The following is a 223920-nucleotide window of genomic DNA, read 5'->3' on the forward strand; positions in this document are numbered from 1 at the left end:
ACTAGAAACAAATTTTACCATTTTAGAGTTCGCTATTAATTCGTTGAACTTGGGCTAATTTAGTAGACTTGCGCCTTTAAGAATTTAACTCGTTTTATCCAGACCACATAACAATTTCTCAGGTTTTATGGTTGTCCCTAACTTTAGAAAATGATTGTTTTTTTTTTTTCTTTACACAACGTTTAATTTCAGATTATATTCAAGTCGCGATGTACATTTATTAAACTTATTTAATACAATTTAAAACTATGCGAATAGATCGACATAAAAACTCATTGTTAGAAAAGCATGTCTCTGAAAGAGAAATGAAGGAAAAACAGTATCACAGTTTACGGTCGTTTGATGGAAATTTCTTGGTTTTATAGAAACATGGCCTGGTCATGTAACAAGGCCATTTACACCACTGAGCAATACTTTATGACAATTTATCCAAGAATAACATTACAAATATGCAAAGCTTAAAAGCTTGTATTAAACATATAACATTGGCACATTACTAAATATTCTCTGTCCCATGATTTAGGATTTGAATACGATAGGCCTATAACGGTGTATTCATAATTTTCTTAGGCCTAGCACTTGAAAGATGATGGAAAACTGTGTTCATAGCTTTATTAGCGCTAGCACTTGGTTGACGCCATTGAAAATTAATGATTACCAGACAAGACGAGAAGTAAAAATAAACATCTCGTCGTCTCAAGTTTCAGCAAGAACCAATGCGAGTGTCAACACTGGTTGCACCCCGCCACACACATACACACTTTGACGTATTATTTGGACAATTGTCTGAGGACTTATATTTTTAACTTGCAATCACCTGACCGTTGGAGACGAAGAAATTTGTTGAAGGACAGCTGGGTCGCGAGGAACGTTCATGTTGTCTAAAGGATCATTTTCTTTAACTTGTGTTGCCACCTGCTGAAGCTGACGTCTGGTTACCTCTAGGTGTTGACGGATATAATCTGTGTTTGGACTTTGTGCGAGGGCCTTTTGAAAGCAGGCCTCGGCCTCCACCAGTTGTTGACGTTGATAGTAAACCACACAGAGATTGTGTAAACCTTGAATATTGCCAGAATCATACTGGAGAATTTTAATGTAGCACTGGAAATACAAAAAGACAGGAGAGAAGGTGATTGGTAGAATGAGTAAAAAGAAAGCACGTTATACGTTATACTAAGCTTAAATCAAGACGTATCAGCAGAAAGTGAAGTTATCAAGATTAAATTCCCTTCAAAAATGGCGCTTGTTTGGCTAAAGGCGAGACTAAGTTTTTTTTACTGCACATACTAAAGTTTAAAATATTTTATGAGAAAAAAAACACTTTTCTTGCACGTTTAACTGCTAGATGTTAACTGTCTTAATGGTTTATTTAAATCCTTTTTTTTATTACAATCAAAAACAAAAATAGCAAAAGGAACAGACAGAATGTTAATTACGTCGTAAGGGTGTAACTAAAAATGTGGATTGATTAATAAAGTTTAAAGTACCTTCTCTGCAGATTCGAGGTCTCGAAAGTGGTTGATGTAGATGTCACCCATAAGAATCAGTCCCTTCACGTGATCTGGTTGATTCTGTCGGATGTGAAGAGAACAATACACATTTACAGAGAATCAGTGAGAGAGTTTAGATGGTAGAGCGTAGTATCTTTTAAAATGTGATGATATAACGAGCAAACATCATATTAAAAACCAACTGTTACATTGTTAACAAGTTCATTGCAAATTTTCACTTTTTTTCCCTTGCTACAGCTTGCAAGTATTCGGAACAGTGTTTGGGCTCGTGTTTTGCATGATTTTATTGGAATTTTTATAATAATTCCTCGCATCGTATTGCAACACGCCCTCTTACCACATGTCTTCAAATATACTTCTATCATGTACATATTCAAGAAGTTTGTATTTGTTTGTTTTGAATTTCGCGCAAAGCTAAACGAGGGCTATCTGCGCTAGCCGTTCCTAATTTAGGGGTGCATGACTAGAGGTAAGACAGTTATTCATCATAACCCACCGCCAACTCTTGGGTTACTCTTTTACCAATGGATAGTGGGATTAACCGTACCATTATAATGCATCCACGGCTGATTGGGCGAGCATGTTTGGTGCGACGGGTATTAGAACCTGCGACCCTCAGATTACGAGTCGAGTGTCGCAACCATCTGGCTATGACGTGCCTAAGAGGTTTCTATAAATAATTACTAATTTGTGTAATGACACTGTACATCGTGACCAGTAACCACGACTTGCATACCTCAAAATAATTGATCTATTAAGGATTATTTCTTCAAATAACATATAAGAAATACCAATATTATTTCATAAAAATATAAACCGAAATCTCATTTCAAGCCAAAATATTCAATATATCTAGTTTTATTATAGGTATTATAGTCCACTGTTATTAAGTCTCCTAAGATGATCAGAACTCAGAAAGATATTATTGGGTTTATGGCCAAAAGTACCGTTAATAGCGAGAGTACCCAATTGATGAAATAATTTATCGTAATCTTCGTAAGTGAGAACATAAAACAAATATATTAAGTTTTATATATTCTTCAATGAAATGATTTGTAGTTTTGATTTAAATAGACTGTTTGCTCTGATCGAAAGTTAGTCTAAACAAATGTAATAATAATAACGAAAACAAGATTATTCCTAGAAGTAAATCTTAACCCAATTACTTTTTTGTATCACTTAACAACATTCATAAATTGCGTAATAATGCACAATTCTGGTTACTTATTTCTAATAATTTCTCTAATTATTACCATCTTTAATTTGAGGTAATGAAGTTCGTATTTTATTACTAGTAACCAATGAAGAAAGTCACTACTAATTTGTGATTATTTTGAAGGTATTTCAGATACATATTTCATACAATATAATCTGTAGTTACGGGATAAGCTCATTGATAAAAGACGAAATTAATTTATATACATTAAGTGTCGATTAGAACTTGCGTTAAGTAACATTAATTGCATAGGCCTAAGTGTCTTACCTTTAATAGCCTTTTAAGATATACGAAGGCCTCCAATGGTCTGCTTTCTTCTGACAGAAGCAGCGCCAAGTTGAACAAAGCACTTCCCAGGTTTGGACGAACCTAGCAGAAAACAAAACGTTCTGGTCACGTCTGTAATACGTCCCTTTTTCGTTACATGTCTCTACAGAGGCGGTGGAACTGGTTCCAATTTTGAATTATTATTGTTTGAATTTCGCGCAAAACTAAACGAAGACTATCGACGCTACCCGCCCCTAATTAAGCAATAAAAGACAAGAGAGAAGGCAGCTAATCATCATCACTGACCGCCATCTCTTCGGCTACTCTTTTACCTACAAATACAGAGATTGACCAATACATCCTAATGCTTCCATGGCTGAAAGATATAAGCATGTTTGGTGGGATAGTGATTCGAAACCTAAACTCACACATTGTGAGTCGGGCGCCCTAACCACCTAGTCACGACGAATCTTAAATATTTCTTTAAAGTTAAGCACAAAGCAACAATGGATTATCTGCCCACAACGGGTATCGAAACCAGGTTTATAGCGTTCTAAGTCCACAGACATATCACTGTGGCACTGGAGGGGGAAGAGCAGACCTTTAATGAGGAGTAGAAAATTGAATATAGTTATCACGGAGAGTTATCTCAATTTGGAATTCAACGGCCACAGTTAACGTAGCAAAGGAGTCGTCTCCAATCGCACTACACAACAAAGTTTTTGCTTCTTGAACACTGTTGGGTGTCCCTTATAGATCCAAATTTGCCCATCACGTACCGTTTCATCGAAATCTTCAGTTTCACCAGGACACTGCTACAATGGAAAAACGATATTAGAGCAACTGGAATCCATCAATGCTTGCTGACTACTGTTGTCCATGCAACGTGATGCACCGGACATTGAATGAAACGAAAATCAGGAGCAAGACACTTTTAATTATGTTGAACTTAATAGCGTATTAGAAACATAAACGCAATTAAATACGTTATTGCCGGTAAACAGTTAACTGTCTATTTCGCAGAGTTCCGACGACACTGCACAACAATTTTTTTGAAAAGTTATTGCTGATTGTGACAGGTACCTGATGGGTATGCACAAATATAGTTTTGGTTTTGCTTCATCACGTAGGCGGCAGAACATACTTACATTGAGGAAAACAGGATTTACACAAAAATCTTTTTTTGATTCAAAACAGAAATATTTTATTGCCGACGTTACTTCATCAATGGTGCACCAGATTACCAGAACAAATTGGAAAGTTCTAAAAAGGAACCAAATCACTGTACAAAATTATTAAACTATTCTGTAGGTCAAACTAAAATTAAACATTAAACACATTACACCTTTTTACCTTTCTTTTTTTTTTTGGTATAAAAACCTATCTTTCAAAGCAAAATTTAATTTTCGAAAAAAAAAAAGTTTGTTTTTAATTTCGCACAAAGCTACTCGAGGGCTATCTGTGCTAGCCGTCCCTAATTTAGCAGTGTAAGACTAGAGGGAAGGCAGCTAGTCATCACCACCCACCGCCAACTATTGGACTACTCTTTTACCAACGAATAGTGGGATTGACCCTCATATTATAACGTCCCCACGGCTGAAAAAGAGATCATATTTGGTGTGATGGGGATTCGAACCCACGAACCTCGGATTACGAGTCGAGTGCCTTATCCACCTGGCCATGCAAAGCTGTTTATGAAATGATCAAATAGGAAAATCATATATAAAGTAAGAAAGAATTTTATTACATCGACTGAAAACGGAAAAAAAAGCACCATCTTAAATTCACACACAGACGTGCGTGCGTGCGTGCGTATGTATGTATGTATGTATGTATTTCACAGCAAATATATTTGAAGATATTAAAAACTGTACAACGAAAGATTTGTGTTATGCTTACCACGAAAATATCAAAACTCGCCATTTACTGTTATAAGCCTTGGTGACGCAGTAAAAGGGCTAACACCTTTGTTACATACAAGCTGCAGTGACACTAGTCTTCCAGTTACTTTAGATAAATCAAAATAACTTTCTTCTCACAATCAAATAACGTATATAACATGCACGCACAGGGAAACTGATAATAAAAGATACGATATAAAAGTTTCTAACTACATGTAGTAAAACACCTGCTATTATTATTAGTAATATCAAATTGCTGACGATACGATGGGTTTCGCTAAAACCCGAAATACCCTGAAAATTGTATTTCCTGCTCAAGAGGGTCAAACACTTTAAACAAGGATCCAAAATACAAAGGGTAAATTAATATGTAATCACTCTAGGCTAAGAGACTTGTATACTTCCATTTGTTATTAACTACTGGCCAGAATAACTTAACTTTAAGAGCATTAACATTCGACTGTGACACAGATAACCATGCAATCGTAAAGCTTTTTTCAGTCATCATCTGGAGTGTGACACAGATAAACCCTCATATGCAGAGTTTTTGTTTAGGTATTATCCGGCGCGTGACAATGACAACGATAACCCATCACCTGTGAGGCCTTATTCAGTTTATTTTACGGTGTGTGGCACAGATAACCCTCACTTGTAGAGCTTTGTGTAGTCATTATCCGACAAATGACACAGATAATTTTCACTTGTAAAACTTTATACAGTCACTATCAAGCGTGTGATACAGATAACTCTCACTTGTAAAACTTTATACAGTTTTCTTACAGTCATTACTCAGTCAAAGTTTTAACTAGCTGTTAATAATGACAATTTTACCTGTAGAGCTTTGGTTAACCATTGTTCTGCTCCACGCGCATCCTTGTTCTCTATAGCTAGCATTCCTAAATTGAAGTAAATCAGTTCGTTTTGTTTTCCACCATCCACAATTCTTTGCAACCTGCGTGTGAAAAATAAAATAGTGTTTACTTAGCTATCAGTAACTTTGTGTTAACTTTAGTGTTCACATAGTTAATGAACAACAGGACAAAATTATAATTTTTCACGTCAATGACGCTTTCACAAAAAACAAACAGACAAAAAGATACACCAGCATGATGAATCGAACAATGATTTAATATTTTAAATTCGAAGAAACATTATAGAGAAAAAAATACATATCAAACTATTACCACCTGCTCAAATGGAACCGGGGATTACTATATGAGGTAAAGGCATAATCCACTAACAAGCATGTTACTGCTAGTAAGGCACAGTTTTAACACGTATAACATCGAGTACACGAGATTATAAATTATGGAATTTTCCTTTAAACTCTCCGGGCGTGGTCTATTTGACTGAGAATGTTTCTTGTTTAGCTTCTAGATTTAGCCATGAAATTAGTATACTGGGCCATGTGTCGAAAAGTCCAAGGTTCGAGTCGTGGTATGCTGCAAACGCCTCACACTTTCAGTTGCGAGAGTATTGCAACTGTGTCAGATACTTGGCTGAGAGTAGCGACATTTGTAAAATGGTGATTGATACTCACTCGTTTCCCTCGAAATTCACCATATATATTTCCGTATTTTAGAGCCTTTGACCTGGCCGTTTAGCCCGAGCGGTCCCCCAACTTTTTCATTCCACGCAACAATAAAACCCCTGCGAGAAGTTTAAAAGCCATTAAGCGTATATCAGCTTTTCCCATTCGTGACTTAACGGTGCCCTCGCACTAACACAACCAAGTTTTCCTTGCGCCTTTCTATTATATATTAAAATAGTTTTCACGAGCGATAATAGCAAAAGCAACATTTTCTATATCTGGTTTTAATATTTTTAAAATAAAAAAACAATTCTCGTAAGTAGTGAGTAAATGCGAGAAAAAAAAAAACAAACTTTAAGAGAAATGCGACAGTTTCGTTAGATTATCGTCGTCTCAAACCCTTCTGTTTCTCTAACGTTACTTTAGGGAAAACACTGACCCATAATGTTGTTTCCTGTAAGTTAACTTGTTCGAGAAGTATTGAGTGAAAGGTACGTGGTTCGCTTATTTCACAATGAACTAGGAAGAAAACAACATGCTTAATCCATTTCTAAAGAAATTTTACGAAACCGAACCTTTCCTAAGGATTTATTTTTTCCCACTTTTCGTTTTCACCTGAAATCACTGGTTTAACCCACGTGCCGCATGAAATGTTGTTGTCGTCGAACACATCAATACCACATTTTTCAGAGTGTTATTTCAAAATATTATTACAAATTTTGAATGCACAACATGACATCCATGTACAAAAAAAATTTTAAAAATCCCAACCTGTTTTGATAAACTACGAGGCCGATCCTTCTGTAAATTTTAAAATATTTAAAAAAGCACGAGTTTTTGAACGTGCCACATGATACGCAAACGTTGGCTCACGAAGGTGAATATTTTATTCTCGATACCACATTCTTCGGACGCATAATAGAGGTTTCAGAATGCCCGGTTGTTTACATTAACATATATATTACCCGCTACAACACTATGCACAGTATATTATTATACAACGCGTTGTATGTGTGTGTATATATATATATATATATATATATATACATAGCACTGACTTCTGTAGGAATGCAATTATTGCGCAAGAGGTAACGTGTATTTTTCATTTTAAGCTGGCGGATGAATTATTCCGAAACAGGTCCAAAACCAAATTACGTATTTTCACGCTCGTGTCTTCCCTTTTTTTTTTTTTTTTTCACAAACTTAGCAACGCAAGAAACACAGGAAGCACAAATTTACGAAATAAATATGGAAAAAATAGTTATAGGAAAGCTTTCAAGCTGTTGGAACGAACTTAATTTTCTGTAACGTCACATTCAAACTTCTCAGCAAATTGGCAAATCGAACGCATTAATCGATACGATTGTTACTTGACTTTTTTCCTGGCTCGGAATTTTGGAAGAATCGTGTATCGTTTCATGACACCTGTGTTATAAGTTGGTTTACGTTTCATTATCCATTTGTTTTAAACACTTACTAGCGTATCTCTGCATTGTTTAGTTAACTATCTTTGTTTCTGTTACAGTGTTTTGTGTTTTACATTCTGTCCACCGCAGAAAAGAGAAACCCACCTCTTATTATAGTGTTATACCACTTAAAATTTTACTTACTCAATCTCGTGTTTGATTGTACTGGAGTAAGGGAAAAAATAACTGTAATTACAAGTTTTTCCATTGGGTTTCTATCGGGCGACTTGCTTAATTAACATACGATACGTACGTTTGCAGTAAAACCAGTTCTAGCCTATCATATTACGGTTTTACCTGTTTCGAGAATAAGCTATTAAGTCGGTTTTCTTTCGATCTACAGATACGAAGTTAACAAAATGCATATAAAAAAGTTATACATGTGTTTTAAGATCAAGTGAAAAAGGACTTATTTTTGCAATATTCTTGTCTATCCATCAGAAGGAATAATAATTATTTTGAGTTATTTTACTATTCATACGTACATTAATGTCACTGATAAGACGTACTTATGTGATTTTCAGTTTAGTAACTTCGTGTTGGAGCTACTAACTTTTCCAGTCTTTAGCTCCATGTTAAAAGCGAAGCTTGAAGCGACGATTCCATTTCCAGTTCGTTCCTGTGTTCAACCTTGACATTCCTGGACCTTTATTGTATTTTGATATGTATTTTTTTTATTATACGTTTCTGCGGACCAGCGATACGAAATCAATGAACTAGTAGACCGTGTCGGTCAAAACCATTGGTTCATCAACTAAATTCCAATTTCTAAAACGTCATCGATGAAGCTAGGTACTGAAGTAAATAATGATGTATTCTACAGTTGACAATATAGCAACTTTTAGCAACTTCGTAATAAAATCAATAATAATAGACATTTGTTCGTGATAGAAGGTATTACTTATACATTCTGTTCTATTAGCACTGTCTGTTTAACTTCAAGCTAGTCAGTGTTTTAGGTCAATATGGTGGGTAAATCGGGAAGCTCAGATGCAGAGACCTCTTGTCCCTTCCATTGCAGGGATATGTGCACAGATTTATGTAGATTGGGTCAGAGAGATCAGGCGCGGCATAGCCAGGTGGTTAGGACCCTCGACTCGTAATCTGAGGGTTGCGGTTTCGAATTCTCGTCCCATTAAACCTGCTCGTCCCTTCAGTCGTGAGGGCGACATAATGTGACGGTCAATCTCACAATTCATTGGTAAGAGAGTAGTACAACAGTGGGCGGTAGGGGTGATGACTGGCCGCCTTCTTTCGAGACTATCAATTCAAAATTAGGGGCTGCTATGGCAAGTAATGTTTATGTAGGAAACAAACAGGCATTGGCTTGTTCCCAAAAGTATGATATGCGTTCTGATGTAAGATTTATATTATGGATGGTCGATGAGTGTTCATATATTCTTTGATTGGCTTTTTGTGTTTTTAACAAAGATAATTTGTAAATGGTCTTGGTTTAGGGCTTAATTATTAATTTTATCGACTGTAGAAGTAACTGGCTTTGTTAAGTACAATAGTAATAGCACTCGCTTGTTTTTATTGCTACAGTTATTATTGGAAAGCGAGTTGTGAGTTATTATATGCTGTTTTGCACGAGTGTGTTCATTTTGATGATTAAAAAGTAGCCCGTTTGGTGTTTCATATACATTTTAAAGATAAGTCTTTAATTTAAAATTTCAGCTCTCTATTTACTACTGATCCTGTTTGACCAATTTCGGGATTACTTGGAATTACTTTCTGTGTAAGCTGTATGCAGAAATTATTGCCATTGTCTGTTTTATTTATTATTAACGCCATTTTTCATGATATTTCTAACAAATGTGTTTGATTGTATTTTGAGAGGTTTTCCGATTATTATATACATAATCTCTGCATTGTTTGATAACACTCCTGACACCTGTATTTGTTTCTCAGTTACTATGTTTCCTGCGCTGTATCTATATTTCACTATACACACGCATGTGTTCGCTGGTTTAATAATACATTCAGCGATGAAATAAATTACAGTAATCGTCAATGCATCGAGCCTTATTGGGGTAGTAAGGGTAGACTGGAGATTTTTAAGGTTTGTTGCACATTGTATCCAGTTAGAATTGTAGAGTGCAACACGAGTTTGTTTGAATCTACCCTTCACATCACTTCAGTTGATGATTACTAGGTCCATCTTACCTAACATTAAATAAAGTAAAACGAGATATGCTATTGTTGGATAATGTTGTATTGTAACATTCAAAGAACTCGATTAGACTTCTCACACTGGTGTTATTATTGCATTAGAAACTAATGGCAAACTCAGTGGCAAGCTCGAGAACTTCTAACGCTGAAACGAGCAGCTCAATTCCTGCGGTGGGCACAGCAAAATTAGCCCATTTTGCAGTTTTATGCTTATTAACAAAAAAACAACAATAGTTTTGAGTAGTTGGCAAAAAACCCCCCCATCAAGAATACAAAGTCAAGTCCAGTTAATGGTAACAACACTAAAATTCAGAGTTCGATTTCCAGCGGTGGCTTTGCTCTATAAAATAAACAAAATCCAACCATCTTATGGTTAATAAACTATTTGTTTAAACCAAACAAGTTTAACAAATTCACATGCTGACCTAACCTTTATCAACTGAGAAATATGGCATTATAAATAACTATAAAGTCACTTATTTGCTAATTTTCTATTATCTACTGCACTTCTCGTATCTATTTTTTTCGTTGGCGCACAAATACGATATTGTCTAAACTGAAACGATTACCAAGCTGAGAGTATAAAACAAACTGAATTAAAAAATAGCTAGCTCATTAATCATCTAATCTGTCCCAACTCGCGTTTTCCACTACTCAGCATGGAACACAAGTGTCAAGATTAAAAACAAAGCTTACGGCATTATCAAAACAACAATGAAAGGTTTTGCTACAATATTTTGTATACAATACAACCTCTGACAAAAATTCATTATTGGAGAGTAATATATAATGGTTTCCGTTTCAGAAAAGTCCTGCTTTGGCACAACAGTAAAAACGTCTTACAGTTTAAAACTCTCAAAATCTGGTTTTGATACCCGTGGTGAGCACAGAACTCGTATCCCATTGTATGACTTGGCGCCTAATTAAAAACAAACAAATCATTCGTGATGTTAATGAAAACTTCAAGTACAGAGAAAGCTATTTCATAAAGTAAGTGTTACTATCCTATTTGGATAAGTTTTGTTCAGCCTATTGTCTCTGATGTTTCTACGACTAGTGATATTGTGCATGTGTTTTTCTTATAGCAAAGTCACATCGGGCTATCTGCTGAGTTAACAGAGGCAAATCAAACCCCTGATTTATCGCTGTCCCACAGGAATACTAGGGATATTGAGTCTACGAGAAGGATATAATAATATTTCAGCGATGCCAGTCGTTTCAGTATTTTCATCATCTCAGTGTGATAGTTAGGTTTGGATCATGAAACTTCTCCAGCTAATCCTTGTTCTTTGCAAGTTCTCTGGACTTGTTTTGTAACGTCTGTGTTGATGGTGTGTTTCATTTTATCTTTGGGTTAGCCTAATTTTGCTTTTCTGACTAGAACTTAAGGTCGGAATCTGTATCTAGAACTTAATCAGTCTGATCTGAATTTGTAACTGTTAGGTCACGATTATCTTGGGGTGTAGTACCCCCACAGGATACTTGCTGGTTCATAATTACAGTTACCGAGATTTGTTTTAGAGCAAAGCCACAATAAGTTATTTGCTATGTTCACGCGTAGGATTGAACCTAGGACTTTAGCATTGTAAATCCTTAAAGTTACCACTATCCCATCAGGGGGCAAGTCACTCAGAGAAACATCGCTAAAATGCACAGAAAAGCACAGTGGCCCGTTTAGTACTCATTTGTTTGTTCTTTCTTTTTATAACCTTGATATCAGGTTTTACTGAAACAGCCTTTGGAACCATGGCGAAACAAATAAAAACAAATTAAGGTTTAGTTTGTTTTGAATTTTGCGCAGAGAAACATGAGTTAGTCGTTCCTAATCAAGCCAACTCTTGAATTACTCTCCTACTAACGAATAGTACATTGAACGTCACTTTATAATACCCCCGCGGCTGAAAGTGAGAGCGTATTTGATGGAATATAGGGTTCAAACCCATGACCTTCAGATTTCGCGTCAAGTGCCCTAACCATCTGGTCAAGGAAATTGGTTATTTGATAAATCAAGATACAAATGAGTCAAAACAAGTGAAAAGAATAGAACAATCAAATTTCAGCAACAGTTTCATTAAACCCGTGATTTCTACATTAAAATGAGAGAAAAAAGTTTTTTTTTTGTTTTTTCTTACCTCTCACTTGCTAGCTGTTTGTGATGGAGGGCCATATCTGACTCTTGAATCAAAATGGCGGAACTTACTAACGATTTCTATTAATGGGAAATAAACGACAGCATGAAGAAAAAACAGCAACTAAGAGTTGAATACTATTTGTAGCTTTCATATCTTCAAAGTTACTTAATGTATATGCACTCGTATCATAGCGATCGTTAGGTTTTTCTAACTGCTTTAAACACTCATCTTTCCTTTATCATTGGTTATTTTTGTAGCACCTAAGGCAATCCATTATTTACAGAATAGTAACTCGTTAGTTTTGAACAATATATCCAAACACCTCAAACATCTATATATCAATTCCTGAAAGATTTATAATTTAGTAAATCTAACTGAAATAAATAAAAATTGGTCTACTTTACAGTGTAATTTTAAGGTAAGTTCACTGATTTTGACTTGTAGTGTGCGTGCGCGCTCCACCTAATATTTTAATACGGCGAAACCGGTAAAACAAAATTAATATTATGATTAAATGCACCGCAAAAAATAAAATAACAGTTGGCTGTTTCTTGACTTTTTATCGTCTCTAGCAAATGTTTAGCTTTCTTACATTGTGTGGCAGAAACGATAAAGTTACACGAGCATGAGGATGGATTTGGCGAACAACTTAAGGCCTAAGTGTTTTAGAGCCTTCCGTCCAATCAAAACCTTCACACAATACTCACTTCGTGATCTGGATCGACGTCCAATGCTCTGTTAAACATTGCCAAAGCTTTTTGACTCTTTCGCTGATCCATCAACAAAACACCGAGCTGAGAAAAAACAAAGTAAGTGGCATATGAGAAACTGGTATTGAATTTTTCAACCTGAATAGCACCTTATCTTGTTTGTTTTGTTGGTTTATTTTTTGAATTTCGCGCAAAGCTACAAGAGGGCTATCTGCGCTAGCCGTCCCTAATTTAGCAGTGTAAGACTAGAAAGAAGGCAACTAGTTATCACCACCTGCCGCCAACTGTTGGGATACTCTTTTACCAACGAATAGTAGGATTGACCGTCACACTAAAACGCCCTCACGGGTGAAAGGGCGAGCATATTTGGTACGACGGGGATTCGAACCCGCGACCCTCAGATTGCGAGTCGAGTACCTTAACCACCTGGCCATGCCAGGCCTTACCTTATCTTTCGCTTAACTTTGCTAAAGTCAGGTCTAAGGCCACCTCACTCTTCCCCAGGATTTAGCCGTCCCTAATTTTATATTACTGACTAGAGAAGATACGGCTGGGCAGCACCACCCACTGCCACAAGGGCTTTTCTTATTTTTCGGCTTGGAAACGAATGAATACCAGGATTTACTGTCACTGTTATAACGCACTAAAAGTGTGAGAAAATATACAACCCAGTATGCTAACCAATCTGCCACGCCCACCCGGTCACCAGATGACCAAAATTTTCAAACAACAATTTAGAGAACTGAAAACTGTAATATGGACTTTAACCTGTGGAATTTGGCTTTTTGGTATCACTTACATAATAAAGTGAGTTTACTTAGCCCTCTACCCAGTTGCACAACGGTATTTCTGCGGACTTACAACGCTAGAAAGCGAGTTTCGGTAGCCTTGGTGAGCAGCGCATTGTGTAGCTTTGTGCTTTGCCTATAAATAAACAAACAATGTTTTTCCTTTAGTAGAATTTGCAAGAACGAGCAAAAAAAATCAAATGAATATAAGATAACAAACTAGAAATATTCATGAAATTTATCTGAACGATAAAAAAATAAAAATAATCGTTCTGTTTGAATGACATGAATCCCCTTGAACTTTTAATCTCTCGAAGTTATTAGCAAATGGAAGTAAACAATAATTTTGTTGTTCGGAACTCTGGTGTTTAAAATTCAATGCACATAATTCTGAAATATTTTGAACCAACATAAATGGGATTTTAAAATAGTAGGTTATAAAAGCGCAAATCTGTAAAACTGTTCGCTGTGGACATTATGTTTTAGACTTAGTCTTTGTTTTACGATAAGAATAAACAAATGAATTAAAAATTTACTAGGCATAAATAAGAGATTTTTCCTTTAAAATGTTTTAGAAATCTTAAACTTTTTAGTTTCGCACTTGTGCAGTTTTTCATCTTGACATTCTACAAAAAGTTTGCTTGTCATAAATATTATGAAGAAAGTTTCACGTTTTTTCACTTCTCTGTTCTTAATCAATTAATCATACACCCCACGACACCTAATGGTTGACATTCACACTAATAAAATAAAAATAAAAATGAGGTAAAAATGAAGTTGAAAGTGAACTTGCAAGACTATTTGGTCGTTGTTGTTGTAACATCGTACAATAGGGATAACTACCCAAAAAGAAAATTCATTTTAAATATATATTTATAAATTATCGTGACAGTCGGTAGATCCAAATTATCTAGATTGCAATAGAAAAGAAACAATTAATCTAAATGTATATGAATTCAAAGCAGGTGAATGACTGGATACGCGTGAATCGAGACAAAGCTAAGATTTACAGATACTATGAAATAAACTTTTTTAACTAACCAATAAATTGATCAGATGTAAATAACTGGATATATAAAATATAAAGAGGGTTGAAATGACACATTTTAACTAAAATTACAGTAGGTTATATATTTCACAAGATAGCGAGTTGTTTGATTTATTTCAGGTGGCCACCTCAGGGAATCGAACCCTGCGTTTTAACGTTGTAAGTTCTTAGACTTAACGCTATCGCGCTAAGGAATTAAGGTAGTGAGATAGAATGTGAATCTGAGGTTTTATGGTTCCCAGCCCTTTCCCGCAAGGATACGCTTTAAAGATAATACTGAAATCCCACTATACGGTCAGAGAAGATAGCCTAAGAGTTGGCGGCAGGTGTTGTGGATTAACTTTCTTCCCTTTGATCTAAAATAAGGTACGGCTTTTTACGGATGTTCCTCTTCATAGTTGTCCGAGAAAATTCTAAACAGGTAAATCTTACTTAGCAAATGTTTTTGATAATCATGACAACGTACTGTGTTGTTATTTCAGGTCACAGAGGACTTGTTTACACACATTTATATAACGGTTCTTAAATATATTAATTAAGACACCATTAGCGTCCGTTTCTCTTTGGCCCAGCATGGGCAGGTGGTTAAAGCGCTCGACTCGTAATCTGAGGGTCACAGGTTCAAATCCTCGTCATACCGAACATGCTTGCCCTTTCAGCCGTGGGAGCGTTATAATGTGATGGCCAATCCCACTATTCTTTGGTAAAAGAGTAGCCCAAGATTTGGCGACGGGTAGTGATGACTAGCTGTCTTTCCCTCTAGTCTTACACTGCTAAATTAGGGACGGCTAGGGCAGATAGCCCTCGTGTAGCTTTGTGTGAAATTCAAAACAGACAAACAAGCCACCTATCGGTATCACACTTAAGTACACGATATCTTAATTTCGACCTGAAATAAAACTGAATTAGTTTTCATATGACCTAACACTACTCAGTTTTGATGGTGGTCTCAATACTCGTTTAGTTGTTTAATGTACATAAGCCTTTCCCGGTTAGATTAAGCAGGACTCACATTATAATAAAGGTCAGGATTGTGGGTGTCGAACTGAAGAGCCTGTTCGTACACAGCTTCTGCTTCCTTCGTTCTGGAATAAAAAAACAACAACAGTTAATACGCATTTCACTTCCTCAATGACATCTTAAAACACCAGAAAAATTTATAAACCTGATGCAGGTTGGAAGTTAAAAAAAGGCATATACGACAAAAAAACACGACGCGTACATGTGTCACAGCGTAAGAACCATAAAAGCGTTGAAATTAGGTTGAACTATTTGTTGAAAAGAGAACGACAAACTGTGACATCAAATAGCCTTTGACATTCACAACACTGCGCATCGTGCATACTTTGACATTCACAACACTGCGGCATCGTGCATACTTTGACATTCACAACACTGCGGCATCGCATACTTTGACATTCACACTCGTGCATACTTTGACATTCACAATACTGCGGCATCGTGCATACTTTGACATTCACAATACTGCGGCACCGTGCATACTTTGACATTCACAATACTGCGGCATCGTGCATACTTTGACATTCACAACACTGCGGCATCGTGCATACTTTGACATTCACAACACTGCGGCATCGTGCATACTTTGACATTCACAATACTGCGGCATCGTCCCTACTTTGACATTCACAATACTGCGGCATCGTGCATACTTTGACATTCACAATACTGCGGCATCGTGCATACTTTGACATTCACAATACTGCGGCACCGTGCATACTTTGACATTCACAACACTGCGGCACCGTGCATACTTTGACATTCACAACACTGCGGCACCGTGCATACTTTGACATTCACAATACTGCGGCACCGTGCATACTTTGACATTCACAATACTGCGGCATCGTGCATACTTTGACATTCACAATACTGTGGCATCGTGCATACTTTGACATTCACAATACTGCGGCATCGTGCATACTTTGACATTCACAATACTGCGCCATCGTGCATGCTTTGACATTCACAATACTGCGGCATCGTGCATACTTTGACATTCACAATACTGCGGCATCGTGCATACTTTGACATTCACAACACTGCGGCATCGTGCATACTTTGACATTCACAATACTGTGGCATCATGTGTACTTTGACATTCACAATACTGTGACATCGTGCATACTTTGACATTCACAATACTGTGGCATCGTGCATACTTTGATATCAAATAGACTTTTACGTTCATAAAACTGTCACATCATGCACTCCCACTGCTTGACTGGTTGGTGTACCTAAAAATGGAAAATAAGAGATCGGTCCACCCACACATTTAGGGTTTCTGGATAGTTTTCAAAATCTGACTACCAAAGTTATGGTGACAACATAACGTAAACATCGTTCATTTGCAAATTTCACATCTCCGGTTTCGCTTTACGCTCCCTGTAGGTGCGCTTTCTGCTGGTTACATGAATAACATTATTGTTTCATGCTTGTACTTATTTCTCGGTTTCTTCTTTTAATAAACTATCACGTGATTACTGTACGTACGTTTCCTAATTAAAAGCTATGCACGTGTGTGGGTAGAGATTATTACATTATTTTACACCTCGGTCTTCTGTTTGACCACTCAATGGAGCATCTTTGAAAATGATGTCATACTATTTTAACACTGCAGAAATAGTCCTATATTATTACCTCATTAGGCTTAGTTCTATAGACTATTCACTAAAAGCGGAGAGCAGTACCGTTTACATTAGCTATTTATAATGATGTAATCCTGTTTATAGGCTCTTCGTTATGCTGAGAGAAATAAACACTTTTTTCTCGAAGCAATATTTCACTTAAATGCGCTTGTTCCAAAGCTTCCTGCTGTATTCATTAAAGTTACATCATACGAATTTTTGACGTTTTCTGTATGCGGGATTTATATAATTTCTAACGTTAACGATTTCGTTTATCACTCTCAGTCGAGTTCCAGTGTCGGGCTTTCTATCGCAAGCCGATCCGCAGGGAATTGGTAACGCACATCACTTCTTCAAGTTGACAAGCGAGTAAGACGAGATTTATCATTGAGTTGTAAGCTGGCATCTCGCTCCTTCCAACACAACCAGTCAGTCCGTAAGACGTAGAATGTTTATTAATCCAAATGGTTTTACTAATTTGAATAAGGAAGCATCTACGAATTCGTAAAATACAAGTTACAGTTCGGTTTCCCAAGAGACTGTACCTATTACACGATTTACACTTCACTGTAACAAGCCTGTCATATTTTAGGCCTAGATACAGGAGTTTGGTCCATATTACTTAGCAGCAGTAATTAATTTATTCTAATATTGAAATTCGCTTTCTTGTTGTTATGCAAGCTTCATAATAATGCTGTTCTTACAAATTATATTCGCTCACAAGATTGTTAGGAAGATTAGAAAAGTTATGGCAATCGAAAACTAGTGTGATATTTGTGCTATAACAACATTATATTAATTGATTATATAGCACCTTATAACGGTATCTTTATTACGTCGTGTTCTTAGCTCATATAAACCATTTTAAAACTTACTTGTGTTATCAACTGGATTTTGTGTTTACAGTGTTAGGAGTTAGAGGGAATTATATACCTTTTGAAAAATGGTTTATTTAGAACAAAAAAAGGCCTTGAAAGGATGCATCAGGGGTGTTCGCGGTTGAATAATCAGTTTTAAAAGCAGTTTAAGTGTAAGTGTAATAAATGACTGAATTAATATGACATAATGGAGCAGTAGATAAAACATATTTTAGGAAACGAAATTTGTTAAATATTAACCATTCAATACAAAATAAGGATGATGGTAGTGGCTTCTCTAATATCTACTTTATTGTAATAATATGTTCTACTGACTAAAAACTCGGTTGGTTAGATAGACTGGGTCTCACCTCTGCAGTCACTTCTAAAATCAACGATATATTTTATGATCCCAAGTTGTAGCAACTTGTACCCCAGGATCTTTTTTTTTTTTTTTAAATGTAGCCTATTTTGTTTAATATGTTTTGTTTTGGCTTTTAAAAATCATAGTTTTAATACATATAAATATATATATCCCTAATGGTATCTTATCCTACTGTAAACGTTATACGCTGACACACTTCATTAAAAGGACTCATTCTTTATTTCTATCACATCAAATGTAAGCAAAAAAGCGAATACGACTACATACGTATCTCTAATCATTATATGAACTAGGTATATCTAATTACTAAGACAAACATACGGATATATACGACCGAACACACATTTTCATCACTGCCGCCAGAGGTAAAGGTATGAAATTATACAACAACAACAACAACACCGAACGTGTAAATACGTTTGGAAATTTATAAAGATTACCTATTGATCTTCATCAAAAAATCTCCTCTATTCAGATACGCCCCCGTATAGTCAGACCTCAGCTTTATAACTTCTTGGTAGAGCTGAAAAATAAAAATTCTATCCAGTAAAAAAAAACAACAACAAAAACTTGTAGGGTAACATTTGTATAACTTGGTGTATTCTGAAACGTGAAAAAAAAAACTGGTAGACTAACATTCGTGCAGCTTGATGTATTCTGAAACGTAAAAAAAAAAAAACAAAAACTGGTAGACTAACATTTGTGCAGCTTGATGTATTCTGAAACGTAAAAAAAAAAAAAAAACTGGTAGACTAACATTCGTGCAGCTTGATGTATTCTGAAACGTAAAAAAACAACAAAAAAACTGGTAGACTAATATTCGTGCAGCTTGATGTATTCTGAAACGTAAAAAAAAACAAAAAACTGGTAGACTAACATTCGTGCAGCTTGATGTATTCTGAAACGTAAAAAAAAAACAAAAAACTGGTAGACTAACATTCGTGCAGCTTGATGTATTCTGAAACGTAAAAAAAAACAAAAAAACTGGTAGACTAACATTTGTACAGCTTGATGTATTCTGAAACGCAAAAAAAAAACAAAAAACTGGTAGACTAACATTCGTGCAGCTTGATGTATTCTGAAACGTAAAAAAAACAAAAAACTGGTAGACTAACATTCGTGCAGCTTGATGTATTCTGAAACGTAAAAAAAACAAAAAACTGGTAGACTAACATTTGTGCAGCTTGATGTATTCTGAAACGTAAAAAAAAAACAAAAACTGGTAGACTAACATTTGTGCAGCTTGATGTATTCTGAAACGTAAAAAACAAACAAAAAACTGGTAGACTAACATTTGTACAGCTTGATGTATTCAGAAACGTGAAAAAAATCTTTTAGAGTAACAATTGTACGACTTAGTGTATTCAAAAAACGTGAGAAAAACTTGTAGGGTATCAATTGTACGACTTAGTGTATTCAAAAAACGTGAAGAAAAAAAAAACTTGTAGAGTGACAATTGTATAACTTGGTGTATTGAGAAACTAACATTGATATCTCACTAATATACAACGAGTGAAGCTTTATTTCAGTATACGAAGTTCGTTGCAGCCCAACGTTTGGCTCTCACCAGCCACTTTACTTTCATTTCACAGTTCATGTCAAATGATTTATTTTCATGAATCCATTTTGTTTGTTTTTGGACAAATAAAAAGTTCACCGCCCTATGCCACTTCGCCTTATGTAAATCATCCTTTGTTTTAACGTTTAGGCTTATAGTAACCTGTGGGTCGTGGGTTTGAATTACCGTCAAGGGTTTAGCTGTGGGTGCGTTATAATGTCACGATCAGTCCCACTATCCACTTGTAAAAGAATAACCTAACATTTGGCGTTGACAACTAGCTGTATTCCCTATAGTATTACACTGTTAACTTAGAGTACGGATAGCTGAAATAGTCCTCGTGTAGTTTCAAGGGAAATTAAAAACAGATCAGGTCCTATGATTAAAAATCTAGACATCATTTTATTTTTTCCTGAGCAAAATAGTAGTAATAGTTATATCGTTATTGCAAAACTTTACTTTGAAAAAATCGTAGCTAGTAATATCATGAAGTGACGACAGGAGTTTTTTCTACTTATCAGCGAAAGGGTTACGTTCACTTAAGTAGAGAGAAAATAAAACATGTCCAAGTGACCTAACTTGAAAATCAATTCAAAATTCTCTCAGTAGCATCAGTCGATTAGAAAATCGTAATGTAATGAAGAAACCGAATTTGTCTGTTTGTTTTGAATTTCGCGCAAAACTACATAAGGGCTATCTGCGTTAGGCGTCCGTAATTTAACAGTGTAAGACTAGAGGAAAGGCAGCTAGTCATCGCCACCTACCGCCAACTGTTGGACTACTCTTTTGCCAACGAATAGTGGGATTGACCGTCATATTATAACGCCTCCACGGCTGAAAGGGCGAGCATGTTTGGTGTGACGGGGATTCGAACACGCGGAAATTACTATTACCAAGGGTTATATAAAGATGAATTTAAGTGACATACGTACGTATACACATAAAATTAAATTTTCAAGTCGAACAGGAAGGAACCTGTTTATTAATATATAGTAGTTGAAAATGTGTTTTTATTGCTACGCAGAAACGTACATAATTTGTTAGTAGAGTATAACAGTCTTGTATAACACTTATCACGTTTAAAATCTTACGACGGACACAGATGTTTCTGTTTACCAAATGTTCATAATTTATTTTATGATATTACATCCCTATTGAACGAGGGATCATCTTAGCCATCTCTGTTTGTCTACATGTTTAGTGGTAAATTAATCCATCTTCTTGTTTGTCTTTCTATTAGATCGCTATTAAAGATGGATTGTACTAGCCATCTGCCTGTTTGTCCACATGTTTCGTGGTAAATTAATCCATATTCTTTTTGTCTTTCTCTTAGTTCGCTATTAAAGAAGGGTTGTCTTAGCCATCTATGACTGTCTACGTTTCGTGGTAAAGTCTCTTACCGCATCAGCCTCCTCAAGTCTGGTGTGATTACGAGAAATGAGAGATGCTAGATTGAGGAAAAGTTGCAGATGAGTCTGCGTAACTCGGGCTTCCGATGTCTTCCCCCAGCTTGCTCGAGAAAGGAGAGACTTGGCCTGTGAAAGGAAAATGTCAGTATTGTATCTTTCAAATATACATCAAAAAAAAAAAAAAAAAAAGAAGAGCGGCAGCGCCGTTGTTCTCCTAAAATGCCGCTAATCTTTACGACAAAGTTGAACTTTGGGGGAAAAAACACACGAAAGCCTTTCTAATTTAAAAATATTTTATTACGATTTTAAAAAGATGATGGATTGAAATTAGTATTAAAATGTATGCTAAAATCGCGCACCGTAAACTTACTAAGAAAAACATTAACCTAGTAGATAAAAAATGCAATTCATTGTCAGGTTTCTGCATATTATCTTATAATATCCTTTTAACTTGTAAAGTAAGAATTTACATTGGGTTCAGTTTGTACAAGTTATCAAACAGTACGGGATTTAATTTTAAGCTATTTTTTTAAATTAAAATATGTACATATACAATGAAAACAGCCAAAGGGCTGTATAGGTTTAAAGATAACATTGAAACAAAACAAAACAAAAAATAATCCGAATTAGTCATGCAAAAAAAAATATTAAAGTAACCGACCAAAAGATATACCCAATGACGAAACCATAGAATTTCGTTGTCTGAAGAACAAATAAATGGGTAGCTTAATGACTTGTGTCGAAGAACAAACCTCATATCTTGAGTTGGAGTGAATGTAAAGCAAAGATAAGAGTAAACGCTTTCATGGTGCAAATAAAAACGTAATTGGAATATAATTTCACCATTAATAAATCTTCAGATGGCTAAGTTATTTAGTTTTTATTCTGGTGTGATATTTACCAAAGTTAATCTTGCTCGAATATCTCAAGAAGGATTTATACAACCTTTAAAAAATTTCCAAAGTCACTTAGAACGAAGAGTCAATGAAAATAGAAGTTTTGAGCCTTTCTTTACAGTAACGAGTTATTTTAAATCGTTGGTAGAATATTACGGTGTTTAACACGAATGAGAAAAAACGCACCTTGAGATAGACCATCTCGGCGTCTTGATATTGTTTCAATTGGGTAAACACTCGTCCTGAGTTCAGGTAGCCTCTCACGTCATCAGGTTGAATTCTTAGTTAAAAAAAAAAAGAACTATCAGAAATGGAACTTTTGCAAAAGTGTCTTCAGGCACAGTAAAATATCGATAGCACAGACCTGTGATGGTTTTATTGTCTTAAAATTTTGTTACATTAGTCTGGAGTAATTCCTTTATACTGATTCGAAAAATGATATCCATTTTTATCCATCACAAGTGAAACATTTTTATTGGAACTGGGTTATAAGTTATGCTTAAAATGCTGACAACTATCGGCTATAGATTTCTCTAGACCAATCGCGACGTGACAGAGTTGTCGATCATTCTAAAACCCATTGAAAACAAACCGCTAGTATATAACTGGTTAACAAGCCGTATTACGTGTCATTTACGGATAATATTTGTTTATGTCTGCACTTTGATATATTTTTCTTTTCAATATTATTTATTCGTCGCTATGGCAATAATGGCCCAAACATATTCTATTTGTGGAAAATTTGATCTAAGTAGTACTTTTCTTTCATCTTGAATTGTACAAAAATCCTTACATGAAATAAAAAAACAAATGATTATTATTTTTGAAACGTAGCTGAATTAAGGAAAAAAAATCAGTATTAAAACCAAAGCAACTTTTATAAAGTTTAAATTCTCTCTAATTATGATTGAGAAATATTATACCAGTTAATATTTCTCAAAAAACACAAATTATACAACACAGAAATATTGACAGTTTATTAACGTAAAATATATATAAATGTTAAGTACATTCATTAAAAATAATTCGTCTCAAATATATAAATTCTTACTCATTTTTAAAAGTCAGTGTTATCAAATTCATAATCTTACCTAATAGCTTGTTGAAAGTATCGTAAGGCCTCCTCGTACTGAGTTTGTTCTTCTAAGGCTTTACCCAAGTTGTTATAGAGTTTGGCATTTTGCTGGTTAACTCTTAGGCCGGATGAAAATAGAGTCTCTTCAGATTCCCTGGTTGTAATTAAATGTTTATATCACGAATTCGAAATCTGAAAGCTTTAATAGCTTGTGCATTTGCTCTTTACATGGAACAACACAAAAGTTCATACGAGTCTTAAAAAAAAACGGCATGTCGTCATTGAAAGACTACACTGATTTTTAACCCTATTATCACTAATGAAGGTCATATGATCCATCAGCTTCTCAATAATTTTTATAAACTACACATGAACCGAACTGCTCGTTGGTTCAGGCATTTCTTGCATGGTAATAGAACCGTCTAATCATTAATTAAAAAACAGCACATGTAGACACCATCAATACTATAGTTAATCCCATTAAATATTTTTGAAATCCGCTTCCGATTTTACGAAAAAACATGAATTATTCCACTAAATCTTTTGGTCGGTTCTTTACACTGTAGTAACAGGAAAAAAATATACAAAATGTATAGTTCTTAATTTTATATACTCGTTAATACCCAAGACATTTAGGGATGTTTTTTTTATCTAAAAATAATAAATAAATTACAATATGTATAAACAAGCTAAGCCTAAACTAGAAAGGTTTGTTTTTTGAAATTCACGCAAAGCTACACGAGGGCTATCTGCGCTAGCCGTTCATAATTTAGCAGTGTAAGACTAGATGAAAGGCAGCTATTCATCACCACTCACCGTCAACTCTTGAACTACTCTTCTACCACCGAATAGTGGGATTGACCGCACATTATAACGCCCTCAAAGGGCGAGCATGTTTGGTGTGATGGGGATTTGAACCCATGACCCTCAGATTACGAGTCAAGTGCATTAATCACCTGGTCAAGCCAGACCATAAAGAAGGGGGGGACCACCGAGCAAAACTATTACCTTTGTGTGTATATTTGTTATTTGGGTATATCGGGCGTCCCTTTGATCGGTATCCCTGATTGTGAATCTAAGGATTCATTGTTCGCATTTTTTTTCCGCAGAAAATTTCCTATATACTTTGAAATCGTGAGAGTGTTATAAGAGCAACTTTAAAATCCCACCCTTTGGTCATAAGAGTCCAACAGCTGGTGACGAATGTTGTTGACTAGCTGTCTTCCCTCGAAGCTATCAGTTCAAAATTAAGAAAAGCGTTGGCGCAGATAACCTTTATGTAGCTTTGAGTAACTTTTCGAAACAAACAAAGAATCAAATCTCATATCAAACCCGTAAGAGTTCGAACTTACACGTTTTAATACGATGCACGAATTGGAAACGGAAAAATATCGAAAACGTAGAAACTTAGAGAAAGATTGAGTGATAAACCTGTTAAATCTGCCCCTCCAATCCTCGAACACCATACTTGAATTTTCATTTTCGATATTTTGTTTCAGTATGTATCCAGTAACGACAAAGTTGTTTTTTTGTATTTTAGTTTCCTTTGTTTATTTGACTAGAGTTCAAAGTTCACGTGAAAAATAAGTTTTAATTTCCATAATTAATACATACACACATACACACACACATTTAAGGAGAACATTAATACTGAAGAGTTAAGTCAAATGAAATGTCTAAAATTCGCTGTTCGATCCTCGTGGGAGACACACGTGTGGGTTTACGCTTAAAACAAATAAACGAGACAAAAAGTCATTAGATAAACACTTACCAACACCAGCTTTTTATCTAGATTCTCTTTATGTTTAATCTCGAAATTACGACACAGTAATGAACCCCAGCCCACCCCAAAAATATATCGAATCTGGATAAACCTAGCTGTTGACGTATCCAGACTTTCAATCCGAGGGTTTTTGTTTCGCACCTCGTTTCTATAAAAACGCGCTCTGCACTATGGGACCGTAAATGTTGTACAGAAGTGATGGTCATATGACATTGTTTAATAAGATTTAGTACCCCAAGAGTTGACGGTGGGTGCTTTTCATTAGATTTCTTCACTCTGAACTATCAGCTGAAAATTAAGAACGATTATTTAAAGATTGTTCATTTTGTAGCTCGAGCACAAATTATAAATTCTGAAACAACAACCCCCCCCAAAAAAAAAAAACAACCATCAAACAAACATCAGCTCAAAAACGGTTTGATTTTCAAACTAAATTATTATGACGCATATTGTTCAAACTGCACAAATATGGCGTCTCTTCAGTCATCAAAGAATGTATATATGAAATAATAATTATATAGATTTAACAGTTCGATAATTTTACTCGGTAATCATCTCACTGGAAAAAAAAGTGAGATGGCTTTCAGTGAATTTGCCATTAATTTCCTTTTAACTTTAAAAAAAACACAAATAAATAAAATGGGAAGACGTGAATTTATTTATACTTTTATATTGTTGTTACAGTCAATAAAAAGTACTTAATTTACGAACAAGATGTTTGCAGTCGCAACTCTATGTCCGCGGAAAATTACAGATTTTATTCCGCGGAGGAATACAGAGATTTTATAAAAAAAGAATGTGAAAAGTCAAATAACCAGTTTGAATATTAACATTCACTTTACACTCGTGCAATTTGCCACATTCGCCAATTCTACGAAGATGCAATCTAATTTGGTAATAACCAACGACAAAAACTATTTATCCAAGGTACCCAGTGCGTATGGGTAACGGAAATAAAACACAGATATGTTTTTAGGGCTGTTTTTAAACGTTATGCGTAACTTACCAGTCTCTGTTTCTTACAGCTGTCTTCATTCCATGGACTGCCACCAGGAGAACGAGACCCACCACAGCCAATCCTCTTACACGCCTGCAGCACGTGGGAAGAAAATCAATTTCACGACTTTTACCAGGTAATCATCAAATACGCGATGTGCTATAATGAATGTTTTTATTTTCTTTTCTACATTCGACTGTTTTAATGTACTTCCAACAATTACAATGCCATACCAAAAAATCGATTTTTTTGTGTATATTTTCCATTTACGTACGTCTTCTACGTACATATATGAAGAAACATTACATGACAGGGTTCAATGATTGAATTTTTTTCTTTCATCATTTTTCTAGACTTGCTTCCCTCTGCACTGTTAATCTAAATATCATATGCCATGATATGTTTTACAATTATTTTACTGTGTGTGTCTCGTATTTGCAGAAAAAAAATGATAAAAAGTAACGTAACCGATTTTTATCTTATTAGTTTCTCTTTAGGGACCTTTTAATAATTTTGTTGCATAATTTACGATACAAATATGACTGTATCCATATACGTGAATATTCTTTATAAGAATAACAAGGTAACGTCAAGTTTAAGTCAAAGTGTACATGGTGATATGAAAGATGTGGTCACGTATTTTGAAACAAGTCACAAAAATTCTAGCGCTTTGAATAAACAGACCTGTCGAAAGGTAGTGTTCCTAATTTCTTCGATTCTGTGTATCTTCTATGTTATAAGATAGATATAAAAATTGGAGCGTTAGAAACTTTCAAATAGGAATCATAAAAAAATTACACAAACAAAATTATTGTAGACGTTATGTAATCAAACTATTATCTCCTATTTGTGGTTTCACGCTGTTACCTAGAATTACATTTAATGGAGTCAAAATAATGATTTGTAGTTGAAGTAAATAATGTCTACAACATTCCCAGTTTTAATTTCTTTATGATCGCTATTTGCAGGTTTGTAACGTCCCAATTTTTTTTCATGTTTGCTGGCATTTTTAAATGCTCATCGATGGATAAAGGATTACTTAATATGGTAACTAACGTTATACGAGGTCTGTTCAAAAAATACGCGGACTGTTTGAATTGCGCGGCTCCAGTTAGTTCCAGGAGAATCCGCTTGGTGTCGCTGGGTTTGCACAGATAAGCTTATTACGACGCCATTTCCCGATTGCAGATATCTTCATTTGTGTATTAGCTACGCGGTATTAAGTGAAGTGCGATTTTTTCGTTTGGCGGATTTCAGAACGAATGACCTGAAGGAGCAACGACTTGCTGTGAAATTTTGTGTTAAACTTGGAAAATCTGCGACTGAAACTTTTGCTATGCTTAACACGGCTTACGGTGATGTTGCTATGAAGCGTACGGCATGTTTCAAGTGGCATGAACGTTTTAAGGATGGTCAACAGTCCATTGAAGATGATGAGCGTCCTGGACGTCCTTCCACGTCAACTGACAACCTACACATCGACAAAATCAACACCCTGGTGCGGGCAGTCGATGTCTGACTGTCAGGGAGCTTGCTGAAGAGTGTGGGATATCAGTTGGATCTTGTTACGAGATTTTAACCGAAAAATTGAAGATGCACCGCGTTGCTGCGAAATTGGGCCCTCAGAACTCGTGAGTTTTTGGCCAAACACTCGATCACTGTTCTTCCCCCCCCCCTACTCACCTGACCTTGCTCCTTGCGATTGTTTCTTGTTCCCCAAACTCAAAAGACCCTTAAAAGGAAGAAGATTTGAGACGATTCCCGAGATTAAGGCAAATGCGACGAAGGAGCTGGAGGACATTACAAAAGAAGCGTACCAGGACCGTTTCAACAAGTGGAAACACCGTTGGGATACGTGTGTACTTTGAAGGGGTCCCAGACCTGTAACTTCTAAATAAAGTACATTTTGTTTTATGACGTCAGTCCGCGTATATTTTGAACATCCCTCGTACATTATAATGATAATAAATGCAGCTGATATGGTTAATGATGATTTAATGGAACTACTGACTATTTGATCACATTAGTTGTAGATGGAGAATGTTAAACTGTAGTTGGAGATAGTCGTGGAGATGTGATTAAGAATATAGTGAGAATTTATAGTTTCTATGTCATTAAATTATTTATGTAATGCCTCTAACCGCGTATAAAATTTTACTAGTAGAAAAGAGGTCTTTTAAAATAAAACATGTCTAAATCATCGTTTTAAATCAATCTTCGCGTCTTTTAAAATCATTACTCTACGAATGTTGTGTATAAGTTTACTTTTTAAACTTTAAATAATATATGAGCTCCCTAAAGACACCTATTGTATAGTGTACAAAACACTGAGTAAGTATTTATATCTTAGTCATTGTTATTGGTTTGCAATTTCTGTTTCACTCCGTACTTAAACCTTTTAAAGAAACACTCGATATCTGTAAGAAAGATAAATTTAAGGAGTAGTGATAACATCGTTTTCACTAGAATTACAATGTTTGTTGTAGGCTGGCATGAAAACAACAATTACAAACTGATCGCTTTGAGAGGATTTTCTTTTCATTTTAAGTTTAACATGTGTGTTTTTTATAGTGTAATTTATATGCGTATAGTTCTTAGCAGTCAACATTGAAAATTTTAAAGTGTTATTTGAATTAAATCTTCACTGTTCAAGACACTTTTTCGCCCGAACGTTACATTGTACAATTCCTTGCGATCTCTATTATTAACCACTACCGTGGTCTGTGGTAAGTGATTTATCTCAAAGTGTTATTGTATCATAAAATAACGTCTACAGCGTTCTTAATTACTTACCCTCCTTGAACCACGTCTGTTTTCAGGTGTGAATATTTAAAAAGAAAATGTTAACGGATTAATTAATCTCCATAAAATTTATCTGACAACAAACTGTTTATATAGCACCAGAACCACAAACCAACATTTAGAACTAGAACTGGAATCTAGTTTTGTGTTCGTTTTGACTTCAGATAACAAAATGATGTTTTACGTTAACCTAATTCCATGTTCTGGGGCTTTCAATAACCCACGTGTCATTTTATGGATGTTTCGGGTATAAATTTATACTCTAGTGACCTTAGTTAAAAAAATGGTACATTTAATCTCGAACTAGAGCTATTTTCTTACCTGTCTCGCCATAAGTGAGACCAGCCTATAGCAATAAGCATACAGAAGCCAGTACTTGGAATATACATTATACGTTCTGCAACAACAAATCCAACATGGTAGAAAATATTCGAAGCTGGTAGGAATGGGACAATAGTCAAAGACAGAGTCTGGAAAAAGAGGTTGGATCCTCGCAGTTAACAACTTAGAATTTTTCTAACCGATTTAATGACGCTGCTAAACGTCCTTAAAGTACAAACAAAAACTATTTAAAAACACATATGAATGAAATCTTTTAAATTTGTATCAGAAATGTATAGATACTTTGTTAGGAGTGTTCAGTTCCTTCGCTTGTGGAATCCAGTAAGCTGAGAAAAACAACACATAACATAGCGTTAAGGTTCAGAAAAGCCATTCAGAGATCTGAGCTCCACTGAGAAGTAATGGTTACACACTGTCAACCTACTGATGACTCATTCCAAGGAAAACTAATTTTTAACGAAAAAGAAACGCTACATACAATCTACTTGTAGAAGATTTATTCCAGTTAATAGTCTATTCTTAAGGAACACAAGATACATTATCTATCATCGTTTAATGTTTTGGAGTCAAAAGCTTATTTTGAAATAAAAATAAAACTGTGATGTTAATGAAACCTGTATAACTTAATATTTTAAACCCACAAAACGAGTTATAATTTTAAACTATTACAAAATTCTGTGACGTGCAACGATCTATAAAGGTAAAGAAACATAATACTAACGTTATTTATAAAACACAACAAATGATAAACATAATACTAACGTTATTTATCAAATACAATGCAACAACGACAAACATAACACTAACGTTATTTATAACATACAACGCAACAAATGACAAACATAACACTAACGTTATTTAACACACAACGCCACAAACGACAAACATAATACTAACGTTCTTTATAAAATACAACACAACAAATGACAAACATAACACTAACGTTATTTATAACATACAACGCTACAAACGACAAACATAATACTAACGTTCTTTATAAAATACAACGCAACGCAACAAATGACAAACATGATACAAATGTTCTTTATAAAATACAACGCAACAAATGACAAACATAATACTAACGTTATGTACAAAATACAATGCAACAAATGACAAACATAATACCAACGTTATTTATAACATACAACGCCACAAACGACAAACATAATACTAACGTTCTTTATAAAATACAACACAACAAATAACAAACATAATACTAACGTTATGTACAAAATACAATGCAACAAATAACAAACATAATACTAACGTTTTTTTATAAAATACAAGGCAACGCAACAAATGACAAACATAATACTAACGTTCTTTATAAAATACAACACAACAAATGACAAACATAATACTAATGTTATGTATAAAATACAACACAACAAATGACAAACATAATACTAACGTTATGTACAAAATACAATGCAACAAATGACAAGCATAACACTAACGTTCTTTATAAAATACAACGCAACAAATGACAAACATAACACTAACGTTCTTTATAAAATACAACACAACAAATGAGTAACTTTATACTAACGTTATTTATAAAATACAATGCAACAACTGCGATGATTTCTATATAGGAGAAAGAAGCCGAAAAATGGAAACCAAATGAAATTAACACAAAAATAAACACCAACTTGTATTTTTAAACACAGCATAACCATAGAAAAAAAAACACAACAACAACGAAATTTAAAGAAGTTTTTGTAACACGTGAACTTAAAACCACGTTGAACCAGCGCCGAGGAACACTTGTACACCTATAGTCATTATTTCGTAAACGTTATCACACATATCACATTGTTAATTACTAGATATATTAAATACACACAACATGACCAATAACATTTACTTTTCCAAAAGTAGTTCCTGATTTGGCGATGACCTAACGAAGTCGAAATGTTATTTGTTTTGTTCTCCGTATACACGTCTTTAATACCCATATAAGCCGTCTCCACTGTGTATATATATTTACTCCAAGTGTCACTTTTCATCATGAAAATATAAAAATTACTTGACGTTTTGACTTGATTAGAGTCAAAATATATTATTAACAATAGTGTTGGTGCGTTTTGGCATCTTGTACCCTAGCCTCTTCCTGAATGAGTATGATGTGTTTATTTAATACGACGTAAACTTACCATAGTTAGGGCTACTCTTTGGTTTTCCTCTGTAAGCCAAGAGTTGCGCACTAAAAGAATCACGACTCCACAAAGGCATAACGTAGACATATTCCTCAAATCTAGAAATGACGTCACTAAGGAGATGGTATCCATGGTCCAATCACAGCAAAGATCACAAGGAAAAAGGAGAAGCCAAACATTTACAGTCCACAAGTAACTAAAAGTTAAGTGTCGCGTCGGGAAAGGAGCAACAGAAGCCGGGTTGTCAAACCTACAAACAATATTTCAAATGTTATTTTATACATGTTAATAAACTATACTGTATTCATCATTGAAAATCAAGTCTTAGCTACTCTATTCACAAATATCGCATACTTAGACCTAGGGCACGTCAAATGACAGTAACGCCATTGGTTTATGGTTTGTTTTAAATTTCGCGCAAGGTTACTCGAGGGTTATCTGCTCTAGCCGTCCCTAATTTAGCAGTGCAAGACTAGAGGGAAGGCAGATAGTCATAACCACCCACCACCAACTCTTGGGATACTCTTTTTCAACGAATAGTGGGATTGACCATCACTTAATAACGCCCCCACGGCTGAAAGGGCGAGCATGTTTGGTGTGACAGGAATTCGAAACTGCGACCCTTAGATGACGAGTCGAGTGCCTCAATAACCTGGCCATTCCGGGCCGTAACGCCATTGTATTAAATAAATACATACATATTACACGTATGATAAATAGAAAAATAAATCACATACTTATGTTAACATCGTCAGATGGAGTTTGTTTTTTTTGTTACTATTACAAGTCGCGAATATATTTTTCTGGACTAACAGCAGCAGCTGATGAATAAACATATTTTTCTACTTCGATATTATAAAGAGTTATGCATTTTTTATAGAATGAAGTTAACAAAATGTTTGTGTAATGAAGTCCATATTTGACGGTTTGTTTTTGAATTTCGCGCAAAGCTACACGAGGGCTATCTGCGCTAGCCGTCCCTAATTTAGCCGTGTAAGGCTAGAGGGATGGCAGCTAGTCATCACCACCCACCGCCAACTCTTGGGCTTCTCTTTTACCAACGAATATTTTGGATTGACCGTCACATTATAACGCCCTCACGGCTGAAAGAGCAGGCACATTTGACGGTAGGTAACACAACGTTCGTAAGTTATTACTTCAGAGGTATTTATGCCACAAGTCATCATTTCATACTATTGACCAGACTTAAGACTGGTTATTATTTGTGTGTGTTACATCAATTTAAGACCTTTACACTGTGACAATTTTTGTTTAACTAAGCATTTAAATGGAAGCAGCTCATATAGAGATAAGTAATAATAGTGTACTATAACACTCAACACCCACGCTAATGTAACAAATAACGTATGAATTATTTTTATCTCAAACTGGAAATAAAAGATAGAAAACAATGCATTTTAACTCAATGAAAAATTGACAGTGATTTCCCGTTTGTTTGTTGTTAAGCCCAAAGGTACACAATGGGTTATCTGTGCTTGCCCATCACGAGTATCCAAACACATTTTTTTAGAAGTATAAGCCTTGAGATTTATTTCTGAGCCACTGAGGTAGGGTAATAAATGAAATTGTCTACAAAGTTAGGGCTATTGCATTTAATTAAAATTTAATTGATTTGAAATACAAAGTTTATTAACATTTTAATTACCTATTTTTATTGCTTATGTGTATTAGAAACTAAATGCCGAAGGACAAGCAGCACAGTTGAAAATATCTGAGATTTGTTGTGGAGCAGCTCGTAATATAATAAGTAAACTGGTTGGTAAGTTTCTAAATAAAAAAGTGGTTAGGAAACACGTCAATAGAACGTAAGCGATACATGACGTTAAGTAGCCGGTACCACTTTAGATAAACTGATTATAACGTTTTTGATATATATAGATTTCCATCTAACGTCTGAGCGAAAAAAATAACAAAAAATTCTGCTTTAACTCAATGATCGGCGATATCTCAGGTACATACAGCAAAGTAAAGCAACTTTACATCTGAATTTAAATTCAGCTTAGCTCCTAAATCATCACATCAAAATATTCAGTTACTTAAAGCATCCCTAGATCTAAACTTACATTAATCTTAACTCCTAATTCACCACATCAAAATATTTATTTACTTAACGCAACCCTAGATCTGAACTTACATTAATTTTAACTCCTAATTTACTACATCAAAATATTTATTTACTTAACGCAACCCTAGATCTGAACTTACATTAATCTTAACTCCTAATTCACCACATCAAAATATTTATTTACTTAACGCAACCCTAGATCTGAACTTACATTAATCTTAACTCCTAATTCACCACATCAAAATATTTATTTACTTAACGCAACCCTAGATCTAAACTTACATTAATCTTAACTCCTAATTCACCACATCAAAATATTTATTTACTTAACGCAACCCTAGATCTGAACTTACATTAATCTTAACTCCTAATTCACCACATCAAAATATTTATTTACTTAACGCAACCCTAGATCTAAACTTACATTAATCTTAACTCCTAATTCACCACATCAAAATATTTATTTACTTAACGCAACCCTAGGTTTGAATATACATTCAGCTTAGCTTCTAATTCATCACATCAAAATATCTATTTACTTAAAGCAATTTTAAAGACAGAATTTACATGCAATTTAGCTCACAAGTCAAATCACATTTTTAAAGTATAACTCAATGATAATTTTGGGTGACAAAGGCCAGTTTCAACAAATAAAATGATCTGATTCGAGTAATGCCAAGTTGCTGTATTTTGCTCAAAGATTACAACATGTGTAAAATAATCATAAAACAATAGTTACACCCAATGACTCTCGTTCTCAGACGAGTTTAAAAAATGAAATATAGAAAGGAATGTGATTAGATGAAACCAATTTCCTTTCCGGTTTACTGTAAACTTTCTTGAATATATATTTATGCACAGGTAAAAGGAAATAGGCAGAAGCATCAAATAAAATCAATGCAGGTTGAATTGATAGCTTCATGTTGCTAGCACTAGGGTTAGTATGTACAGTAAAATATGCCTGATAAAGTTGGGATCCGCTGGGCGTGGACACTTAGTGCTCGCGTGACGAGCGCTCAGCCTAGCGTTTACTATTGCATTTAGCTTGCTTAATGTCTGGAGCTGCTTCTCTCAGCGACAAATACTAGCAAAATAAAGGTATTTTTAAAGCCATTTCTGATATACCTTAAAAATATTCATTTTAAAAATATGCACACTGACCTTTCCCATTGCTATACGTATACCAGGAAGAAAAATAATGCTTCTATCAATACTATTTTTGTTGCAGGACGAAGACTGGGCTACTAACGATTTTGAAAATTCAAGGAAGGTTTCACTTGAAACTAGAATAAAAGTAAGCAAAACTAGTGGATGAAGTTTTCTACACCTGCCCTGGAGGTGCATAATGTGAAGGATATAGCGAGGCATTCGCCATTTTTAATAGTGGAAATTATGTAAACAGAAAATATACACTAGGCTTATATTTTCATATTTTGGTTGTAAACTACTGTTTTTATCAATATTGGTTGGGAAGCGTGTCAGGTTTGTTCTAAACTGTTGGGAAGCGTGTCAGGCTTGTTCTAAACTGTTGGGAAGCGTGTCAGGTTTGTTCGAAATTGTTGGGAAGCGTGTCAGGTTTGTTCGAAACTGTTGGGAAGCGTGTCAGGTTTGTTCGATACTGTTGGGAAGCGTGTCAGGCTTGTTCGAAACTGTTGGGAAGCGTGTCAGGCTTGTTCGATACTGTCGGGAAGCGTGCTAGGTTTGTTCGATACTGTAGGGAAGCGTGCCAGGTTTGTTCGATACTGTTGGGAAGCGTGCCAGGTTTGTTCGATACTGTTGGGAAGCGTGCCAGGTTTGTTCGATACTGTTGGGAACGTGCCAGGTTTGTTCGATACTGTTGGGAAGCGTGTCAGGTTTGTTCGATACTGTTGGGAAGCGTGTCAGGTTTGTTCTAAACTGTTGTGAAGCGTGCCAGGTTTGTTCGATACTCTTGGGAAGCGTGCCAGGTTTGTTCGATACTGTTGGGAACGTGCCAGGTTTGTTCGATACTGTTGGGAAGCGTGTCAGGTTTGTTCTAAACTGTTGTGAAGCGTGCCAGGTTTGTTCGATACTGTTGGGAAGCGTGTCAGGTTTGTTCGATACTGTTGGGAAGCGTGCCAGGTTTGTTCGATACTGTTGGGAAGCGTGCCAGGTTTGTTCGATACTGTTGGGAAGCGTGTCAGGTTTGTTCTAAACTGTTGGGAAGCGTGCCAGGTTTGTTCGATACTGTTGGGAAGCGTGTCAGGTTTGTTCTAAACTGTTGGGAAGCGTGTCAGGCTTGTTCGATACTGTTGGGAAGCGTGCCAGGTTTGTTCGAAACTGTTGGGAAGCGTGCCAGGTTTGTTCGAAACTGTTGGGAAGCGTGTCAGGTTTGTTCTAAACTTTTGGGAAGCGTGTCAGGCTTGTTCGAAACTTTTGGGAAGCGTGTCAGGCTTGTTCGAAACTTTTGAGAAGCGTGTCAGGCTTGTTCGAAACTTTTGGGAAGCGTGTCAGGCTTGTTTGAAACTGTTGGGAAGCGAGCTAGGTTTGTTCGTACTTGTCGGGAAGCGTGCTAGGTTTGTTCGATACTGTAGGGAAGCGTGCCAGGTTTGTTCGTTACTGTCGGGAAGCGTGCCAGGTTTGTTCGTTACTGTCGGGAAGCGTGCCAGGTTTGTTCGATACTGTTGGGAAGCGTGTCAGGTTTGTTCTAAACTGTTGGGAAGCGTGTCAGGCTTGTTCGATACTGTTGGGAAGCGTGTCAGGCTTGTTCGATACTGTTGGGAAGCGTGCCAGGTTTGTTCGAAACTGTTGGAAAGCGTGTCAGGTTTGTTCTAAACTTTTGGAAAGCGTGTCAGGCTTGTTCGAAACATTTGGGAAGCGTGTCAGGCTTGTTCGAAACATTTGGGAAGCGTGTCAGGCTTGTTCGAAACTGTTGGGAAGCGTGTCAGGTTTGTTCTAAACTGTTGGGAAGCGTGTCAGGTTTGTTCTAAACTGTTGGGAAGCGTGCCAGGTTTGTTCGATACTGTTGGGAAGCGTGTCAGGTTTGTTCTAAACTGTTGGGAAGCGTGTCAGGTTTGTTCTAAACTGTTGGGAAGCGTGCCAGGTTTGTTCGATACTGTTGGGAAGCGTGTCAGGTTTGTTCGATACTGTTGGGAAGCGTGTCAGGTTTGTTCTAAACTGTTGGGAAGCGTGCCAGGTTTGTTCGATACTGTTGGGAAGCGTGTCAGGTTTGTTCTAAACTGTTGGGAAGCATGTCAGGTTTGTTCTAAACTGTTGGGAAGCGTGTCAGGTTTGTTCGATACTGTTGGGAAGCGTGTCAGGTTTGTTCTAAACTGTTGGGAAGCGTGTCAGGTTTGTTCTAAACTGTTGGGAAGCGTGCCAGGTTTGTTCGATACTGTTGGGAAGCGTGCCAGGTTTGTTCGATACTGTTGGGAAGCGTGTCAGGTTTGTTCGATACTGTTGGGAAGCGTGTCAGGTTTGTTCTAAACTGTTGGGAAGCGTGCCAGATTTGTTCGATACTGTTGGGAAGCGTGTCAGGTTTGTTCGATACTGTTGGGAAGCATGTCAGGTTTGTTCTAAACTGTTGGGAAGCGTGTCAGGTTTGTTCTAAACTGTTGGGAAGCGTGTCAGGTTTGTTCTAAACTGTTGGGAAGCGTGCCAGGTTTGTTCGATACTGTTGGGAAGCGTGTCAGGTTTGTTCGATACTGTTGGGAAGCGTGTCAAGTTTGTTCGATACTGTTGGGAAGCATGTCAGGTTTGTTCGATACTGTTGGGAAGCGTGCCAAGTTTGTTCGATACTGTTGGGAAGCGTGCCAAGTTTTTCGATACTGTTGGGAAGCGTGCCAAGTTTGTTCGATACTGTTGGAAAGCGTGCCAGGTTTGTTCGATACTGTTGGGAAGCGTGCCAGGTTTGTTCTAAACTGTTGGGAAGCATGTCAGGTTTGTTCGATACTGTCGGGAAGCGTGCTAGGTTTGTTCGATACTGTCGGGAAGCATGTCAGGTTTATTCGATACTGTTCGAAAGTATGTCACCAAAAAGTTGAAAGTGGTTTATATAGTTACCCGCGTGCTGATGATGCTAAATGTATGTAAATGTTTTGATTTTTCTTACGACGTTCTTACTACTTTCAGGAAGAAAGAAGCAATAAAACAAGTAAAGTACTTTACATTATATATATATAGAACCAGGCGTACAAAGAACATGCATATCATCATAAAACTATTATGTCAATACGCTCTCCTAACCTGTTGAACTGCGGCAAGCACGGTCCCATTAGCTTGAAGCGCAACGTTATTACCAGAAGAGTGACAAGGACGAGAAATCCCAGTCTCGTCAGGGACTTTCGTACCCATGGCGACATCGTCTCCTGGCCGAAAATAACCCATTTCCAGACCTGCAATTAAACAAACGTGTTAGATATGTAACACAGAGATATATTTAAAATCTAATGTAATCTAATAAAGTCTATATAAAGTGAACCATTAGGGTCTATAAACATGAAACAACATACGAAAACATAAAGAAATGTAACGATACAGACCGTAAGGTTTTCCAAGCAACATTAAACTTTCGAATTTTATGAGGCATTTAAAAGCGACTGGACAAATTTTAAAACAACAGAAAACAAAATACCGAAAACCGAAAAGTTAAAATACGCTCAACATCTGGAAGGGAAGAAACTCCACGAATGGTTGTGCTGCTTTGTCTCTGTAGTTGTCACTCACCTCAGGGTAAGAGACCTTTCTTTCTTCTTGTTCGCACGTGTTGCGAAACTGTGTGGTTGGACAGAAATGATTGGTCTGTGACGAGCACATAACAGATTCTTGATGAACAAGTGAATTCTATCACCTTGTTCATACGGTACGTCTTTATATATAAATTGATTCTCAGCTTTTTATCATTAAGTTGGTATATTCATACAAATGAATTGGTTTGCTTTGTTCCGATTTTCGCGCAAAGCTATACTTGGGTTATCTGCGCTAACCGTCCCTAACTTAGCAGTGTAAGATTAGAGGGAAGGCAGCTAGCTAGTCGTCACCACCCACTCACAACTCTTAAGCTACTCTGTTTACCAACAAATAGTGGAGATGACCGTCACATTATAACACCCACACGGCTGAAATGCAAATATTTTTCGTTAGACGGGGATTCTAGCCTGAGACCCCCAGACTGGGAATCAAACCTCTTAACCACTACACGAATAAAAACGAAAATTAGTTGAACCAGATATGACAGATAATTTTATATATGCAAATGAAAAAACAACCCACCATAAACAAATTTACTATTAGAAAGAAACGAAGTTTCTTACCCTTCACACCCCTGAAAGGACGACTTTCAGAAATAACGTCTTTGCTCGCGCTAACGAGCAAGATGTGGCCAGTTGGTCAGAGCGCTCAATTTGTGTTCTGCAGGTTCAGAATCCTCGTCCTACCAAACATGCTCGTCCTTTCAACCGTAGGGGAGTTATAAGTCACGGTCAATCCCACTATTCGTTGGTAAAATAGTAACCCAAGAGTTGGCGGTGGGTGGTGATGACTAGCTGCCTTCCCTCTAGTCTTACACTGCTAAATTAGGGACGGTTAGTGCAGATACCCTCGTGTAGATTTGCGCAAAATTAAAGAAAAAACCCAAAGCGAACAAGATACCAATTTGCATGAAAAACATAATTTAAGCTTAACTTCCGTAAATAAAAATCGAGTATATTTTATTTTTGTTATTGAAGCGATATTGGGTATTTCAAACCGAAGATTTTTTCAATACGCTGCTTCTAATTCTGATTCAGCAAAAAAAAAGGATTATATTTTTTCATATTCAAAACAGCGACGGCTGGTAACAAACGATGTCACCACCATAAACCATCCGACCACGTCATGTCTACAAAAACCTAATCGATTTCATTTTCACATAAAAGTATTAAGTTTTGTTTGTTTGATTTGAATTTCGCAGAAAGCTACTCGAGGGCTATCTGTGCTAGCCGTCCGTAATTTAGCAGTCATCACCACCCACAGCCAACTCTTGGGCTACTCTTTTACCAACGAAAAGTGGGATTGACCGTAACATAACAACGCCCCACATGGATGCGAACCCGCGACCCTCAGATTACGAGTCGCACGCCTTAACACGCTTGACCATGCCGGGCCAAAATACTAACTACATAAATGCATGTAGTAAAGCATTGTATACTGTGCTAATCTAAAGTGCTTTTGGTAAACACATTTTCTCTTAAAGAGACGGACTCGAATATATTTATCAAAAGAATGTGAACCTAAATTGACATTAAAAAGAGGGAATTTTCAATAGCCGCAGCGTTTGAAATTCTTTTAGGCAAGATTAGAATAAATTAATTCACCCCGTTGTTAATTATATTTTTGTGCGTCAGCAAAAGCGAAGAGTGCTCACACCCGATTCGATTTTATTTGTCATCAGAATCTATTCCAGCCTACCCTCAAATTAAAATTCGTTTAGGCAGGATCATATGATCAAATACACCAATCGAAAGGGTTTGACTTTCTGAGTCTAAATTTATAATTAGATCTCAAATCGGTCGAGAAATAACAGAGTTACGAGTTAAAAGTTTGCACTTCAGAAAAAAACAACAACAACAAAAAACTCAATCTGTTCTATGAGCCATTATGCCGCGGCTGAAAATCTAAATGTACAGTTTAATGTTATATATTTTTTTTACACCAGAAATACTTGATTTAAGGTATGATATACTGATTAATAATACAGAAATATGAAAGTTGTTCTTTAAAATATTTCAAATAATCTAAAACAACTGTAACTCTATGGGACTATTTAACTGAGTTTACCTTCGTAGAGAGTAACTCGTAGATAATACAGACCGCCAAAACGGTCAAACATTGTTCCTTACAAAGCGTTCCACACACTGCAAGAGCCGCCGTTTCTGCACAACAGCGCCATCCTAATAATAAAAATAATCCGAATTGACATAATGAAATAAAGATTATTAAACTATATCTTAATCTATTATTAACGCAAAGTAAGGAATTCAATTTTACTCGATATTACGCGAAAACCAAATAATGTGCAAATTATATATAATACAATCCATTTCTTTTAGCGTAACTAAACACCTACTATTAATGGTAATAGTTTATGCATTTAATTAATTTTATTGAGCTTATAGCTGTGATTACAATTTGTTCAGCACAAGTGCCCTCAAATCCAAAGTGGTCAGCGCTTGAATGTGAGTTAGTTGATTTATCTGAGTTTAACTGTCTGATAGCGTACTTTTTCTCACTACGGAACTAGATATACCAAATATTGGGCGTCCACTTGTCTTAATGTTTGTTCGGGTTCCAACATTTTTATCTCAAAAGCTTCTCCAGAATTAATTATTCGAAAAAAATAATCGAATTCTCGGTTGGTTAGAACGTGCGAAACGCATCGAAACAGCAGTTTATTTTCACAACAAGAAACGATCGCGTAATGACACGTCATTTCCAAAATTTTAATGATATGAAAAGTTCGATTCCGTAATTAATGTTTGTTTGTTTATTTTTTTTGTGAATGAGTACATTGTACTCGAATAAATACGCCCGAGTCCAATTTCTCGAATTCCAAATAACATGACACACAAAACCTTTGAATCATTAATAGATACGCCATTTATATAGAAAAAACTGACAAATATACAGTTTAAATAACAAAGGGGCATCGGGGCTACTTGCATAATTACAGCGATCAGTTGGCTACCCTTTTTTTTATGAAGCAGTGGATTACATGTTAATAACGCTTTATTTAGAATCCTGCATATGTGATAAAAAATGTTATTGAATTTTCCAGGTTGAACAAGATTACTGTTAAATTATGCATGCAAGTGAACGTTACTACACATGTACGGTTGATATAACGTCCCACAGCAACTGTGCAGTACGTTAACTTGAATATCTTTGGCCTGCATTACGCATACTAAATAGCAAGTACCATACATCACGACTACACAATACGTAGTCGTGTAAGAAAAGCCACTGTGCTGTATTATCGTTTAGTACAGAGTGAAAATTTATATAAAATAAAAACAACTACGTAAACAGAAATACAATAATTTGTCAACCACAGTGTTACGTCTCTTTTACCTAGTGAGGACGAAGTTTATTGTATTCTACCAAGGTTCGTCAGGCTGGATGAGATACGATAGACGAAGTTGTGGTCAAAGCATTGTTTATACTGTCAATTGCGTGAAAAATGATCGAGAAACGGTTGTTAACAAACGAGAATTAAAATGTTATCACACGAGAAGTGTCTTTGAAGTTTGTTTGCGTATTCTACTGAATAAAATAAGTCACGCACGAACGCACAGAAACGTCTAATACTTTTGCAAACCTTTGGTATACTTATGAACACGGCGTCAGAATTCTTGGAAGAATTTATTTTAGCATCAATTTGTTTTAAATTTACGTTTTTAAGAAACGTCACTAGATGGCATGCTTCATGTTTTTGCCGCCATAACTGGTTTTGTTAAATACAAAACTTCACAACTAACTGTCTGCGCTTTGTCCACTACGGGTATCACAACTGCGAACAACTCCCCTCCCCGGAATGTGGTACCACTACTATTTCGAGCTCACCGCGGACTATCTGCGCTAACCGTTCCTAATTTAGCACTGAAAGTATAAAATAAAAGCAGCTAGTCACCACCACCTACTGACAATTTTGGGGCTGCTTTCTTACCAACGAATAGTGGGATTGACATGTTTGGTGGGAAAGGGATTCGAACCACGTGAACTGCCGATTACGAGTCGAGCGCTCCAACCGCCTGGTCACGCGAAACCTTTTTCTAAGGAGTCCCACCTTAAACAGTTATGCCATAGGTTTCGCGTTTCGGTACGTCTTTATTTAACACTACACCACTGATTATAAACCTAGATACTTATTACTGAGACGCGGGAGACTCTAGGACACACAATCCAGTAAAAAAAACAAAATACTAAGAGAAGTTCCGGGAAGACAACTTTGTTAGGTTAGCTACCACGCCAGAAAGTTGTTAGTTTCTATAACCCTTCAATCATATACTTATATTTTTCATTATAGGTGGAGTCCACACAGTGTTTCATGTTGGTAAAACATGTAGGAAATCCAAATAGTGGTTAATGGAATTTACGACAACGTTGACCGTGTGGTATTTCGTACTTGTAAAGTTTTGCTTGAAAGTGGGCTTAGCACAGAAATTTGTGTTATTATTAAAATACATTTTTGTTTTTGTGTTACAAAATTGAGCTGTCTCTGGCTAGTGTGTGCAGCGCATAATTCGATATCTTGTACTAAATATGTAACTTGACTCAATTTTTTTAATACAACGCTCAAGCAACGCAACGAATTTGAATATTTGGCAACTATTCATTACGATAATTCCCGCTTAGTGTTTATAACGTTTCTGTGACTCAGAGACATCTCGATTTTTCCAGTTCTTGCAACATAAAATTTAATTGCTCAAATACGTTACTAAAAGTAAACAAAACATGGGATAACGTCTCAGTGGACTGTTGTTATTATTATAGCAAGGTCACGTTAGATTATCTGCTGTGTTCCACCGTGGGCTTTTGGTTTGTTTTGAATTTCGCACAAAGTTACTCGAGGGCTATCTGCGCTAGCCGTCCCTAATTTATCAGTGTAAGACTAGAGAAATAGCAGCTAGTCATCACCACCACGCGACAACTCTTGAGCTCCTCTTTTACCAACGAATATTGGGATCGACTGTACATTATAACGCCCGATGGTTGAAAGGGCGAGCATTTTAGCGTGACGAGGATTCGAACCCGCGACCCTCGGATTAAGAGTCGAGTGCCTTAACCACCTGACCATGCCGGGCCTTCCACCGTGGGAAATTGAACCCTGGATCTTAGCGTTGGAAGTCCTTAAACTTACTGTTGACCCACCAAGAGACATTGAAGCGTAAATAGTTCATTTTTCTAGTTGTTCCTTATGCGTAATAAATATTATCTTGAGTCGTAAGCTACGTGTAATTAATTACGTTATTTGTTTCATGCTTCGTTCCAAATAATAATAATTCAATTGTATAAACATGGGAGACATGCCTAATTTTTTCTCCGACTTTTTTTTTCACCAACAGAAACAGCATCCTTTAATCAATGAAATATTAGACACACGTGTCAGTTGGTATAAAATATGTTTGTGTCTATCAAGTCATTTATAAATCTCTGAAGTCTATGAATATCCCTACCTCACTACATTCTTGTTTTGGTCTTAACGTACAACGATGGGAAGTTTCACACCCAATTAGTCTAAAGGGATATTGTGAGAGCTAAAAAAATTGAAATCAATAACGATAAGTAAAGGTTTCCAAGCTATTGATCATGGACACTGGATTTGGAGTTTCAGAAATACGTATACTTAGAAAGTTATTACGAACAAGTGGTACTCTGCGTTTATTCACCTGTTAAAGAAAACATAAACAAAATAAACTAGACTTTCTACGGAGAAACACTGCGTTTTAATGACTCCAAAAACGTCTAATTTGTTTGAAGTTCGGTGTAAAAAAAATTTTCTTCTCAGAAAAATCGAATATAATATGACTTTATAAGTTCGTGTTTTATATAGAAATGTTAAGATAAAAACTGACGGATAAAAATAATTCAAAAACAAAGTTCATGTTTTATTTTAAAGTAGAGTTACATTGGGCTGTTTGCTGTGTTCTATGCGGGGAACAAAACCTCGGATTTTTGCGTTGTAAATCCGTAGATTTATCGCTTACGGCTGATAGACTTTAAAAACAAAACCGATTTAATATATCATAAGGAAAGCAGGATTGACATCTCAGTTTATCATCTGGGTTTTCCTACAGGAATCCTAGCTTGCATTTGTTAAACACATGGCTTTAAAACGCCGCTTTCGAATCAACAGTGTTGGTTCCTTTTAAGTTATTTTATTCATAAAGCAGTTAAACTTATCATTACTTCAGATGAACAATTAATAACAACGCTTCCCCCCCCCGATGGTTCAGAGATAAATTTGAAGGCTTGATACATTAACATTCGGGGTTTAATCCCTGCTTATGGGCACTGCATAGATAGTCCATTCTGTAGCCCTGTGCTTAACAAGCAAATAAACAATTAAGAAAGATTATTTGGGTAAAATATCCTAGCGACAAGAACTGGAACCAATGATCAATGTGCACTGAAGAACTTGTTAATCTTACCGCTTACTTCTCGAAGTTAAAGTAACATATTTCCCATGTATTGTTCAATTCAACCAAAAGATTTCTCGACAAACGTGAAATAGGTCGTTAATATGACAAACTCATAAACTAAATCAAAAGTCTAGAAAGCAACGCTAGTTTCTTAATCGTTGATCTAAATACATGCATGTTATAAAATGGCTCAAAATGTTTTTTTTTTATCCATATCAAGCCATCTCTCTCTCTCGCGCGCACGTTTTTCTTTTGACAAAAGTTTAAACATTTAAATATTTCACACAAACGCATTTTCTTTCAAATGACACGAGAGAGTCGAAGTTATAATTGTGGAAATCTCTTATTAAATCCGAAACAAAAAGGTGCTCGTAAACGTCCATTTTAAAAATACGACCGCGAAACCCAAAATGGATGATTTTGAAAGGTATCACGACACCTTTTAGTTTTATCGAGAACTAAATGACTATATTAAAATATCTTAATTGAAGAAATAACGATTGATTTATCAAACGTCTTACCCACGTGATCGTAACGCTGTTTAAGCCGCACGTAATGAAACAAGGCACTCAAGAAGAAGACAGCTGAGAGGAGTTCAGCTCTTCCAACCACACCGGCAACCTGTGGACAATAATAATCAAAACTGAAACCAAATCAGGTAACAGACATGCGTGCAACTCATTACAGCAAACAATGGTACTTTCATTTACAGATAAAGTTTTAATTCACGTCTTTCAACAAGAACAAAAAAGGGTTACAAGCTACTCGTGACTTACATTTGGCTTCACCTACTGTTTACCTAAGTTAACAGAATTAGCTTAGGTACAAAAACTGTTCTACGGGAAGAAACCAAACTTATTAACTACATATACACATTTTTTTTTGGGGGGGGGATCCATTAACTTCTAGAAAATTGGAGAAAATGCAGACAGATATAGTTTGATAATGACTTTGTACCGAGCGCTTGCTCTAACAAATATATTTCCTGAGTGGTTAGATTTTAGTTGAAAAATACTAACTGATGCAATTCTTCCAAAATGTAAGACTAAGAAGGTTTTTAGGTGGAATCCTCATGTCATTCGTTTCAATGCTATATACTTACAATAGGTAACTCTGGATTTATATCTTCGTCCAGAACTAAACTGTTTTTTACTTCATTCGTCCTTAATCGCATCTAGATAAAAGGTTGGCCCCTCCAAAGTCATCCTTTGGTAGCTGATCCTGACAAAAACTTTAAAGGGCGAGCACTTTCGGTGACGGGGAATTCAAACCCGCAACCCACAGATTGCGAGTCAAGCGCCCTAACTAGTAGCCCTTTCCAGGCCTTCAAGAATTAGACTATCTAATCAGTCAATGATTACTGATGAATCAAGAACTCTTTCTCAGGAAGTCTTTGCTTTCCACAATGTGGAATATGATACCTCTCTTTTTCCGACAAGTGACATTTGTCGTTAGTGTCCTTATCGGCACAAATATATTAACTTAATGAAAATAATGTATAAAATACGACAGAGTTCTTCTGTGGGAAAAACACGACAGGAGGAAGGTGGCTATTGGAGGTGTCATGATCTTCACTGTTACTTTCAGATATCACACTGAAAAACACGCCTGTTTATGCGAGTTTTGATGGGATTATTAAATACATCATACACGCCACCTGTGCTTCGGAAATGCAGTACTAAAAAAAAAAAAAATCGCAAACGCAATATACATCTTACGAGAATAACTTAGAGGTAGCTCATTTGAAATCTTGCACGAAACTTCTAAGTCCACCTACAATACGTTGAACAGAGTTATTCTAGTCCAATGTCTGATAAACAGCTAATGCGAGCATCGTATGTCGTAAATTTCATTTATCACAGTATTGGTCCGTCACATCGACGGAGGAACTTACGTGACTAATAAATAACAACATGAGAAGAAAAAAAAACAGCGGTGTAACGGATATACATTTGTTGGTTTGTTTATTTTGAATTTCGCGCAAAGCTACACGAGGACTTTCTGCACTAGCCGTTCCTAATTTAGAAGTGTAAGGGCAGCTAGTCAACAGCATCCACCCCTTTCTTTTGAGCTACTCTTTTACTAACGAATAGTGGGATTGACCGTCACATTATAACGCCCTCACGGCTGAAAGGGCGAGCATGTTTGGTGTGACGGGGATTCGAACCCTCGACCCTCAAGTCAACACTTAATGTTATTTTTATGCTCGCAGAAAATCTTAACATAACTAATCGTGTGCCGGAAGTCAAATGGCCAGAAATAAAGTGTCGTAGAATGTGTGTGCACGTTTTTTAATAGCAAAACCAAGTCGGGCTATCTGATGCGGGATTGACCGTAACATTATAACGTCCCCACGGCTGAAAGGGCGAGCTTGTTGGTTTGACTGGGATTCGAATCCGCAACCCTCAGATTACGAGGCGAGTGCCTTAACCTTCTGCCCATGCCGGGTGGTTAAGTGAAGGAGAGGATTTTGTTGTTATGGTTTCAGTTGCGATAGAAAGTGAGAATTACAAATATTCAAAATGGAAATATAAAGCTCCATAAAGCAGTGATTACACATCAAACCCATTCAGTAATTATATACCTTCTAAATTGCTAGTTTAAATTTTGAATATCACATTTTAATATTTGATAAAACAAACGCATCGAGCTGAAAGTAAACAAAAATAGTTCATTTAAAAAACACTTTTTATTTTTCAAACTTGTCCCTAATAGGATCAGCTAAACCTGTAAAGAACTGTTAATCGTTTTCTCATATTCAGCTCTACAGACAATTCTAATGACATTATATTAATGGGTTGAGCAGTGTAAGATACATTTCCAACCTAAAGAATTTCTTCGCAAAAACGTACCAGATGGTAACAAAGAAAAAATATCCCTCAAATAATAACAAAGCGAAAAAAAAAAATACACAGTTGATAAAAATGTTACGATTTAACTTCGAACTCAACGCGGTGATATTTTACAATAAACTCTTACTGACGACATTCTATAAATAATAATAAAAATAACAAGTCTGCAATAGTTACGTACTTCAGACATTCTGGGGCTGAAGTTTTTTTTTCTTCTTTTTTATTTTTTAAACAGTGTAAGAAAACACACTACGTATCTTCAGTGTCTACCTAATCAGGTTTCAGTTTCGGTTGGCGCCACTTGAAACCGAAGCCTAATGACTAGAAAGGCGTTTCTCACATTTCACTGACGCACAACAGTATAGGGTTTTCAAAAGAAAAAAAGTTCAGCGTTTAATGTTTTAAAAGAAATTCTCTTTCATTCTCTTTGAATATAGCAAACAGAGCATGCGCGTTTTCTTTCTAATAATCTATCGAATAACATGGAAACAAGATCCTAATTGGAAAGGGTTATCTCACGCTAATGAATGCTGTGCAGTCATTAATTAGAGACGCGTGCCAAACAACCGAATATGATGCTTAAACTGTAGCTCTATAATGTTGGTGTAATTGAGTACGACCACGTGCGCTTTTAAACAAAGTCACCGCACAACAACGATAACAAGTTTGAGCCAATAGATTGTGGTTGATGTGGAGCTGTGTTAAGCCTTTTTTGTTCATAAAAATAGTCAAAGAATTTCATAAATACTTCAGGTAGCAGTTTGAAAGAACTAAACTGGATGGTATATTCCGAGTTTATATACTTACACAAAAGAGTGCATAGTATTTTGATACCAATTAGTGTACAAACCGCTTAATTTTGAATTACTACTGGAAGGTTTATTTTTATTTTTTTCTTAAAGGAGAAAAAGAAATTCAGGTGGATAACTTTCTCTATAACATCACCAAACAAATACGTCTGCAATCTAATTTAACTAACAAAGATAATTTTGTGAAGAAATGAGATTAATACGTTTTTACATATTCTCACTACAACGTCTCCAAAAGAAAATAATTGAAAAACAAGCGAACCGTTAACTAACTGTATACTTACTGCTTCTGTGTGAATCGGATGGACGGAAAACAAAATGGCAGCAACAAAACTGACAACACGAGGCAAGAAGAGGAGGCACAATCTGTAATGATATTTCATTAGAGTGACATCTATATTCAAAAAGGTATAAAAATTAAAATAGGAGCACAAAAACTAGCTACTATTAAATAGATTTTTTACTTTTTTGTTTCTAATAGATGTTTCAGTTTCAAAATATTTTTACACAGTAGTTTCTATAACGTTTCTTTTTCATAGACCAAAGGTTGTCAAGGTTAAAATAAAACCTTGATTGTTACCATTTCCGGCTGTAATCTAAAGCTTCGCGTCGTTTTAGGTTTGTATCTGCAATGAGTAATATGTAGATATTTTGCCAATGCTTTAGCTTTTCAGAAATATACCATTTGAGTGCAACCTAACATTACCTTTACCTACTTGAATGTATTCATAGCTCTTTCACGTATTAACGTATTTTAGCTTTCATTTAGAAGCAAAGCGTAAGAGGTTTTTCAATAAAAAATATACTGTCTGTATGATATAAAAGTACGATTGTGCCATAAATATACGTGTTCATCACGTGCGTGTTTTCAAGACTTTCTTGTTTTGCTATGACATACAAAACTATAACTAACCATAACGTTCTTTTGGTAAAATAACAACATCCAAACGCTTATTTTGTTTCACCAGCTGAAATATTGTGATTAGGGAATAAAAATGTGTTTATAATTATTAATTAAATTTTTATTTTTGTAAAATGTAAATTTAAAGAGACGGAAAAGTTTCCAAAATATCTGCCGGAGTGAGATTTGTTAATTTCATCAAGGTGACGCAACATTGCACACACCCTCTGCTGTTGTTTTGTAAATAAAAACAACTTATGTCGATTGAGTAACTTTAATGCAGCAGCGACACCGAGTCATACCCCAACATAAATATTACTAAGAAGTCTGGTATATACACTGCTGGCCAAAATCTTAAGGCCAATAAACATAAAGAAAAAATATGCATTTTGCGTTGTTAGACTCAACCACTTATTTGAACAGAGCTTCGAAAGATGAAAATAAGAAAAGGGAAAATAAAAATAAAAAACGTTTTCAGCATTTAATAGGGAATATGTGAACACTATGAAATTAGTCTAAATACTAGCTGGTTAAAAGTTTAAGACCATACCAAAAAGAAGTCCTAATCAGGGTAGGAAATGCCCAACAAGAGGTCTCATTAGTGAGTTGCACGGCCGTCATTGCGAATAACTTAAAACATTCGCGTTAATATGGTCGATATAAGCGTTTGCAGAAGGCTGGTTGAAATGTTATTCCAAGTGGTGAAGATGGCTTCACGAAGATCATGCACTGTTTGGAAATAACTTCCCTTGCCATCCACCCCCAAACATTTTCAATGGGGTTCAGTTCGGGCGAACACGCTGGATGGTCCAAAGGAATCACGTTATTCGCCATGAAAAGTCCTTTATTCTGCGGGCATTGTGGATTGCAGCGTTGTCCTGTTGGAAGATCCAGTAATTTCCACACAAGCGAGGGGCTTCAGTCAATAAGGATGCTCTCTCCAACATGCTAATGTTGCCAGTTGCTGTTTGACGCCCCTGTATAACCTGAAGCTCCATTGTTCCATGGAAGGAAAAAGCACCACAGATCATGATGGAACCTCCTCCACTGTGTCGTGTAGAAAATGTCTTCGGTGGGATATCCTTATCGTACCAGTAACGTTGGAAGCCATCTGGACCAACCAGGTTAAATTTTTTCTCATCAGAAAACAAAACCTTCGTCTACTTTTCTACGTCCTATGTTTGGTGCTTCTCAGCAAAGTTTAACCAAGCTGTTTCGTGGTGTGGAAGGAGGCGTGGCCTTTGAAGACGTTTACGGTTTTTAAAGACTTTCTCTTATGGGTGCCGTCTTATTATTCTTGAGCTGCATTATGCGTCCGTAAGGGCCTTAATCTGGTTCGACGATCGGCTGGTATCTTGCCGGACAACCCGTCGAATCTTCCTGCTCAACGCCAGCGAAATTTTCTTGGGCCGACCACTTGAAGTTCTCGTTCCGTATCCTTCAGGGTCTTTTAAGAAATTTGCAACAGCAGTTTTACTACGTCCAATCTCACTAGCGATGATGGCACGTTGAGAAAGACCTTGCTTTTACAGCTCGACAATTCTGCCACGTTCAAACTCTGTCAACTTTTTAGCCTTTGTCGTGTTTTTACCCAATGTAACACGGGACATGTCGGTGTGAGATGTTGACAACGCTAATGCTTGAACACAAATGACTAAATTTCGTTACGTGTTTATCCGATTAACGCTACGTTTCAGTATGGTCTTAAACTTTTGACCAGCTAGTATTTAGGCTAATTTCATAGTGTTCACATTTTTCCTATTAAATGCTTAAAAAGTTTTTTATTTTTATTTCCTATTTTCTTACTTTCATCTTTCGAAGCTCAACTCAAATAAATGGTTGAGTCTAACAACGCAAAATGCATATTTTTTCTTTATGTTCATTGGCCTTAAAATTTTGGCCAGCAATGTATATGTATTTTCAACCCTCCTAGTTAAACAAGTGTTTATCCACATAAAGTTTTTAACTTATCTTTATTTCCATCAGATAAAACCAAAAGTCAACTTTCTCCTTTATTTCTGAAAGGTGCAGGTAACACGTGGAAAGCAACAGTAGGTTTTCTTCTTAGAGAAACGTGTTTAGTACAACATAACGAGTGAGAAGATAATATATATCACTACTGAAGGGAATAACAGATCCCATCTTAACCGATGCTATGTGAAAACACTATACTTTAAGACACAAACACCGATACCTGTAATACAAGACGCAGACTAAGGCATGAAGCAGAACATTGATCACGTGATAACCTAAAGGCTGAAGACCATGGACGGCATAGTTAAGTCGGAAGGTGAAGACCGTGAGTGGACGGTATGACTTGTGACTTTGTTCCTGTTATAACACAAATTCACCAGGTTTAAACTCTAAGAAACATAAACGCTTACAAAGACCCTTGTTAAACAAACGAACAGAAAAAAGTCGAAAATCCTAGTTTATTTACGTAACATTTACGTAAAATGTTTCGTTTTTGTTGCCTCATACAAATGTTACATTAACTTTTGTGGGTGTTTATATAGACAGTATGTACAAAAGTGCACAAATGTATACATATAAAACGGTGAATGTACATTTTCAAAAGTTATATAGGTCAACAAAATATCTCAGCCTTCGATACGAAAGGATAGTGTATCTGTACAGTATACATACACACTTATAGCAAATACGTTTGAATATACTTCGGATCGTAAGTTGTTATTTTTTGTAATTAAGCACAAAGCTATACAATGGGCTATCTGTACTCTGCCCTTCACGAGTATCGAAACCTGGATTTTAGCGTTGTAAGTTCGCAGAGATCCCGCTGTGCTACTGGGGAGCTCGGAGCGTAAGAGTTACGCTTTGTTCCCCAGTGGCACAGTAAGATGTTGGCGAACTTACAATGCTAGAATCCAGGTTTCGATACTCGTGATGGGCAGAGTACAGATCGCCCATTGTATAGCTTTGTGCTTAATTACAAACAGACAAAAGAACCCTTCTGTTTTACAGAAGCTATAAATTATTTTTTAAAAATTAATTTGACTTCTCTATTGTAATTAAAGACTGTTCACTTATTTGGACACACACACGTACACAAATTGCACATTGCACACAGATACGTATACTTATTTTTCATTCTGCAGAACAAAGCACTAACCTTTTGCAGTGGAGTTCCCCAGAAATCATTGACAAAAAAGGTTAAGCAATGGGCTGGAAGGTCGCACATCACGATTCCTCTGAATCGCTGCTACGTCGTCAAACACAAGGTCGCACCCCAGGGAGGTGCTGTACACAGTCAAGGCCGTAGCTGCAATGGCTAGAGGATAAAACTTATCTAGCTGTTTACTCATGGTAAACATGGTAACTGTGGGAAATAAAGATTGACAAGAATAAACAATTTCCTGAAGGAAGAACTTAGGACCAAGTTTCTACATTTATTTTCTGAACAGTACACGTTTAGCCAAAAAACAAACAAACAAACACGTCCAAATACATAACATAAAGTTAAATGTATGAATGACGTTACATTTTGTGTAGATGTCGCTACAAATCCAACTATAAAATACAGGTACGTTCACTCGTAAGATTGCGGCCCGGCCTGTCCTTGTGGTTGAGGCACACGACTCCTAATCTGAGGGTCGAGAGTTTGAATCATAGTCACACCAAACATGCTCGCCCTTTCAACCGTGGGGGCGTTATAATGTGACGGTTAATCCTACTATTCGTTGGTAAAAGAGTATCCCAAGAGTTGGCGGTAGGTGGTGATGACTAGCTGCCTTCTCTCTAGTGTTACACTGCTAAATTAGGGACGGCTAGCGCAAATGACCCTCGTGTAGCTTTGCGCGAAATTTAAAACAAACCAAACAATCGTTAAATAGTAAAACTTAATATTTTGTTTCTAGATACTTTGTTTTATTTATTCCCTATTCTCTTCTATGTGTATAATGTGACCTAAAACATTCTACTTCAAATAATAATTATGATGGTTAACAAAAAGATTTCAAAACTAATTTTAAATCTCAGACGAAGGAGCGCCAAAAAGGACAGCAAATGTGTTGTATTTTTTTATTAATTTAAAAATCATCGAATATAATAAAGCTAAACACAGATTTTTCTATTTACTTGGAACCATTAATCGGATGGAAGAGAGCCAATCAGCAGCATCCTACCATTCACAATTTGCGCCGCTAAGAAATCGAATGTTGCTCTTATGACGCTCATACATCTCTTAAAACGCGGGAAATAGTATGTGGTATCGCAAAGATTCAAAGAGGCGCATCCACTCCGAAATGCACGATTCAACTGCAAGGCAAACCCTTGTCTCTAAAGGACCACTTGTTTATAAATGCAGAATAATTAATTTTGCCTTCAACTTCAGGATAAAATTAAAATCGTTTCCACGATAATGCAAAACGACACACGTTTTTTGAAAATTACCAATTTCACTTGTATCTTCCACCCAAGGCTAAAAACCAGTAGATGGAGTTTACCGTTGAAGTATATCACTTTAGCAACACACGTAACAATGTTGCTTTTTAGATTCCTTAGATTTTATTTGTTCTAATATTAAATAGATTAGGTTTACTTTGTTTCGAATTTCACACAAAGCTACAAGAGGACTAAATGCGCTAGCCGTCCCTAATTTAATAGTGAAATACTAGCTTCTTTGTTATGAATTTCGCGCAAAGCTACACGAGGGCTATCTGCGCTAACAGTCCTTAATTTAGTAGTGAAAGACTAGAAGGAAGGTAGCTATTCATCACCACCAACCGCCAACTCTTGGGCTATCTTTTATTAACGAATAGTGGGATTGACCGGGTATATAACGTCCCCATGGCTGAAAGGACGAGCATATTTGGTGAGATCGAGATTCGAACTCACGACCTTCAGATTGCAAGTCAAGATCCTTAACCACCTGGCCATGCCCTAAAGTTAAAGATTACTCATATTACGCTTCAAACAAACACAATAATTTCGTATTTAAACATCACTTCGTTCATTAAAACCGAATCAACAAATCAAATTTAAAAATTACGTTCGGCGAAAATCATTTTGTTTTAACCATATTTGTTCTTTATGAGATGTTTTTGTTGTATTTTTTACAACATAGAATAATTATTGCTTGTTAGCATAAATGCTGCTTAGTGAGAATGTTGCGTAATCGTTTTTGTTCTTTCTTTGTTTTTGTGTTTTTTGGACTTCCAACGATTTTGTCTTTACCATCTTCAATTCCGCTACAACACCAACACCTACTGATCTACAAAAAATAAGTATGATTTAGGCTACGGATCCAACAATGCTATTACCTATTACTTTGGGCCTAGTATGTCATGGACCACAGGATGGGAGCGTTAATACACTTCCTATACTACATATCATTATATTTACTAATAAAATCTGTATAGAAATTAACAGAATTTTATCAGTTTAAATTATTGGGTGGTAAGCCTAAATCTCTGTAGATGCCGCTCAATAACTTGAAGATTTATCCGTGAGATGTGTTTTCGAAAAGTTAATTCGCTTTTCATTTCGCAGTTTCCAATCCCCGTCACCGAATATGCTCATTCTTTTAGCCGTGGGAGCGTTATAGTGTTACAATCAATCCCATTAGTAATTGGCAAAATAGTAGCTACTCTAGCTGCCTTCCCTCTATTGTATCATTGCTAAAGTTAGGACGGTTAGAGGAGATGGCTTTCGTATAGCTTTGTGTAAAATTTAAAAACAAACAAATGATTTGAGATGGCACCAGGGTTCAGCTCAGTGTTTTTATTTTGTATGTGAGGGTGGGTCCGTGGGAATCTGCTTGTATGACCGATACAATCAAATTTATTGTATTATTCTGCAAAACAAGAGAAGAAAGGAAAACGCTTTTTTTTTTCGAGTCTAATTTTGACTGCCTTAGTTATTTTGAAAAGATGGAAATACGCGTCTGAAAGAAATATGTGACGTTTAAAAAAAAGTGAAAAAAAAGTCTGCCTCATTTCACGGTAGGTCAAAGGTAGGTCTGAGGTGTTACACCGCTAAAAAATCAATCAATCAGGATTCTATATACGTGGTGGGCCGAGCAGAAGTAGCCAATTGTGTAACTTTGCGTCTAACAAACGAACGTAAATCGAAAGTGAAGTCGATGCTTCGCAAATGGAATGTTGGGCAACTTTTCTCAAACTAATAATTAGTCTTAGCTCTGACGTACAGGAATTATATACAGCAAACATTTCTCCAGGGAAGTCGCATTCGTGTCATGTCGTAAGTTGGAATCTCACGTATATTTTATGTTTATAAAAGGATTATTCTGTCTTCATTTATAGTGGACAAGCTCCCACTGGTGGGATTCGGGACATTTATACTAATAAGTCTAAAAATGTTGGAAGGTATTCCAGCATGAGGTTTTATCCATGACAACATTAACTGGACGTTAGAAATGTTGTACCTTTAGTGAAAAGTGAAACTGGTGTATTGGTTGTTGTTTTTTTCCCTTATAAAACTTGTTGTACACACGATAAGAAAAACAAAACCGAAAGCTACATACATGAATAATACACACGTATTTCTCACGTTTTGTTACATGAAAGTAAAATACTAATGGGATTGAAAACAGGGTTTGCATGCACCACGTTTTGTTCATCTTATCGTGTTTTAAAAACACACATTTATAACTTCTCGGGAATAAGTTTAGAAATCAAATAAATTGTTCCTTTACAGTTATATCGTTTCTTACATTTTGCAGTCGTTTTTTTTTTTTTTAAATTTTGATACGTAACCACCCACTGCCAACTCTGGGAATACTCCTTTACCAACGAATAGTAGGATTGACCGTCACGTTATAACGCCCTTACGCCTGAATAATTTTATATATTCATCTTATAAGCAAAGTAGGGACAGATTTAAGTAAGTATTTAACTCAAGTAACATAGGGACAGCTGAATGATACAACGAATGTATTAGTGTTGCTTTTAATTTTTCCAGTCTTCTGTATAATTAAAAAAATAACCAAATTTGTGTCTATCTTATTTACTATTTATCAAATTCTTAACTGAAAAGTGATTTGTTTTGTTTTGAATTTCGCGCAAAGCCAAACGAGAGCTATCTGCGCTAGCCGTCCCTAATTTAGCAGTGTAAGACTAGAGGGAAGGCAGCTTGTCATCACCGTCTACCGCCAACTCTTGGGCTAATCTTTAACCAATGAATAGTGGGATTAACTGTCACTTATAATGCCCCCACAGCTTAAAGGGCGAGCATGTTTGGTGTGACGGGGATTCGAACCTGCGACCCTCAAATTATGAGTCTAGTGCTCCAGCAACCAGACCATGCCGAGCCAAACACCTAATGAACAGCACTTACCGTCAATTCTTGCTTCACCTAATAGGGAGATTTACTGTCACTCTCATCATGTACCCTCAACCCTTACCTTAATTTGTTTGTTGTTAAGCACGAAACAACGCAACGGGCTATCTGTGCTGTGCCCGCCACGAGTATCAAAGCTTTCTAGCATTGTAAGTTTTAAGATTTACCGCTGAGCCACTAGGGGCGTTCAACTTAATGACAACAACTGTGACAATATATGGAGTAGGCTATTTATTTTAAAAGCACAGAAATACAACAGACGTTTTCTACAATACTCTTGGAATAACTAAAAGTTCAGTGTATTTTAACTGTGCACATGTATTATTTTAAGCCTTTGGATGTTGTAAAAATTACTAAAAGATAAATAAATGCGCATTAGCTACCTATCAGATTGAACATCTGATATCTCAAGGACGTTTGCTGTACTTCAGTCTGATGGCGTGTTATTTGTACATTTTGAAATAATTGTGTTTAGGCTTAAACAGTTTTGTTTATTTTTTATTTTCAATCAATAATCGAATGTTATTTATAGTTATAGAACTGTATTTCGATTTCCAATCACTCAAAATTCCATTCACAAGATTGTTTAATAACACAGAGTTTGTAATTCGTCTTTTAGTAACAAGCCATGCGGCAGACAGACATAAACATATTTCATTCCTACTTACGGGATTCAACATGATATTGTTTGGAACATAATTACCCCTAGTGACAGAGAAGAGAAACAACACTGTCTATGAGGAAGTTAGGTAATAAATAGAAAACCAAACTAGGTTGTTTGCTTATTTTACCCATAAATGATGTATTGATTTTTCCAAAACCAAGTTTGTTTGTTCATTCGTTTTAGCAAAACTAACATTCAACACAGTTGAGAATATAGTATAATGCTTTTAATTTTTGAGAAACAAAATGAAACAAGCTATAACCATTATTTCAACCTGAAAGAGGCTTACTTTTAAAGCGTGTTCTTATATTGCCTATACTAGTGCAGTTTCTCTATATCAAAAGACGCCAGATGTCATCTGCAACTTGTACATCAACTCGGTAACCTTGATAAAACCTGACACTGGTTGGTTCTGTAGTACGTAACTGTTCAATATTTCGACTTTGCTGTCACATGAAATATGATGGGCTGCTCGGTGGCTCTCAAATCATCAGGTGTAAAATTCTGTTGTAGTTCAAGAGAAAAATTATTTTTATTCTCTAAAGTGAAAAATTATCTTGAATAATTCGTGTGTGGGTGAGTACGCTTTTAGCACTAACTAAGCTCTGTTTGTTTTGTGTTTATTTTTTGAACTTTGCGCAAAGCTACATGAGGGCTATCTGCGCTAGCCCTCTCTAATTTAGCAGGATAAAACAAGAGGGAAGGCAACTAGTCATCACCGCCCACCGCCGACTCTTGGGCAACTCTTTTACCAAAGAATATTGGATTAACCGTTACTTAATAACGCCCCGATGGCAGAAAGAGCGGGCATGTTTGGTGCGACAGGAATTCGAACCTGTGACCCGCAGATTGCGAGTCGAGCACCCTAACCCTCTGGTCATACTAAGCTTGCTAAGCTCTAACTTGCCAAAAGTTTGGCCTAGAAAGACAATGTTTATAAATAGTGTATTTAAATGTCCTTAACCCGAACGATACCGTATACGGCACGTGTGCTCTACGAAAATGTCAGAGGACTCAAGTTTCTGTCATAACCGTCCTAACTTAGAACTACTGGCGAGTGAAGAGGAAATCAGTCAGCAACACTGACCGTCTATAAGTTTGATCTTTGCTGAATAACATTCTTTTTGATAATGTTCCCACAGCTGAAAGTGTTAAGTTGTTTAATGGCTTATCGGGGACTCGAATCTTGGACTTTTAGGTCTGAACTATTTTGCCCACTAACCATTAGACCATACCCGACCATACTCAAAAATGACCTCATAGTTACAAAACAATAAGACAAGTCTGAAAAAAACTGCCGGCAACTGCCAATGGGCTATCTGTGCTCTGCCCACCACGGGTATCGAAACCCGGATTTTAGCGTGCAAGTCCGCAGACATACCGCTGAGCCACTGGGGGGCCGCCACTGTTTTGAATATTTATGTTCGATCCGTTGAGAGTCTTTCTGTTGAATGAAATTTGTCAGTTTTCATATATTGGTTTCTTTTCTAATTGGTCCTAACAGTTATTCTTTAATGATGGGTTTCTATCAGACATCACACAATTTTGACCAGTAAGTCGTGTTTCTTTTCTTAGAACTACGTTAATGTTTCAATGCGTTTTTCATTTGTAAAAATCACGTTCAATGAAGAACAGTTAAGTACATCCGATCACGCGAAAAGAAAGAAAAAGAGGTTTACAGTAATCAAAAACAAGTTATAGATATTCGATACAAAAGTAGTTTTGTGTGTCTGAATAGACTAAGGCAGCTAGTCAACACTACCCACTCTCGGGCTACTCTTTTACCAACAGATCGCGGGATTGACCATAACATAACATGGTCTCCATGGCTGAAAAGGCGAGCATGTTTGGTGTGACGGGGATTCAAATCCATCAAAATAGTTAAGTAAGATAAACGAATAACAACTGCGTTCAAACTACTGTATATATAAATATATATACTTATATATAATACTGGATACATGTATATTATTGCATATATTACTATATATATTAGTGTATATATTTCTCAAAAATCGTGACCCAGCATGACCAGGTGGTTCAGGCACTCGACTCGTAATCTGAGGGTCGCGAGTTCGAATCCCCGTCACATCAAACATGCTCGCCCTTTCAGCCGTGGGGACGTTATAATGTTATGGTCTATCCAACTATTCGTTAGTAAAAAAGAGTAGCCCACGAGTTGGTGGTGACTAGCTGTCTTTCTCTAGTATTACATTGCTAGATTAGAAATGGCTAGTGCGTCGCAAAGAAAAACAACATAAAAAACAAACTTTATTACAGAGCAAACTTTTACTTACTCTTTGATTTACATGCGAAGTTGCGATTTTGTTTTTAGTTTTACTTTTGAATTAACTTATCGTATGTTACCAGCAACATTACAGTATTAGCAAGATGAACCGGTGTTATCGAAAAAATGCCTGACGCGAAATAATTACCCTTTTAGGCGGTTATTTTTATGCTATATGAAGGAATAACTTTGCTTCTTAGATATACTATGGCGATTTTCTTTTCAGGATGGTATTTGCTAACTTTTTGTACTGGAACAACATTAACAGATACGAGCTTCTTATTTCTTATAAATCTTTCAAGTCTTTTCGGTCAACATCAGCGTCTCCCCGTTATACCCACAGACGTGATAAACGTGTGTTTTAAATATTTAAAAGTTCAACTTAACAACGTATGACGAACACCAGGCAAAAAAAAACACAAACAAACCACTATACGATGCGTCGCAACCTTCGCATAACACCTCGTTGTTCAAAGCTTTCGTAATAAAATGCGAATGTTTAATGAACTAGATACAATGCCTATTTCATATAGGACACAACATAAGTAGATAGCCGTGTTCTCAAGCGTCCTGCACAACGTAAAATTAACATTAAATCTAACATGCAGTGTATCGCTACAGTAACAGAAAGTGCAGTTCTATGATAAGAATCTTATCTCACCAGTAGTGTTTGAAGAATTAATTAGAAATCAACTAAAAGCGCGTAGCAAAGTTCGTTATAATTTCCAGACTTTAGCACGTGTTTTAATGCTATTTGTGGCGTTATTTCTATTTAAATTTTTTTATACATAATTGTCCGCAAGGTATTGGCAATGTCGTTATTAATTATCCTTTATTTGTTTTTGTATTTCGCGCAAAGCTACACGAGGGTTATCTGCGATAGCTGTCCCTAATTTCATAGTGTAAGACTAGAGGGAAGGCCAACTCTTGGGCTACTCTTTTTACCAACGAATAGTGGGATTGACCGTAACATAATAATGTCCACACGGCTGAAAGGGCGAGCATGTTTGGTGCGACGGGGATTCGAACCCGCGACCCTCAGATTACAAATGGAACGCCTTAACGTACCTGGCCGTTATTAATTAACACATATTTCATTCATGAAGCTTAAAACGCCATATTTAAGTGTTTCCTTTTCTGGTTTAATAATCAGACATCAAAGGACATTTTTAAGGAACTTACACACACTCAGTATGTTGACTTTATTTCTAGTTTATATTTATAAATTAAAGGGCGTTTTTGTTTTAAAACATTACCTCACATTTTAATATGTTTTCTTTGTCCGGGAGTAACTGTAGGGTTCGGCATGGCCAGGTGGTTTGGGTGCCCGACTCGTAATCTCAGGGTCGCAGGTTTGAATCCCCGTCATACCACACATGCTTAACCTTTCAGCCGTTGGGGCGTTAAAATGTGCGAGTCAATCTCACTATTTGTTGGTAAAAAGAGTAGCCCAAGAGTTGGCGGTCGGTGGTGATGACTAGCTGCCCTCCCTCTAGTTTTACACTGCTAAATTAGGGACGGTTGTAGCTTTGCGCAAAATTCAAAAAGTAAATAAACAGCAATTGTTGTTCAAAAACATATTTAGCGTAAATGTGTCACATTTAATCACGTTTCTCTTTCAGTCAGAAACTGTTGATTAAAAATGCATTCTAAGAATTGGTTGTTTGGTGTTTTGTGATGCAAAGCAATTAGGCTATCTGCGCCAAACAACCGGTAAAAGATAAAAAATAAAGGTTAATTATTAAAATCATAAAAAGGTAAAACAAGAGAAAGTCCAGTTTTGACTTAAAATGTTAAATAGCATTAAAAAGGTCAATGGCCTCAAAAAATTGAAAACATTTCTAAGGTGTCAGGGACAAACCTGTGAACAGAACATGTCTAAAATGGTGCCGTTGTTCAGAGTCGTAACGACAGTAAAATGAGTGTCACACAGGGTGTCACACGTTGGTGTATCAGTCTCGGATAAAAGAAAATGATGACTCAAAATAATGTTACTAATGTGTTGTCTAGTTAGGACAACTTCTAATTCTTACGAAAACAAGATGGCCAAAGTCCAACAGAAGGTTTTATCTGAAAAGACTTGTTATCACGTTTCTCACTCCAGGTTGACTTCCAACTGTCACGGATCCGAGTCTTGAATACAGGACAAAAGTCCATATATGGAACAAGCCCAACAGTGACAGTGCCAGAGCAGACAAATTTAGTTGCGGTGTCCAAAACACCAGTATCAGAAACAATGTCCACAACATCCGTTTAGAACACCCAACACTACAGGAATTCAAGGGAAAAGTGGTGTGTTAGGGTTGGACCCCTGGACCATCAGGATCCTCTCTTTCCCTTCATGGATTGCCACGCGCAGCAAACACGTGAGTGGATGTTTAGATCCCATAGAAGGTAAATTGAAAAAAAAAAACCTTCTCTAGGAGGTCCCATCACCACGTATAAGAATCCACATCGTGGAACGTTCTAAGAAACTGACGCATATTGAACGTATTTGCTTTTTCCAGTCTGAAATTGTAGACAAAAATAAATTTTCCGGAGCTGTCACACAATTAAGTATACTCTCCTGTTTCTCCTACTAACTCTAATTTACAGAAGATGTTTTAAGGAAATCACTGTCGTATAAAAATGTTTACTTTCTTGAGTGATTAACTGTAAATCAGTTTTATGTGTTTTTGTAAACGGTTAAGGTCAACGCCAAAGAATAGACGTTTCAGGTGTCGACATCGATTGGTCAGCGTAAGAGTTTAAAGCGACCTCTTCATTTTATTTGTGAACGTGTTCGGTCTTCCCTACGAAATGCTAGTAGAGAAGCAGTTATGAAAGAAACAACAACAAACAAACTTCATGAGATTAGAGAGGCTATAAATAGTAGCAACAGAAGGGAAACAGAGTGGATAAATTATATAACATTATTACCGTCACTTGAAAACATGCACGTCGAATAAGCGAGAAATATATACATTTCTTATATGCTTCACATACGGAAATAGTGATGGATGGAATTTCAGTGTTACATAGTTTTTCCTTCACTGGACACATGATTCTTCTTATAAAATATTTCACCTGAGAAATGCATCTTCAGACTTTTTAGACATGCTCGTAGCACGCGCGGTTCGTGCTAAACAAATTACGTTCTCTCTCTCTCTTTCCAAATCGTCTTCACTTGTGCACATTTAAATTTCAACTCGGAATTGAATGAAACTGCATGGATAATAACAAAAAAATATATATATTGTTTATGTGCAACTCCAACGTGATTTATAGAAACATACTTATAACTAGGAAGCCTACTCAAATTTTATTTATCGAAACCCTGGGCAATACCCGAGAAGTTTCAATAATAATAGTGATACAGTTTAAACGATATCCGACGAAAATAAAGATTAAACTCGACACGAAAACTACGTGATGTCTTGAAATTGCCTTTTACCGGAATTTAATGTCGCGTTCATCTACATAAGCTCTTCAGATACGTAATTTAAGAATCGATCCACGCTCGACATGCTTTACGTAAAACGAAACAACAACAACAAAATGTTATAATAAAAATCAAAAACAAGTCGTGAACGTCATTTCGTTAGAATGAATATCAGACAGAATATCAGATTTACTGGAAAAAATACAATTTTATTTTCGAAATGCAGATTTATTCTTATTTCTGACACCCCCCATCCCATCAAGTCTCACGGCGGTAATATACATGTGAGCAAATTGTTTGTTTGTTTCTTTGTTTTTGAATTTCGCGCAAAGCTACACCAGGGTTATCTTCGCTAGCCGTCCTTGACTTTACAGTGTAAGACTAGAGGGAAGGCAGATAGTCATCATCACCCACCGCCAACTCTTGGGCTACTCTTTTACCAACGAATAGTGGGATTGACCGTGGCATTATAAGTCCCTGACGGCTGAAAGGGCGAGCATGTTTCGTGCGACGGGGATTAGAACCCGCGAACCTCGAATTACGAATCGAGTACCTTAACCACCTGGCCATGCCGAGCCTTTAATTTCTCTTACGCTGTTATATTTCACTTTAAATACCATATTCTGTTCATATTTTTCTGACTTTAATGCCACTATAGAATAGTGATGAGCTGTTATATTAAAAATACACACACAAATGATAAGAAAGAAAAAAAACATAACAGAAATACATTTGTAATTTTAAAAAGTTTAAGAAGGGAACAGAAAGAGAAATCGGTGCTATAAAAACGTAATAAACTACTGGATAGCTTTATTAGCAGACGTAGATAAATGAGACGGAGAAAACATAGATAACGACCAGATATTTCGGTTGTGATGAAACATGAGATTAACCACACTGCTAAATTAGGGACAGCTGGAGAAGATAGTTCTCGTGTAGCTTTGCGTGAAACAAAAAAATAACAATAAACGAAATCTCCGTTGGCTAGATGGTTACGCCGCTCGACTCATAATTCGATGGTCGCAGGTTCGAATCGCCGTCGCACAATACATGTTTGCCCTTTCAGTCGTGATGTCTTCTTTTCATGCGTTGGAAAATCTTAAAATTAAGTTAAATAACTTTGTGTTGACTTGGATTTAACACTAGATAAAGTGAAAAACTGAACATTAGTTACTTAGAGATCAGGGACATAAAGGTTCAAAAACTGTAATTCCGAATACTTGGATACCATGTACAGAAAGGATTAAAAACTGGAACATTGAACACTTAAAATTAAGTACAGGGAGAATTAAAAACTGTAATTCCGAATACTTGGATAGTATGTATAGAGAGGATTAAAAACTGGAACATTGAACACTTAACAATTAAGTACAGGGAGAATTAAAAACTGTAATTCCGAATACTTGGTAGTATGTATAGAGAGGATTAAAAACTGGAATATTGAACACTTAAAAATTAAGTACAGGGAGAATTAAAAACTGTAATTCCGAATACTTGGGTAGTATGTATAGAGAGGATTAAAAACTGGAATATTGAACACTTAAAAATTAAGTACAGGGAGAATTAAAAACTGTAATTCCGAATACTTGGATAGTATGGAGAATTAAAAACTGTAATTCCGAATACTTGGATAGTATGTTTAGAGAGGATTAAAAACTGGAACATTGAACACTTAATAATTAAGTACAGGGAGAATTAAAAACTGTAATTCCGAATACTTGGATAGAATGTATGGAGAGGATTAAAAACTCGAACACTGTACACTTAAAAATTAAGTACAGGGAGAATTAAAAACTGTAATTCCGAATACTTGGATAGCATGTACAGAAAGGATTAAAAACTGGAACATTGAACACTTAAAATTATGTACAGGGTAAATTAAAAACTGTAATTCCGAATACTTGGATAGAATGTATGGAGAGGATTAAAAAGTCGAACACTGAACACTTAAAAATTAAGTACAGGGAAAATTAAAAACTGGAATCTCGAATACTTGGTAGTATGTATAGAGAGGATTAAAAACTGGAATATTGAACACTTAAAAATTAAGTACAAAGAAAATTAAAAACTGGAATCCCGAATACTTGGTAGTATGTATGGAGAGGATTAAAAACTCGAACACTGTACACTTAAAAATTAAGTACAGGGAGAATTTAAAAGTGTAATTTCGAATACTTGGATAGTATGTTTAGAGAGGATTAAAAACTGGAACATTGAACACTTAATAATTAAGTACAGGGAGAATTAAAAACTGTAATTCCGAATACTTAGATAGAATGTATGGAGAGGATTAAAAACTGGAACATTGAACACTTAAAAATTAAGTACAGAAAGAATTAAAAACTGTAATTCCGAATACTTGGATAGAATGTATGGAGAGGATTAAAAACTGGAACATTGAACACTTAAAAATTAAGTACAGGGAGAATTAAAAACTGTAATTCCGAATACTTGGATAGTATGTATAGAGAGGATTAAAAACTGGAACATTGAACACTTAACAATTAAGTACAGGGAGAATTAAAAACTGTAATTCCGAATACTTGGATAGAATGTATGGAGAGGATTAAAAACTCGAACACTGTACACTTAAAAATTAAGTACAGGGAGAATTAAAAAGTGTAATTCCGAATACTTGGATAGTATGTATAGAGAGGATTAAAAACTGGAACATTGAACACTTAAAAATTAAGTACAGGGAGAATTAAAAACTGTAATTCCGAATACTTGGATAATATGTATTTAGAGGATTAAAAACTGGAACATTGAACACATAAAAATTAAGTACAGGGAAAATTAAAAACTGGAATCCCGAATACTTGGATAGTATGTATAGAGAGGATTAAAAACTGGAACATTGAACACTTAAAAATTAATAGGAATAATAGGAAGTATTATATAAACTTCATTTTCGATAAATTGTAGACTAGAGATGATTAAAACTGGAACTCTCGACGATTGGTGAGAATTAAAACTGGAACATTAAATATTTGGAGAGGGTAATAACTCATATTAGGTGAGGAATTCGCGCTTCGAGAAAAGCTAAATTAAAATAACTTTTTTATTCGGTTGCTAAACTGATAACATGAGTTTCTACATGAATATAAACACAACAACGGCAAACAAATCGAACGTAGTACATTGGTTTTGTTTTGTCCAGATCCCAGTAACTCCCTTCAATGGAGAGAGGCAAGAAGTCCCAACATGTTTCTTAATTTTGAAATAAAATTCAAAACTTTTTATTTTTTGTGAGGTTAATACAAATAACTATAATTATTCTGCTGTGTTATATGCACTCGAAAAATCGAGGTTACAGCCATCCTCAAAAATCAAAATTTCACATAGTTGCACAGAAAGTGGACTTGCGTGTTATGCGTTACGTCATGGACTCATGACAGAGCCCTATATAATATTTCTCCCAACTTGAGTGAGGCTCATCCAGTGAAGCTATGGACACTGGGTATCTTTACAGCAATATAGGTATTCGCGAGGAGTGAACTTCACAACCAAAACATACACACGATTTGAATCAAATTTTGTTTACAATGACAGTTAAAAAAAAATGAATGTTTCAGAGTTCTTGTATCACATTTTAAGTATATGTATCACATTTTAAATATATGATCAGTGTGACTGTTCATATGTTAAACGTTATGAAAGTTTCAACGTGTACAATAAAATTAGCTATATCACATTAAAGTTTTTACGAAAGTACTGACATCGAGGTACGTTTCAACCTTTGCCATTTTTTCTCACTGTTTATTCAGAAAAATAAATAAATAAAGAGATAAGATATTCACCATGGTAACACTTTACAAAATATTTTCACACTGGGTACTCAGTGAAGTAAGTAGGTGTGACTTAACCTAAATTCGATTAATCATACGCCATTAAAGATTCATTACTTACATAAACGTGCGTAATGTTAATACGAACCAGAGCTCTGGGCTGACAAGAAAAATCCTACGACCTATGGTAAAAAATTGTCTAAGTTTGTAGCTACACCACGAGTTTCTCACACAAACAGAAATGATAGGAGAGAGAGAGGCAGTGTTATTAAAGCGAAGTAGAGCTTTAGCTATGAGAGAATACTGAAAGAACGTGCATGCCTCGCAATGGATCATTGAAGCAGGAATACTTAGGTCATTTGTCTTGCTTCTTTAGTGTGTGTTACCTAAGGGGCCGGTGGAAAAAATAACATTGAACAGAACGTTTTTAGACACAGATGAAAGATGAGGCGGGCAATTAATAACAAGGATCTTCAGTTAATCATATAGGTCTTTAATTCATCTTCTACCTGTTACACTAATCATATCATCATAGGGTCTTCAAGGTTGAAATATTGGGTAATGTAAAAGAGATGGGAAGAAACCAAGTATGCAATTAATCATACTTAGATTAATCATATAAATAGGCAATTTATTATATATATATCTACTATGTTAAAATTGCAATATATATAGATATTAAAAGTAGCTGGGTAAGAAATTGATGAAATTATTGTTAACTAATCATATAAGTAAACAATAAGGTAAGAAATTGATGAAATTATTGTTAACTAATCATAACAATAAATAGTATAAATTTGTAAGATTGGGCAATATAATAAAGGGAGAGGAAGAACTCTTATGAGGAATCTGTATTACTTTAGAATAAAGTTTTGCTATAAGAAGTCCAGAGGATTTACAGTTATTGGTATAATTTGGTTTGTTTTGCATTTCACACAAAGCTACACGAGGGCTATCTGCACTAGCCGTCCCTAATTTAGCAGTGTAAGACTAGAGGAAAGGCAGCTAGTCAACACAACCCACCGCCAACTCTTGAGCTACTATTTTACAAATAAATAGTAGAATTGACCGTCACACTATAACGCCTCCACGGCTGAAATGACGAGCATGTGTGGTGCGACAGGGATTCGAACCCGCGACCCTCAGATCACGAGTCGAACGCTCCTTGACCACCTGGCCATGCCAGGGCATAGCAGATTTTATGCTTGAAGTTTCGTGAATTATCATGAAAACTTACTAACAAAGTCTGTTCAGCAATGTTTTCACAAACATTCATTCCTGAAAACCTGTTGCTACTACATAAGAAATATACATCCTTTATCTGTGCTCTCCCCTCTGTGGCACAGCTCTATGTCTGCGGACTTACAACACTAAAAATAGGGTTTCGATATCCCTGGTGTGCATAGCACAGATAACCAACTGTGTAGCTTAATTACAAACAAGAAACGAAAAACATGTTACCTGTCTTCTTTAACGTTCTAATTTATAAGCTGAACCAAAGAAGTGCATTTCTCTATATTCTAATGTACGTGGTACGAAGTACAAGACTGCTCTCTAGTGGCACAGCCGTATATCTGAGAACTTATAACCCTAGAAACTTGGTTTGGATAGGCAAAGCACAGATAGCACATTCTGTAGCTTTGTGCTGATATTTGAACAAAGAAACAAACGCAACTTCTTAAAAATCCGCAGACATGCCGCTGTGCCAAAGGAAGCAGTTGCATTTGAAAGGTTTAAGTTAACATGTACAATTAATTATCTTCTTCATCGAAGTAGAATATCTAATGTATCGAGTCCTTTTTACTTTATACACGCCTCCCTCCAGTGGCACTACGTTATGTTTTCGGACTTACAACGTTGCATACCAGATTTCGAAACCTGCGGTAAACAGAGCACAGTTAGCTCATTGTGTAGCTGTGTGATTAACTTCAAACAAATCATTTATCTGTGAAAAGCAAAGAAACTACACTTTTCAGTCCCTAATTCCCTTAGATGTTGCACTGAATGTCTTTCGAGAGTGAAATTTCGGCGTTTCCTAATCCACACCTTCAAATAAAGGTTAAAAAAAACCAATAACAACAAAAACTTTTTAGATGCCTAGAATGACTTGTTGCTCAAGAGGGCCTAACTTTATTATAGTGTGTCGTACATGGTTAGCTTCGTGTGAAATATTTGTTTGTTTTTTGGCTTAGCGGAATAGAGCGAAATCTATTCTGAGTATAAAGTCCTGAGGACTTGCATGTACAGAACCATAAGATCGTCATTAATTTTCGTTTTGAATGTCTTCCAAAGACATTTTTCTCTATTTTTTGTCCTTACTCTTGTGGACTCAAAAGGACGCTATGTTTGTGTTTCGACGTTTGACGAAGAACAGTAAACAATGTGTGGTCCATATGTGACATTTTATTATTCTAATCTTTCTTATGTTCCTTCCCTTTAGAGCTTTTCGTTTCGTTAGCTCTTAAATGAGTTAGTCCATATGGCAAACTTTATTGTGTATTCTGCCCTAGATGCTAGCGCCACCCATAGAGATATATTTAAATTTGACGTGTAAGGGGGGGGTAGAAGGATGACGAAATTATATTATATATACACACACTTATATAATCAAAAGTGTGTGTTGACAAGTCTTAGTTCTGAATCTTCCTCAGCAAATAACACGATTTTTGTTTAAGCCTAGATTTACATTTAAGGCTATATATATATACATACGTTTTAAAGTTTGTTATGGTTGTGTTTTCGGCCCGTCATGGACAGGTGGTTTAGGTGCTCAACTCGTACGTTGAAGGTAGTGGGTTCGAATCCCCGTCACACCAAACATGCTCGTCCTTTCAGCTGTGGGGACGTTATAATGTACGATCATTCCCACTATTCATTGATAAAAAAGTATCCCGAGAATTGACAGTGGGTGGTGATGACTAGTTGCCTTCCCTCTAGTCTTACACTTCTAAATTATTAACGACGGCTAGCGCAGATAACCCTGTTATAGCTTTTCGCAAAATTCAAAAACAAACAAACAAACTTGTTGTGTTTCTTGTCGTGCAAAAAAACTGGCAAACAAAAGAAAGATAATATATAAGAAAAGTTTGTCTAGTTTATAAGTAAACTAATCATAAAATATATCTTTATAAAGCTTTTTTCTTTTTCCGCGTCCATTGAGATTGATTTGTTTCAATTTCGCACAAACCTACACGAGGGCTATCTGCGCCAGCCGGCCCTAATTTAGCAGTGAAAGACTAGAGGACAGGCAGCTACTCATCACCACCCACCGCCAACTCTTGGGCTACTCTTTTACCAGCGAATAATAAGACTGGCTATAACATTATAGCACCCCCACGGTTGACGAGGGCGAGCACGTTTTGTAGGATCGGGATTCCAACATGTGGTTCGCAGGTTGCGAGTCGAGCTCACTAACCACATAGCCATACTAGGTCCCGTTTATCGAGAAAGTTCGCGCAAAACTACATTAATTTCGAACTTGTAGAGTAAAGAGAAGGCGAGTAGTGAAGAACGCCCACCGCCAACTCTAGCCTGATAGAATATGGGAATGTAACGCATCAATGGCCTCACTGTTAGCAGCAATATTTTACGAAAACGGAACGCGAGCCATAGACCCTCGAAATCGTAATATAACACACTAACGGTCCATCTTCATAAAATAGTTCTATTTATATTGTTGTTGTTTTATTACTAGTTCATATTGTATAACCTCCAACAGCTGATTAGTGTTTAAATGGAAGAAGTAAAAATGTTCGCAACCAGCCGAGGCTGTTTTGGTGTTAGAGAATGACTCTATTTTTGATCGGTTTGAAGTGTTTTGGTGTTAGAGAATAACTATATTTTTGATCGGTTTGAAGTGTTTTGGTGTTAGAGAATAACTATATTTTTGATTGATTTAAAGTTGACCGAATGCGTTTTGAGAATTAAACTTTTCTTCACAAAGATGTTAGGCTTACAGAGAGATGATACGTCCATTAGATTAAAAGAAAAGGACAAAAGATGAATGTCACGATTAAAGAAACTCGATAACTGATACACTTTAATAAATAATTTACGGAACGATGATTGGTCTTTAGTGATTAGTATGATGAACTGCGGATCTGGGGTTCGCATTTCATTACCTCTCTTGGATGCATTGTAAGAGTGACAGTCATGTCCCACAATTTGACTGAAAAATCGCACGAGTTGAGAGGAGCCGGTGTTCAATATCTATCTCCTCTCTGCTTTAATCACTACTCTGCCCCCACGGTGGGACAGCGGTAAGTCTTCAAATTTACAACTCTAAAATCTGGGGTTCGATTTCCCTCGGTGGACACAGCAGATAGCCCGATATGGCTTTGCTATAACAGAAGAAACATAAAGTCTCTAATCACTTAAAAATTAGAGACGGATAGTACAGGTATACCTCGAGCATCTTTGCGCAAAATTGAACAAACAATCAAATCCAACTTAACAACGTTCAACCTTAACCCACAGTACTGGAGGGAAGAAGTGGTCAGATGATCCTTAACTTTTCGGTTCTTAAGAATCTAAATCCTGATTTGGAATAAGCTGGAGGTAAGCCTATTTACCAAACGATACAAGTAGCGTTTTGTATATTTAAATTACTATTTTTGCCCCCCAGTGGCTCAGCGGTATGTCTGTGGACTTACAACGCTAAAAACCGGGCTTCGATACCCGTGGTGGGCAGAGCACAGATATCCCATTGTGTAGCTTTGTGCTTAATTCAAAACAACAACAACATTACAATTATTATTAAAGTGTAGTGTTTGATTAATCTGAAACTTAGCATGTAGTGATCTCATAATAGTATACCTCGTTAAGTAGTATTTCAGTTATAACGCCATTTTGTAAGAATCAGTTTTTATTTTCATAATTTAACTATCCAAACATAACTCCCGGTGGCACAATCTGTAAACTTATGCTGCCAGAGTCCGAAGACACGCCGCTGTGCCACTAGGGAACGCTTATGAGGAACTAGGAAAAAGTTATATGCTTTTCTGCCTACTCTCAATATTAAAAACGTTGTGTATATATATACATATTGTTGTGTGGCTTGAGGTTGTTTAGAGAGACATTCTAGAAAAATTGGTTGCTAGTTTCTCGAAGAATAACTCTTTGAATACGCTGAGATAGAAATCCCACTACGTAGAATTTCAACCGGAAAGCTATTTTCAAGCTCGGCATGGTGTTCCAATCGTTATGTGAAGCAAACTGCAGTATTCTACAAAACTAACACCAATATTCTTCTCTGGTCTTGATCTCACAAGTCGGTGTTGTTGTTTTTTTTTAATATCTTCTACTTTATTTTATTTACGCTTCAAAACTTTATAAAAGCTCAGTGTTGTATTATTATATGTCTTATTTTCAATGCTTTAAAATCAGACTTCATTTCAGCCATTTTTGTTTTCAGGGTAACAGGCCAAAAACAGTTTTGAAGTTTCTTTCCTTACAGTAGGCCCAGCATGGCCACGTGGTTAAGGCACTCGACTCGTAATCCGAGGGTCGTGGATTCGAATCCCCGTCACACCAAACATGCTCGCCCTTTCCGCCGTGAGGGCGTTATAATGTGACGATCAATCCGACTATTCGTTGGTAAAAGAGTAGCCCAAGAGTTGGCGATGGGTGGTGATGACTATCCGCCTTCCCTCTATCCTTACACTGCTAAATTAGGGACAGCTAGCGCAGATAACCCTCGTGTAGCTTTGCGCGAAATAAAAAAATAACAAACAGTCACACGAATTTATTGTTTGAGGTCCGCAAAAAGGCGATGCAAAGTCTTGGATATTTTACCCAAGTATCTCCATGAATCCTTTTTCCTTTTCTCTCTGGAATATTAAAGAAATAAAAATCATGCATTAGCAACTACACTTGTTGCAAAGGCACTGGACCTAGTGGTTAGCGTGCTTGACTGTGAATCCGAGGGTTCGTTGTTCACGTATCGCTGCCGCAGAATCGTGCCCTGCACTTTTATGCTACTATTTGATTACAGAAGCTCAAGAATTGGCGGTGTGTGTGTGTGTGTGTGTGGTTGACTTGCTGCTTGTCCTCTAGTCTATCAGTTCAAAATTAGGTACAGCTCGTGCAGACAGACCTCGTGTTGCTTTGTTACATTATTCGAATCAAAATCAGTAACTTTGCTTCCCGGAACCTTTTTTATCGAGTAAATCAAAATAAATGTGAGCTTTATTTCAATTAGCGATGCTTGGAATCAGAATGCAGCCAATCAGATAACGTCTAGGATGAAATGCAACACGCATGTAAACAAATAATGATGCACCTTCTTCGCCTTACCCATTTAATATCACCACTGCATCCTTTCTCTTCAGATACTGCTGATGGTAGATATTTCATATTCAAAACCAAACTAAAAAAAAAAAAGCAAAACAGTTCTCTAGGATAATCTCGTTCTCAGTCTCGTCTGTCTCAATTTATCTTTGTGACTTAAACTCCCCAATGGCGCAGCGGTGTGTTTACGAACTTTCGTTGCTAGAAACCGGGTTTTGATACTCGTGGTGGGCACAGCAAAGATAGCCCATTGTGTAGCTTTGTGTTCTTTGTGCTTAATTACAAACTAACAAAGAATGCTTCATATTTCATCCCCCAGTGGCATGTCTGCGGACTCGCACTGCTATAAATCGGGTTTCATGGTGGGCAGAGCACAGATGGCCCATTGTGTAGCATTGTGCTTAATACCAAATAATCAGTCAGTAATCAATGTGACTCAAGACCGACTAAGAAAGAGAAACGATGCGAGAGCTGTAATGACGATCATGGGAGCAAACATGAAACAACAGTAACGCCCCCTTCTTACTGGCGACTCTCACTGTTGCACATTCGGATCAGGCAGCATAATGTTTTTTTTCCATCGGTCCTCGTCGACCCCGGAGAACAGCCTATGAAGATTAAGTTTGTAGCTGCTGCGGCCGTGAATGACGTATTATATCAGTGTGTTGCGTAACTCTACGTAATTACAGGAATTCTTCTGATTTGTTGATATTTTTAAAAGATTTTACCTTACATCACTGTTTTCTCAATTCCCACATTGGCACCACAATGAATGTTAACGTTGTATTTCGTCAACAAATCCTTCACTTAGCAATAAGTTAACGTCTCGAAATAATTACCTAGTGGTTGACATTTCGGTCTGCGGATCGGAGGTTCAAAATTCTAAACGTCATGCCGCAGAACACGCCCCGCAATATGAGGCGTAGGTGCGCTATATAAATGACAGTCATTTCTATTATTCGGATCAATGGCCACACCAAGACGGCGGGTGGTATTGGCTGTATTTTATAGTAAGTAGTTCAAAATGAAATATTGCCGTACCTAACTCATAGGGGGATTCTGATCTGACCATTTAGCCGGTAAGGAACGGCTCAGGTCGAAATTTCCTCTTCTTGAACTAGATTTAGTGTTAACGTCGGATGCTTTCCTGTTACGTCCAAACACGAATTACTTGTGGTATGGAGTTCGAACGACCAAGGGTTAAGTGTAGGATTTAAATAACCAGCTGTACTAGAAGATTATTATTCAAGTAATAGACATATTACCTACTTTCCTTCATAACGGTCTCAAATGTGTTACCTCCCACTAGAATTCCTGTGCTTGTACTCTTCTTGGCACATAAGGTAGTTAAAAAAAACAAAGAAAGAACTCTGTGCAGCTAATGCACAATAAAATAAAAAAATGTTTGAAAATCGTTTTATGGTTCGTGTTTCTTTCTTTTGGTTATTCGCACAGAGTTAAATAAGAGCTGTCTGCGCCATCTGGCCCTAATTTTGAGCTGATAGGCTAGAAGGAACTCGACATCGCTCACCGTCTATTCTTGCGCTTCTCCAATCGAATAAATACTCAGATATGACTGTCACTTCTATAATGCATTCACGGCACCTAAAGCAGATATGGGATCTACGCTATGCCCGACGACGCTTTAAGAAAGAGGTAAATATGAGGAAAACGTCTATCATGTTTTAGATCCAGAGGTTAATATTTTTCCCTAAAGCACGTATGGGCTCTACGCTATGCCCGACGACGCTTTAAGGAAGAGGTAAATATGAGGAAAACGTCTTTCATGTTTTAGATCCAGAGGTTAATATTTTTCCCTCACAGCGACTTTAACTTTTTTATTTCATTAAGATATAAAGTAGTGTTAAAGAAACCAAAATTCATGTTATTGTTTTGAATTAAGCACACCACGGGCATCGAAACCCGGTTTATAGCGTTGCAAGTACGCAGACATACCATTGTGACACTGGAGGGGGAGGGACAAAACACATATAGAAAGTTGACGCGAACTTGTCAATTAAACTACAACTGTTTAATCTCTAGAATCTGTTATAGCCAATAATACAACTGCTTCGTAACACAATATCTCGAAAAGAACATGTCTGTTTACACTTTGAGCTTATGTAAAATTTTAGGATTTCAGTAATAAAAAAATAATGAGCAGACACAGAGAATTGCAAGGTGAGGAAATAGTATGCACAAAGATATTAAACAGTTTAATGGCTAACACGACCTGATGATTTGGACAGTCTATATACTGTTGTTCTTCCCTTTCTTGTCTTTTCATTGTCTTGTCGCTCGGTTTGTCGTTATTCTTGTCTTCTCCCATTGTTGTTCTATAAAATGGAAGTGTTTCATTACTACATCCGAATTAATTCCGTACATGTAGATGCGAAGAATGTTACATCTCCTGGAGTCTCCGGAATGTTAATATTTCGTCTTGGTCTCGAAATGTGAAGCGAATAGGAGGAGACTTATTCAGAGTTTATATTACTTTAGTCCAGATTAATTCGAGAAACAATTTACAAATGTACGATGTTTACAAAGTTAGGAATAAGCACGTGGATGTAAAACTCAGAAAAAACTACTGACGTGGAAGCAAATATAGCTTTAAGATGAAACTCATTGACGAGAGTCAAGATCTGACAATTGACTCTCAAGCGATGAGAGAATGAGATAATTACGGTGTGCTCACGACAACTGATGAACAGCATTATTTTCTCACGTTTTCAAAGGAACGAGCACAGTACTGTATTTGCTCACTACAATTAGTTTTCAAACGGTGTTAGGTTCAACTAATGCTTTTCAGGGTCACTTCGATAACACGTTCTGAAGGAGGGTGTTTTCTTACACTTGAGTGAAATGATCACAATGTATTTGCCTACCATAATTAGTCTTTAGCGGGTATTGAATTCAATTAGTGCTCTTCAGGGACACTAAGATAATATCATGACTAATGATCCATGATTGTAAGGATAATAAAAAACAAAGAGAAGCTAAGACTGTATGAATTTTGTACAAACACCTCACAATGTTCTAGCCAAGGAATGAGGTACACTTGAACCCTGAAAATATTTTTTAAAAAAATTAACGCTAAAATCAGGGGTTCGATTCCTCTCGGTGGACTCAGCAGATAGCCCAATGTAACTTTGCTATAGAAAACGCACACAAACTTATTCTGTTATTCTTAAAGAAGAAAAAAAAACTTGTAAATAATGTATCAAACGAACTGATCTTACGACACCCACATATCTAGAAGTTCCTATAATGCATCTGTAAGACAAAATCTATGACGTCCATAAGCTTAAAGGATATAAATCTCTGGTGTAAACAACACACCAAACGTCAAAACACCTAGGGTACTCCGTAATCCGAGGATCGCAGGTTCGAATCCCCGTCACACCAAACATGCTCGCCCTTTCAGCCGTGGGGGCGCTATAATGTGTCGCTCAATCCCACTATTCATTGGTAAAAGAGTAGCCCAAGAGTTGGCACTTGGTGGTAATGACTAGCTGCCTTTTCTCTAGTCTAACACTAAGAAATTAGAGACGGCTAGTGCAAATGCCCTCGAGTAGCTTCGCGCGAAATTCAAAACAAACCAACCCTAGAATCCGGGTTTCGATGCCCGTGGTGAACAGAATACAGGTAGCTCTTGGTGTTGCTTTTTGCTTAACTTCAAACAAACAATCCTCCTAAGGTATATTCGACAGAACAAAAGAAAAAAAATCATTTGCTACAAAGAATTTTTTTTTAATTTAGTGAAATGTATTGGTTACTTTCAGTTTAACGTTTCGCTTGATAATGAAACAAGAGATAAGCGTTTGAATTCTGATAATTTAATTTACACCTATAGATAACACCTTCCAAAAACAGATAAAGCAAATGACCGTAACTGAGAAGTGTGAAATGTCGAATGTAATATTAAAGTTATCAATATAAAAACAAAGAAGAATGAGAAACAGGATTTTAATAAACTCTTGACCTTTTCTACCATTTTTATTAGCCATTCTGTGCGTTCAATAATTGATCGATTTGAGCTTTGGATCGACAAAGACAACAAGCACCATTAGAGAAAAACAAAACAAAAACGGTTTATTTCTTTTAAGCTGTCGACCATCACGTGTGCCGTGAAAGAAGAATCGTGAGAATAAAAAGGATCTCGTTCAACATTATTTCGAAACCACTGCAGTAAAGGGACCACACATCAGCGCGAAGGTAATTTGTCAAAGTGTATCTAACGTCCGTTAACGTCCTTCCCTTGATGAATATGGATCATATACAAGCAGTCATCTTGTGTTTCATTTTCATTTCAAATGTAAAAACTTGTGAGTGCTTTGATGTCTTTCGCATCGCCCCGTTCATGAATATTATAAACAGGAGCGTAACAAAAACATACGAGTACAGCAGTGACGTAAAGAAACGGCCATGGGTATAGTTTGTTTTATACTGAGCTAAAATACATTTGTACGTTAGCTGTCTAGCAAAGGTCTCAATAAAATATCGTAGATGATACGATAAAATATCCACAACCTTGGATTAATATTGTATAATGTCATTTATGAATCATCGTAAACTAAGATCAATGCCTTATTTTAAACAGTATTCGTACAAAAGTGTCTTAAACAAACTATTCAGGTTCTAAAATAACTTCTACTCTCATGTCAGGACTTAACTTTCCTTAACGAGACCTTAAGCCTAATCAGATAATCTTTCTTTATAACTCTAAATCTAACTTGCTTAGTCTGTTTACTCCTTACTGCTTTTCTAATTCAATAATTTTCTTTAATTATTAACTGGGACATTCAGCGTGTAACCTGATATTTCGATAGAAACGCAATATTTATGTGGTTAATTTCCATCTAATTCACTAATATCACGAGACCTCATTCACACGTCAGTCCTGCTAATCAAAACATTGAACACAGTGTCTTTGGAATATTAAAACCAATTTAAACGGCAGAATGTCTGACAACACCTGAAATTATTTAAATTGTGTAATGTTTACAGTACTTTAATGTAGTATTTTCAATAATTGCTAATACCATAACTAGTTTAAAGAAAACACGTTTCTTACACCATTCGTTAAACATAATTAATTAGCATATTGCAAAAATACAACCATTAAAGTGGCTAATCTAGTTCGGCCCGGCATATCCAAGTGCTTAAGATACTCGACTCCCAATCCGAGGGTCGCAGGTTCGAATCCCCGTCACATCAAACATGGCTCGCCCTTTAAGCCGTGGGGCGTTATAATGTGACGATCAATCCCACTGTTCGTTGGTAAAAGAGTAGCCCAATATTTGGCGGTGGGTGGTGATGATTACCTGCCTTCCCTCTAGTCTTACACTGCTATATTAGAGGCAGATAGCCCTCTTGTAGTTTTGCGTGAAATTTAAAAACCTGACCTAATGTGAGACTTTCATTGCGCACTTCTAGTAAAACGTAAGCCCTCTTTGAAATCAGCGACCGACTAAGATCTAGAGATTTGAATGAAACACGTTACTACATTACAGTTGTTGTTAAGAGACAAATCAATACCTAATTGATCAATTGCACATTCAGGATTCCAAATATAATAACACTACCATTATTGGCTTCTTGTTAGACGCGTTAAACTAACTTGCGAATGAACGAAAAACTTTAGACGTGCTAGCAGCACGTGCAGAAAACAATAATACGGTGTATTTTGTACTTGAAGCAAAGTTACTAATGTATATAACTTACCTTGAAAGAAGTATTACAGTTTCTCTAGTTGCTTGGGTGGAGGGGGACATAACGCTAAAATTCGGGGTTCGATCCCCATTGCGGACATGCACTGCAGCTAGCCTATTATGTACCTTTGTACTAAAATAAATATAAGTTTAACATTGTTTTACTTGTTTTTACACTTAACATTGTTGTATGTTAATTAGAGTACAAGTATTCTCGGTATTTATTACAAAGTTTTAATTTAAGTTCTTATTTTTGGTATCATAAACATCAGATTTTAATTTGAGTATTAATACTGCTTTACTACTGGTGCCATGAACCCACGTTCTGAGTGTTTTAATGGATTTTGATTGGTCGCGGTTGTTTGTTTGTTTTTGTTTTGTTTTTTTGAATTTCACGAAGCTACACGAGGACTATCTGCGCTAGCCGTCATTAATTTAGCACTGTAAGACAAGAGGAAAGGCAGCTATTCATCACCACCCACCGCCAACTCTTGGGCTACTGTTTTACCAACGAAGAGTGGGATTGACCGTCACATTATAACTCCCCCACGGCAGAAAGAGCGAGCATGTTTGGTGCGACCGGGATTCGAACCCACAATTCTCAGATTACGAGTCGATCGTCCTTATCCCCTGGCCATGTCGAGCGCTTTGCAGAAAAAATAATATTTATACGTAAAAAAGGTTTAAGAAATGGGAGGTATTGATGTGAATTTTGTAAATATTATTGTGAATAATCTCGTATTTAGCCATCCTTAATCTGGAAGTAACAAGATAGAGGGAAGACAACCAGTAAACGCCACCAACCGTCAATTATTAAGTTACTCTTTGCAACAAATAGTGGGACTGGCTGTCATATAATCACGCTTCCTTGGTGGTGCACAAGTTTGGTGATGGGATTCAATCTCATGACCCACAGTTTACGAGTCGTATATCTTAAATTGATTATTTTACCAACTGGAATCGAGAAGATAGGCAAAGAGAGAGTGATACCAGTTGTGGATAATTTGTATCTTTCTCAGTTAAATATTCTTCTGAATTTAAGTCCACACCTCCATTCTTGTCGTTCAACCTTAACCTTCACGTCTAATAAAGCTAAAATTCGGGATTCAATTCGCAGGACAAACACTGTGTATCCATGAGTTGTCCACACATGGGACAGCGGTAAGTTTATGAACGTACGACGCTAAAGTCTATGGTTCGATTTAATACGATGGATAAAGTGCGGATAGGTCACGGATCAGCTTTGGACTAACAAAATACAACAAAAAATGCATCTGTACTCCAAAGCCAAGCAAACAGTTGAAATCCTCTAATTTTTAGTATTTGTGAAATTACAAAATAACTTAAAATAATCGATAAAAATATAAATAAAGAAACATTCATGTTAATAATTAAATATTACAGTGCATGAAAATTGCATGCTGGGAATTAAAATCGAAACGTACGAATATCGAATATATAAATATATATATTTACAATCAATTTCCCTTTACGATAATTGCTAGTTCCATATCAGAATCTTAATTGGTTTCCATTTTAAGCTTTCTAATGATAATAATAAAACAACAGCAACATTGTGTTTAATTTGAAACAACTCAAAGGAAAGTCAGAGTGGTAAACTGAACATTTAACAGCCACAAATGTCGAAGCACTGAAACTGTTACTGAAATGGTCGACTGTGTTTCGTCGTAAAGCAAGTACAATAGAAAGACAAACAGAAAAAAAAAACACGTTAAATTGTATACTTTCAGATAGATAAAGCATTAGATTGAAGGTAAAATTAAATTCTTAGTTGAAAAAGCAAAAACGCATCTTCAACCTTGTTAATCAAATTTTCGATATAATATAATTAGTTTGTAATGGAAGTGTTCGCAAACTGTATTGTGAAACAAAAAACACGTAAGTCAGCGTGTCAAACAAACAAAATAAGACCAAGAATCTACGTTTCGTTTGAACAGAGCACGTTACTTTTCCATAATAGTTTAAAATAACTGAATAGGTGGTTTAAGATGGTTGAATATCCACTGGTCCACTTGTATTTTACCGTTATAATCTAGTTAGCTGAGAATAGTGTGCGAGTGTCTTTTCTTATAGCAAAGCCACATCGAGTGCTGAGTTCACCGAGGGGAATCAAACGCCTGATTTTAGCCTTTTAAATCCGTAGACTTACCGCTGTAGTTAGGTTACTTAAAACGGTAGAATATACACTAGTTCCGTTGTAGTTCTTATTATAACTTTGGTGTTTTAATATAATTGAATAGGTGATTTAAGATAGCTGGATATCCATGGTTCACTTGAAAATCCTGATATAACTTAATTGGTTTGGGATAATTGAATGAGCATTGGTTCAGTGTTCACTTTGCGACTCACTGAAATGTTCTCTAGTTCTAGATTTCAGTTTGTTTACTAATTCTTGCTGTAACTAGGAGTTATGTTAGATGAGAACTGGTGACCAGTTCTTGTCTAACTTTTAAGCTGATACATCCTACCGAAAGACCAGTGTTTAATCGAATTTCCAGCTGCTACTAATTTACTTAATTTACTGGTATGTCTATTTCTGACTTTGAATCCGACATTAAAATTAAGTTAAAACTGGTTACTAGTCCTTTTTCCACTTTCAGTCTGATCTAAGGACTGCTGACAGAAGTCAACGGTTGACTTAAGTTGATTGGTTTGGTTTGTTCTGAATTTCGCGCAAAGCTACACGGGCTACTCTTTTACCAGTGAATAGTCGAGTGCCTTAACCACCTGGTCATGCTCTTAAGTTGATAGTCGATAGATAAGAAACCAACGTACATGACGTTAGCTAGCGTTTGAACTGAAATGCAAAACTTAATTGCGTGACGTCACTGATTAAGAAACCAAATCACCTCACAGACGAGACGTATGAGAGAGAGTTCCTTTCGAGGAATATTAAAACAAAATAAAAAAAAAAACATTAGCACTTACCTAGACAATTCATTTTTTGCTGTTGCTCAAGAACCCATTTTAATTTGTCTGTCAACTTTAAAACATTTTCATTACGTTTAGGGTTTTTTTTTCGTTCCAATATTGATTGGTTAAATAAATGATTTACGCCATCCCACACCGTGAGAAAAATATTCGACTTAAATAGAACGTGGAATCAATAATCTTCTGTGATACGTACAGTATATTTCGTGTCCAGTGTACCTGGAGAAGACAAGTGAAGTGTGTATAAACTGAAACCCATCAACAACCCCAATTTCCTGTGGACTCTCATGTAATGAGTTACCATATGAGTCACAACTGTAATATGCATTAACTCCGCACGGACTTCCATGTTAAGCACTAAGAGATTAAGGATTATAACAAAGGGAAAGAGGTAACCATAAGGGACCATGCGATCAACGGCTTTTCTACTAATAAAACACAAACTATTACATTTATACTCGTAACAAGCGGTGATTCAGAGGCAACTGTATGCCAGCTAGAACACTTCTATAACAACAGCCCCCAACCCCTCCGTTTCTCTCCCTCCATTTCATTGGCTGCACTTCATAAACAAGATGTTCCGACACGGCTGTTTTTTCTTCTCTTTATCTTCTAATAACTAACATCACGCTTGCAATGAGTTGGCTGGCCTTACCTCACGTCGCATGAGCTCGGAACACATCTCCTGAGCGTGTCGTTTACGTTATGCCCAATCTCATCATAGTAATATGCACGAGCGACCGACTGGTCGAACCAATTTTCTGAAATCCTGTCGATACTGCCCTTAATCTCACTCATTCTGACAGATCCGCTAGGGGTTTAACTCCCAGTGGAGGTATATCTACCTCGACAGAGCCGTACTCTTATAATGACGTTGTCACAAAACTTCTTAGAGGGTGATTTTGCATGTGTTCAGCCCTCCTCCCCTCTCGTCCCTTCTGGTAAGTCATCGGTATTTCTATGAGCTTATAAGTTAAAAATCAGGTTTCGATATTCACGTTGGGAAAATCGCTGATGGTCCATTCTGTGTCAGTGCAATAGTGTGTTTCTGAAAAACTGTATGGTCAGTACTCGATACATCCATGGGGGTGAGTGTGAAAACGTGCTAATCTAACCGATTTTAAATCCGTTTTGTAAAATAAGAGCGCTTTGCTTATTACAGAAACAGTAGATCACTATATCAACTATAATTTAATAATAAAAAAACATATTTTATATCAGCTGAAATTCGCTCTTTGCTCCTCCAGCTGCCCGAGTTAGTCATCTTTCAAGAAACTACAAACCATAACATTAAATGGTAGAATAGAACAAAATTTAAGACAAACAATAATCATTGTTTCGTCTTTCCCTTACAGAAATTATCTGTTGAACAGTTTGTTTGTTTAGCGATACGCACAAGGACATATACTGGGCTATCTTTACTGTGCTAACCGCATATATCAAAACATTATTTTTAGCGTATAAAAAGCTCCTTACCATTGAACCACCAGGGTTTTTTTGGGTGAACATTTATTGTTGTGTGTGATAATCATTGGCCCAGCATGGCCACGTGGTTAAGGCATGCGACTCGTAATCTGAGTGTCACAGGTTCGAATCCCCATCACACCAAACATGCTCGCCCTTTCAGCCGTGGGGGCGTTATAATGTGACGGTGAATCCTACTATTCGTTGTCAAAGGAGTAGCCCACGAGTTGACGGTGGGTGGTAATGACTAGCTGCCTTTCTTCTAGTCTTACACTGCAAAATTAGAGATGGCTAGCGCAGATAGCCCTCGTGTAGCTTTCTGCAAAATTAAAAAAACAAACAAACAATGATAACCATTGATCCACCAGGGGGCTGTTAGGCAAACATTCGCCGTTGTGTATGATAATACATATTTAACAGTTATCAGTCTGTAAAAAAAAAAATGCATTTTTAAACCTCATTTTCGTTCTGATTTTCAAAGACAATGGTTCTTGTCGATCTGAGATCAACTTTCATCATCAGCGCAGGTCGAATACACGAGCTCGTCCACGAAGCAGTTCTCTCTCTATTTTCAGCCTCGTTCGGTAGTGATGGGGGGTTGTGAACGTTGCCAAGATCAACACAGTTTATATTCTTTTCCCACTGTTGGAGATCCGGTATTCTGAACTGATTAGTGCACCGAAATGCATGGCTTAGTTCGTTGTTCGATTGTCCTTGTCTTCTCTATTTTATACTCTGTGTGTATGGTAAAACGTTCGTCTTAGAAAGCCCAGTGGGTGAAGTATAAGCCCACAAGCAAACGTTTTAGAGCCAGGTTTTAAAGAACTACACATGAACGAAAAAGAAACGACAACAACAAAAACTTCCAGGAATGTTTTTGAGTTTCGACAAGCGTAAGTCGAAAGTACTTTCTTCGAGACATTCTTTGAAGTGTCACCACGATAAATAATCAACATAATTTTCGTCTTGCCTGGAAGACATATTGTTCTTAATTGTAACGCATGCCTTTAGAAATTAATTGTAACGCATGCCTTTAAAAGAAAAAAAAAATCCTGGCCACGGCATTGGGCCAGAATACTATTATTACAACCAAAGGGTAGAGCTTCCTTTGACGATAGAAATATGTTAAGTTGGGAAAAGTATTTGAACACGTTTATTTGCATGGAAGTTATCAAATACGACTTTTTTTAAACGTGTATACTTACTACTGAATACACCTTTTTGAACATTTCTATATAAAGCAAGGACTCGTAGCATACGCTCGGCAGAGTGCACCACTGATTGACTCTACAATAGCGTAGGTCACAAAAACTAACATCGATTTAAGTGCTTCACTTAATCAGTGCACTTGTACTGAAATTTACATTGGCTTTCCTTCTAATCAACACGTTGACACTTTACGGGCTATGTACAAACATGCGCACATTAGTTTTATGCGTTTCTTGGGCTTCGACAAATCCAAATATGAACAACTTTTAAACGGACAGCACAAGGATTCAATCTTTGTATTTGACGCGCATGCGTAGTCAGTTCGATCATGATGACAATACAGTATTTGCATACAACGTAAAGTAGGCTTAAGTTGGGCTTAGCGTAACTTCAGGTTGAGAAAGTGTTTCCCTACGTAGTTAGGTAAAGCAGTTGACTTCAACGCTTTTGTTCTAGTTTTAAGTCTAAGGTTTGAAGGAATAATCTACATCAGTTTATTTTTAAGGATTACTTCACTGATATTTATCAGGTTTTCGAGTGTGTAAAATGCAGGGAAGCGAATAGTACTGGTTGGTTTGTTTTGAATTTCGAGTAAAGCTACATCACGACCATTTGCGCTAGCCGTTCCTAATTTAGCACATGTAGTACTAGACTAGAAGGAAATCAGTTAGTCAATATTACCTACCACAAATTCTCGGACTACTCCTTTAACAACAAATAATGTGATTGATTGGCATATTATAATGCCCTCACGGATAAAAGAGCGAGCATGTTCAGGGTTAGGGGCTCGAACCCGGAACCCGAAGATTACGAGTCGAGAGCCCTAGCCACTAGGTCACGCTGACTTCATATACATGGGACCAACATGGGATGACACAAGGTCATGCCAAGCCAAAGCCATGTTGGTCCAATCTATCAAAGGCCGGTGACACATAAGAATTTGAACAATTTACCGAAGTAAAAGCTGAAAAATAGCATTTAATTGACACGTTTGGCGTAGAAAGTAAAGTTTATATCTTCCACGTGTGTACCTTTGTGGGACAGTGGTAAATGTACAGATCAACAATATTCAAATCCAGGGTTCGATTCCCTGCGGTGGGCACAGCACGTGACCCAATGTGGCTTTGCTCTAAAACTAATTTTCACAGGTGCGAAAAATTTATAAGTTGAAAAAAATGTATTTGCTAAGTATGGAAATGCCATCTGGCCTGGCATGACCAAGCGTGTTAAGGCGTTCGACTCGTAATCCGAGGGTCGCTGGTTCGAATCCCGGTCGCGCCAAACATGCTCGCCCTTTCAGCCGTGGGGGCGTTATAATGTGACGGTCAATCTCACTATTCGTTGGTAAAAGAGTAGCCCAAGAGTTGGCGGTGGGTGGTGATGACTAGCTGCCTTCCCTCTAGTCTTACACTGCTAAATTAGGAACGGCAAGCGCAGATGGCCCTCGAGTAGCTTTTCGCGAAATTCAAAAAATCAAACAAATACATATAAATCAATGTAAAATATACCTGTTCTTGTTTCTGTACTATTTATTCACTTTTCACTACACTCAGATTCTGTGTGTGTGTTTCACTAGTTCTTTTTGATGCCGTTTTATGTTTAAACGTTCCGGCATTCTGCTATAATGTAAGAAAGAAGAACAAAATAGAGCTAAGTGCTATCTACATGGTAACGTCTATATTTTAATATAATGTTTTATTATTATTTCTTTTTATATTGCTGATTTTATTTAATAAATTTTCAAAAACTATTAATTTTGTCTTTATTTTTGTAGTTAAAATAATTTAGATTGAAATATTTATCTGACGAAAATTTACTTTTTTTGTCCCATGTGTTTGCATGTACAGAACTGTTCCTCCCCCCCTCCCTGGCTGAATGTTATGCAGCCATTAACTGGTTTCTTATCTGTGAGAAAAAATTAGACTTAGATCGTTTTGAGTTCCCTTCTTATTTAAATTAACCTGAACAGTCGAATGGAGCACTACCTATCGATATCCCATTACAAAACTAGAATGTTCGTTATTTTGAGTAAGGAAATACGATACATAGACATATAGGCGTAGAAAATTAAACGCAAATTGAAATACATACATAGGCGCGAAGGAAAAATGGTACCCAGACAGAACTACATATCTAGTTACGATATATGTAAATCTTGTTTTCTCTTACACAAATATATCCGTAAAATCATTTATTGGATTATTTCACATTATTACTACAAAATTAAAATTAATTAGAAACTAGAAATTAGAAATTGGATGATCTCAATGGAACTACAGTAGAAATTTCATGTACTAAAAACAAAATTATACTGAATTAGCGAAATAAATTAATAGGTTGTTACGGAGTTAAGGGTCAGTTTTCAGGTAGTTACAACTAAGATATCACGTTTACAGTAAGATCTTCACTTGGAACTAAATTTAAAATCTAATTCCTGATTGGTTCGTTTGTTTGTTTTGAATTTAGCGCAAACTTATTCGAGGGCTATCTGCGCTAGCCGTCCCTAATTTAGCAGTATAAGACTAGTCAGCACCACCCACCGCCAACTCTTGGGCTACTATTTTACCAACGAATAGTGGGGTTGACCGTCACATTATAACGCCCCCACGGCTGAAAAGGCGAGCATGTTTGGTGCGACGGGGATGCGAACCCGCGACCTTCAGATTACGAGTTGCACGCCTTCACCCACCTGGCCATGCCGGGCCATAATTCCTGATTGAACTACCAACTCTACCTTTTGGCTTTGTACTCATCGAACATGAAGGATTTCACAAATATTTGTGTGCGATTCTTATATATAAAACATGGACCCACAAGAGCCACTTGATGGATGTCTAGCTTAGAAAAGTTTGTTTTAAAAGAAAACTAATGAGTATGGACCCCTTAGCGGTAATACTAGGGATGAAATAGACATAAATCTTTTCATGACAAAAATAAATATCCAAAACACATACAGGTCGTTTGTTGGAAGAGCTCGAGAGACTGATCCTGACAAGGTTATTCGTTGCATCCAGCCTTGGATGGATAATTATTTGGTTTATTACCTTCTTGAAGAGCAGGCAAAGGAGAAGAAACAAAGCTAAGCTAAAACAGTGGCATAGCGGTATGTTTGCGGACTTACAATACTAGAAACCAGTTTTCAATACCCGTGGTTGGCAGAGCACAGATAACCTTTTGTGTAGCTTTGTGCTTAACTACAAACAAACAAAACCAAATGACGTACTACGTAATACGTATATGGTTTACGTGGCTGATAATTCAGTTTATCAAACAAGGAACAGCGAAACGAGGGTAGTAGAAATCCACTTTAAAAGTTCTATGCATGCTAGTAAATGCAAAGTCCAAATCGAGCGACTGTGTTCTGTTTCACGTGACTCCCAGCGCCACATTTCGTGTGGCGCTTTGTCTGCATCTTGTCTATTTCATATGTTAATGTCAGTACCAACTGTATTCTCTCCCCTGTCCAAGTTCTACCGTACTTGACACCACTACGTACTAAATCCTGTCACTGTTCTTTTAAGAGAGTCTATCATTGACTCAGTCCATCTACCCAAAGGCATGAAGAAAATTTGACTTACTTTATTAAATGTGTTGCAAGTCTGAGCGTGCGAGTCCTTTCTGAACATTCCCCTCGGTGGACTCAGCAGATAGCCCGATGTGGCTTTGCTGTAAGAAAACACACACCCTTTCTGAACAAAGAACGTTTAATCGTTTACGTTCCACGCATGCGCATTACGAGTCGAAAAGGATAGGATTTGGCGGACACCGATCTCTTGAGAGAACACCTCTATTTCTGAAGCAAAGTCTGGGAAAATGTATTTTGTGTGTTTGAACTTCGAGTATTAGTACTGCTTTGAAATATTCCATTTATTTATTTTCTACTGGTTTCGTTGTTAAAGCGCTCGACCCTCTATCTGCGGAACGTGGATTCGAATCCCCTTCACCGAATATGCTTTATCTTTCAGCCTTCACGTGCTATAATGGTCAATCTTACTATCTGTTGGTAAAAAGAGAAACCTAAGAAGTGGTGGCTGTGGGTGCTCTCAATAATCTATCATTGGTAAATAAAGGACGGCTAAAGCAGATAACCCGCAAGTAGCTTTAAGCGAATTTCAAACCCAATTATTACAATATTTTCCCTAAGTACCATCAACGAGTTCGCTTTAAAATTTAATATCCTTTCTGAAGTAGTAACTAATTGCAATAATACAATCACGACAAAGTAACCTGAAAGGTTATTATCATAAAATTAACTCAACCCGAGCTACATCGCTTTAAAGCTACAGATATTGTAGGTTAGAATGACGTAAATTGCTTTTAATCACTTATTACATTAACAAAACTTTGACGATTTAATAAATGAAACTTAAGCATTAAAATATTTCACGTAAACAGTTAATTAACCTTCTTACGTATTAAGTAATACTGTTGAAAGTTATGGACGATTGTTAATGAGATGTAATCGGATTAAACTAGCGATAATAAGAAAAATTAGTGGACCTGAATAATCCGCGAAATGTTGTCTGAATTTTTTATATTATCATCTGGTGAGTAAAGGTAGCTTTTTCTTCTAACTATATTGCCAAGTATAAGGCAGTTTTAAGTAGGCAAGAATGTTCTTTTTTTGTTTTGCATAGATCAACAATATTCAACTTACAGGAAAGCTTGACTATGCACATTTATTATTGTTAACAAAATGCTTCAGCGTATTGTTCCTGAGAATTTGTATGTTCGAACGTATTACGAGACGAGAATAATATTCACATTTAAGCCCGAAACACACGCACATACACACACGTATACTGTTTCAAGACAGTTCACAGCCTTATTACGTCTGCGCACTTACGCAGCTAGAAACCGGATTTCGAAATCTGTGGCGGGCATTACACAGATAGCCCATTGTGTAGCTTTGTGCTTAATTACAAACAAACAATTATTGCCATAACTTAAGTTCTCTTTGACTGCTGACAAGTGTTAATGGCATCACAGCATTTGACAGAAATTACAAAAGAGGATTTTCTGAAAAATCCAGAGTGAGCTGGTTTGAGTTTTCAGTTTTATACGGGAGGAGCAGGAAATAATAGCTTTGTAGGACAAAATGGCTCCGTGCTGTCCATAGGTTTGTGATACGATATCGAATTATGTTAATTAAAATTCACTGCTATATCTAACTTGCAAAAATTTATTTAGATGCTATTGCAGATGAAACAGATTTGGTCTCAGAGCGATGTTTTGTGATGCAATACTACATCTTTGGCAACAGATTTTCAAATGTGACTCTTAAATATACATAAGGAAGAAATTCAATGACCGTATATATATATATATATATACCAAAACTTCATAGGTATATCTGAGTGGGTGTTCTCCCTCAGTAGTTCAAAAGTTATGAATGAGAACAGCAGTTGTATCATAAATACAAAATACAGTTTTTTTATTTAGATATCTTATTTCCAAACCTAGTTATTAGATAAATTTAAATACAAATATTAAGCTATATGGAAAACTAATAAAAAGTCCCGATAAAGAGTTCCTTTTGAGTCGAGCACGTTTTGTTTGTGGCATTTTCTACTTTTTGTATATCTATATAAATCAAATTGTATGAAAATTAGTACATAGTCTGGTTTAGTAAGGTAATTAAATCTACAACATTATAAACCGAATATGTTTGCAAGCTTGATAGACAGGTCGTGTTAACGTCACGTGACTTGTATTTGAGCCACTAGTATGGAAGGTGGAATTATTCGATTGACATGAGTTCACGAATCTCTCTAGTGATTTAGCTTTATCTTGAAGTAACATAAATTACGCGACACACATGAAATCCTTGATTAGTATAAATGTAATATACACTGACTAAATTTGTTTGAAGAGTGTCTTCTGTTAGAGTTCCAGAAACTATACGGTCGAGGAAGTGACGTAATTTGGACTACTTCCTTTTCAATTTTAAAAACTGGGCGTTATCAGTCTATCTCAGTTAAATCAATTCCAATTAGATAATAACAGCAGTCTCCACGTGTTTCAAACCTTCACTTAACACTTTTAGCCCATTATCTGTCATTCTGTTAGAACACCCACATAAACATTTCTCATTTGAGCACTATGATTGGACAAATAAAATTATAATTATACTTAATTCTCGTTCATAATTGGTTAATACACAGATAAGTATACGTAACACATTTTCTGCGACACAAATCGACAGATAACTCTATTACATTTGTTTTGTTATTACAGCTGGTATATTATAACATTAATATATGTTACGCCCAATTAAAGGTTGTACTTAAGATATAATTTGTACTTTCTAGAATGGTATAAGTTAGAACATTTGAGTAACATTTCAAAACATCATTAATATCATTTTCTCAATATTTTCATGTATAGTAAGCACTAAAACCGGAAAAAAAAATTACACACAAAAATATTAAGAAACTAGGTTTAGGATTTCAATAAGAACGTTAGCTTTGAATTACAGATTTATGATAATTGAATGTATTACTCTCTATATATATATATATATATATATATATACCCTAAATTATCATTGTTTTTATAGAATGCTATAAAAACTGTTTACTTAGCTTTGGTTTAATATTTACTAATATCAAATGTTTCATACATTATTGTCAATTCTTAATAGGCGTTACTACGTTTGATTAGAAGGACAACTATAATGGTGTGTTTCACATATTTTTTTAAATTATGATTTTCTATGTTGGTCTAGAATGTTTCTTTATAGAGCTTGAAAGAAATTTTGATAAATCAACTGGATACAATTCTTATATTCTTTAATGATTCTAGGCCAAATGGTTAAGGCGTTGCGGGTTGGAATCTCCCTCTCATCAAACAGTCACCCTTTAAGTTGTGGGGTCGTTATAAGTGACGACCAATCCTACTCTCCTTTGGTAAAAGAGTAGCCCAAGAGTTGGCGATGGGTGGTGATGACTAGCTGCCTTCCCTATATTCTTATACTGCTAAATTAGGGACGGCTAGCGTAGATAGCCCTGGTGTAACTTTACACAAAAAATTCAAAACAAACAGTCAATTATTTCTGACGAACAAACGTTGAGCGATTTTTTCAATTGACTTTTGCTCTGCTGAGTGAGCAACTTTTTACAACTAGTTTTAGTAATGCTGATTTATTTCACATAAATATACATGTATGTTCGCAAACTATTCCTAAACTAATAAGAAATATTTACAGGTCTAATTGGATGATGCAGACGAATTATCTTGCTGAGGTTATAATTCGATCAAGATATAAACACCTATCCAGAAACTTCTTCAGATGTTTTAACTTTCATTTGGAAGTTTGTTTGTTTTGCTTTTTGAATTTTGCGCAAAGCTACACGAGGGATATCTGCGCTAGCCGTTCCTAATTTAGCAGTGTAAGACTGGAGGGAAGGCAGCTAGTCATTACCACCCACCGCCAACTCTTGCGCTACTCTTTTACCAATGAATAGTGGGATTGACTATAACATTATAACGCCCCCACGGCTGAAAGGGCGAGCATGTTTGGTGTTACGGGGATTCGAACCCGCCACCCTTGGATTACGAGTCAAACGCCTTAACCACCTGGCCATGCCGGGCCTCATTTGGAGGTAAATGCTTTCTTAAAACTTCCTCTTTAGGTTACCTACAGTTTTCGGCCCGGCATGGCCAGGTGGTTAAGGCACCGTACTCGTAATCTGAGAGTCGCGGATTCGAAACCCCGTCACACAAACGTGCTTGTCCTTTCAACCGTGGGGACGTTATAAAGATACGGTCTATCCAACTATTCGTTAGTGAAAAAAGAGTAGTCCAAGAGTTGGCGATGGGTGGTGGTGACTAGCTGCCTTCCCTCTAGTCTTACACTGCTAAATTAGCGAAGGCTAGCGCGGATAGTTCTCATGTGCCTTTGCGCGAAATTAAAACAAAAAAAAACTATAGTTTTTTGTTTAATATGATAATCACACACAACAAAATGTTTATCGAATGTTTATACTTTTTAAGGTTTATTGATTTACCTTAACAAAAATGTCATTAAACAGTCTTCAGTGTTTTTTTTATAATATCACACAGAGCTATAATACTAGACTCTATCGTATTACAACACTATTCTCTCTCACAGTAAAACTCTTTTCACACAAACTATAATACTTCAGACTCTATCGTTGATACAACACTATTCTCTCTCACAGTAAAGCATTATTTTTTACACAGACTATAATACTAGACTCCGTCGTAATGCATCATTATTCTCCTCGTTCACGTAAAACTCTTTTCACACAAACTATATATACTAGACTCTATCGTATGCAACACTATTCTCTCTCACGGTAAAACTCTTTTCACACAAACTATATTACTAGTCTCTATCATAATTACAACACTATTCTCTTTCACAGTAAACATTATTTTTTACACAAACTATAATACTAGACTCCATCGTGTGCATCATTATTCTCTCACGGTAAAACTCTTTTCACACAGGCTATGTACTAGTCTCTATCATTATTACAACACTATTCTCTTTCACAGTAAACATTATTTTTTACACAGCTATAATACTGGACTCCATCGTAATGCATCATTATTCTCTCTCACGGTAAAAATTATTTTCACACAAACTATAATACTAGACTCTATCTATACTAACACTATTCTCTCTCACAGTAAACCTCTGCCAAACTATAATACTACCTCTATCGTAATAACAACACTATTCTCTTTCACAGTAAACATTATTTTACACAAACTATAATACTAGACTCCATCGTAATGCATCATTATTCTCCTCACAGTAAAAACTCTTTTCACACAAACTATAATACTAGTCTCTATCGTAATACAACACTATTCTCTTTCACAGTAAACATTATTTTTACACAAACCTATAATACTAGACTCCATCGTAATGCATCATTATTCTCTCTCACAGTAATAAAACTATTTTCACACAAACTATATAACTAGACTCTATCGTAATACAACACTATTCTCTCTCAGTAAACATTATTTTACACAAACTATAATACTAGTCCGTCGTGATGCATCATTATTCTCTCTCACGTGAAACTCTTTTCACTGACTATAATACTAGACTCTATCGTGATACAACACTATTCTCTCTCTCACGGTAAAAACTCTTTTCACTGAGCCTATACACTAGTCTCTATCGTATTACAACACTATTCTCTTTCACAGTAAAGCATTATTTTACAAAGCTATGATACTAGACTCCATCGTGATGCGTCATATTCTCTCACAGTAATCTTTTCACACAAACTATAATACTGGTCTCTATCGTAATACAACACTATTCTCTTTCACAGTAAACATTATTTTTTACACAAGCTATAATACTAGACTCCATCGTAATGCATCATTGTTCTCTCTCACGGTAAAAATTATTTTCACACAAAGTAAAACTCTTTTCACACTAAACTATAATACTAGTCTCTATCGTAATACAACACTATTCTCTTTCACAGTAAACATTATTTTTACACAAACTATAATACTAGACTCCATCGTAATGCATCATTATTCTCTCTCTCAGGTAAAATCTCTTTTCACACAAACTATAATACTAGTCTCTATCGTAATACAACACTATTATTCTCTTTCACAGTAAACATTATTTACCTGAGCTATAATACTAGACTAAACTCACAGTAAACATTATTTTACACAAACTATAATACTAGACTCCGTCGTAATGCATCATTATTCTCTCTCACAGTAAAACTCTTTTCACACAAACTATAATACTAGACTCTATCGTAATACAACACTATTCTCTCTCTCACAGTATAAAAACTCTTTTCACACAAACTATAATACTAGTCTCTATCGTAATACAACACTATTCTCTTTCACAGTAAACATTATTTTCACACAAACTATAATACTAGACTCTATCGTAATACAACACTATTCTCTCTCACAGTAAAACTCTTTTCACACAAACTATAATACTAGACTCTATCGTAATACAACACTATTCTCTCTCACAGTAAACATTATTTTTACACAAACTATAATACTAGACTCCGTCGTAATGCATCATTATTCTCTCTCACAGTAATAAAACTCTTTTCACACAAACTATAATACTAGACTCTATCGTAATACAACACTATTCTCTCTCACAGTAAAACTCTTTTCACACAAACTATAATACTAGTCTCTATCGTAATACAACACTATTCTCTTTCACAGTAAACATTATTTTTTACACAAACTATAATACTAGACTCCATCGTAATGCATCATCTATTCTCTCTCACAGTAAAACTCTCTTTCACACAAACTATAATACTAGTCTCTATCGTAATACAACACTATTCTCTTTCACAGTAAACATTATTCTCTCTCACGGTTTTTTAACAAACTATAATACTAGACTCCATCGTAATGCATCATTATTCTCTCTCACAGTAAAATTATTTTCACACAAACTATAATACTAGACTCATTATCGTAATACAACACTATTCTCTCTCACAGTAAAACTCTTTTCACACAAACTATAATACTAGTCTCTATCGTAATACAACACTATTCTCTTTCACAGTAAACATTATTTTTTACACAAACTATAATACTAGACTCCATCGTAATGCATCATTATTCTCTCTCACAGTAAAAACTCTTTTCACACAAACTATAATACTAGTCTCTATCGTAATACAACACTATTCTCTTTCACAGTAAACATTATTTTTACACAAACTATAATACTAGACTCCATCGTAATGCATCATTATTCTCTCTCACAGTAAAATCTCTTTTCACACAAACTATAATACTAGACTCTATCGTAATACAACACTATTCTCTCTCACAGTAAAAACTATTTTCATACAAACTATAATACTAGACTTTATCGTAATACAACACTATTCTCTCTCACAGTAAACATTATTTTTACACAAACTATAATACTAGACTCCGTCGTAATGCATCATTATTCTCTCTCACAGTAAAAACTCTTTTTTCACAAACTATAATACTAGACTCTATCGTAATACAACACTATCTCTCACAGTAAAAAACTCTTTTCACACAAACTATAATACTAGTCTCTATCGTAATACAACACTATTCTCTTTCACAGTAAACATTATTTTTTACACAAACTATAATACTAGACTCCATCGTAATGCATCATTATTCTCTCTCACAGTAAAACTCTTTTCACACAAACTATAATACTAGTCTCTATCGTAATACAACACTATTCTCTTTCACAGTAAACATTATTTTACACAAACTATAATACTAGACTCCATCGTAATGCATCATTATTCTCTCTCACAGTAAAAATTATTTTCACACAAACTATAATACTAGACTCTATCGTAATACAACACTATTCTCTCTCACAGTAAAAACTCTTTTCACACAAACTATAATACTAGTCTCTATCGTAATACAACACTATTCTCTTTCACAGTAAACATTATTTTTACACAAACTATAATACTAGACTCCATCGTAATGCATCATTATTCTCTCTCACAGTAAAATCTCTTTTCACACAAACTATAATACTAGACTCTATCGTAATACAACACTATTCTCTCTCACAGTAAAAACTATTTTCACACAAACTATAATACTAGACTCTATCGTAATACAACACTATTCTCTCTCACAGTAAACATTATTTTTACACAAACTATAATACTAGACTCCGTCGTAATGCATCATTATTCTCTCTCACAGTAAAAACTCTTTTCACACAAACTATAATACTAGACTCTATCGTAATACAACACTATTCTCTCTCACAGTAAAAACTCTTTTCACACAAACTATAATACTAGTCTCTATCGTAATACAACACTATTCTCTTTCACAGTAAACATTATTTTTACACAAACTATAATACTAGACTCCATCGTAATGCATCATTATTCTCTCTCACAGTAAAAACTCTTTTCACACAAACTATAATACTAGTCTCTATCGTAATACAACACTATTCTCTTTCACAGTAAACATTATTTTTACACAAACTATAATACTAGACTCCATCGTAATGCATCATTATTCTCTCTCACAGTAAAAATTATTTTCACACAAACTATAATACTAGACTCTATCGTAATACAACACTATTCTCTCTCACAGTAAAAACTCTTTTCACACAAACTATAATACTAGTCTCTATCGTAATACAACACTATTCTCTTTCACAGTAAACATTATTTTACACAAACTATAATACTAGACTCCATCGTAATGCATCATTATTCTCTCTCACAGTAAAAAACTCTTTTCACACAAACTATAATACTAGTCTCTATCGTAATACAACACTATTCTCTTTCACAGTAAACATTATTTTTACACAAACTATAATACTAGACTCCATCGTAATGCATCATTATTCTCTCTCACAGTAAAATCTCTTTTCACACAAACTATAATACTAGACTCTATCGTAATACAACACTATTCTCTCTCACAGTAAAAACTATTTTCATACAAACTATAATACTAGACTTTATCGTAATACAACACTATTTTCTTTCACAGTAAAAACTATTTTCATACAAACTATAATACTAGACTTTATCGTAATACAACACTATTTTCTTTCACAGTAAAAACTATTTTCATACAAACTATAATACTAGACTCCATCGTAATGCATCATTATTCTCTCTCACAGCAAAATCTCTTTTCACACAAACTATAATACTAGACTCTATCGTAATACAACACTATTCTCTCTCACAGTAAAAACTATTTTCATACAAACTATAATACTAGACTTTATCGTAATACAACACTATTCTCTCTCACAGTAAAAACTATTTTCATACAAACTATAATACTAGACTTTATCGTAATACAACACTATTCTCTCTCACAGTAAAAACTATTTTCATACAAACTATAATACTAGACTTTATCGTAATACAACACTATTTTCTTTCATAGTAAAAACTATTTTCATACAAACTATAATACTAGACTTTATCGTAATACAACACTATTTTCTTTCACAGTAAAAACTATTTTCATACAAACTATAATACTAGACTTTATCGTAATACAACACTATTTTCTTTCACAGTAAAAACTATTTTCATACAAACTATGATACTAAACTCTATCATAATACAAAATTATTCTCTCTCACAGTAAAAGCTTTTCCATACAAACTACAATACTTGACTCTATCATAGTACAAAATATTATCTCTCATAGTGAGATTACTTATAGTACAAAACTAGACTCATACATAGTACAATAACAGTTTCTCTCATATAACAACTCTAGTTGTACACGCAACACTAAACCAAATTTACCCATACTACAGTAATGCTTATAGGACAAAGCTTAGTCTCTCTCATAGTATAATACTAGTTATGCTCATAACGTAACGCTAGTTTGATTCATAGTAAATCTCTCATTGTATAATACTAGTTATGCTCATAAAGTAACGCTAGTTTGATTCACAGTAAAACACTAGCGTCACGCAAAGAACAAACAGCACTAGTGTTTCTTTCACAATACATTACTAGAGTCGTCCTAAAAGTTACCTTACCATGCTTTAGTCACCTTATCATTTACATGTTCAATAAATGGAACAATATACGTTTATCTCGAAGAGCATATAACGTATTTAACATTAAACAGCACATGACATGTTGGACTGTAGGATCCATTGTTACAGTAAACTTAATATTACACATTAATATTGGTCTGTATAATACATACAGTATATTACATGTTAAAAGCACAATAATACGATAACGTTGAACATCTTACATAATCGCACCAATTATTACAGGATGTCTGAAAATTCTGGAACCACAGGTGATTTGTAGCTTTTCTAAACGTCAAATACAGGAATGATTACGACGCTGTCAAACCACGAGAAGGTCGAGTTAACCTTGTTGTTAATTCATTCTATAAAATTCGTTGAAGAATCTATTGTTCCAGACTTTTCTGATACCATGTATAATGCATGTTTGCATTAAAACAGTATATCGCAGTATTAACTTGCCATATCAAACTCCTCAACGTATTAATGAAATTTAACATGAAATGGACTAGTACGAATTATATTAAGAAGGGGTATTACAGAATCAAGCAAGACGTTAAAGGTTTAGATCACTGAGGGTTAGAAGAGACACCTGGAAAATTCATATTTTATTATTTAGTGAAACGTGAAATTAACAACATTTTAATCGCAAGTTTACAATTCTAGTGTACCCCTTAGCCTAACCCTCCTGTACATTATGTTCTCAACCTGGTAGTACCTTACAAGTGTATCATTTATAATGTCAAATTCTTGTATAGAAACGCGTGAAACATATGCTACACGCATAAGTAGATAGATATGTAAGACATTATCATCAATCATAAGTCATGATTAAAACAAGTACGAGTATATATATGTATATACCAGAGTTGAATATCTGTCTATACGAACCTGTTTTTGAAAACCAGTTGCGGTTAAATTGGTTGTGTTTGCTATAGGCGTTAAGAACAAGAACAAAAGAAAAAGAATTGTGAAACACTATGTTTGTTTGTTCGTCTCTGTTTTGGTTACATGGACTGCCACAAGACGTCTCTGTTAGAATAAAGGGAAAATTTCCATGCATTGCTTTAAATACAGTAGCTTAATATTGGCAAGATTTGAGAATGTAATATGGGAAATAGACATCTTTCGAAAGACTAGACCAGCGTGAAAGATAATTCTATACGTACGAAACACAAATTGTCACTCTTATTAAAACGCATTTTTATAGCAAGACAGTAATTGTGCCTTAAACTTAAAGCTCAGATTGATTAAAAATTGGTTCACATTGGGCTGAACGTGGTACATGTTGGTCACCCCTCTGGGACCCGCTGGTTAAAACGCTTGACACGCATTCTGCGAGTCATGGATTCGAATCCCATTACTAAACATGCTTGCCAATTCAGTCGTGAATATCAATCCCATTATTCTATTAAAGCAGTTTAAGAGCTGCAGATCAATCCGGTTATTCTATTAAAGCAGGTTAAGAGCTGCAGATCAATCCTATTATTCTATTAAAGCAGTCTAAGAGCTGCAGATCAATCCCATTATTCTATTAAAGCAGTTTAAGAGCTGCAGATCAATCCCATTATTCTATTAAAGCAGTTTAAGAGCTGCAGATCAATCCCATTATTCTATTAAAGCAATTTAAGAGCTGCAGATCAATCCCGTTATTCTATTAAAGCAGTTTAAGAGCTGCAGATCAATCCCGTTATTCTATTAAAGCAGTTTAAGAGCTGCAGATCAATCCCATTATTCTATTAAAGCAGTCTAAGAGCGGGTGATGTTTTATGACTTTCTTTCCTCTGGTCTACCACTTCTAAATTCGGTACGACTAGCGCAGATAAGTGTTAGGTTGGTTTTACGCGAAATTCAACGAACAAGTAAACAAATTGTCATCTCCAGCGCCCTCTATGTTGAAACTTGTTTATCTGAAAGGCTATTTTCATTCGTTTGTATTATTTGCTTACAACAGTCAAACAACAGTTGATCGAGATTTATTAAAGCTCAAACATTTTTCTCTCTGATCATTCCACAACTTAGCCTTCAAATTAATATATTTCTACACCGTTTACAAGCCACGTATTGCATATGGGGGAAGTATATATGTATATTGACTATTAAAACATTCATTGTCAAATAATTCGCGAAACATTTCAATGTAAAATACACAGGAAAATATTTAATAATTACTGGGATTGGTAAGAATACTGACAGTATTTTCGTTTAAAACATTTCTGTGTGTGTGTGTTTCACGTGTCATAATAAACCCTCTATTCAACAAAGCATTTTGATGCATAGATATTTTACACATACACACACAAAAAAAAAACGTATTTTAAAATCATACAAGACCAATACATAGCACCATTGGTATTTCTAGAGTTAAGAAACTATATTTTCACAGTTTAGAAAAACAGAAGTTTTTTGAAAAGCCTATAGAACCTAAATAGATCTCCATTCAGTATTTCTAGAGTTAACAAAGAAACAATTCATATGATAAATATCTAACCTTCTTAAAGTGCCTTTGATCACAGTGCACTTGTTGCTATGTACAAACACTTTCATTTAGACATTTTTTTTATTTCCTGCTCTTTGCTATGGAACAAAACTTTTCATAATTTGATGTGTGTTTATTCATACTTTGTCATATCTGTACACATTGTCCTCAAAACTTAGAAGCGATGACGTCAACTTTAGAGAAATTAACCATTTTGTTGTGACAGGTTTTAGGTTTTTGGTAAATAAATCTCAAGTTAAAGGAAAATTTTTAGAGCTATACAAAAGATGTCGAGATATCCCGGAACCAGAGGACATGACGACTTCTTCCCGAGGATTAAAGATTTTTATAATCTAATACGGAGAGAAAACTTATTAAGAACAGGAAAAGCGCCCATCCCTAGTGACGGAGAAAGTTTAAATTAGTCTAAGAGAAGTACCCGTCCCCAGTGACGGAAATGTTTACGTTAATTTAATAAAAGTACGTGTCTCTGGTGACGGGAAAGGTTTAAATTAATTTATCAGTTTACATTATTTCATGAACTTTAAAAAAGTTAATTGGGTTACTCTATCGGTTTCACTCAGAGCCAAAACAAAAAGTAGGTTAGACAGTCGTCAAGTTTCTTTGTATATTATTAATTTAAGAGAATGTGGTTTCAAGCTAACGCTTTTTGTCAAATGGTCGTCTTCTTCAAATAATAAAATAAAAAGAAACCTTAGCGATTGTTTTACCTATTTTTTAACCTATGAAAATATCTTTGTCCCCGAAGCGGATAACTGTATATTTCATTCAGAGCCAAAACTCTGTATTACTTACACCACTCACCGCGAAAAATAATTTTTGAGTATATCAGTCATGCTAAGAACCACTCAACAATACATGCACATTTTTGTTGTTTAAGTTACGTCAGATCTTGGTACATGAATGATACTGTGATTAGTTCCTAACAATACATGTACAATAGCCTGTTTGTGATACAAAATTCGGTATTAGCATTATTCATGACTGTTCTTCCACCATTTTAAAAGTGAATGTTGATCTTTGCCTGCGTGTGGAGATTTTTAAAAGGGAAAGGGCCCGGCATGGCCAGGTGGGTTAAGGCGTGCAACTCGTAATCTGAGGATCGGGGGTTCGCATCCCCGTCGCGCCAAACACGCTCGTCCTTTCAGCCGTGAGGGTGTTATAATGTGACGGTGAATCCCACTATTCGTTGATAAAAGAGTAGCCCAAGAGTTGGCGGTGGGTGGTGATAACTAGCTGCCTTCCCTTTAGCCTTACACTGCAAAATTAGGAACGGCTGGCGCAGATAGCCCTCGAGTAGCTTTGCGCGAAATTCAAAAACAAACAAACAAAAGGGAAAGAGAAGAACTATCGAATAGACAGACATCAGGGTTCGCAATATATCCGTTTCAATAATTATTAATCACATATATTGAAGCACCAAAAACTAAAACCATTTTGTCTTTATTGTTGACCAATCAGAACAGTGGAATTGTATTACCCCTCGGTTGCTAAAAGGTACTTTTGAGAGCATATAGCGTTAAAAACTGAGTTTCGTTCCTCGCGATGAACAGAGCACAAGTAGTCACTCCATTGTGCAGCTTAACAACAAAAATACAAGACTAGTTTTTATTTCGTCAACCAATAACTAGAATCGTAGTTGAAATAACACTTCGTTATTGCGCAACTTCGTATTTCCAGTGAGGTATTTCTAATACTTCTCCGGATTTACAACGCTAAAATCAGGGGTTCGATTCCTCTCGGTGGACTCAGCAGATAGCCCGATGTTGCATTTCTTGTACTTTTTGTTCTGAAACTTCTCAGTTCCTTATTATCATGTGATTGATTGAAAGTAAGTCAGTACTTTTTTTTTTGTGCCGCTGGTAGGCGCCTAGTGTCGTCGTCGTATATTTTATTTCATTTGTATCCCCTCTCTCCACTTGCACGTTTGTAGGAAACAAAACATGCCATTCTTCAAATTCTTTATATTTTATTCAACATAAAGAAACGGAAATGTATTATTATTCAGAGGCCAATATTTCCGAGAACTCTGCTGTTCCGAAGAAAATTCCGGATGATAGCTTGCGTTAGAGCGTTATGGGATTACAAAAGATGATTAATTGGTAAAGGAGGAGAGACCTAAAATCCGACAGTGTGCCCGTTAAACTAGTCAGTGCCTCTGCAACAAGTGTAGTTGCTAATGCATGATTTTTATTTCTTTAATATTCCAGAGAGAAAAGGAAAAAGGATTCCTGGAGATACTTGGGTAAAATATCCAAGACTGTTTGCATCGACTTTTTGCGGACCTCAAACAATAAATTCGTGTGACTGTTTGTTTGTTTTAATTTCGCGCAAAGCTACACGAGGTTTATCTGCGCTAGCTGTCCCTAATTTAGCAGTGTAAGGCTAGAGGAAGGCGGATAATCATCACCACCCATCGCCAACTCTTGGGCTACTCTTTTACCAATGAATAGTCGGATTGACCGTCACTTTATAATGCCCCCACGGCTGAAAGGGCGAGTATTTTGGTGTGACAGGGATTCGAATCCGTGACCTTCAGATTACGAGTCAAGTGCCTTAACAACCACCTGGTTATGTCGGGTAAAATTCGTGTAGAAGAGCGCAATATGTAACGTAGTAGTCCGGATTCTTGGGAACATAACTTAAAGTTCATGGCTTCTGTCAAAGTTCACGTCAAACTCATGACAGAAAAGTTGTATCTATTTTTACTTCTATTTTCTCTGTATTATGAAAGTAAGCAAGTCACATAATCGTTGCAGTCTAATGATTGCAAAGATAATAAAAGTGCTCATGACTTCCTGGTAAGAGTTCGGGTCAAGGTTATGATGCAAAAGTCATATTTGTTTCCAGTCCTTGGTAAGTCTTTCACTCAATTTTACCAGTTGAACTGTGGCAAGCCAAGGCCAAAGGTTAAGGTAAATTTAAAAGTGACAAGTAATTTACAGTAGTTTATAGTGGTTTTATGTTTACATAAACCATAGATTTATGACTTACGAAGTTCCCGTTGGTACAGCGGTAAGTCTATGTAGTTACAACGCTAAAATCAGAGATTTGATTCACCTCAGTGGACTCAGTAGATAGCCCGATGTGGCTTTGTTAGAAGAAAACACACACACACCTGACTTATTAAAAGCACATGACGTTATTATAACTTTCTCCGTCAAGAGTCGTGTAGTTGATAAGGTCAAGCAAACATCGACCTTTCGCTAATATCTTTCTCAGCTTTCTAATTTCAGTACTCAAGTTGATTAAAGAACTGTGGTTCAACGTGAAATATGGTCTCAACTGAGAAGCACAGCAGACGTTACAAGCCACAATTCCGAAAGGTAATTATTACCAGTGGTGGGTTATTCGTCGCTCTGCTGGGTATCTGGTTCAATCTTAACGTGTTTGTTATCACTTTATATCATAAGATATTACTCACTTCAATGTTTCCTGGGCAACAGGCAGCATCCAATCATTTTTCTGCAAAAAAAAAAAAAAAAATCGTTTTGGAAATAGTCAGAAAAGTAAGAATAGCTTGTTTTGTTTTTAATTTCGTGCAAAGCTACACGAGAGCTACTCGCGCTAAACCTCCTTAATTTGGTAGTAAAAGGTTAGAGGGAAAGCGCCTAGTCATCACCACCCACCGCCAACTCTTGAGGTATTCTTTTATCAAGGAATAGGGGAGTTGACCGTCATATTATAATGCCCTTACAACTGAAAGAGCGAGCATATTTGATGGGACGGAAATTCAAACGTGTGATCCTAAAATTGAGTTAAGCGCCCAAACCACCTGGTCATAAGTAAAAATGAACGGTTTACATGTACTTACATTTGAAATTTACCCGTGTTATTACCTCATTGTACTATTTGTGTCACTTACAGCTTAAAACGTAGTGTTTGAATATAAAATCCATATAATAATATAACACATATTAACAGCACTATGCGTATCTTATTTATATAAGTTATATATAATAATTGCCATTCATTTAGGTTGTAGTAAGTCATAGAATTTATTGAAGATAAATAGATGTTTAGGTAGCTAGACAGCCACTGATTAGAATTATGTACGTAACTAATAATAGTGTCAAAAGTTATTTATGTACATTATTCATAAGAAATATTACCAGTTTAAGTTATACATAACAAATATAACACAGACCTACGATGGTTTTGTTTCCTTGAAATATTTTCAAGTTTTACAGTAATTCCTGGATGCTGAATCCGAAAATGATATCCATTTTTCTCCATCAAGTACACATTTTTTCCCAAAACGTCATATGTACTTTTACATAAATGAATCATGTTCATTAAAATCAGATCACACTTTGTTATGCTTAAAATGTTGACAACTACGAGCTATAGATTTCTCTAAACCAATCGCGACGTGAGAGTCTTATCGATTGTTCTAGAATCCAGGAGAAACACGCCACTAGTATATAAACGGTTAACATGCTGCATGGCGTGTCATTTTGAATAATATTTGTTTGTGCGTGCACATTAATATCATTTTTTCTCTTCAATCTTATTTATTCGTTGCTATGGCAATACGAGGTTGTGTAAATGGTCCAAACACATACATACTCAGTATATTTGTGGGGTGTTTTTTCGCAAATTTTATCTTAGTTTTTTCCTTCCCGATTTGTAAAAAAAAATCTTATGTGATAGAAAAAAAATTACTTTCGAAACTTGCGTAGCTGAATTATTGAAAATCAGTTATTAAAACCAAACAGTTTTTATGAAGTTTAAATTGACAGGCCTGTCCGGTGTAGTGTCTTAACTATGTGGAAATAAGTTAGCATATAATACCAGTTTATGCTAAAAAAATTCAATTGAATAGTACTCTACAAATAAACCTTGATACAAACAGTGTTTAACACTATATATATTGAGTTTTGTTATCATGTCAAGGCCCAAAAAAGGTAGAAAATTGTCAGGAGAACAGAGAGATAACATAAAAACTTTACGGGATGCTAGTTGGACTCCCCGACAAATTGCTATAGACTTGAAATGCTCCTCAAACATTGTCAAATATACCCTTCAAATGTACCCTGGACCGTAAGGTAAATGTTAAAATACGAAAGTAAAAAGCATAACTTCTAAACTCCATAACACTTATGTTAAGTACCTTCGTTTATGCAGAATTCTGGACAGAAGGAAGACTGCCACTGATCTCAAGCATGATATAAACCACCACGTACTAAATAACAGAAAACTGTCTAGATTTACAGTATCGAGAGGACTCAACAAGAATGGTATGTTTGGTTGTGTGTCAGTTAAAAACCTTGATATCTAACTATTGTCAATAGTCTGAAATGTGATAAAAATAATACAAAAATTGGAGAGTTGATTGGAAAAGGGTCTTGATTACGAGTACCCTTGCACAAAATTCAACAAACAAACATACACGTAGGAGATATTGTTTCAAGAGAAGTCGTGTCAATTGGGTAGTTGTATCAACTAAAACGTTTATGTATGTTTGTATGTCTTTGGAAATTCCGCGCAAAGCTACACGAGGGCTAGCTGGCCTAGCCGTCCCTAATTTAGCAGTGTAAGACTAGAGGGAAAACAGCTAGTAATCACCGCCCACCACCACCTCTTGGGCTACTCTTTTACCAGAGAATAATGGGATTGACCGTAACATATAAAGTCCCTACGGCTAAAAGTGTGAACATGTTTGGTGTGACGGAGATTCGAGCAAGAGTCCCACATATTACGAGTCGAGCACCCGAACCACCTGGCCATGACGACCCAGAAAAGCGTTGTATACCTGTACACTCAAGTACGTCATCATAGTCTTATAATATTAAAATGCAAAGTGCAAAGCTTCAATTCTGTTGCATATGTACCAGATATATGTTAACAAAAAATAGCCAAAAAAGCGCTTGTGAACCTTCTAATGGTTCAATAAATAGGCCAAAAAGTTAAACGTGGTAACGTTAGTTATATTTCTTTTGTGTTAACGAAACAAGCAACTTTGACATTTGAGGCTGGAGATGTTGGAAAGTGACGCAGCTGTTTCTTTGCTTGTTGGGTAAAGTCATACAGTGCTTTAAATGGATCTACAGATGTCCGCCGCCTGTGGTGGTCCAAATAAACGAAGCAGAAATACGACTCTGCCTTATTAATACAACATCCCAATTGAGCAGAGCAGCTGATATCATTTTAATTATCTTTGAACATTGAATTCCACAAAAAACATAACGTACTGAATACAGCCAACAACTGATTTAGAAAGAATAAAGTTTCTTTTACCTGATAAAGCCAATAGAAGTACTCGAAATAATATATTCTTCTCGTGTCAGTACGTTTATCTAAAGGTTGTATGATGTCATGCACGTGAAATGAGCTATGGTTTTTTTGTTTTTTTTTTACAATTTCTTCTTAATAAACTCATCATGGCTAGGTGGTTAAGGCGCTCGGCTTTTAATCTAAGGGTCAGGGGTTTGAATTCTCGTCGGACCAAACATGCTTGCCCTTCCAGCCTTGGAGACGTTATAAGGTTACGGTCAATCCCATTATTCATTGGTAAAAGAGTAACCCAAGAGTTGGCGGTGGATGGTGGTGACTAGCTGCCTTTCTTCTAGTCCCACACTGCTAAATTAAGGACGGCTAGCGCAGATAACCCTCGTGTAGCTTTGCGCGAAATTAAAAAGCAAACAAACAATTCTTAATATTAATACATTAACGGAAAAAAATGAGGTAATGTCATTTCTTTAAGCTAGTTTGTTTTTTTTTTTACGTTACTTTAATCTACAAAATATTCGGATATTTTTTATCACACGTATTAGCATTTATTTCTGAAAGGGTTGAAACTGCTATTGGCCCACGTTGTAATGATGTATTCTATGCGTGTTCTAATGTATCACATTTAGTTTCAAAAAATCCAACTCGTCTTTGTAGCACTTCCTGAAACAGAACTGAACGGTTTAGTTAATATAATTTTAGAACACTTTATGTGTTTGTTACTGTAATACTTAGATATCTAGTATATTATATAAAATGTGTAAAGATACTCCACAGAAAGCTTCCATCTGCGCAGCTGCATTATTTCTTGTGATTACTTCCGTGTTAAACAGAATTACGTAAGCAGTTATAAAAATTTGGCGTGTAAAATTAGCCAACCATAAGGCTAAAGGTTAAGGAGTATACCTTAGTCAATCTGTAAAAATATGTTCGTTATCCCGTCCGTAAGTGTTATCATGGTTCCATAAGCTGTCAATACTGGGCTTGGCGTAGCCTAATGACTAATATTTCGCATTCCGTTCAGAAGGATCCGAAGTTCGAGACCTAGCTGTTGATCACGCCCCCATACTATAAGCAACGAGTGTTTTATACAGTTGTGAAAGGCAATCTCGTTATTCGTTTCAAAGACACGTAAATATCCCCTTTATTTGCAGAGGGACGGTAAGTCAAAATTAGGAACTTTTACATCTGATCCAACGAAACTTTGACATGTCCGCTTCGACCGCGTGCACATGAGTTGACCGTTGACTTGCAGATTTTAAATTTCTAAATTATAAGTATCAATGACCTACCTACAGGTCTCTGAATCTTGATGCTTTCTCTATTATTGCTGCAATTAAAACAAACTCACTGTTGTCAGACTTAGAGAGTTAGATTGTTTTTGAATTTCGCGTAAAGCTGCAACTAGGGCTATCCGCGCTAGCCGTCTCTAATTTTGCAGTATAAGACCAGAGGAAAGACGGCTGGTCATCATCACCCATCTAGCTCTTGGACTACTCTTTTACTAACAAATAATAGGATTGATCGTCACTTTTTTAACGCCTCCACGGCTGAAAGGGTGAGCATATTTGGTGTAACGGGGATTCGAACCCGCGAAGCGCAGATTGCGAATTGAGCGTCCTAAACATCTGGCCATGCCAAGCCCATCCTTTGAAGAAACACATTATGGATCAGTGTGTACTAACAACCTTAATATATGTTAGCCAAACATGGGCATTGACAAAAGAGATAAGAAAAAAGACAGAAACCACACAAACAGCTATATATGAAAATAAAAACACGTCATACAACACTACAAGACAGATGGAGAAATGACAAAACATGAATAAAACATAATAGATATATAGTTAGGTTCATTCTAAGAACTAAATTGAAATGGGTCGGACATGTAGCAAGGTATTCCAATAATGAGTGGAAATTAAGAACAATAGATTGGCAACCAAGGATAGGGAAGATATCTAAGGGATGGCAAAAGTAAAGATGGAGGGACGATATAGTGGTGGAAACAGGAATCTGATGGACACGGTTTGCTAAGAATAGGAAACACTGGACTGGTCTGACAGAGAGCTATATCCAACGAGGGATGACTGCAGCATAGATAAACAGTGTACTGAACCATAATAATATCATGCATTAGTATTTGGTGTGTAAAACTAGCCTTAATTATAACGATATCACGCATTAGTATTTCGTTTGTAAGCCTAACTTTAATTATAACTGTATCATACACTAGTATTTAGTATATAAGCCTAAGTTATAAACACAGTATGCGTTAGTTTTGGTGCTTAAGTCCAGGGTTAAGCACAATGTCATAATATATTACTATTTGGTGTGTAACCTGAACTGAAGTTATAATGACACTATATAATGGTATTTGATTTGTAATCCTAAGGACAACCATAAACATTAGTATCTGGTGCTTACCGAACCATAATAGCATCATATATTAATATTTGCTACGTTTATAGAAGGACAGTTGGTCAACATAAGATCATAGAATTCAGTCATGAAAGTGCACGGAACTTTTGTTCAAATACCCTGTAATGTGTCTCTAAACTCAACGGGTTATTTACTAGTTTCTTGACCTTCTATATATCTATGTAGGTCCAAATATGTGAAGTCAGACGTTTTGCTGTTTAATTTGTCTTTTAGATTTGTAACATGTTTGTTACGTGCATAGGATCATTATCTTACTAAAATAAGAAAACACTGAAACTGTAATAAAATGCAAAGTGCATTAGGATCTGCCTGAGCTTCTCTGCTGTCAGTGTGCCATCAATTTTTACTTAGTCTCCAACGCCTTTGCTCCTTTGTAGCTGTTGCGCTTTGGTAGTGATACAGCCCATATACCTTTCTCTGAATATGATACTATCGGTTACAAGGAGGCGACGTCTACTTCAACACACAATAAGAAGTAATGTTGAAGGTTATGTTAATATAGATACTAAACTGGTATGACGTTTTATGATTGGTTGGAGAGTAGCTAATTAAAGAGTACTATATCACCGTATCGGTTCTCCTTCATTACCAGTGTATTGTTCATGGAGTGTGTGGTAGTTGGTTTGTAACGATATTTGTATGTAGTTGTCATATTTTTCCCGCAACTGTATACTGTGCTAATAATACTTTCATTACTCAATAAACACAATAGATGCATTTATTTATAACAATAACACATCAATTACGTTCATCTTAACATCTAAAGGAAATACAGTATAGCTTAATAACATTTCTTCATCTTTGATCGATTTTTGATAGAGACACTTAAGTGAAAATACACAAAGGTGGTACACACCAGAGTTAGCCAGGATAAAAGCTACCATTGAAAAAGGTAAAGTGGAATCTAGTAACAGACGCAGAACCACGTAAAGGCGCGAAAACTCTCGCCTAACACAGTTAAGTTTTTACGCGCACGCCAACACCCTAGTGGTATAGTAATAAGTCTGCGGATTTATACTGTTAGAAAACGGGTTTACATACCCGTGGTGGGCAGAGCACAGATAGCTCTTTGAGTATGCTTGCGCTTAATAACAAACAATAACATGCAAGTCTTGAAAGCGAAATGAAACAAGAACGCGTATATTCGTTAGAGGATGTAAGCTCAGCCACATATAGTTTAAAGCAAGTTGTAAGGAAATAGTTGCTCTTAATGAAACATAAACGCATGCAAATTAAATTAACGTAAGTTAATAAACAACTGTTACAAATAAACTGAAGGTTGTGTTCCAGTAACACTAATAATCAGATTATCTTAAAATATTTTAAGAGAATCCTAAAACATAAACAATCTTCATCAGAGCCCACCGCAGTTTTACTGTCCCTCGCTTCGAAGTTGGAACCAGCGATCAATTGCGTTTTAGGGTTAGCGGTGAATGATTCCTCGGATGCCAGCTACAGTCTTTAATGACCCATTGACAATGAAATGTTAGACAACTGAAGAAAAGGGCTCGTTTGAAGCGAAGTTTTCGAAGAAAGCAAAGTTGTTAAATGGGCATGGACGAAAATGTAGTAAATCTTTCGAAGCCACCAAATCAACAAGTTACAACTAATGCTTTATCTCGTTTTGTTGAAATGCCCTATGGTTGGTGAGATAATTAAATACAACATGCTGTTAAAGTAACATACCAGAACTAAAATTAGTACTTAATCTTACTGTGTTGAAATGTCCTATGGCTGGTGAAATAATTAAACACAACATGCTGTTAAAGTAACATACCAGTATTATAACTAGTACTTGACCTTACTGTGTTGAAATGTTCTATGGTTGGCGAGATAATTAAATACAACATGCTGTTAAAGTAACATACCAGTATTTTAACTAGTACTTGATCTTAGTGTGTTGAAATGTTCTATGGTTGGTGAGATAATTAAATACAACATGCTGTTAAAGTAACATACCAGTATTTTAAGTAGTACTTGATCTTAGTGTGTTGAAATGTCCTATGGTTGGTTAGATAATTAAATACAACATGCTGTTAAAGTAACATACCAATATTTTAACTAGTACTTGATCTTAGTGTGTTGAAATGTTCTATGGTTGGTAAGATAATTAAATACAACATGCTGTTAAAGTAACATACCAGTATTATAACTAGTACTTGATCTTACTGTGTTGAAATGTTCTATGGTTGGTGAGATAATTAAATACAACATGCTGTTAAAGTAACATACCAGTATTATAACTAGTACTTGATCTTACCGTGTTGAAATGTTCTATGGTTGGTTAGATAATTAAATACAACATGCTGTTAAACTAACATACCAGTATTATAACTAGTACTTGATCTTACTGTGTTGAAATATCCTATGGTTGGTTAGATAATTAAATACAACATGCTGTTAAAGTAACATACCAGTATTATAACTAGTACTTGATCTTAGTGTGTTGAAATGTCCTATGGTTGGTTAGATAATTAAATACAACATGCTGTTAAAGTAACATACCAGTATTATAACTAGTACTTGACCTTACTGTGTTGAAATGTTCTATGGTTGGTGAGATAAATAAATACAACATGCTGTTAAACTAACATTCCAGTATTATAACTAGTACTTAATCATAGTGTGTTGAAATGTCCTATGGTTGGTTAGATAATTAAATAAAATATGCTGTTAAAGTAACATACCAATATTTTAACTAGTACTTGATCTTAGTGTGTTGAAATGTTCTATGGTTGGTGAGATAATTAAATACAACATGCTGTTAAAGTAACATACCAGTATTATAACTAGTACTTGATCTTACTGTGTTGAAATGTTCTATGGTTGGTGAGATAATTAAATACAACATGCTGTTAAAGTAACATACCAGTATTATAACTAGTACTTGATCTTACTGTGTTGAAATGTTCTATGGTTGGTTAAATAATTAAATACAACATGCTGTTAAAGTAACATACCACTATTATAACTAGTACTTGATCTTAGTGTGTTGAAATGTTCTATGGTTGGTTAGATAATTAAATACAACATGCTGTTAAAGTAACATACCAATATTTTAACTAGTACTTGATCTTACTGTGTTGAAATGTCCTATGGTTGGTTAGATAATTAAATACAACATGCTGTTAAAGTAACATACCAGTATTACAACTAGTACTTGATCTTACTGTGTTGAAATGTCCTATGGTTGGTTGGATAATTAAATACACCATGCTGTGAAAGTAACATACCAGTATTATAACTAGTACTTGATCTTACTGTGTTGAAATGTCCTATGGTTGGTTAGATAATTAAATACAACATGCTGTTAAAGTAACATACCAGTATTACAACTAGTACTTGATCTAACTGTGTTGAAATGTTCTATGGTTGGTGAGATAATTAAATACAACATGCTGTTAAAGTAACATACCAGTATTATAACTAGTACTTGATCTTACTGTGTTGAAATGTTCTATGGTTGGTTAGATAATTAAATACAACATGCTGTTAAAGTAACATACCAGTATTATAACTACTACTTGATTTAAGTGTGTTGAAATGTCCTATGGTTGGTTAGATAATTAAATACAACATGCTGTTAAAGTAACATACCAGAACTAAAATTAGTACTTAATCTTACTGTGTTGAAATGTCCTATGGCTGGTGAGATAATTAAACACAACATGCTGTTAAAGTAACATACCAGTATTATAATTAGTACTTGATCTTAGTGTGTTGAAATGTCCTATGGTTGGTTAGATAATTAAATACAACACGCTGTTAAAGTAACATACCAGTATTATAACTAGTACTTGATCTTACTGTGTTGAAATGTTCTATGGTTGGTTAGATAATTAAATACAACATGCTGTTAAAGTAACATACCAGTATTATAACTAGTACTTGATCTTACTGTGTTGAAATGTTCTATGGTTGGTTAGATAATTAAATACAACATGCTGTTAAAGTAACATACCAGTATTATAACTAGTACTTGATCTTAGTGTGTTGAAATGTCCTATGGTTGGTTAGATAATTAAATACAACATGCTGTTAAAGTAACATACCAGTATTATAACTAGTATTTGATCTTAGTGTGTTGAAATGTCCTATGGTTGGTTAGATAATTAAATACAACATGTTGTGAAAGTAACATACCAGTATTTTAACTAGTACTTGATCTTATTGTGTTGAAATGTTTTATGGTTGATGAGATAATTAAACACAACATGCTGTTAAAGTAACATACCAGTATTATAACTAGTAGTTGATCTTAGTGTGTTGAAATGTCCTATGGTTGGTTTGATAATTAAATACAACATGCTGTTAAAGTAACATACCAGTATTACAACTAGTACTTGATCTTACTGTGTTGAAATGTTCTATGGTTAGTTAGATAATTAAATACAACATGCTGTTAAAGTAACATACCAGTATTATAACTAGTACTTGATCTTACTGTGTTGAAATGTCCTATGGTTGGTTAGATAATTAAATACAACATGTTGTGAAAGTAACATACCAATATTTTAACTAGTACTTGATCATAGTATGTTGAAATGTCCTATGGTTGGTTAGATAATTAAATACAACATGCTGTTAAAGTAACATACCAGTATTATAACTAGTACTTGATCTTACTGTGTTGAAATGTTCTATGGTTGGTGAGATAATTAAATACAACATGCTGTTAAATTAACATTCCAGTATTATAACTAGTACTTAATCATAGTGTGTTGAAATGTCCTATGGTTGGTTAGATAATTAAATACAACATGCTGTTAAAGTAACATACCAGTATTATAACTAGTACTTGATCTTACTGTGTTGAAATGTTCTATGGTTGGTTAGATAATTAAATACAACATGCTGTTAAAGTAACATACCAGTATTATAACTAGTACTTGATCTTAGTGTGTTGAAATGTCCTATGGTTGGTTAGATAATTAAATAAAACATGTTGTGAAAGTAACATACCAGTATTATAACTAGTACTTGATCTTACTGTGTTGAAATGTTCTATGGTTGGTGAGATAATTAAATACAACATGCTGTTAAATTAACATTCCAGTATTATAACTAGTACTTAATCATAGTGTGTTGAAATGTCCTATGGTTGGTTAGATAATTAAATACAACATGTTGTGAAAGTAACATACCAGTATTTTAACTAGTACTTGATCTTACTGTGTTGAAATGTTTTATGGTTGGTGAGATAATTAAATACAACATGCTGTTAAAGTAACATACCAGTATTATAACTAGTACTTGATCTTACTGTGTTGAAATGTTCTATGGTTGGTTAGATAATTAAATACAACATGCTGTTGAAGTAACATACCAGTATTATAACTAGTACTTGATCTTACTGTGTTGAAATGTTTTATGGTTGGTTAGATAATTAAATACAACATGCTGTTAAAGTAACATACCTACCAGTATTATAACTAGTACTTGATCTTAGTGTGTTGAAATGTCCTATGGTTGGTTAGATAATTAAATACAACATGCTGTTAAAGTAACATACCAGTATTATAACTAGTACTTGATCTTACTGTGTTGAAATGTCCTATGGTTGGTTAGATAATTAAATACAACATGCTGTTAAAGTAACATACCAGTATTATAACTAGTACTTGATCTTACTGTGTTGAAATGGTCTATGGTTGGTGAGATAATTAAATACAACATGCTGTTAAAGTAATATTCCAGTATTATAACTAGTACTTAATCTTAGTGTGTTGAAATGTCCTATGGTTGGTTAGATAATTAAATACAACATGCTGTTAAAGTAACATACCAGTATTATAACTAGTTGTTGATCTTAGTGTGTTGAAATGTCCTATGGTTGGTTAGATAATTAAATACAACATGCTGTTAAAGTAACATACCAGTATTTTAACTAGTACTTGATCTTACTGTGTTGAAATGTTCTATGGTTGGTGAGATAATTAAATACAACATGCTGTTAAAGTAACATACCAGTATTATAACTAGTACTTGATCTTACTGTGTTGAAATGTTCTATGGTTGGTTAGATAATTAAATACAACATGCTGTTGAAGTAACATACCAGTATTATAACTAGTACTTGATCTTACTGTGTTGAAATGTTTTATGGTTGGTTAGATAATTAAATACAACATGCTGTTAAAGTAACATACCTACCAGTATTATAACTAGTACTTGATCTTACTGTGTTGAAATGTCCTATGGTTGGTTAGATAATTAAATACAACATGCTGTTAAAGTAACATTCGAGTATTATAACTAGGACTTGATCTTACTGTGTTGAAATGTTCTATGGTTAGTTAGATAATTAAATACAACATGCTGTTAAAGTAACATACCAGTATTATAACTAGTACTTGATCTTAGTGTGTTGAAATGTCCTATGGTTGGTTAGATAATTAAATACAACATGTTGTGAAAGTAACATACCAGTATTATAACTAGTACTTGATCTTACTGTGTTGAAATGTCCTATGGTTGGTTAGATAATTAAATACAACATGCTGTTAAAGTAACATTCCAGTATTATAAGTAGTACTTAATCTTAGTGTGTTGAAATGTCCTATGGTTGGTTAGATAATTAAATACAACATGCTGTTAAAGTAACATACCAGTATTATAACTAGTATTTGATCTTAGTGTGTTGAAATGTCCTATGGTTGGTTAGATAATTAAATACAACATGTTGTGAAAGTAACATACCAGTATTTTAACTAGTACTTGATCTTATTGTGTTGAAATGTTTTATGGTTGATGAGATAATTAAACACAACATGCTGTTAAAGTAACATACCAGTATTATAACTAGTAGTTGATCTTAGTGTGTTGAAATGTCCTATGGTTGGTTTGATAATTAAATACAACATGCTGTTAAAGTAACATACCAGTATTACAACTAGTACTTGATCTTACTGTGTTGAAATGTTCTATGGTTAGTTAGATAATTAAATACAACATGCTGTTAAGGTAACATACCAGTATTATAACTAGTACTTGATCTTACTGTGTTGAAATGTCCTATGGTTGGTTAGATAATTAAATACAACATGTTGTGAAAGTAACATACCAATATTTTAACTAGTACTTGATCATAGTATGTTGAAATGTCCTATGGTTGGTTAGATAATTAAATACAACATGCTGTTAAAGTAACATACCAGTATTATAACTAGTACTTGATCTTAGTGTGTTGAAATGTCCTATGGTTGGTTAGATAATTAAATACAACATGCTGTGAAAGTAACATACCAGTATTATAACTAGTACTTGATCTTACTGTGTTGAAATGTTCTATGGTTGGTGAGATAATTAAATACAACATGCTGTTAAATTAACATTCCAGTATTATAACTAGTACTTAATCATAGTGTGTTGAAATGTCCTATGGTTGGTTAGATAATTAAATACAACATGCTGTGAAAGTAACATACCAGTATTATAACTAGTACTTGATCTTACTGTGTTGAAATGTTCTATGGTTAGTTAGATAATTAAATACAACATGCTGTTAAAGTAACATACCAGTATTATAACTAGTACTTGATCTTAGTGTGTTGAAATGTCCTATGGTTGGTTAGATAATTAAATAAAACATGTTGTGAAAGTAACATACCAGTATTATAACTAGTACTTGATCTTACTGTGTTGAAATGTTCTATGGTTGGTGAGATAATTAAATACAACATGCTGTTAAATTAACATTCCAGTATTATAACTAGTACTTAATCATAGTGTGTTGAAATGTCCTATGGTTGGTTAGATAATTAAATACAACATGCTGTGAAAGTAACATACCAGTATTTTAACTAGTACTTGATCTTACTGTGTTGAAATGTTTTATGGTTGGTGAGATAATTAAATACAACATGCTGTTAAAGTAACATACCAGTATTATAACTAGTACTTGATCTTACTGTGTTGAAATGTTCTATGGTTGGTTAGATAATTAAATACAACATGCTGTTGAAGTAACATACCAGTATTATAACTAGTACTTGATCTTACTGTGTTGAAATGTTTTATGGTTGGTTAGATAATTAAATACAACATGCTGTTAAAGTAACATGCCTACCAGTATTATAACTAGTACTTGATCTTAGTGTGTTGAAATGTCCTATGGTTGGTTAGATAATTAAATACAACATGCTGTTAAAGTAACATACCAGTATTATAACTAGTACTTGATCTTACTGTGTTGAAATGTCCTATGGTTGGTTAGATAATTAAATACAACATGCTGTTAAAGTAACATACCAGTATTATAACTAGTACTTGATCTTACTGTGTTGAAATGGTCTATGGTTGGTGAGATAATTAAATACAACATGCTGTTAAAGTAATATTCCAGTATTATAACTAGTACTTAATCTTAGTGTGTTGAAATGTCCTATGGTTGGTTAGATAATTAAATACAACATGCTGTTAAAGTAACATACCAGTATTAAAACTAGTTGTTGATCTTAGTGTGTTGAAATGTCCTATGGTTGGTTAGATAATTAAATACAACATGCTGTTAAAGTAACATACCAGTATTTTAACTAGTACTTGATCTTACTGTGTTGAAATGTTCTATGGTTGGTGAGATAATTAAATACAACATGCTGTTAAAGTAACATACCAGTATTATAACTAGTACTTGATCTTACTGTGTTGAAATGTTCTATGGTTGGTTAGATAATTAAATACAACATGCTGTTGAAGTAACATACCAGTATTATAACTAGTACTTGATCTTACTGTGTTGAAATGTTTTATGGTTGGTTAGATAATTAAATACAACATGCTGTTAAAGTAACATACCTACCAGTATTATAACTAGTACTTGATCTTAGTGTGTTGAAATGTCCTATGGTTGGTTAGATAATTAAATACAACATGCTGTTAAAGTAACATACCAGTATTATAACTAGTACTTGATCTTACTGTGTTGAAATGTCCTATGGTTGGTTAGATAATTAAATACAACATGCTGTTAAAGTAACATACCAGTATTATAACTAGTACTTGATCTTACTGTGTTGAAATGTTCTATGGTTGGTGAGATAATTAAATACAACATGGTGTTAAAGTAACATTCCAGTATTATAACTAGTACTTAATCTTAGTGTGTTGAAATGTCCTATGGTTGGTTAGATAATTAAATACAACATGCTGTGAAAGTAACATACCAGTATTATAACTAGTACTTGATCTTAGTGTGTTGAAATGTTCTATGGTTGGTGAGATAATTAAATACAACATGCTGTTAAAGTAACATACCAGTATTATAACTAGTACTTGATCTTAGTGTGTTGAAATGTCCTATGGTTGGTTAGATAATTAAATACAACATGTTGTGAAAGTAACATACCAGTATTTTAACTAGTACTTGATCTTACTGTGTTGAAATGTTTTATGGTTGGTTAGATAATTAAATACAACATACTGGTAAAGTAACATACCTACCAGTATTATAACTAGTACTTGATCTTAGTGTGTTGAAATGTCCTATGGTTGGTTAGATAATTAAATACAATATGCTGTTAAAGTAACATACCAGTATTATAACTAGTGCTTGATCTTACTGTGTTGAAATGTTCTATGGTTGGTTAGATAATTAGAACTCATTAAACATACAACCACAACGTCTAGCGACTAAGCCTGTTAAAAGTCTCATTAAGATGTTATGTCATTACTACATAACTTAAGATATTACGTTTATGCGTTATTACTAATCACCTAAACAGTTATAGACTTCGTGTAGTGGACCAAATAAATTTTCCTTTTATCGTCAAACAAATAACACATCATAATCTCCTCGTCCTTATTTAAACACATGGAAAATAGTCTATTGTTTAACGAGAACAGTTAAGAAACGAATTCCTTAACCACGTGTCATTTTTATGACAGACTTACATGCATTTTAAAGCGACGCAGGAGTTCTAAGCAGTCTTTCTTCGTCCGTGCTCGGCATTAATCTTGTTGGATAATTTAAAAAGTGCCATTTTATCGGTGCCTTTTTACTTAATCCTGTCTTCGCAATTTCGCAACTCGTCAGTTTCGTCGATGCCCATTTAACAACTTCGCTTTCTTCGAAAACTTCGCTTCAAACGAGCCCTTTTCTTCAGTTGTCTAACATTTCATTTTCAATGGGTCATTAAAGACTGTAGCTGGCATCCGAGGAATCATTCAGCGCTAACCCTAAAATGCAATTGATCGCTGGTTCCATCTTCGAAGCGAGGGACAGTAAAACTGCGGTGGGCTCTGATGAAGATTGTTTATGATACAAAATCTCACTATGAAACAATTATGCCTTCTGTAAGTCAACTGACTTTCACGAAATGCATTATACATATATATCACAGAGGAAAACACTGTTCACTATTACAGCATACTGCGATTAAATTGGTTTTATTTTTTAGTAAAAAAAGACATTTTAAAGATAAACTTGTTAACGACTTAGATATTGGTTTTTTCCAGTATCTCATATTCTAGCAGTAAAAGGCTATTAAACATTTTTGTAACTCATTTCCTTTTAAAAAATCGTCTTACTTTATTCTGTTAATGTATCAAGTTGGTAGATTAAAAAAGGTCTTTATTTGCTTTTAAAGAATAATTTTACGCCTCTTAATCGAAACAATTCTTAATAACTAAGGCATTACGCTGATAAAATGAGTAATTTTTCTTTGTTAGTTTCTCTTGTATCTATGCATAAACATATGCATAGATACATACATGGTAGAGCTGAAATACATTTTGAACACGATTGACTTGGTTTATATAGGTAAAAATAAACAATAAAACTGATTTAGAAACATCTTCCTTGAAGCCTTGAAAATAATTGTTCTGAAACGCAAATAAAATAAATTTATTATCAAAGACAACTGAGAAAGTTCCCTTGTTGCTTTATGTAAAAACTTTAATATAAAAACGTTACCGTTCCGTTTTTACTTAATCACCCAGCTGTAAGTTTATGGACTTGCAACGCAAAAATCTGAGGTTTCAGATGTTTCTTTCTTGTATTTCTACTAAACTGGCAATTGCGAATTTAAAGTTACAGGTGTAAATAAAAGAAGCCGATATGTTTTTTAAACACATTTCTGATTCTAAATTCACAATGAAAAATTAATAGGAAAAGAGACACACAACAAACAATCTGCACTTACCGTGTTTTTAATGAAACGTGTTAGGCTTATTTATTTCCAATCATTTACCAGTATTTCTGCTTTTAAACTGTAAATTTTACTTTAACGTGACCCAGCATGGCCAACTGGTTAAGACGCTTGACTCTTAATATGAGAGTCGGAGGTTCGAATTCCCCATCCCATCAAATGTGCTCATTCATTCAGTTGCAAAGGCGTTATAATATGACAGTCAATTCCACTATTCGTTGGTTAAAAAGTAGCTCAAGAGTTGGCAGTGGGTGGTGATGACTAACTTCCTTCCCTCTAGTCTTACATCAGTGGGTGGTGATGACTAACTGCCTTCCCTCTAGTCTTACACCAGTGGGTGGTGATGACTAACTGCCTTCCCTCTAGTCTTACATCAGTGGGTGGTGATGAGTAACTGTTTTCCCTCTAGTCTTACACCAGTGGGTGGTGATGACTAACTACCTTCCCTCTAGTCTTACACAAGTGGGTGGTGATGACTAACTGCCTTTCCTCTAGTCTTACACCAGTGGGTGGTGATGACTAACTGCCTTCCCTCTAGTCTTACACCAGTTGGTGGTGATGGCTAACTGCCTTTCCTCTAGTCTTACACCAGTGGGTGGTGATGACTAACTGCCTTCCCTCTAGTCTTACACCAGTGGGTGGTGATGACTAACTGCCTTCCCTCTAGTCTTACACCAGTGGGTGGTGATGACTAACTGCCTTCCCTCTAGTCTTACACCAGTGGGTGGTGATGAGTAACTGTTTTCCCTCTAATCTTACACCAGTGGGTGGTGATGACTAACTGCCTTCCCTTTAGTCTTACACCAGTGGGTGGTGATGAGTAACTGTTTTCCTTCTTGTCTTACACCAGTGGGTGGTGATGACTAACTGCCCTCCCTCTAGTCTTACACCAGTGGGTGGTGATGAGTAACTGTTTTCCCTCTAGTCTTACACCAGTGGGTGGTGATGACTAACTGCCTTCCCTCTAGTCTTACACCAGTGGGTGGTGATGAGTAACTGCCTTCCCTCTAGTCTTACAACAGTGAGTGGTGATGAGTAACTTCCTTCCCTCTAGTCTTACACCAGTGGGTGGTGATGAGTAACTGCCTTCCCTCTAGTCTTACACCAGTGGGTGGTGATGACTAACTGCCTTCCCTCTAGTCTTACACCAGTGGGTGGTGATGACTAACTGCCTTCCCTCTAGTCTTACACCAGTGGGTGGTGATGAGTAACTGTTTTCCCTCTAATCTTACACCAGTGGGTGGTGATGACTAACTGCCTTCCCTTTAGTCTTACACCAGTGGGTGGTGATGAGTAACTGTTTTCCTTCTTGTCTTACACCAGTGGGTGGTGATGACTAACTGCCCTCCCTCTAGTCTTACACCAGTGGGTGGTGATGACTAACTGCCCTCCCTCTAGTCTTACAACAGTGGGTGGTGATGAGTAACTGTCTTCCCTCTAGTCTTACACCTGTGGGTGGTGATGAGTAACTGCCTTCCCTCTAGTCTTACACCAGTGAGTGGTGATGAGTAACTTCCTTCCCTCTAGTCTTACACCAGTGGGTGGTGATGAGTAACTGCCTTCCCTCTAGTCTTACACCAGTGGGTGGTGATGACTAACTGCCTTCCCTCTAGTTTTACACCAGTGGGTGGTGATGACTAACTGTCTTACACTGTTAAATTAGGGACGACTGGAGCAGATGGGTTCCATTAAAGTTAAATATTGCAGTTTTCACTTGATTAATGTTTTGAGAAAAATACTATTTGTAGAAAATTGTTATTTTTCATTGATTTTTGTTAATGATCACTGGTTATACTTTGCTGTGGTGCTCGATTCGCAATATGGAGGTCCAAAAATCGAAATCCGTCATGAAATCGTTCGCCCTTTGAACCGTAGGCTTGTTTGTTTGTTTATTTGTTTGGAGTTATGCACAGAGTTACACAATGGACTCTGTGCTCTGCCCACTAAGAATATCGAAACCAAGTTTCTATCGGTGCGAGTCCGCAGACATGCTGCTGTGCCTCTGGGGGCTAAGCTGTGATGGCGATATAAGGTGGAGATAACTGTCATTATAACACCCACCAAAAAAGACCAAGAGATAACGTCGGTTTCTGTTGACTAGGGCTTTTCTCTTATATGTCACTTCGAAATTTAAAAGGGTGGCGCAGATAACCCTCGAGTAGCTTTGATCAAAATTTAACAAACAAACAAAACATTACTGCTTACACTGACATTCACTTTCAAAACGATAGTTATTTTAAATGAAATCCAATTAATTGGTTACATAATTCCATCCATTTTTGGCATGTTAAATATGCAAGTTGTTTGGCTTTCCTCGTGTTTGTGTGTATGTTTCTATTCCATAATACTAACCCAATGAATCGTTATATATACTTATTACGAGCTTGTTCAACAATAAAAATGTTCACATTGCCCGTTCTTATTATGTAGTAAAGTTGATATGTGTTACTATAGCAACAAAATCATTGCAGTTATAAGCTGGTACCAGGCGTTACCGTAGTTACATTGGATTTTACAAAGATTACACTACTAATTTTGTTGTGGTACAGATGACGAAAGTTACTGTAGCACCAAGATTATGTTAGAGTACAAATGTTGAGTGTGTTACCCTAGCAACGCTGTTTTAGTTGTGTCGAAATTTTGTTTGTTTGTTTTTTAAATCAAAGTGAGGTTGTTACGAAAGGCGAATGATATTGTTATTTTAAATACACAATGTATAGACTCGCTGATTACCACATCTAGAACAACAAACTCAAGGTAACGAATGCTTAATGGCTATCGTTATTGTTGAGCTAACAACGCCCTAACACACTTTTACTCAAAAGCTGAAGACAAGAATAAATAAGATGAGAAAACAGGAGTAGGAACAAATCGGTCATGTGACTACACGTGTTAGAAGCACAGATTAAACAGCATTCATTCCATAAATAGACAGACAGCAATGGAAATCTACTAGGGCACTAAAATGTCCGTCTTACGTTCGTTGCTTTTACTCAGATATAAAGGTGTTTATACTAAACACACTGCTGCATCTGCGTTTTGCAATAATATATTAAAAAACGCTTTAGAGTTAATTATCAAAGTGGAAGTGCCTTCTATATCACACTGAACAGAAACTATATCAAAATCTATAAACATTAGCGAAAAACAAAATGGAATTGTAGTTTGATTTTTCTTTTCAATCTCATTTTCGCTACATTTCAATTAAGGTTTCTCAGAAGATTCTGGGTATTTTTACAATTAAATAGAGTCTTAAAAGAAGAAAAAGAATTCCAGGTTTCAAATAAAATTTATTAGAACTGTTGGAAAATAGCATTATTTAACAAGGTCGTTAAGAATAAGAGAATCATAGAGGCGGCTAAATTGTAGTAGTTATTAAAAAAAAAAAAAAACGCTTTCGTTATCTGAAAGCCGCAGAAGGGCGCCACTTAACTTTTGGTTCGAATGTTGTCACTAAGTTACCCTGGATGTAACGTTAGTACTACATTTTAATAACATTCAAATACAAAGAAATAATTTTTACTCTCTTTTGTTTTTGCCACACTGGGTTATATTATAACTTTCAGATTTACGCTTCTATAAACTTAATTTTAAAATATCGAATTTCAGGTATAATTCCACACATAGAACTACGGACCTATTCAAACTACCATCGCACATATCTTTTAACTGTTACCAGTTTTGTACCAGCTCTGTGTTGTCATTCTTTGTTATTCTTTATATAGTGACCTGAAAATTAGCCTTTTCTGAAAATTGGGCAATACGAGGGCTGTTCAAAAAATACGCGGACTGTTTGAATTGCGCGGCTCCAGTTAGTTCCAGGGGAATCCGCTTGGTGTCGCTAGGTTCGCACAGATCAGCTGATTACGATGCCATTTCCCGATTGCAGATATCTTCATTTGTGTATTAGCTACGCGGTTTTAAGTGAAGTGCGATTTTTTCGTTTGGCGGATTTCAGAATGAATGACCTGAAGGAGCAACGACTCACTGTGAAATTTTGTGTTAAACTTGGAAACTCTGCGACTGAAACTTTTGCTATGCTTAATACGGCTTACGGTGATGTTGCTATGAAGCGTACGGCATGTTTCAAGTGGCATGAACGTTTTAAGGATGGTCGACAGTCCATTGAAGATGATGAGCGTCCTGGACGTCCTTCCACGTCAACTGACGACCCACACGTCGACAAAATCAACACCCTGGTGCGGGCAAGTCGACGTCTGACTGTTAGGGAGCTTGCTGAAGAGTGTGGGATATCAGTTGGATCTTGTTACGAGATTTTGACCGAAAAATTGAAGATGCACCGCGTTGCTGCGAAATTTGTGCCTCAGAACTCGTGAGTTTTTGGCCAAACACTCGATCACTGTTCTTCCCCACCCCCCCTACTCACCTGACCTTGCTCCTTGAGATATTTTCTTGTTCTCCAAACTCAAAAGACCCTTGAAAGGAAGAAGATTTGAGACGATTCCCGAGATTAAGGCAAATGCGACGAAGGAGCTGGAGGACATTACAAAAGAAGCGAACCAGGACTGTTTCAACAAGTGGAAACACCGTTGGGATAAGTGTGTGCGTTGGGGAGGAGAGTACCTTGAAGGGGTCCCAGACCTGTAACTTCTAAATAAAGTACATTTTGTTTTATGACGTCAGTCCGCGTATTTTTTGAGCAGCCCTCGTATTTACATGAAATCGTTGAATGTAACTATGTATTTGTTTTTGAATTTCATGCAAGGCTCACCGAGGGTTGGTCAGCGCTATCCGTCCCTAATTGTGAAGTGATGGACTTTTTAGCTAGTCTTCACCAAGGAAATAAAAACCTGTAACATTATAACACCCCCACAGCTGAAAGAGCGAGCATGTTAGGTGTGAAGAGGATTCGAATCTGCAACCCTCAGATTACGAACCGAATGGTCTGAAAAAAACGAGGCGTAATATATCTATTAACCTATAATTTATGTTAGAATCATGCAGAAAGAAAGGTAGTTACATAAGACTGTATGTATCTTGTTGTTTATTTCATTGTTTAAAGAGACGAGTGAAAAGTTAAGTAATAGGTTTTTCGATTTAACCATAACAGGAGATGTTTTGACATGCTCCTTTACAGTTTAATAGGACCTTTCAGGTTCAATGACGTTCAAACATCAAGTTGTGGGAAATGAAAAGTATTCTCAAACTACTCAATCACCTCAGTAAGCTTGTATCCAGATTTGAAAATCTGTCAAAGAAGTCCAGTCTTCATCTGAAAGCAATTCAGCTGAGGCGTAATTAGGTTTAGTCTTAATATTGAAAAACAATGTACACTTTAAAGCTAACATTCAGACCCGAACGACGAATAAATATCTGTTTTGTTTGTGATGTGTACTTACTTGTAAATTAACTGAATTATCTAGTCTATCCTAGCCTGGCATGGCCAGGTGGTTAGGACGCTCGAGTCCTGAACCTAGGGTCGCGGGTTCGAATACCCAACACACCAAGCATGCTAGCCCTTTCAGCCGTTGAGGCATTTAAAAGCGACGACTAATCCCACTATTTGTTGGTAAAAGAGTAGACAAAGGGTTCGCAGTGGATGGTGATAACTGCCTGTCTTACGCTGCTAAATTAGGGACAACTGGCATAGATAACCCTCTTGTAGTTTTACAAGAAATTCAAACAAACAAACTCTAGTCCATTCCGGATGTAACTAACTTACCAATATATAACCAGCTGGCTGATTCACTAATCCCTCTTTGTTAAACAAATAACATGTCTGAACTGAAAGAGATTACTGCACAGACGTAAAATTATTGGACCACAGTAAATCCAGGGCTAGCTATTTATAATAACAATTGCACTGGTTTTGAGGCTAAGTATCTTCAAGCACAACGATTTTAATTAATGTTTAAAGTGAAGGAGGGTTCAAGACTCTCTCACCAACCCCCTCTTCAGTTATACGGAACAAAGAACTACGAGGAGCCGAAAGAATATTATAGGATAGTTAAAGGAACTACAGTGAGAGGTATACTATTGTAGGTGAAGCCTGGTCTTCAGAGAGCAAATTTGAAATTAACTGTCCACAATTAGATAGATATAGACGTGGCAAGTATTCTTCCTTGTTGGACACAGACTGTCGATTCTGAAACGGCTTCGTCGGCCATTTTGGGAACCACAGATGAGATCGCCATAAAAATGTATTCTCCTCTACAGTCAGGAATTTCCAGCTTTTCTTCTCTAATATATATAATCTATTGAAAATGTTGCAATGTATAATTGTTTTTACCTTTTGAATTTGCTAAGATGAATTATCTAGTGGGCTTAGATACAGCCTTCCGTCCACGGATCCGGATGTTCATTTAATGCACCTAACCATTTCCTGTTCTGTTACATTATTACTTCTTCCCAGGGTCGCGCGTGGCTTAGTGGTTAGCATGTGATTCATGCTTGGAGACCCATTGCTTCTGCAGAAACACGCTCCGTACTATGGAACTGTGAGTGCGTTATACAAGTGACAATCACATTACATTTCTAGATCGGACAAGAGTTCGCAAAAGGTGGCGGTGGGCACTTTTATATAGCTGCCTTTCCTCTAATCTCCCAGTTCAAAGCTATGAACCATAATACGCATATAGATGGATATTTGGGGACTTCCTCAAATTTTTTAAACAAAACGAAAACAATAAAAATAAAGAGATGTGAAAAATCAATCATTTATTTTAATCATGTTTTACAATAGCGTTATTCTTGTATTTATTAAGTAATACATTTTCAGAAAGCTTAAAATTACTCAAACAATTCATTCGATTCTTTCAATGTTCCTAACTGGGATAAATACACAAATCACGTGAGACAAAATTTGACTATTCCTTTCATTTTTGTGTGTAATCAAATATCCATATTTTTTTTACACTAATGGTCTATTCGTGACAAGATGTACAAATTATTTTAAAGCCATTGGCGCATGCCTACTGAAGTGATTAAATACTTAAACAATCCCCAATTTATTATTCCCTAACTAATGGAACAGCAACTTAAAGTTGATAGGGACCGTTTTAAAAACTGGTCTCCGTTTTAAAATCTCCTGATGTCTCAAACGAGTAGCACTTTTCTTAATCTTGCGTTCTTGCTTTAACCCTGAATTACGTTCCATCAAAAATATTTGAAATACCTAATATTCATTTATATCTTTTATGGATTATTTACTAATTAATTGATATATGTCACAAGTTCACAACTCTGCTACATTAATCAGTAGGCCACGCCAAGCTTTACATGTCATGTAACTGTATACCTTGAATCTCATTGCCGTTTAAGCTGTGTTAAAACAAAAGGTAAGCCTACAAAGTCAAACGTCAAAGTTCCTTGGAAAGAGATTTTACATGCTTGGATATGTCGTATACCAATTAATAGGTAATGTAGATTTGAATAACCGTGTAAATTATGTATTCACGAAGTAGATCTACTTACGCAAGGCCTTTCGAAAGTATTCAGTTTCAAGAGTAAATAAAACCAACATTTTGTGTGACAAGTATATTTTGTTCTTGTTTTTGAGGTTCACATGTCATGAAGTGTTGTGGCCTATTCACAGTATTCGTAGGTTTTACTAACGTCACGACAGTATAAAGTGCAACGTTAAGCGTCCCTTATGTGACGTCATTTTAGTGTCTACTGACTGACTAACGAACTACAGAGTCATGCAAAGGGTTAAAAAAGGTGACTATTGCAGTGCGGGATAGAATTCATTATCTTAAGGTCAAATGCAGTTATAAGAAAACCACAAAACTGTATGAGTGTATGACTTTCCTTTACGTAGCACGAGTACATTTCACGTTTTCTCTACCTCATCCCCGTCGCACCAAACATGCTCGCCCTTTCAGCCGTGGGGGCGTTATATTGTGACGATCAATCCCACTTTTCGTTGGTAAAAGAGTAGCCCAAGAGTTGGCGGTGGGTGGTGATGACTAGCTGCCTTCCCTCTGGTCTTACACTGCTAAATTAGGGACGGCTAGCGCAGATAGCCCTCGAGTAGCTTTGCGCGAAATTCAAAAACAAAACTTTACCTCATCTGGACTTTCAAAGAGGGCGTGTCCTCGTGGGAAAACAACAACAGAGAACCCACTAGCAAGGCTCGAACAGCTTTTCTATTAATTACAACTCTAAAAGAATCACCATCAGATTACTTTATATTGACTTATGTGAGAATATCAAGTAGATTAACTGATCTTTCTGTTATTCATTCAGCGAAGAACAGAGCGAAATTAATTACCCGTACTAAGCAATTTATAGGGGTCTCTCCTTCCCTGCTAATGTTACTTTGTCGTTTAATACGTAAAGCCATTAGCACGCTTCAATCAATTGATCAGTGGTCCGTTCGAAAATTACGTCAACGAGCAGAAGGTAATAATTGGTGTTGAAATATATAATTTTCTTCCACTAATCAGATGTGAAAAACAAAACGACAAGGCAGGAGAAAATGACGACACAAATGAATACCGGACTAAAATATGCTTTAAATTCACTAAAACTAAACTCATTTGCGCTATTGTATTGCGTCATTTTTTTTGTAGAATAACATTCCGAGCAGAAAAATAGTACGTTTTCACGAAATACGTGGACATCTCATGATCAAGCCTGTCCTTCCGATTCAGGTTTATATATATGTGTATATAATGTTAATTTACCAATTGTTATTTGCTGCACCTTTGGTTTTTTAAAGTTATTTATAAACGGTATAGTTGTTTCTTTGGTTTCTGATCCGAGCTGTGCTGATAAGCCTTGAATAGTCGAAATTACAGTTTCGAGTACAGGGTACAGTCAATTGAAGGATGTATTAGACCTCTACGTCACAGATTCTCTTTTCAGTATTACTTTTGGTGAAAAGAATAAGTAATCTCTGATATGTATATCTATTATTTGCTGTAATCCTTGTCTCTTACCAGTATTTAACCAAAGATAGGTTTTGCGATGTTCGTTAAAAGAAAAAAAAGTTCCACGATGGAACAGCAGTAATTTGTTGATTTAGAACTATAAAATCCAAAATTCGATCATCCGTGGCGGACACAGCAAATAGCCCAATGTAGTTTTGTTCTATATACCATCAAGCAAAGAGAATCAAACGTTTGTAAAAAAAAAAAAAAATGAATAGAAACATATTGATCGCGTGCTATTTATATCTGATAGATGGACTTCACTTCTGTAGCTTATGGTAGTTTAATAGAATTATTTCTGTATTTTTGATAGCGATACCTCAAGGAAGACGATCAGTTTGGGTACTGTTGAGCTCAAAGCTCCACAATGGGCTATCTAAGCTCTGCCTACCAAGAGTATCGAAACCCTTTTGGCGTCGTAAACCTGCAGACTTACCACTGACCTCCTGGGTGAGTGGGTGGGGCTAGTCATAAAACAGAAACTGAAGAAACATCTTTCTTTAATCCTCAAGAGAAAAGAAAAAAACAACCCTCTAAACGGTAGTAATGAAGTCGACCATTTTATACAAAATTAAAGTCGATTTCAACCTTTCTAAGTTTAATACATCTCTTTAATAATATGTTTTAGGGGCCGGCATGGCCAGGTGGGTTAAGGCGTTCGACTCGTAATCTCAGGGTCGCGGGTTCGCATTCCCGTCACACCATACATGCTTGCCCTTTCAGCCGTAGGGGTGTTATAATGTTACGGTCAATCCCACTATTCGTTGGTAAAAGAGCAGCCCAAGAGTTGGTGGTAGGTAGTGATGACTAGCTGCTTTCCCTCTAGTCTAACGCTGCTAAATTAGGACGGCTAGTGCAGATAGCCCTCGAGTAGCTTCGCGCGAAATTCAAAAAAACAAAACAAACAAACAATGGGTTTTAACAATGAAATACAATATCACCAAACGAAAACCACTGGAAAAAGGAATTTGTGGAAATTTCACATATTATTAATTTTTAAGTGTAAACAGGTTATACCGCATGACAAAAATCAATAGAACAGATAAAAAGTTATCTAGATATCTCTTTCTCTTATCTATTTATTTATCCATCGCCCTGTCTATCTAATACATTTATCTATCCATCCTTCTAGATATCTATCTAGTTTCGTTAGAGCATTCAAATAAAATGTTATTCACCTGTCTGACTGAAAGGGTATATTTCGTAATGGATTCTTCACAATTTATGTTTCACCAGTGCATCAGACTGTCAAAGTTTGAGCTGAATTTGTCTGGTTCGTAATCGTTTATTCACCACTAACAACGTCAAATAATTCAGGTGTTTGGATAACATGTGACATGCTGTCACATTTAACTATCCACTATTATTAAGCAGACTAACTGAATTTATTTTCTTCATCGAAACGTGAACTTCCATAAAGAAAATGTAATGTATTGTATAGGCCCAATCTTTTCTCTGATTTGCTACTTTCGCTACAGCATGTTAGTCTCGCTGAATTCACAGACCAGCCGATGCTCTAGCGAAAGTTAAGGTTAGGGCTTATGAAATAAATTAGGCCTCACAGTAATCTTTTCTTCACTGAAATTTATGTTTTAGTGAGAAAAAGAAATATGAAACTAATAAATGAATAGCCGGTTAATCCGATTAATAATAATGAATATTTAATTATGACGGTACATCACATGTTTTTCTATTGTTAACGGTAGGTAAGGAACTTTATTTCTAAATTAAACTTCTTACATTCCACCACAATACTCGGCTTACCTCCAGTGACTCTAACAAGTAGCATTAATGAGTTGTGAACTCAACACAAATATCAAATCAAAAACTCTTTAGATCTTTGCGCCATCTTTTTTTTCCTTTAATTCTCGATTTGATAAAAAAAAAAGAAGAAAATCACAAGTAAAGTTTACACTACGTAACATATTCAGTTCTTCTCGATAGTTATCGGGAAACGTGCGCAAAATTCCTGCCATCTCAGAAACTGCAACCTCTACGTTGCTGCTCGATTATTTTAACACAAAGTTATGAGTTTACTAGATGGCATAACGGACTATTTAAAAAAACAACAACAGATAATTTGTTTACATGAAATATTTATAGCTATCCGCCAAAGCTCAGTACGCCCTTTTCAATTCCCACTGACAAAACGAAACTTTTCTATTTGCTGTTTCACCATAAAAATTTCACTAATTAAAATCATTCCCACTGACAAAACGAAACTTTTCTATGTGCTGTTTCACCATAAAAATTTCACTAATTAAAATCATTCCCACTGACAAAACGAAACTTTTCTATGTGCTGTTTCACCATAAAAATTTCACTAATTAAAATCATTCCCACTGACAAAACGAAACTTTTCTATGTGCTGTTTCACAATAAAAATTTCACTAATTAAAATCATTCCTACAGACAAAATGAAACTTTTCTATGTGCTGTTTCACCATAAAAATTTCACTAATTAAAATAATTTCAACTGACAAAACGAAACTTTCTATGTGCTGTTTCACCATAAATATTTCACTAATTAAAATCATTCCCACTGACAAAACGAAACATTCTATGTGCTGTTTCACCATAAAAAATTCACTAATTAAAATCGTTCGCACTGTTTCACCATAAAAATTTTACTAATTAAAATCATTCCAAAAAACGAAACTTTTCTATGTGCTGTTTCACCATAAAAATTTCACTAATTAAAATCATTCCCACTGACAAAACGAAACATTCTATGTGCTGTTTCACCATAAAAAAATCACTAATTAAAATCATTCGCACTGAAAAAAGAAACTTTTCTATGTGCTGTTTCACCATAAAAATTTCACTAATTAAAATAATTTCAACTGACAAAACGAAACTTTCTATGTGCTGTTTCACCATAAATATTTCACTAATTAAAATCATTCCCACTGACAAAACGAAACATTCTATGTGCTGTTTCACCATAAAAAATTCACTAATTAAAATCGTTCGCACTGAAAAAACGAAACTTTTCTATGTGCTGTTTCACCATAAAAATTTTACTAATTAAAATCATTCCAACTGACAAAACGAAACTTTTCTATGTGCTGTTTCACCATAAAAATTTCACTAATTAAAATCATTCCCACTGACAAAACGAAACATTCTATGTGCTGTTTCACCATAAAAAAATCACTATTTAAAATCATTCGCACTGAAAAAAGAAACTTTTCTATGTGCTGTTTCACCATAAAAATTTCACTAATTAAAATCATTCCCACTGACAAAACAAGGTTTTTCTGTATGCTATTTCGCCCTTAAGATTCCACAAATGAAAAAGAAACAAAAAACTGTCACGCAGTTTTCAAAGAACGCGAACTGTACAGTCTTTCCTAGCCTCTTATACAATCTTTAATACCTACTGAGTAAACAAAAGTTTAAGGGGAAATAACCGCCACAGTAACACTTGATATACTTTGACTCCTTTTGTTCTCTAAGACAAAGATAGGTAATGTATGTGTTATCACCTGTTCTTAACGTGGTTATGTGATTGTCAGGAAATTGCACTTTTTCAAATGAATACTGTATCGTATTTCATAGTTGGTAGCATTGATATCAACTCTAGCGTTGTTGTTATTATCTAAGAAACGAAGCAAAGTTGTCAACATTTCGCTGTCGTTTTATTTTTGTTAATAAAGCAATAAATCATTATTGAACTTTTCTGTTCGACAGCACAAACAAAGATACAGTTTTGATATCATTTGTCACATCAGTAACGATCCACAACCGATCGTTTTCATGTATGACATCATCTTAGAGCATGAGGTCTTGATTGGTAAATGAAGTTGGATCAACAACCAGGAACTTCGAGTGCCGGAACAAAAACACTATACAAGCTTTGAAATCTGTGCTATATGTGCCACAGTTAATTTTACAGTTTTACAGGTGGACTTACTGGTTCAGTATTCTGAAGGACGTTATATTAAAAAACATAAAAAGCGATGAGTTACCTGTGTGTGCCAGGTATATTAATATTTTTAAAGTTAGGCCTAGTGTATAGCCTTAACAATGTTTTGTTCAAATGGTGGGATCTTTCTCTCTCTTACCTTCTATTACCGTTTCCCTAAGTTTTAAAATAATTGAAGGAATAATAATATGTAGAGATAATTATTAGCTTTGAAAATTAAACTATGCTGGATCAATGATTATTCTTTGCCCGTTTCTGAAATAGAAGCGCCTCCTAGTGGCTCAGTGGTAAGTCTTAGTGCGTATAACACTAAAACTTGAGTTTTAAAATTAAACTATTTTGGTGCTTTAAATGACTAAATATTCTCTGTCCATTTCTGATGGGAAAGCCGCCCCCCAGTTGCACTGTGGTATGTGTTCGCACTTATACCACTAGAATCCGACTTTCGATACCCGTGGTGGGCAGAGTACAGATAACCCTTTATGCAGCTGTGTACTTAATAACAAACAAGCAAATGATGGATAAGCGTTACCTAGTGGCTTAGTGGCAAGTCTTAGTATATATATATATATCACTAAAAACTGAGTTTCAATGTTCGCTAAGGGTGGAGAACAGATAGCCCACTGTCTAGCTTTGCGTTTAAGAACAAACAAATAAATACAACTGACAGAGATAGGTTTTATTTTAAGCAAATCGGTCTTTGATAGTTTCGTCAACCAAGTTTGGATGTTAGTTTCTTGAACATTGGTTATTGAATGTTATTTTGTTCTTATTTGCTTTGCTTTTTTGTGAGAAAGTAACTGACGTGCTTATCTTACCCTCTCTCGCTAATTAAGTGTTGGAGGTAGAATACCATGATTACGACGTCTGTTGATAAAATATGAGACTACTCTGAAGTCAGATGACTCTGACAGCCAACCAGAGTGTGGGACAAGCTAATTTGAACTTCATAGTTTTCTCACGAACGTAGCCTGATAGTTAGTTAGCCGTGAATCTGAGGATTCATAGCTCACTTCCCGTTGCCGCAAAAACGTGATCCACACATTGGAGCCTTTGGTGTGTTATTGTCAGAGTGAAGATCAAACTTCTCTATTCAAGCAACAGTAGTAACACGAAAGTTGATGGTGGTTCCTTCTGTTCACCAGCTGCTTTCCATATAGTTTATCTCTTCAAAACTAGTGATTGCTTATGCGCGCACAGCTCTTGTGTAGCACTGCGCACAATTCTAAAACAAAAGGTTTTCCAGTGAATTAGATATTGCAAAGGCAAGGAGGTAAAATGGTATCGCCAGACAGAAGTACTCGAGACATTTAAAAATGTATTAATGTACTCTATCTCTTGCAGACCAAATTTTTATTACAATTTTCTCCTAATTTTACTTGATACGTTGCATTACTCTACAATATAAGCAGAAAATAAACCTTTATTTCTCCATTTTTTTGTCAAATGGAACTTTAATGAGTTATAACCTTATTGGTTTCATTATCAAAGCAATTCAGAATATTAAAGGAAAAAAACAACAGAATGTTTCGACTCTTCGGTCCTGTTGTTGTTACGACTCGACTTCCAACAACAAAGTAAACTAATTATTCTGACATTCAGAATACTGAGTTATTAGGACCCCCTTGATTCGCACTTATTTAACAGAAGGAATTAACAGATTTTTTAAAAAGTTTTTTTTTATTATTCTTGTTAAGCACGAAGTTACACAATTGGCTGTCTATACTTTGCCTGCCACGGGTATAGACATTCCAATGAGTGGCAGGGATGCACCTCGAAAGGACATTGAATATTGTCATCTAGAAAGATATAAATACCATAAGAAGGTTTTGTTTCAGGTCCGGCATGGCCAAGTGGTTAAGGCGCTGGGCTCGTAATCTGAAAGTCGCGGGCTCGAATCCAAACATGGGGGGCGTTTGTAACGGTCAATTCCACCATTCGTTGGTAAAAGAGTAGCCCAAGAGTTATTACCAGCTACCTTCCCTCTAATGAGTCTAATCTTACACTGCTAAATTAGGGACGGCTAACGCAGATGACTCTCATGTAGCTTTGCACGAAACTCAAACCAAACCACTGCATTTGGAATGCTTGCAGCCAGTTATATGAAAGTAAAGTCGTCTGATGAAACCGAATTATAAAAATGATAACTACAACTGGACATTATAATAAAGTTCATTTTCCCCCAGTGGTATGTCGGCGGACTTGTACTGCTAGAAACCAGGCTTCGCTACCCGTGTGTAATTTTGTGAAAAAAACAAACAAACAATAAAGTTGATCACTTGAAGCTGGTATTTCCATCTCTCACAAAGTTTTCCTTTCATAGTCCAAATAAATATTAATTATTTTTTTCCAATATGCCTTTGAAACTGGAAAGCTTAGTTTCGTACAAAAGCCGGGAGATGACGTTTCGTTGTTTGATATTCAAAGGCGTATCTTTGTCTAAAACCCAAATAAAATCCTTCGAGCAATAAACCTTCACCCTAACTGTTTTTCCTTTCCATTCTTTAATCCGTGCAACTACATTATTAGACTTTGGGTCAGCTTCTGTCTTAAGCTGTTTTCCTGTTAAATTAGACCTTAGGTTGTTAAACCTCAGAACTTTGTCCGTGAAGATAAGGCTCTTGTGCGTGAATAATTCACAACTTAGGCGATCTCATGTTACCCTCTCACTGTTTTATTGTTAATCGTGAACATATCAACAGCATAACAATTATGCAACAATCTCTAATTCACTGAGGTAAGATTTATTTATTCAACAAAATACTTAATATTTTTCCATCCTTTAATCTGTATACGATAGTTTCACGTTTACATATAACTGTTTTTTCGTTAATAATGAAATGACCCCCTTCAGAGATCCCTTTATTTTCAAACTGTTATACTTCCTTCTGTAATCTACTTACGTCACTGTAGGAGCTCGGTATTATACTAAATGAACTAAGTAATGGATTGTAATATCCTCTTCAAAGCTGTTTTCTCTCTGTACTTTATTGCCATGTCTAAAGTAGAAGTACCTACTTGTAAAAAACATTATAAAAGAAACAGATCTCGTATTGTCCTTGTGAATACGTTTTAAGCCTTATATCTCATTGTATAATGTTATGTATCCATAATTCAGTTTAGTTATCAAAATGAAAAAAAAAGTTAAACGAGGATCCATTACGTTAATTTTATGTTTGTTTGTTTTTAATTTCGCGCGAAGCTACTCGAGCGTTATCTGCGCTAGCCGTCCCTAATTTAGCAATGTAAGACTAGAAGGAAGGCAGCTAGTCATCACAATCCACCGCCAACTCTTGGGATACTCTTTTACCAACGAATAGTGGGATTGACCATCACATTATAACGTCCCCACGGCTGAAAGGGCGAGCATGTTAGGTGCGACCGGGATTCGAACCCGCGACCCTCGGATTACGAGTCGATCGCCTTAACACGCTTGGCCATGCCGGGCCTTATGTTATTTTCAGTCAGATAGTTGTTAATTTTATAGTACATATGTATGTATTCATCGACTTAAAACAGTTGATGTTGGTTATTAACACGACAAGAAACTTTAAAATATGGGGCTCGATCCCTGCGGTAAGCGTAGCACGACGTTGCGCTTAACAACAATGCCTCCGTCCAGTACGCTCCTCCTCCCACAGAGTAGCACAGCAGTATATCTGCGGACTTACAACGCTAAAAATAGGGTTTCGATACACGTGCTGGGCAGAGTTCAGATAGCCCTTTGTGTTGCTTTGTGTTTAATAAGAAACAAGAACATCCTTCCGGTACGAGTTGGTTGCACAGTTTTGTGTCGATTTCAAATTGGTTTTCAGTCTGTTGTCAAAAGGCAGGAAGAATCAAATTCACGGTGCTTAAAGTATGGCTGCACACTTTTGTATCGCGGAGAGATACAATTAAACTTACTTTGTTTTCTTGCGGTGTAACTGGTAAAAAAAAAAAAAAAGAAGAAAAAATTATTCTGTTTCACCGTACCAAATAAAATGGAAATTAGATCGTTATGGTACAACTGAAAAGAGCCGTATAAAAAGAAACGAGAAATTGTTTTAGGTTTTAAAAAGCGCAACGGAATAGAAACAATGAAAATAAAAATCTAAAAACGAAATAGGAAATGGTTTTAGGTTTTGTAAAAAAGCGTAACATCACAAAAACATTGAAAGAACAGCATAAACTGAATAGGACGTTGGTTTAAATTTAGAAGAAAAATAATAAAATAATGACATACAAAGAACGGTATGAAAGAACTTTAGGTTTGGGAAATGATAAATTTGTAATTTTTCCGTCTTTTTAACAGATTAAAACTTTCTGCTGACCACCACATAGAGGGCTCCTCTTCCTAGTGTTAACATTGACGGACTTAATGTCTGAAAGACGATGCTTAGTAGAATTTAGAGCGTATATTTATCAGTTTTATTTCAATAGTTTATGAAAGTATCAGCCATCAAGGTAGACTTATCATCATAAATCGTAAGCTGAGATACTAAAACGAAGGAGTAAAAGCTATAACTGGAATGATCTGGATAAAAGTCATTATTAAATTTAAGCAGACAAGTACATAATTATAGTGTTGATGAAGTAATTACTTACTAGCAGAATGCGCTTTAGACCAGTTTTCTCCCCCCTTCTTTCATCATTAAAGTGGTCACATCTGATAAACGACATTCTTTAATTTAGAAATAATGTCCCTAATTTAGGTTAGCTTGTCTTCGTTATTTACCAGACTTCTGCTATAGATCCCCGATTATAGAAGTATTATCTTCTTATGAGACAATGCAGTATTTTTTACGCATTCTAATCACGATTATTTGTATCAAGAGATGGATAGACGGACAAAGCACTTCTTTTGTATTTAGTATTGTAATGATTATATATATATGCTCGTCGTGCCTGTTTTTTCTCTATTTTTTGTGTGAGTGTATGAGACAGGACTTCGAACAAATTTCTCATTATGTTTATTAAGTACAGGTAAATCGAATTTTCTTTTATAGACGAACTAATTACTTGAGCAAACTTGCGCTCTTCCTAGTAACGTAAACCAAGTCAGAAAACTAACTGTGAAATATATTTAATATACATAAAGACTTTTCCTTTTCGACAGTAACCTTTAGAAGCTAATTAGTTCTGAATATATAATTTATGGATATTTTGAAATAAGCCGTATAAATTACACCCTACTATTTCACTCGTTATTTGTTATTAGTAGAACAAATCTGCTTGTGATTCGTTCGTATTTCTGATGTGTAGACAATGATTTATAAATGAGAAGGATAATGGTTGAATTTTGTTTTATTACTTTTACGTTTTGCGTAAATCAGTAAGGGTTTAGGTTTGAAATAAAATCGAAGGTGTTAGGGCTGACCTGCGCGAATTTCAAAACCAAATCACTGATTTCAGAACATCGTATCTTTCAAACTAATAGAAGTAGATCTGTTAAAATTAGAAATTTATTAAAATCTTAGTACTTATCTGACATCAAATAACAAAAAGAAAAAACCAAAATACAGTGACAACAACTGGCAACGATGAAATCCGAGGCTCTTTCTGTTCTTGACAACTTTCTGAATTCGTATGAAAAAATTTGTAATATAAAACTACAGGAAACATCTTGAACTTATCTATGAAAACTGAAGGAGAGATGTGGATAATACAAACACTGAAAATATTATATTTGAAAACTTATATAATTCATTTAAGTTGGGTATTCTAGAAGTTAGTACGTCAGAGTGAGGATCGTAAGATCTAATATTCGAGCCCGCGATTTGCCGCTGAACACTTTAAGATGTGAACACGTTATAAGAGTGACAATCACTTCCATTGTTTGGTTAAGAGAAAACATGTAGGCGGCTAGCGCTGTTGATGATATTTCCTTCCTCTGATCAACAGTTTTAAATCAGGAGTTTTTAAGTCTTGAGAGAGGCCTGGCATGGCCTAGCGCGTTAAGGCGTAATCTGAGGGTCGCGGGTTCGCGCCCGAATCGCGCCAAACATGCTCGCCCTCCCAGCCGTGGGGGCGTTATAATGTGACGGTCAATCCCACTTTTCGTTGGTAAAAGAGTAGCCCAAGAGTTGGCGGTGGGTGGTGATGACTAGCTGCCTTCCCTCTAGTCTTACACTGCTAAATTCGGGACGGCTAGCACAGATAGTCCTCGAGTAACTTTGTGCGAAATTCCAAAACAAACAAACAAACAAACAAAGGTCTTGAGAGTGAATATGACCAGGAATTTATATGGAAAAACCGGCTCGTTTGGGTTGAGAAAATATTTTACATAGAAGAGCGAACAACGTTTCGACCTTCTTCGGTCATCGTCAGGTTCACCACCCACCGCCAACTCTTGGGCTACTCTTTTACCCACGAATAGTGGGATTGACCGTCATATTATAATGCTCCCACGGCTGAAAGAGCGAGCCTGACGATGACCGAAGAAGGTCGAAACGTTGTTCGCTCTTCTATGTAAAATATTTTCTCAACCCAAACGAGCCGTTTTTGCATATAAAGTTCTCAACAAGTGGGTTTCTCGACATCACTGAATATGACCAGACTTTTATTTTATAGACATGCAGACAAACAGTGGCTTCTTGTTTTACTGGTAGTGTCTATTCTTCAAGGCCCGGCATGGTCAAGCGTGTTAAGGCGTGCGACTCGTAATCTGAGGGTCGCGGGTTCGCATCCCGGTTGCGCCAAACATGCTCGCTCTTTCAGCCGTGGGAGCATTATAATATGACAGTCAATCCCACTATTCGTGGGTAAAAGAGTAGCTCAAGAGTTGTTGGTGGTTGGTGATGACTAGCTGCCTTCCCTCTAGTCTTACACTGCTAAATTAGGGACGGCTAGCACAGATAGCCCTGGAGTAGCTTTGTGCGAAATTCCAAAAACAAACTCTTCTTCATAACGTCATTAAAATAAAATGGATATTACAGTTTCTACTTTGTTTTATCTTTTACTGGTTACCAGCAAATATACGGACGATTATAAGGCTTATCCCATGTACGTTTTTCGAAATTCGTAATGTCTGATAAGAAGATAAGAAAAGATCTTTCGATTAAATGTAAATTTATTATCATATCAATATCTAGAGAACTGTCACTGAGAATAGTGTGTTAAGATTATTTCCATAAACTATTCAATAAGCTTTCCTACATATATTTTATGGTGAAGCTCAAAACTACACAATGGGCTGTCGCTGCTGTGCCTACTACGGGTATAGAAATTCAATTTTTAGTGTTATGAATAGTTCAGAATTACTACTGAGCCACGGAGACTTTATAGCAGTGTGTTTGTTTGTGTATGTTTTAATAGTAAAGTCTCCTCAGGCTATCTGCTGTGTCCAGCAAAATTAATCGAAAGAAAGGAACAGGGGAGATGTTATTTAACCTTGTAGCTGATATAAGGAAATTACTGTAATTAACACGCCCTACTGGTGCAAGTAAGGTATCGGTATGGCATGTTTTTGAAGACCATTTCTTTTTTACAATGCTGTTAACTGTAAATGATATATACTATCGATAAAATAAAAGTGTGTGGTGAGGGTTTGGTTTGATTGTCTTGAATTTCGTGCAAAGCTACACGAGGGCTATCTGCGCTAACCGTCCCTACTTTTCAGTGTAAGAAGAGGGAAGGCTGCTAGTCATCACCACACACTACCAACTCTTGGGCTGCACTTTTACCAACGAATAGTGGGATTGACCATCACTTTATAATGCCCACACGGCTGAAAGGGCGAGCATGTTTGATGTGACGGGGATTGGAATCCGCGGCCCTCGGATTACGTGTGTGAGGATGAGGGTAGTAAAATGGTTTTATAAAAAAATACCTTATAAATCGTTATCTGCCAACTTATTAACATATTAGCACAATGGCCCCCGCTAGTACAGCGGTAAGTCTAAGAAGTTACAATGTTAAATCAGGGGCTTGATTCTCCTCGGTTATTACAGCAGATAACTCGATGTGGCTTTGCTATAAGAAAACACACACACACATTACACGGAGTTAATCCTTCATGGAAATTATAGGATGGACAAAGTGGTTTTCTTGTGGTATCAACAACATCAAGGTCACAATGTTTGTTCTACGAGTTGGCAACAATTCACTGTCTTCGTCATCGTTTTCATCAGCAGAGTGGCAAGACGTGTTAAATTGATTACTTCATCCAGTCACGTGAAACACATCAGATTAACTTCAATCTGATCACACATAAGAGTCTTGAAGACCCAGGTTATAAATTTGTCTTCCCAGGGACAATTCGTCCTCTTTCTTATGACAACAATCCTCCCAGATCTTTTCCATTGAAATTGGAAGTACATTCGTAGGCTATGGTACCTTTTTATTATGCTTTATGTAGAAGAATATATCCGTGGTTAACCATGTAAACGTTTGATTTGCCATCGTGCAGGCAGACCAGAGTTTTCTGGCCTCTTAGTGGCACAGTGATATTTCTTTGAATTCACATCGCTAAAAAACCGGGTTTTGATACCCGTGGTGAGCAGACATTAAGACATTTGATGTGTTACAGAAGAGATATTCCTGGCTATGAAGCACAGCGAGATCATTATATAGCTTTGTGCTTAATTCTAAACAAAGAAATAAAAGTTTTCTGTCAAACTTTGCCGATATCTTCCGCAAGGATAAACCTTCTGTGAAATACTTTCAAGTCACTACTGCTGATAAAGGTAGATTCCGTAGAGGCGCGAGGTGATGTCACACCCCAGAATAGAATGCACAAAGAAGTTGTTTGCGTATATTTCTAGGCTTAGCTGTTCCTTTACCGTCTTCATGTTTCACACACGATTCCTTTATTTTTCATTAGTTTTTTTCCCCAAGTGGCTCTGGGATTGTTTAATAGTAGGGTAAGACTAGTAATTCTAATGCTGTATATACAATAAGGAGATCCCTGTCTTCTTGGGCACAAAGACTTTGGTATTTCTTCCTTTGAAGGTATCCACAGAAGCTATAGAGGAATCATTGCTTCATCTTTCTATCTAGAAGCTAATCTGACAATACCGTATATCATTAGGATGTCCATGTTCAAGAACTTTGGTCGGTTTATCTTAAATAATATTATATTCATTACATGACCAGTTCAAGCCATTGCTATTAATACCATTTTGATGGCCTTCCAGGTGAGAATATGAGGATGATCTTCACAAACTGTCCATGAATGAATGATTACTCATACGTATAAATTTGCTTGCTCCCATTAAACATCTACATACCAAAAGAAAGCTTTAGACCATCGTTGTAAAGGAGGAAAGCTCCTGTTTGTACATTTGAAAGTTTGCTGTAGCACGATTCATTAAGACATTTGATGTGTTACAGAAGAGATATTCCTGGCTATGAAGCAGCCGATATGTCTTCTGTTGCTTGAACACAAACAAGCAAAAAAAAAGCTTCTAGGTTTTACAGGATTCCAAGCAAACAGAACTATAAACAGTTTAATCTTAAGAAAACTTCTGTGTCCATAGAATAGTTTTAAAACAGTTTGTTGGTTGGGTGTTGTTAACCACAAAATTACCTAATGGGTTATCTGTGTTCTACTCACCACAGGTATTGAATCCCGATTTCAGCCTCGTCAGCCGCTGAGCCTTTGGAGAGATACTGGAGAAAAATTAAAGAAGATTTCAAAAAAAATATTTTGATGCTTTATTATATTGGATAAAGAAATGCTTATTTGTGTTTGAAGTTCACGCAACATTATACGAGGCTTATCTGTAATAGCCCTCCGTAATCTGGCAGGGATAAACATGAAGAAAGCAGCTAGTCAACACCACCCGTCGTGAACTACTGGGCTACCTTTTATCAACCGATAATAGGACTGATCGACTTACTATAACGATCTTACTGCTGAAAAACCAATTATATTAGGAGACAGGACTCGAACTCGCGACTCTAACAACCAGGCCATGACAAACACGTCAAGTGTCTAAAAGCAACATCAACTAGCTTTTAGCGAAATATTCAATGAGAATAATACTATATAATTGTTTCATTAATGCTGTTACCTACCAGAACACGCTATAATATCCCAGTATTCACGAGCGTAAAGACTAACACAACGTACCAAATAACTCAACAACAAAGACACTGAAATTCCTGCTACCATGACGTGTGGACCTAATTTAAACTGAACGTGTTGTAAATAAGAGTAGGGTAAGAAGATTTAGGATTAATTCACAAATAATTTATGGCGTGTTTTCCTGTAAGAGAACAAAAAAAAAAGTAAACTTTATAAAATCCGAACCGTTGAAGGGACAGTTGGAACTCCCAGTTTTCATTCCATTTTTCCAACAACAATAAAAGCATCATTAATCATGAGGTTGCTACCGGTGTTCGATTCTTCAGTCTTTACGAAAATGTTAGAAAGTAAAATATTTCACGATATGCTCGTCATCTTGAACTAATGAGCTACATCTCCTATGTGTTCGGTTTTTTTTTTTCATGTTTCTTTAATTATTAGCTAAACTTACGTCCACGAACTTCTTACTTTATGTCTAGATACTGAATAGCAAAGTGTATTCGTTAAAGTATTTTTCAGGATGCAGAACCGTATTTTTTACTCTTCAGATACGCACGCGTATGCACTTTACTACGTATTAAACATCGTGGCAGTTAACAAGGCAAAGATTGAGGTTATTACAAAAATTTTCCATCAGAAACACCAATTTTTATATGTAAGCCCTAAATGTTAGAAAACGTAACTGGTTCCAGGGTTTCTTAATCGCTGCTAAATTAATCAGTGTAACATCTCCGATTGTGCCTTACAATAGTTACATCCCAAGTGTGAGGGCTTAAAACAGTTTATTCTTGCATTGAATACGACACAGCTAGCGCATTATGTAGCTTTGTGTTTCACAATAAGGCAAAAAAAAAATCCATTCTACAAATGTGATATATCTTTTAAAAGCCAGGTTATTAGGGCGCTCGACTCACAATCTGAGGGTCACTGGTTCGAATCCCCCTCCCCACCAAATATGCTCGCCCCTTATAATGTGACATTCAATCCTACTATTTGTTGATAAAGAGAGTAGTCCAAGAGTTAGTGGTGGATGGGGTGATGATTAGCTCTATTCCTTCTAGCCTGCCACTGCTAAATTAGGAACGGCTGGCGCAAACAGCTTTGCGCGAGATTTAAAAGAAACCAAAACCAGTGTTTTAAGATTGTGAATCAGTTCCGTATATTCAACAGAGAAAAAACGATAAGTATTCCAAACGCATGTCTATAGCTGATAAGCTAGAGTTAATACAATAAAAAACAGACACCATAAAATCAGCTTGCGATAAACTTTGAGAACTTGAAAGTGCCCAATTAAAGTCCCATTTTTTTTACAATTCTTTACCCTAGATACTTACTTTCTTGTAGACGTCGTCATTCGGAGCTATCAACAGCTTCGTTCTCTACTTCTGTTGACGTCACTGGGGTCTGGTATTTACGCTCAAGTCACACAATTTTTAACGATACCCCCCTGATGCTTGTAACTGGCATGTTTCCATAACATTTGTGATCTCACTTTCAGACACGAAGAAAACGAATTAGTGAACACGAAAATGAGGAATGTTTTGAACATTTATCAATATATATAAGTAATTATAAATTTAATTTTGGCAAAAACGTAAAAGTGGATTAAATTAAGAAAAACGCGAACTTTTTCTTCAGACAGATTGGTTTGAATTTCGCGCATAGCTACACGAGGGCTACCTGCGCTAGCCGTCTCTAATTCAGCAATGTAAGAGGAAAGGCAGCTAGCTGGTCATCACCACGCAACGCTAACTCTTGGGCTACTATTTTACCAACGAATAGTGGGAGTGACTGTCAAATTATAACGCCCTTACGGCTGAAAGGGCGAGCATGTTTGGTGTGACGGGGATTAGAACCCACAACCTTAAGATTACGAGTCGAACGCCTTAACACGTTTGGCCATGCCGAGCCTGAAAGAAGGTTTTAAACATTGGTACGTTTAATAGATATTTTTACGTAACTATTCAAAGGATATATTTTAAACCATTATGATACTGATAAATACTATAGTGAAAACAAATATCATTAGAACTACGAAATAAATATTATTCCCTTTGTGCATGTCATATAAAAGTTTTAAAAAATAGCAGACCATTTATCACTTTAAACTAACAAAATTGATAAATATAATATATATATATACATATAATGTATGAAAACTAAGAAAAAAACTCAATAACAAATATTGGGAAGATAGTTTTAGTACTTCAGAACCATAAAAAATGAATACTGTAAAAGTAAACTTTTAGAATGTGAAAGAAATATAAAAATGTTTGAATTTTGTTAACACGTTAAATTATAAAGAATTGTGCTTTTCTTAAAGCAGAGACACATCGGACTGTCTTCTATGTCCACCGAAGGGAATCGAACACCTAAGTTTAGTATTGTACAAGCAGGCAATAAATTATATAAAAAATAGAGAAATAGTATTACTTGACTGTAAGAGAAAATTATAATAAAGTAACTGCGCACATATCAAACGAATTTAATAAATATAATCTTTTAACCATAGCACGAAAAACAAAGTATATAACACATCTATCAAGAACCACGTAACAAATTTAATATAAATTGAAACAATAATTTCACTTTTTTATGTTACACTCGTAATGAACAAGTTAAAAACTGTAATCACGAACAGAAGAAACAAGAAACGTTCGGGGCATGATAGTAGTGTATGAATTATACCATACAATCATTACTGTAGATACATATATATATGTATGTGTGTGTGTGTATAATGTTAACTATCATCACAAAACTTTTCAAGAGGAGCTAGGAAAAAAAGCTGTAGTAACTCTAGTACACTAAAAAAAAAAGATGTTGAGTTAAAAGTATGTAAATTATAGACCTACTTTATTTTTACTATTTGCTAAAATTATTATAAAGCCTGGCGAAAAGTAGATTGAACACATTTTACAACATATATTTTCTCTAAAAATAGATTTATAGAAGGTTTAGATTCCAAAGAGACACTCTTAAGATTCTTGCAATATATATAAATTCTTAAATAAAGATAAAATGTTGTGTTTGTATTTTTGGAATTGGAAACGGCATGTGGTACAGTATTATATGAAATACTAACAGAAAATTGGATTTTAGGCCTATGAAGCATTGTATTAAAAAGAACGAAATCTTTGTCACATGAACGTACACCAATTGTTAAAATAAAATAAAACAACTTATTGATGTGAATATAATAAAATATAATGTTTCATAGGCTTCTGTACTTGGACCTATTTTTAACCTATTTTAACCTATTTTTTCTATCTAAACATACTGCGTTTGTTCATTATACGATAATATCATTTATTTCTGTTAATTATAAAGAGCTAAAATGGTTATCTATTAATACAATTAAAACAGATTGTCTATTAATACAACTAAAACAGATTATCTATTAATATAATTAAAACAAATTATCTATTAACATAACTAAAATAGTTATCCTTTAATATAACTAAAGCAAATTATATATCAATATAAGTAAAACAAATTATCTATGAATGTAACTAAAACAAATTATGTATTAATATAACTAAAAGAAATTATCTATTAATATAACTAAAAGAAATTATCTATTAATATAATTAAAACGGATTATTAATTAACATAACTAAAACAGATTATCTATTAACATAACTAAAACAAATTATATATTAATATAACTAAAATAAATTATTTATTAATACAACTAAAGTAAATTGTATATCAATATAACTAGAATAAATTATCTATTAATGTAACTAAAACAGTATAGTGAATTTGATATAAAATTATTATAAATGAACATGAATTGAATTTGATATTTATTACAATGGGAATATAAATAATGATAAATGTAAAATTTTGCAAATTGAAATTTTTTGTGTTATGAAATACTTAATCTTTCAAACTGATAAAAATTTAAGGTACGAACAACATGTTAATGATTTGGGAAAAACAATAACGATTAAACAATTAATCACTAATCATTAAAAATTAATAATTAATAATGAAAATTTAATTCTATTAACACAGACGCCCACAGTGGCACCACGGTATATCCGTCGACACACACCGCTAGAAATCGGGTTTCGTTGTCAGCAGAGTACAGATAGCCCATTTTGTAGCTTTGTGCTCAATTTCAAACTAACAAAATTGACACAGTTGAACTAAAAGCTCTTAGGTGGTACTATACTGTTAATTTAAGTTCTATTTTGATCATATTTGTAGCTGTAAATATTTTAAAATAAAAACATATGTACAAGTTGACAATACCACTCATTAGTTCGTCACAGAAGACATATTTGAGCAAATTCAGTGGATACCAAGTTAATATTTCGTAAAGTGTAAAGATGTCATGTTCAGTTGCACTACGGCTTCAGTTTTTCCACCTATATAGACCGAATTCTTACAAGCCTATTTCTGATTCAATCTGACTTGGTACGTACCTCGTATTTATTCCCGTTTCTTTTTCGATCATCTGAAAAAGAAAATATTAGAAATCATTATAATTCCGACGGGGTGTTTTCTCTCGGATGTTTGTTTGTTACATTTCGTGTAGAGCTAGCTAACTGTTAATTTTGAAACTATAGGCCCGGCATGGCCAGGTGGTTTAAGGCGTGCGACTCGTAATCTGAGGGTTGAGGGTTCGAATTCCCGTCGCACCAAACATGCTCGCCCTTTCAGTCGTGAGGGCGTTATAATGTGACGGTCAATCCCACTATTCATTGGTAAAAGAGTAGCCCAAGAGTGTGGTGGTGGGTGGTGATGACTAGCTGCCTTCCCTCTAGTCTTACACTGCGAAATTAGGGATGGATAGCGCAGATAGCCCTCGAGTAGCTTTGCGCGAAATTTAAAAAAAACAAACACAACTTGAAAACATAGAAAAGGCAGTTAATCATTATACTTACCGTTAATTCTTAGCCTATTCAGTGGTGTCAGACTGTCACTCTTATGAGGCACCTATAACTCCGAAATTACGTAGTGCGATTTATCATTATTTTATTTTAATTTTGACGGTGAAAGAATGCAAACCATGGATCATTAGATCCACAGTCACGTATAACTCCGAAATACGTAGCATAATTTGCCTTTTTTTTTTTAAATTTTGGCGGTTAAAGGGCGCGAGCCATGGAACATTATATCCGGGATGTTGATCTTTTATTGAACTTTCCCCTTTTTAATTTAAACTGCATCTTTTGTATCTCTAACCATTTGAGTATTGTATCATTCAGTTCTCTCCACGGTATGTAAATACATTAATCTTTGGACGTGTTTCTTTGCTTTGATTCTAAATTCATTTTCTGTCCCGTTAACACATTTTTTCCGTGTTAAAAACGTACAGCATGAACCGTTGTTATTGTTGCTCCTTAGAAAACAAAGAGTGTTCGTGATTTAAAACAGGAAGAAAAACGCGCGCGCGCAAGCATCAGCGAATCAAGAACAAGTTTTAGGACGTATAACACTAAAATTCAAAGTTCGATTCCTCCATATAGCACTGTACGGCACGCTCGCCTGTGTTACGTTTAAAATAATTTCTTGTTTTAGACTTAGATTTACCGATACTAACAGTGACAGAGTCAGTATAAATATATGTATATATATGCATTCTAAAATGTGTGTTTTACGTTTGAGGTTTTATACGTTTGATTCGTTTGACAATAATTCCTCTTCGATTACACACGCACACTTTCAATATGTACAGTTTTCTTTGGAAAGTGCTTTATCCGTTTACTTACTTTTTATAAAGCATATTACGCCGAGGTTTTATATTTCCACACAGCTGTTTTTTTTATCGAAGTAAATGGCATCTTTAGTGTACGTAACATAATATTGAAAAGAAACAAAATATAACCATATTCAATAGCATTATCGTTTATGTAGTTCAAATGATCCAGATCTCGAATGAGGCTATGAAAAAAGGAATGGGCGTTCTGAGACCCATTAATGATGGAACTGTATGAGGAACACCATGACAAGACAATCGCAGAACCACATTAAAACAGTATTAAGTCGAAGACTTAGGATGGCAAATACGTCTGAAGTGTATACTAAGTGATATTCATACTTATTACTGCTGTTTATCGAGCTGCTCAGCTATGTAAATTTTTAAAGTTCTTCGTACCATCTGGAGACATAATGTTGCTTAAATAAAAATACATTTTTTTTTCCAAACACACGATAACGGGTCCTTTAGGCCTTGCATTGGCTAAAATTATTATCTGGGGCTATTCACATCTACCGAAACACATCAGAGACTCAAAGTTGAAGAAAACAACATTGATTTGAGTTTAGTGTGTTAGAAAAAAGAGACAAATGTGGAGGTTAAGAAGTTCTCTGACACAATAATGAAGTGAAAATGAAAGGAAAAAGATACAAAAGAAATCATTTTACTTCCAGAAAGTGGGATACAATTTCTTCGATTTATTCACATAGGGCATTAAAATTACTTGGAAACCTTTTAAAAAAAATGTTTACCTTTTGAGAGACCCTGCAACTTTTTCTGTTCACTCTTTAAAAGACCCTGCAACTATTTCTGTTCACTATTTAAAAGATCCTGCAACTTTTTCTGTTCACTCTTTAAAAGATCCTGCAACTTTTTCTGTTCACTATTTAAAAGATCCTGCAACTTTGTCTGTTCACTGTTTAAAAGCTCCTGCAACTATTTCTGTTCACTCTTTAAGAGACCCTGCAACTATTTCTGTTCACTCTTTAAAAGCTCCTGCAACTTTTTCTGTTTACTCTTTAAAAGATCCTGCAACTATTTCTGTTCACTCTTTAAACGATCCTGCAACTTTTTCTGTTCACTCTTTAAAAGATCCTGCAACTTTTTTCTGTTGACTCTTTGAAAGACTCTTCAACCCTTTTCTGCTGATCCTTTGAAATGAAGTGCAACAATTCCTTGTTTATTGTTAGAAAAATTCCGTAACCAATTTCGTCTATTCTTTAAAAGACGGACCGGCATGACCAAGTGTGTTAAGGCGTTCGACTCGTAATCCGAAGGTTGCGGGTTCGAATCCCAGTCGCATCAGTCATGCTCGCCCTTTCAGTTGTGGGGGCGTTATAATGTTACGGTCAATCCCACTATTCGTTGGTAAAAGAGTAGCCCAAGAGTTGGCGGTGGGTGGTGATGACTAGCTGCCTTCTTTCTAGTCTTACACTGTTAAATTAGGGACGGCTAGCGCAGATAGTCCTTGAGTAGCTTTGTGCGAAATTCAAAAACAAACAAACAAACAAACTTTAAAAGACCCTGCATCCTTGTTTCTATTGATATTTGAAAGACTCTGCAACCTCTGTTGATCATATGAAAGATAGTGCAATAGTTTCCTGTTGCTGTTAGAAATATTCCTTAAGCAATTTCTGTTGATTCCTTTTAATAGACACGAAATCAGAGGAAAATCTAACCATGGATTCAAAGTTGTAAGTCCGTAAACTTAGCGTTGACCCTTTGGAGGCCGCTCTTTTAATCTTTTGAGATCTGTTTTCAAGCAGAATTTATCAGCATTACCAGTTGTTGTTTTTTTAAATTTTACTGACTTTATAATATACTTAAAATATTTCATCAATAATGTCCAAACTTTTCATCCCCATTTTCGTACTTAGATGTAAATTCCTTTCCAAGCCCCCCCCCCCTTCAGTGGATATATGGTACAGCTGCAGACTTACAACGCTAAAATTTGGGTTTCGATAACTGTAGTGAGCAGATCACAGATTTTTTGGTTTGTTTGAAGTTAAGCGCAAAGCTACACAATGGGCTATCTGTGCTGTGCTCTGCTCACCATGAATATCGAAGTCCGGTTTTTTGAGTTGTAAGTCCGCAGATATTCTGCTGTGTCACTGGTGAGGGGGGGAGGACAGAGCAGAGATAGCTACTTTTTACCAACGAACAATGGGATTGATCGTCACATTATAACACCCCACAGCTGAAAGAGCGAACATGTTTGGTGTGACTGGGATTCTAACCCTCGACCCTCGGATTAGGAGTCGAGTACCTTAACCACCTGGCCATGCCTCGGACCGGGCAGTTTAAGAAAGATGATGAAATGAAAAAAAAACGAATATTTTATTTTGTCTGCAAGTTAACGTGACGTTACTTGAAAAAAAAAGTCAGTGAGCTATACTGTACCGCTAGGCCCTGTGAAATAGAATTATTGACCTCTTTTATCAAGGTAACTAATATATAGAATGATACACGTGTCGCCCTTCAAATGGAAATAAGACCGTTCTGTGGGCGTGGCGTATATATACCCTTTTTCCTTATCTGTCTCTGTCTTACGTTCGTCGGTCCGATTGTTTGTTTTAATCATTCAAATAATCGTCTTTAGATGTATCCAATGAGCGTACAGAATAATCGTTTTGAGTAAACACGTTTTAGCTCAGTGTATCACATCAACGCACGCGATGACACAAGTCCCGGGTATGGCAAAGCACAAAAATAAAATCGTTACATGAAGATGTGAATTATACGGTACAGCGAGATTGATCGTCCTACTCCAACGTTTCACTCAGACATAGATTATGACCTCCTGCAAATAAGTCCAGGGTTATCCGCGTCATTTGTTGACCTAGACTGTGCTGCTTGCCATAGAAGAGACATTCATTACGCAGGTGGTTGATTTATACTGGAGAGGGGCACTTAATGTAAACGAACATGAAACGTAAAGTTGACATGTACATTAATAAAACACATAAAAACACACACACATTTGTATATGTTTTAAAGAATTTGTTGTTTATAAAATAATTTTACAAGACAGGGCAGGAGAGGCATCGTAAAATTTCTGTGTTGTAATTGGTTGATTTGTTTTTGTTTTGACTTTCGCGCCAAGCTACACGAGGGCTATTTGCGTTAACTAATAATATACATCACAACTATACATAAACAAGCGTAGTTACTTTAAAACAATGTACAACGGTAGGTCAGTTATTTATTCGTTTTATTCTAATATTGTTATAGTGTGATCATCGTTGACCTTTAGCAATACTTTGTTTGTTTATGGTAAATGTAGCAAAGCTATATGCGGCTGGTCCCTAATTTTGAAATGACGAGAAAAGAAAACCAGCCGTTCGGCACGCCCACCACCAACTTTTTGGTTACTCTGTGCTAACGAATAGTGAGATTGAACATAATGCTATAACCACACATGTTCGGTGCTGGGCTTTCATCCCGCAAGAACAATGAAAGCAGCTGGTCGGCATGCTCTCCGCCAACTTTTGGGTTACTCTGTACTAAGGGATAATGAGATTTACCATCATACTATAACCACACATGTTCGGTGCTAGGTTTCAATCCTGCAAATCCACGGGTCACGAATTGAACATCCTAATCACTGAACCATGCTAGATTCATAAAACAAAATGTGAATTATGTTAATATTAATAAAAGTGTGAGTAAGACTAATCATATTAGTAGTCAGTATTTTGTAAATATCTTTGTAAGAATAAGTTTAATACCCAACACAACATCAGTTCCGCGTTGGAACAGCGCCAAATCTTCGGATTTACAAAGCTAAAATCAGAGGTTCGATTCCACTCGGTGGACGCATCAAATAGCCCAGTGTGTCTCTGCTATAACTAAACACGCACACACTAACACAACATTAACTGGAATTTACTAGTTTCCCTATGAGATGCGTACGGTAACCGTTTCGTGTGTTGGCCTCGCTAGAAATGGAAATTCAAAGGATTTCGATCAGTTAATGGGTGGTCGAAAACGAGGTGCAATCATGAAACAGAGATGTCAATATCATACTTAAGTGGCGCTAATTTCGCGTGTATTTATCGAACTGCTTCGGATGCGATCGAACATCGTCGTGTAAGCTAAAAACTGGGCACATGTACAACAGTGACCAATGATAATATAAAATTATTAATTTATCAGTGAAACGCGATACAAACAAACTCGAAATCTCGTAAGACCACACTTGAATCTTCCGACAAGAAACCACAAACTAAATACACTTAAAAAAATATTAATCGCTTATTTCGCTCTTTATTTTCGGATAGTTGCGTAAAGCTACTGAAGAGAAGTTTGGGTCTACTATCCCTAATAAACCGTTAGGCTAGATGAAAGACTGTTGTTTAGTCAACAGTATATATACATCATCACCTATTCTAATCAAATTTTATGTCTCGACCGTGGATGTTTTTTCAAGGTACCGACAATTTAAAAGTGTGGAGCGCGTTTCTGCAACTATGAGAAGAGAACCATGGACTCTTGGATTCATAGTAGTACACTAACTACTACGCAGTAGTTTCATAAAATTCGTATCATTTCGTGAAACATTTCAACAGTTATATCAGTAGTATTGATAAAATTATTTTTATATTATTAAATACTTTCATCAGTTTACTTTTCTTGGCTGTTGAATGATAATAATTATTTATATTTTTAATTTAGTTTATTTTGAATTTCGCGCAAAACTACACGAGGAATATTTACGCTAGCTGTGGCTAGAGGGAAAGCAGCTAGTCATCACCATCCACTGTCAACTTTTGAGCTACTCTTTTCACAAACTCGTGATGGTATTGACCGAACATTATAACAGCCACACGGCTGAAACGGCGAGCATGTTTGGGTGAATGGGTTCAAACCCGCGACCTTCAACTTGCAACTCAAGCGCCCTCTAATCAGCTGGTCATGCAAAATCGTTTTAATTTACCTGTAACAACAACTGAATGAACGTATAAACTGACGAAGCTTAACGCACAACGAGTCTGTATCGATATATTGTGCATTTACATAAGCGTACAATCAATAATGAGAAAAAGTACTCGATTTTACATAAAAGTAATGCAGGTGTCGCTGAGCTAATATTAAAATAATTTGTTGCAATTTTGTAGTTTCTCACCGATAACAGACTGTGAATCAGTTTAAGTATAGGTTTAAGCTGCATTTTGGTTACTTCATGATTAAAATGCCATTTCAGATTGCAGGTCCATTAGCATCACAATAAATACTAAAATCAGACCTTTATTGTGTATCTATATGAGAGTTAGTGATATAAAATGGTCACAAATATCATTGAGAGCGAGAGTACCTAATTGATGAAACACTGCATTGTAATAATTATAAGTAATATAATTTGAAAAGTATAATTACTTAGCTATACTCACTATTAGGTAGATATATTAATTTCTGATCTAACTATGATTAGAAAATAGTATACCAGCACGAATACTAAACGTTTTACCAAGATGTTTTATATTTTTTACGTTGGAGCGAAGAAATAACGAGAACGGTTGTACACCAGACTTGAAAGATAACGTCATATTTCGAAGCCTGCGAATTTACACTGAAATAATATTCTTGGTCATGGACGTTCCCAGACAGTCCTTCTAAGCGACAGCTATAAACTGCGCGGTCTTACAACGCTAGCATCTGAGATTGAATTCTCCGTGGTGGACAGAGCACAGATGGCTTTTTGCATAAATTTACATTAAAAAAAATATTTTTTTCGATAATTGAATACATTTGTACACCCATTTCTTCAAATTCCAACAGAAGTGTACGTTAAGATCTTAGAAGAACAAACAAATTGATTGTTAGTTTGTTTTTGAAATTCGAGCATAGCTACCCGAGGGATATCTGCGTTAGCCATCCCTAATTTAGTAGTGTAAGACTAGAGGGAAGGCAGCTATTCATTACCACCCACCGCCAACTCTTGGGTTACTCTTTTACCACCAAATAGTGGAAATCACGGTTCAAAGGGAGAGCATGTTTGGTGTGACGGAGATTCGAACAAGCGATCCTCGGATTACGAGTCGAGTGCCTTAACCATCGGGTCTTGCGGGGTCCCAAACATATTGAAAAACAAAATTTGTTGCTTTAACTTCGCCCACAAAATTATCTATCTGTCTGTCTGTCCCTTCTTTTTCATGAGCAGAACTAATTAATAGTATTTTCTTTTCTATTTCTACTTAAACATGTCTGATAAAATCTACAATGAGTTCGTACAAAAACATGCTTACCTTTTCAACCATGAGCGTTATAATGTTACCTTCAATTTCACCATTTATTGATAAAAGAGTAGCCCAAGAGTTGGCGGTGAGTGGTGATGACTAGTTGCCTTCCCTCTAGTCTTACACTGCTAAATTAGGGACAGATAGCACAGATAGCCCTCAGGTACGTTTGCGCTAAATTCAAAAACGAAACCAAACCAATCGTACAGAGACAATGCGCAAGATTAGACATTGCACGTGGTTTAAACTTGCTACACTTATATAATTATACTTTCATTAATTTATTATACTAACGACAAAATATAATCTTCTTGGCTAATAATTCCTGTGTATCATAAGGAAACGTTTTAGGTTTCTTGTTGCATTCGATAAACTCGTTTCCACAAAAAAGTATTATTTCTACTTCATTGTAAATTAACACTTTTTACGCCAGATGCAGGCTTATCGATTGAACGAGATAAATAACTTGTAGTCGTACTTTTCATATAGTGAAACTAACGAACTATTAGGCCCAGCATGGCCAGGTGGGTTAAGGCGTCCGACTCGTAATCTGAAGGTCGCAGGTTCGAATACCTGTCGCATCAAACATGCTCGCTCTTTTAGCCGTAAGGGCGTTATAATGTTACGGTCAATCCCACTATTCGTTTGTAAAAGAGTAGCCCAAGCGTTGGCGTTGGGTGGTGATGACTAGCTGTCCTCCCTCAAGTCTTACAGTGCTAAATTAGGGACAGCTAGCGCAGATAGCCCTTGAGTAGCTTTACACGAAATTCGAAACAAACCGAACGAACTTTTGTTTCATAATTCTTGTTGCACAGTTCTCACTGATGTTCGCTTTGGTACGAGTTCATTTCAATATATATATGTATAGTAAGTATGTTTATAAAAATATTTGAATATACGTACGTTTTAGTCTCAAATTAATAACGAGATCTATTTAATAAACATGTACATTACGCATGCGTCTTTTATTTTCTTCTTTTATTATTTAGATAGATACTAGTTGTTATAACTACAATCGTATATTATCACAAGAAACAAACAAACAAAAAGCATACACAAAAACACAGCAGCTTTAGTTTCGCTCAAGATAAGTACCGTAATTATGTTTCTTTGTTTATAGCAAGCATCACACGCGGATCGGCACTGTGGCGTGTAATTTTTCAAACGACTGAATTTAAATTACTACTTTCAAAACTGCACGTAATCGTTTTCCTATTTCAATTTTCACTATCGTTCTGGGCTAAAGCAAATAATTTCCATTAAGTATTATTAATGGTTAAGAACATATTCCATTATTTAGCATATTAATTGTTTACAGGATGAACTGCTGTGTTCTAAAGGAAATGAAATGCGATTCGTCAATAAAACAAACCAGGCAAGGAGTTGGTAGTTTATTACGGGTTTACGCAAATGGTTGAAGCTATTTCGAGGCTAGAATTATCAAAGAATAATTATGGAAGAGCTAAGACTCCCAAAATTATCTTGTTTGTATGCATAGTTTCTCTCAAAAGTTGAATGCTTATGGTAATATCTGTTTAAACAGATTCTCTGAAGCTTTCTGTAAAAACATGATATACTCCTGATTAACTTTCGGCCCACAACAACGCAACGATAATTCTCTTCTCCTTTTTCATTTTTTTTAAAGAGGAATTGCTCTACATTGTAATAACTTGAGACACCACTGAGACATGAAATGTGTCTCCAGTGAAAAGACATTGTAAACACTATCATAAAACACGACTGAAAGAAATGAAACGTCATAAGTACTAATCCTTTGAGTTGTGTTTTAATATGATAGACTAGATGAAACATTATTATCAATTTCAAGCATCACGTTCATGTATATATATATCCTATTGAACGATTCCTTTAGTTTGCTTGTTGCTAAATAACAAAGCTACATAACGTTAGTAGTTTATGTGCCCACTTCAAATATAGAAATTCGATTTTTTAGAGTCATAAACTCTCAGGTTTACCGCTGAAACATCGGAGAAAAAAAACAACTGAGGATTGCGGTTTCGAATCCGCGTCACACTAAACATGCTCACGCTTTCAGCCGTGAGGACGTTATAAAGTTACGGTCAATCCCACTATACGTTGGTGAAAGAGTAACCCAAGAGTTAGAAGGGGATAGTGATGACCTTTCCACTAGCTAGCGCAAATTGCCTTCGTGTAGTTTCGCGTGAAATTCAAAACCAAAGAAACAATCTACACGAAAACTACGCTGATGTAAATTAAGCCAAAAATAATTTTGTAACCTTGGACAACTTTGATTAAGCAAATCGGATTAATCTAATAAATTTTGGAGAAGTATTTTAAAGTCGTATTGATTCCTTTAAATGTGTTTAATATTACATGTATTTCCAACATTACAGCAAATTTTAAACACCTGTAAATGTTTAGTTTTGTTTGTTTGTTGTTAAGCACCAAGTTACACAATGAGCTATCTGTGCTTTACCCACCACGGGTATTTAAACCTTGTTTTCAGTGTTATGAGATTTCAGATTTGCCCCTGAGTCATTGGGGGCGATGCATTTTGAGACAAAAAAGGAAGTAATTAATCTGTTCGTTTGTAGTCAAGGTGAGCTATCTGTGCTATGCCCACCAGGGGTACCGAAATTAGTTTTCTAATGCTGTAACTCCGCTATGCCACTGAGGAAAAGGGGACATTTGTGGATGTTGAACGTTGGTGTTGCCAATTATAGCGTTGATGTCTTGGTTCGAAGCAGTAATTTTGCTTCAGTGTTAGCGTTTTGAAAAGTCTCAATCCAAACCTACACGAGCATTAAAATAAAATTTGTTTCAAAAAACGTGATTTTAAAGTGATAGCAGAAACTTGTCTTACTCCGTGTTTCCACCTAGAACATAAAATTATCCATCCATTAAGCTCATTTACATAACAAACGGTATTGTTTTAACAATACAGCGAAGAGCATAACGAGTTGATCACTCGGATTTGCTGAAACACGCACCGTATCCTTTTTAACGGATAGAACTTAGATTAAGCTAATCACGGATTAAATGGAAATTAATATCTTAATATCTACAGAGCAACTTTGGATAAGCTTTTGGTAAGATCTAATTGTACTCCAATTTTTATAACGGTCTGCCAATGGCGTCCATCTACGAACTGAAATGCCACTATTTTGATGGTTTTAGTTTTGTTTCCAACACCGTTTTTCAGTAATCCACTAAGTTTCTGCTGGCATGTCTCGTGTATTTTTCAATTCGCTTACAGGTGTGTGTAAACCACAGCTTTTGGTTGAAGAAAGAAAGAAACAGAGGAAAACATTGCTAACCAAATCTTCCAAACTCCTTAAGAGAATATATCGATTTTATTCTTATTTACAACAGGGTAACCAACTGCTATGTCCAATGCTCGACAACAGCAAATGTGAAGAAGGTTCCTCTTTACCAAGCTTTAACAAAACAGAATTGAATTTAGTTCTAAATCCTCATCTGGAGCTCGATCCACATAAATTGCATTATCATTAATCCAGAGAAAACGTCATGGAAGGTTCTACATTGAACAAACAAACCTAGGAACATCGATATTCTGAAACATCCAGAATGCATTCACATAGTTTCAGACTTATATGAACGAATATAAAGTATTAAAGCATTTCGTGGTCTTTGTATAACATGAAATGTATAGTGGAAAAACAGCCCACCTTTCAAAAATGGAATTTGAAAATCTGTTAAGTATGAGAGAGTATAAATAAACAAGTGACAAAGGTTACTTAAGATAGCGTTTTATCTGACATATACATACGTGTATGTTAATAATTGTCACGATGATACTTAAGTGTTGCATTGAATGACCAGATATAAATAAAGATCTACTGTTAGGATGTTAGATATTGTTTTCATATTTAAAACTCTTAAAATGTTTATTTAATTTGCCAAAATAGGAATAAGTTGAAAGATAAAAATGCATGATATTGTAAAAGTTTTTAGGAAAACTCTTTACGTGAACAATGTCAACTTTATAACACACTTTACAAACCAACTGAAACACAGAAACTTTGAGCTTATAATTGTCTTTGGAGGGATATGACAGATATAGAAAAGTAAAACTACCGGTATGAAGTAATGTCAGTGTCTCCCCTCATCCTATTATTATGGTAGTAAAGAACCCGGTATCCTACTGTGTATCCCCTCCCGTGAAAAACCCGGTATCCTACCGTGTAGCCGCCTCCCAGTAGTGCAGCGGCGAGTCTTCGTACTTACAACGCTATAAACAGAGTTTCTATACTCGTGATGGGCAGAGCACAGATAACCCATTGTGTAGCTTTGTGCTTAATTATAAACAGACCAACACACCGTGTAATTTAATATGAAAGGTGTTGATCATTAGGCCTACTCATGTAAATAAGCTTTTAGCCAAGACGGATTGATATATTCAGAGTTCATGTCTTCTCAGTTCAGCATGGACTATAGTCAGCACGAACAGTCAAGAAGCATGATTCTGAACGTACATGACTAAACTCAGTTTTCTTAGAATTCTGGGATATCTTTGACAACTCCTACGAAAGATTTATTTTCAGCGTGTCTTTAACACGTTGGCTTCCAAGTCCATTTTGCCGATATTTTCAAGGGTCCAGAAAAAAAAAAATGTTGTCCTGATGTTTCATTCTCATCTGTACCAGTTGTGTTTCAGCCAGTAAGTGGCCTTGTAAAAAGAAAATAGACTCAACGGTGGGCCACATAGATCTTACCGTGGGTCGTATAGGAGTCAAGTGTTAATGTTTGGGGTCAGTTGATGGGGTATTACACGAATTTCAAGAACAATCAAGTCCTGGCAACCATACAGACCACTCTTCTCGGTCAGTTGTCTCTTTTTCAAGTAATTTTGCGAACAGTTATATAAAATGTGGTTTAGGGATATCATATTATAGATTGAACCAGAGCTAACTGGACCATCTTATTGCAACATGAAAGGTCATGTGATGTGTGGCATAAATAATATGATTTCTCATGATGTAGAGGGCAGTAAGTCTACCAGTATATGATTGTTTGCTTGTTTTTGAAATTTCACGCAAAGTTACACGAGGGTTATCTGCGCTAGCCGTCCCTAATTAATTTCGCAGTGTAGGACTAGAAGGAAGGTAGCTGATCATCACTACACACCTTCAACTCTTGGGCTACTCTTTTATCAAAGAATAATGGGATTGGCGATGAAATTATACCGTCCCCATGGATGAAAGGACGAGCCTGTTTGATATGACGGTAATTAAAACCCGATATATGTTCATCTACTCATTATAATTTCACCGCTAACAGGTACCATATCCTCTTCCCGCGTGAAATTACAGCTCGATCAAATCCATATTATCTTCAAATAACTATATGTTCCACATGTTGTTAGTTCATTGGACTTGTTCTAAGTTACATTACATGCCATCTGTTCTACTACTTGATGTGCTCACAATGCACGTGTCTTATATGAATATATGAATAACAATATTCTTTATAGGTTAAAGTGTATCAAAGAAACCACACAGTTTAAACTTTTCTTTTAAAAAATACTGATGACAAATCTCCATAAGTATTTTACATGATGCTATTCGCACCTTTCTCAGTAAATCGTAACATTATGAGTTTGTTTGTTTGCTTGTTTTGAACTTTGCGCGAAGCTACACGAGGCTATCTGCGCTAGCCATTCCTAATTTAGCAGTGTAAGACTAGAGGGAAGGCAGCTAGTTATCACCACCCACCACCAGTTTTTGGACTACTCTTTTACTGACGAAAAGTGGGGTTGACCGCAGTATATTTGGTGTGATGGGGATTCGAACCCGTGACCCTCAAGTTACGAGTCGAGCGCCCTGACTACATGGTCATGCTGGGCTTCATATTATGGGCTATTACTTGAGTTTGTCATCGTTTCTTGAGTTTTTTTCTGAGAATTATGATAAAAATACTCAACACGATATTCAGTCAACACCTCTCAAACTATTTCAATACGAAACCGATGTATCAGTTGAAGAATATAGGAAGAAAAAACTGTTTCTCTATGCAGTTGTTATTTTTCTATTGAACTTGTACTGTATAATGCATATGTGTAGAGTTATGTTCATGTGGTTATTGTAACCAAACGTATGCATTATGAGTTAATGTATTCCAGACCCCTTTTGGTATTTGTTGGAGGTCAGCATCATGTGAAGCAATAGTTTATGACATAAAAGAAAACAATCTATTAGTCATTGGTCAGAATTAAACACTGCCGCCCAATCACCACTTTAAATTAAACACGTGGAGAAGTTTAGGAAGAATTTATTCTAATCACACGGTTATCGTTGATCGTTCCAATACTTAAATGACGCCAGAACAGTCAAACAAACATCATTTTATAACAATAACGTTTAGAAAGAAAGAAAATTATCACGTATTGTGTATAATAAGGCGTGTTTAACAAGCATTCTTCATCATAAGAAATATTTATGATAAAGGCAGAAATTTGAAAAGAAACAGAGATAAGCTGACTGGCCATAACAAACAAATCGCTTATAATGTCATCTCACATTTCTGTAATAATTAGTTTCTTCCCTTGTTAAATATTTTCTTGTTTTTCTCCTTCTATGTTAAAACTCAAGTCATTAACAGTTTTCTGCTTTCTCCCTTTACGTTAAAACACAGGTCAATGTTTTATCACCAGAAGCGATTCTCTCCTGCGGTCACTCCTGAAATTAGTTCCTGCCCACTAAACTCCTTACAACCATTGAATCAGTGTTAACTCATTACTTTAAACTTGAAATCAAAGTTAAGGTAAAAATAAATTCAAGGAAGAGAATTTCATTGTTAATTAATCAAGTATTGTGCAGCCTGGACATATAATTAATTATCCAGTATTAAACCTCATTCTAATGAATCCACCCAATAGCTTAGTGTAAGTTCAAGTCGGTATTCGATCCCTGTAGAGGGTACAATGAGAATGGTAATATATCCTTGTATCTAAAGACACAGAAAATAATATGTAAAGTGCACGCTCTAAGAACAGCACATAATGTCATTCGTTATTTTAGAAGGATGAAAGTAACATTTCTGGGCATCCGTTGGCGACTGTGCGAAGGAAAAGACAATAGAACTACTTACTAATGCTGTGATTACATCTTGAAGTCTAAAGTTTTCGTTTTTCTTCAATCCCTGAGAACCAAAAGGTACAGATACTAATTAAAATGCGAAGTATAATTTCCTGTGGGACAATGGAGACTTATCTTCTACATTCTTACTAAATCCTTTAAATGCATTCTTACCTTATTTATGACACAGTCTGGACATTTCTGTACTTAAGACTATGCCCTGATCTGTATAATCTCTTCTTTCACTTTTTTGTTTCGTTACGATAGAACGTTTTCGAGATATCGACCATTGTTATTTCGAATAGCTACCGTTTTGTTTCAGGCAAACACACAATGGAGTACTTAACATTAGCTTTTCAAGAACTTTCAACATGTATAATTAAACTTTAGTAGTATAGAAGACTTGGACTGTTAGATAACAAGGCAAAAAACAAAGTAAGCAGCGACAAGGTACAACCTTTTAACAGTAAGTTATCTATTCATCTTCAGAGATACTCGTGTAGTGCGTTTAATAGCAGATTCCAAAATCCTTGCTGATGGCACATTTATACATATATAAATATTAACATAGATCGTAAGTCTATTGCTTTTGTTGGTTTTTTTTTATGGAAGGAAAGCTTGACTTAAAAACTGTATTTTCACTGGTATTGGAGACAACCACTCAATATAAAAAATCCAGGTTAAGAACCTATGACCAGAATTTGAGAAGAAGGACAATGACCCTCAAGAATAGATTAGCTTAGTGGCATGGTGCAAAGTAAATAATAGGTAATCTTCTCAATGTCCTTGTTTTAAGTAGGAATAGGTAGAAGAAATACCCAGCTAGGTAAAATATATTACAGTGCTTTGCATACTGAAACCCGAAGCGAAAAGTCTCAGTGGCGCAATAACATATAATGATATTTTTGACATCAGTAATATATAAAAGCTTCTAGGGTGTTATTAGTAACGTTTTTAGTAATATGGTTGTTTGTTATTTTAAAAATTCGCACAAAGCTGCATGAGCTATCTACTCTAATTTGTATGATAAATTTGTCCATAATTTAACAGTTTATGACTAGAGGGAAGACAGCTAGTCATCATCATCCACTTTAAACTCTTGGGCTATTCTTTTACCAACGAATAGCGGGATTGAGCGTCACATTATAATACCCTTTATTGCTGAAAGGGAGAGCATGTTTAGTGGAACGAGGATTCGAACCCGTGACTCGCATATTGCGATTCTAGAGCCTTAATTACCTGACCATGTCGGGTCTGAGCGATATAAAAAAAGTTAAACCAAAAAATAACCTCATTAATATGTAAAAAAAGCGAACATATCCCTAACCTTTAGAATTAAAGATGGTGTACCTGGAAAATAAATGTTTACCACACACACATATATATGTGTGTTCACGGTAGAGCTACATCAGGTAAGAATATCCTTCCAATATCCTTTCGATACATGGACGTTTTGGGATTTAAAGTTCATCAAGAATCATCAGTGTTAGAATCCGGAGTTCGATTCCTTGTGGTGAACAGATCGCAGATACTTCATTGTATGGCTTTGCGTTAAAACAATGCACACACAAACACACACTTAATTCCCCCGTAGCACAGTGGTATATCCGCGCATTTACAACCGAATTTTGATACCCGTGGCTGGCAGAGCACAGATAACCCTTTTGTGTAGCTTTGTATTTAACTGCAAACAAAAAAAACAACACACTTCATAATGTTCTCATTGGAAGTGATATTTATATTGTACTTCTAAGTTTAAAGCATATAGAATTTAGATTATGTCGTTCTTCATAAGAGTAACATAATGACAATGAACAAATAGGAACAGTGAAACGCGAATGAGTCAAACAGAGAGCTTATGAAGCCTCACTTCTCATAACTTCTCATAATTTATACATGAACGTACAACAATACGTCAACCAATATACCCAGTGACGTAGAGACCTTTTCTACCTTTGAATAATATCGTCTAAAGTTATAAGAAATTCACTTCTACTTTTCCCTCCATTTATGATTTTACGACCGGTTTTCATAGAACACTCGAGATGGTTGTCACTAATATATGTACAATACTCTTTTTCTATAGCTTTGTTTTTCATGGTTGCCAGGAGTTTCTTGTTTAAGTTTTTTAAACAAAATAGGTGTTGTGAAGAGTTGCCACGGGCCTATCGCCTCGACCTTCGTGTCTATAGTTACTGGTCTGGTAAGAATTAAAACGATTTTTTTAGCATCAAATCTTTGAAAAGAAATTTGCTGATAGGTTTGAAAATGAGTAATGAGGAATACGCTTGTTAATAATAACAAATATGACATACTTGGTCGACGTTAGGGTTAAATATTGACAGACGATCCACACCCTGCTGTAATCAACTTAATCAGACGCTAGTTTAAAAAACAAAACAAAAACCAGTAACTATTCATGCACTTTTAATATAAAACTTATTTTTCAAAATTCATAAATTGTGTACTTGTGCCACCTAACGGCAGTGTCAGAAACCATATTCGAGATAAGCTATCAGAAAAGAATAAAGCGAAAGCTACATGATCAGTGTTCAGTCGAGGTTGTTTGTAGTTCACATGAAACAAGAAAGACGAATCACCGTCTGGTCTTGATGTCGAGAGCTTAGAAACTTATGATGAAAAAAGTTTCATATAATATTATATCACTTTTTTTGAAGAAGATAGATAATCAAATCAAACCCAAAAGACTCGTTCCGAAAACACTTCGTATAAAATTATCATTCGATGAACAAATCAGATGTAACTTTAAGGTTGCCATGAAAAGATCAAACAGGCCGATTTTATAATTTTTCATCAGACTTGCTTGCTTGTCGTTTCCCAAGACTTTCCATGTTGTAATGGGACCGATATGGCAAGGTGGTTTAGGCACGCGACTCATAATCTGAAGGTCGCGAGTTCGAGTCCCCATCACACCAAACATGCTCGTCCTTTCAGCCGTGGTGGTCTTCTAATGTGACAGTCAATCCCACTCTTTGGGGGTTAAAGAGTAGCTCAAGAGTTAGCGGTGGGTGGCGATGACTAGCTGCCTCTAGTCTTACACTGCCAAATAAGGGACGACTAACGCAGATAGCCCTCGAGTGGCTTTGCGCGAAATTCAAAAAACAAACAAATGAACCATGTTCTAATACAAGGTACGCCGTATTTTGTTGCTTCTCCAAATACTCGCTAATTGTACGTTTTTAAGGTTTCCTTAGTAACATCAGATGCACCGTATTTTGATTCTTCCTCTAATACTTGCAAATTGTGCACCTTGTGCCCTAAGGTAACTAGAAATGTCATAACGAGTCAACTGGTTCTACATGTTAGGATATTCTTTATTTGTTAATGTTTTTATTGTGACACCTTATTCATTAATAAGGTGATCTGGATACATATATATATATACAGTCATGTGAAAAAGATAGGACACCCTATAAAAGCCTATGTATTTTTGTAACATTTTTGATTACATAGATATTTAATTTCAATTTTAACAATACTGAGAGATTATAGGATTGTAACTAAACAATTAAAACTGAATAAAAGACTTTTCAAGATCTTCTGTAAATGTAATTTTACAAAAATGCATATTCTAACTCAGGAAAAAGTCAAGACACCCCCACATTTATTCCCACTTAAAATGGCTCAACTCACACACAGGTGTATCTTACCAGGTGCACATGATTAGAAGATTGTTACTCAGCATTGTGAATGAGGCTTGCCCTATTTAAACCACAGACATTTAGTTTGGTGTGCTCTTGGTTGTTGAAGTGAGAGTGAGCACCATGGTGAAAGCAAAAGAACTATCTGAGGCCTTCAGAAAGAAAATTGTAGCAGCTTATGAGTCTGGTAAGGGATTTAAAAAGATCCCAAAATATTTTAAAATCAGCCATTCCACTCTCCGGAAAATAGTCAACAAGTGGAGGGTTTTCAAAACAACTGCCAACATGCCTAGATCTGGTCGTCCAAGCAAGTTCACCCCGAGAGCAGACCGCAAGATTCTAAAAGAGGTCTCAAAATACCCTAACATGTCATCACGGGACCTACAGCAGGCTCTGGCTACTGTTGATGTGAAAGTGCATGCCTCTACAATCAGAAAGAGACTGCACAAGTTTAACTTGCATGGGAGGTGTGCAAGGAGGAAACCTTTGCTCTTTAAGAAAAACATCAAGGCCAGATTGAAGTTTGCCAGAGAGAATGTATGAGACAAAGACCAGGACTTCTGGAATAATGTTCTTTGGACAGATGAGTCCAAAATGGAATTATTTGGACACCAGAACAGATGACATGTTTGGCGTAAACCAAATACAGCATTACAGAAAAAGAACCTCATACGAACTGTGAAGCATGGAGGTGGAAGTGTCATGGTTTGGGGCTGCTTTGCTGCAGCAGGACCTGGACAGCTCGCAACAATAGAATCCACCATGAATTCTACTGTGTATCAGAGGGTGCTTGAGGATCATGTGAGACCATTTGTACGAAAATTAAAGATGAAGCGGAACTGGACCCTGCAACACGACAATGACCCAAAACATACCAGTAAATCCACCAAATACTGGCTGAAAACTAAGAAATGGAGAGTTCTGGAATGGCCGAGTCAAAGCCCAGATTTTAATCCCATTGAGATGCTGTGGGGTGACTTGAAACAGGCTGTACATGCAAGAAACCCCTCAAACATCTCACAGCTGAAAGAATTCTGCATCGAGGAGTGGCGCACACTTTCTTCAGAACGATGTCAGAGACTGGTAGATGGCTGCAAGAAGCGTCTCACTGCAGTTATTTCAGCCAAAAGGGGTAACACTAGCTGTTAGGGGGTAGGGTGTCCTAACTTTTTCCTCAGTTAGAATATGCATTTTTGTAGAATTACATTTACAGAAGAACATAAAAAGTCTTTTCTTCAGTTTTAATTGTTTAGTTATATTCCTGTAATCTCTCAGTATTGTTGAAATTGAGATTAAATATCTATATATTCAAATATGTTGCACAAATACACAGGCTTTTATAGGGTGTGCTAACTTTTTCACATGACTGTATATATATTACCGTATTTCTTCAGAGCTCCGAAATTTACTTATCAGTGGAAAATTTTTCAGTATACATTTACATACCATCACTTATTTTGCAGAATCGCTTGTATATCCATGTTCAAATTAAACCTAACTTATGGTCAAATTATAAAGAGAAATACTGACAGAAAAAATAAATAACGTTGAGATATATCGACTTCATAATCCTTCGGTAGAACAGTGGCACGTCTATTGACTCGCAATGCCAAAATCCAAGGTTCGATTCCCCGCACTAAGCCTTGCTGTAAAACAACCCAATACTTTTATAACTTTAATATACCAGTTAAAGCAACCGCCCTCCCCCGCCAGTACAGCGGTAAGTCTACGGAGTTACAACCCTAAAATCAAGGATTCGATTTCCCTCGCTGAGTTCAGCAGATAGCCCGATGTGGCTTTGCAATAAGAAAAACACGTGCATACATCAAAATAACCAATTAATATGAGATTAAAAATGATAAGACTTTATTCGTATATTCTTGTTTCTCTTTCTTCGTGGCACTTATCTTCTTCGTTTTTATATCTTCTCTGGTCAATATTAGACCTGGAATTAGTTAGGATAGCTTTTAAACACTCATCGTTCGAAGAATGTTTCTTCCAATAAGCTGTTTCTGCGTCACTTACGTTAACAACTTAAGGAAGAGTCGTCTTCAACATGACAATAATAGCGATTGAGGTTCTGGATTAGCGACGCCTTTATATAAAGACTCAATAAGTCACATTTTCATGTTCAAGACCCAAGTGTATTCAGAGTGAACCAGACGCTTCTGTTTTAATAAATGTAGATAGGATTTTAAAATAAACGAAAAGGCATTGAGGCGACGGTTAACCATTATCGTGTTGACGTAAAGGGCTCGAAAATTAATTTATTTTCGTAGACGTTTTAATTTACATTTAAATAACGAATAACGTTCCGCTCTCGTTTCTCAAACTCCAGTTCTATAGATCCTACGTCCTTTTCTTTTAAACAATGTATCAGCATTTACGAATATGACTACATCCTCGTCAGAGATTTGTAAAATTAGAAACTCAAAAGGTTGCTGTTTCGTAGAAAGCTGAGAATTATCGAGATTACAGAGCTTGTAGTTACCTAACGTAGCACTAGTTACGTTACAAATATGTATCTTATTGGTACTGGATTTTTTCAATCTGAACGAAAATGGGTTAAGCAACCATGTCAAACACCACGCAAGGCTTAATATCCTTAATTTAAAACTGTTGATCGGAGATAGGAGGTGTTATTCGACAGTGCCCCACCATAATTTATTCGGCTGCTCTTAATCGAATAGCAGGTTTGACTGTTACGATTATAACATGCTGAAAGCATGGAACGGCTTCGTTACCGTTTCGCGTCTCGAACCTTGGACTTCGCGAACGTAATTTGAAGTTGTGTTACATTTTGTGTAATAAACAATGTGTGTGATTTTTATTTTCAAGTGTCCACGCACGCACTAAGCAGAGAGAAAAAAATTTCTGAGTTTTTAACAAGGATCTTCAAAACTATTTAAGATTTGCAGAAAGTTTGTAACCGATCTTATGTTTTTCTTTGTGAAATGCCCTCGTTCCAAACTAGATTTGATGGCCGCTCATTAGGTGTATGTAGAATAATATTGTTCTGATACTGTAATGGCTCTAACATTCATAAATTTTACATATAGCTGTAAAGAGACTTCTAACCACAAATTACGTGTATAACTGTTCTTAAATTTGAGTTTCTGACCAAACAGATGAAAGCCAGTTTATATAATCCACCGTCACAAGGACTTTATCCGCCTCTTTAAACAGAATAAGGGAAGTGACTGTTACTTTTATATCTCACCCATAGCTAGAAGCACGGATCATGTTCAGTGGCATTATCTCTTGAAGCCTTGGGTTTTTCGATCTACAGTTCCGCTCGCTGACCATCTCGGACGCCATCTTTGTGAGGTAAAAGAAAAAAGATATGTTTCGCAGTTATCTGATTTTTCTATAAAATCATTTAGGCTCAGACAAATCTGATATGAACTTCACTTACTGTATATAAAGTCTCATGAAACAGCGTTCACGTTAAAAATATCAAGATACTAGTAAACAAAAAAGTTGGTTCTGAATTTTAAGTCTTCTGGAACAAGTAAAACAAAAAATAATTAGAAACAATATTGGTGTTAATACAAGTATTATGCTATTATGAAATATTTAATTGTAAATCGAGAATTTAGTCTTTTTTATTGTTAAAAAAAATTTAAGATTTTTTCAATCCCCAACAGGATATCGAGAGAACAATCGACCTGAAGTTTGATCGCCACTATGACATTTTTAATTCCACTAAGCCGTCAATAGAAAAATGTAATTATCCAATCTATTTGTTATCACCTTTCATTTTTGTTGAGAATTACGGGATATGACAAAAAAATATTACCCCTGTTTGAACTTTGACAAAGAGGACAGCTACAAGGTTTTAAACTAAATTTTTTGATGCTGTTGTTGTTGCTTTGAATTCAGCACAAAGCTACTCAATGGGCTATCTGTGCTCTGCCCACCACGGGTATCGAAACCAGGTTTTTAGCGTTGTAAGTCCGCAGATATACCGCTGAGCCACTGGGGAGCAAATTTTTTTATTATAATTTGCTTTCAGTTAATATAAGCATTTGAAACTGTTAGACCTACTCGGCCAGTCCTTTATATTTATCATGCCAAATTTTGGTTCAATATCTATCCTTAAGTTTTTTTGGCCGATTAGAAATCACTTTTCTATAGTTCCCTTCTAGCTAGACTGCTTTATTCAAATAACTGAATAAGAAAAAAGATTGATTTGTTTTAGAAGTGAGAAAAATTCATCCTTCTGACGACCATACCGAAACCATTTACTATCTTGTCACTTTTCTTTAAAATGCTGCAGTTGGCCATTAAATGACGTTAAGAGATGGGCAACTAACCAATTACCCAAGATCTCACAGACTATTCTGATTGATCTGGTGACACCAATAAAATCCTGATTACCAAGTTCAAATCCAAATCGAGACTCCAAAGCTAAAGATGCAAAAACACTTTCAACGCGCTTTTTCAAAGCTTTTCCAGGCGTAATAATTAGTAATAGTTATTCTTTCAGAAATGAAGGAAAAAAATAAGAATCCAAGTTCTCATAGTCGCCAAACAGATTCCGTTCTGCTGATGACATGTCCAACTTTCATATCAGCGTCAGTTCAATGGAGATGTATTTTAAGACGTTTTACTAAGCAGGCTTTAAGAAAACATGCTGTTTACGGTAAAGCAGTTTCACCATGAAATTTCTGTATGTTTCTTAAATATTTTACCATTTTGAAATCTGATATGTCTCAAAAACTGCAAGTGTTTAGAGAAACCTCAAAAAAAGTGCTTATCAGAAGAAGCCCAGCATGGCCAGGTGGTTGGGGCAATCGACTCCTAAGCTGAGGAGAGTCGCGAGTTCGAATTCCCATCACATCAACCATGTTCGCCCTTTCAGTCGTAGGGGTGTTACAATGTGACGGTCAATCCCACTATTCGTTGGTAAAAATGTAGCCCAACGTTTGGTGGTGGGTGGTCATGACTAGCTGCCTTTACTCTAGTCTTACACTGCTAAATTAGGTACAACTAGCGCAGATAGCTCTCGTGTAGCTTTGCGCGAAATTCAAAACAAAGAAACAAGCAAAATCTTAAGCTTAATATGTTATCTAGCGGTAGTAAAGTAAAGTATAATAAATATATTTCATACCACGAAAACACTTCTTTACTCATTCAACAAAGTAATTACATTAAACAAAATTGTGCTCAATGGAACTTAAACATTCCTAGAGTTTAATTTATATTCAATTTCTGGTAAAAATTTAAGCGCGATTTATTCAAAGAAATATCTGAGGGTTCACTAAGTAATCCTTCTTTTATTTGTACTCAATGAAAATCTCGTGTTTTATTTTGTTTGTCCTAAGAATATTTAGATTTATCTAGAAACTTCCTTTGGATGAAAAGATAATAATTTGAAGTAACGAAAAAGGCTTTTTAATAAACCAACATCTAAAATAGTTATTAAGGTTGAAAAAGGTTATTTGCCCTCTAATGGAACTGTGGCATGTCTGCGCACTCACACTGCTAGAAACCGGGTTTTGTCACACGTGGTAGGCAGAGAACCGATTGTCCATTGTGTAACTTTGTGATTAATTCCAAACAAATAAAAGAGAAAATGTACAAGATATTCGGTAGAACGTTTTCAGTCTGTTTTTAATGGAGTTGGCACATGTCATTAAATTATGTAAGACATTTTCTTTCTTTCTCTTGTTTCATTTCTTTCATTTTTATCTGAGTGTTACATAATTTTAACTACGCTCTGTCTATCTCCGAGAATCGAAACCACTGGTTCACCTGACCAGAAAATCACGTTGAAATTTATTATATATTTGTGTTGTAGATTTACAAACCCTTAGAAGATTTATTTCAAAATTTAACATGAAATACAATATTTCCAAAGTAATTATTACAACAGTGAAATCTTAAAGACACTATATAGGACTTAGTATGGTTGGAGTTTTATTCAGTTATAATATAGACATTTCGGCATTTTGTGTTTTGATAGCACACATTAAAGTTCATTAACCAATACATACTGGATTATCTACTGACACTGTATCAAACACTCTGTTAAGTAGGGAATTGGTGGATGGGTGTTTTCTTATAGCAAAGCCACATCGGGCTATCTGCTGAGTCCACCGATAAGTAGGGAATGGAAATTCAAAGTTTCAACAAGAGAGAATATTTTCTAGAATGCAACTCCTTGCGGGTCTATTTATGGTTAGTCCCTGGTACCCCAAGCTGATCTATTCTTATTTGTTTGTTAGATTTCATCATTAAACATGACAAAGTAAAACCACGTAAACTGAAAAAAAAACTTTTATTCCTGAACAAGTAAATATTTTGCTTTTATGAGTGATAATAGCAAACCAACACAAAAAATATAACGAATGAAGTACAAAGTAAAGTTCCAAAAACATTTCAACGTTCTGTACATATTTGAACAAAATCAAACTTTTCCATAAAAAAATTCGAAAGGAATAATTAGGACAGAAATAGATCATTAGGTTTAAGACGTTCGTTTCTTATTGCTTTATGTGTTTATTTTTTATTTTTTTTAAACAGATAATCTTATGGTGTCAAAATGTATTAAATTATATAAATTCTGGCGCAGAGAAACCTAACGCTAATTTGTCAACTCAGGTATTACGAACTTTGGCTTTGGCATAGAATCTGTGACATTAAATCTTTAATCTGTTGATGTGAATAAAGTTATGAGTTCTGATCTTCACATAAGTTGTCGCATAAATCAAAGTACAGCACGTTGACTGTTACCATTAATTTAGGTCAGTATAGATATTCTGGGCTGTTTTACTATCTGGAACAAACACTGTCGGTTAGGACTAACTACCTGTCAGGGAATGAAATTAATCATATGAGGAGGAACTGTCTTAACGTCTTACACCAAATAACACGGTATACTTTACTTGATTCTACCACAACATAACACAGTATACGTTACTTGGTTCTACCAAAACATAACACAGTATAGGTCACTTGGTTCACTCACAACATAGCATAGTATAGGTTAGTTGGTTCTACCAAAACATAACACGGTATACGTTATATGGTTCTACCAAAACATAACACAGTATATTTTACTTGGTTTTACCAAAATACGACACAGTATAAAAATGTATCTCAGAATGGCTGGTATGTGTAGTAACACTTTTATTGATAAGGAGAGAACAACGTTTCGACCTTCCCAGGTCATCTTCAGATTAAGAAAGAGAGAGTGTTTGAATGTGACCGCTAACGGACACATGTCTTAGGGACGAGAGTATAAATGGGTACGGGATTGTAGAGGGCGTTGCAGATGGATGTCAGGTTATTAATTAGTTTAGGTATAAAGGTGTTCCTTTATATTGGTTTAATTTTGGTTTTAGTTGCTGTATAAGTAGGGATTCTTTGATTTTGCGTTTGTTTATATTTGTTTTCCTACTTAATATATGGGTGTTTTCTATTGTTATGTTGTGTTCGAAAGACTTGCAGTGTTCGAAAACGTGTGAAGGTGACTTTCTATGTTCTTTGAATCTGGTTTCCATTTTTCTACTTGTTTCTCCAATATAGAAATCGTGGCAGTTATGACATTGTATTTTATAAATAATATTGGTGTTGTGTTTGTCAGTGTAGTTTTTACATAGTATGGACTTTAGTTTTGTTTCTGGTTTTTGAATAAATTTGGTGTTTACTGAAATGTTGTGTTTTGTTATAAGTTTTTTTACCAAATGTTGGTTATTTTTTGCTGATGTCAGGTATATAGCAGTATAAGGTTTTGTAGTTTGTTGTATATTGGGATTTATTGTTGTTTGTTTTTTGTTGGTCTCGGTGTGTGTGTGTAATTTTTTTCAACGGTTTTTGAGGAAATTTGTTGATGTTGATGAAGTGTTGTTTTATTTTGTTGATTTCATCGTTAATTTTCTCAGGTGAACATAGTTTTGTGGTTGTGTTTATTTGGTTTCTTAACATGTTGAGTTTTGAAAGCCTGCCTGGAAGACCTGGCTAGAAGACTGATGATCCACTCTACACAAACTAAAACCACCAGAAAGAAGACAACCAACAACCAATCTTTCCGGATGAAACTGAAAACATTTATTTCCCTGAAACATCTCAAAACAGTATCTTAAACAACTTTTTCAAAGAATTTTCACACAAAAAGTTCACAGAAAAGAAATATAAAAAAACTCTTATAAAAAGATATTAATTCTATAAACAACTTAAAACAAGACAAAAGCATCAACATTTTAAAAGCAGATAAAGGCAGTGCTATAGTTATAATGAACACTAATGAATACATTCAAAAAATAAGCATCTTATCAGATACAAACAAATTTAAACTAATAAATACAAATCCAACAAAAAATACAGTTAGAAAACCAGTTAGACAAAATACTACTACAAATGAAAAACCAACACAATCACAGAAAACATTTATTTTTACTTGCGAAAAACCGACTCGCACACAGCACAACTATACGGCACCCCCAAACCTCACTAACATGATTGTACACTACGACTCATAATGTCGACCTACGAATCATTTAACTACAATTTCGGTAAATATATAGCGTGGGCATTTTCTAAGTATGTAACATCAGCCGGTTCCTTTTTAAAAGACTCTTTTAACTTTAAATATATTCTTAATGAACTAAATCATAAAGCCTTAATGACCAGTTTTGATGTAATCTCCCTCTTTACAGAAGTCTCAACAACTGAATCCTGCAAGACAGCTTTAGAACTTTATATCCAAGACCCTAACCCATTGATACACATCCCCAGCAACCAATTAGAAACCCTTATAGAATCCACTACGACCAAAACTAACTTTATGTTCAATAACCAAAACTACCTACTTATAAATGGCCTAAGTATGGGGAATCCCGTGTCACCAGTTCTAGCCAACATTTTTATGACACAGATTGAATCACAAGGGATCAATTCAGCCTTACATCTGCCACTATACTGGTACAGATATGTTGATGATACAACTGTTGGATTCACATTAACAGAACACACACTTAGTTTTTTTCAATCACGTTAACTCGATTTACCCCAACATTAAGTTCACCTGAGATCAGGAGAAAACTAACCAAACAGTATTTCTTAACATCAAGATCACTAGAACTGATACACAATTAAATACAGAAATTCACAGGAAAATCACCCATACTGGACCATACATTCCCTGGGACTCAGCACATGAAACAAAACAAAAATTCAACATACTAAGAAACCAAATAGACACAGCCACAAAACTATGTTCACCAGATAAAATTAACGATGAAATAAACCAAATAAAACAACACTTCATCAACATCAACAAATTTCCATTAAAAACCGTGGAAAAATTATACACATACACCTAGACTAAGAACAAATAAACAAGAAATCCCAAGATACAACAAACTACAAAACCTTATGCTGCTACATACCATATGTTCCTGACATCAGCGAAAAAATAACCAATATTTGGTAAAAAAACTTATAACAAAACACAACATTTCAGTAAACACCAAATTTATTCAAAATCCAGGCACAAAACTAAGGTCTACACTATGTAAAAGCTACACTGACAAACACAACACGAATATTATTTATAAAATACAATGTGATAACTGCCAATTGTTTCTATATTGGAGAAACAAGAAGAAAAATGGAAACTGAAGTCAAAGAACGCAAAAAAAAAAAAAAAACACTACACGTTTTTGAAAACTGCAAATCAAATAAACACAACATAGCCATAGAAAACACCCAGATATTAAGTAGGGAAACAAATATAAACAAACGCAAAATTAAAGAATCCCTACTTATACAGCAACTAAAACCAAAATTAAACCAATATAAAGGAATACCTTTATACCTATACTAATTAATAAACTGACATCCATTCGCAACGCCCCCTACAATCCCGTACCTGCTTATACTCTCGTGCCTAAGCAATGTATCCGTCAACGGTCACTTTCAAACTCTATCTTTCTTAACCTGAAGATGACCTGGGAAGGTTAAAATGGTGTTCTCTCCTTATTAATAAAAGTGTTAATACCCATACCAGCCGTTCTGAGATAATTTTTAGTTATCTTCATTAAGAATGATACAGTATACATTACTTGGTTCTTCCAAAACGTGACACAGTGTACGTTACTTGATTTCATCAACACTTAACATAGTACAAGTTTTTAGGTTTCATTACGTCATGAAACAGTATAGGTTGCTTGGTTTCACGAGTTCATGACACAGTACAATTTGCTAAGATACATCAGTACAGCGGGTTCGAATTCCCGTAGTACCAAATATGCTCGCTCTTTCAGCGGTGGGGCGTTATAATGTGACTTTCAATCCCACTATTCGTTGGGAAAAAGAGTAGCCTAAGAGTTGGCCGTGGGTGGTGATGACTAGCTGCCTCCCCTTTAGTCTTACACTGCTAAATTATAGACGGCTAGCGCAGATAGCCCTCGTGTAGCTTTGTGCGAAAATTCAAAAAACAAACAAACATTAGTACATGAAACAGCATTAATTGCTTAGTTCCATCAATCCTAAAAAAAAACATTTACTCATGAATAGTTGTAGGGGAGAGTTTTCAGGTAAAAATGTTTCTCTAAATTATTTTTCTTCTCTGATATTCTCCCACTTAAGGTATAGTAAGCTTTAACGAGATAAAACTAAAAGGAATAGAGTCTGTCTTTCACACTGCCGCGAAAGACACTCCATTATATTGGCTGTGATGGTGTTATAGTTGTAGCAGTAAATCTCGTTATTCAGTTATGAACAGCAACATACGCAGCTAGTGTTAACTTTGTATCTTTTTTCAGTTAGCAGTTACAAGTGAGGGAATACTATGCATTATAAGGACATATAAAATAACATTTTAATTTATGTGTGTTATGATGATCTGTTCATGTAGTTAGGCTTTAGATACCCCCCCCCACCCATGCTAAGCAGGTCGTCGGTTGGCAACCACGTGATTTGGTTTAAAATGTAAAAGGAATTACATAATTTATGATAGCAAAGAAATTCTGTGTAAAACACCATACTTCATACTGAGTGAAGATTGGGCGTGGCCAATAATAACGTGCCTGGACTGTGAATACCAGAATTCGTGTTTGGCGGTGTGTACTATTGATTAGCTGCCTTTCACCTATTGTATGAATTCAAAATTAGTAATTAGATAAGTACTTTTCAGAATGAATATTGTTGTTATTGTTGCGTTTCTTACTCTTAACATAGAGGGCGATATGATCAGGAGATTGAAACGTCAGTGTTCGTGTTGTTTCTCGCGAGAAATATGTTAACTGCCGAGATCGAAACCGAAATTTCGAAAACAAAATGGAGCCGGGAGTGGTCAATGAATTAGCGACATTCGTGAATTAGTGATTTTGTTTCCCTTTTCCTCGAAAACACGCTTCGCATTTTGGACTGTGTAGACTATGAGTGACATTCAATAGCTACTGAGTAGCTGAAGAGTTGAAGAATGGTGCAATTGACCAGTTGCTTTACATTAAGTCTACCATGGAAAATCAGGGACATGCAAGGATATGTAGTTTAGTGTGAAAATTCTAAAATAAACATTGAAAATCGTTTTATATTTTAAATGAGCTGTCTTATCGTACAAAATACATTGAATCAATTTTATTGAAGTGGAAACTTAAACCTTGGTGTCTAGTACTTAATATGAAACACGAATTAAATAACACACGTTTATTCTTATTACGAACTTCAAAACGTTGTTAAATGATCATGGCTTGTGCACGTTTAATACATTTACATTTATATTTAAAATACAAGGTTGGCAAAGGTGCCCGAATAACAGAAAGGTTATTTTTTAACAAGGTTGTAATATAACCATAGAAGGAATCGCTTATTTTGCTGCGTGTTGATTCGTAGGGGTTTACAAAATAGGTTGAAGAATTTAACGGTCCTGGAGTATGGACCGATGTTTTGGAGAGATATCCTATTAACACACGTTTCATTTCTCTTGTACACCGTACTGGATACAGAGAAAAAAAAATCCCTTTTTTAATGTATTTTAATTTTTCATCCTTTGTACTAGAGTGTAGAGTTCATTAGAGGAAATATTTGAGAAACACAATAATCAGTGGCATAACGAAGAGTTTCTTCGAAAATGACAAGCGAGGGTTAAAAAAATGTAACGTTAGAGAATGATACTTTTTCAATTGAAGCTATGTAAGTAAAAAGGGCGCTATAGACAAATAGGTTTACCATGGTGGAAAAAGTAAGTAAGGTGTGCAAGTACCTAAGTAGGGTTGTGCACTGACGAATAAATCAAGCACACGTAAAAGACAAGATATATGTATAATAATTGTATGAGTGAAATGAATAAGTTGCGGTGTAAGGACATGGGCGTTTGCAGAAGAGGGGGTACTTGGAAACTGGGGAACATAACTCTTTCTTCATTCATTCAATTCACAATCTCACACTATTTTGCCCTTCTCTGAAAAACTTTCCCACCTCCTGGAAAAAAAATTTAGCGGATGACCATGCGTAAGGGTGTTTGGTTTATTTTGAATTTCGTGCAAAGCTACACGAGGACTATCTGCGCTAGCCGTCCCTAATTTATCAGTGTTAAGACTAGATGGAAGGCAGCTAGTTACTATCACCAACTGCCAACTCTTGGGCTACTATTTTACCAACGAATAGTGGGATTGACCGTCACATTATAACGCCCCCACGGCTGAAAGGGCGAGCATGTTTGGTGTGACCGGGATTCAAACCTACGACCCTCGCGTAAGGGTGTAAATGAAAGTTTTTGTAGAAGAAGCAAAGTTTTATCTTTTGATTACCTTTCAAATTTCGAATATCATTTAAGTTTCGATAAAACTTCATTTGAGAGACATTACTGTATTGTTTTCGCAATCATTATGTTTTGTTTTAACTTATTTGGAGAGGGGGAAAGTGGATACCTAAATGGTATTCTTGAAATAAAGCAAAATTAAAAGTAGAATGTCTATTGTGAAAATACTGGTCTGTTACAAACACGTTCAAATACATGATTAACTATATAAAATTAATATTATACATTTTAAAGGCTTATTGTGCTGTTTTTTGTTATATCTCTTCTTGTCATACACAAACGTGTTGACATTTACTCTTGGGCTTCTCTTTTATCAAGAATAGTGGGATTGACTATCACATTATAACGCCCCACAAGGCTGAAAGGGCGAGCATGTTTGGTAGGATGGAAATTCAAACCCGTGATCCTCGGATTAAGAGTTAGTCTGGAGATAAATTAACATAAGCTCGCACGTATCTTGAGTAAGAACCAATACTACAACTTGAATTGTTTTTCTTCGAGATATTCTATAAGGGTTTATTAAAAAGTTGTTTTCAGTGAGATGTTCAGTTAAATGTAACTTAATCTTTATCTGCTCAAACTGGTGAAATGTATAAAACTTTAATAATCCAAATTGTGTGTATTTGATTCAATTGTGGGCCATCAACGAACTGGTAGAGTCATATCTGCATATATATATTAGGTTGAGGAATAATTCGTGAGCGTTTTTAACTAATTTCATTCAAGCATTACATGCAAGACTATACAATACTTCAATGCATGAACACATTACACCCAAAACGTTTATTATGATACTTTATTTCATGTAATACCTAGGTATATAGTATGCATTGTTTTAAACGAAATTGCAAGAAATTAAATGCGAAAAGCAGATGGTGTCGAAAATGCTCGATTTTGTCCACTTGACATTTCATTTAATAAGCTGAAAATGAAAGCAAAAATTAAAGACATATGAAAATCAAACACACCATCTATTAGAGCAAAAAATTACCAACAAAATGATAGGAAATATTTTGCGAAAGCGTTTCATTTATGAATATACTTTTTTAACATGAAAAAACGCTCACGAATTATTCCTCAACCCAATATATATATACATATATGTATGTGTGTGTATGTTTGCATTTTAACTTCTCAGAGATTATTTGGTCAATCTCAACCAAAATGTATATGTAAACACTATGAACTATGGGAAATGTTTTAACGTGGTCAAAAATAAACTTAATCCTATTTCTATTTTGTAAAGCCTGTTAATTAATTATACCCAGCCTATCGAGTAAATCTCAAACAGTCATCTCAGATTGACGTTTTAGACAATGTTGAATAGTCTAAAGGGATTCAAGATCAAAGTACGAAAGTTACTGGATTGTTTCTCAAACAATCATGTTTATCTCATGGTCAGTGAGATGCAGGGTGTTCAATAGTGAGATCACCTCAATCGTTATTTGATGGTAAATGGAAAGTAAACTGTAAATGTTTACAAAGAAGGGATGGTAGAAAAGGGACGTAGATACACTATCCATCAGAGAAACAGGGCCCTCAAAGCAGTAGAGATACATTATTTCTCAGAAAAAGCAGGGCACACACTGAAATGGAGATACACTATTCCTCAGAGAAACAGAGCACACACAGTAGAGTAGATACATTATTAATCAGAGTTAACATATACGCATAAACCTTATATTCGAAACAAAAATTTGGCTCGAAAATAGATACAGACATGAAAACTCAGCTTCGCAACGTTGCACATTTAAAACTCCCATTACATGACTAAACAAACTGTGGTCAGATAGTTACTTCTAATGAAACATAAATGTTGCGAATTAACAATATAAAAAGCAGTAAAAGTCATTATGTTCATATTCCTCTATGAAAAACATAATAAAATCTAAGATACCTTGGTTTGTCTATAGTCTATACTAACACTTAAAGAAAAACAAAAAATAGAGAACTTTGTGAAAAGTCATTTACTTACCACTAGTCGCCTAAAACGCGTTAGGTTTTTGAATAAGAGGTGAATATATCGTATTAATTAATCATTCATTATTATTCAGTGGAATAATTTAATAATCTGATTTCCGTAAATTATCGGATAAATCTGATTAGAACAGCTGTATCAAAAAGTAAATTTACCAAGTGATTTGAATATGAAAACTTGTTCAAGTTTTAGATTAAGCAAGGAGTGAACAAACTAGGCACAATTGACGTTCAGTGAAACTATTTTTATTTATTCTACAAGAAACAGTAACAGCTTGTATACTTGTGTTGACATTTAACTCTATTAATTCTACTGGACTAATGTATATCACTTAAGTTTTTTTCTTTTTTGGAGTAAATTTCTATAAAGCTAAACATCTTATGAGCCAAAGCATAACTCTTTGAAACTAAAGCTGTGAACCAATACAGGAAATCTTGGTTTCTTTGTCACCACCTGATTGGCCACTCTCTCTCTCTCACACAACACTTGTCAGCTGAGGCTTATAGATATTATCCAATCGGCCGGCCAGAGGATATGCTGCAACATTCTGCCGGGAAAGGTAACACTAGAAATAAGAATTTTAAATGGTTCTTCCAGATCAAGTGCTTTACAAAATTACATGAAAAACTGGAACATTTCTACATCTCTTTACGTGGTAGAATAATAGATGATACATAAAAAATATATTATATACTCACGTATAACATTATGCTTTTTTTAGTGAAACAAAATTCACAATTTAAAAAATAACAACTTTTTAATTTTAGTGACCTAACTGCTTTAGCTAATCCGGTTTATTTCTTTTCATTTTTTTTAATACGACATCAATTACTTTATATCGACTGCTATTAACGTGTTGTATACTAAAACCGGTGTTTTTTAGATAATTTAGTAAAGATAATGTCAAGTCCATCAAGTAACGATAGCGAATTAATGAATTTCTTTTATAACGTGTGCTATAGGATACAAATACAATGAAAAAAGTTGTAGGCTTAACGTCACAAACAAAGTTTGAACAAAAAATCGGATACCAATGGTAGATAAGTCTCATGAATACAAAACTTACAGATTTTTCTTTATAATCTATCGAGTACCTAAATAAATTTGACAATTCACATTATTGACGCTGAATTGGATTAGTCATAAAATTATTTACTAATTCTACGAATTTCCCAGAAGAAAATAAAATGCACTCTCTAGCAAACGTCTAAATTAATTAAACCATTATCTGCTTAAATCATTTTCATATACTTACAAAAAACGATTGACATTTCATTTGAAGAAATAATTATTTTTTAAAAGCTAAATTTCATTTTTTGAATCTCTGCGTAATCAAAGAAGTTTTTTTTTATAAATAGGCATTTCTTCTTCTTTAGTTGTTGTTTTGAATTAAGCACAAAGCTACACGACGGCTAATGTAGCAGTGTGAGAATAGAGGTAAGGCAGCTAGTCATTACTACTCACCGCCAACTCTTTTACCAACGAATAGTGGGATTTACCGTCACATTATAATGCCCCCACGGCTGAAAGAGCGAGTATATTTGGTGCAATAGGGAGTCGAACGCCTTAGCCACTTGGCCTTGCTGGGCCATATACAAGGGTAATATTTTATTCTAAAATATGTTTTTCTTGACAAATGACTTACAAATTATGTGGAAATATCAATAGATTGTTTAAAACATAAGCATTACGTGCCCTTATTTTTTCTTTCTTTCTCAGAAAGTTTAACAACGTCAGAGTTAAAAAAGAAACAAATACTCAAAACGCTTCAATAAAACTTCTCGTAGCTTAAAAAGGTGTATCTAATAATCTTTATAGGTACAATAAGATTTTCGTTAAAATTTGCATATGCATGGAACCATAAGGGGATTGAATGTGTTACAAAAATTTGCAGACAGTTTTACGAATCCCAGAATAACAAAAATGGTTAGGTATTTAAGGCACTCGACTCGTAATACGAGGGGCGCGGGTTCGAATCTTCGTCGCACCAAACAGGCTCTCCTTTTAAGCCATAGGGGAATGATAATGTGACGGTCAAACCCCCTATTCGTTAGTAAAAGTGTAGCCCAAGAGTTGGCGGTGAGTGGTGATGACTAGCTGCCTTCCCTCTAGTGTTACACCGCTAAATTAGGGACCGTTAGCGCAGGTAGCTTTCGTGTGGCCTTGCGCGAAATTAAAAAGCAAAAAAGTTTGTTTATTTGGAATTAAGCAATAACCTACACAATGGGATATTTGTGCTCTGCTAACTATAGTTATCGAAGCCCGGTTTCTAGCGGTGTAAGTTTCGCAGCCATACTTCCGTGTAACTTTTTTTTTTAGAGGAGGCAAAAACAACTAACCAAACATTTTAGCTAACAACTGACTTCCCCTATCTTACAAAGAAATTAGTTATTTCTTGTAGCTGCCCATTATTAAGTATGCGCGTGTATAATTTGATGACACGTGCAAAGAAAATACCTTGAGGTTTTCCAAGCTATAAAATGTTTCTAACTGGAAAAACTATTTCAATGTTATAAATAGCGCAGGAGAAACAGTAAATAAATCTTCATGGAGTCTCTTACATTAAAGAAAACTATTGTTAACATTCAAACCAATAAGAATAATTACAATGTACTTGTTTCCAGGGTAACTGCTAATCACGTTTATTTTAAGTAATGTCTTTGGTCGCAATCTCCAGGGAGTAATATTTTGTTCCTTTCTTTTCCTTATATTAAAGTAAAGAGTTTAAAGAATAGATGTCGAGAGATGTCATTACTTGGAAACACAATATCGTTGACTTCGTTACTGTAAAGTATGCCTTATTAATCATGGTTAACAGCGGAACCACAAAAGAGAGGCGGTTTCTGTTCAGTTCTCTATCTTTTTTTCCGCTGTTAATAGGACTTTTCTCTACCAGCATTTGCTTTAAGAATACGCCTCTCACTAACGCGGTTTCACTTTTAAGTAAATAATGTAATTTCTCAAAATGCATATCGTATTCTCTTTGAATGTCGTGTGTATATTTATCTAATCAATATAGTTTTCATATGCGAATAAAGGTATCGCGTTTTCTTACAAGCTTGATAGATATGTTTTCTGAGGAGCGACTGGCGCAACAAAAATAGAAAAGAAAGGAGGATATGTTTTACTGTGTGCTTGTTGGGCCTAATTTTAAGACATTTCTGGGAATATTTGATTTTTTTTTTAAAAATCTTCTTCGGTTGACATGTAATTTAATTTTTTGTTTTTTGTAAAGCCGAAACTTTGAAAGTAAAAACAAGTAAGTAGTTACTTATTTATTGTTGAAGAAAAAGAATCATTTTGTTTTACAGATGGTATAAAACTATTAAATAGGTTCATGTTATTATTTATCATTTTTGTCGTATCCATGTCTGCGGAGATGAGTAGGCTTACTGAGCCTGGCATGACCGCATGGTTAGGGTTTTCAACTCATATTCTGTGTGAAACAGGCTCAAATCTCAGTTCTACAAAATATATTCGCCCTTTCAGTCACGGGTATCGAAACCCGGTTTCTAGCGGTGTAAGTCTACAGACATACCGCGCTGTCACTAGGGGCTATTAAAAAGAACCGAAACTTAATTGTTCAGAAAGTTTACGAGTAGCTGGAAAAAGGAAAATCCAATCTAAACTACATTAAAAGTCCGTTATTAATTACCACATTTATATTTACTAATTTATTATTCTTATTAAGAATCTGCGTAAAATTATAGAAGAGTGCATAATAATATGTCAACCACACTACGTTTTCTATATCCAATGTCGACGATGTCTTTCTCTTCAATTCCAGGGCTGAATTACAACAGGCGTACTAATGGTAAGAAGCTATTTATATTAGCAACTTGCTTGACAACAAGTATCACGGAGGTAATTGGATTACGTGGGTGAAGTTTACTTTTTCTTGAATTAATCGAAAATCCTCGTAACATTCTGATGACATTATAATCGCCCCTGGTGGTACTTTATGGAACTATCAACTCACTGATGAATATTCAGAGCACGCTATTGTCTCAGACAATAAATGTTAAATTGAAGTTATTTCTGGAACTAAGAGATTTATTTTATAGAGTTCATGTTATTTTCTTGTAAAGGAAATGTTTCAGATAATCCTCTAAGTTTCATATTTCTACAAGTGTATATTTTGCGACTATGTTTTTTGTAAATATATTTTTTAAGTTTACATGAAGGATTTCAAATTTGGACTATAACTTCGTATTTTATTATATAATATTTAGCTAGACTACGTATAATAAACCAGTCTCATAACTTTCTGCAATTCCCCAAGTGAACCGGGTAAAAAACTGTTGTTATGTTATTACACGTTTACCAAGAACAAAAGTTGATACAAAAATTACGAAAAAACACCTGCGATAGAAAATTAACGCAGTCCGTTCAAATAACTACGTTACAACTTGCTTGTAAATCAATATAATGTTCAGATATTTCATTAATGGTAATATAGCGGTTTCGCTTGTCACTGTTTTAAAATGCAGTTAACGTAATATTACTACCAAATATTAGGTGCAACCATAATGCTGTTGGAAAAGAAACAATAGCGGTAAAGTGAGCGAGTTTTACTGTTTGTTATATATAAACAATATTATGTTGTTTACTTCACAAGTTAATCTTCATTATAGACCATGTTATGCTGCTTACCTCGCGAATGTACTATAATCCCAGTGTTATACTGTTTACCTCGCGAATTAACCTTAATCATTTTAATCAAAAATCGTATTACGCTGTTTAATTCGCGAATAAGCCTTAATCACAAATATCTCTATCGTCTACCTCGCAAATTAACCTTACTCACAAACTATGTTATGCTGTTCACTTCGCAAAGCCCCCCGCTAATATAGCGGTATGTCTACGGATTTACAACGCTAAAATCAGGGGTTCAGTTCCTCTCGGTGGGCTCAGCAGATTGCCCGACGTGGCTTTGCTATAGGAAAACACACACACATACTTCGCGAATCGGCCTTAACAACAAAGGATGTTGCGCTGTTCACTACGATAATTAAACTTAGTCACAAACTGTGCTACGCTTTTTACCTCGTGAAATAACCTTACTCGCCATCAGTGTTATACTGTTTATTTTGCGAGTTTTACAAGCATTAACTAGTTTCACATTATTAAGAACTGTCTCTATGAAATATAGACACATCAACGTACCAACTTACTTTGGTTTTGTTTCAGTGCAAAGCTTGCACTGTGTAGTATCTGCTTTGCACCAAAGCACATGAAACGAGCCCTTGAAGTTGGTGTTGTAAGCTATGAAGCGCTTAACACCAGACTCTTCATTTAATAACAATATTTATGAAACAAATAAGTAAATACTGTGTTAAATGATTATAGCTATAACGTATATCTCGGATATTATTAACGTTAAAGATAAATAACAACTGCAAAACGTATTTCTTAAATTCGTGAGACTTTATTATGCCCCGTTCTTTAGGTCCGTGAGTGTGCAGTAAGAGTGACAGTCAAATTCCAATATTCGATCAGGAGAGAGCAGTTCAAGTATTGGAAGTGGGTGATGTGGACTAGCTTGGTAATAAGAAAGGGTCATTTGCAGAGAGCCCTTGTCTAACCTTGCGCAAAAATTATAAAAACAAAACAAACGGGCAGACAAAGTCGAGTCTTAGAAAACAGGTGTTATTATACATGTTACATTTTTTTTCACTTTTTTTTAATTTGTGTTTCGTGATTGAATAAAAACAAACCACTTTCCTCGAACCTAGCGGACTTTACCTTAATTTTGAAAAGTGAATAAAGTTTAAGAATGTTGATGAAACTTTGTAGAATGGACGGCAACTGCCTGTTGTGGAGATTCATGTGTAAAGGACGACGTTTCGAAAGTCTTCCGCCTTTCGTCTTCAAGACTTTCGAAACGTCGTCCTCCACACTTGAATCTCCACAACAGGCAGTTGCCGTCCATTCTACAAAGTTTCATCGTGAATAATCTGCCTAAACAATCTATCAAAGAATATAAGAATATTCTTGTTTTGTTTCTTTTAACCATACGCGTACATATGTCTGTATGTGTGTGTGTGTGTGTGGATTCGCAGTACATACATAATGGAAAGAGAGACCAAGATGAAAAAGGAAGGATTCATCTAAGCCTGAGCAATATAAACATGGCTTGGAAGTTCCCCCTGGCGGATTTTAGGTACTAATAATTAAATGTTGCAACTTCTCACGTGCAACCAGCACCAATATTGTTTCTCGATTTCCTAGCGTGAGGTTTGCATCAACTGAGCCTGTTTGAAACTTAGTAGTCCAACCAACTGAGAAATAACGTAACAAAATTAATTCGCTGTGTACTCATGCAAAACAGTTTCCTGCTCGCCCTGGAGGCCTAATTTCTACCAATAGACTGAATAAAATCTATAACGCTAAGTAGGCCCTCGCATTAATTTAAGGGGCATTTGTAAAATACCTTCTTTGGCAGGAGGGGGGGGGAGACGACTGTTGCACGAGAAGTTTTAATCTTTAATTCTTATGAATTGTAACATCGTTGATCAAGAACTAGTTGACAAAACAGAAACTGTGGAAATATTTTCTACAAAAAAAGGGGGGCTTATCAGACATAGGAGTACCAGGTACCAGACATCATTAATTTTATTCTCTTGGGGAGGTGGAGGTGGGATCAAGTGTAGATTTCAGTACTGTTTTGACAATTTTCTACACACCTTAACAAACATATCACAATACTGATTATAAGTCCAAACGTTGCTGTCTCAGTCAAACGTGGAACAAAACATTTTTTTCTGTAACTCTCTCTACCCTGATATATGTGTCTAAGTACCGTCATATAATAAGTTTTCTCTAACACTTTCAAACACATCAGATTACTGATTATAAATGGCTGGTGTTAAGGATCTACGAGTTACCACTACTGTTTTATAATCACTTTTCTCTGACACTTATAAACACATCAGATTACTGATTATAAAGGGCTGGTGTTAAGGATCTACAAGTTACCACTACTGTCATATATACAGTTTTCTCTAACACTTCTAAACACATCAGATTACTGATTATAAACGGCTGTTTGTTGTTCGTGATCTACGAGTTACCACTACTGTTATATAATCAGTTTTCTCTAACAGTTTTAAACACATTAGATTACTGATTATAAATGGCTGTTGCTCAGGATCTACGTGTTACCACAGCTGTCGTATAATCAGTTTTGTTGTTTTTGTAATATCTTTCATTTTTACTTACATTCAATTCTTTGTTATGAACGTTTTAAAACTAACACAAAAATATATATTGTAATATCTTTGCTTAAAGGAACCTTATGCATTTGCTCATGGGTTACACGTCCAGTTTAGAGAACCAACCCTATGATTCATGTATAACTGTTCATAATTTATGAGACTGATCATAAGAAGGACAACAGTCGGCAGTACTCGCTGCCACGATGGTTTTCCCTGACTCTTTGTACCAATAAATTATTGAACTGAGTATCACTTTTAGAGTCCTCCGCTGGTATGGCGATAAACCTACGGATTTATAACGCTAAAATCAGGGGTTTCGATTCCCCTCGGTGGACTCAATAGATATTCCGATGTGACTTTGATATAAGAAAACACACGCACACATAATTTTCATAGAGCGCTTACTGATGAAAGTGCGTTCAGTAGCTTCAGGTCTCGAAACTTAGATCCTTCAATCAGCATGCTAACCTCATCCATCCCATTTAATAATACTTAAAAACAGAAGTTAAGATATCTCGTATTATCTAGTGTTTTGAGTCTAAAACATTAATATGAGCTTGAGCCTAGTTTAAGTTTTACCCTATTTCTCTGTTGCCATGAGTTTTCTGTTGAATATAGATATTAAATTGGGGAAAACAGTTTTATAATTCTCATTTTTTCCCCATTTTACATAGACCCTTATGTCTGTTGATTTGACAGTGTAAACGTTTCGTTTTTAACGACGTAGCATTAAAACAAACTATCGACGCGCGAATAATGATTTGGTTTAAGGACTTGTTACGTGCGGTATAAACAACGACTTCCGCTGAAGCGATTACTCGCCAAAAATATCGTTTGTGTTAAAACCCCGTATTTTAATCCGATTTATAGATTGGGAAAATATTGACACTAGTTTAATATGATTCGAAGCTAATGGAATAATCATTAAACAGCTCGAAAACCTGACGCAACAAAGGTCTTACGTAACTCTGAATTTTTCAACCATAATAAAAAGAAGGGTTAATATTTCAATAGGGAAATAATATGATAATATAAACGAAAGCTAGTCGACTTAATCTTTATAATAAATTAGTAAATATTACCATTCTATTTAAATATTCGTTTTTTTACTGTGCACACATTTTAATACAAGAAATAAAACTACTGTATTGTTGAATACATTACAAGTATATTTTGTAGTTTATGAAAAGAATTCGTTTTGTAATTACTCAAAACGCTAGACAAACGATTAACCGTGCTCTGCTCACCAAGGATATCGAAACCGGTTTCTAACGTTGTAAATCCGCAGACTTGCTGTGCTAGTATAGAGCGTATAAGAGGTAACTACAGTACAAGTATTGTATTGGAAGTAATTCAAATCGTAAAATTACGAACTGTCTACGCTTATAAAACGTACTTAGCATGACACTGTGGATTAAGAAATAAAGTACAGACATGGTGACCAAAAACATCAACTATCTAAAAATCTGCAAAGTTTCCATTTTCTTTCAAATATTCGCGATAAGCTCCACAAGTCTATTTGCGTTAGTTGTTCCTAATTTCGAACTAACAGTCTAAAGGCGGGGGGGAGCTAGCTAATCGACAGCACTCACCTCCAGTTCTTCGGCTTTCCTAATCAAATAGTGGGATTTGACTGCCACACTTATCACGCACCATTGGTTCCAAAGCTCAGAACTGATTAAAAAAAACGTTGCATAAAATCGCCTCACAATTTTTTTGTGAAACATTTAGGTAACCATAACAATAATTAATAATTAATTGTAATAATAATAACAACAACAACAGTATGTTACCTTGCATTGTTTTGTGTGACTCACATGTCACTAGGGATACCATAACCAACAATGTCAAAGTAATTTAGCGCATAAGCAGTTTAAAAAAAAAGTGTTTAATTAACCAATGGAGTATACATGGACTCTGCCTCTCCACATTTGTAATTCTATGTGTTAAACTTTCAAAGCTTTTGCTTCCTCTCTAGCCCCCCTTGGATTACATGGCTAAAATCAAGGACTCGATTCCACTCGGTGGACAACTACAGCTAGACCGATGTGCCTTTGTTTTAAGAAACATACAAACATACATACATCCCTCTTCGGTGGAAAAGCAAGCTTTTAACGCAGGTCAGATATGGCCAGGTAGGTTAAGGCGTTCAACTCGTAATCCGAGGGTCGCAGGTTCGAATCCCAGTCGCACCAAACATACGTGTCCTTTCAACCGTCGGGACGTTATAAAGTGACGATCCATCCCACTATTCATTGGTAAACGAGTATCCCAAGAGTTGGCGGTGGGTGGTGATGACTAGCTAGCTGCCTTACCTCTCGTCTTGCACTGCTAAGTTAAGGAAGGCGAGTGCAGATGGCCCTCGTGTAGCTTTGGGCGAAATTAAAAAACAAAACAAAAAAACACAATTGGATATTTAATTTAAGACAAGAGAGAAGGCTGCTAGTCATCACCACCCACCGCCAACTCACAGGCTACACTTTTACCAACGAATAATGTGATTGACCGTTACATTATAACGCCCACCGACGGCTGAAAAGGACGAGCAAGTTTGGTGTGATGGGGATTCGAACTTGCACTCTCGGATTACGAGTCGAGTGCCTTAACCACCTGGCCATACTGAGTCATCCAATTGTAAGTCACAGAATTACAACCGAATGTGTTGAAGTGTGCGTCTGTGTTTGTCATTACGTCAGTAAACAGAGATAGTCCGATACTTTTTTTTTTCGTTACGCTACTTGGAAAGAAATGAAAATAACTGTAGTTTATTTCAAAACCTATCTGGAAAAAATATATAAATATTGTTTACGAAAAAAATAAATAAAATTAAAGGTACTTTAATTTTGCCAATATTCAAGACTTCGGTTTGTTTGAAAGTGCAAACATAGCTTCCCGAGAGCTATCTTCGCTAGCCTGTCCATAATTTAGCAGTGAGAGACAATTTCATGATATTATTACGAGTACATTCATAACTGGAAAAGGCCTAATCATGTGAAGTGTGTCCAAAACAAAAGCTTTTATTTTGTTTTCCACAGAACTACCAAATTTTAATGTTCGAATTCTACTGCTTATTACTATTACTGTAATCGCTGATATTCGTTACTATGGTGACGGACTATTAATTGCAAAACTTTTTTTCTTTTCTTTTTTTTCTTTTTGAAATGTAAATGAAATGACAGATATTTTTATTTTGAACGTGAGGAATAATGCGAAATGTTTTTGGTGGAGGTGATTAATTTTACTGGATAGATTAAGAACCACTTAGAGAGAAAAACGTATTATATTAAAATGTTAAAATGGGACAGTGGCTCTTCTTTCTTATTATAAGATATCTGTCTTCACTTAGGCTAGGCGTCAGTGCTATAGTTCGTGTCGCTTAGCTGCGATTAATAAATACCCCTCTTCGAAATATTTCGTGCTAAGTGAAGGCTAATTACTCGAATGTAATTTGTAGGGAGTAAACATCAGATTAGGTTCAGTTTTACACGATGAAAGTGACTAAAAAATAGCGACAAAAAAAGAAGCGAAACGAATAGTTCAAACCGTCAGGATAGAATTTCACCCGATTAATTATTTGTTTTTAAATTTCGCGCAAAGCTACAAGAAGGCTATCTTCGCTAGCCGTCCCTAATTTTGCAGTGTAAGACTAGAGGGAAGGCAGCTAGTCACCACCACCCACCGCCAGCTCTTGAGCTACTCTTTTACCAACGAATAGTGAAATTGACCGTCACATAACGCCCCCACGGCTGAAAGGGCGAGCATGTTTAGTGTGACGGGATTCGATCTTGCGAACTTCGGATTATGAGTTGAGTGCCTTAACCATATGGCCATGCCAGGCCATTAATTAAGAGCTATTTATTTGTTGATGTTGTGTTTTTGTTTCATATATTCAGAATTTTTGTCTGCACAAAACAGCCCCTAATTTTGAACAGATGGACTAGATTGCATGCAGCACCCAACGCTAACTCTTGAGCTATCCTAATCCAATAGTAAGATTTTATAATTACTCTTATAACACCCCAAACACACCCTTCCCATCCCAAAATGGGAAGGAGATTTTTTTACGACAACAGGACTTGATACCTGGAATTGTTTTACAACATACTTACCATTGTCGGCGCTAAATATATGATTAATCGAAAAGCAAGTAAAATCTTAGGTTTTTACACAGTGACTGAGAAGTATATAATTCACTCTTTGAAATAAGTAAAACCATTAAGAGGAAGTGTGAATAATTTAGTGTGTTAGAAATGGTTGAATAACCTGTTAAAACTGACTGAATAAGTACGTGTATCCAGGTTGGTTGAATAAGACTGCTTATCTGAATCGGTTTAAAAAAATTGCTTCAACCTGACTGAATGAGATAGTTCGTTATAAAAAATGGTTGAATCACCTCATTTATTTTTCTGGTTAAGCAAGTTTGTGTTTTTTAAACTTGTCGAATTAGGTTGTTTGTTAAAAGTGCTTGATTGTTTATCATTGTGGTAAACCTAGGTGGATAATATTTCGTAGTTCACCGGTCTAAATAAACCTGTGTGGTAAACCTAGTTAATTAAGATTGTATATATCAACTGTCTTGATCAACTCGTTTGGTAAAACCTTGTTCATTAAGGTTGTATATATCAACTGTCTGGATCAACTCGTTTGGTAAAACCTAGTTCATTAAGGTTGTATATATCAACTGTCTGGATCAACTCGTTTGGTAAAACCTAGTTCATTAAGATTGTATATATCAACTGTCTGGATCAACTCGTTTGATAAAACCTAGTTGATTAAGATTGTGTATTGCAGTTGATTAAACTTCTTTAATCTTATAATCACACACACACAAACATATATGTATAATGATTGAAAATGGTTATCTTTCCTCAAACTGGATGGATCGGTTCGAGATTTGTAATTTGTTTAACATTTTTTACATGCTTAACCTGGTTCAGTTAATAACATAAACAATTATAGGCTTCCAGTATATTCTCCTGTCTTTACAGACCCTCGTTCATTTCTAACTGTTAAGAAATCGACTAGAACATTGGTTGAGAAACGCATGCTTCATAATAAAATGTTTCTAACAAGGCTTAAGACGCATCAGCGAATTCACATATTTGAAGAACGCTAGATATAATTAATAATTAACCGTCTCACTTGTTTCACTGAAACAAAAGCAAATATATACAATAAAGAATCAGGAAACGGTGAACCTATATATAAGTGAGGTATATCAGTTGTTTTTTTTTAATTTCGCACATAGATACTCCACAGCTATCTGCGCCAGTAGCTCTAATTTAGCAGTGTAAGGAAAGGCAGTTAGTCATCACCATCCACCGCTAACTCTTGGGTTACTCTTTTACCAGAAAATAATGGAAAAGACCGTCACATTATAACGCCCTCACGACTGAAAGGACGAGCATGTTTGGAGAGACGAAGATTGAACCCGCGAATTACGACTCGAGTGACTTAACCACCTGGCCATGCTGAGCCAAATTATATTGTATTTGACGACACTTTTGTGATTATAATCTACATATGTTCCTTTCTTACAGTGACCCGAAAAGTGGCAGAAACGTCAAGTCGCGAAACTGGTTTTACTTCAAATAGAGATTAAGGAATTTTAACCCCCCTTCCCCAGTGACACAGCGGCATGTTTGCGAAGTTACAACGTTAAAAACCAGGTTCGTTACTTGTGGTGAGAAGAACACAGGTAGCCCTTTTAGTAACGATATGCTCAATTCGAAACAAACAAGTCGTCGATGAAAAAAAACAGCGTGACAAATAGAGAGTTATTGAGTTACCGTTAAGTGAATTGTCCTGATATCAACTAAAATAAAACAAAACCTGTCCCAAAGTGGCTTAGTGGAAATTTTCATAGTTTATAGCTGAAATTCGGGTTTCTATCCCGCAGCTGACACAAAGCAAAGTACTCCATTGCATAGGTTTATTTTTAGAAACCAAAATCCATTATCATTTAGAGATTTCTTAAGATGTATGTGCACTGTATATTATGGCCAGGAGTTCAAGTATTTGACTTTAACTTTAGGCCATAACATATAATTAACAAAATCACAAAGTGATTCATAGGACAGTTCAGTCCTAATGGTTGGTGTGCTCTTGCTTTGAATCATGTTTCGTTGGTTTTTGATGTAAAAGCGCCTTCCGCACTTTCGGTCTGTGGGGGCTCGAGACGAAAGATCTGAAATCCCACTCACTGTTCAGTCAGAGAATATTTGGCGGGAAGAGTTATTAACTTACAGCCTTCACCTCTAATCTATCGAAACCAAAATTAGGGACTGCTGGCGCTCGTAGAACTTGTGTAGCTTTGCGCGAAAATTTTGGAAAATCAAGACAATCAATCATACATTAAAGTCTTATTCAAGCTTTTAAATCGAACTTTCTTTTTTTATCAGTATGATTTTTTTATTTAACGTTTCCAAAAGGTTATCGGCCCAACATGGCCAGATGGTTAAGGCACTTGACTCGTAATCTGAGGGTCGTAGGTTCAAATCCTCGTCACACCAAACACGCTTACCCTTTCAGCTGTGGGGGCGTTATAAAGTGATGGTCAATCCCACCATTCGTTGGTAAAAAGAGTAGCCCAAAAGTTGGTGGTCGGTGATGATGACTAGCTACCTTCCGTCTAGTCTTACACTGCTAAATTAGAAATGGATAGCGCAGATAGTCCTCGTGTAGCTTTGCGCGAATTTTAAAATCAAACAAACCAAAGTGTTATCTGTTCTGTAACAGTACAACATATTGCTCTTTCCTCTACATAAAACGTCGATATTTATTTTTGTCTAAGTATATGCAAGCCAAAGAACCATAAAGGTTCGAATCCACTGAACTGCGTACAAAAGATATCATGATCTTCTTGACAGTGTGACCATAAAAAAGTATTTAAAATATTCGGGTTAAAAATAAAATTTTAAAAATGGATTGAGGTCAGTCGTTAGCTCGTGTAAACTTCTATAGAATGGGTGAATGCAACAAAGATTTTTTTTTGCCTTTTGGAATCATATCTACTATTGTCTGAACTGAATCTACGTGTTTGTGTGTGTGTCTGTGGAGAGGGAATTCCATCTTACGACCCTTCCTCCAGTGGCACAACAATATGTCTTAAAATTTACAACTTTAGAAACCGGGTTTCGATACCTGTAATGGGCAGAATACAGATGACCCATTTTGTAGTTTTGTGCTTAATTACAAACAAACAAACAAACCATTTTATGGTTCCTCCCGATTGCTTAGTTTATGCGCTTACAACGTTAAAATTGCGTTTCAATACACGCCTTGAGAACAGCACACTTAGTCCTTGTGTAGCTTAGTGTTTAAAAGGAAACAAACAAAGGGACACCTAGGACAACGAAAACGGGTAAAGACAAGCGTTGTAACCCATTCTGTAAAAAAAAAATAATTGAATGAAGTTGTTTTTCTCGAAGAATATTTATACATGAATATACAATATTTGTTTTTCGTCAACAGTTTGTGCGATGTTGTGCATTCGAGTAGTTAACGTGCCGGAATGAGGTCCTGAAGGTCCAAGGTTCAAGCCTCAATATGCCAATTAACGCATTTTGTATTTGCAACTGTAGGCGCGTTATAAAGGAGCAGCTAATCTTAGTATTTAGTTATCCGTAGCCGCGTAGGTGATGGGTACTATCGAATGTTTGCTTTAACTCCTTCTGGCCAGCACCTATAAATTAGGGGCTAGTGTGCCTAAGCTATTGTACTCCTAACCGAACCGTTTAGCACATGTGTTGCACATAGTACTCGGTCATGTTGAAAATACGTCACCTTCAGTAAAGGATTTTTTAAGAAAATTATTTGTTTTATTTCAGTGTGATCCATCACTTTCTGATCGAGGAATGTTTTACTGACATGTTTTGTCTGGATAGATAACGGAGAGAAACAGTGCTGCAACCAAAGATGTATTGTTATATATTTCACATTAACACATTTTAAAATTTCCCTTTCTTTCAAAATTCATAATATGGGTTTCAAAGTTGGCCCTTGCAGTGCGGATGCCCGTAGAAACCGAAGGTTGAAGGTTTTCATCAACAGTGTTTTGTTTCGAAACACGCACGTACTCACTACCGCCAAGTGTTATTTATTCATGTATGAAATGGATTTTAAAACAGGGAGAGTCTGACGCGTGGGTTCTACTAATAAACAATATCTCTATGAATGGATCTTCGAAGCAAGTAAAACATTTCTGTAACATTGTCTTTACCCATTTCACACGAGAGATATTAGTAATATAGAACTGGCATTCATCCCCAAAATCTTAGATTCCTTAGACAACTAGCTAAGGTAAGATCATGGGCGTACGACCATAAACAAATATTTCGTACACATGTATTGAGGCCGCGTCTTGTTATCGAGAGGCGCGCGCTTGTTATGCGATATCAAAGCTATGAACACCAATCGGTGAAATATTTAGGTCGAAATCTCTATAGCATAATTGATAGAAGCCGAGAAAATGTACGATATATATTTCACACTTAAATATATGCACAACATGACACGATAAATGTATCCGTGCATCATTACATGTATTTCCACTAGGTAGCAGTATCGTTTGTTTGTTTTTGAATTTCGCACAAAGCTACTCGAGGGCTATCTGTGCTAGCTGTCCCTAATTTAGCAGTGTAAGACTAGAGGGAAGGCAGCTAGTCATCACCACCCACTGCTGACTCTTGGACTACTCTTTTACCAACGAATAGTGGGATTGACCGTCACATTATAACGCCCCCACGTCTGAAAGGGCGAGCATGTTTGGCGCGATGGGGATGCGAACCCGCGACCCTCAGATTATGAGTTGCACGCCTTGCTTTGCCAGGCCAGTGTGGCAGTATCAAGCGTTTGTTTTGTTTTATAATTTCGCGCAAAAAAAATGGACTCTCACGTTATAACACCCATACGGCTGAAAGGGCGAGCGTATTTTGGAGAATGGGGGGTTCGAAACCTGACCTTCATATTGCGAGTCGAGCAATCTAACTACCTTACCATGCCGGGCTCGCTGTTAAAAGATAATATTTGATTGATTATACTTGAAAGATACAAAATAATTTAGTGTAAATATAATCTAATTTCCCTTTATCCATTTGAAATTACTAAAAACTAAAGTTAAAAATATTGTTTCTGGTATAGGCTATGCGTGAGGTAAGGCGAATCTTACATATTGTGAGAGCTTTATCCGTCTTTCTAGGACATGCACCAGCTTGTCAGTGAAAGTGGCCCACCGCCAACTCTTGGGCTACTTTCTTACCAGCGAATAGTGTGATTGATTGTACATTATAACGCCCCCACGGCTGAAAGGGCGAGCATGTTTGGTGCGATTCGAACCCGCCACTTTCGGATGACAAGTTGAACGCCTTAACATACTTGGCCATGCCGGGCCAACTAATTAATTTGTAATTAAACACAAAGCTACATTTGAACTGTGAATAAAATCTTCTAATGTTATTATTCTACTTATATTTTACAGTTCATTGGTCGAAGATCAAAATAATCTCTAAGACTATTAATGTTGCTAATGAAACTTACGATATTAATTAAGACAGGTGAAAGGATTTCAATCTTTTAAATTTTGAACAATGTGCACAATACTTATAAATAAATTTAAAAATACAATAAATATAATTTGTTTGTTACATTAAGTGTGTTTGGACTTCATCAGAGGCTTACTAAGAAATAGAAAATGTTTAGACATGAATAGCTATGTGGACACACCATAGAGAGTTCAGTCAATTGCGAAGCCTTATGCTTAATAATAAACGTATAGTTCTGTCTTTGTGGTACGCACGTGACATCGTCAATGTATGTTTCAGTAAAGATAAAGAAAAACAAAATTCAAAATTTCTCTATGTCCTAAATGTGAACTATAAATTCCGTTAATTACATAATGGAATTTCAGTTGTTATAATGGATGCCAGCCTAGGTTGTCTTATTTTTCATTGGCTTTGTTTTGGAATTGCGCACAAAGCTATTAGAGGGATATCTGCATTAATCATCGCTAATTTTGAAGTGACAGCCTTAGAGGGAATACATCTAGTCAACACCATCCACCGCGAACTCTTGCATTATTCTTTTTATCAACGAAAAGTGGGATTGGCCGTCACGCTATTACGCCCTCACGACTAAAAAGGTGAGCACGTTCAGTGACAAGATTGATTCTTGCGATGAGCAGATTGCCGGTCAAATGCATTAACCACCAGACCATACCAGGCTTTAATAATACATAGATTAACTTTACGTCGTTGCTTGCCACTGTATAATGGGATATATATATATATATATATATATATATCATATTCATATCGGAGTTTAGTGGAGAGAAAACCTGTATCCAGGGCAAGTAATATAATTCCATACTTATGAGACCTCTAAAGTCTAGTTCGTGTGTTGTTGTTTGTTGATTTGTTTGTTTGTTTGTTTTTTTGGCGGGAGGCTTTATTACATGGTTAACATGGACTGTTTATTAAAGTTTCGATTCACAATCTGTATAATATGGGATCAACAACGGTCGCCAACTGCTTTAGAGATTTTCTAACACGCTTGTTCCCCTCGGTGTATATAACAGATAACCCGATGTTATAAGAAAACACACACTCTGATATTTCCAATTTTAAAAAGCAGTTCCATCTAGAATATTTTAATTGATAATAGCAGTAAAATAGTATTTAGCTATAGACTGCACAACATGGTATTTTAAAATTTATTTATTCTGTTCCTTAATGTTTATTTTACGTCATAACGTCCTCACAGTTGAAGGGACAAGCATTTTCGGTAATGAGGTTCAAACCCACGATCTGAAGATTAGGAGTTGAGTGCTCTAACCACTAACCCAATTTTTCTGAGATGTAACAATACATATGGATATTGGACGCAAACTAAATAATATTAATACAGTAAAATTTACTATTTGTTATATAGAAGAGATAGTTGCCATTTTTAAATTAAAAAATGCGTTTATTTTCATTTGCTTTTCTGCTTCTACTTGTCAGTAGTTTTATTGTATCAGAGGTTTCCCACAGTCGAAAACAACTTCATAAAAAACTAAGGCAGGGTTTAAAATAACTGCTTTACCTCAGCTGTAAAATTAAAACCTAGGACTATTAAATGAGCTTTATAAACCCTCAGCATTGAAAAAAATTATGATATTTTAGTTTTGCAGAAATATAAATTATTTTAGCTGAGAATTTACGTTGATTCGAAACTCTCCATAGTTACTGGAACTATGTGTCACTTAAATTCGTACCCAACAAGAAAATGAGATGGAATCTCTTTCTCGCCTTTTGGGATCATGAGCTACGTTTCACTTGAGATCGTATCCAAAAAGTAGATGATCTGAAATTTTAATCTGTACTCTTGAGATCATAAGCCACGTTTCACCTAAATTCGTACCCAACAAAAAAATGAGTTGGAATCTCTTTCTAGCCTCTTGGTATCATGAGCCACGTTTCACTTGAGTTCGTATCCCAAAAAGTCGATGAACTGGAATTTCTTTCTATCCTCTTGGGATTATGAGCTACGCTTCATTTGAGTTCGCATCCAAAGTGTAGGTGAACTAGAATTTCTTTCTATCCTCTTGAGATCATGAGCCACGTTTCACTTGAGTTTGTATCCCAAATGTACATAAACTGGATTTTTTTTCCTATCCTTCTTTAGATTATAAGCCACTTCTCACTTGAGTTCGTATCTCAAATGTAGATGAGTTGGAATTTCTTTTTATCCTCCTAAGATCATAGCCACGTTTCACTTGAGTTCGTATCCAAAAAGTAAATGAACTGGAATTTCTTTCTATCCTCTTGAGATCATAAGCCACGTTTTACTGGAGCTCGTATGCAACAAGAAGAAATTCTTTTATTACTCAGAAATCAATCACTTTATTTTTGTTTTGATTAAATGTTAACGTTATGTGTTCTGTATTACTAATACAGTATATGTCGTTGTTGTTGTTGGTTTTTACGTATTAGTGTTAAGAGAAGCTTGGAGCTTTAAAGGTTCTTTAGCGCAAACTCCATGTTTTGCCCATTATCGATCTCGAACTTCATTAAAGGCAGATACGTGTTTGGCGCCATTTCAGTCTCGTTCAATCAATCTGTTTGAGGGTCCTGTGTTTCAGCTTGGACGAGAGTTTGTTAGAAAAACAAAAATAATGTTGAAAATGTACACACCGACATCGTAATGTCATTTTAACTTTCTCACTGATCCATCTCCGCCACAGCTGTCTCCTTTTTAATTTTTGACCTGGTTTATCGAGATATGGTCCTTTTTCTTTTTTTTTACACAGGTTGGGATTATTGGATTCTTTCTGTTTATCTTTTTATCAATAAAAAAACGAATGGTTAAATGACGAAAGTTATAAGTGTTTTGAGATTTTCATTGTTTCAATAAGCATTCCTCTTAAACGTAGATTGATAGATTTTACAAATATGCTAATATTATATAAATTAAGTCATTTCTAAAGCCTTATTTATAATATTGACGACTAAATGGATACTTTGAAGCATTCTTTAAAACAGTTTAACCTAGACGTCACAACGATACTTTGCTTATATTTTCCACACGTATTTAAGCTCACGCTAAATATTCACTACACATAAAGAATCAAAGATTATAATTTTCAATATATTACGATCCTGGCGGAAAGCTGAATACGAAGGAAGTTAAATATGTTTTCAAAGTATTCTCGGGATCATTTGAATTATATGTTTAACATAAATATGCTGTCGAATTGACACAAAATAGTCTTTCATCAGCTTTGGAAGAGGTAAAAAAAAATAGAAATAATTAAATCAATTTACTTTTGCAAACAAATTTGTTTAAATATTTGTCACTAGGGTTAAGTACTGCTGTCAATACGTATTCAATATACGTGATGTGACCAACAGGATGAGTAGCTTTGAATTGTAAAACTCAGTATTTCTCCACAATGATCGCAAATCTTGCTTTAAAAAGATTAAAACGTCACCATTAAGACAGCTAAATTTGCACTCTAAAATTCCATACTTCTCCACCAGGATCGCTAGCTTTGCATGAGAAAGGCAAAATTACACCATCAGGATCAAAAGTTTTGCATTAAAAGGCTCAGTATGTCACCACTAATATCAGTAGCTTTGAATAATAAACTCTGTATGTCACTTCCAAGATGAATACCAACAGGAATTTCACCAAATAGACGAATAATGCATTTCTCTGCGAAATTTGCATCTAAATATAACATGTCAAAACAATGTATCGAATAGTTATGATTTCTTCGTTTTGTATGCGGAAAGTGTTGAGCAAGAAATTGTAAAAACATTTTAAACCACTCCTATTTCCCTCTCCGTTCACATGTTTTTATGTTCCTCACACGGATACCTTGAGCGAAGGCTGGAATTTATTTACATAATGAACATCCACCCATCCATTATCAAAGGATCTAAAAATAATGATTTGAAGCGAACCGTTGTGTTTGTTGCTACTGTAATATTTCTTTATCAAAATATCAGTTAATATTTATATAATTCTGATAAAGTAATGAAATATTGCCATATGTTTGTGTGTGTATACACATAAATATGTTCATATGTGTGTGCAGTCCTTTTCCTTTGTTCTTACTTCTCGAACGATTGTTTATTTTGAAACATTGAGCTTTAAAGCTTTCTAGACACAAAAATAACTACACAGAAACTCCGTGAACATCCCTAAGCTGAATATTTTGTTGTTATTTTTTCAAAGACAATGACCTTTGACTTTTCAGAAATTAGCATAACGCGTTTATTTATATTTTTTTATAGAAATATCTGTCTGAAAAAACAAGTTAGGAATTGATGATAAATTTATAATCAGTGTTCTATTTATTTCCTGTAAGGTATAAATATCCAGTAAGCCCGTGATTTTAGTTATAGTTTTATTACGACTTTATTATTTAGTGTAATTATCACATCGTGTCGTTTGTTTTCGTTCGAGACTAAAGAACAAAATATCTACGCTCTGTCCACCACGGGGAATTTAATCCCGTATTTTACCATTGTGAGTCTGCAAACTTACCTCTGGCCCACTGGTGAGACGCCGTCATTGTGAGCTAACACCAGTTCTTAAAAAGTTTGTATGCAATCAGTTTCTTCGCACCCACAATATTCAAATCTTTGTAGTAACTTTAATTATACTTGTGTAAGTCAAGTTCTAGAGTATGTGGCTGATAAAGGTATTTATGAACTCTGTATTTAAAAAAGAAACTAAAAAACTGATAAATGGCTATACCTTCGAGAAAGTTCGTTTGTGGAAAGTAAGAGAATGGTTATGGATTACAGAATTTCTTGACAGGTTTAAACTAAGCCTAATTCTGAGTTTGATTTCGTATTATGATTGAATACAAATATTTTCTTTTTGTTAATGCTCGATAAATGTTCGTGTTCTATTCTGTAGTTAATGTTAGTTTAATTATTTAGTTAGAGCGTGCGTTTAAGGCACGTGGTGCAAACCGCCATTTCATCTCGCGTGCTTTATGACCAGAGAGTTGTAGAAATTAGCTGTAGTTTCACACGCAATAAACAGGTAGTATATATGTGAGTGAGTGTTCTCTAATTACACAGTTCAGTATGAGTCACAACCATACATCGATACTTTAAAGGATCTACCGGCTTATTTATGAAATACAAAGAGAATAGCTTTTGATAGGCATTTGATGGTATCTCACTTAAGCCTACTAATAGTAAGTGGTTATGTGCAAGACTTCTTTCCATGTGATTAACCATTAATAACATTTTGACGAAATTATGTCACATTTCTTCAGCATGGATTTAAGAAAAACGTTCGTGTCCAGTTTAATAGTATTTTGTACTAAAGTAATACTGGAATAAGGCTAAAGTAGCTTCAAACATTGTCAACAATGGTTGGATTATCTTAGGATTACCTAAAAAGCACCAAACAGATTTCCACAAATTATGCCAACAATTAATGGATTACAACAATTAAAGATCAAAAATAAACCATTACTGGCCTACCTCTAAGCATTTTTTTGATTGACATTAAACACAAATGAAATTTCATTTGGATACGTACATAACCAAGTTAGAAATATCAATTCAATCTGGTATAGTTATATATAGTTTCCAGTGGCTCAGGCAATTTTGCAGACTTGCAGCTCTAGAAACTGGGTTTCGATACACGTGATGAGCGCATATAGTCCATTGTGAAGCTTTATGGTTAACTACAGCTAAATTAGTTGTGCTTAAATGAACATATAACACATTATCACGTTCCGTTTCTTGTACAGTTAACGCATAAGCCATAAGTTTTCAAAGTAAAACAGCCAATACTGAATATTATGTGCTGTTTCGGATTTTTACAGCTTCACGTTGTTGTTGTTTAGTCAACATTATTAACACTTATAGCAGTTTTTTTTTCATTATTTGAGGCTATCGTTTTCTGCTAAACCTACTTTATCAAACTTGTGTTTATCGTGTTTTACTCATTTGATATTCTTATAGTTTGTCATTAACACCATATATATATATGAGTGGCAAGCAACTTCTGCTTTGCGCCGTTTCGCTCTTAGATCAAAAATGACTTTAAGTTTTATTTATTATTTAAGAACGTCAAGTTGTGCCTGCAAAAAAAACCAACAACAAAACTCATATTGAGGGAATCTTTTTAAATTTCACATATTTTACACAACTGGCAGGCCACACTTTTCTGACACCACAAATGAGAACTTATAATACATCTCTGGGTAATGTAAAGAAATTTTCAGTATAGACGCTTTTTTTTATCCAATTTCCAGATTTCTTCTTCCTTCTTTTTTTGTATGGAGCGGTTCTGGAGGTCTTGGATTATTAGAAGTTAGTGGCATGTTACTGGGAGAGCATCTGTAATAAAACTTCCCTTGATGGGTATTTATTTACAGAGATACACTAGAATTACTGCAGTTCTGACGTGAGAGTAGATTACACTGGCCCCGTTTAAACTATCCAACCAACAAATAAGATTTTACTCGCTCGGTGCGTATCATACAAACTATATATTATACACACGCACACACATATCTATACTAAAGTCAAAATGCGTATTCCACTACCCTCAGCCCCCAGTGGCACAGTGGTATGGCTGTACTTATACCACTAGAAACCAGGTTTCGATACCCGTGGTGGGCGGAGCACAGATAGCCTTTGTGTAGCTTTGCGCGTAATTCCAAACAAATAAGCAAAATCCCCCCCCAAACATCATTGTTTTATTTATCCACAAAATCATTAAGAAAGAGACAAACATAGCAGTCCGTGACAAGAGGGGCAAATAATATGTTTAATTGTTACTGAGTTACGTGTGGGCTTCACAATGAATGAAGAAAAGCACTAAAGTAATCGGAATCGTGACAGATCAATAACTGTGTGTACCTATATGTGTTTCAGCACTAAATTCAAACGAAAGTAGCAGTAAACTTTCTTGTTATAAATGTAAGTCGTCGTTCTGATCCAGCAAGTTATTTGCGGAGTGTGTTTTTGCGGAAACTAGACAAAAACAGTTGTAAGACGTGGGTTTCATTGTCCGAGAGGCCAGGCATGACCAGGTGGTTAGGGCGCTCGACTCGTAATCTGAGGGTCGCAGATTCGAACCTCCGTCACACTAAAGATGCTCGCCCTTTCAGCCGTGGGGACGTTATAATGTTACTGTCAGTCTCACTATTTGTTGGTAAAAGAGTAGCCCAAGAATTGGCGGTGGATGGTGATGACTAGTTCCCTTCCCTCTAGTCTTAAACTGCTAAATTAGGAACGCCTAGCGCAAATAGCCCTCTTGTAGCTTTGCGCGAAATTAAAAACAAAACAAAAACAATCATAGTCCGAGAATGTTAACCGCTGGGACACGCTTGGTCATCTTCATGAGAAAACGTGCCGCTGTTGTAGTGTGTTCAGAACTGATTTGTCGTAGAATGAAACGCATCAGTGACGTCATGAACGAGTACCACGAAGCTCGAAGAGGCGGTAATCGCGTTCAAGGATCACGTGTTGTTTTTTTTTGTATTTATAAAAAAGATGTGAAAAATTAAACCTTAGCGTTTCTTTATAACGTTTGGAAAAAAATAACTGAAATCAAAATTATTCTTTCTTATAAAACTTCGGATTAAACTTTGAAACAGAAGTGATATTCTGTGAGAACTGTTATCGTAATGGCATGTTCTTGCTTTTCTGGGTAAGTGTGTTAAGTTCAGATAGAGAGATTTCCTACACTCGCAATTAATAAGATAATTAAGGCGATGTTTAAGATGTTTTCTTTTACTTGTAGTTGATTTCTTAGCTCGTTTTTATAACATCTGTGGCTACTAGAGCTAGAGAGAGAGAAAATACCATTCATAATAAACGAAAACAAAAACAAAAATTTGGTACATCGCACTTTAAAGGGAGAAAGAAACTTTCCCAATGCGATATCCCACAATTCCAGATTACCTAAATCAACACTCGCTCATATTATAGGGGAATAAAAACAAAATTATTTTATGATCTTATTAGCTATATGTAGAACACCAGCATAATTTTTTTTTGAAAAACTCATTTGAATTCTAATTATAGCAGTCCAATTTTGTATTAACTATATCAAAGGATCAGTTATAATTATCTTTCTCGTGAATAAAAAAAATGTAGTTTGGCTTTCTGCTTGTTATCACGTTTTAGAAAGTGCATACAGTCTGTTTCTTTACATATGAAATTGGTTTGGTGAATATCACCAAGGCCTGGACTGTAATCTGAGGGTCGCGGGTTCAGATCTCTGTCACAACAAACATGCTCGCCATTTCAGCCGTGAGAGGCGTTATAATGTGACGGTCAATCTCACTATTCGTTGGTAAAATAGTAGCCCAAGAGTTGGCGGTGGGTGGTGATAACTAGCTGTTGTTCCTCTAGTCTTATCTAGACGGCTAGCGCAGATAACCCTCGTGTAGCTTTGCACAAAATTGAAAACAAACCAAACAATCAACAACGCCCTCTCCTGGATACTCTTTTACCACCGAATACTGGAACTGACCGTCACAATATAACGCCCTAACGGCTAAAAGAGTGATCGAACCTGCGATTCTCAGGTTGCAAATCGAGCTTCTTAATCACTAGGCCTATATACCAATAATCAGGAACATTCATAAATAGCTCGAAACTGCAACTGTTTGTTTTTGTTGTTTAGATATTATTATTACATATTAAGATTTCATATTGTTAAGATTTTTGTATCCAAGAGTAGCGTTTATTTTTTAAACAATACTTTTGCTTTACATACTTGTTATTGTAATTATTCCATACCTTGCTTCCTAATTTTCTTGAGAGAGCGATAAGCCTTTGGACTTACAACGCTAAAATCAGAAGTTAGATTCCTCGAGAAGGACTCAGCATAGCCCAATGTAGCTTTGTTTTAAGCAACAAACAAACCATTTTTTAACTAATCAGATGACTAAAGTGGATATCAACCTGCTCTGGTTATTACATTAGATAGCTATTCAGACCTAGGTGTAAGTTTGTTTGTAATAATTCACAAAGCTACACAAAGAGCTATATGTGCTCTGCCCACCACGGACACTGAAACCCACTTTTCACTGTTGTAACTCCACTGTGCCACTGGGGGTTCTCTAGGTATACATTTTAAAATATTTTTCGTAACTAGAAGAATTATTTTTAACCGCAGTCAAAAGACAATAATGTTAACCAAAAGTTCAGAATATCGATTTATAATAAATTTTCACACCCAAACCGACAAAATCGTTTGCACACGGAGAAAGAGAAGTTTCTAGCTGTGGTAAAACGGTCCCCTGGGAGAAATTAATTTCGAGTACTTATATTTTTTGAAGATGGAAACTTATACCTGCTTACATTTTTCCCCTTCTAGTTTTCTACTTTTATTTACATATTTGTCAGTTTTTCCCACCACTTAAATTGGTTATTTACCCACTTGTCAATTTTTTTCCATCACTTACGTTAAGCCTAAACAACTAAATAATAAAAGGGGTTGATTTAAACTAACATAGAAACTGTATTGTTACAAAAGAACACAACTCTGTTCCTCAAACATAGATCTTAGTGAACTATGATACAGTTCACTGTGGTAGTGGTAGAAACATGGACATAGTTTGTATTCTTTCTAACATGGATTTAATATTCAATATTTTGTATTTTTTTGTTAGATTTTTTTGGTTAAATCACATTTTCGTCTGTGTATGTATGTATATTGTATAAGATTAGCGATAAATACCACGCTTCAATCAGCATGCGGCTCGGCATGGCCAAGTGATTAAGGCGTTCGACTCGTAATCCGAAGGTCGCGAGTTCGAATTCTGTAGCACCAAACATCCTCGCCCTTTCAGCCGTGGGGGCGTAATAATGTGACGATCAATCCCATTATTCGTTGATAAAAGAGTAGCCCAAGAGTTGGCGATAGGTGGTGATGACTAGCTGACTTCCCTCTAGTCTTACACTGTTAAATTAGGTACGACTAGCGCAGATAACCCTTGAGTAACTTTGTAAGAAAAACAAAAAACAAACAAAACAAACATTAATGAGCATAATTATGTTCTCTTTTGCCAGTCCACAGCGACTGCGCAACATTTTAAATTGTTTTTAACACGAGGTTTGTTTACAGTATAGAACACAAATAGGAATGCTATTGCGAGGGACAAAAATAGTAAACGCTTTAATAATACACTACAAAATGAAATTAGAAGCGACACTAATATCAAACTATCTCATTCATTGAAGCGTGTCAAAGGAATTTTTAATTTTGTCTGGTTAAGTACACCTGAATAAAAAACTCGTATTCTCGCAAAGCGTAAACGTATTTTATTTCTCATGTATAAGAATAATGTAATGTAGGCTCATACTGATATCTGAGCTTCGATTCTGGACATTAGGAAGAGCAAAAAACCCATAGTTGTTCGACTTTTGTTGTTTTCTGATTTAATCAAATGGACGCAATGTGAAAATAGTATGTTAGCCCTTTGAAAAATAAAATTGCTACATATATTCTACCAACAACACACTTGATAACCAACTTAAATAAGCTGATATTCCCATCGCCTCTCTCGCACAGAAATGGATGCCAACAACAACATCAGTGTACGATATACCAACAATGCATTCGGTAACCAACAGTTCGTATTACCCAAGAGGTTAAACATTGCTGAAAACAAGAAAAGAAGGCTTCTCTGATGTCGAGTGTAATATCAACGTACTTGTTTCCATGATACAAACTAAGACGATTTTACGTTTTCAAGTGGATGATTCGTATTCATTGTAACTGTATTTGGTTTACGTACATGTTTAAATAACTCTTGGCTTCTCTTTGGGTACTGACTAAAATCAGTCGCAAAAAGATGTAGAAAAGAAACAACAATAAACCTGAGATCATACATATATTATATAAGGAATACGTGTCACACGTCAATATTGGTCTAAGGAATACATGTCACACGTTAATATTGACCAAAGGATTGTTTGTTTGTTTGTTTTTTGGAATTTCGCACAAAGCTACTCGAGGGCTATCTGTGCTAGCCGTCCCTAATTTAGCAGTGTAAGACTAGATGGAAGACAGCTATTCATCATCACTCACTGCCAACTCTTGGGCTACTCTTTTACCAACGAATAGTGGGATTGACCGTCACATTATACGCCCCCACGGCTGGGAGGGCGAGCATGTTTAGCGCGACTCGGGCGCGAACCCGCGACCCTCGGATTACGAGTCGCACGCCTCACGCGCTTGGCCATGCCAGGCCTTGATCAAAGGAATACATGGCATACGGCAATACTGATCTAGGGGATGCGTGGTACATGTCAGTATTGATCTAAGTGATACATGTCACACGTCAATATTGGTCAAAGGGATACGAAAGACGTTTTAAAACGCGTATCTTTTTCAAAGTGTGGCCTTAACACTTTCTTTCGTTTTTCATCGTCCAATACATGTAGTTCTGTGTAAATTACACACGTTGCTGAAAGTGGTATTACGTACTGGAAATCTGCAGATCGCACTGGCTTGGGCACGTGGTTAAAGGGCGCTCGAATCTCAACATGCGAAGTTCGATTCCTCGTCCCACAAAACAAACACGCTCGTCCTTTCGGCCGTGTGAGCGTTATTACTTGTCGTTCAATCCCACTATTTATTGGTAAAAGAGTAGCCCAAAAGTTGGCGGTTGGTGGAGGTGCCTTCCTTCTAATCTTTCACTGCTAAGCTAGGAACGGCTAGCGCAGACAGCCCTCGTGTATCTTTGCGCGAAGTTCACACCAAATGAAGTTGGCAGTTGGTGGTGGTGCCTTCCTTCTAATCTTTTACTGCTAATCTAGGAATGGCTAGCGCAGACAGCCCTCGTGTATCTTTGCGCGAAGTTCCCACCAAATGGATCACACTAACGATTAGCTTTTAAGGTTTGAAACTACGTCACTATTGACGTTAATAATAACAGTTTAAAACCAGAATTCTCCCCTCGTATCTACTTCCGACTAAGAAAAAATTAGCCATAATCTGTATCTTCTTTCTTAAAATTTGGTTTAGTTTGAATTTCGCGCATGTACCAGAAGAAAAGCAGCTAGTATTCACCATCCATCGCCAAATCATGGGCTACTCTTTTACCAACGAATAGTGGGATTGAGTCTCACTTTATAACGTCCCCACGGCTGAAAGAGCAAACATGTTTGGTGGAACGGAGATTCTACTGCCTTTTAAAGATGATTTGTGTGGTGGTCATTATTTACTTGTCTAATATGGTAGAATAACTTATAATATGCAAAAGATATTTAACTTTGTTTCACATACACCATACGTTTTTATCATTGCTAGAGTTCGTCAGACCGGCTGGGTTGAAACCTTATTTATATTTTTGTTTGGGCCCGGCATGGCCAAGCGTGTTAAGGCGTGCGACTCGTAATCTGAGAATCGCAGGTTTGCATCCCCGTCGCACCAAACATTCTCACCCTTTCAGCCGTGGGGGCGTTATAATGTGACGGTCAATCCCACTATTCGTTGGTAAAAGAGTAGCCCAAGAGTTGGCAGTGAGTGATGATGAATAGCTGTCTTCCATCTAGTCTTACACTGCTAAATTAGGGACGGCTAGCACAGATAGCCCTCGAGTAGCTTTGTGCGAAATTCAAAAAACAAACAAAGAAATATTTTTGTTTATTTGGAATTAAACACAAAGCTACACAATAGGCTATCTGTGCTCTGTCCACAGTGGATATCGAAACCCGGTTTCTAGCAGTGTGAATCCGTAGACATATTGCTGTGCCACTGTGAAGCTCTTATTTCTTTAAGTATTTCGTAGATAATTGTAGATATAGTTTGTGCTTAACCTGGAAGCCCGCCAACAATATAAACAACACACATAATTAAAAACAAAAAAACACATTAGGTTTCATAATTTATAATTATTATTACCATTTAACATTTACAAGTGATGTTTATATCGAGAGTTAAATTGTAAAGCGAAGATGAGTTTTATTTCTGAGGGTCAGGCGTGGCCTAGTAGTTAGATCTCGTTGATAAGGGCTGCGTATCAAAAGGAACAGGCACGATTATTAAAGTTACAGCCAGTCGTGTTGGCGGCAGTTCTCGATAACTGGTCACTCTTCTACTGGTCAGCAATTATAGGGATCTGAAGACCTGGAGTTTTAGCTCTTGTGTCGTGTAAGATGCTGTTGAAATAGAGTATCTTGTTTTATAATGTATTTTGTTATTCGCACTACACTCTCCAAACCAAGTATTATAACACAAACCTTTCACTGTGCAAAATAACTCACGAACTGCATCTTCGGTATAAACCGAAAATATTTGATATTTTTTTAAAATGACAAAGCACTTACACGTAACATGGGTTACACATGAGTGATAATATAAAGAAATGTTATATAAATATCAATTAGTTTCCACCACTTTTGTAGAACCAGATGGTTTGATATATCGCCAAATGATTAAAAGAAAAACCTTGTGTCATGAAATATGACCTTTTATATTGGATATGTGTGACCAACTTTCAACAGCCTAAACGGAATGGTGATAAGGGCGTTGTTCATTATCATTAAATTGTCATTTCATTTCTTTCCGAAGAGAAGCACCCGAAAGTTACGCCCCTCTTCTCTTCAGCCATGAGAGGACATTAACAGCTATGCGTATGATGACTGAGCAACAGAAATAAATGACGAAATAGGAGTTGTTCATGATCAAAGAAACGAGAGCGTTTGTAAGAAGAGAATGTGAAGAGTTTAGTTTGACAGTCACTTTATAACGCCCTCTCGGCTTTAGTGACGAGCATGTGTGGTGAGACGGGATTCGAACTCGCGACTCTAGGGCCTTAACCACCTGCCCATGCCAGGCCTCCTTGGCAGGGCTAGATAACTTAGAATCACGGGCTAACCAAAAGGGACACCATAATAGAATTTTGTTTAGAATTAACCACTAAGCTACACAATAAGCTATCTGTACTCTGCCCACCACGGATATAAAAAAACCATTTTTAGCGATGCGAGTCCTCAGACACACCGCTGTGCCACTGAGGGGCCACAGCACTATAGAATGTGTAGTTAGGGAGCAGAAATCTAAGCTGTAATCCCCTACATCAAATTGAGTCGTATGAAAATATTGCAATTTAAATAATCGGTGAAATATTGAAATGGAGCATGTCAGGAGTAAGATCTCGAATGTCAGAGAGTTCATATTTGAACTTTCCATGTGAGGGTCTTATAAAAAATAATCCTTCCCCGCCAAATGTTTGGGACTTATTGCGACAACTACGGTCTTTATACAGTTTGAATGCATAGCACCACCTGGTGATTACTTTGTTAACAACAATTTAAGAGACTTGAGGAGTAACGGTGGTTGAATAACAAAACATTATTGTTGGTATATTCGTGAATGTGAACGAAGAGGGAACTGAGCGTGAGGCGTCTCATCCACGTAGGAAATATAGATAAGAGAGAGATGGTACTTGAACCCCGAGGGACTCTAAAATTAGAATGAAATTTTGGGGGGTGGAAGTACCATTGACGGGATGCAGCTGCGCTGCGACTCATCGAGGAAATTATTAAATCAACAGGAAATGCATTAATAAAAAAACAACTTTATGTGTAGTTTTTATATGAAACCTCAGCGTCAAAATGAATCTTTTTTTTTTCAAAATAAAGCAAAATAAAATAGGAAATAGAAAACTAGTATTTCGCAACGCCCTCTATCCAGTATTTTCTAAACTTTGAATGTAAAGGTCTGTATGTATACAAACCTTTCTTTATATGATTTTACAAGTGGTTTTTTTCACTAGAAATTAGAAGGTTTGTTGTTATTTAAAGAGCGAACTCCCTAACAAATGAATAAGACATTTGTAATATTAGGGTTAGCTGCATGAAAAAGAAACAAAGAAAGTTCATATTACTTTTTTCTCGTAATAACGATTATTCGTTTGAAACAATAGAGATCTGAAGTAGATATCCAATGCTTTAGTTAATTAGTAATTAACTGTAATTAGTAGCCACGGTTCTCAGTAATAAAACTATGTCCCACTTAGTAGCGACTTTGTTGTCACGCGGGTAACGAACAACAACAGCACATGCAGACTTTCTAACTTCGTCTTGATTTTAGTTACAAAAGCATTACGCAGTGTATTTCTTTTTTCTTCATTTATTTTCTTTGAAATAAAAATTGTGATATATTTTGTTTTATTCTGCCCAAACAGAAGTATTTCCTAGCAAATGTAGTCATCGTCTCTCTCTTATTATAATTTATAATCTACAGACACTTTTTTCAGACCTGGCATGGCCACGTGATTAAGGTACTCGACTCATAATTCGAGGGTCGCGTTCGAATCCCCGTAACACCAAACATGTTCTCCCTTTCAGCCGTGGGGGCGTTATAATGTTATAGTCAATCCCACTATTCATTGGTAAAAGAGTAGCCCAAGAGTTGGCGGTGGGTGGTGATGACTAGCTGCCTTCCCTCTAGTCTTACACTGCTAAATTAAGGACGGCTAGCGCAGATAGCCCTCGTGTAGCTTTGCGCAAAATTCAAAAACAAACAAACAACTATTTTCCTCTAAACCCAAGTTCCAGAACATGGCTAGTTATATAAGTTACTGCCGCTTCTCAATCGAGTTCCACAAAGGCAAGAGGAAGCGATAACAGTGTTCGACGTCAACCAGTCATACGATAGTCTAACTCTGTGGGCAGCATATGATTGGCTAATTGGTGCAATGTGCAGTGAACAGATAAGAAGATTTAAATTACAATAAAAAATCGTTTCCTTCTTAGATTTCTTTCTCTGTTCGTTTTATCCTTACAGCTTTGCAAGAAATTCGAAACAAACAAACTTTTTTACCTATCTGAAATTTTTGTCTCGTACCGGAATGACTCAAACTTTTAAACAACTGGGATTAAGTTAACGAAAAACATAAAGTTTGAAAACGTTTTTTCACAAACAAACTGACTGAAACTTATAGAACAATGCTCGAAAGCAGAATAACAACATGTAATTAAATGTTATAGAACAAAAGAGCCTAAAAAAATATCTACTTACACTGGGTAACATTTCAATATTTTTTATTTAAACAAAGCATAAGCGAAAGACTTAGTTCTATAGATTAAGTAGGCCTAACTCTAACATATAAAGCTTTCTTACAATGATTCTTTTAGCGCTTCCCGTAGCGTAGTTTATATCCTCGTTGTGTGTTTCTTTTTATATGCAAAACCTTTTTTCTCATTCAAATTTAAATAGTTGCATAATGTACTTGTTGTATGTAACGTTTTCTTAACAAACATATCTTAACCTGTACAGTTCACTGAATTTAACTAAGCCTTGTACGTATTTTCTCCAGCGTAGCTTGTTAAGAGTGTATTTCAAAGTTTTTCTAAGACACGAAGCACAAAATGAATGTTTACACAAACCTAAAGCACGCGCCATTACGTCAGATAAATATGGAATTTAAAAAAGGAACAGTAAGGTATCTCAGTTTGAACGGTTCCTTCAGTTACTGAGCATGTAATTAATTAACTAATTCCTTCAGTTACTGAGCAAGTAATTAGTCTTATTGCTATTAAAGATTGCGTGACTTTATTTAATAAATGTACAAATGTCAGTATAAAGATGTCCAGTATATTAAGATAGCCTCACTGTCATACAGAACCTTAATTTCGACAGGGTTCAGAAAGAGTAACCCCGTGTGATCTTTCATTTTCAGTTTTGCTTTTTCTGGGGTGGGAGTGGGGGAGGAGGAGGTAGAGTAAGTCTTTTTCTTATAGCAAAGCCACATTTAACTATTTGCTGTGTCTACGAAGGGAGGGGGTAGAAAAGCAGCTTTCCTTTTAAGACAATGTTGTTCATTTTTATATAGTACCCTGAATTTTGTGAGGATACAATAAAACTGGTTGTGTTTTATAGATTTAGGAGTATAACAATAGGCTTAGTTTATTCACCGAACTACAGGTGACTTTACCAGTTGCCGAACTTCCGTGAGATTTACGGATTATCTGAAATAACTGACTATCTAGACATGAGAATACACACAGATATGTGTGACCCAATCGAGACGTGTCAATAAACATGAATATACACGACCCAATGTTCACATACGAATATATGTCATGATCTTGGTTTTTTGTTAATGGTAAAGCTGTACTAAGAGATGCCCATGCTATCTATGCCAACCATGGCCATGAACACCTGATATTTAGCGTTGTAAACTCGCTGAATTATCCGTTGACTCATTGGAGAGATAGAGGGTACGCAACCTCGGACCACAGCTCTGTATAGCCTACCTCTTAGTGGCATAGCGGAATGTCTGCGGACTTACAATGCTATGACCCAGATTTCGATACCCGCGGTTGGCAGAGCACATATAGCCCATTGTGTTGCCTTATACGTAAACAATGTGTTTTTAAGAACTATTTAAATGCATGGGAACAAAGAATGGGTCATCTGTTTATGAACATACCTCAGTACTAGTTCAGTAATTTGTTACTTGAAATCATAGATATAAACAAACGTGTCCGAAAGAATTATATTAAATTAACTATTTTTTATAATCGAGAACATATATATCTATACAAAACTGTAATAACACTAAAGCTGACGTCATAAAGCAGTTCCAATGCAGGGGTAACGAACCTTTTTGAGAGTGTGTGCACAAATTGGGGATAATCTTCTAAAAATTTCTATCTCGTGCCCGTGGTTATTTTAACAACATATTATTATTCTGAATTATTTTATATGAAACAGCTTTAGGAGTTACACGTTATTAATAACTATGGTAATTCACAAGAAATAAAACTAATGAATTTGTAACAATAATAATGGACTCTTTTTTACGAAAAAGTAAGGAGTCCTCTTGCTTATTTATGTTTGTTTGTTTGTTTTTTGGTATTTCGCGCAAAGCTACTCGAGGGGTATCTGCGCTAGTCGTCCCTAATTTAGCAGTGTAAGATTAGAGGGAAGGCAGCTAGTCATCACCACCCACCGCCAACTCTTGGGCTACTCTTTTACGAACGAATAGTGGTATTGACCGTCACATTATAACGCTCCCACGACTGAAAGGGCGAACATGTTTGGTGTGATAGGGATTACGAACTCGCGACCCTCGGATTACGAGTCGCACGCCTTAACCCACCTGGCAATGCCGGGCCTTATTTACGTTTATTCGTTGTTTTATTAATAAAATGAAGCATTTTGTGAAATGATAAGTTTCGGTTCATATTATGTAACATAACAAAATAAAACAAGGAAAGAAAAATAAACTCATTTTACTCTCAGTGAGACTTTTGTTGCTGCACCAACTATAACAGATATTTTATATCAGGCTTGAATTTTGTTGTTTTTTAGAGCTATACATGCAGCATTAGATTCATCAGCAAGTCTCTTCCTGTAATTATACTTTAAAAAGTTGATCACTGAAAATAACAACTCGCATAAATATGTTGATGACAATACTGTTAATATTGTCATAGTGACATTTTTTAGACAGTCAAATTTTGAGGAATAGAATTCTGGAGTTTCAGAACCTCATTTTCTGTGTTGTTCCAGTCACTAACAAATCTCTTTCAATATTTTCTAGTTCAGCTCTTAATTCGACAAATTTTTGCCTCTAAATTCAGCTGCTTTGTAAATCAATCAGATGCATCTCAAAATTATCCATGTCAATCCACTGCAACATTTCCAGATTCAGTCTGTCTAACGTTACATTCTTTGCATACTTTATGAATTTTACAGTTTCTTCAAATAACCCGAACGCATTAAATCTTAAAGAAAATTTTTCAAAAGTTGAATTAATGACGCTTGAAAATTGCATTTGCGAGTTCCGAATGTGTATTTTCTCATGAATTTCAAGATATTTCATGTGTTTTTTGGTTTGAGAAATGTTTAAAAGTGCTATTGTAAACATCTCGTTCAAAAATTTTTAGTTTGGTTTCAAAATCTTTTGTGTTATCAAAGATAACATCAAATGTTTTGCCAGATCCCTGCAATTTGATGTTCAAGTCATTTAAATGTGAGTAAAAATGTTTAACAAACATCAATCTAGAAATCCCCACAACATCAGATAATTCTTGACAAGCAAAATTTTCATTTGTCAAAAACTGACCAATTTCATCCAAACATTCAACAAATCGTTTAAGAACAGAACCTCTACTTAGCCAACGAATATTGTCGTACATAAGTAGTTCGTTCTGTTTACACCGAATTCGCCTAATTCTGAAACTGTCTTTTTCCAAAGCATGCGAAGAAATGAAATTAACTACCTTGGTTACGATTTCCATCGCTTTTTCAAGCTTCTTAAGGCCAGTTTTGCACACAAAGCCTCCTCTTGGGTAATACAATGAAAGCCTAAAACATATTTTAGAAATAGATTTACAAAACCTTCTTCTTTACTAATCATGCTGGTTGCACCATCAATTTTCACGGAAAGAATTTTTGAAAGGTTGTTGTTTTGATTTAAGCACAAAGCCACATAATGGGCTATCTGTGCTCTGCCCACCACGGGTATCAAAACCCGGTTTTTAGCATTGTAAGTCCACAGACATACCGCTGAGCTACTGGGGAGCTTTTGAAAGGTCAACCTGTCGATTGAATAATTTGTTTAGGTATTTCATTCCCTGTGGTGTGTTCAGGTAACGTTACCAAGATAACCAATTCTTCGCAGATTTTAGCATCTCTACAAAATTTGAGCAATAATGGCTGTCCTAGATGATGATGTAACATCAGTGCTCTCATCAAGAAAAATGAATTTACATGAACCAATGTCTTTTATTATCTGTTCTGCTATATTTATTTCCATCTTTAATATTCTATTTTTTACTATGTTTCTATTCATTGGTAATTCCTCAATGAGCTGAATAATTTTTTTCATTTTCTGAAAAATCGTCAAAAAGGAAAGGACTACATTCTAGCCATGATCCTTTAATATACTCCCTATCCATGATCCTTTAATATACTCCCCATCACTAAAATAAATGTCATCAAAACATTTGACTGCATGTTGTTGTTGCTGAATTCTTGAGAAATGTGTTCTCTTTGTTCTTGTTCATTCTTATCCAAAAGCCATTTATGAACAGTTTCATAATACCGTTTTACAGAGGAATCTCTTCACACCACCGTTTTAGAACATAAGATACATCAGTCCACAATTCTTGAAAATCTCTGCTGATACTTCTTACATTTGAACGTTTTTGTTTCGTTGCTGGTTGAGCTCACGTTCTGACAAGCTGAAAGGGGTAAATACAATTTAAAAATATCTCAGCAATTAATTTAAGTACGACAACTTAACTTACCGTAACATAACAGAAGGTGAAAATTTATGTCGTTGATATAAAAATAAATCTATATTTAATTAACTAATCAAAAGTATAAACATGCCACGCCAAATAACATAATTTTAACAATATAATTCATATATTTACTGCGAAAAAGTGAATGCATATTTACCGTTATTATCACTAAATATCCAGTATACACTCACAAACAACAGAAGAAAAATATAAGCAGAGCGAAGCCAATACCAGCACTTTACTTCTATTTCTTCTCAAATACTAATGTGTATACTGGGTCTGCGAAGATTACAAAACGTGTCATCTGATGTCATATGTTACCGCAACCGCAACTCTGGCACTAAGAGGACGTGAGACGTCTTCTGTGAACATTTCTCACTGCTTCCAGGTTGGAAAAAAATCATTCACTGCTGCATTTGCCAATAATAATAATTATTATATATATATATATATATATTAATGGTTAGCATTATGGCTTAAAGAATACAGAGGCACCACTGAATGCCGCGTGCCAGCAAAATTCTCTCGCGTGCCATAGGTTCGCCATCACTGTTCTAAGGGATCTCTAACTGAATGTATTTCTATAGTATGTTTCCGTTCACAATGAGTCAGTAACGATAACTGTTTTTTTTTTCTTTCCATACTAGGCAAACAAGTATCTAGGATTTCTTAGGGGTAACGTGTCATTGACCCACACGTTAACAGTGGCCACATTTAAAAGCTACGAAATGTAATATTCAATAAAAACAGAGTCTATCTTTGATGTGAACTGAAGAATACAAGACTCGATAAAGAGAATTCGGTGTCTACTAGCCTGACAACTAGAGCCCTTTACAATGAAATGTTTTAAGGTAAAAATGTAGTGCCTTATATAACGCCTTAAGATTTTTGAAACGGCCTAAGTAAAGCAGATTTTAAGGTTTGTTAACGCCTTTGTTATGTAGAAACAATGAACAATAAAAAAAAGAAACTGCAACCCGTTGAAGGTGATAATTGATTTTCATCACTTGTATGAATTTTACTCTTATTACCGGACATCTACTCGTTTTATTTGCAACACAATCGACTATAGCGTGACCTATCGGTTAACATTTGTGAACGTAAATTCAAGGGACCATGGTTTTCGTCCCATTGCCTCAAACTCGTGATCTGCACTTTAGAGTTGTCGATATGTTATAAGAGTGAGAGCAAAATTCCGTTATTCGATTAGATTGTCTCAAACGTTAGTGTCTACGCTACTGACCAGCTGTTTTCCGTTTAGGTTATCACCTCAGAACTAATACCCTAACAACACTTAATATACAAAGCAACCAGTTTTATATCTGCCTGTCATTACTATAGCTTACTAAGAATATAACAAATGTTTAACAATATCTTATTTTTCTAATGAAGTTAGACATATCTCCATTTGTCTTGTGGTCTTTCTAGCAACTGTCAACTTACGGTCATCCAGCTTTCATTAATCATCTCTCTGCTTTTCTAAGTAAGTTATTATCGTAACATTTGTATTTCTATCCGTCTTTTTACCCTCCTGCTGTTCATCTAGTTTTGTGTTCTATGAGTCTCTTTGATATCTGGAGAAAACGAAACATGAATTGGGCATTGTACCTCTTATAGTCCTTTTTGGTTAAACGAAACGTTATGGTGGTGCATCGAAGTAAACCCGAGTTACTTCAGACAAAAGATCAAAAGCTTAAACCCAGATTGACTTCTCTGAAGAGATAAAGCGATGTATTTCATCAAACGCAATTACACGCAAGAAATCAATGTCCTTTTTAAGAAAGCGGCTCTTCCTTTGTGTTCAACATCTATTGTCTTATTGGTGAACGTGTGTGGGTGTCACCTGTTTCGAACTAATTCGAAGAACAAGCAATAGAATTCGTTACGTGTAACACAGGGAACTTTATCGCTAATAAAGTCTTCTCCGACTTAACTGATACACAGATCATTGTTAATGGCGTGGACTATTTCCATGTCCGGATGTGTACAAGATGGAGAACAGTGAGGAAATTGAATAATGAAGAGTAGCTACTGCAGCAAACATACATTCAATAATTCATTCCACCACACCTGCCTCGCGTGTCAAATGAGATTACCTCTTTATCGATTCTACGAGCTGAAAGCTCGTGCTCTAAGGAAACTACACAAACATTCTCTTTAACGTATTATTTTTTCATGACTGCGGAAGTTAACCCTAATTTAGACACAAATAAAACTGTTCACAGAGCTGTTTTTAACAGCATTTTCAATTGATTACCCATCAGATAAATGCTTTCTTTTTTGGAAATCGATATTTTTCATAATTAATTCAGGTTTGCTATTAGGAGTTTCATATTTAATAATAACAAAAGAAAACACTTGTTTTCTATGAGGGAAAAACACATAAAAAGTACACGTTGAAACAGTAGGATAGCAGTGTTACGTGAGAAATCACTATTGTAACTCTCTGAACAAGCGCCCACTTTGAGCTAAAGAAAAATAACACACAGTGTACTTAGAATGATTTATCTTAGAAGATGCGTACACATTATCATTTGTTTCTCATTATAATCCAGGCTATGTTACTGAGCCTAAAAATAGCTTGATTTCTTTCTAATTTTGCACGAAACTACACGAGGGCTGTCTGCTCCAGCCGTCCCTAATGTAGGGAGTGAAATGCTAGAAGTGGCCACCAACAACTCTTGAAGTGCTCTTTTACCAACGAGTAATGGAATTGATCGAAACATAATAACACTCTCAGGGGAATAGGAATCCGTAACCCTCAGATCGTGAGTCAAGCGCTCTAACCACCTGGTCATGCATGGTAGCTGGAGTGAACGAGTATGTGTGTGTGTCACCCAAACTAACAATGTAAAGCGGTATATTAGTTTGTTTGTTTGTTTTCTCAAAAGATACAGCGATTGTACTTTAAATGAATTTTTCGTTACTGACATATCTTCAAATTTACTTCAACCAGAAATCAGAAACCATTAGAATAGTCTCAATATTTCGATAAATAAAGAAAGGCCACCTCTCGGTAGTTTATATTCTTGTTAGTTTTTATTGACATATTTGATGCCAAGAAGAGAATTTCCCCTGAGGAAACCAGATATTCAAAATCTTCGTCTTCGACAGTGTTTACCAAGTAGTTCTGAAATGTGTTGACATGATTTTGCTGAATTCCTTCACTTACTTTTTAGCTACAATTTGATGTTTATTTTCCTTCAGGAAAATTCCAATTACGTTTTGCTAATAGTCTCTTTTGAAACTAGTTTGAAAGCGATAGTAATTTCACAACAAACTCTTAACAGTAACACCTGATACTTTATGTTAAGTCCCTCGCTGTGACAGCGGTACGTCTACGCATTTATAGCGCAATAAACAAGGGTTAGATTACCCTCGATGACACAGCAAATAGCCCGATGGGGCTTTTCTATAAAAACACATACACACAAACACATTTTATCTTAGAGTGCTTTTGTTTTTCTTTCCCATTTTCAACTTCCCTTAGGCTACTCTTTTCCCAACAAATAGTAGGATTGATCAACACATTATAACGTCTCCACAGATTAAAGGACGACGTGTTTGACAATAGAGATTCGAACCTATGACTCACAAATTGCGAGGTGAGCGCTTTAGTACTCTGGGCACTGTATTAGCATTATAGATTAACTTCAGGAAGCGATGGCAACAACGTTTGTCACTGGGAAAAGACTAAGGGTTGTGTTTAGTCAACCCTAACTAAAACAAAAAGACTAAGGGTAGAGTTTAGTTAACCCTAACTAAAACAAAAAGACTAAGGGTAGAGTTTAGTCAACCCTAACTAAAAACAAAAAGACTTAGGGTAGAGTTTAGTCAACCCTAACTATAACAAAAAGACTAAAGGTAGAGTTTAGTCAACCCTAACTAAAACAAAAACACTAAAGGTAGAGTTTAGTCAACCCTAACTAAAACAAAAAGACTAAGGGTAGAGTTTAGTCAACCCTAACTAAAACAAAAAGACTAAGGTTAGAGTTTAGTCAACCCTAACTAAAACAAAAAGACTGAAGGTAGAGTTTAGTCAACCCTAACTAAAGCAAGAAAAACAAACTGTATTTATTGTATGTAAGTACAAATAGCAAATCGGCATATACAGAACTTGAATTTTAAGCGTTTTTAATGAAAATATTCTACTCATTTGATCATAAATCTTCTTTTATCACTGAAACTTTATGAAATATTGAAATACGTTGTAATTAAGTCAGACCCAAGGTAGTACCATTTCCCTTGTTCTTACGCTGATTTAAATGTTTGAAACAAAAGAGTTGCTTTTAAACAACTTAAACCGACGTTTTGATAAACTTTGGTTATAATACATGTACATTAAAAATGCAACATTTTAGAAACACTTTAGTAGCTTCGAACCTGCTACTTTCTTCTCTGGGGCCAGAAACCCTATGAAAATGTTTTCATTTCACATTTGCTAAAATCATTAAGTTAGTGTAAAATATAAACTAAATCATTAAGTTTTGTTCAATCGTAAAAAATGATTTGGTTACAAACTTTACTTATTTACGGCTGCTCTTAAGCATTCTAAAGCAGTTCTCTGTTAGGATATGTTATTGTTCCTGATTTGGTTAAAGATGTCAATGTAAAGCATGCTTTTGCAACGCACATTAAACTGTCAGCTTAATATGTCTGTGTAGTTTTATAACCGGCTGATTTAAAAATATATATATATACCTCAAAGAATTGTTTGTTCTTGGATGTCGCGTAAAGCTACTCGAGGGCTATCTGCGCTAGCTGTCCCTAGTTTAGAAGTGTAAGATTAAAGGGAAAGCAGCTAGTTTACACCACTCTCCGCTAACTTCTGGGCTACTCTTTTACCAATACCCACATTGTAACGCCCCCACGGCTGAAAGGGCGAGAATGTTTGGTGCGATGTGGATTCGACCCCGCGACCCTCGGATTACGAGTCGAACGCCTTAACCCACCTGGCCATGCTGAGCCTACGCTGAAAGAAATTCATTAAATATATATTTCTCCAGTTACATTTGTGATGTGTCTTACGATCTTTGGAACAGCCTGTTTAATACTAAATGTTGTTATCAGAAATCTTGGAATTGATAGTTTTGTTCCAGACGTTTCAAAAGCAATATCTGGAAATACAGTAAACTAGTATCACGCATCAAACGGGTCAGAGGGTGGTCAGAATTTGCCATACTGTGGTTTATACACACTGTGAAACACAATATGAACAGATAAGGATTGTTTGTTTTTGAATTTCGCACAAAGCTACTCTAGGGTTATTTGTGCTAGCTGTTCCTAATTTAGCAGTGTCAGACTAGAGGGAAGGCAGCTAGTCATCACCACCTACCGCCAACTATTGGGCTACTCTTTTACCAACGAATAATGGGATTGACCGTCACATTATAACGCCCCCACACCTGAAAGGGCGAGCATGTTTAGCGCGATGGGGATGCGAACCTGCGACCCTCAGATTGCGAGTCGCACGCCTTAACGCGCTTGACCATGTCGGGCCATAGACAAGGAAGATTCCATTTATTTCTGTGTGTTTCGAGCTGAGAACGGGCCATAGGATGGTATTTCGGTGTCATGTTGCGTGTTTATTCACACTGTAGAACGCGAAATCAACAGTTAGAGAAGATTCTATTTATTTCTGTGTGTTTCACGCTGAGAACGGGTCACTCTGTGTTATGCTGCGTGTTTATTCACGCTGTGAAACACACAGTTATCACACAAGGAAGATTTAATTCGTTTTTGAGTGCCTACTCGTAATAATACGTTTCACAGTGTGATGTATGTGTTGTGTGAAATCTGTATAGAATTTGCATAAATGTTTGTTTTCTCAATGTTGCGCTAATGTACTGATTCATTATCTACGCATAACAACCCTGATCGTTGGCTTAGAAAGATGACATTTATTCAACAGGACCTACTGTTACTCTTATCTTACCGAACAACAACATTTAACCTTCCAACTTAATATACACGGACGGTCCCTTTGTGGGAATGCGTTATTGTACAACGAGCTAAGAAAATGAATCCTCAAATTCACAGTCAAGACATGCTTACGACTAAGCCACGCCCGGCCCTATTGAAATATATCGTGACTTCTCCAAACTCGCTTAGCAACTGCTCTGCATACGATTCTCTGGTGAATTCACGTTGTAGTCTTCTTGAAACAACAGTAGATTAACAAATATATGTGTTATCTCAGAAGAGGAGTATAAGGCTTAACTTCGCTACCATTGTACTATCCAGGGGCGTTGTCAACATTTTAAAATTAAATCAAATTTTAATGTTTCAAAA

General features: G+C 35.7%; 1 long non-coding RNA gene and 1 pseudogene across 2 annotated transcripts; one reads left to right on the top strand and one right to left on the bottom strand.

Moving 5' to 3' along the window:
• Window positions 1-328: 328 nt before the first annotated feature.
• LOC143240866 (protein O-mannosyl-transferase Tmtc3-like) lies at window positions 329-144631 on the bottom strand (annotated as a pseudogene). Its single transcript, XR_013022009.1, has 22 exons — window positions 144572-144631; window positions 142764-142819; window positions 52570-52776; window positions 51634-51770; window positions 48823-48904; window positions 45399-45498; window positions 40517-40629; window positions 37946-38094; window positions 31654-31906; window positions 29474-29622; window positions 26360-26443; window positions 23587-23724; window positions 22682-22775; window positions 21591-21725; window positions 19073-19155; window positions 15755-15827; window positions 12904-12990; window positions 12197-12273; window positions 5727-5847; window positions 2995-3096; window positions 1488-1571; window positions 329-1101 (listed from the first exon to the last, which is right to left on the bottom strand). The product of XR_013022009.1 is annotated as a protein O-mannosyl-transferase Tmtc3-like (transcript).
• Window positions 144632-169150: 24519 nt separating this feature from the next.
• LOC143240867 (uncharacterized) lies at window positions 169151-171577 on the top strand. Its single transcript, XR_013022010.1, has 2 exons — window positions 169151-169251; window positions 169572-171577. It is a non-coding gene; the product is annotated as an uncharacterized LOC143240867 (long non-coding RNA).
• The last annotated feature ends 52343 nt before the right edge of the window (window positions 171578-223920 follow it).

Source organism: Tachypleus tridentatus, chromosome 13 (assembly GCF_004210375.1).
Source record: "Tachypleus tridentatus isolate NWPU-2018 chromosome 13, ASM421037v1, whole genome shotgun sequence".
Lineage (NCBI taxonomy): Eukaryota > Metazoa > Arthropoda > Merostomata > Xiphosura > Limulidae > Tachypleus > Tachypleus tridentatus.